The sequence below is a fragment of the Ornithorhynchus anatinus genome, chromosome 4 (genome assembly GCF_004115215.2).
Source record: "Ornithorhynchus anatinus isolate Pmale09 chromosome 4, mOrnAna1.pri.v4, whole genome shotgun sequence".
NCBI lineage: Eukaryota > Metazoa > Chordata > Mammalia > Monotremata > Ornithorhynchidae > Ornithorhynchus > Ornithorhynchus anatinus.
This window is the reverse complement of record NC_041731.1, coordinates 96,871,899-97,160,256: the sequence shown is the minus strand read 5'-3', so window position 1 is coordinate 97,160,256 and position 288,358 is coordinate 96,871,899. Positions and strand designations below refer to the sequence as shown.

At 46.2% G+C, this 288,358-nt stretch overlaps 2 protein-coding genes and 1 long non-coding RNA gene across 8 annotated transcripts; 2 read left to right on the top strand and 1 right to left on the bottom strand.

The window, feature by feature from the left end:
• Window positions 1-124,961: 124,961 nt before the first annotated feature.
• On the bottom strand, window positions 124,962-237,615 carry HFM1 (helicase for meiosis 1). Of its 2 annotated transcripts, XM_029064210.2 has the most exons (39): window positions 237,508-237,611; window positions 207,929-208,026; window positions 207,569-207,678; window positions 205,062-205,362; window positions 202,896-203,155; window positions 202,560-202,607; window positions 201,202-201,272; window positions 200,746-200,878; window positions 197,912-198,063; window positions 192,505-192,582; window positions 191,336-191,494; window positions 187,417-187,617; window positions 187,240-187,328; window positions 186,156-186,199; window positions 185,939-186,040; window positions 184,807-184,952; window positions 183,047-183,141; window positions 181,943-182,076; window positions 180,057-180,104; window positions 176,008-176,088; window positions 174,633-174,724; window positions 169,605-169,711; window positions 169,457-169,504; window positions 169,109-169,206; window positions 168,893-169,024; window positions 166,932-167,017; window positions 163,993-164,076; window positions 162,750-162,907; window positions 160,721-160,824; window positions 160,202-160,348; window positions 158,159-158,254; window positions 157,754-157,872; window positions 151,037-151,116; window positions 150,512-150,651; window positions 148,272-148,493; window positions 144,195-144,300; window positions 133,741-133,852; window positions 129,834-129,988; window positions 124,962-125,384 (listed from the first exon to the last, which is right to left on the bottom strand). In XM_029064210.2, the coding sequence occupies exons 2-39, from the start codon at window positions 207,997-207,999 to the stop codon at window positions 125,318-125,320; spliced, it is 4,476 nt and encodes a 1,491-aa protein (XP_028920043.1). In that variant the 5' UTR covers window positions 208,000-208,026; window positions 237,508-237,611; the 3' UTR covers window positions 124,962-125,317. The 2 variants fall into 2 exon arrangements, 1 of the variants encoding a protein (XP_028920043.1); XR_003759058.2 differs by lacking the exons at window positions 124,962-125,384; window positions 129,834-129,988; window positions 133,741-133,852; ... (1 more) ...; window positions 148,272-148,493; window positions 157,754-157,872 and having other exon boundaries at window positions 150,559-150,651; window positions 237,508-237,615.
• Window positions 133,453-133,961, top strand: LOC120638346. The gene is made up of 2 exons (XR_005659964.1): window positions 133,453-133,657; window positions 133,743-133,961. It is a non-coding gene; the product is annotated as an uncharacterized LOC120638346 (long non-coding RNA).
• Window positions 237,616-238,563: 948 nt separating the features above from the next.
• Window positions 238,564-287,679, top strand: CDC7 (cell division cycle 7). Of its 5 annotated transcripts, none has more exons than XM_029063115.2 (13): window positions 238,564-238,692; window positions 247,837-248,025; window positions 251,540-251,626; window positions 260,395-260,478; window positions 263,580-263,715; window positions 265,467-265,560; window positions 265,649-265,791; window positions 267,032-267,281; window positions 267,912-268,007; window positions 269,041-269,216; window positions 274,505-274,587; window positions 277,131-277,280; window positions 285,665-287,676. In XM_029063115.2, the coding sequence occupies exons 2-13, from the start codon at window positions 247,911-247,913 to the stop codon at window positions 286,054-286,056; spliced, it is 1,806 nt and encodes a 601-aa protein (XP_028918948.1). In that variant the 5' UTR covers window positions 238,564-238,692; window positions 247,837-247,910; the 3' UTR covers window positions 286,057-287,676. The 5 variants fall into 5 exon arrangements, with proteins under 5 accessions (XP_028918948.1, XP_039767805.1, XP_028918943.1 ...); XM_029063110.1 differs by lacking the exon at window positions 238,564-238,692 and adding an exon at window positions 238,910-239,014; XM_029063114.2 differs by lacking the exon at window positions 238,564-238,692 and adding an exon at window positions 241,366-241,423.
• The last annotated feature ends 679 nt before the right edge of the window (window positions 287,680-288,358 follow it).

Sequence of the window (288,358 nt, the reverse complement as noted above, 5' to 3'; positions counted from 1 at the left end):
AGAAACTTTGGTACATTCAGTTCTCCCAGAATGCATATTTTCACTACATCTTTTGTCTTGAACTAGATGACAGAACTGGGAAATTCCAAAAATTGGAGCCTGTCTGGCAACAATGTGACGTGGAGTTAGAAAAACAATAATAATTATAATGATGGTACTTGCTAAGTGCTTACTATGTGGTAAGCACTGTTGTCAACACAGGAGTAGATAGAAGTCGGGTTGGACTCAGTTCCTGTTTCACACGGGTTAACACTCCTATCCCCATTTTACAGATGAGGTAGCTGAGGCACAGAGAAGTTCAGTGACTTGTCCAAGGCCACACAACAGACATATGGCGGAGCTAGGATTAGAACCCAAGTCCTTCTGATTCCCAAGCCCATACTCTAACCACTACGCCACCTTGCTTCTCAAGAAATGGTTGTTTGCCGCACACCTGAACATACACATGGTGTTGAACATGGTAAGTACTTCAGTGTGTGTTTTCCTTAATGTGGAGTTCTACAAGAATTCTAAGCTCATAATATAGAACAGTCTGTACTTTAGATCGTCCCTTTAAAACTTGTTCTGAATAATTACAGTAAAACAGAAGGTTGGGCAAACATCCAGTGAAATATGCCAGTGTAGGTAGCCAATCTATTTCTCTCGAATTTAAAAACCTGCTAAAGGTTGAGTAGGCCTCCATTTGCAGTGATTTTTTCCCCCAAGACAAGAATTGAGTTCATGTTTACACCAGCTGAATTGCACAGCTCAGGGAAAAATAAATAACATCTAAGGGGATTCTGTCAGCTTCCCCTACATCCCGGCTCTCCCACTATACCCTCACACATTTCACTCTCTTCAAGAAAACCTGCTTTCTGTGATTTGTTTTCACTTTACTTCTCTGTGCCTCAGTTACCTCCTCTGTAAAATGGAGATTGAGACCGAGCTCCACGTGATAGGGATAGGGACTGTGTCCGACTCGATTTGCTTGTATCCACCCCAGCACTCAGTACAGTGCCCAGCACATAGTAAGCACTTAAAAATACCATTATTTTTATGATTATTATCTCTCATCAATCATTCAATCATATTTATTGAGAGTTTACTCTGTACAGAGTACTGTCCTAAGCACTTGGGAGTGTACAATATAACAACATAACAGAGTCAGTAGACACGTTCCCTGCCCACAGCTAGCTTACAGTCTAGGGGGGGGACCGATATTAATATAAATAAATGACTTACCGATATGTATATATGTGCTGTGGGGCTGAGGGAGGGGTAAAACAGGGAGCAAATCCAAGTCTCTTGTCACCAACCCCTTGTTAGTGCCATCTCTTCTGCCTGATAACTGGGAGCTTGACAAAGTACAATACAACAATAAACAGACATTTCCTGCCCGCAATGAGTTTACAGCATATCCAAGGCAAGGGTGATGTAGAAGGAGTGGGAGAAGAGACAGACAACCACTCTCCCCCACCACAAAGCCTTATTGAAGACACGTCTCCTCCAAGAGACCTTCCCAGACTAAGCCCCACTTTTCCTCATCTCCCACGCCCTTCTGCTTCGCCCTGATTTGCTCCCTTTCCTCTTCCCCTCTCCCAGCCCCAAACCAGTTACGTACATATCTATCATTTTATTTATTTGTATTGATGTCTGTCTCCCCCACTCTAAACCGTGAGCATGTTGTGGGCAGGGAATGTCACTGTTTATTGTTGTGTTATACTTTCCCAAGCACTAGTACAGTGCTCTGCACACAGTAAGTGCTCAATAAATATGACTGAATGAATGAAATAACAACTTTCCCCTTCCCCTTCGCATCTGACAAATGAGTACTCTCCTCATTTTCAAAGTCCTTCTAAAATTACACCTCCACCTGGAGGCCTTTCCTGTTTAAACTCTATCACCCCAACCGATTTTCCCTTACTGCTATTCAACCATTTCCCTGTCACTTAAGCATTTGGATACACACACACACAAACACAAACACACAAATACACTCTTGCACTTTCTTGCATACCTTTCTACTCTATTGCCCCCCCCCCCCAGTATCTGTAATTTATTTTAGTGTTTGTTTCCCCTGTTAAGTTATAAACTTCCTTGAGGCATGGGAACATGGCACTATCACTGCTGTGCTTAACACTGAGCTCTGGATAGAGTTAGCGTTCAATATGATGAATTATTTTCTTAATTGATTAATGATCTAGAGGTTTTGAAGCAATGGATCGGGCACAGGTAATGTTGACCAAAATTGAGCTTGTCTTCTTGTTCTGGAGTTACTGTATTTATCCTGTCTACTCTCTTCATGATTTTGTAGATTCAAATCATTTCCTACCCAGCCTTCTTCTTTGCATCCTGAAGAGAGCTTGAGCAGAAATTTTCCCACAGTGCTGATTATTTTAGTTGCCTATTACTTTACTTTTCTATTTCCAGTTAGTACTAATTTTTTCCACAAATATTTTAAAATTATATACTCAGTTTTATTTGGGAACTATGAAGATTCATTTCTATTCAGGTATGTAGTACTTACCAAAATTGGACTCCAGTTAATTCATGGGGATTAGATGTTTACGTATATGAATGTATGTTTAATGAGGAGATTAAGGGAATTCTTTGCATTCAAAAAATAAAATAATGGTGAAAACATCACTCTACAGGACACAAAATGCTTTCATAGATCAAAAATTTTTTTCAATGTAAAATGGTTTATATTAATTAGGAACACAGAATTATTGATCCAAATTACATTTAGTATTTTAAATTCCTCGGTTCTAAGGATAACCACGATTCCAGTTTCTATATTTTGTATCTGTAATGCTGTCAAACCCCCTCTCAGGGTCATACGTGGAGAGTTTCCAGTACTCTACCGATCTCGACGACAGGAGGAAGAGTCCAAAAGAGGCCTACCCATTCCATTCCTCATGTGGGCAGTGGCTAGCGAGTGGAAGGCCATCTGTCACAAGTCAAAACTCACCTGTGCTGGGCAGCTGCTACATGGGAGAGAGTCAAGGGCGGGGAGTCAAGTTTACTGCCCAACAGAAAGCAATGGTAAACCACTGCTGTATTTTTACCGAGAAAACCCTATGGATTCACTACCAGAACGATTGCAGATGGAGGTGGGGCGTCCTGGGAGACGACTCGACAGTATAAGACAAGACAGTGCTGTCAAACATTGTTAGAATTTTAACTTTATATGTATACTGGGGGCAATAAAGTTTGTTATTTAAAAAATGAACTACATAATAAATTTTGATGCTATTGATGCCTGTCTACTTGTTTTGCTTTGTTGTCTGTCTCCCCCTTCTAAACTGTGAGCCCGTGGTTGCCTAGGGATCGACTCTGTTGCCGAATTGTACTTTCCAAGCGCTTAGTACAGTGCTGTGCAGACAGTAAGCGCTCAATAAATATGATTGAATGAATGTAAAAAAATGCATAGGTATGCTGAAGAATAGTTTTTCACTTATGAGGAAAGTGTGCTCTAAGGAGAAAATGATAGAAATAAAAATGATTGTTTCCAGGCCAATCTACTCACTGTACCTTGATCTTGTCTACCTTGACCCCTAGCCCTCTGGCCTGGAACTCCCTCCCGCTTCATGTATGACAGACGGTAACTGTCCCCACCTTTAAAGCCTTATTAAAATCACATCTTCTCCAAGAGGCCTTCTCTGACAAAGCCCTCATTTCCCTAATCCTTCTCCCTTCTGCATCAACTGTGCACTTGGCTCTGTACTCTTCGAGCACTTGATATTGACCCCACCCTCAGGCCCATGGCAATTATGAATGTATCCATAATTTGCTTAAGTGTCTGCCTCCCCCGATGGACTCTAAGCTCCTGGTACACAAGAAATGTGTCTTCAACTCTGTTGTATTGTACTCTTCCAAGACAGAGCTCTGCAGATCTTAAGTGCTCAGTAAATATCGTCGACTGGTTGTTTGACTGAACCCAGAAATCGCACTTAGAACCTCACCTTTCTATTTTCACTCTTTTATTTGGCTACTTCCTAAAGTGAATTTCAAATTAATTTTAACTAGAGCTCTTGTATAAAAAAAAAAAATGGCTCAGAACATTTAGACCTGAGACTGGCTATGAGACCCGGAAAAGGAACTCAATAATTTGGAAGTTTAAAGCTAAGTGGCTCTGAATAGCTGTTTAACGGACTTAGGGGCAGGATGATTCCTTTACAAAACCTACTCTCTCCATTTCTCTTTACTTTGCCTGCATACTTGTTCCCCTACTGTTTGGGGATTTTTTTTTAACAGATGTGGTGTATTTTTCACTTCCCTCATTAACAAAAGTGCCATAACCTCATTCTGGTGGGTTGCTACAGGGAAAGGGGGCCTTTAAAAGACTTGGCATTCACCCGAAGGCAAAATTTGTCAAAGCACTGACTTCACTTGCCCATCAGTAAACCATAAATTGGAGAGGCAAACTCTAGCTATCATTGTCTTACAACTTAAAACCTTTGGGAGGCTATCATATGCCTCTTTCCCATTGGGGGGCTCAAAGACCACGTGGACCTGGCAGCCTGAAACAGCAGGAAGGCTTGTGGAACTTAGTGGGAAGCTATAAATTCATTCAATTGTATTTACTGAGTACTTACTGTGTGCAGAGCACTATACACCATCTTTGAGGAGAAAGGACACGTACATAAACCTGCACACACAAAACATCACTCATATATAACATCAGACATTTTGAGGGGCCGTCAATTGAAAAAGTTGAAAGGGAGCCAAAGGAGAGTAGAGGAGAGTTGATCAGGATTAAAGTTCAATTTCCAAGAGGGCTGGCTGGTTTAAACCGCCACCCCCCCCCCCAAAAAATTTGCATATTTCTTTTAAATGTTAATGATCAAAAATACTTTTCCTCGTAAGCTCAAAACTCAAGACATCTGATATGGAAGCACCACTATAACAGAACGTTCTGGTGCCGGGATATCTTCTATGTTCAGTTTTGTAGGCCTAAAATCAGAGATCAAGAGGGCTCTGTCAGAGTATCCTATTACCTAGTGGGCTTTTCATCATGCAGTATTTCAGCTAAAAATTTTGACTTACAAACATGTCCATGCACTTCTGTAGGGCACTCTTTCTCCTAAATTACTTTTGAATGTTTATTCCTCTGTCCAATGAAATCTCCCAGAGCTTAATTTGCAGAGCTTTGAAATATGGGAGATTGGAGCATATTTAATGTCTCCTAGTTTATTTTCAATAATTAATTAGCGAATCCTCATAATCCTGCTCAAAAGTAGGTCAGTGGTGTTCTCATGTTATAGATGAAGAGACAAATGCAGAAAAATCAACTGGCTCTGCCTTGGCTCACCATTTGAGTCAAGAGCAGCCAGAATTCAATGAAAGATGCTTTTTGGTCTTATGAAAGGGGAAATCTGATTTATTTAGGTAGGGGAACTAACACACGAAATAGGATGGAAGAAGGAGGATAGAGAGTGGGAGAGAAGAGATGGAGCAGGAGTAGAGAATAGGGACAGGTAAGAAGGATGCTGGGAAGCAAAAGAGAGGGGTAGAGGTTGGGGATAAGAAGTGGGAAGTACTGGAGAAGAGTAAAAGTGGGGCAGAAAGGTTTTGGCATGGAGGAGAAAAGGAAGACTTATTTTAAACTCTCCCCTATTATCATCGGTCATCACCAGTGGTATTTATTGAGCGTTAAATGTGTGCAGAGCACTGTACTAAGTGCTTGGGAGGGTATGCTACAGCACTGTCGCTATTAGTATTTCCAACAGAGAGAAGTGATTTGGGGAAGCAGGGTCTTCCCTTTTCCAAGGATTCCAACAAAAGCACGGAGAAAAGAAAGCACATGTAGGGAAGATGAGAACCTGTAAAACGCTCCCTCAGCTGGAAAAGAATATTCACACACTATTCATCATCAACATCGTCATCATCATTATCATCATCAACCACAGCAGCAGTGAAGTGTTTACTGATTGTCTATTCTGTGCAAGGACACTTTATTAGGCATTAGAAGAATAAGATAGATTCTGTCCTTGAATTTACAGTCCAGGGGATAGACTACGTGGGATACAATGGCTAAATATAGAAAAGATTAAAAAATTAGATGTTGATGAATTTAATGGTATTTAAGTGCTTATTCTGTGTCAAGCACTGTACTAAACACTGAGGTAGATACGAGATAATCAGGTCAGGTCAGCCCCCTGCCTCTCGTGGGGCTCACAATCCGAAAGCATAGTCACTAATAATGCAGAATCATGTTAGGCAAGCAATTCATTCAATAGTATTTATTGAGCGCTTACTATGTGCAGAGCACTGTGTCTACATAAATGCTAAGGTGGTTGATGAGGAGGCCAGGTTGGTCAGGGATGAGGAGACTGAGTCAGGGAATGTCCCTTAGAGGGGGTGACAGTTTAGGAGGACTTGAAGGTGGGGAGGGAGGGAAGGGGTTTGCTAGATTTCACTGGGAAGGAAGTCTATGAAGGGGAAAGATGGGAACAGTGCATCAGAGACAGGAAAACTGAATGCTATACAATTAGAAGGTTCAATTAGGAAAAGTGAAGAAGTGCAAGTTAAGGTGAAGCAGGAGAGCATGACAAATAAGAGGGAGTCCACTAATGGAGAGATGTAGACAAGCAGTGTGGTCTAGTGGAGTGACCTTAGGCCAGGGGGATAGGAGGCTTGGGTTCTAATCCCAGCTCCATCCTTGCCGTTGACCGCTGGCCCAAGTCCTACCACTGACCTGGAATGCCCTCCCTCCTCACCTCCACCAAACTAACTCTCTTCCCCTCTTCAAAGCCCTACTGAGAGCTCACCTCCTCCAGGAGGCCTTCCCAGACTGAGCCCTCCCTTTCCCTATACCCTTCCTCCCCTCCCCATTCCCCCTACTCCCTCCTTCTGCTCTTCCCCTTTCCCTCCCCACAGCACTTGTGCATATTTGTATATCTTATTTCTTACCCTATTTGTTTTATTAATGACGTGTAGATATCTGCGATTCTATTGATCTTGATGGTATTGATGCCTGACTACTTGTTTCGTTTTGTGGTCTACCTCCCCCATTTAGACTGTGAGCCCGTTGTTGGGCAGGGATTGTCTCTGTCTCTTGCTGAATTGTACATTCCAAGGGCTTACTACAGTGCTCTGCACATAGTAAGCACTCAATAAATACCACTGAAGAATGAATGAATGAATGAGTCTGTTTGCTGTAATATTGTACTCTCCCAAGCACTTAGTACAGTGCTTTGCACACAATAAGCATTCAATAAATAATATTGAATGAATGAATATAACAAACACATTTCTTGCTCCCTCTGGAGAAGGAGACCGGCATTGATATAAATAAATAAAGAATTTATTGTTATTTATTATAAATAAATTATTGTAAATAAGTGCTGTGGGGCTGGGAGGTGGGAGGAATAAAGGGAGCAAGTCAGGGCAATGCAGAAGGGAGTGACGGAAAAGGAAAAGAGGGTTTAGTCAGGAAAGGCCTCTTGAAGGAGATGGGTCTTCAATAATAATTTTTGGATGGGAAGAAGGAGGGTGTTCTAGGCCAGAGGTAGGGATGCGGGCGAGAGGTCAGCGGTGAGTTAGATAAGATTGAGGTACAGTGAGAAGATTGACATTAGAGGAGCGAAATGTGTGAGCTGGATTGTAATAGGAGGTGACGTAGGAGGGGGCAAGAAGAGCTTTAAAGCTGGATGGGCAACCACTGGAGGTTCTTGACGAGTGAAGAGGGGCTGAATATATTGGTAGAAAAATGATCTGCACAGCCGAGTGAAGTATAGATTGGAGTGGAGAGAGAGAGGAGGCAGGGAGGTCAGCAAGGCGGCTGATACAGTAATCAAGGTGGGATAGGATAAGTGCTTGGATTCCTGTGGTAGTTAGTTTGAATGGAGAGGAAAGGGTGGATTTTAGCAATGTTGCAAAGGTGGAACAGACAGGATTTAGTCATAGATTGCATGTGTGTTGAATGAGAGGGAGAAGTCAAGGATAATGCCAAGGTTAAGGGCTTGCGAGACATGAAGGATGGTGTACTGTCTACAGTGATGGGAAAGTCAGAGGAAGGACAGGGTTTGGGTAGAAAGATAAGGAGCTCTGTTCTTTACATGTTAAGTTTGAGGTGACTGCAGGACACTCAAGTAGAGATGTCTTGGAGGCAGGAGGAAATGCGAAATTGTAGAGAGGGAGAGAGATCAGGGTTGGAGATGTAGATTTGGGAATCTAGGTTGTAGTTGAAGCTGTGGGAGTACAACTTAGAGCTTAGTACAGTGCTCTGTACACAGTAAGCACTCGATAAATATGATTAAATGAGTGAATGAGTTCTCCAAGGGAACTGACCTTTGAGGGACACCCCCACAGTTTGGGGATGAGAGGCAGAAGAGGAGCCCACAAAAGAGACTGGGAATGAGCAGCCAGAGAGATAGGAGGAGAACCAGGAGAAGAGAGTGTCAGTGAAACTGAGATTAGATAATGTTTCTAGGAGAAGGGGGTGGCCTTCAGGGTTGAGGCAGCTGAGAGGTCAAGGAGGATTAGGAGGAGTAGAGGTAGTTGGATTTGGCAAAAAAAAGGCCAAATACTTTTTCATCTTGAATATAAAAATGTGAGAGAGGCTTTTTAGAGTTCAGATCATTTGATACGAGCAGTATATGTTTCCAAGTTTGTTTTGGTTAGGACATGAGAAGATGCTTTTTTTTTTAACCCGACGAACAGGTCAACTCCCATGATTGAGGCTCCCTGTTTGGTTGATGTAGGGGTCTCTGTGGAGTGAAGGGGACGGAAGCCAGATTGGAGGGGGTCAAGGAGAGGATTGGAGGAGAGAAACTTGAGACAGCAGGTTTAGACAACTTGATCCAGGAGTTTGGAGAGGAATGGTAGGAGGGAGATGGGGCGATAACTGGAGAGAGCTGTGGGGTCGAGGTGTTTTGGGGATAGGGGAGACATGAGCATGTTAGAAAACCATGGAGAAGAAGCCATTGGAGAGCACATGGTTGAAGATGGTGACTAGGGAGGGCAAAAGGGAGGGGGCAAGAGTTTTGATAAGGTTTGAAGGGATGGGGTCGGATGCATAGATGGAGGGGATTTCGAGAGAAGGTAGCAGATCTCTTGAGATACGGCTGGAAAAGATGGGAGAGTTGAAGGTTATTAATAATAATAATAATAATAATGATAACTGTGGTATTTGTTAGGTGCTTACTATGTGCTACGCAATGTACTAAGTGCTGGGGTAGATACAAGATAATTGGATAGGAAACAGTCCCTGCCCCCATGCAGTTCACAGTCTTCATCCCCATTTTACAGATGAGGTAACTGAAGCATAGAGAAGTGAAGTAACTTGCCAAAGGACACACAGAAAACGAGTGGCAGAGGTGGAATTGGAACCCAGGTCCTTCTGACGCTGAGGCCCGTGCTCTTTCCACTAGGCCACACTGCAATGGTTAGAAGTTTTTGGGTTTTTTTAAAATGCAAAAAGGATGGGTGGCTATTGGAGAATTTTGAAGAGGAGAGTGATCTGTTCTATAAAAGTTAAAGGTAGTAGAGTCAAAGATCTGGGTCATTAATGTTCTCCTGGCCTACAATCCTCTCGGCAGTGTCTCTACTGCCTTTTCAGCTGGGCTTTAGTGTGGATTCATTATGAAAACTTAGTAGGATTGTTTTTTCTTCTTTTTTTAAAAAATAACCAAATTTCATTTCAAAGATTAGCAGTTTCCCATAAAGACCCCTAAAACTGTACTGTGAACATGTTTCCATTCTTTTTTAATTTCCATTAAACAGTTGCATTTGTGCATTTGAAAGATAATGCCAACTAAAAGAAATGAAGTATTACATTAGCTCATAATAAAGGACTTGAATAAAGGAATGTCCCTTAGGGAACATTATTAATTTCAGCTTCTGATACCTGATACTTCTTCTCTGACAACTCTCCTACTTAATCTCTCTTCTCTCTACAATAACCCTTCCCTATTGTTGATCAAGTGTTTAATTTCCTTGAAAGATTTTCTTAGATTTCGGGTATTACTGAGAGGATTTTAATTTTACCCTAACTCTTTAACAGCTAAATCTTGCATATCCGTAGTTTCAAATAGGGGCATTTCTATTATTCTGAGTAAATAGCTTGAGAATTCATTCTTGACAGGGAGTTGAAATATTTTAGATTCATATTCAAACAAAATTATTGAAGTGTTCAGTGATTTGAAGTAAGTGTTGATGATATTGCAGAATCTACTATAATATCATTAAATCATTATGAATTTGAATTAACATGTGTGAACTCAGTGGCCAGCTTTTGCACTATTGTGGATTAAAGATAAACCGCTTATGAAGGAAACAGCAAAGACTATTTCGATTTAAGTAAATATAAACAGCAACTATTTTGATTTAAATAAATTACTATCTTATATGTGGATGTTGTTCCCTAGCTTCAGAGGCAGTATGGCCTAGTGGAAAGAATAGAGTTTGACAGTCGAAGACCAAGGTTCTACTTAATAATAATAATAATAATGTTGGTATTTGTTAAGCGCTTACTATGTGCCGAGCACTGTTCTAAGCGCTGGGGTAGACATAGGGGAATCAGGTTGTCCCATGTGGGGCTCACAGTCTTAATCCCCATTTTACAGATGAGGTAACTGAGGCACAGAGAAGTTAAGTGACTTTCCCACAGTCACACAGCCGACAAGTGGCAGAGCTGGGATTCGAACTCATGAGCCCTGACTCCAAAGCCCATGCTCTTTTCACTGAGCCACGCTGCTTCTCTACTTCTGGCTCTGCCATTGATCTGCTGGTGTCCTAGGGCAAGTCGTATAACCTTCGGTGCCTTCCTGATGAATGAATCAATTGAGTGCTCATTCATTCATTCATTCAATCGTGTTTATTGAGCGCTTACTGTGTGCAGAGCACTGAACTAAGTGCTTGGAAACTACAATTCGGGAAGAGATAGAGACAATCCCTACCCAACAACGGGCTCAAAGTCTAGCAAGGGGAGACAGACAGCAAAACAAAACAAGTAGACAGGCATCACTACCATCAAAATAGATAAATGCACATCATTAATAAAGTGAATAGAGCAATAAACATGTACTCATATATACAAGTGCTGGAGGGGTGGGTAGAGCAGAGGGAAGGAGTAGGATTCGCATGAAGCAAAAACTCCTCACTCTTGGCTTCAAATTTCTCCGTCACCTGGCCCCCTCCTACCTCACCTCCCTTCTCTCCATCTACAGCCCAGCCCGCACATTCCGCTCTTCTGCTGCCGCTGATCTCCTCACTGTGCCTCATTCCCACCTGTCCCGCCGTCAACCCCTGGCCCACGTCCTACCTCTGACCTGGAATGCCCTCCCTCCTCACCACCGCCAAACTAACTCTCTTCCCTTCTTCAAAGCCCTACTGAGAGCTCACCTCCTCCGGGAGGCCTTCCCAGACTGAGCTCTCCCTTTCCCTCTGCTCCTCTTCACTTTGTGCAGCGCTCTGTACTAGGCATTGGGAGAGTACAATACAACAGAGTTGGTAGACACGTTCCCTACCCATAAGGAGCTTACAGCAGCGTGGCTCAGTGGAAAGAGCACGAACTTGGGAGTCAGAGGTCGTGAGTTCTAATCCCTGCTCCTCCACTTGTCAACTGTGTGATTTGGGGCAAGTCACTTCACTTCTCTGTGGCTCAGTTACCTCATCTGTAAAATGGGGATTAAGACCGTGAGCCCCACAGGGGACAACCTAATTACCTTGTACTTACCCCAGCGCTTAGAACAGTGCTTGACACATAGTAGTCGCTTAACAAATACCATTATTATGATTATTATTATTACAGCCTAGAGGGAAAATAGAATTAGAATAAATGCTGTGGGGATGAGTGTGATGTGAATATTAAATGCTTCACACGCAAAGACGTAAGGGCATAGACAGCGAAGAAGGGAGAGGGAGTAGGAGGAATGAGGGTTTAGGGAAAGCCACTTCTCAGAGATCATGGGCAAGGGGCTGGCAGTGAGATAGATGAGATCAAGGTACAATGAATAGGTCGGTAGAGTAGAGGAGCGGAGTGTGCAGATTGGATTGTAGAAGGAAATCAGTGAGGAAAGGTAGGATGGAAGTAGCTGATCGAATGCCTCAAAGCCATTGATAAGGAGTTTCTGTTTGATGCAGAGGTGGATGGGGAACCACTGGAGATTCTTGCAAAGTGGGGAGATTTCATTCGTTCAGTAGTATTTATTGAGCGCTTACTATGTGCAGAGCACTGTTCTAAGCGCTTGGAATGTACAAATCGGCAACATATAGAAACAGTCCCTGCCCTTTGACGGGCTTACGGTCTAATCGGGGGAGACGGGCAGACAAGAACAATGGCAATAAAAATGAAGATATGAACTGATTTTTTTTTAAAATGATCCAGACAGAAGGGCAAAGTGTGGACTGGAGTGGAGAGAGGCGGGATGGTATTTGTTAAGAGCTTACTAGGTGTCATGCAATGTTCTAAGCACTGAGGTAGAGACAAGCTAACCGAGTTGGACGTAGTCCCTGCCTCACATGGGGCTCACAGTCTTCATCCCCATTTTATAGATGAGGTAACTGAGGCTTTCCTATGAGGTTTCTAAAACAGAGAAACCAAAGAGCTAATCCCTTGAACATGAGAGTCAGCTACAATACTGTTAAAGCTGTAAAAAGTGGCACGTACCTGTGTGATCGGATCCGATCGGACCACTACCAGAAGAAATAAAGAGAAAGAAAAAAACATAAATACAATTGTAAATTCTGTCCTTCAGACTCTCCCATCTATAATCAGCAAAACATAAAAGATTCATTAAAATGAGAGAAACAGGAACTCTATTAAACTCTCTTGTACTGGACTCTCCCAAGCAGTTAGTACAGTGCACTGCAAACTGTAAGCACTCGATAAATATCACTGATTGATGCGATAATTCACAACATGGCATACCAGCGATAGCAGGAAGATTTTCCATTTGCAAATGATAAAAACCAAGACAATGCCCAGTGGCACTGACGTGGCACTGGAGAAAGTTATGAAAATGAGAAAAGAGGGAATTCACCCTCAGGGTCTAGAAAACATTTCAGTGAATTGTTATCATATGTCATATTCTGTATTACTGTTGAGGACAGGACGGAATCATTCTTTAACAGAGGATGAAATCCTCCAGTGAGAAAAAGAAGCATCTATAGTACAACAGTGAAAGATATAGGGTGCTCTTTCATTAAGTATACGTGTTAAAATCACTAGCAACCAGCTGGAAAATGTCTCTTCTTTTTCAGATCCGCTAAAAATATCTTACAGCCAAAATAGAGATTTGGGTTGGACTCCAGCAATGCCAGTGGTAGATGCCAAGAAAACATTCTTCCTGGCATCCTGGTCGTTCTCTTTCTGCTTGGATTTTGGGGCATGTTTAAAAGCACAGCTGAATTATCTGAATCAAATCCATGAGCGAGGCTGACACCCAATCAAGCAATATTTAGGGTATTTGGGTTGCAGAGATGAGAAATGCAGGGTTCTTGCTCTCTGTTATCATCATGATAGCCAAGCCACTATTGAAAAGGCAAGTTGACTTCACACACAGACTTGCGTTATTATTTGTGTCAAGTCAACCACTGGGTTTGATACTGATTTAATGCTTTGGAGAAGCTGTGAACGCTTAAGCCGCCTAACCACTTGGGTTAAGGGAAAATTAGATCCTGACTGCTGAGAGTATCAAGACTCTTGCAAAATCTCCGCAGTACAGATATGCATGTGGAGGGGCGTGGCCTACTGGATAGAACACAGACTTAGAAGTCAGAGGACCTGGGTTCTAATTCCAGCTCTGCCGCTTGCCTGCTGTGTGACCTTGTTCAAATCACTCGCCTCCTCTGTGCTCCATTTTCCTCGTCTGTAAAATGAGGATTCAGTATTTATTCTCCCTCCTGCCTAGGCTCACAGGCCGAGCGCTTATTAATCAAAATCATGAGCAAGGCTGACACCCGATCGAGCAATATTTAGAGTATTTGGGATGCAGAGATGAGAAATGCATGGTCCTTGCTCTCTCTTGTCATCACGGTAGCCAAGCCTCTATTGAAAACAAAAGTTGACTTCTCCACACACTCACTTGCGTTATAAGACTTGATAAGCGCTTAAGAAATACAATCAAACAAACAAAAAAACCCCCCTAGACATGAGACTTTTGGACCCAGAACCTGCATGAAGGAGTTGATTATAGTGCCTGTGGTAAAGACGCTTACACTCTCTTATCCGTGTGAGCCCGTTGTTGGAAAGGGATTGTCTCTATCTGTTGCCAAATTGGACATTCCAAGTGCTTAGTACAGTGCTCTGCACACAGTAAGCGCTCAATAAATACGATTGAATGAGTGAATGTTTCCACTGTGGTACAAAGAGCCACAAGCAAATAGGTGGGAAGGGATGTAGCTCATGACATAGTGCACACAAGCCTCCTTTACCTGCAGCATAGTGGAGTGGATCGATCACGGGTCTGGGAGTCAGAAGGTCATGGGTTCGAATCCTGGCTCCACCACTTGTTTGCTGTGTCACCTTGGGCAAGTCACTTCATTTCTCCATCCCTCAGTTACCTCATCTGTAAAATGGGGATTGACACTGTGAACCCCACGTAGAACAGAGACTGTGTCCAACCCAACTTGCTCGTATTCATTCCAACGCTTAGTACAGTGCCTGGCATGTAGTAAGCATTTAACAAATACAGTAAGAGGATCACCTTTTCTGGCAATTGCCGATTCAAAAACATTCCTTGAGCCTCCCATCTTTGATCTGAAATCTTAATTCTTTTCACTATCTAGCGGTTAGCACTTCTTGAATAAACACAAACTTCTTCAGCTTGTAAATTAATTTTATCCTTTCTTCCTGGAATTGACGATACCGTTTCCGGAGTTTATCGGCCCCCTTATAAAAGCAAGTGTATAAAAATACGTGAATCCCTAACAACTAAAATGGCAGAAGAATGATCCTCCATAATATACAGAGGGGTTGAGTCTTAAATTACATTTTTGGGTAGAGGTTCTTTGTATTTTATGGCCATTGTATTTCATAAGGCAAATCATCTAATGAAATTAGGAAAGCAAATATTATTAAGAATATTCCAAGGCAGTCAGCAACAACTGAGTGTCCATTGCCTTTCCCAGAACATACATCCAATTTCCTGCCGGAAACGTAGGTGCACTAAGCAAGGACTACATATTGCTCTCTGTCTCGAAACACTCTTTTTATGCTATTTGCCAAATGCTTACTATGTGCCAGGCACTGTACTAAGCACTGGGGTAGATTCATTCATTCAATCGTATTTATTGAGTGCTTACTGAGCGCAGAGCACTGTACTAAACGCTTGGAAAGAACAATTCAGCAATAAAGAGAGACAATCCCTGTCCACAACAGGCTTGCAGTCTAGAAGGGTAGATACAAACTAATCAGGTTGGACACAGCTCATGTTCCACACGGAGATCATAATCTTAATCCTCATTTTACAGATGAGGTAACTGAGGCACGGAGAAGTGAAGTGACTGGCCCGAGGTCACACAACAGAGAAGTGGCAGAGTCATTATTAGAACCATGGCTTGTGCTCTATCCACTACGCCATGCTGCTTTTCTTAGGCCACACTGCTTCTCTTAGGTGTTTAGACAAGATAATAATAACCATTAATAATTATGGTATTTAAGTGCTTACTATGTGCCAAGCACTGGTCTAAGCGCTGAGATAGATACAAGATAATCAGACTGGATACGGTCCCTGTCCTACATGGGGCTCACAATCTTCATCCCCATTTTACAGATGAGGGAACTGAGGCACAGGGAAGTTAAGCGACTTGCCCAAGGTCACAGAGCAGACAGGTGGTGGAAGAGCCGGGATTAGGACGCACATCCTCTGACTTCCAAACGCATTCTCTTGCCACTGGACCGTACTGCTTCTAAACAGCCTGGTTCAATCCTTGGAGCATACTGATAGCATCATACTGTCAGCACGTTTCATAAAACTGGAGCCACTCCCTCAGTGCTCAGAACGGTGCTTGACGTAAAGCAGCGTGGCTCAGTGGAAAGAGCCCGGGCTTGGGAGTCAGAGGTCGTGGGTTCTAATCCCAGCCCCGCCACTTGTCTGCTGTGTGACTTTGGGCAGGTCACTTCACTTCTCTGTGCCTCAGTTCCCTCATCTGTAAAATGGGGACTAAGACTGTGAGCCCCCCTGGGACAACCTGATCACCTTGTATCCCCCCCAGCACTTAGAACAGTGCTTGGCACATAGTAAGCGCTTAACAAATACCATCATTATTCTTATTATCCCAGCTCTGCCACTTGTCAGCTGTGTGACTTTGGGCAAGTCACTTCACTTCTCTGGTGCCTCAGTTACCTCATCTGTAAAATGGGGATGAAGACTCTGAGCCCCACGTGGGACAACCTGATCACCCTGTACCCTCCCCAGCGCTTAGAACAGTGCTTTGCACATAGTAAATGCTTAGCAAATGCCATCATCATTATTATTATAAAGCCAGAGCTTAACATATGTCATTAAATGTGTTTTAGTGTTTTAGGACAGAGCGCAATACTTCTTATTAGCATTATTGTTACTTTTTTGCTGCTGCTTACTTGATGATGATCTCCATTTAAAAAAAAAATTACGGTATTTCTTAAGCCCTTACGTTGTGCCAAGCACTGGGATGCTGGGGTGGATACAAGCAAATCAGGTTTGATGTAGCCATGCCCCAAGTAGGGCTCACAATATTAATTCCCTTTTTGTGAACTCGTGGGCAGGAAATATGTCTGTTGCTGTGCTGTACTCTCCCAAGCACTCAGTACAGTGCTCTGCCCACAGTATGTGCTCAATAGATATGATTGAATGAAATACCGCAATTATTATTATTATTATCATTAGATCCCATTTACAGCCCAAGTGACTACCTTACTAACCGTGTTAGCTATTTTTCAGAATTCCTGCTGGATCTGCCCATCTTACAGAATATCTTAAGGGGGTTCATTTACTCATTTATTCTTTCAGTCGTATTTATTGAGTGCTTCCTGTGTGCAGAGCACTGTACTAAGTGCTCGGAAAGTACAATTCAGCAACAAAGAGAGAAAATCCCTATCCACAGCGGGCTCACAGTCTAGAAGGGGGGAGATGGACATCAAAACAAATAAAGAGGCATCGGTAGCATCAATATAGATAAATACAATTATAGATATATACACATCAGAGCAATTAAACAGGCATTAATACAAGTAAATAGAATTGTAGCACCTATGTACACAAGTTCTGTGGGGCGGGGAAGGGGGTAGAACAAAGTGGGTGAGTTGGGGCGATGGGGAGGGGAGGGTGAGCTGAGGAAAAGGGGAACTTAGTCTGGGTTCTTTGGTCAGAAGCGTTCACTAATTATAGGAAGCAGCGTACCCAGTGGATAGAGCCCCCCCCAGGCTCGATTCTAATCCTGGCTCCTCCATTTGTCTATTGTGTGACCTTGGACAAGTCACTTTACTTCTCTGTGCCTAATTTACCTCAACTGTAAATTGGGAATTAAGACTGTGAGCCCCCCCATGGGACAGGGATGGTGACCAACCTGATTAACTTGTATCTGCCCCAGGGCTTATTACAATGCCTGGCACATAGTAAGTGCTTAATAAATACCATCAAAAGGCAGGATTAGACACAGATCTCTTGATTTAGGGGTAGTGCTCATTCCATTGGACCAATAGCGGGGCTCAATTAATATTAAAAACCATAAATGCTGTTACTACAGGAGAGGCGGGGCCGATCACCCCCACTATTTTTTGAGCTAAGCTCCTAGACTTGCTCATCCAGGGGCTCCGAAAAGATGCGAGGGTTTTCCACTCAGAGCTGAAATGACCCAAAATAATGGCCTTTCAACCTATTAACTCTAGACTGTAAGCTGTCGTGGGCAGGGAAAGTATCTACCAATTTAGTTGTGTTGTACTCTCTCGGGTGATCTGCTTAGAGTAAGCTCTCAATACCATCGATTGATTAACTCTTAGAAATCCATCCATCTGACCCCCACCCCCAACACCCATAAAATCCCTGTCTGCTTTTTGCTCCTCTATTCAAATGCAGAATTGGCACCTCTGCTAATAAGCAGCCAGTAAAATAACACCACTTACGGGTTATCAGAGAATTAAAAACACTGAACACAGTCCCATGATTCACAGCATAATAAAGGGTGATGAAAAAGGGGAGTGGGGGGGTTGTCAAACAGGGCAGGCAGGCCGAGGGAGAGGGTTCGGACGTGTCAATCGATCGGTCAATTATATTTATTGAGCGCTTACTGTGAGCAGAACACTGTACTAAGCACTTGGGAGATTACAATACAATCGAGTTGGTAGTCAATGGGCAGGGACCGTCTCTATCTGTTACCGATTTGTCCATTCCAAGTGCTTAGTACAGTGCTCTGCACATAGTAAGCGCTCAATAAATACTATTGAAAGAATGAATGGTAGTCACATCCCCTGCCTACAAGAAGCTTCAGAAAATGCTAGGTGAAGTCTCTGAGGGCCACTGACCATAGCTGAAACATTTTTTTTAATCTTTTCCCAGTGCTTTGCTCAATATATGTTCTTAAATATAATAAATAATGATTAGATTTTATGAGAAGTGAAGGAAGCTCTTTATATTCTAATTTTTTCATCCGGGACTTTTTTTAAGTGGTGTTTGTTAAGCACTTTATTATGTGCCAGACACTGTACTAAGTGCTGGGGTGGATACAAGCGAAAGATACACAGTCCACTTCCCACTTGGGGCTGACAGTCTTAATCCTCATTTTATAGATGAGATAACTGAGGCACAGCAAAGTGAATTGACTTGCCCCAGTTCAGATAACGGACAAGAGGTAGAGTCAGGATTAGAACTCAGGTCCTTTTGACTCCCAGACCTGTGCTCCATCCTCTAGACAACACCGCTTCAGATTGCACTGTGTTGTATAAGCTTTGTGGAATGGAAGACATTGTGGGAATTTTGTTAAGCGTTTACTCTATCCCAGGCACTGTACTAAGCGCTGAGGTGGATACAAGCAAATCAGGTTGGGCACAGTCCCTGTCCCACAGGGGGCTCACAGTCCTGACTCTATGGGAAGCAGCGTGGCTCAGTGGAAAGCGCATGGGCTTGGGAGTCAGAGGTCATGGGTTCGAACCCCGGATCTGCCACTTGTCAGCTGTGTGACTGTGGGCAAGTCACTTCACTTCTCTGTGCCGCAGTTCCCTCATCTGTAAAATGGGGATGAAGACTGTGAGCCTCGCATGGGACAATCTGATTACCCTGTATCTACCCCAGTGCTTAGAACACTGCTCTGCACAGAGTGCTTAAAAAATACTGACATTATTATTATTATTATTTTACAGATGAGGTAACTGAGGCCCACTGAGGCCCAGAGAAGTGAAATGACTTTCCTAAGGTCACACAGGAGGCAAGCGGCAGAGCAGGGAGAAGACCCCATGACTTTCTGACTCCCAGACCCATGCTCTATCCACTATGCCATGCTGCTTTATAAGACATTACTTTCATAGATAAAAAACTCAAATTTATGTACTGTTCCATTGATAAGTACCATTCACCCCTCACTTTATTATTCTTTATTATCCCTTTACTTCTATGAAGACCCTCAGTGTTTGTTGAGCTTAGACTGTTGCCTTTTGGATTGCTTTTTGTTTGTTCCCAGGTTTTCCCTTGACCCTTCTCTATTCTCCCATATTCACTTTCCACATAAACATTTCTGACTTCTTTGAGCTCTCTTTTAATTTTGAAAAGCTATAAAACTTAAAAAGACATTAAGTAATGAATGATATGTTGTGGTAAAATGGGGAAACCCATTATGATGAACCTGGATGAATTAAAACCAGGATCACTGGAGACCGTGCCCCAGCTGATTAACTTGTATTTATCCCAGCACTTAGAACAGTGTTTAACACATAGGTGCTTAACAAATGTACTATTACCACTGATAATAATAATCATAATTTTAAAAGTAGTTCAGCCAAGCAATCCTGCCACATCAGTCCTAAAATAAAATTTGGGGACATAATAGTGAAACGGAATGGCTAAAGGAACTAAAGATACAGGTAAAATTTCCCTTACATAGAAAGAAAATGCAAATTATGGTAAACAAAAACTTGCTGAAAAAGATTTTATTGGAGAGGGTTACTTCTGAGTGTGTGAGAAAGCTTTAGTTAAAGTTTACGTGCAGTAAATCACTCCATATTTGAAATCTGTTTTCCCCTCGGTGTAATTACCCATTAGGCTTACTAACAGCACATTTTTCATGTCAAGCAGACAATGGCTTCAAAGAGGAGAAATGTCAGGGGAGGGGGAGGAAAATATGCAAGGGAGTGTGAAAAGGAGGCCAGGTTGGTGCAGGAAGAGGCAAAATAGTAGGAAACACCATTTTTTACACAATCGATCATTTAAAATGCATGGAACCCAAACACCTTGTTCAATTGGCAAGAGGATAAAAGGAATAGGCATTTTCAGTGTGGGACTCCATGGCTTCTTTGCACAGCGATCAATAACCATATTAGAATAAATGCTAAGACGTAAAGGAAGTATTTTTAAGTACATTCATTTTTTAAAACAGTGAACCTTCTACAGGCCCAAATAGCATGCTTTCATTGTGTGGCACCAGACCCTAAATTTCATTAGGTGATTTCTTTTTCTTTTTTTTTTTCACAAAGTACAGCCTTATTCAGAACAAAGGACTTACTATTCAGTGGGAACCCTATAGGTTATTATAGAAGGGTAAAACACCATCTTTACCTTCATCTTTCCAAGGACCTTTCTTTTTACTGTATACTTAACACATAGTAAAGGCACAGACCCTCCTTTTCCCCCACATTTAATGGCAGACACTTAGCCATCTGGCTAAAGAAAACTTGAAGTTCTGCTTTCAGGGTCTGGAAGGTTTTAGAATGCAAACTTTTCTTGGTGACATATCTTTACACTAAGGATCGCTTCCCACCACCAAACACTAACCAGATCTGTAAGCCTTCAGTCAATCAGTCAGTTGCATTTATTGAGTGCTTACTGTGTGCAGAGCACTGTACTAAGCGCTTGGGAGAGTACATTACAACGGAGTTGGTGGTCACGTTCTCTGACCACAACAAGCCTACAGTTTAGAGGGGGAGGCAGACACTGATATAAATGAATACATTATGGAGAAACACGAAAGGCTGAGGGAGGGGTGAATAAAGGGTGCAAATCCAAGTAATCAATTAATTAATCAATCGATGGTATTGAGGAATACCTGTGTGCTGAAACTGTACTAAGCACTTTGGAGAATACAATGCAACAGAGTTGGAAGACACATTCTCTACCCAGAAAGAGCTTACAGGAAGCTTGCGGGAAGCAGTATGGCATAGTGGATAGAACACGGGCCTGGGAGTCAAAAGGTCATGGGTTCTGATCCCTGCTCCGACACTTGTCTGCTGTGTGACCTTGGGCAAGTCACTTAACTTCTCTGGGCCTCAGATACCTCATCTTTAAAATGGGGACCGAGACTGTGAGCCCCACGTGGGACGGGGATGGTGTCCAGCCCGATCTGCTTGTATCCACCCCAGCGCTTAGTACAGTGCCTGGCACATAGTAAGTGCTTAACAAATACCACAGTTATTATTATTACAGTCTTTAAGGGAGTTTACTGTCTAGAGTTATTACTTCCTTTAATTTCTTTAGCAGTAAGAAGATGTGGAAGATAGGAGGAAAGCTCCTACGAAACACAAAGAAAGAAAGACGGAAATTTTTTGGCCAAATAAATGGAATGTCCACAAGAGTCAAACTAGTCCTGGTCTCAGAGTCAGAAGGATCTGGGTTCTAATCCATGCTCTGACAATTTTCTGTTGTGTGACCTGGGGCAAGTTACTTCACTTCTTTGCACCTCAGTTACCTCATCTGTAAAATGGGGATTAATAATACGAACCCCATAGGGGACAGGAACTGTGTCCAATCTAAGAAACTTGTATCTACTCTTAGGACAATGTCTGAGATATAGCAAGTGCTTACCAAATGTCATTAAAAAAAAAAGAAGGCTAAGATCTTAGATTGTAACACCTCCAACTGGTGTTTCAGCTACCATGGTACATCTTTTCTTTTATCTAGTTTCAGAGTGTGTACATTAGAGCTGCACCGTATTAATTAAGAGTAAGCAAACACTGATGGCACCATAATCCTGGGCTCTGATCTTTGGCAAAGTCGGCAGAATCTCAGAATAGAAGCTGAAAATTCCATAAACTGCAATATGCCAGTGTCAAGAAGTGGGTTTACTCCAGGGTGTTAGAGATCGTTTTAGGTTTTTTTGGTTGTCTGTTTTGGTTTGGTGGTGCTATATCCTCAGAGAAAAATAATGTATGGAAAAAAAATTGAGGTGACTGAAAGAGTAACCGGGAAAATTTTAAGGAGTTAGTCCCGATAAACTGGATATTGCGATATCATATAGCATTAGCTATGGTCACTGTAAAACTATGGGAGAGGAAAGAACAGGTAGAGAGGAGAAAAAGAAAACTCAGAGAAGTAGAAGGCGACCAAATAAAATGATCCAGAAAATGCATTATGCTTTGAAAACATTGAAAACTGAAACTCCAGCATTAGACAACATTAAAAGAATATTGAAAAATTAGCGAGGGTTGATGATGGATGATAAATGAAAGTCACTGTAAAACTATGGGAGAGGAAAGAACAGGTAGAGAAAAAGAACACTCAGAGAAGTAGAAGGCGACCAAATAAAATGATCCAGAAAATGCATTATGCTTTGAAAGCATCGAAAACTGAAACTCCAGCACTGGGCAACATAAAAAGAATATTGAAAAATTAGCGAGGGTTGATGATGGATGATAAATGAAAGTCCGAGGAAACAGTAGTGTTGAGTACTAAACAGTGGAAGGTACCTGCAGTCAATCAATGGTATTTATTGAGCATTTACTGTGTGGAAAGCACTGTGCTAAGTGCTTAGGAGAGTACAACGTAACAGAGTTGGCAGACATGTTCCCTGCAGAAAATGATCTTTCAATTTAGAGGGGGAACATTGGAGACATTCTGATTATTCTCCTACCTGGAAAACATAAAATAAATGGTTGCAGTAAACATTAGGGAAGCAGTGTGGCTCAGTAGAAAGAGGCTGGGCTTGGGAGTCAGAGGTCATGGGTTCTAATCCCGGCTAAGCCGCTTGTCAGCTGTGTGACTTTGGGTAAGTCACTTAACTTCTCTGTGCCTCAGTTCCCTCATCTGTAAAATGGGGATTAAGACTGTGAGCACCACTTGGGACAACCTGATCACCTTGTATCCCCCCCAGGGCTTAGAAAAGTGCTTTGCCGCAGTAAGTGCTTAACAAATGACATTATTATTATTATTATCATTATTAAAATGGACTTTGAAACGGATTAGTCTGCAGTTCTCTAGAAGTAACAGGAGGCAGGTAAAAAAATGAGCATAATGTTCAAATCTTTAAGGTTAAAGTTGCAGTGCAGTTTCTGCATGGTACTCAATTATAGAAAAAGGAAAAGAGCTCCAGTGCTGAATATTGAGAATAGCTGTCCTCAGAAGCTGCTGACTTGCATGAGTTCTAATCCTGGCTCCCTCCTTTGTCTGCTGTGCAACCTTGGGCAAGACACTTAACTTTTCTGTGCCTTTACTTACCTCATCTGTAAAATGAGCATTGAGACTGTGAGCCCCACATGGGACAGGGACTGCGTTCAACCGCTTTGCTTGTATCTACCCCACTGCTTAGTACACTGCCTAGCACATTAATCACTTAACAAATACCATTATTATTATTTTTATTATTATTATTAGGGAGATTCCTAGAGAACTAGCAGACTATCCAACAGTACAATAGGAAAAGCGATCTCTAAAACTCTGAAATAAAATTCAACAGATGAATCTCTAAAAGATATAGGCGTCGTGGTAGTTGAATATTTTATTCTGGTGATTCTTTATGGATATCTTTTTGTGATTCCAAATGCCCAGAGACTTCAGATTTACCTTTCAGGTGCTGATTGTTCACCAAGGAAGGCTTACAGCCTTTTAACATTTCCTTTCCTTACCTGTTCTGTCAAGCCCCCAAATCTTGTAAATGCGTCTTTTGCTTGACTGTGCTCAAAGGCCCTTGTCTAGGCAGGGAGTGTTGTGGCCTGTTTGAAATGCCCCAGCAGGGCAACACTAATGAAAAGGTGTTAATTAACTTAAAGGATGATTCTTTATTTGACCTCAAGTTCCATTTCTTTAATAATTACTTCAAATTATTTTAAGGTTTTATTTTATTAAAGGTTTCCACCTTTAATAATTACTTAAAATAAATGGGTGCTTTTAAGGGGAGGTAAAGAAAAGAGATTTCGCATCTCGCTGACCTTGCCCACATCCTGCCTCTGTCGTGGAATGCCCTCTCTCCTCAGATCTGACAGACAAATACTCTCCCCCACTTCAAAGCCTTACTGAAGGCACATCTTCTCCGAGAGGCCTTCCCTAAGCCCCCCTTTCCTCTTCTCCCACTCCCTTCTGCGTCGCCCTGACTTGCTCCCTTTGTTCTTCCCGTCTTTGTAATTTATTTATTGTATTAATGTCTGTCTCTCCCTCTCTAGGTTGTAAGTTCGTTGAAGGCGGGGAATGTGTCTGTTTAAGGTTGTATCTTACTCTCCCAAAAGCTTAATACAGTGCTCTGCAGACGGTAAGAGCTCAATAAATACCACTGAATGAATGAATGAAAAGTGGGTGAAAAAATGATTTTTAAAACAGGACAGAGAGGGTTGGTAGCAGAAGATCAATCAATCGATGGTATTTAATAATAATAATAATATTGTTGGCATTTGTTAAGCGCTTACTACGTGCAGAGCACTGTTCTAAGCGCTGGGGTAGATACAGGGTAATCAGCTTGTCCCACGTGAGGCTCACAGTCTTCATCCCCATTTTACAGATGAGGTAACTGAGGCCCAGAGAAGTGAAGTGACTTGCCCACAGTCACACAGCTAAGTGGCAGAGATTCGAACCCATGACCTCTGACTCCCAAGCCCGGGCTCTTTCCACTGAGCCAGGCTGCTTCTCTTATTTACTGAGGGTGTGCTGTGTGTGGGGCACTGTATTAAGCAGCGTGGCTCAGTGGAAAGAGCCTGGGCTTGGGAGTCAGAGGTCATGAGTTCGAATCCCATATCTGCCACTTCTCAGCTGTGTGACTGTGGGCAAGTCACTTAACCTCTCTGTGCCTCATTTCCCTCATCTGTAAAATGGGGATTAAGACTGTGAGCCCCACGTGGGACAACCTGATTCCCCTGTGTCTACCCCAGCGCTTAGAACGGTGCTCTGCACATAGTAAGCGCTTAACAAATTCCAACATTATTATTATTATTATTATTATTAAGTGCTTGGGAGAGTACAATAGAGCTGGTAGACATCTTCCTTGCCCACAAGGAGTTTACAATCTAAAAGGGAAGCTAATAATCAATCAATGGTATTTATTGAGCGCATACTGTGTGCACAGCTCTGTACTAAGCATTTGGGAGAGTGCACTATAATAGAGTTGGTAGACATGTTCCCTAGCCATAACAATAAGAAGTAATAAAAATGGGGTTGCTCTCTTGTTTTCATTTTAAAAATCCTTATTAATCTGCAATCATCGTGACGACCTGCAAAGCTGTCATGTGTTCAAGGGACCCACTTCCTTATTAATTTGGAGTAAACGATCACTGCTGACACCATAATCCTGGGCTCTGGTCTTTGTCAGAGTCTACAGAATCTCAGAATAGAAACCGAAAATCCATAAACTGCAAAATGCCAATGTCAAGAAGTGGATTTACTGCAGTGTGGTTGAGAGGTGTAGTTGGATGTTTACTTGGTGCTTATCACCAGACCATCCGAGTACCGCAGAACATAAAAGGCAACATATGTTCACCTCCTGCACAAAAAGCCAAGGAAACGACTTTCCTTCTTTTTCACACCCGGCTCCCGGCCTCCAAAGCCCACAGCCACACACCTCCCATTCGACTTGCATTAGAAAGAAAGGAGAGCCCGCACTTGTGAAATGAAGTGCCCCAAGGCTGTCAAACTCAGCTTTTGTGATGAGGGCCTGGAATTCCCGCTTTCAAAAACAAAAGGCACTGAGGAAGTTGTTTGGGGTTTCATAGAGGAACCCTTCAATGAGTCTGCATGGACATGATAAACAAGCCGCATTTGAGTCCTACGCACCTTGAAAGTATCCTTTCAAAACCATTATAATTCATGGAAAGTATCAGCGCGTATTCTTTAGAAAGATATGTTAAGCAATACCTATGGGAGGTTGGATTTTATTTCTACGTGAGCTGTAATGAGAATACAGTAAAAGGAATTATTTATTATTACTTAACGCTAATTAAAATTTATGAAAAGGCTGATTCTACTCAGAGGGACCTTGAGTCCTGAATAAAGTCAATATGATAACAATGAGCAGGAGGGGATTTTGGAAACTTCATTCGTTCTTTCAATTGTATCTATTGAGCGCTTGCGGTGTTCAAAGCACTGTTTTAAGCACTTGGGAGAGTACGATATAACAATAAACAGACACGTTCCCTGCCCACAACGGGCTCACAGTCTCTGGTTGAAGTTGATTTCTAGATTTCTTTTTAAATCTTTTGGTTTCAGAAATCAACCAGTTTTTTCAGGGGGTCGAATTTAGGGATCTAAATTCTTTAATAATATTAAGGATGGTATTTGCTAAGCGCTTACTATGTGTCAAGCACTGTTCTAAGCGCTGGGGTAGATGCACGGTAATCCGGTTGTCCCACACGGGGCTCACAGTCTTAATCCCCATTTTACAGATGAGGGATCTGAGGCACAGAGAAGTTAAGTGACTTGCCCAAAGTCACACAGCTGACAAGTGGCGGAGACGGGATTAGAACCCACAGCCTCTAACTCCCAAACCTGGGTTCTTTCCACCGAGCCACGCTGCAACCAGTTAGTCAGGAGTATTGAGTACTCAATCCATGTAGAGTACTGTGGCTCAGTGGAGAGAGCACGGGCTTGGGAGTCAGAGGTCATGGGTTCAAATCCCGGTTCAGTCGCTTGCCAGCTTTGTGACTTTGGGCAAGTCACTTCACTTCTCTGTGCCTCAATTACCTCATCTGTAAAATGGGGATGAAGATTGTGAGCCCGACGTGGAACAACCTGATCACCTTGTATCCTCCCTAGCGCTTAGAACAGTGCTTTGCAAATAGAAAGCGCTTAACAAATGCCATAATTATTAATTAATTATTATTACTGTACTACTTTCTTGGGAAAATACAATAGCGTCGGTAGATATGTAGGAGTAGGAACTTACAAGCTAGTGGGAGAGACAAGACAATAAAATAAATTAAAGGGAGGGGGGAGCAAAAGAGTTTAAAGAGATGTCCTATTCCTCTGATCCCCCTCCCCATTGCCCCGACTCGCTCCCTTTGCTCTACCCCTCTCCCCGCCCTGCCGCACTTGTGTATATAGTGCGTATTTATAATCATAATTCTATTTATTTTATCAATGATGTGAATATATCTATAATTCTTTTTATTTATAATGATGCTACCGATACCAGTTTGCTTGTTTTGATATCTGTCTCCCCCCTTCAAGACTGTGAGCCTACTGTGGACAGGGATTGTCCTTATTTGTTACTGACCTGTACTTCCCAAGTGCTTAGTACAGTGCTCTGCACACAAGAAGCTGTCAATAAATATGGTTGAATGAATGAATGAATGAATGGTTAGGGAACCAAGCGTTTAGATGATGCTGAAGTATTCATTCAATAGTATTTATTGAGTGCTTACTATGTGCAGAGCATTGTACTAAGCGCTTGGAATATACAATTCGGCAACAGATAGAGACAATCCCTGCCCAATGATGGGCTTACAGTCTAATCGGGGGAGACAGACCGACAAAAACAAGACAACATCATCACAATAAATAGAATCAAGGGGATGTACACCTCATTAACAAAATAAATAGGGTAATAAAAATATATACAAATGAACACAGAGCTGAGGGGAGGGGAAGGGAGAGGAGCAGGGGAGAAAGGAAAGGAGCAGAGGGAAAAGGGGAAGCTCAGTGTGGGAAGGCCTCTTGGAGAAGGTGAGCTCTAAGTAGGGCTTTGAAGAGGGGAAGAGAGTTAGTTTGGCAGACAAGAGGAGGGAAGTCATTCCAGGACAGTGGGCCAGGGGTCAACAGCGGGATAGGCATGAACGGGGGACCAAGAGGAGGTGAGCGGCAGAGGAGAGGAGTATACAGGTTGGGCAGTAGAAAGAGAGAAGGGAGGTGAGGTAGGAGGGGGCAAGGTGAAGAAGAGCTTTGAAGCCAAGAGTGAGGAATTTTTGTTTCATGTGGAGGTTGATGGGCAACCACTGGAGGTTTTTAAGGAGGGGAGTGACATGCCCAGAGCGTTTCTGCAGGAAGATGATCTGGGCAATGGAATGAAGAATAGACTGGAGTGGGGAGAGACAGGAGGAAGGGAGGTCAGAGAAGGCTAACACAGTAATCCAGCCAGGATATTATGAGCCTGTACCAGTATGAGAGCCGTTTGGTTGGAGAGGAAAGGGCAGATCTTGGCGATATTGTAAAGGTGAGATCGGCAGGCGTTGGTGACGGATTGGATGTGTGGGGTGAATGAAAGAGCGGAGTCAAGGATGACACCAAGGTTGCAGGCTTGAAAGACGGAAAGGATGGTCATATCGTTCACAGTGACGGGGAAGTCAGGAAGAGGGCAGGGCTTGGGAGGGAAGATAAGGAGCTCAGTTTTGGACATGTTGAGTTTTAGGTGGCGGGCAGACATCCAGGTGGAGACGTCCTGGAGGCAGGAGGAGATGCGAGCCTGAAGGGAGGGGGAGAGGACAGGGAGGAGATGTAGATTTGGGTGTCATCGTCGTAGAGACTATAGTTGAAGTCATGGGAGCGAATGAGTTCACCAAGGGAGTGAGCGTAGATGGAGAACAGAAGAGGGCCAAGAACTGATCCTCGAGGAACCCCTACCGTTAGAGGATGGGAGGGGGAGGAGGAGCCCACAAAGGAGACCGAGAATGAGCAGCCAGAAAGATAAGAGGAGAACCGGGAGAGTTCGGAATCTGTGAAGCCAAAGTGAGATAAGGTGTGGAGGAGAAGGGATGGTCGACAGTGTCAAAGGCAGCTGAGAGGTTGAGGAGGATTAGTAAGTACTGAATAGGGGGCAAAATAGCGTGGGAAGATAATAAAGATGGTATTTATTAAACACTTACTCTATACCAAGTACTGTGGTGGATCCGAGATAATTAGGTCCCCCAAGGGGCTCCCAATTTAATAGGAGGGGCAACAGGCATTGAACCCCCATTTTGCATGGAAGGGGACTGAGGCACAGAGAAGTTGAATGACTTGTCCAAGGTCAGTCAGTCAGTGGATCATATTTATTATCTACTGTGTGCAGAGCACTGTACTAAGCTCTACCAATACAAGAGACACTTTCCCTACCCATAACAAGCTCATGCAGCCATAAGGGGTGGACAGTTTTTCTAACTCCTAGACTCTTGCTCTCACTACTAAGCCACGGCACTTCTCAGGTGAGAAATTAATCAGGGAAGACCTCTGGAGGAAATATGACTTCAGAAGGGTCTTGAAAATGTGCCTGCCACATATGGAGGCCAAACAGAGGGTATGAGTAAGAGGTTGGGGTTGAGAGAGAGAAGAACGAGGCACAGTGAGTGGATTGGTTTAAGACGAATGAAGAACTTGAGCAGGGATCTGGTGGGAGAGGAGTGAGGTTAAGTAGTGAGAGGGAGAAAAATTGAGAAAAATTGAAACCGACGTTCAAGGGAAGCTTGTTGTAGGCAGGGATGTCATTGTTTTTTGTTATGTTGTACTTTCCCGAGCGCTTAGAACAGTGCTCTGCAGAGTAAGTGCTCAATAACTGAATGAATGGCCCTCATTCATTCAATCATATTCATTGAGTGCTTACTGTGTGCAAAGCACTGTTCTAAGTGGATTACTCACCCAAGCACTTAGAACAGTGCTTTGCACACAGTAAGCACTCAATGAATATGATTTCTATGTGCAGAGAACTGTCCCTTAGAACAGTGCTTTGGAGAGTAATCCAGCACTTAGAACAGTGGTTGACACATAGTAAGTGCTTAACAAATACCCTCATAATTATTATTATTACAATATAACAATAAACTGACATATGCCTTGCCCATAATGAGCTTCTGGGTCATTTGGATCTGCACCCTTTAAGCACTTTGAGTCTCTCCCTAACCTCTAACCCCTCATCACCCTTAAGCACTTTGATACTAACCTCACCCCAGTCCCAAAGCCCTTATGCATATAGTTATATGCTGCCCCTTTCCCTATCTGAAATTTATTTAATGCCTTTCTCCACAACTAGATTACAAACTCCTTGCAGCCAGGAATCATGTTTCCTACCTCAGTGGTATTATACTCTCCCAAGTGCTAAATACCTTGTTCCATACACACTAAACACTCCATTCATTCATTCAATCACATGTATTGAGCGTTTACTGTGCGCAGAGCACTGTACTAAGCATTTGGGAGAGTACAATATAACAATAAACAGACACACCTCTGCCCATAATGAACTTACAGACTAAGGGGGGAGACAGAAATATTAATATAAATAAATAAATTACAGATATGTAATTCTGGGAATGTAGAAAGGAAGCAAATCAGGGCAGAAGGAAGTGGGAGAAGAGGAAATGAATGCTTAGTCAGGGAAGGCCTCGTGGAGGAGATGTGCCTCAGTAAGGCTTGAAAGGGGGGAGAGTCAATTCTGTGGGATATGAGGAGGAGAGGCATTCCAGACCAGAGGCAGGATGTGAGGGAGAGGTCCCTGAAAACATTAATTGATTGACTATTGTAGTCTCCCAAGTGCTTAGTGTAGTTTTCTGTACACATTAAGCCTCAGTAAAGACCACTGACTGGTTGACTACTATACTCTCCCAAGTACTTAGTACAGTGTTCTGTACTCAATAAATAGTAATAATTATAATTACGGTATTTGTTAAGCGCTTACTATTTGCAGACCACTGTTCTAACTGCTGGGGTAGATAGAGGGTAATCAGATTGTCCCACATGGGACTCACATTTTTTAATCCCCAATTTTACAGATGAGGTAACTGAGGCACAGAGAAGTGAAGTGACTTGCCCAAGGTCACATAGCAGAGAAGTGGCGGAACCGGGATTAGAACCCAGGGCCTCTGACTCCCAAGTCCGTACTCTTTCCACTAAGCCACGCTGCTTCTCTATATCACTGACTGATTGACTCTGCTTGATGCAGAGAGGAATGGGAACCCACTGGAGGGTTTTGAGGAATGCGGAGATGTGGGCAGAATGTTGTTTTAGAAAAATGATCCAGGCAGCAGAGCATGGTATAGACTGGAGAGCGAAGAGATTGGAGGCCCAGGTAGTCAGGGAGAAGCCTGCTGTAGTAGTCAAGAAGGGATAGAGCAGGCACTTTAACAGGCACCATGGCAATTTGGATGAAGAGAAATAATAATTATCTTGGTATTTGTTAAGCGCTTACTATGTGCAGAGCACTGTTCTAAGCGCTGGGGTAGATACAGGGTAATCAGGTTGTCCCACGTGAGGCTCACAGTTAATCCCCATTTTACAGATGAGGTAACTGAGGCACCGAGAAGTGAAGCGACTTGCCCACAGTCACACAGCGGACCAGTGGCAGAGCTGGGATTCGAACCCATGACCACCGACTCCCAAGCCTGGCCTCTTTCCACTGAGCCACGTGGAAAGTACCAACAGGACTGGGTTATTGCCTGAGTATAGGGGTTGAAAGAGAGCGAGGAGTCAAGGATTATATCAAAGTTGTGGGCACGGGAGGTGGGGAGCATGGTGGTGTGATGGATGGTGATGACCAAGTTAAGAAAAGGAGAAGATCTGGGAGGGGAAATGAGTTTATTTTTTGAACATGTGTTTCTTGAGGTGTCAGTTGGTTATGCATGAAGAGATATCCTGGACCCAGGTAGAGATGAGAGCAGATGAACTCTTCAGAGAAGTGAATGTAAGTTAAGAAAGCAGTAGAAATTGGGAAGCAGCATGGCCTAGTGGAAAGAGTCCAGGCTTGGAAGTCAGAGGACCTGGGTTCTAATACTGGCTGTGCCACTTACCTGCTGTATGAAGGCAGAAAGACGTTTAACTTCTCTGAGCCTTACGTTCCCTCATCTGCAAAATGGGAATTAAACAGCTGTTATTAATACTACTAATAAAAATAACAATAATAACATTTGTTAAGTGCTTACTCTGTGCCAGGCTCTGGACTATGCACTGGGGTGGTTACAAGCAAATCAGGTTGGACACAGTCCCTGTCCCATGTGTGGCTTCACAGTCAGGACCTGATTATCATGTATCTACCGCAGAGCTTTGTATGGTGCTTGACACATAGAAAGCGGTTAACAAATGCCACAATTATTTTTTATTATTAGCAGTAGTAATACGAATAACAGTAAAACAATAGGACTCCCAGTGAGCCTTGAGGGACACCTACAGTTAGGGAGTAGGAAGCAAGAGGAGGAGGCGGTGAGAAAAGGAGGTGTCTGAGAGTTAAGACGCAGAATAGGACCGTGTCAGAGAAACCCAGATTTGATGGTGTTTTGAAGAGGAAGCGGTGGTTCCCAGTGTCAAAGTCTGCTGATAAATCAAGATAAATAAGAGCGGTACATTTGGTGAGGGGTATGGGGGTCATTGGTGACCTTGGAGAGAACAGTTTCAGTGGACAGGAGGGGCTAGATTTCAGAAGGTGGATGAGGAAATTGGAGAAGTGGAAGTAGAGGTATTGGGCATAAATAACCCAAAATGAGGAGTTTGGACAGGAAAGGTGGGATGCAGATAGGGCAGGATAGTGCAGGGGGGTTGAAAGGGGGTTATTGTAGGAGAGGAGACATGGGAGGGTGCTTGAAAGCAGGGGCCAAGGAGGCAGAAGCCACTGAGGGGTTGAAGACGGCAGTCAGAGAGGGAAGATTAGGAAGAGTAGGAGTGTGTGTTTTTATAACATGTGAAGGGTTGGTGTCAGGGGTGCAGGTAGAATGGGTGGATCTCAAAAGCAAGCTGGATAAGAAACAGAAGAGGAAAAAGCAAATTTTGTGGTGGCCAGGTCTGACCAGGCTTCTCACATATATTCTTCCAAATCAAGCGGTGTGGATTAGTGGTTAGAGCAAGGGCCTGGGAGTCAGAAGGACCTGGGTTCTAATCCTGGCCCTGCCAGATTCATTCACTCATTCAATTGTATTTATTGAGCGCTTAGTGTACGCAGAGCACTGTACTAAGCACTTGGGAAAGTACAATACAGTAATAAGGAGAGAGAATCCCTGCCCACAGTAATAATAATAATAATATTGGTATTTGTTAAGGGCTTACTATATGCTGAGCACTGTTCTAAGCGCTGGGGGTAGATACAGGGTAGATACAGGATACAGTGAGCTCAGAACTCTGCTGTGTGGCTTGGGCAAGTCGCTTATCTTCTCTGTGCCTTACGGCATCTGTAAAATGGGGTTAAGAGTGTGAGCCTCATGTTGGATAGGGACTGTGGCCAACCTGATTAACAAGTATCTACCTCAAAGTTTGGAACAGTGTGAGGCACATAGTAAGCGATCAACAACTATTATTATTACCTGGGCTCAGAGGGTTAATCTTCAATTTACAGATGAGGTAATCGAGGCACAGAGAACTGAAGTGGCACGAGAGGCCCTGGAAACAGTGTTGCCTAGTGGCTAGAGCACGGACCTGGGAGCCAGAAGGAGTTGGGTTCTAATTTCGGCTCTACCGCTTGTCTGCTGCGTGACCTTAGGCAAATCACTTAACTTTTCTGTGCTTTAGTTACCTCATCTGTAAAATGGGGATTAAGACCGTGAGCCACATGTGGGACATGGACTGTGTCCAACCCGATCAGCTCGTATCTATCCCAGCGCTTAGAACGGTGCCTGACACATAGGGAATGCTTAACAAATACCATAAAAAAATTTAAAGGGTGACTTGCCCAAGACCCCACAGCAGACAAGTGACAGAGACAGGATTAGAACCCAGGCTTTTCTGATTCCCAGGCCCGTGCTCTATCCACAAGGCCACACTACTTAACTTTGAGGCCTCTCCACTTAGACTAGAGGTCTGCCTTCTTCTCTTCCCACTCTCCGGCTTTCATAGGCAGGGATTGTGACGGCCTGCTCTGTTGTTTTCAATCCTTCCTACTTCCGCCGCTGTTTCCCTCTATCGTCTTTAATTAAGGCCTGTCGAGAACCTACTTTGGGGCAACCTTTAAACCTTGAATTTTTAAAACGGGCTTTTTTGGTACTGCTGTGAAGTTAATCGCACCTCAACTGCCCTGTTCCATTCTGTTTGTTCTGCAGAGTATGATCTCATTTATATATCAAAAATTTCTCGTCAAGACTAATTGTGCCAACGTTCTTCCCAACCCATTTTCAAACCAAAAGTATTTTAGGTCAAAGAAAAAGCAATCGAATTTATTTCAAGGCTATATACATTTGAATCCATTTGACACAGATAAAGCTAACTTCTGGCTGCCAGACTAGGCAGAGAGAAAAAGATAAAGCTTAAAGTTATTCAGATGCTTAAACGGAGATTATTGTTGATCACCTTTAGGCGTCCTTTATCTTATCGTGGGCTGGTACCTGTATGGGCTACTTAGTCTGCTCAGAGCTATGCTTCACTCCCTGGAAGCAGCAGACAACAGTTGGAGAGCTACAGCTCAACAGACGTCGTCTTTCTTTCTCGATTTCCGGCTTTCGGAGGCAGGGATGGTACCTACCTACTCTATTGCATTGAACTCTTCCACATGCTTACTAATAAGCACCACTGATTGATTGAGTTAGATTGTCCAGGTCAGTCTGGTTTGATTAGACTGTGAGCCCATCACTGGGCAGGGATTGTCTCTATCCGTTGCCGAATTGTACATTCCAAGTGCTTAGTACAGTGCTCTGCACATAGTAAGGGCTCAGTAAATACTATTGAAATACTACTGAATGAATGCCCGGAAATTGATACAGAGGAATCGCTTCTGGGTTGGACTTTCTTGGGGCAAAGGTAACAGTAGGGTGGCCATTGATGGCCCCTGAGGATGCTAGATGCCCTTGGCCAACTCTGAAGCAATGTAATGAATTCATTCAATCATTCACTCATTCAATCGTATTTACTGAGCACTTGCTATGTGCACAGCACTGTAATAATAATAATAATAATAATAATGTTGGTATTTGTTAAGCGCTTACTACGTGCAGAGCACTGTTCTAAGCGCTGGGGTAGATACAGGGGAATCAGGTTGTCCCACATGAGGCTCACAATCTTAATCCCCATTGTACAGATGAGGTAACTGAGGCCCAGAAAAGTCAAGTGACTTGTCCACAGTCACACAGCTGCAAACTGTACTAAGCATTTGGGAGAGTACAACAATAAATGAAGTAGGAGGGGGCAAGGGGACTGAGTGCTTTAAAGCCGATGGTGAGAAGTTTTCAACCGATGCGGAGCTGGATGGGCAACCACTGGAGTTTCTTGAGGCGTGAGGAAATACGTCCTGAGCGTTTATGTAGAAAAATGATCTGCGCAGCAGAATGAAGTATGGACTGGAATGGGGAGAGACAGGAGGCCGGGAGGTCAGCGAGGAGGCTGATGCAGAAATCCAGGAGGGATAGGATGAGTGATTGTATTAACGAGGTAGCAGTTTGGATGGAGAGGAAAAGGTGGATTTTAGTGATGCTGTGAAGGTGGAACCGACAGGATTTAGTGATGGATTGACTGGGTGAGTTGAATGAGAGAGAGTGGAGTCAAGGATAGCGCCAAAATTTCGAACTTGTGAGACAGGGAAGGATGGTGGTGCCGTCTGCAGTGTTGGGAAAGTCGGGGGAGGACAGGGTTTGGTTGTATGTGACACTGTGTGTATTAAACGGGTAACATAGTCTATCAATCAATCAATCAATCAATCACAGCACTGTACTACACACTTGGGAGAGTACAACAGAATTAGCAGAAGTTACCTGCCCATCACTAGCTTACAGTCAAGAGGGGGTGACAGACAATATGAATAAATAATTTATAATTTAAGGATATGTACATAAGGGTTGTGGGGTTGGGGGTGGGGGGAATATCAGATGTCCAAAGGTCAGAGATTCAAGTGCATAGATGATGCAGCAGGGAGAGCAAACCAGGGAAAAGAGGGCTTAATCGGGGAAGCCCTCTTGAAGGAGGAGAGAGTCAGACTGAAAGTTTCCTGGAAATCCAGAGCCATTATGCTCCCCTACCAGGTTTCTGTGGACTGTAACCTCATTATGGGCAGGGAATGTGTCGGTTAGTTGTTGTACTGTACTCTCCCGAGGACTAACTACAGTGCTCTGCACACAGTAAGCGCTCATTAAATACAATCAAATGAATGAATGATAGGGGTGCCACTTCTGAGCCATGGTACTCAGCAAGAGCGGCTGAGACGGAGGAGGAGTGGGTTTTAAAATAAAGCTTCCAGGTCTGAAGTGCTATTCTGGTACAGGACAAGGGACAGACCAGCTGCAGACTGACCTGCCCACTGCACAAGATGCTCCCCAAAGTCACCCCTCCGCCTCTCCCCCGCCTCTCCCCTCCCCCCCCACCAACCCTCTCCCCTACTTTCCCATCCTTCCCTGCAGTATCCTCAGAGGAGATCTCCTCCCTCCTCGCAAGTGCCACCCCCTCCACCTGCGCCTCGGACCCCATTCCCTCTCACCTTATTAAAACCATCGCCCCTGCCCTCCTCCCTTCCTTAACTTCTATTTTAACCACTCAATCTCCAATGGCTCCTTCCCCTCTGCCTTCAAACATGCCCACGTCTCCCCCATCCTAAAAAAACCGCTCTCGACCCCACTTCCCCCTCCAGTTATCGCCCTATCTCCCTACTACCCTTCCTTTCCAAAATCCTAGAACGAGTCGTCTACCATCGCCGCTTAGAATTCCTTAACTCCCATTCTCTCCCGGACCCCCTCCGATCTGACTTCCGTCCCCTCCACTCTACCAAGACTGCTCCCTCTAAGGTCACCCGTGACCTCCTTCTTGCCAAATCCAATGGCTCCTACTCCATTCTGATCCTCCTTGACCTCTCTGCTGCCTTTGACACTGTCGACCATCCCCTCCTCCTCCATACCTTATCTCACCTCGGCTTCACGGACTCCGTCCTCTTCCGGTTCTCCTCTCACCTCTCTGGCCGGTCGTTCTCGGTCTCCTTTGCCGGCGCCTCCTCCCCCTCCCATCCTTTAACTGTTGGAATTCCTCAAGGGTCAGTTCTTGGCCCTCTTCTGTTCTCCATTTACACTCACTCCCTCGGTGAACTCATCCGCTCTCATGGCTTCGACTACCACCTCTACGCAGACGACACGCAGATCTACATCTCCGCCCCCGTCCTCTCTCCCTCCCTTCGGGCTCGCGTCTCCTCCCGCCTCCGGGACGTCTCCACCTGGATGTCGGCCCGCCACCTAAAACTCAACGTGAGCGAGACTGGGCTCCTCATCTTCCCTCCCAAACCCGGTCCTCTCCCGGACTTCCTAGGAGAAGCAGCATGGCTCAGTGGAAAGAGCATGGGCTTTGGAGTCAGGGCTCATGAGTTCGAATCCCAGCTCTGCCACTTGTCGGCTGTGTGACTGTGGGCAAGTCACTTAACTTCTCTGTGCCTCAGTTCCCTCATCTGTAAAATGGGGATTAAGACTGTGAGCCCCACGTGGGACAACCTGATTCCCCTATGTCTACCCCAGCGCTTAGAACAGTGCTCGGCACATAGTAAGCGCTTTACAAATACCAACATTATTATTATTATTATTACCCCAGCGCTTAGAACAGTGCTCGGCACATAGTAAGTGCTTAACAAATACCAACATTATTATTATTATTACTTCCCCATCACCGTGGATGGCACAACCGTCCTTCCCGTCTCTCGGGCCCGCGATCTCGGTGTCATCCTTGACTCGTCTCTCTCGTTCACCCCGCGCATCCTATCCGTCACCGAGACCTGTCGGTTTCACCTTTACAATATCGCCAAGATCCGCCCTCTCCTCTCCACCCAGATGGCTACCTCACCGCTACGGGCTCTCGTTATATCCCGGCTAGACTACCGTGTCAGCCTTCTCTCCGATCTCCCTTCCTCCTCTCTCGCCCCGCTCCGGTCTATTCTTCGCTCCGCTGCCCGGCTCATCTTCCCGCAGAAACGATCTGGGCCTGTCACTCCCCTTCTTAAACACCTCCGGTGGTTGCCCATCGACCTCCGCTCCAAACAAAAACTCCTCACTCTAGGCTTCGAGGCTCTCCATCACCTTGCCCCTTCCTACTTCTCCTCCCTTCTCTCTTTCTACCACCCACCCCGCACGCTCCGCTCCTCCGCCGCCCAGCTCCTCGCCGTCCCTCGGTCTCGCCCGTCCCGCCGTCGACCCCCGGGCCGCATCCTCCCGCGGTCCCGGAACGCCCTCCCTCCTCACCTCCGCCAAACTGATTCTCTTCCCCTCTTCGAAACCCTACTTAAAACTCACCTCCTCCAAGAGGCCTTCCCAGACTGAGCTCCCCTTCTCCCTCTACTCCCTCTACCGCCCCCCCTTCACCTCTCCACAGCTTAACCCTCTTTTCCCCCCATCTCCCTCTGCTCCTCCCCCTCTCCCTTCCCATCCCCTCGGCACTGTACTCATCCACTCGACTGTATATATCTTCATTACCCTATTTATTTTGTTAATGAAATGTACATCGCCTCGATTCTATTTAGTCGCCATTGTTTTTACGAGATGTTCTTCCCCTCGACTCTATTCATCGCCCTTGTTCTCGTCTGTCCGTCTCCCCCGATTAGACCGTAAGCCCGTCAAACGGCAGGGACCGTCTCTATCTGTTGCCGACTTGTTCATTCCAAGCGCTTAGTACAGTGCTCTGCACATAGTAAGCGCTCAATAAATACTATTGAATGACTGAATGAATGGCCACCCTAGCCAGTGGTTCAAAAGTAAGTGGAAGAAATAGGCAGGACAGGGAGACAGATGGAGAGTCAACTGAAGGGCAGCGTGGTGTGGTGGATAGAGCACGGGCCTGGGAGTCAGAAGGTTGTGGGTTCCAATCCTGGCTCTGCCACTTGTCTGCTGTGTGACCTTGAACAAATCACTTCACTTCTCTGTTCCTCAGTGACCTCATCTGTAAAACGGGGATCGAGACTGTGAGCCTCATGTAGGACAGGGACTGTCTCCAACCTGATTTGCTTGTATCCACCTCAGTGCTTTGTACAGTGCCTGGAACATAGTAAGTGATTAACAAATACCACAATTATTGTTATTATAAGGGCGGAGGAAGGGAGAGATAGTCAGAAACATGGGGAAGTCAAAAAAATCAAGCAATCGTATCTCCTGAGTACTTACTAGTTGAAGAGCACTGTACTATGTGCTTGGGAGAGTCCAAATTCCAGAGTTGGTAGACTTATTCTCTGCCCATATGGAGCTAAAAGGCTAGAGTGGGAGATAGACATTAAAATCAATTATGGATACATACATAAGTGCACAAGAAAACGATAGGGAGGATAAGGGAGAGGCAGGTACAGAGAAAAAAGACATACAGGGAGAAGTGAATTCACATGCACGCATGCATATTAACAACTCGCAACTGGTTAAACACACACATGCACATACATGTATACAATCATACATGAGAAGCAGCATGGTTTAGTGGAAAGAGCATGGGTCTGGGAGTCAGAAGGTCATGGGTTCTAATTCCGGCTCTGCCACTCATTACTGTGTGAACTCGGACAGTCACTTCACATCTCTGTGCCTCAGTTGCCTCATCTGTAAATGGGCATTAAGACTGTAAGCCCCATGTGGGACAGGGACTGTGTCCAACCTGATTAGCTTGTATCTACACCAGCATTTAGAACAGTTCTTGACACATAGTAAGTGCTTAACAAATATTGATGGGCCTTACTGTAGGTCCATTCCCTCCAAAAGACCTTCCCTAACTAAACCATCTTTTCCTCTTCTCCTACTCCCTTCTGCATCGCCCTGACTTGCTCCCTTTGTTTATCCCCCCTCCCAGCCCCACAACACTTAAGTCCATACCTGTCATGGCTTCATGGACTCCATCCTCTCCTAGTTCTCCTCTTATCTCTCTGGCCGTTCATTCTCGGTCTCCTCCGTGGGCTCCTCCTCCCCTTCCCATCCCCTAACTGTAAGGGTTTCTCAAGGGTCGGTTCTTGGTCCCCTTCTGTTCTCCATCTATACTCACTCCCTAGGTGAACTCATTCCTTCCCACTGTTTCAACTATAATCTCTATGCCGATGACACCCCAATCTACATCTCCTCCCCTTTTCTCTCTCCCTCCCTTCAGGCTCGCATCTCCTCCTGCCTTCAGGACATCTCCACCTGGATGTCCACCCACCACCTAAAACTCAACATGTTCAAGACTGAGCTCCTTATCTTCCCCCCAAACCCTGTCCTCTCCCTGACTGTCCCGTCACTGTGGACGGCATGACCAGCCTTCCCGTCTCACAAGCCCACAAACCTGGTGTCGTCCTTGACTCCGGTCTCTCACTCACCCCACACATCCAATCCGTCACCAATACCTGCCGGCCTCACCTTCACAACATCGCCAAGATCCGCCCTCTCCTCTCCATCCAAACTACTACCTTGCTGGTACAAGCTCTCATAATATCCCGACTGGATTATTGCATCAGCCTCCTTTCTGATCTCCCATCCTCCGGTCTCATCCCGCTTCAGTCTTTACTTCACTCTGCTGCCTGGACTATCTTTCTACAGAAACGTTCTGGGCATGTCACTCTCTTCCTTAAAAATTTCCAGTGGTTGCCTATCAACCTTCACATGAACCAAAAACTCCTCACTCTTGGCTTCAGAGCTCTCCATCCCCTTGCCCCCTCCTACCTCACCTCCCTTCTCTCCTTCTCCAGCCCAACCCGCACACTGCGCTCCTCTGCCACCGCTAACCTCCTGGACTAGGCCTCGTTCTCGTCTGTCCCACCGTCGACCCCTGGCTCACGTCCTACCTCTGACCTGGAACGCCCTCCCTCCTCACATCCGCCAAAGTAACTCTCTTCCCCTCTTCAAAGCCCTACTGAGAGCTCACCTCCTCCAGGAGGCCTTCCCAGACTGAGCCCCCCTTTCCCTCTGCTCCTCGTCCCCTCCCCATCGCTCCGACTCCCTCCCTCTGCTCTACCACTTTCCTCTCCCCACAGCACTTATGTATATTTGTAAGTATTTATTACTCTATTCCTTTTATTAATGATGTGTATATATCTATGATTCTATTTATCTATTTTGATGATATTGATGCCTGTCTACTTGTTTTGTTTTGTTGTCTATCTCCCCCTTCTAGACTGTGAGCCATTGTTGGGTAGGGATTGTCTCTGTTGCCAAATTGTACTTTCCAAGCATTTAGTACAGTGCTCTGCACACAGTAAGCACTCAATAAATACGATTGAATGAATGAATGAATGAATTAATGTCTGTCTCCCCCTCGAGACTGTAAGCTCACTGAGGGCAGGGAATGTGTCTGTGGTTGAATTATTGCCTCCTAAGCGCTTAGTACAGTGCTCTGCACACAGTAAGTGCTCAATAAATATGATTGAAAGAACAAATACCATCATTACTATTATTATTACTTATTTCCTTCTAGCTCCTATCCCCTTCTCCTTTTCCCCTCTTCCTCCTCTTCTGCTCCCCTTCTCTCCTTCTCTCTGGTCTCTTACCAACTCCTTCCCCCTTTCCCCTGTCTCTGCCTTCTCTGGGGCTGACGCTTTAGTCCCCACCCCATTTTAGCTTCACCCCAGCCAACTAAACTGACCAGATTCCTTGTAAGGAGACTGATCATTAGAAAATTGGTCATTTATCTATGCTGATGTAAACCGTTTATTCATTTAGCCTAGTCTGAATGAAATGTTTGATTTCTGAAGCAGGTTGCAAAACAGATAATAGTCTCAGGTCACATGAACATTTTATTACCCTATTTCTTTTGTTAATGAGATGTACATCACCTTGATTCTATTTATTGCTATTGTTTTAATGAGATGTTCATCCCCTTGATTCTATTTATTGCTATTGCTTTTGTCTGTCTGTGTCCCCCGATTAGACTGTAAGCCCGTCAATGGACAGGGACTGTCTCTATCTTTTGCCGATTTATACATTCCAAGCACTTAGTACAGTGCTCTGCACATAGTAAGCGCTCAATAAATACTATTGAATGAATGAATGAACAGGATAGCTTCCTATAAAACAGGCTTTGGACCTTTGGGCCTTATAATTGGAGAGGTACAGGCTAAACAGTAAATTGAAATATTTTCATATTTTAAGCTTTTCTCCCAATTTGAGATGAGCATGTGCTTTCAGATCTAGTTCAATAGCATGTGTTCAAAATCTATTTAGAAGGTAGCTTCTTGCATGCATTATCAACTCTGGATTGTCTGTGTTAATGAGGGACAGCAATAGCTTGGATAATTGAAAAATATCCAGAAATTCTAACTTTTAACAAGAACTCACTAAAGACAGGGGAAGTAGCACGGCCTAGTGGAAAAAGCACAAGACTGGAATGCAGAGGAACTGGGTTCTAGTCCTGGCTTTGCCACATACTAGCTGTGCGACCCTGGGCAAGTCACTTCACTTCTCTATGCCTCAGTTCCCTCATCTGGAAAATAGGGATTCAATAAATGTTCTCCCTCCTACTTAGTCTGTGAACCCCCATGGAACCTGATGATCTCATACTTAGAAAAGAGTCTGGTACAAAGTAAGTGTTTAACAAATACCACAGGTATTATTATCATTATTAATGTTAATAATAATACAGGCATTGATTTAAATTTCATCTTTTATTCTCCCCTGCCACTCTCTGGTAAAGGCACTCATGATAAATGGGCATGATTGTGGCAATGGGAGAGGAAAGGAAGAGAATCAGGAGCCTAGGTGACATCTAAGGTGGAGAATCAGCCTCTGAATAATGGATAATTTATGCTAGATTTATTATTATTATTATTATTATTATTATTAATAATAATAATTGTGGTATTTCTTAAGCGATTACTATGCACTAAGCTCTGGGGTGGATACAAGGAAATCACACAATTGCTATTATAATCTGAGAACGTGTTTACAAATGTTTTGGAATCCTGCCCTTGGAAATGATGTTTTCATAATCATGTGATTGACATCTCCGTCTGTCTCATCTTCGTTGCTTCTAAAATTCTCACTGACCCATTTCAAGGTATCAGGATCGGCACCTGGATTTGCACCCTTTATTCCCCCCTCCCTCAGCCCCACGGCACTTATGTACATTTCTGTAATTTATTTATTTATTTCAATGTCTAGCTTCCCCTTTAGTCAGTATGCTTTTTGTAGGCAGGGAACACGCCTACTAACTCTGTTATGATGTACTCTCCCAATGTTCTGCACGCTGTAAGCGTTCAGTAAATACGATTGATTCATTGACTGAACATTTTATTTATGGTGGTCCCTGGGGTGGGCCTTCTGACTGTGTTTCCTCTGTGCAAAGTATCTTTTGCACTCCTTCCCACCCTTCCATCCTGGGGCACCTATCCTCAACATAGAGTGGGAGTGTAATAATAATAATAATAATGGTATTTGTTAAGCACTTACTATGTGCCAGACACTGTACTAAGCCCTGAGCTGGATACAAGCAAATCGGATTGGATACAGACCCTGTTCCATGTGGTACAGATGAGTCAGCTGAGGCACAGAGAAGTGAAGTGACTCGTCCCAGGATCTTCTGGCTCCCAGATCCTTGTTTTATTCACTGTGCCATCCTGCTTCTTAGTAGGTATGAGTGGCTTTTTATATTTGTGATGAGACTTTATTTTTGTTTGTTTATAGGCTTGTTATCTCATTAAAGATAAGCACTCCCCAATACTTGTTTTGTTCTACTCTCTAGGACTCATAAAGAAGGATTTTTTCAATATTGTCCTTCACACTCAAATTCCAGTGTTCCACGCTTAATGAGCCATGGGTTGCTGGTTTTAAACATCGAGCATTAACGGCTCGGAAAAAAATAAATCTCTATAGGCTAATCACCTTCCTGCTTCGAGGGGCAAATCCAAATCAGTATTCATCTTGGTGTAAAATATCTTTGTGTATGCTCTTAGCCTGATTGGTGTATTAGTCATTCATGGAGTTTGGCATGGAAAACCTAGGTCTTACATTCTGAGTCGTTTCACATGACAAGATTTCGGCATTTTAATATTCTTGAAAACTCTTCAGACAAAGGTTTTTTTCCTCTTCTGTCTGTGTCTGTCAGCACCCTACTAAATACTATTTCCTTGCCCCATAAATCAGTATCACAGTCTTAGTTCAGTACCAATGCTTGTTTACAATTCTCTTCTTAGTTCCAGTTACTTCTGAATCCTCTAAGTTTACCTCTTTACAAATCCCACCAATTTATACACCAGAGAAGCAGTTTGGCCTTCTGGAAAGAGCACAGATTTGAGAATCAGAGGGATTGCGTACTAATCTCGGCCCTGTTACTTCCCTGCTGCGTGACCTCAGACCATTCACTTAACTTCTCTGTGCCTCGGTTTCCTCAGGTGCAACTTAATACAGAGGAGCATCTTGTACAGATTTACACAGAAGTGCAAAGGGTGATTGGAGTGATGATTATGATTGAAGTCTGTGGGGCAAATCTGGGAAGACTTTGTAGAGGGGCTCAGTTTCAATTATAGCTTTGAGGGAAGAAAAAGAAATGACTTGGTTAAGAAGAGGAAATAATTCTAGAGACTTCCTCTAGACTGTAAGCATGTAGTAGGCAGGGAACATGTCTACCTTCTCAGTTGTACACTCTAAAGTGCTTAGTACAGTGCTTTGCACACAGTAAGTCCTCAGTCAATTTGATTGATTGGGTGAGGAGAGAGGTACTTATGGAAAGTTTGGTTCTAATAATAATTTGAAAAAAAAAAGAAACCTCACACTGTCCCATTCGAGAAATTCACTTTCTCTCGCTCTCCCATGACCAGAGAATATCAGGAATTGAAAAAGCAATTCTCAAAGGTTGTTCCATCATACCTATTGGTGGTTGAAATAATAGAAAAGGCTCTAAATGCCAAAATGGGGGATGCCTTGCTCCATTTAAATCTTCCCTAATTTCCCTCGATGCCCCTTTTTCTAAAATAAAGATACTCAAGATTGAATTTGGACAACACCAATCCCCCACGGACAGGATAAGGGCGAAAGAGAAGCGGTGTCACCTGAAGTAACTGTTTTTTTTTTTTAAAAAAAACCAAACAATGACAAAAACCTTCCAAATCCAAAGCCCAGTAGAGCTGCATTCAGAGCGAATGATTGAAAGCTCCAGCCGGAGTCCTTAAAACAGCCAATGCACGGTTACCCTGAAAATTAGAGTCGATGGAGAACTGTCTTAAAAGCCCCTAACCTCCTAGTGCTGCATTTATGTGAAGAGAAATGATCCTTGTATGCTTTTCTTATTCCTGATGGAATCTTCTTCCCTGAAAGAATTAATCCATCTTCGCTGATAGTCAAAGCTTTTATCTTCCATTTAAATTCATGTCTTCATCTGGAGCTCCAGAAGAGTTGTCCCTTAAATCAGCTTTATGTTTTATACTTATTAAACTTTTTACTGCACTTCGAGATAGTGATTCTTATCTAAGCTCTGGAATTGCCTTGGCAATCTCTTCTCTGGTAAAATGCCCATATTTCACACTGGGCGGCCTTGGCTGGGGGCTAAATTGAGAGGGCTGGAATGCTGGACCCCCCAGCTCCTTTAAATATATCGATCCCTGGGCAATCGATCAATTAATCGATCGTATTTATTGAGCACTTACTATGTGCAGAGCACTGTACTAAGCACTTGTACAAATCTCTCCCAGAACGCCCTGCCTCCATATGCAATCGTTCTAGTAGTGGATACACAGAGTTTTCTTGGTAATGATCTGGAAGTGGTTTACCATTACCTCCTTCCGTGCAGTCAACCTGAGTCTCCGCTCTCGACTCTCTCCTGTGCCGCCGCTGCCCAGCATGGGTGAGTTTTGACTTGCAGCAGATGGCCTTCCACTTGCTAATCACTGGCCAAACTAGGAATGGAATGGATATGCCTCTGCTTGACTCTCCCTCCTGCAGTCGAGACCGGTAGAGGACCGGAAACTCTCCAGGTGCAACCCCGAGAGGGGGTGGGCTGCATTAGCCTTCAGCAAACTGAACATTTTCCCAGAATTGTCCCCCTGTGGCTTGCAGACCATTATCAAACCCACTGAAGAGCATGCCCAACCCTCCCAGCTCTGACATCTGCCGGGCCCCTGGTCTGGTGGAAAGGAAACCCAGAAATGTCAGGGAGAGAATAATAATGTTATTTGTTAAGCGCTTACTATGTGCAGAGCACTGTTCTAAGCGCTGGGGTGGATACAGGGTCATCAGGTTATCCCACGTGAGGCTCACAGTTAATCCCCATTTTACAGATGAGGTAACTCAGGCACAGAGAAGTGAAGTGACTTGTCCACAGTCACACAGCTGACAAATGGCAGAGCTGGGAGTCGAACCCATGACCTCTGACTCCGAAGCCCAGGCTCTTTCCACTGAGCCACGCTGCTTCCCTGGGGGCTGGGGAGGGAGGAAGGAAGAGAGGAAGGAAGGAAAGGAGAAAGGGACAAAGGAAGGGACACAATCAGGTCTGAGCTCCCCAAAGTCACCCCTCCGCCTCTCCCCCGCCTCTCCCCTCTCCCCCACCAACCCTCTCCCCTACTTTCCCATCCTTCCCTGCAGTATCCTCAGAGGAGATCTCCTCCCTCCTCGCAAGTGCCACCCCCTCCACCTGCGCCTCGGACCCCATTCCCTCTCACCTTATCAAAACCATCGCCCCTGCCTTCCTCCCTTCCTTAACTTCTATTTTTAACCACTCAATCTCCAATGGCTCCTTCCCCTCTGCCTTCAAACATGCCCACGTCTCCCCCATCCTAAAAAAACCCGCTCTCGACCCCACTTCCCCCTCCAGTTATCGCCCGATCTCCCTACTACCCTTCCTTTCCAAAATCCTAGAACGAGTCGTCTACGATCGATGCTTAGAATTCCTTAACTCCCATTCTCTCCTAGACCCCCTCCGATCTGGCTTCCGTCCCCTCCACTCTACCGAGACTGCTCTCTCTAAGGTCACCCGTGACCTCCTTCTTGCCAAATCCAATGGCTCCTTCTCCATTCTGATCCTCCTTGACCTCTCTGCTGCCTTTGACACCGTCGACCATCCCCTCCTCCTCCATACCTTATCTCACCTCGGCTTCACGGACTCCGTCCTCTCCCGGTTCTCCTCTCACCTCTCTGGCCGGTCGTTCTCGGTCTCCTTTGCTGGCGCCTCCTCCCCCTCCCATCCTTTAACTGTTGGGGTTCCTCAAGGGTCAGTTTTTGGCCTTCTTCTCTTCTCCATTTACACTCACTCCCTCGGTGAACTCATCCGCTCTCACGGCTTCGACTACCATCTCTACGTAGATGTCACGCAGATCTACATCTCCGCCCCTGTCCTCTCCCCCTCCCTTCGGGCTCGCATCTCCTCCCGCCTCCGGGACGTCTCCACCTGGATGTCGGCCCGCCGCCTAAAACTCAACGTGAGCGAGACCGGGCTCTTCATCTTCCCTCCCGAACCCGGTCCTCTCCCGGACTTCTCTATCACCGTGGACGGCACGACCATCCCTCCCGTCTCTCGGGCCCGCGATCTCGCTGTCATCCTTGACTCGTCTCTCTCGTTCACCCCACGCATCCTATCCGTTACCGAGACCTGCCGGTTTCACCTTTACGATATCGCCGAGATCCGCCCTCTCCTCTCCACCCACACGGCTACCTCACCGCTACGGGCTCTCGTTATATGCCGGCTAGACTACCGTGTCGGCCTTCTCCCTGACCTCCCTTCCTCCTCTCTCGCCCCCCTCAGGTCTATTCTTCACTCCGCTGCCCGGCTCATCTTCCCACAGAAACGCTCTGGGCCTGTCACTCCCCTTCTTAAACACCTCCGGTGGTTGCCTATCGACCTCCGCTCCAAACAAAAACTCCTCACTCTAGGCTTCGAGGCCCTACATCACCTCGCCCCTTCCTACCTCTCCTCCCTTCTCTCTTTCCACCGCCCACCCCGCTCCTTCGCCGCCCACCTCCTCACCGTCCCTCGGTCTCGCCCGTCCCGTCGTCGACCCCCGGGCCACGTCCTCCCGCGGTCCCGGAACGCCCTCCCTCCTCACCTCCGCCAAACTGATTCCCTTCCCCTCTTCAAAACCCTACTTAAAACTCACCTCCTCCAAGAGGCCTTCCCAGACTGAGCTCCTCTTCTCCCTCTACTCCCTCTACCACCCCCCCTTCACCTCTCCGCAGCTAAACCCTCTTTTCCCCCTTTCCCTCTGCTCCTCCCCCTCTCCCTTCCCATCCCCTCAGCACCGTACTCGTCCGCTCAACTGTATATATTTCCATTACCCTATTTATTTTGTTAATGAAATGTACATCGCCTCGATTCTATTTAGTCGCCATCGGTTTTTACGAGATGTCCTTCCCCTCGACTCTATTTATCGCCATCGTTCTCGTCTGTCCGTCTCCCCCGATTAGACCGTGAGCCCGTCAGATGGCAGGGACTGTCTCTATCTGTTGCCGACGTGTTCATTCCAAACGCTTAGTACAGTGCTCTGCTCAATAAATACTATTGAATGAATGAATGAATAAAGGAAGGGAGGGAGAGAAGAAGCAAGCACATTCCCTGGGTGGGGAGGGAGGAAGGAAGAGAGGAAGGAAGGAAGGAAAGGAGGAAGGGACAGAGGAAGGGAGGGAGAGCAGAAGCGAGCACATTCCTTGGGTGGGGAGGGAGGAAGGAAGAGAAGAAGGAAGGAAAGGAGGAAGGGACAGAGGAAGGGAGGGAGAGAGTCAAAACACGGTAAATCAAAATCAGTTTTCTCAAAGAAGCCATGCCCTACGGGGGCGGAAGGGGGTTGTTTCTTTAACTGAGGTCAGACAATAACTGTGGTATTTGTTAAGTTCTTACTATATGCCAAGCACTTTTCCAAGCACTGAAATAGAGCAGCATGGTGTAATGGATAGAGCATAGGCCTGGGAGTCAGGAGGTCATGAGTTCTAATCCCGCATCCGCCACTTGTCTGCTGTGTGGTCTTGGGCAAGTCGCTTCACTTCTCTGGACCTCAATTACATCATCTGAAAACGGGGATAGAGACTGTGAGCCCCACATGGGACGGGGACTGTGTCCAACCCAATTTGCTTGTATCCGCCCCAGCGCTTAGTACAGTGCCTGGCACGTAGTAAGCGCTTAACAGATACCACAATCATTATTATTATTATTACACAAGATAATCAGGTTGGACACAGCCCATGTCCTACATGGGGCTCACAGTCTTCATCCCCATTTTACAGTTGAGGTAACTGAGGCCCAGAGAAGTGAAGTGACTTGCCCAAAGTCACGCAGCAGACATATGGCAGAGCCGGGATTAGAACACACATCAGATACCCAACTTCTACCAAAATTATCCAGAATTGAGTACTCAATTAGAGATGAATAATACAGTTACATTACTATATTTTCAATGAGTCGCATTCCATAACATGGGAAGTTGTGTGGCCTAGTGGAAAGAGCACCAGCCCTGGAGTCCAAGGACCTGACTTTTAATTCCGGTTCGTCCACTTACTGGTCTGTGACCCGAGCCAAGACACTTAACTTCTCTGTGCCTCAGTTCCCTCAACTGCAAAATAGAGATTTAATACCTCTTCTCCTTTGTATTTAGACTGTGAGCTCTTTTCGGGACCTGATTATCTCACATCTACCCCAATGCTTAATAGAGGGTTTGGCTTAGAGTGAGTACTTAACAAATGCCACAGTTACTACAATGGATTCACTGATTTTTAATTCATCGGGAGTGAAATGGACATATCCCCGATTAGACTGTGAGCCCGTCATCGGGCAGGGGTTGTCTCTATCTGTTGCCGAATTGTACATTCCAAACGCTTAGTACAGTGCTCTGCACATAGTAAGCGCTCAATAAATACTATTGAATGAATGAATGAATATCTCTCCTCCCTGTAGCTTCACCTGGGGATTAAGTAATCTTCCTCTCTTCTCCCACCTTCTATTTCCCCCTCTCCGTCCTCAAGTCAGTTTTAAAATTACACTCCTCACCTCCCCACCACACTGTGGTATTGAAATTACCCCTCCATTTCCCCACTGATCCTATGCAACCCACCTCCCTGACACCCCTCTTCCCCCTCACTAGCTTGTGCCCCCCCAAATCTAGTACCATCAAGGAGATTAATGTCATAAAGCTGAAACTGATGGGTTGTAAAGCTGAAACACAGAGTAAATAAACTTAAAAATGCCGTAAATGCCTTTTTTTAAAAAACAGGAAATGCCGTTAGTCTATCAGTTGTATTTATCGAGTACTTAGCACGAACAGAGCACTGTACTAAATGCTTGGGAGAATACAATACAGCAGAATTCGCAGACGCCGTTCCCTAATAATAATAATGATGGTATTTGTTAAGCACTTACTATGTTCATTCATTGCTTTCCCTCCCCTCCCCATCGCCCCAACTCTCTCCCTTTGCTCTTACCCCCTAGCACTGTGTTTATATGTACATGTTTATAATTATAATTCGATTTAATTTTATGAATAATGTGTATATATCTATAATTCTTTTTATTTATAATCACACTACTGATGCCCGTTTACTTGTTTTGATGCCTGCCTTCTCCGTTCTAGCCTGTGAGCCCGTTGTAGGCAGGGATTGTCTCTATTTGTTGCTGAATTGTACTTCCCAAGTGCTTAGTAGGGTGCTCTAAACACAATAAGCGCTCATTAAAAACAAACTCAATTTGCATTTATTGAATTCAACTGTATTTATTCCATTGAATTCAATCGTATTTATTGAGCGCTTACTGTGTACAGAGCACTGTACTAAGCGCTTGGGAGAGTACAATACAGCAGAATTTGCAGTCACGTTTCCTAATAATGATGATGATATTTGTTAAGTGCTTGCTCTGCTCATTCATTCAATTGTATTTATTGAGCACTTACTGGGTACAGTGCACTGTACTAGGCTCTTGGGAGAGGACAGTACAATAATAAACAGTCACATTATGTGTCAAGCACTGTTCTAAGCGCTGGGGTAGATACAAACTAACCAGGTCGGACATATTCATTCAGTAGTATTTATTGAGCGCTTACTATGTGCAGGGCACTGTACTAAGCGCTTGGAATGTACAAATCGGCAACAGATAGAGACAGTCCCTGCCCACTGACGGGCTTACGGTCTAATCGGGGTGGGGGGAGATGGACAAAACAACAGCAATAAATAGAATCACCCTGTCCTATACTGGGCTCACAGTCTTAATCCCCAATTTACCGATGAGGAAACTGAGGCCCAGAGAAGTGAAGTGACTTGCCCAAGTTCACCCAGCAGACAAGTGGCGGAGGGGGGATTAGAGCCCATTTATTGTTCTAGTGTAGTCTTCCAAGCGCTCAGTAAAGTGCTCTGCACACAGTAAGCGCTCAGTAAAAACAATTGAACGAATGAATGAACCCAGGTCCCACGGACTCCTTCGGACTCCCAGGCCCGTGCTCTACCCATTAGGCCAGCCTGCTTCCCTGCCCATAAAGAGCTTACCGTCTTACATTTACAGTCTACTGAGCTGAAGCGTAAGTCGAGGACTACTCTCAGCCCTTTTCAGGAAATTTTAGAAAAAATCCCCAACTGTCCCGGGTAAATGGGTCAGGTTAGTTTACAGAAGCCTTTCGGGTGATCTTTTTCACTTTCAATGTTTGGTGTCTCGGAACGGAGCAGGAATATGACGGGTACGGACTCCAAGTAGTTCCCTTGGCGATGCAGAGTTGGAGCACAAGCATCCTAGAATGCTGGGGGACTCTAGCCCCCCAATGCTTCGTAGCTCAGTGGAAAGAGCCTGGGCTTTGGAGTCAGAGGTCATGGGTTCGACTCCCGGCTCTGCCACTTGGCAGCTGTGGGACTGTGGGCGAGTCACTTCACTTCTCTGGGCCTCGGTGACCTCATCTGGAAAATGGGGATTAACTGTGAGCCTCCCGTGGGACAACCTGATTACCCTGTATCTCTCTCAGCGCTTAGAACAGTGCTCTGCACATAGTAAGCGCTTAACAAATACAAATACCAACATCTGTAAAAGGGGGATTAACTGTGAGCCTCCCGTGGGACGAACTGATTACCCTGTATCTACCCCAGCGCTTAGAACGGTGCTCTGCACATAGTAAGCGCTTAACAAATCCCAACATTATTATCCTCTCCCTCCTCCAGCCCCAAAGCTCTTGGCTCTCGCAGCCAGAGAGAGGGGAGGGGAAGGATCGCGAGTTTATGATGGCTTCCCGATGTCCCAGTTTTCAACAAGAAAGAATATAATCATCCTAATTAAGACCCGGCCCGGAATCTCATAGACAATCAAATCCTCCGAGGTTTCGGTATGCAAACAACATACCGCGACACTGCTTAAAATGGAACGCCCGTCATTTTTCCATAACTATTAAATCAGGACCTGCCAGAGATTAAAGCGACTATCTCTGAAGAGTAAGTGTGACATCTGGTACATGGTATCGGGAATAAATCTCTAAGTTCTTCCTACCTGCCAAAAGCTGCTACGGGAAAATATGGAAAATGTTACAAATATAAACGTGTCTCATTTCAAAGGATTATCATCTGAACTGCTTTCCCTCGTTCATGTTGAGCACCTTTTCAGCAACAGAAGCCTAGTAATAAAACAAACGGTTGCTATGATTTACGGAGGAAATTTCCATGAAGTTGTTTATGAAAAGGACTTAAAGAAAAATACCGCCCATTTTTATCAGCTCCCTCGATCTTTATCCTTTGCTGTGTAATCCTCTGCCGGTCCAGAAGCACCACAAAAACCTAAACCCCTAGATCTCTACCTCCAAGAAAAAGGGGAGGGGGGCAAAGTGATGATTAGACCGTAAGCCCGTCAAAGGGCAGGGACTGTATCTGTTACCGATTTGTCCATTCCAAGCGCTTAGTACAGTGCTCTGCACATAGTAAGCGCTCAATAAATGCTACTGAATGAATGAATACTGCAAAGGTTTAAGTCTAAGCTGGAAATTCGGTCTTGAGATTTCAAACATGAGAGTTTAGCTCTGGCCTCCAAAATGCCTCCAGTTTTTCTTTTTATGGTATTTGTTGAGCACTTACTATGTGTTAAGCACTGTTCTAAGCACCGGGGTGGAGACCAGTTTATCGATCAATCAATCAATGGTATTTATTGAGTGCTTACTGTGTCCAGAACACCGGACTAAGCGGTTGGGAGAGTACAGTATAGCAGCGTTGGTTAGACATGTTCCCTGCCCACAACAAGCTTACAGTTTAGAGGGGGAGACGGACATTAATATAAATAAATTCTGGATATGAAATTTATCAGGCTGGACACACTCCCTCTCCTACATGGGGTTCACAGTTCAAGTTGGAAGGGGGAGGTTTTAATCCCCATTATACAGATCTTATAACTGAGCCACAGAGAAGTCAAGCTAGAGAAGCAGCGTGGCTCAGTGGGGTCAGCGGTCATGGGTTCGAATCCCATCTCCGCCACTTGGCAGCTGTGTGACCGTGGGCAAGTCACTTCACTTCTCTGGGCCTCAGTTCCCTCATCTGTAAAATGGGGGTGAAGACTGTGAGCCTCACGTGGGACAACCTGATGACCCTGGATCTACCCCGGCGCTTAGAACAGTGCTCTGCACATAGTAAGCGCTTAACAGATACCAACATTATTATTAAGCTACTTGCCCAAGGACACACAGCAAGCAATCGTCAGAGCCAGGTCTTCTGACTCCCAGGCCTGTGCTCTTTCCACTAAGCCCATGCTGCACTCTCTGCTGCAGCACATGTGTTTTATTAATAATAATAATAATGGTATTTATAAAGCACTAACAATGTGCCAGGCACCGTACTGAGAAGCAGCGTGGCTCAGTGGAAACAGCCCAGGCTTGGGAGTCAGAGGTTGTGGGTTCTAATCCCGCCTCTGCTGCTTGCCAGCTGGGTGACTTTCGGCAAATCACTTAGCTTCTCTGTGCCTCAGTTACCTCATCTGTAAAATGGGGATTAAAACTGTGAGCCCCATGTGGGACAACCTGATCACCTTATATCCCCCCCCCCCGCCAGCACTTAGCACATAGTAAGTGCTTAACAAATACAACCATTATTATTATTATTATTATTGCTAAGCACTGGGGTAGATAGAAGCAAATTGGATTGGGCACAGTCCTTTCCCAAGTGGGGCTCAGAGTGTCAATCCCCATTTTACAGATGAGGTAACCGAGGCACAGAGAAGTGAAGTGACTTGCCCGAGGTCACAGAGCAGACTCACACTCTGGGTAGAGTGCTGTTGGTTGTTAGGGAATATCAACCAGCAACATGAACCCTGTTGGACTACAACCCTCTGTGGTGTTAAAATATACAGTTTGCACGCTTGCTTGTAGCATTACGAGAAGCAGCGTGGCGCAGTGGAAAGAGCCCGGGCTTTGGAGTCAGAGGTCATGGGTTCGAATCCCGGCTCTGTCACTTGGCAGCTGGGTGACTGTGGGCAAGTCACTTCACTTCTCTGGGCCTCAGTTCCTCATCTGTAAAATGGGGATTAACTGCGAGCCTCACGTGGGGCAACCTGATTCCCCTGTATCTCCCCCAGTGCTTAGAACAGTGCTCTGCACATAGTAAGCGCTTAACAAATACCAACATTATTATTAGAGTGGGGGAATATAACTAAAACAAGTTGTTCTTAATGAGTGGTATGGCAAGAATGCAACCCCGACATTATAGTGGAACTGGATGCATTTTAACTTTTCTGTACAATATGTTTTTACTGCAGATAGAGTTGTCTGGTTCATGCGTAACCAGATTTTAAAGTGAAAGAAAGAGAAGCTGAGTTCTACAAGCGGCCAAGAATGACCCTTTATTGGCTCGGGCAAGTAGTTTGACTTCTCTGGGCCTCAGTTTCCTCATTTATAAAATAGGGTTAAAATCCCTATTTTATCCCCCTTTAAGATCGTGAGCCCCATAAGGGACGGGGACAGTGTCCGACCTGATTATCTTGTACCTACTCTAGCGATTAGTTCAGAGCTCAGCACAAAATATAAGCGCTTAATAAATATCATCGCCAATATTATGGGGGTGAACGAAGCATGTTCTCTCAACCCAGTCCCGAGGCTTGACCTTTCACGCTCAGTCCATCGTACCCAACCAGGAGTGATCTGAGAAGCAGCGTGGCTATGAGAAGCAGCGTGGCTCAGTGGAAAGAGGCCGGGCTTGGGAGTCAGAGGTCAGGGGTTCGAATCCCGGCTCTGCCACTTGCCAGCTGTGTGACTGTGGGCGAGTCGCTTCACTTCTCTGGGCCTCAGTTCCCTCATCTGGAAAATGGGGATTAACTGCGAGCCTCATGTGGGACAACCTGATTACCCTGTATCTACCCCAGCGCTCAGAACAGTGCTCTGCGCATAGTAAGCGCTTAACAAATACCAACGTTATTGTTATCTAAATCACTGCTGCTTTTCCCTGTCTTTCTCCTTCCAAAAAAATGGGGTCATTTTATTTGTGCCAGGAATTTCTCAGACATTCAAATAAAAGGAGTATCTTAATAAAATTGGGTCATCTGGTCACCGGATCCGGGAAAGAAGGAAGCAGTGTTGCCCAATGGAAAGAGCACGGGCCTGAAGTCAGAGGAGCTGGATTCTAATCCTGACTCCACCACTGTTTTATGATATTTGTTAAGTGCTTACTATGTGTCCAACACTGTTCTCAGTGCTGGGGTTCGTACAGGTTAATTAGGTCAGACATAGTCCCTGTCTCACATGGGCTCACAGTCTAAGTAGGAGGGAGAACAGGTATTTAATCGTCATTTTAAAGTTGAGGAAACTGAGGCACAGAGAAGCTAAGTGAGTTGGCCAAGGTTCCACAGGTGAGATTAGAACCCAGATCCTTTGACTCCCAGGCCTCTTTCCACTAGGCCGGGCTGCTTCCCACCACGTGCCTGTTGTATGACCTTGAGCAAGTCACTTAATTTTCATGTGTCTCAGTTTCTTCATCTGTAAAATGGGTGTACAATACCTGGCCCTCTCTCCCCATGCCCCCACCTTAGAATGTGAGCTCCATCTACAATAAGGATTGAGTCTAACCTATTTAACTGGACTCTACCCTAGTGTTTAGTACAGTGCTTGGCACATAATAAGCACTTAAATACCGTGATATTGATGATGACGATGATAGTGGTGACGCGCTCTCTCTTTGCTTGCTAATATTTCTAGACTGTGAGCCCGTCGTTGGGTAGGGATTGTCTCTATCTGTTGCCGAATCGTACTTTCCAAGCGCTTAGTACAGTGCTCTGCACCCAGTAAGTGCTCAATAAATACGATTGAATGAATGGATGAATAATCAGCGTGGTTCAGTGGAAAGACCCCGGGCTTGGGAGTCAGAGGTCGTGGGTTCTAATCCCGGCTCCGCCACTTGTCAGCTGTGTGACTTTGGGCAAGTCACTTCACTTCTCTGGGCCTCGGTTACCTCATCTGTAAAATGGGGATGAAGACCGTGAGCCCCATGAGGGACATCCTGATCACCTGGTATCGCCCCAGCGCTTAGAACAGTGCTTTGCACATAGTAAGCGCTTAATAAATACCAACATTATTAATACTGACCAGATCCCTGGCAATTTGTCACCCAAGGAATGGTGCCATGAACACAGAGCAGCATGGCCAGAGTACAGACCTGGTAGTCAGGAGAACCTGGGTTCTAATGCTGGCCCTCCCGCTTGGCTGCTGTGTGACCTTGGGCAAGTCACTTTACCTCTCTGTGCCTCAGTTCACTCACCTGTCAAATGGGGATTAAGACTGCGAGACCCACGAGGGACAGGGACTGTGTCCAACCCGATTTGCTTGTATCCACCCCTGTGCTTAATACAGTGCCTGGCACGTAGTAAGCGCTCAACAAATACCACCAGAATCATTATTATTAATACTCTCTCACTCTCTCTCATCCCTGACTGGTGGCAAACTGGGGGAGGAGAACTGGGCTTCTCTGCATCCCCCCACAGCCCCCCTGGAATTTACACCCTGCACGTTGTTTCTCTTCTTAGAAGGGAGGGACTGGATCTCTGAACGCACTTGGTAGGGGATCACGCTCCCGTTACCCAGATGCTGGTAACAGAAGAACTACAGCTGCGGACGATTAAGCACTGGACGATTCATTTTTCATACGTAAGTCAGCGCTTGCACGGCATATGCTGGAAATCCATCTGCCCAGCTGAGATTTGACGCTAGAATCATAATAATAATAGCGACATTTGGTAATGTTTGTCTCCCCCTCCAGACGGTAAGCTCCTTGTGGGCCGGGAATATGTCTGCTGATTCAATATTGTACTCTCCCAAGCGCTTAGTGCAGTGCTCTGCACCTAGTAGGGACCCGATAAATCCCGTTCACTGTTTGATTAAGCACTTACTCTTTGCCAGACACGTAGTACGTAGATGGATACGTAGTAGCTGTCAAATAGACTTCTGTAATTCTGTAAATAACTGCAATTTATTTATATGTATTAGCGCCTATATCTATAATTTATTTATTTGTATTAACGTCTGTCTCCCCCTCTAGACTGTAACCTCACTGTGGGCAGGGGATGTGTCTGTTTATTATTATAGTGTAATAATAATAATGATAATGTTGGTATTTGTTAAGCGCTTACTATGTGCAGAGCACTGTTCTAAGCCCTGGGGGAGATACAGGGTCATCAGGTTGTCCCACGTGAGGCTCACAGTTAATCCCCATTTTACAGGTGAGGTAACTGCGGCCCAGAGAAGTTGAGTGACTTGCCCAAGGTCACACAGCTGACAAGTGGCAGAGCAGGGATTTGAACCCATGACCTCTGACTCTCAAGCCCGGGCTCTTTCCACTGTGCCACGCTGCCAAGCGTTTAGTACAGTGCTCTGCACACGGTAAGCGTTCAATTGTGATTGAAGGAGTGAATACGAGCCAATTTGATGGGCCACAGTCCCTGTCCCACATGAGATTCACAGTCTAAATCAGTGTGGCCTATTGGATAGTGAAGGGGCCTGGGTGTCAGAAGGACTTGGGTTCTTTGTCAGAAGGACTTGGGTTCTAATCCCATCTCTGCCACTTGTCACTTCACTTCTCTGTGCCTCGGTTACCTCATCTGTAAAATGGGGATTAAGACTGTGAGCCCCATGTGGGACAACCTGATTACCTTGTATCTATCCCAGCGGTTAGGACAGTGCTTGGCACCTAGTAAGTGCTTAACAAATACCATGATTATTATTATTATTATGTGGGACAGGGACCATGTCCAACCTGATTATCTTGTATCCATCCCAGTGCTTAGAACAATGCCTGGCACATAGTAAGCGATTAACAAATACCACGATATATTATTATTATTACTTACAATAAATCCCCATTTTACAGTTGCGGTAACTGAGACACAGAGAAGTTAAGTGCCTTGTCCAAGGTTATAGAGCAGATAAACTGCAAAGCCGGGATTAGATCCCAGATTTTCTAGGTTTAGTGCTTACTGTGTGCCAAACACTGGGATAGATATAAGATAATCGTTTTTCTCTGTCTCCCCCAGTTAGACTGTAAGCCCATCAATGGGCAGGGACTGTCTCTATCTGTTGCCGATTTGTCCATTCCAAGCGCTTAGTACAGTGCTCTGCGCATAGTGAGCGCTCAATAAATACTATTGAATGAATGAATAATCTGGTCAGATGCAATCCCTGTCCCACATGGGGCTCACAAAACCGGAAATCCAAAGTAGCTGGTTTAAATGTACATTTTAGACATTCTATAATTGCAAATGTTCCTATGTTTAGGCGTCCAAGCGGCTGATGTGATATGTTTTGCATCTAATTATACTGTAGAGGTATAATTTATTTCCATGAGAAGGCTGAAAGTCTGAAATTCAGCTGGGGATGTGGAGTTTCCACAGAGGGAAGCAATTTAAAAAAAAAATTTAAACTATTAAATCAGTTAGAGAGAGAGAGAGAAAAGGAAAAATATGGCTGAGATTGGAAAGTAGTTGGGGCTGGAGGCGGTAATAAATAAATGCGATTTTATTTTCCCAGTTGAAATCATTTTTAGAGTTATTTTTATAGCTCTTCATTCCACTTTTATAAAAAACAATAGAATCGATCAATCAGAGGTAATAATTGAACACTTCCTGTGTGCAGAGTGCTGTACTAAGCTCTTGGGAGAGTACGATTCAACAGAGTGGGAAGACGTGATCCCTGCCCACAAGGAGGGCACAGTCTAGAGGCGGAGACAGAGTGAGCATGTTTTTATTTCACTTGAATTCAGTTCGGTTCAATTCAGTTGTATTTATTGAACACTTATTAGATTCAGAGCACTGTACTAAGCACTTGGGAGTAAATCAACTTTTAACAACAAACAGACACAGTCTTGCCCACGGTGAGCTCACAGTCTGGAGGATCTAATGCTGGGAGCTGCAACTGGGATTTCCTTCACATTATTCTCCTGTGGAAAAACATTTAAAAGTTTCATATCCCTGCTACCAAATAAAATTACCTGCTGAAGGAAGCAGGAGGCGGAGGGGGGTGGCTTTTTCTCAGGGTGCTCAGAGAACTCAGTGTGGCTTAGCGGAAATAATAATAATAATAATAATGTTGGCATTTGTTAAGCGCTTACTATGTGCAGAGCACTGTTCTAAGCGCTGGGGGAGATACAGGGTTATCAGGTTGTCCCACGTGGGGCTCACGGTCTTCATCCCCATTTTACAGATGAGGTAACTGAGGCACCGAGAAGTGAAGTGACTTCCCCACAGTCACACAGCTGACAAGCGGCAGAGCTGGGATAATAATAATGTTGGTATTTGTTAAGCGCTTACTATGGGCAGAGCACAGTTCTAAGCGCTGGGGGAGATACAGGGTCATCAGGTTGCCCCAGGTGAGGCTCATAGTCTTAATCCCCATTTTACAGATGAGGAACTGAGGCACAGAGAAGTTAAGTGACTTGCCCACAGTCACCCAACTGACAAGTGGCAGAGCCGGGATTCAAACTCATGACCTCTGACTCCCAAGCCCGTGTTCTTTCCGCTGAGCCACGCTGCTTCTTTGAACCCTTGACCTCTGACTCCCAAGCCCCTGCTCTTGCCACTGAGCCACGCTGCTGTAAGGGCCTGGGAGTCAGAGCACCTGGGTTCTAATCCCGGCTCTGCCAATCGCTGCTGCCAGTTGCTTGCTGTGTGACCTTGGGCAAGTCACTTAACTTCTGTGCCTCAGTTTCCTCAACTGTAAAACGGGGATTAAGACTGTGAGGCCTGTGGGACAGGGGCGGGGCCAACACGCAGCAGACAAGCGGCAGAGCTGGGATATATAGTAAGTATATGTATAAATACAATATATATATTGTAGGTGCTTAACAAATACCCCAATTATTATTACTATATTTCGTTCTGTAAGCTCTGTCACTACCTCTTCAGAAGGCCTAGAAGGGCTCATAATGGTCTATCAGAAGCCCACGGTCCCTGGGAGCCATTCTTTCATTCATTCAATAGTATTTATTGAGCGCTTACTATGTGCACAGCACTGTACTAAGCGCTTGGAATGAACAAGTCGGCAACAGATAGAGACGGTCCCTGCCGTTTGACGGGCTTACGGTCTGATCGGGGGAGACGGACAGACGAGAACGATGGCAATAAATTCTGAGCTATCCAGGGCTGTGCCTGTCAATGAGCAGATCCCAACCGGCAACTTTTGCCTGTCTGAAGCTTGACGCAACCGACACAGCCTCTCAGGGCCACTTAGCAAACTGACAAGCAGAAAATTGAGGATTTCAGCTGTTCGAACCCTTCCCCACTCCACTACTCCTTAAATTTTCAGGCCAACGCTTCCCAGGAAAGATTCTGAAGACAGTCGGGCCTGATTATTAGTACGTTTTTCCTCTTTCCTCACCCTACTACAGTATCACCTTCTCCACAATAATTCCTTAGCCCAAACTCTAGTTCGGGCTGGTCTAAGCTGTTCGATCAATCGATCGATTTATTGAGCACTTACCGTTCGTAGAACGTTGTACCAAGGGCTTGTCTTACGCTGTCGCGTCGTCTCCGATCCATAGCGACTCCGTGGTCACATCTCGTGGCTCAGTGGAAAGAGCCTGGGCTTCGGAGTCAGAGGTCATGGGTTCCACTCCCGGCTCTGCCGCTTGTCAGCTGTGTGACTGTCACTTCGCTTCTCTCTGCCTCAGTTACCTCCTCTGTAAAATGGATATTAACTGTGAGCCTCACATGGGAAAACCTGATTACCCTGTATCTATCCCAGTGCTTAGAACAGTGGTCTGCACTTAGTAAGCGTTTAACAAATACCAACGTTATTATTATCTCTCCCAGAAAAAATAATATTAATTTAATGATGGTATTTGTTAAACTTTTACTATGTCCTCACTGTTCTCATCTGCAGTTCTTCTGGTAGTTGATCCATTGAGTTTTTTTGGTAAAAATACGGAAGTGATTTACCATCACCTCTTTCCATGCAGTTAATTTGAGTCTCCGCCTTGACTCTCTCCCAGGCCGCTGCTGCCCAGCACAGGTGAGTTTTGACTTGTAGCAGCTTGCTTTCCGCTCGCTAGCCACTGGCCAAGCTAGGAATGGAACGGACAGGCCTCTGCTTGACTCTCCCTCCCATAGTCGAGACTGGTAGAGGCCTGGAAACTCCAGATGCCACCCTGAGAGGGGATCCACTTATGTCCAGATCTGTACCTATATTCATTTATATTAATATCCATGTCCCCCTCTAGACTGTGAGCTCGTTGTGAGCAGGGAATGCATCTGTTATGTTGTCAAATTGTAATAATAATGATGATAATAATTACGGTATTTGTTACGTACTTACTATGTGCCAGACACTGTACTAAGCGCTGAAGAGGATACGAGCAATTCAGGTTGGACCCAGTCCCCCGTCCCACGTGGGGCTCACAGTCTCAATCCCCATTTTACTGATGAGGTAACTGAGGCGCAGAGAAGTGAAGTAACTTGCCCAAGGTCACACAGCAGACATGTGGCAGAGCCGAAACTAGACTCTCCCAAGCTTTTAGTACAGTGCTCTGCACACAGTAAACGTTCAATAAATACGAGTGAGGACCGGCAACTTGGCCATTAGCTACATACTGTAGCCTCCCAACTCCCATTTTGTTCATCTGGTCTGGAACAGGCAGGCTGTCTTACGGTGGAAGCAGAGGTCACACAGCTTGATACCTACCTGTGAAGGCTGCTGCTTATTCGTTTGTCTAATTAAAGGGGAGAAGAAAGGATAAGGAGGCCCCGTGTATCCCCATTAATGGGCCAGGATGCACCCCCTCAAGTCAAACAACTGGTTTTACCTGTCTGACGCACGTCTTTGTCTTCTCGCTGCCCTAAACCCTTAGCCAGAGACACAGCCCAGAGTTACAAAGGTGTGGGCCACAAAACTTAGCCCTGTGGGCTTGTTTCTTCAATACAGCTGAGGTTCCACTTACTTGGACTTAAATGATTAGTCTGAGCCATTAGTGATCTTTTAAAACACAACCCCAAATCCAAATTCGCCAGCTAGAAATTATCCCCCAAATATCATCAGTTGCTTTGCTCCTATACCGTGTGTTCCATTTCCACTTCTAATCCAAGGGGGAGATTTGCTGTGAGGAGATGCAGACACAGCTCCAGGGTAACAGATGGCCATCTGCCAAAGAAGGTTTCTGAAACGTTAGCTTTATTTCTCCGGTTTCCAGTGCTCTCCTTTGTGCTTACACGGAGCGCTCCGACCTCCTGCACGCGTTTGAAACTAGTGAGTGGGTGAGATTCTTACCAAGGAGATATTGACCTACTTACAGAATTTACAATCAAAGAATTACTAAGAGATTATTCTTCTGACTCTTTAATCAATCAGTGGCATTTATTGAGCACTTACTATGTGCAAAGCACTTTACTAAGAGCTTGGAAGAGTACAACAGAGCAGAATTTGCAGAGACATTCACTTCCCATAATGAGTTTACAGACTGGAATTTACAGTCTACTTAGTTTATAGACTACTTCACTCTGTAAACTTTACTTCACTCTGCTGCCCAGATTATCTTTTTACAGAAACGTTCTGGGCACGTCATTCCACTGCTCAAAAATCTCCAGTGGTTGCCTATCATCCCTCACATGAAGCAAAAACTCCTCACTCTTGGCTTCAGAGCTCTCCATCGCCTTGCCCCCTCCTACCTCACCTCCCTTCTCTCCTTCTACAGCCCACCTCATACGCTCCGCTCCTCTCCTGCTGCTAACCTCCTCACTGGGCCTCCTTCTCGCCTGTCCCGCCGTCGACCCTTGGCCCACGTCCTACCTCTGTCCTGGAACGCCCTCCCACCTCACATCCACCAAACTACCTCTCTTCCCCTCTTCAAAGCCCTACTGAGAGCTCACCTCCTTCAGGAGGCCTTCCCACACTGAGCCCCCCCTTTTCCTCCGTTCATCCTCCCCTCCCCATCGCCCGACTCCCTCCCTCTGCTCTACCCCTTCCCCCTCTCCACAACACTTGTGTATATTTGTACATATTTATTACTCTATTTTATAAATGTGTATATAACTATAATTCTATTTATCTATTTTGATGGTATTGATGCTCGTCTACTCGTTTTGTTTTGTTGTCTGTCTCCCCCTTCTAGACTGTGAGTCCGTTGTTGGGTAGGGGTTGTCTCTGTTGCCGAATTGTACTTTCCAAGCGCTTAGTACAGTGCTCTGCACACAGTAAGCGCTCAATAAATACGATTGAATGAATGAATGAATGAATACTTACTGTTCTGAGCTCACCAACACAACGCCACGGAGAAATATTTCATTTTAAAAAGTAGTCCTAAGAAATGCATGTTGTACAAAACTGGAAGTCAAACAAACTCAATCCTGGTAGAAAGAACACAGGCCTAGGAGTCAGGGTGCTTGAGTTTTAATCCTGGCTCTGCCACTAGTCTGCTATGTGAACTTGGGCCAGATATTTAACTTCTCTTTGCCTCAGTTCCCTCATCTGTAAAATGGGGATTTAATACCTGTTCTCCGTCCTATTTAGACGGTAAGATGTCCCTTCATAAAGTGCATAGGTGTTATTCTCTTCCTGACTCTGCTGGGTTCTTATTAGCTCTCCCCCACTCTAACATAAGGATACCCCCAAAATATTGATTTATTCTATTTTCCTGAAAGGAGAGAAGACACCACATTGCTTTGGGTTTGACTGACATAAGGCAAGCAAAGATGGTCAGAGCCAAAGTGCTCTCCTTTACTGAAATCATTCATTCAGTCGCATTGATTGAATCAGGCACCCCTATCTCAGATGAGAAGGTAGTTGAAAGTAGCGAAATAATAATAATAATAATAATAATGTTGGTATTTGTTAAGCACTCACTATGTGCAGAGCACTGTTCTAAGCACTGGGGTAGATACAGGGTAATCAGGTTGTCCCACATGAGGCTCACAGTTAATCCCCATTTTACAGATGAGGTAACTGAGGCACAGAGAAGTGAAGTGACTTGCCCCCAGTCACACAGCTGACAAGTGGCAGAGCCGGGAGTCAAACTCATGACCTCTGACTCCGAAGCCCAGGCTCTTTCCATTGAGTCATGCTGCTTCCCGATGCTTCCCAGTGAAAGACATCACTGGGGTAAGGGAATGAGCTCCACCAATTGAACCTCTTTAAGGGCAATTGGTTCTAATCCCAGCTCTGCCACTTGCCTGCTGTGTGACCTTTTAGGAGTCACTTAACTTCTCTGGGCCTCAGTTTCCTCATCGGTAAAGCTCAGTGTGGGATGGAGACTGTGTCCTACCTGATCCTTATATCCACCCCAGTAGATATAACTGTATCAGGCACATAGGAAGTGCTTGACAAATGTAATTAAAAGGCCAAAAATATTGGCCTGCCAGCCACCCCTTCAGCTTTCAAATATGCCCATTTCTCCCCTATCCTAAAAAAAACCCTCCCTTGCCCACATGGCTCCCTCCAGTTGTCGCCCCATCTCCTCCTACCATTCCTCTCCAAACACTTCGAGCGTGCTGTCTACCCCTTCTGTCTCGAGTCACGCTCCACAGATTCTCTCCTTGACCTCTTCCGATGTGGTTTCCGTCCCCTTCGCTCCACAGAAATCACCCTCTCAAAGGACACCAATGAGTTCCTTCTTGCCAAACCCAAGAGATCCTATTCCACTTCGCTCCACTCTAGACTCTACTCCATCCTAATTCTCCACGACTTCTCAGCTGCCTTCGACACTGTGGACCACCCCCTTCTCCCGGAAACATTATCCAATCTTGGCTTCGCTGACAATGTCTTCTCCTGGTTCTCCTCCTATTTCTCTGGCCACTCATTCTCAGTGTCTCCCGTGGCCTTCTCCTCTGCTTCTCACCCCCTAACGCTGGGGGTCCTTCAAGGTTCAGTTCTGGGTCCCCTTCTAGTATCCATCTACACCCACTCTCTTGGAGAACTCATTAGGTCCCATGGTTTCAACTACCACGTCAACATGGATGACACCCAAATCTACATCTCCAGCCCTGATCTCTCTCCCTCTCTGCAATCTCACACTTCCTCCTGCCTTCAAGGCATCTCTACTTGGATGTCCTTCCATCACCTCAAACTTAATATGTCTCAAACAGAAATTCTTATCTTCCCACCCCAACCTTGTCCTCCTCATGATTTTCCCATCACTGTGGACGGCACCACCATCCTTCCTGTCTCACGAGCCCTTAACCTTGCCTGTATCCTTGACTTCTCTCTCTCCTTCAACCCACGTAGTCAATCCAATACTAAGTTCTGTCGGTTCACAACCTTCACAGAATTGCTAAAATCCGCCTTTCCTCTATATTCGAACTGCTGTCATGTAAATCCAATCGCTTCTCCTGCCCCGCCTTGATTACTGTATCAGCCTCCTTGCTGACCTCCCTGCCTCCTGTCTCTCCCCACTCTAGTCCGTACTTCACTCTGCTGCCCGGATCATTTTTCATCAAAAACGTTCAGGTCATTTTTCTCTAATCCTCAAGAACCTCTATTGGTTGCCCATCCACTGCTTCATCAAGCAGAAACTCTTCACCATTGGCTTTAAAACACTGAATCATCTTGCCCCCTCCTACCTCACCCCACTACTCTTCTACTACAACCCAGCTCTCACACTTCGCTCCTCTAATGCCAACCTTCTCACTGTACCTCTATCTTGTCTATCTCAAAGCTTTGAAGGAGGGGACAGTGATTGTCAGTTTTGAGGACAGAGGGTGTTCCAGGACTGAGCCACACACTGCTTCTAGGCACACCCTATACTACATGCGCAAAGCAGCATGGCTTAATGGAAAGAGCCCGGGCATGGGAGTCAGAGGTTGTGGGTACCAATCCTGGCTTCATTACTTGTCAGCTGTGTGACTTTGGGCAAGTCACCTAATTTTTCTGTGCCTCAATTATTCATTCATTCATTCAATAGTATTTATTAAGCGCTTACTATGTGCAGAGCACTGTACTAAGCGCTTGGGATGAACAAGTCGGCAACAGATAGAGACAGTCCCTGCCGTTTGACGGGCTCACGGTCTAATCGGGGGAGACGGACAGACGAGAACGATGGCGATAAATAGAGTCGAGGGGAAGGACATCTCGTAAAAACAATGGCGACTAAATAGAATCGAGGCGATGTACATTTCATTAACAAAATAAATAGGGTAATGGAAATATATACAGTTGAGCGGACGAGTACGGTGCTGAGGGGATGGGAAGGGAGAGGGGGAGCAGCAGAGGGAAAGGGGGAAAAGAGGGTTTAGCTGTGGAGAGGTGAAGGGGGGGTGGTAGAGGGAGTAGAGGGAGAAGAGGAGCTCAGTCTGGGAAGGCCTCTTGGAGGAGGTGAGTTTTAAGTAGGGTTTTGAAGAGGGGAAGGGAATCAGTTTGGCGGAGGTGAGGAGGGAGGGCGTTCCGGGACCGCGGGAGGACGTGGCCCGGGGGTCGACGGCGGGACGGGCGAGACCGAGGGACGGCGAGGAGGTGGGCGGCGAAGGAGCGGGGTGGGCGGTGGAAAGAGAGAAGGGAGGAGAGGTAGGAAGGGGCGAGGTGATGGAGAGCCTCGAAGCCTAGAGTGAGGAGTTTTTGTTTGGAGCGGAGGTCGATAGGCGACCACTGGAGTTGTTTAAGAAGGGGAGTGACAGGCCCAGATCGTTTCTGCGGGAAGATGAGCCGGGCAGCGGAGCGAAGAATAGACCGGAGTGGGGCGAGAGAGAAGGAAGGGAGATCAGAGAGAAGGCTGACACGGTAGTCTAGCCGGGATATAACGAGAGCCCGCTAATCTGTCAAATGGGGATGAAGACTGTGAGCCCCACGTGGGACAACCTGATTGCCTGGTATCTACCCTGTCACTTAGAACAGTGCTTGGCACATAGTAAGCGCTTTACAGTAAGTGCTCAATAAATGTGATCGAATGAACAAATACTATCATTATTATGGTATTATTATTATACATGTTTATAGTATAGGCACACCTTATACTTCCCAGCCACAGTATTTCCCTTGGAAATGTTGAAGGGGGATGGTCAAGAAAAACTGCCTCGTGAGGTAAGTTTTCCAATAGATTTACATGTTATACATTGCAATCCTTTCCAGAACTTCTAGAAAAAAATATGAGCTTCCTTTACATGAAATATTGAGAAGCAGCACGGCCTAGTGGATAGCGCACAGGCCTGGGAATTAGAAGGAGGTGGGTTCTAATCCTGGCTTCACTTGTCTGCTGTGTGATCTTGGCCAAGTCGCTTCACTTCTTGTGCCTCAGTTACCTCACCTATAAAGTGGGGATTAAAACTGTGAGCCGGATGGGACATCAACTGTCTCCAACCTGATGAGCTTGTTTCTATCCTAATGCTCAGTATAGTGTCTGGCGTACAGTAAGCGCTTAATGAATACCATAGAAATATTCTATTATCTATTATAACATCTCTGTACTATTATTTAGTCTCTATTAAAGTAATGCAAAGCCTAACATCACAACATTAACTAAAAAAAGGATTATAATATGATTATGAATCTTTGCAAGAGGCTGAAGAAGAAGAGGCTTGCTCTTCCTACTGTAGTAGTTGTTTTGCAGTTTTAGTGAAAAGTCTATATCCAATTTAGTTTTAACAGTAGCCTTCGACTTTTCTTCAACATCCTGACACTCTCCCATCTTTGACTCTCTCTATCAGGGTCTTCTTCAATCATTTTAAAACATTCATCTCCTTTCCTGAAAATGGATGCAAGACATTTTAATCCCCAAATCCTAGCGGGTGATGGGACGGAGATTATAACCTTAGTAGCAGCCAGGAAAACCTTCTCCTCCGCCGCTGGGGAGCAGGGGTTTCTCCCATTTCATCCCCAAACAGGTAGACAACCAGGAGTGAGATAGAAAGGCAGAGATTTAAATCAGATTTAAACAGTCTTTGCTACCAAGCTTCGATTCTGGGCCGCTCTTGGATAGAGTGGAGAAGTCAACTTTTGGGGGAGAGGATGGGATAAAGAATGGGCCTGGGAGTCAGAGGATAATAATAATAATGTTGGTATTTGTTAAGCGCTTACTATGTGCCGAGCACTGTTCTAAGCGCTGGGGGAGATACGGGGTAATCAGGTCCCATGCGGGGCTCACAATCCTAATCCCCATTTTCCAGATGAGGTAACTGAGGCACAGAGAAGTTAAGTGACTTGTCCAAAGTCACACAGCTGACAAGCGGCAGAGCCGGGATTAGAACCCATGACCTCTGACTCCTAAGCCTGTGCTCTTTCCACCGAGCCACAGGATCAGGGCTCTACTTCCAGCTCCACCACTTGCCTGCTGTAGGACCATGGACAACTCACTTCACTTCTTTGTGCCTCAGTTTCCTCAACCGTTAAATGAGGATTCAATACCCGTTCTCCCTCCTATTTAGACTTGAGCCTCATGAGGAACGGGGACCGTATTTGGCCCAATAAACTTGTATCTGCCCCAGCACTTAGAGCAGTGCTTGACATGTAGTAAGCACTTAACAAATCCCATTAAAAAAACCCTCCCCCTGACAAAACTAAGCCAAAAAAAAAAAGAAGTCCAGTGGATCTTATAGATTCTGAGCTCTGTCAGCAGTGAATACATGCTATTTCCATATCGTGGTCATTCAGAATCAGGGATATATCTGGAACAGTATTTACTGAGCACTTACCAAGTTGAGGATACTGTAATAAATGTTTGGGAAAGTACAACGGAAGTGCAAGGAGCCGCAGTTGAATGGGGGAAACAAATATAGAATAGGAATTATACCCAAGTCTTGAGGCAAGGCATAAATCCATACATTCTCACATACTTATGTGTCCAACCTGATTTTCTGTTTAGTACAGTGCCTGGCACATAGTAAGCGTTTAACAAATACTACAATTATTATTATAAATATATGCATAAATGCAAGAAGGGGCTGAAGAGTCAGGGAGGTGATAATTCATTGGGGAAGACTTACTGGAGATGGTGGGATTTTAAGAGTGTCTCAAAGGACAGAAAGACTGAAGTCTGGCAAAGGTGGGAGAAAGGGAGGAAATCCTGGGGAGGATGCAAGCAAGGGATCAGAGGCAGGCAAAAGGGGAGCAGGATATATCGGTTTATCAATCCAAGGTATTTATTGAGCGCTTATTGTGTGCAAAGCACTGTACTAAGCACTTGGAAGAGTACAGCATAACACAGTTGGTAGGAAAGTTCCGGGCCTACAGTGAGCTCACAGTTTAAAGGGGGATTTGTCTTGTCTTATGCTGTCAAGCCATCTCCGACCCGCAGAGACTCCAAAGACCCTTCTCTCTTTATCGCCGTACTGTACTTTCCAAGCGCTTAGTATGGTGTTCTTCACACAATAAGTGCTCAGTAAATATGATTGAATACGATTGAACATCTCTCCCAGTATGACTGACATCCACCTGCAATCGTTCTGGTAGTGGATCCCTAGAGTTTTCTTGGTAAAAATCTGGAAGTGGTTGCCACTGCCTCCTTCCGCGCAGTCAACCTGAGTCTCTGCCCTCGACCCTCGACCCTCTCCCATGCCGCCGCTGCCCAGCATGGGTGAATTTTGACTTGTAGCCGATGGCCCGCCACTCGCCAGCCACTGGCCGAGCTAGGAATGGAATGGACAGGCCTCTGCTTGACTCTCCCTCCCTTAGTCGAGACTGGTAGAGGACTGGAAACTCTCCAGGTGTGGTCCTGAGAGGGGTAAAAGGGAGATTCAGATATAGCATATTATTATATATTAAGATATATTATGTAATATATTATATTATTATAAATAAATATCTAGCAAAGAGGTAGGCTGGAGAGGACAGAAGAGCATGAACAGGAGTTGAGGGTATTTATTAAGTGCTTAGGAGAGTACAATGGAGTTGGTAGATGTGATTCTGTTGTGGAAAGGGAACATGTCTACCAGCTCTGTAATATTGTACTCTCCCAAGCGCTTAGTACAGTGCTCTGCACACAGTAAGCCCTCAATAAATGCCATTGATTGAGTGATGATTCCTGCCCTCAAGGGAATCTAGGGGATATAGGTGAGATCTCTTAGACACTTGAACACTTTGTCAGTGAGAAGACTGCAGTGTAACTTTTCTGTGTTGGGATTTCTTTATGACAGTGGTCATCATTTTGACTCACTATTTCCATTACCTGAATTATATCCAGGTAATATACCGTGCCTGACAACTGCTGGTGCTGAAATGGCACCCCGGGCGCCGAAAGAATAGCCAGACAAGCCTCAGAGTATATATAAAAACAGAAAAGTTGTAAATCCAAACGGAATAAGCAGTGGGCTCAGGGTTTTAGTTGAGAGCACTTAGGACGATTAATATTTTTATATGGATTTTCTACATTATTCTCCCTCCCCGAATAATGTTTTCTTAATGCCTATTATATTCATTTCCAGCAGATGGCAGCTCCCTTCTGTTTATATTGGGACATCACAAAGGAGAAGGAAGGGGAAAAAATCCAGAAAAAGAATCTTTAGCATAGTGCTTGCAACACTCTTTATGCATTTAAGTATTAATTAATCAAATTGATTAATTTTCATTTGAAGAAATTACCGGTTTACATTTCTAGACGGTGCCATACGGCTCAATCGATGACATTTATTGAGTATTTACTGCTTCGAGAACGCTGTATTAAGAAACTGGGAGAGTATAATATTACAGACACTTTCCCTGCCCACAACAAGCTTACAGTCTCTACTCTACTAAGTGTCAAGGAGAGTGCGATATAACGGAATTGATAGACATGTTTTCTGCCCACGAGAAGCTTCAGGCTAGAGGGATCTTGAGGGTCAAGAGGGGCTTAATCTTTTTCCTGCTTTTCTAAAAGAGAATAATTCCAATTCTAGGGACATAATTGAGAATAGAAAACAAGGGGTTTCTTTCCCTGGAATTGCTATGTCCTAGCAGGAGGCTGAGGACCCCTGAGAGTGGCCTGAACTCTTTCAGGCAATCTTATTACTATTAATATGATCATTCATAACATTAATAGTAATGGCATTTGTTAAGCACTCACTATATGTCAAGCACTGTTCTAAGCGCTGGGGTAGATATGAGCTAATCAGGTTGGACACAGGCCCTGTCCCACACAGCGTTCACAGTCTTAATCCACATTTTATAGATGAGATAACTGAGACTCACAGAAGTGAAATGACTTGCCCAAGGTAATTCAACAGGCAAATGGTAGACTAGGATTAGAACGCAGGACTTTCTGACTCCCAGGCCTGTGCTCTATCCACCAGGCTATGCTGCTTTCCAATTTTATTTAGTAATACTATAACCAATTAATAATAATAATTTGTTAAGCATTTTCTATGTGCCAAGAACTGTATTTAGCACTGGGGTATATTCATACATCCATTCATTCATCAGTCGTATTTATTGAGTGCTTACTGTGTGCAGAGCACTGTACTAAGAGTTTGGAAAGTACAATTTGGCAACAGATACAGTCCCTACCCAACAATGGGCTCACAGTCTAGAAGGGGGGAATATAATATAATAATAATATTGGTATTTGTTAAGTGCTTACTATGTGCAGAGCACTGTTCTAAGTGCAGGATCGATGTCCTAATTCTACATCTTCCAATCGTGGTCCTAAATTCAGGGTGGCTGATGTCGATCTTTATTTAGAGTTATATGGTTAATCATAGAATCTATGATTCTATTTATTTATTTTGATGCCTGACTACTTGTTTTGTTTGGCTGTCTGTCTCCCACTTATAGACCGTGAGCCCATTGTCGGGCAGGGATGGTCTCTATCTGCTGCCGAATTGTACATTCCAAGCGCTTAGTACAGTGCTCTGCACACAGTAAGTGCTCAATAAATACGATTGAATGAATTGAATGAATGAATATGGCAAAGCAGCCCTGATTTCAGACTTCTAAGGAGAAAAGTCTTGCTGGTGTCTAACAGAGAGCAGGAAAGATAAAGAGGGAGAGAAGTCAGAAGGTTCAGAGATCGAACACCCTCTCTGTTGAGTTCTAGCTTTTACGGCTCTTCCAGCAATGACTGGATGATCTGTCTCATCGTTCTGGATTTGGTGGGGGGTTTTTTGGTTTGCTCGTTTTATTGTGGAATTTGTGAAGCATTTACTATGTGCCAGGCACTGTACTAAGTACAGGGGTAGAAACAAACTAATCAGACTGGACACAGTCCATGTCCCACATGGGGCTCGCCATCTTAATCCCCATTATATAGCTGAGGGAACTGAGGCACAAAGAAGTGAAGTGACTCGCCCAAGTTCACACGGCAGACAAGCGGTGGTCTCTGACTTCCAGGCCCATGCTCTATCCTCTAGGCCATGCTGCTTCCCTGTTCTCATCCCAACTATGGACCCCAACCTTCAAATAATAATAATAATAATAATAATGTCGGGATTTGTTAAGCACTTACTATGTGCCGAGCACTGTTCTAAGGGCTGGGGTAGATATAGGGTAATCAGGCGGTCCCACGTGAGGCTCACAGTTAATCCCCATTTTACAGATGAGGTAACTGAGGCACAGAGAAGTGAAGTGACTTGCCCCCAGTCACACAGCTGACAAGTGGCAGAGCCGGGAGTCGAACCCATGCCCTCTGACTCCGAAGCCCAGGCTCTTTCCACTGAGCCACGCTTCGAGATTCAGTGTAGCTTAGTGGAAAGAGCAAGGGCTTGGGAGTTGGAGGTCGTGGGTTCTAATCCCGCCTCTGCCACTTGTCAGCTGTGTGACTTTGGGCCAGTCACATAACTTCTCTGTGCCTCAGTTCCCTCATCTGTAAAATGGGGATTAAGGCTGTGAGCCCCACATGGGACAACCTGATTACCTTGTATCTCCCCCAACGCTTAGTACAGTGCTTGGCACATAGTAAGCGCTTACCAAATGCCATCATCATTATTCCTGGCCTGAGAGTGGTTATCTTTCCTGCATCTAGATGTGGTGATAGTACAGTGCCTGACTCACAGTAAACACTTAACAAATGCCATAATTTAATGTCTATCTCTCCCTCTAGACTGCAAGCTCATTGTGGGCAGAAATGTGCTTATTTGTGGTTATATTGTACTCTCCCAAGTGCTTAGTACAGTGCTTTGTACACAATAAGCGCTCGATAAATACAACTGAATGAACGAATGAATAAAATGTTGGAGTTCTGCCAGAGTGGAGAGGGAATCTCAAGGGGAAAAAATGCCCATGATCAAGGGGGTTCTGGATGGGTAACCGGAGACATCTTTTGGAGGGAAGCAAAGGAGGCTTTTCTAATAATATTAATAAGAATAATAATGATATTTGTTAAATGATTACTACATGCCAGGCACTGTACTAAATGTGGGGGGTGAATACAAGCAAATTGGGTTGAACCCAGTCCCTGTTCCCCTTGCGGCTCACAGTCTCTATCCCCATTTTCTAGATGAGGTAAGTGAGGCCCCGAGAAGTGAAGTGACTTGCCAAAGACCACCCAGCAGACAAGTGGAGGAGCCAGGATTAGAACCCACAACCTTCTGCCTCCCAGGCCAGTGTTTTATCCACTACCCCCTGCTGCTGTGGCAAGAATCTCAGGGTGGTGGCTCCTATCTGTCCGTGAACAGCCTCTCTGTCACCTTCAACACTTGTCCATGGAGGACTTGGAATAAAACAGTGGCTGCTTCCTTTCTGTCTCCCTGAATTCCTGCTATTTCCAGTTTTTCCTCTGAGCATCCCTAAACCCTCCCTGGAATTTTGGTTTTCCCAGAAGCTGAGCCAATTGAAATCTTTCCCATTAATAAAATAATAATGATAGTAACAATGATGCTATTTGTTAAACGTTTACTACGTGCCAGGCACTGTACTAAGCGATGGGGTGGTTACAAACAAATCGAGTTGGACACAGTCCCTGTTCCGTGAGGGGCTCACAGTCTCAATCCCCATTTCACAGATGAGATAACTGAGACTCACAGAAGTGAAGTGACTTGCCCAAAGTCATACGGCAGATAAGTGGTGGAGGCGGGATTACGGGCGGTTCCTCTCCTCTTGCCAACCCACTGCGGTGACTTCCTGCTTGGGAGAAGGTAAGAGGCGAGGAAGATGACGGTCCCGCCTGGACCAAGAGGCCCTTCGAGCTGCGGTAGGATTAGGTGTTTTAGAAACCTCAGCCCGTGTACCTTCTCCTCCGGAGGACGATGCAGGTTGACGTGACCGGAAAAAGAGGTTATCTAACCCAGCTCAGGCGATCATTGCTTTGAGCCCCAGAGCAGTCCTTTCTGACATTTGGAAATTCGGGTGACGTGGCCCTCTCTCCGGTCCCAAATAGCAGTACTGAGGATTTGTAATAGATTTACAGGACGGGATGACCTTTATTTTAGATAAACTGCCTGACACCCCAACTGTTTCTTAATAGAGGACAGCTAAACACCTCCCAAGGCTTGGGTTTAGACCAGGCAACTCGGAGCCCAGCCTGCCAATCACAGCCCCGTTTCCTAGGATGTTGTGCAATAGGCGGCGGCGTTTCCTGATACTTTCCATATGGCATGAAATTTATGATCCGGGGATCACAGAGCCCCTAAAAAGCTCTCAAATACTCTGGGTGATGTTTGTGGATTTTCTTGGCTCCTCGCGGAACACTGTATATTTTCTTAAATTGTGATTTAATTCTCAGTCTTTGGCCAAGCACACAGAAAGATGCAAATACATCTTCCTTACATAAGGACTTTGGTAGTTTCAAAACAATCACGCAGGCGGAAAACATGCTTTAATAAACACTTCTTGCTAGGCTGTGCAGCTGTTTTAACAAATTAAAAAGCCGACCAAACCCAACGCTTTCTCATCAACCCTTGCTTCCAGCCAGCGAACATTTAAAATGATATTCAGAGGAGATTTAACATTCACGATGGCATTGTTTGATTATTGCACTTCAAAGATAATGGGGTTTCAGAATTGCATCTCCCAGCTAAAAATTAAATAGCAACTTCTGAGTATGCCGCATCCTTTAATAAAATGAGACCCAATAAAATATTCTCAGAGGCTGAGTAGTAATATAGAAGAGATTTACTATAGTCTGAACAAGCGAGATTAGCGATCCTATAGGGTTCTCGATATTTTCCCAAACCAAACTCCATTGTACGACAAGGAATGAACTAAGTTTCTTTTCGCCCCAGATCTGGCCCTTGTGAGGGGATCTGGGCCTCATTCGGCCTCTTCTTTTCACCTAGGAAGCAGCACGGCCTAGTGGAAAGAGCCCGGGCCTGGATTCAAAAGCACCGGATTCTAATCCTGGCTCTACCACTGGTCGGCTGTGTGCTCTTGGGTGAGTCGCGTCACTTCTCTGGGCCTCAGTTACCTCATTTGGAAATGGGGATTAAGAGTGTGAGCCCCATATGGGACAGGGAATGTGTCCAACCTAATTACTTTGTTTCTATCCCGGCACTTAGAACACTGCCCGGAGTGCAGTAAGCACTTAAATGCCATCAAACCCAAAAAATTACGGGAATCTCGGCAGTGCTTGGAGAAATACCTAGAAGGATGAAGCACTCATGCGTGGACAGGCACTGGCAGGTTCAAAACCTCCAGAAAATATCAAAGATGCTGTTACAAGCAAAAAAGGCATAAGAAAATCACATCGTCTCCAAGAGGATTTCCCTGATTAAGCCCGCTTTCCTCCTACTCCCTCTCCCTCCTGTGCCTACACACTTCGATCTGTGTTCTTTAAGCACTTGATGTTCTCCCCACCCTCAGCTCCACACCATATATTATAGATTTTCATTCATTCAATCGTATTTATGGCGCGCTGACTGTGTGCAGAACACCGTAATAACGTCTTGGAAAGTACAATTTGGCAACAAATAGAGAAAGTCCCTACCCAACAACGGGCTCACAGTCTAGAAGGCATATATGTAATTCGTGTGTTTGTATTATCTCTCTCCCCTTCTAGACTTTTAGCTCCTTGCCATCAGGGAGCATATCTACCAACTCTGGTGCATTGTACTCTCCCAAGCGCTTAATACAGTGCTCTGCACACAATAAGTGCTTAATAAATACCAATGATTGATTAATTGATTTAAAAAGTACTGTACATGCAAAATTCCAATTGAGAAATGAACAGATCAACTTTTAATCAATAAATGGTGGTCGTGACCTTACTTGGCCTAACCGTTGGCCCGGAGAGGGGGAATGTGTCCTTCATCTGGCCATCGTTTGTGTCTGATGGAGACAATCAAATCCCCTTGGTTTTGGTCACTGGGGTTTAAAACTGTGAGCCCCAAGTGGGAAAAACCTGATTACTTTGTATCTACCCCAGCGCTTTGAACAGTGCTTGGCACATAGTCGTATTTTCCAAGCACTTAGTACAGAGCTCTGCACACAGTAAGCGCTCAATAAATACGATCGAATGAATGAACGTAAGCGCTTAACAAATTCCATCGTCGTCATCATCATCATTATGGTCAGAGAACTTGTCTGCTGATTCTGTTGTAGTGTACTCTCCCAAGTGCTCAGCACAGTGCTCTACACGTAGTAAGGGATCAATATATACCACCGATGGATCGATTGATTGATTCTGGGCCAAGGAACATTAGGACCAGAACCAAGCTACCATAGTCCTATGCGATACAATGAGTCTATCATCTAGATAAGCAGCCTGACCTAGTGGATAGAGCACGGGCCTGGGCGTTAGAAGGTCATGGGTTCTAATCCCGACTCTGCCACTTGTCTGCTGTGAGACCTTGGGCAAGGCACTTCACTTCTCTGTGCCTCAGTTCCCTCATCTGCAAATAATGTTGGTATTTGTTAAGCGCTTACTATGTGCAGAGCACTGTTCTAAGCGCTGAGGTAGACACAGGGTCATCAGGTTGTCCCACGTGAGGCTCACAGTTAATCCCCATTTTCCAGATGAGGGAACTGAGGCACAGAGAAGTGAAGGGACTTGCCCACAGTCACACAGCTGACAAGTGGCAGAGCTGGGATTCGAACCCGTGACCTCTGACTCCCAAGCCCGGGCTCTTTCCACTGAGCCCCGCTGCTTCGCTGCAAAAACGGTGATAGAAACTGTAAGCCCCACGTGGGACAGGGACTGTGTCCAACCCGATTTGCTTGTATTCACTCATTCAATCGTATTTATTGAGCGCTTACCGTGTGCAGAGCACTGTACGAGACGCTTGGAAAGTATCCACCCCGGCGCTTAGCAGGGTGCCTGGCACACAGTAAGCGCTTAACGAATACCACAATTATTATGATTTAGGACTACCTACCTTTAATATCCTTATAAATGAAGCTTGAAGTAAGTGGGAAATAGCGCATTAACATCTTTAATCAAATTTACGTAACCAGACTTACCCAGAATGACACCTTATTTAACGTGGGCATTCCTGTGCGTGTGCGTGTTCAGAGGCCAGGACTGTAAGAGTAAGAGCTGGATGGATTTAAAGAGGAGAGCTCTAAAAGACATCTGTGCTTACTCAACTTGGTAATTCTCTAAGCAGCTGAAATAACTCTTGGGGCAATGGATGGCCTCTTCTAGGATACAGACTGTAGGTTTGTTCATTCAGTCGTATTTATTGAGTGCTTACTGTGTGCAAAACACTGTACTGAGCCCCGGGGAGAGTTTAATATAAAAACAGACACATTTCCTGCTCACAATGAGCTCACAGTGTGGTCAGGGAACACGTCTGCTAACCCTCTTTTATTGTACTCTCCCGAGTGCTCAGTCCAGGGCTCTGCACATAGTAAACATTCAATAAGTGCCATTTATTGATATATTCCCGAGTGTAGAAAATGCTCAGGAGGACCACAAAAATTTGAAAAATGGTTGAGCTCCTGTGAGATTAACTTGTATCTATCCCAGCTCTTAGAACAGTGCTTGGCACATAGTAAGTGCTTAACAAATACCATTAAGCTCGTTGTGGCACGAATAATAACGTTGGTATTTGTTAAGCACTCACTCTGTGCAGAGCACTGTTCTAAGCGCTGGGGTAGATAGAGGGTAATCAGTTGTCCCACATGAGGTTCGCAGTCTTCATCCCCATTTTCCAGATGAGGTAACTGAGGCACAGAGAAGTGAAGGGACTTGCCCAAAGTCACACAGCTGACAAGTTTCAGAGCCGGGATTTGAACCCATGACCTCTAACTCCCAAGCCCGGGCTCTTTCCACCGAGCCATGCTGCTTCGTCCGTTCGTTGTTATAATGTATTTTCCCAAGCGCTTAGTACAGTGCTCTGCACACAGTAAGCGCTCAATAATGCGATGGAATGAAAGAATGAACGATTACACCTGCATGACCTTTCCTCGGGCAGTTTTCAAGTTAAAATTGTACTATCGTTGCCCTTTATTTTGCTATTTCTTGATTTTTCCTTTTCTCAGTTCATTCATTCCATCGTATTTATTGAGTACTTACTGTGTGCAGAGCATCGCACTAAGCGCTCCAGTTCCTGATCACCCAATCACTTTCATTCTCCAACATCCCTAACCCAGAGTGTACCCCAGAGGGGAGAGGGGAGAGGTGGGAGATGCCCTCAGGGTCACTGGAAACTCTAGTCAGGTGATAATTCATTCAATAGTATTTTTTTATAGTATTTACTGAGCGCTTCCTATGTGCAGAGCACTATATTAAGCGCTTGGGATGTACAGATAGGTAACAGATAGAGACAGTCCCTGCCCTTTGACGGGCTTACGGTCTGATCGGGGGAGACGGACCGACAAGTGATGAGTGACCTTAGGATCATTAAGTCAGTCTTGGATACCTCAAAGTTTGAATTTCCGATAGGGCTTCTCCCGGCTTTTCTGATGGCATCCTATAAAAGGTAATTAGCAAGAAAGATAGGGGGCTACCCTATTTTGAGTTCTCAAATTAACCCCGAATCCTCTGCACATCCCTAATTAGAAGTTAACAGTCTGAATTAAAAAAAAATAACAAACCCTTCTCCTTTCAACTATAAAAACGAAAGGAGAGCATATGGCTAGAGTTAAAAACACTTGGCTCTTTTCTGATCATTATCTGAGAATATATTTGTCACTAAAGATTTGTTGTGTTAAGGAGTCCTAGAAGTATTTATAGTAATTATCTCTATTATACTTAAATTAAAATGCAGATGATCGCCTTTGTTGCTCAGAGCAATCAGATCCTCCTTTGTTAACAGAATTTTGTGATTGGGGCGGATCTGAAATCACAGGCCTCAAAAAGAGGAGTGAGTGTGTACAGTAACCAGGGTACACGCGTGGCTCAGTGGAAAGAGCCCGGGCTTGGGAGTCAGAGGACATGGGCTCGTATCCTGGCTCTGCCACTCGTCAGCTGTGTGACTGTGGGCAAGTCACTTCACTTCTCTGGGCCTCAGTTACCTCATCTGTAAAATGGGGATTAACTGTGAGCCTCAGGTGGGACAACCTGATTACCCTGTATCTACCCCAGTGCTTAGAATGGTGCTCTGCACATAGTAAGCGCTTAACAAATACTAACATTATTATTACAATATCCCCAACTGGGGGTAATAATAATTTATAATTTTGGTATTTGTTAAGCACTTTCTATGTGCCAGGCACTGTACTAAGTGGTGGGATTAATATAAGCAAGTCAGGTTGGACAGAGTGCCTGTCCCTCATGGGGCTCACTGTCTTAATTCCCATTTTACAGATGAGAACTGAGGCACAGAGAAGTTGTGACTTTCATTCAGGTCATTCAATCGTTCATTCAGTCAAATTTATCGAGCACTTACTGTGTGCAGAGCACTGTACTAAGCACTTGAGAGAGTAGAGTACAACAATAAACAGATAAATTCCCTGCTTACAATGAGTTTACAGTCTAGAGGAGTGGAGGCAGACATTAATATAAGACTTGCCCAGAGTCACACGGCAGACAAGTGAGGCGGAGGCGGGATTAGAACCCAGTCCCTTCTGACTCCCAGGCCTGTGCTCTGTACAGATCCAGCCCCAGCACCAGGAACCTTGGGAGGAACTCAAGACCAAGCAACCAATAGTACTGATTACTTACTACCCGCCGTGGGCGGAGGACTGTACCCAGGCCTTGGGAAAGTAGAACGGAGTCGGTCGAGATTCTTTCATTCAGTTGTATTTAGTAAACACTTACGGTGTGCAGAGCCCTGTACTAAGCACTTGGGAAAGAACAATATAACAATAAACGTTGAAAATCCCTGCCCACAACAAGATGAGCCCTGCCCTCAAAGTTCTTACAGTCTGGTGGGAGAAGACAGACACGAAAGTAAATTACAGATGAGATGGCCTCAGTGTTTTCAGTGTCACATCAATAATAATAATAACAATAATAATAACGATGGTATTTGTTAACCACTTACTATGTGCCAGGCACTGTTCTAAGCACTGGGTAGATACAAGGTAATTAGGTTGGACACAGTCCCTGTCCCACACGGGGCTCACGGCCTTCATCCTCATCACAGTCCCTGTCCCACAAGGGGCTCAAGGACTTCATCCCCATTTTCCAGATGTGGGAACTGGGTTCCAGAGAAGTGAAGTGACCGGCCCGAGGTCACACAGCAGACGTGGCAGAGCCGGGGTTGGAACCCATGACCTCCTGACTCCCAGGCCCGTACTCTATCCACTGTGCCATGCTGTAGAAGTGCTTAGTACACAGTAAGCCCCCAGTAGATACCACTGATGGATGACAGCCTGGGTCTCAAGCCCCCAGGTTGAGGCGAGTTCAGCATTCAGCCCCATAGAGTTCCTGTTCCCAGAGACTATTTCAGGACGGTCTGAACCCCAGCAGGGCCTCAAGCAATTCTTCCAGCAGCGAGTGGCATTCCCAGCGGAAAATCAGACCGACCGATATAACACCGGACAGATGGCCACCTACTGACAGGACTCCCTGGTCGTGAACATTTCCGCCAAGACTGTCAGCTCCTTGTGGTCAGGGAATACGTCTGTTTATCGTCATATTGTACTCTCCCAGGTGTTTAGTGCCGTGCACCTAGTAAGTGCTCAATAAATGCGACTGAATGGACGAAATCTCAAAGTCATCATTTCACGTTAGCCATCCTCCAAAGACACTTCCTGAGGGAGTTGGGCTTCAATTTAAAAAATTTTTTAAATAGACCTTGGTCAAATTTCTGTCTGCTTTTGTGGTTTTACATAACTCACTGAATTTTATTTTTTTTTTACCTTCTCCCTTGTGTCTAAGACATCTGTTGTGAAGAATGCTAGTTTATAAATTGAAATAATGAATCACTTACGCTAGCATCAGGAAGTGTCTTATGGTTGGTGAGCTTCTCATGAAAGAAGGAGGAATCTCACGGATTACCCCAGGAACAGTGTGGTCTAATGGAAAGAGCACGGGCCTGGGAGTCAGAGGACCTGGGTTCCAATCCCAGCTCCACCATTTGACCGCCGTGTGACCTTGGCACAGTCATTTCACTGCTCCGTGCCTCCAGTGTCCCCATCTGTAAAAAGGGGACTTAATACCCGTTCTCCCTCCTATTGTGGCTATTTTATTTAAAATTTCAAATCGCTCCCTGATTCACCGACTAGTTGAGATCCTCCTAGCTTTCCATTGGTCAAGTGATCCCCCTCCTTCCAGAAAATTCCAATCACCCAGGATTCGGAGCAGTGTTGCCCTTCAAAATTCTGAGCACTACAGATCTCAGGAAGGCATAATCCTTCTCCTTCTTCCGTTGCCTTTAGTTACATTGACAATTTATACCCCCTAGCTCTGCCAACATCAGTCCGCTGGCCCCCCATGGAGATAACAAGGTAATAATAATAATAATGATGGTATTTGTTAAGTGCTTTCTATGTGCCAAGCACTGTTCTAAGCGCTGGGGGAGATACAAGGTAATCAGGTTGTCCCATGTGAGGCTCACAGTCTTAATCCCCATTTTCCAGATGAGGGAACCGAAGCACAGAGAAGTTAAGTGGCTTGCCCAAGGTCGAACAGCAGACGAGTGGTGGAGGCGGGATTAGAACCCACAACCTCTGATTCCCAAGTCTGCGCTCTTTCCACTAGGAGAAAAAATGAAATCTACATTCATTTTTAAGTGGAATAAATACATGGTTTCTTGTTGGGGGGATTGAGACTATCTGCCAACCTGATGATGGCCACGTTCCAATATTTGGGAGAGAAATAGTTGTAAATCCAGGTTTGTCGGCGGCACTTTCCTAGATGGAGAAGTGTAAATGGAGACTCTTCCTCCCCTTGAGACCTAGAATTCGTCCTCGTTCTCACTTAATATTGCCATGATGTACATGAGAGAAGGAATGCACATTGAAACTGTCAGATTTCCTGATGATGCCAAGCCTTTGGCTTTAAAGCTCTAAATCACCCTGCCCCCTCTTACCTCACCTCACTACACTCCTACTCTAACCCAGCCGGCAAAATTAGTTCCTCTAATACTAACCTTCTCACTGTACCTCTATCTCGTCTAGCTCACCGATGACCTCTTGCTCACATCCTACCTCTGGCCTGGAACACTCTCCCTCCTCATATCGGACTGATAGTTGCTCTCCCCGACTTCAAAGCTTTATTGAAGGCCCATCTCCTCCAAGAAGCCTTCCCTGACTAAGCCCTCCTCTCCTCTTCTCCCACTCCCTTCTGTGCCGCTCTTACTTGCTCCTTCCTTCATCGTTCCTCCCATCCCCACGGTACGTATGTATCTGCATATATCTGTAATTATTCATTTATATTAGTGCCTGTCTCCCCCTCTAGACTGTGAGCTCGTTGTGGGCAGGAACGTGTCTGTTGAATGAATGAATGAAAGCCTATGTGTAAGGTGCTATGGTCAGGGAAAAACCGCAGGACTATCTCCTAAAATAATGATGGTATTTATTAAGCTCTTACTATGTGCCAAGCACTGTTTTAAGTGATAGATATAAGGTTATCAGGTTATAAACTCACAGTCTTAATCCCCATTTTACAGACGAGGTCACTGAGGCACAGAGAAGTTAAGTGACTCGCCCATAGTAACACAGTCGACAAGTGGCGGAGCCAAGGATTAGAATCTCCGACCTCTGACTCCCAAGCCCGTGCTCTTTCCACTAAACCATGCTCCTAAAAGAGAATGAATGGGTAGTAAAGCCATAGATCGATTTCTTTGAGAGGAAGTACATGTCAATCTATCTCAGGAGAAATAAATCAGATTATAAAGTAAGTGGGCACTGCTTGGTGAGACTCTTGCTGTGACTTCCTGCTTGTCTATATTCCTCTTGTCTCTAGTGAGGGAGCTTTGGGGTAGAAATGCACCATCGATGATGAAAAGCCATCCCACGTCTTCTGCAACTGAAAAACTGGATAAAATACACCGAAAATAAACTCTCCTAATCTGAGTAGCTAAAACAAGTGAAAAGTCTGTTTAGTATTTGAATTGGAGAGGGATTAGTAATGGGGCCTAGAAATAGCTTTTAGTTACTTTAGCTGACTATTAGGATCCCCGGCGAATAATCTACTCTTAATAAGGACAATTACTTTGATTTATTACCCCTCCGTGGTCTTGTTAAAGATCTAAAAAGAATCCTATTTAAGTGAAAAGGACAATAGGAAACTTTTAAATCCACGAAAGATTTAATTAAAAATCAAGCTTAGGATCAATGTCTTTAGAGCTAGGAAAATGAAAACCCAGGTTTAAAACCTGTCACGGGTGAATAAACAATTCGAGGCTTCTCAATCTCAAAATGGCCCATTTCAATGGCGATCTTTAAATAGTTAAACGAGGGGGCGGGAGTGTGGGTCACATAACACACTTCTTCAGAGGATGTCTTTTGAAATGGGAATCCTCTTCACTCAGGCCAAGAAAACCCTTTTTAGACCAAAGCTAATGAGGCCCATTATTCGCCAGGGCGCACAAACCCTAAGGGGATGTAGGGTCTGATTTGAATTAATGTAAAGTTCTGACATGTACCAGTATTTAAAAAGCATTTTATAGTTTCCCAGAGAGGTCATACGAGAGCCAAGAATCTCAGTGTGATCGCACTGTAATTCATCCTAACATGAAGTCATTTATCCTCACATGTGATCTCTTACACGTAAGTCATAGCTTGAGCAGTTTTTTCATGGCATTTGTACTGAACCCCAGCAGCTACTGCGAAGCCCTAGACACAAGATGGCATAGATTTTTTTTTAAAGAGAGCATTTAACCCTGATAGCGTAATTATGAAATTAATCTTGTTTGAGAATAAATGAATCTACGTGTGAAGCAATAAATGAATCCACTTTGGCAATGAATGTCTTCAAGGAAAACCACACGACGACCCAGGCATTATTTTTATATTAACGTCTGTCTCCTCCCCTAGACTGTAAGCTCGTTGTGGGCAGAGAATGTGTCTTTCTATTATTATATTGTACTCTCCCGAGTGCTTAGTACAGTGCTCTGCACACAGTAAGTGCTCGATAAATATGATTCACTGAATGAATGAATGAATGGATAACCCTTCATCAAGGGGAAGCAGCGTGGCTCAGTGGAAAGAGCCTGGGCTTCGGAGTCAGAGGTCATGGCTTTGACTCCCGGCTCTGCCACTCGTCAGCTGTGTGACTGTGGGCAAGTCACTTCACTTCTCTGTGCCTCAGTTACCTCATCTGTAAAAATGGGGATTAACTGTGAGCCTCATGTGGGACAACCTGATTACCCTGTATCTCCCCCAGTGCTTAGAACAGTGCTCTGTACATAGTAAGCGCTTAACAAACACCAACATTATTAAGTCACTTCACTTCTCTGTGCCTACCACCTCATCTGTAAAATGGGGATTAACTGTGAGCCTCATGTGGGACAACCTGATTACCCTGTATCTCCCCCAGCGTTTAGAACAGTGCTCGGCACATAGTAAGCGCTTAACAAATACCAACATTATTATAACCCTTCTTCAGTCTCTAAGATGATTCATAGAAGGGGGTTTCCATTTTATAATGGCCTATAGGTACACTCTTAGATCACTGTTTATAGCACTGTTTAGCTTAAAGAAAATGGACTTCAAGCGTGTTCCCATCAAATCACACTACTGAAACATTGTGGTATCATGAGGAGTTTTTTGGGCTGGGGGAGGTGTTGGGGCCGGAGGGGGTCTTTCCAGGGTTATGGAAGTTGCTTTTATTTTATATCACCCCAGTGGTCAACAAATGTCATCCATAGAACAGATGAGCACTAAATGAATCTTTCCTGTGATGATTATAACAAGACTGTAAAATGGAAAACAGTAAATATAACTCATCCTTATTAAGACTTTCTGGTATTTGTTCCCAGGTTGAGCTCCCAGGAAGAGAGCAAACAATGCATGGTCTCCCGTGATTGCTAATTAAAATACAATAAATTTTTGCAAATCAATTTAAATTCTGGATCAGTCATCCAGTGGATTTAACAGACTATCTGAATTTAATTTCTCCCTTTAATTCCTTTCGAAACCTGGTGGTGCGTGGAATTCTTTCCCTTCTTCTTTTGCTTTTAATTGACCTGATAGCTTAATTCAAGATATGATTGTCAATGATAGCTTAATTCCAAGGTGGCTTTGGAACCCTGTGTAAGTGCTGAGGCTCAGGCTGAACATAACTACAAAAGATACCTCCTCACATACTGTACTTCGTTGTGGGCAGGGAATGCATCTGGAATATTTTTATATTGTATGCTCGTAAGTGCTTAGTACAGAGCTGCGCACACAGTAGGCACTCAATAAATACGATTGGCTGATTACAGCGGTCTTTCCGAATGATCCCCTTCATCGAGGCGAAGCGGCATGGTCAAGTGGATTAAAGCAAGGGCCAGAGAGTCAGAAGGACCTGGGTTTTAATCTCTGCTTGGCCACTTGTCTGCCGTTTGACCTTGGGCAAGTCGCTTCACTTCTCTGGGCCTCATTTGTGAAATGGGGACTAAGATCACGAGCCCCATGAGGGACAGGGACTGTGTCCAACCTGATTAGCTTGGAATCTACCCCAGCACTTAGTACGGTGTCTGGCACGGAATGGGTGCTTAACCAATAACATCTAAAACAAATGGTGCATTTGTGGTTTTGGCATGATGTGGAATGATGTGGAACTGTGGGGAATTCTCTCGAGCATGGGGTTCGTGGTTCCCCCAACCCCCTTTACTCTTTGTGGGCAGGGAATCGGTTATATTCTTATATTGTACTCACCCAAGCACTTAGTACAATGTTCTGCACGTAGTAAGAGCTCAGCAAATGTAATTGACTGCTCTGCATAAAGTAAGCGCCTAATAAAGTGGCTGGCACATAGTAAGCACTTAAATGCTGTTTTTTAAAAAAGTGCTCAATAAATACAATTGATTGATCTGCTCCAGACCTGTTCTATACCTCCCTCGGGTCCTGAACGCAAGTGTTGCTTCTGAGCTTCGAGACTGAGTGATGGGAGAGTTGGACATTTCAAATAAAAATACCTAACATAAAGGTATCCAGTGTCGTATCCAGAATGAAAACCAAGCTGCCCAATTTTACACTGAACAAATGGACCCCAGTGCCCGAGGGTAAAGAGGTGCCACCATGCCATCTATTTTCTCCCCAAAATGTCCCATCTTGAAAATGCTCAGATGTTTGGGGAACAAAGTACTCTTCTGGGGGATCCTTAGTCCTTCAGACTCTCTGAACAAATTCCTTCCTCTCACCCCATCATCCACGCTGGGTTGGTGGCCCAGCCAGCACGATGGGGGACTTGGAGACCTCTTGCCACCTGGAATAATATTTTCACTATGGCAGGAATTTGGAGCGTGACCCATTTTCTCTCCTTAAAAGGAGAATTACTTTGAACCGGACTATTTTTACAGAGCGATTTGTATATCCCTGCATCATTTTTATGATTCTTTCTCCTGAGTAGGATTCTAAAAGGGAATGGGAGGTGGTCACTTTAAGAAATGGGATTATGGACTTTTTTTGTCTGGGAACAAAATACAAAGGCAGATGGATGACTTTTCAATGTGCCTCAGGCTGCAGATTGCCACACTAATTAAGAAAAGGAAATGTCCAATATGAGATCTGTCTGAAAGTCATATTAAAACACTTAGTGTGCAGTATATCATGAGAGTGGTATTCCTCACTGACCTTTTAAAGGAATTTGGTCTAAAAACTCCTCTCGGAATGTGTAGATGAGTCCAGCTGTTTGCAGACGCTAACCAGTGCCCCCAACAATATGACCGAATCCAAACCCGCGGCAGGTGGGGAAGAATCCAGTTATCTCCCCTATTCCAACTGCGTGGTGTGTGTCGGTTACCGATACCGTGCTGGGATTTCTCCTAACGGTGCCTCTTGGGCACTGGAAACAATAGCCGAATACGAGGCACCCGAGCGGATAAGGAGGCATTGTATTTTATCCTGTCCTGGCATTTTGGGGCTGACACGAGCAGTCTAGGGATGCATCGCTCTGCTGTGCTGTAGGTGCTGATGAGCATGTAAATCACACACAATGTACCACCCTCCCGCTCCTCCTCGCGTGCTTTACGTGATCGGAATTCTTCTCGGAAAAAGCGGGTTCGTCTCCGGGTGACTGACAGAGATGAGGCGCGGATAGGTTGCCCCTTTGCCGTCTGGAATGGAGAGGGAGGAAATGCTCGGCTCCGAACTGACTGGATTCCATCCTGCTCCAAAAATGGTGTTTTGAGGGACCGGAGTGGATCTGGTCTCAGGGCTCCTTATTCACTTCAAGTAATAATAACATAATGATAATAATCGTGGTATTTGTCAAGTGTTTACGACGCGGCAAGCACTGGGGGAGATACAAGAAAAATCAGGTACCACATGGGGCTCATGGTCTACGGAGTCCAGGTATTGAATTCCCATTTTGCACAGGAGGGAACTGAGGCACAGAGACACATGGAGGAATCTGGGATTAGAACCCAGGTCCTCTCATTCCTAGGACTGTGCTTTTTCCACCAGGCCACTCAGCCTCCCAAGATACTTTTAGGTGGTCATTGCATTCAGGATAATAATAACTATGGTACTTGTTAAGTGCTTACTATGTGCCAAACACTGTTCTAAACACTAGGGCAGAAACAAATTAATCGGGTTGGACACGGTCCCTGTCCCACATGGGCCTCACAGTCTCAATCCCCATTTTACAGATGAAATAACAGAGGCCCAGAGAAGTGAGCCGACTTGCCCAAGGTCACACAGCGGACATGTGGCAGAGCTGGAATTAGAATCCGGTTCCTTCTGACTCCCAGGCCCGTGCTCTACTCACTAAGCCACACTGCTTCTCCAGGACTCCGGCCAGGATATTGTTCCCCTTTCCTAGACACTGTAATCCTAGATTATACCAGATCTTTGTGGGATATGCTTCTATTGTACTCCTCCAAATGTTTAGCACAGTGCTCTGCACAGAGTTGTTTTTCATAAATAACATTTCTTGTAACAATCTCTTGGTATCCTGCTTTCCTGGTATTTAGAGTTTGCTTGGTCATGAATAACCTTTGCAGGGGTAAAATGTCATCTCTAAACCGTTATGGGCAGGGAATATGCCTGTTTATTGTTATGTTGTACTCTCCCAAGTACTTAGTACAGTGCTCTGCACACAGTAAGCACTCGATAAGTACGAATGAATGAATAAACTGTAAACTCATTATGGGAAGGGAAAGCGTCTACCAACTCTGTTATAAACATGGCATTATGATATTATGGACTTTTGGTTATTATTATTACTTATGGATAGAGCACAGGCCTGGAAGTCAGAAGGTGATGGGCTCCAATCCCATCAAACTACTTGGTCAAGTGAGTCACTTCACTTCTCTGTGCCTCAGTTCCCTCGTCTGTACAATGGGGACTGAGACGGTGAGCCCCACGTGGGACAGGGACTGTGTCCAACCTGATTTGCGGTATCCACCTCAGTGCTTAGTACAGTGCCTGGCATGTAGTAAAAGTTTAACAAATGCCACAGTTATTATTATTATTATTACTCTCCCAAGAGCTTAGTACAGTGCTCTGCAAACAGAAGCGCTCAATAAATACAGTTGATTGAAGGTGGGGATCCTGCGTCGACAGAAGACCAGATTCCCATGCATTTGTGGAGGAGACGGGGGCTGCCGTGAAAACTCCTCTCCATTGTCTGACATTCTTTGGCGGATTACCAGCTTGAAGCCTGGACTCCTCCCCATTACAACCACTTCCTCTTTTCTGAGACAGATTTCTGGACCCGCCTGACAGGGCTGGAGGTTGGCGAGGGAGACATGAGTTGCCCTGCTGGGAGCCAGTCATTCAGCCAGTCAGTCGTAATTATTGAGCGCTTACTGTGTGCAGAGCACTGTACTCAGTGATTGGGAGGTACAATATCACAATGAACAGACACATTCCCTGTCCACGGTGAGTTTAGAGTCGAGATGGGGACAAAGGCATTAATATAAATAAGTAAAGTGCAGGGATGTACATAAGTGCTGTGGGGCTGGGAGAGACGGATAGATAAAGGGAACAAGTCAGGGCGATAATAATAATAATGATGGTATTGATTAAGCTCTTACTATGGGCCAAGCACTGTTCTAAGCGCTGCGGTATATAAAAGGTAGTCAGGGTGTCTCATGTGGAGCTCACAATCTTCACTCCCGTTTTACAGATGAGGTAACTGAGGCCCAGAGAAGTTAAGTGACCTGCCCAAGGTCACACAGTCGACAAGTGGCGGACTCGGGATTAGAACCCACCACCTCTGACTCCCAAGCCCGGGCTCTTTCCACTGAGCCACGCTGCTTCTGTGCAGAGGTGCGGAAGGGAGTGTGAGAAGAGGAAAGGAGGGCCTAGTGAGGGAAGGCCTCTTGGAGGAGAAAGGCCACTGGAATCTGTGGCAGCGGAAGGTAGGGAGTGACCAGGCCTGTCACTGCCCGCCACCTCCTCCCTTGGCCTTTTTTCCACAGCCTAGGAACCCTGCAAGAGCCGAACCCATGGGTTGAAACTAGGGTTAGCTGAAGTTTCAAAAACCCTCTCCTTTTTTGCCATCTGCAATTCAATCGGCGTTGGACGTCTTTGCCACAGTCAGGGTCCCTCGGGCTATCCAGGCACGCTTCCTGCTCTTGCCCAAATATTCCCTCGTTCGGTGCGGAGCGGTAATTTTGGGGGTGCGGTTGAGCCGGGCATCCGTTTTTCACAATATGCTGCTGCAGTCTGCCACCTCTGAACCGGGGGATTGCCTGATGAGCTTTATCAGTCCAGATGACGTAGCCATTCTCCCCAATCATTTTCCCTGATTCACTCAGGAGGGCAGGACGCTGAGACCTGTACTTCAGGAATCCTGGCCCTTGAGGGGAAGAGGTGAACAGAAACTGGAGGACTCAGCCTTGACTGGAGTGAACCTCAAGTGTAACGACCAATCGATCATCTTTATTGAGCATTTACTATGAGCAGAGCACAGTACTAAATGCTTGGGAGAGTACAATGTAACAGAGTTGTTAGCCACGTTCCCTGCCCATAACAAATTTACATCCTAGATGGGGAGACGGACATTAATCCGTCACTGGGCGGGGGCTGTCTCTATCTGTTGCCCGATTTGTACATTCCAAGCGCTTAGTAGAGTGCTCTGCACATAGGAAGCGCTCAATAAATACTATTGAATGAATGAATTCATATAAATAAACTACAGATATGTGCATAGGTGTTGTGGGGCTGAGGGAGGGGTGAATAAAAGGCGAAAATCCAAGCTCAAAGGTATGAATAAAGGGAGCAAATGCAAACACAAGGGTGATGTAGAAGGGAGTGGGAGGAAAGGAAATGTGGGCTCAGCCAGGGAAGGCCGCCTGGAAGAAATGTGCTTTCAATATCTTTTTGATGGTGGAGGGTGTGATCGTCTGTCAGATATGAAGAGGGAGGACGTTCCAGGGCAGGAGCAGGGTGTGGGCGAGAGGCTGGCAGTGAGATAGATCAGAACATGGCACAGTGAATAGGTTGGCACTAGAGAAGTGAGTAGAGTATGAGCTGTAAGCTTGTTGTGGACACGAAATGTGTCTACTGTTATATTGTTATACCAAGTGCTTAGTACAGTGCTCTGCATAGTCAGCGCTCAATAAATTCATTTGAATGAATGAATGATTGTAAGGGGGAGTGACCACAGGGGAATTTTCACTTCTCGACTACGTGTGTTGCCGCTCACGGGATTCCTTCCTGCCCCGCAGGGGCTCATACGATTAATTGATTAATCAAATGCTCCCCCCGCCCCCAACCCCAACTCTCTTCCTGCCCCGACAAAGTTCCTGCACTGCCTCCCCAGCCACCCCCTGTCCTCCTTCCTCCAGACCGGACACGTGCCCATCACCACACCCGTCCCTTTGGCGTCTGCGGTTTTTGAACTCAGTAAGCGCCCAGTAAACACAATTGAATGAACGAATGATTTAAAAACTGCAGTCATACTTGTCGATCGTATTTATCGAGCGCTTACCGTGTGCAGAGCACTGAACTAAGTGCTTGGGAAAGTACAGTGCAACGGTAATCAGTGACCTTCCCTGACCACAGTGAGCTTGAAGTCTAGAGGGGGTGAGACAGACATAAACCTTCCCCTCTTTCTTCTTCTCCTCCTCTCCTTCTCCTCTTCCTCCTTCTACTTGTCCTTCATCTCCTCCTTCTTACCGCAGGCCCAGAGGCAGACTGAGGAAACTTTTTTGTATTCAAATAGCAGTAACAGCGCAGTCAGCCCGTTCAATTCGTCTGAGAATCTCCATCAAATCTGGGGTCCGTGACCCAAGCAAAATCCTATCCCTTTCTCCTGAGTAGTGGGTGCCTGCTTAAGAAAATGATATGTTTCAATCCAAAATACCTCAAGACAATAAATAACACTAAAGCAAACTGCAGAGGAATCAGTGAGTGAGGCTCTGCCTCGCTTCGCGGGCGTCAAATAACTCTCACAGGTTGAGTATACAAAATTACTCGGGCAACACTAAAGAAGGTGGAAGTTTCAGTACACTGGAAAAAAAATGGCATTAATTATATCTTAGTATCCTATCGGGAGAAGTGTTTTCATTTTTTCCCCAAACACAAGGGGAGAATTATTCCCTAATAAAACTTCCACTAGGCTGGGTAGTATTGATGGAACATAATTTTTAATATGTGGTGGTGTGGAATTTGACAGATATTGGCAGAGCGGGTGCCCCTGTTTTAAAAAGCCGTGTGTGCATGTCAGTTATATCACTGCTTCCTTATGTCTATTATAGTGTATGCCAGGTTAGACAAATACATTCCCACCGGCACAAAGCAGCAACCTTCCAAAATGTATGTCAGTGGCGTATTTACAGCCGAGTCCAGAAGGAGCTCCTAGCTCCAACACGGTTCCCATTAATGAGAAAAATGTCAGCGTCTGAGAGCTATTTTTTTTGCTCCTGCTGATCAGATCTTTCAAAAAATTGATAACTAGTCTTTATAGATTGTGAAAGTCAGATATAACTCTGAATCTGTTACTTCTCTGGACCCCCCGGGATAAACTTATCACCCGGAAACCATTTTACATGGACGATTTGACTTTCATGTGGAGTGTCATAATGCACCCTAGATGGAAATCTAAAATAAAATATCTGGACTACAACCTTCATCTTGATGGGATTTATGGTTCCCTCAGTACAATAATTTTGAAAATCGTATCCCTTAAGCTGCAAGACTTGATCTATTGAATCGAAGCTGTTTTCGGATAGGCCGGTCTGCAGTCTAGGAGCAGGGATTAATTTGGACGGAAGCGCAGGCTAATCCAAAACTGTTTTTCCACAATATAAACTGCCAATTCTATCTTCCTTTTCCGAGCGCTCGGTGTCCATTCTATCCCCTCCATTCTATCTTCTCCTCGGGCTCCCTCCCTGAGGACTCACTGTCTGTTGAGCGAAGCGGTTCCGGGCGGTGAGGCCTTTGGAGTGACTGGAGATTTGGCTGTCTTCAGACAATCATGCCCCAGAGAGACGGGCATTTTCCCGATCCTCTTATCTTTTTATCACTGAGTGGCACTTTGCTGGCTTTAAACGCCGCTCCTGCCTCTCTCCCTGAAAATGTGTGGGAAGTGGAGAAGAGACTTTCGCTGCCGGTGTGTTGGCAGTGATGAAACTGTGGAGTAGGGCTCTACCCCGGGGGTCTACCCTATTCTCGACGGCTGAGCTCTGACCATGGCAACAGGACAGCAGAAATGGGTCTTATTTAGGTCCCTCCACCCTGTCAAATTCAGGGACTTGAAATTCCTCATTTATTCATTTTTATGTCTCTCTCCCCCTCTAGACCTAAGGTCGCTACGGGCAGGGAACGCGTCTCCTAATCCTGTTGGATTGTACTCCCCCAAGCGCTTAGTACAGTGCTGTGTTCGTAGTAAGTGTCCAGTAAATACTACCGATGGATCGACGTCACGGTAGCTGACGGCCGAACCCGGGACTGAAGGAAACGCGGTTCACGGACTTAGTGACCAGTGCTGCCCCGTGAGCGTTAGCTGGGCTCCTTCAGTCGTGTGGTGCCAAATCCAGCCACACAACCGCCCGCCGAAGCAGAAGACGGTGAGCTCGTTGTGGTCAGGGATTGTCACTGTTTACTGCTGTTCTGTACTCTCCCAAGCGCTCGGTAGAGTGCTCGGCACGCAGTAAGTGCTTAATAAATTCCATGAATGAATGAATGAACAGTTCCCTCCCCGTGCCCCTCGCCAGCAAATGAACACATGTGGAAAGTTTATACCATTATACCATAATGTTGGTATTCGCTAAGCGCTTACTCTGTGCAGAGCACTGTTCTAAGCGCTGGGGTAGACACAGGGTCATCAGGTTGTCCCACGTAGGGCTAAGAGTCTTCATCCCCCATTTTACTGATGAGGTAACCGAGGCCCAGAGAAGTGAAGCGACTTGCCCAAAGTCACAGAGCTGACAAGTAGCAGAGCCGGGATTCGAACCTACGACCTCTGACTCCCAAGCCCGGGCTCTTTCCACTGAGCCACGCTGACGATTGGAGGAAATGAGCTCAAGGGTGGAATTTCAGAATGTTCTGTTTGGTGGCAGGTTATCCGCAAGCTCAGGAGAATCACTACTGTGCATCATCCCCACAGCTCCGCTTTTCTCACTCTCTGACTGTCACCGGGCAGTGGGTGAGTGCTAGTTCACACACGCATGGGACGATGTGATTGTCAGCCCTGCTGTGGGGTAGGTGGAAGGAGTGCCGCTCTGGGAATTCATTCATTCATTCAATTGTATTTATTGAGCGCTTACTGTAGGCAGAGGACTGTACTAAGCGCTTGGAAAGTACAATTCAGCAACGAAGAGAGACGATCCCTGCCCACAGTGGGCTCATAGTCTAGAAGGGGGGAGAATCAGAACTGGGTTCCCATTTTGCCATTGACAGTGAAGGTTTATGACTCCTCTGCCGTTCACCTCCTCACCATCCCCCCTTCACGCTTATCCCTCCATCGACCTCTGGCCCACATCCTACCTCTGTCCCGGAACGCCCTCCCTCCTCACCTCCGCCAAACTCATTCTCTTCCCCTCTTCAAAGCCCTACTGAGAACTCACCTCCTCCAGGAAGCCTTCCCACACTGAATCCCACCTTTCTCTCTGCTTCCTCTCCCCTCCCCCCCACCCTCTTCTCTTCCCCCTTCCCCTCCCCTCAGCACTAATACTCATTTGTATATATTATTTATTACCCTATTTATTTTGTTAATGAGGTGTATGCATCTATGAGTCTATTTATCTTGATGATGTTGTCTTGTTTTGTTTTGTTCTGCTTTGCTTTGCTGCCTCCCCAGTTTAGACTGTGAGCCCGTCACTGGGCAGGGATCGTCTCTCTCTGTTGCCGAATTGTCCATTCCAAGCGCTTAGTACAGTGCTCTGCACAGAGTAAGCGCTCAATAAATACTACTGAATGAACGAATGAATGACTAAAGAGCCACCTGGGGAGTTTTGTGAGGTAGGCGGACCCGGCTGGAATTCCAAAACATAGCTTTCTAAAGTTTGCGGTGAAGACGCAGTGACCCCCCCCGAGGTAACTGCTTCTCTTTTCTACTTCTCCACTCTCTTCTCACATCCTATCCCAGCTCACTCTCTTCGTTGCTCTCAAGCCAACCTGTTCACTGTGTCTTTTTCTTGCCTCCCGCTGCCGATCTCTTACCCACTTCCTCCTTCCTGAAACGCCCTCCGCCCTCAGATCCAGCAGACCACATGGGTCCCCATCTTGAAAGTCCTCATAGTAACAGTAACAGCAGGGTGGCTCAGTGGAAAGAGCCCGGGTTTAGGAGTCAGGGGTCATAGGTTCTAATCCCGGCTCCGCCACCCGTCAGCTGTGTGACTTTGGGCAAGTCACTTCACTTCTCGGTGCCTCAGTTACCTGATCTGTAAAATGGGGATTAAGACTGTGAGCCTCACATGGGACAACCTGATTACTCTGGATCTACCCCAGCGCTTAGAACAGTGCTCAGCACATAGTAAGCGCTTAACAAATACCAACATTATTATTAGTAGTAAATAGTAACAGAAATGCTTGGATCCGGGATCTGCGCTTGGATTTTTTACTCTTGGGCATTTGATATTCGCCCCAGCCTAAGCCCCCAAGCACTTAGGGTACATCATATATTACAGATGATTTATTCATATGTCTGTCTTCCCCTCTAGTCTGTAAGGTCTTTTTTTTTTTAATGGGATTTCTGAAGTACTTACTATGTGCCAGGGACTGTACTAAGCACTGGGGTAGAATACAAATTCATCTGGTTAGACAAAGTCCCTGTCCCACGTGAGGTTAGCAGTCTTAATCCCCATTTTACAGATGAGGCCACTGAAGAATAGAGAAGTGAAATGAGTTGCCCAGGATCTCACAGCAGACAAGTGGTGGAGTCAGAATTAGAACTCAGATCCTTCAGACCCCCAGGGCTGTGCTCTCTCCTCTAGGCCTCCTGTTCTCCCGCCTACTTAGAATGTGAGCCCCATGTGGGACTTGATTATCTTGTATCTACGCCTGTGTTCAGTATGCAGCTTGGCACATAGTATTTATCAAATACCACAGATGATTATTACTATTATTACTCTCTCAATTGCTTAGTACAGCGCTTTGCACACAGCAGGTGATCAATATACTGATAATAATAATAATAATAATACTGTTGGTATTTTTAAGTGCTTACTATGTGCAGAGCACTGTTCTAAGCGCTGGGGTAGATACAGGGTCATCAGATTGTCCCTCGTGAGGCTCACAGTCTTAATCCCCATTTTACAGAAGAGGGAATTGAGGCCCAGAGAAGTTAAGTGACTTGCCCATAGTCACACAGCTGATAAGTGTCAGAGCCGGGATTCAAACCCATGACCTCTGACTCCCAAGCCCGATCAATTGATCAATTGGGTCAGGATGTTCCGGCCCAGCGTCGGTATTATGCTGCAGTCTCTTCTGCCACAGATGGGTAATTGACGTAATCGCCTCCCCGGGCTCTTCGCAAAGTGCTGCATACCTGCCTGCTTATATAATAATTATGGTACTTGTTAACTTTTGGTACCGTTTGGTACCCGGCTCTGCCACTGGTCAGCTGTGTGACCTTGGGCAAGTCACTTAACTTCTCTGTGCCTCAGTGACCTCATCTGTAAAAATGGGGATTAAAAAATGTGAGCTCCACGTGGGACAATCTGATTAGCCTGTATCTACCTGAGCGCTTAGAACAGTGCTCAGCACATAGTAAGCGCTTAACAAATACCATAATTATTATTATTATTATTGTGTAGCAAGCCCTGTTCTAAGCAACGGGGTAGATACAAGTTAATCAGGTTGGACACAGTCCCTGTCCCAGATGGGATTCCCCGTCTTAATCCACGTTTTATAGATAAAATAACTGAGGCCCAGAGAAGTTAAGTGACTTGCCCAAGGTCACACAGCAGACATGTGGTGGAGCTGAACCCCAGGCCCATGCTTTATGCACTAGGCCACGCTGCTTCCATTCTTCGCATGTTGCATTCCATTATTTTTTTAAAGGTATTTGTTAAGTGCTTACTCTGTGTCAAACACTGTTCTAAGTGCTGGGGTAGCTAAAAGTTAATCAGGCTGGACGCGGCCCCTGTCTGACATACAGTCAAGTAGGAGGGAGATCAGATATCAAATGTCTATTTTGCAGTTGAGGAGACTGAGGCACAGAGAAGTGAAGTGACTTGTCCAACGTCACACAGCAGGCAAGTGACCGGGCTGGAATTAGAACCCAGGTCTTCTGACTGCCCGGTCCGTGCTGTTTCCACTAGACCACGTTGCTTCCCACGCCCCAACTGTGTGGATTATGGATTATGATTAGCAGGAGCAAGACGGTATAAGTGATGATGGGAAAGCCACTAGCACTGTAACCTACTAGAATACTGTAGACTGTAAGCTCACTGTTGGCAGGGAATGTGCCAACATTATTATATTTGGACTCTCCCAAGTGCTTAGTACAGTGCTTTGCACATAGTAAACCCTCACTAAATACCACTGATTGACTGGTTGATAAATCTAGGCTCATCTTTCATTCTGAAACTCCACTATATAATCGGTTGGCCAAATATTTAACTTCAGCAAATCACTTAAGTTAAATATTAAAAGCTCCTCTACCAGCTAATTGATGAGTCTAATTTTTCTTCTTTTTTATGGTATTTGTTTAGGGCTTACTATGTGCCAGACACTGTGCTAAGTGCTGGGACAGATACAAGCGAATCGGGTTGGACACAGTTCATGTCCCACATAGCGCTCACAGTCTTAATCCCCATTTTATAGATGAGAGAACTGAGGTACAGAGAAGTTAAGTGACTTGCTCGAGATGACAGCAGACAAGCAGACAAGAGAAGCAGCGTGGCTCAGTGGAAAGAGCACGGGCTTTGGAGTCGGAGGTCATGGGTTTGAATCCCGGCTCGGCCACTTGTCAGCTGTGTGACTTTGGGCAAGTCACTTCACTTCTCGGTGCCTCAGTTACCTCATCTGTAAAATGGGGATTAACTGTGAGCCTCACGTGGGACAACCTGATCACCCTGTATCTCCCCCAGCGCTTAGAACAGTGCTCGGCACATAGTAAGCGCTTGACAAATACCAACCTTATTATTAAGTGGTGGAATCAAGATTAGAACCCAGGTCCTCTGACTCCCAGATCCCTGTTATTTCCACTAGGTGATACTGCATCTCTAGATGCGTAGCTTGTTGGTGGGTAGGGATTGTCTCTATTTGTTACCGAACTGTATTTTCCAAGTGCTTAGTACAGTGCTCTGCACACAGTAAGCACTCAGTGAATACTATCGAATGAATAATAGAGTAACCAATATTTAAAACTACAATGTTCAACAATTTCATATGATTTGATTAGTTTGTTTTTGAATCATCAATTGTTTTTTTTCTCCCAGCTGTGCCATCTTTTCTATGTTGGGAATCTCCCATCTCCCATTCATCATCATCATCATCATCATCATCATCATCATCGTTAATTGTATTTATCGAGCACTTGTTGTGTGCAGAGCACTGTACTAAGCACTTGGGAGAGAACCATACAACATCTCAGTAAAAATCTTCTGGGGACAGTAAGAATTTTGTTCACCCAAATACAAGATTTGTACAAGATTAAATAACATTGAAATCATTTGGAATTTGAGGAAGACAGAATCGTTCAAGGACTTTGGTGGCAAGGTAGGATGAAATGCAGAAAAAGTTTCATTAATCTCAGTCTTGGGAAACTATATGCAATTTTCTAAAGGGAAAATATTATTATTTTTATCATCATCATTATTATATTAGTTAGGTATCGACATGTCAAGTACTAGTCTAGGTACTGGGTAGATAAAAGTTAATCACAATGGTCACCATCCTTGTCCCTCGCGGGGCTCACTGTCAAAGTAGGAGGCAGTAAGATTTCATCCCCATTTTGCATTTGAGGAAACCGAGGCCCAGAGAAGTTAAATGACTTGCCCTAGATCGCAAAGCAAACAATGACATTTATTGAGCAATTACTGTATGCAGAGCACTGTACTTGGGAGAGAACAATACAACCGAGTTGGAGGACTCATTCCCTGCCCACAAGGAGCTTACGGTCTAGAGGGGTCGACGGACATTTCAATAAATTACCGCCTTGTACGTAAGTGTTGTGGGGCTGAGGCTGGGATGAATGCGACATGTTTAAAGAGTACAGATCCAGGCGCATAGCTGACACAGAAGGGAGAGGAAGCAGGGGAAAAGAGGGCTTAATTGGGGAAGGCCTCTTGGATTTCAATAAAGGTGATTTTAAAAAAGCTCTGAAGGTGGGCAGAGCAGTGGTCTGTCATATATGAAGGGAGAGGGAGTGCCAGGACAGAGGGAGGATGGGGGTCAGGGGTCGGCGGCAAGAAGGCGAGATCAAGGAAGGGCGAGTACGTTGTATGATGAAGTGGTTCATTCAATAGTATTTCTTGAATGCATACTATGTGCAGAGCACTGGATTAAGGGCTTGGAAAATACAATTAGGCAACAGATAGGGACAATCCCTGACCAACAATGGGCTCCCAATCTAAATGGTGGAGACAGCAGAATAAGACAAAACAAGTAGTCTGGCGTCAGTATCATCAAGATAAATAGAATCCTAGATATATACACCTCATTAACAAAATAAATAGGGTGATAAATAATATACACAAATGAGCACAGTGCTGAGGGGAGGGGAAGGGGGAAGAACAGAGGGTGGGAGGGGGGAGGGGAGGGGAGGAGGAGCAGAGGGAAAGCGGGGGCTCGGGCTGGGAAGGCCTCTTGGAGGAGGTGAGCTCTCAGTAGGGCCTGGAAGAGGGGAAGAGAGTTAGTTGGGTGGAGGTGAGGAGGAAGGGCATTCCAGGCCAGAGGTAGGACGTGGCCCAGGAGTTGACGGCAGGATAGGCGAGAACGGGGGACGGTGAGGAGGCGAGCGGCAGAGGAGCGGAGCGTGCTGGGTGGGCAGTAGAAAGAGAGAAGGGAGGTGAGGTAGGAGGCGGCGAGGGGATGGAGAGCCTTGTAGCCTAGAGTGCTAAATTTCTGTTTCGTGCGGAAGTTGATAGGCAACCACTGGAGGTTTTTGAGGAGAGGAGTGACATGCCCAGTCATATTAAAGCTGTCCAGCTGGTGTCCTTCCCCTCGACTCTATTTATCGCCATCGTTCTCGTCCGTCCGTCTCCCCCGATCAGACCGTGAGCCCGTCAAACGGCAGGGACCGTCTCTAGCTGTGGCCGACTTGGTCATTCCAAGCGCTTAGTACAGTGCTCTGCACGTAGTAAGCGCTCAATAAATACTATTGAATGAATGAATGAATGCTGGTGTCATTGTAGAGTAACCCACTGGCTAGGATAACCCTTTGTATTTGCTCAGTGTAGTGGATAAAGCACTGGTCTGGGACTCAGAAGGTCATGAGTTCATAAGAAGGTCATAGTAAGCACTTATCAAATACCACTGTTATTGTTAACTAAGCACCAAAGGTACATCTTTGTAGAGAAGCAGCGTGGCTCAGTGGAAAGAGCACGGGCTTTGGAGTCAGAGGTCATGGGTTCAAATCCCTGCTCGGCCATTTGTCAGCTGTGTGACTTTGGGCAAGTCACTTCACTTCTCGGTGCCTCAGTTCCCTCATCTGTAAAATGGGGATTAAGACTGTGAGCCCCACGTGGGACAACCCGATTCCCCAGTGTCTACCCCAGCGCTTAGAACGGTGCTCGGCACATAGTAAGCGCTTAACAAATACCAACATTATTATTATTATTATCTTCCCAGACTAAGTCCCCTTTTCCTCAGCTCCCGCTCCCTTCCGCTTCCCCTCGATTCGCTCCCTTTGCTCTTCCCCCTCTCCCTGCTGCACAGCGCTTATGTATGTATGTATATATCTATAATTCTATTTATATTGATGCCTGTTTACTTGTATCAATATCTTCCTCCCCCAACCTAGTCTGTAAGCACGTTGCGGGCAGGGATTATTCCTCTTTATTGCTGAAGTGCTTAGTACGGTGCTCTGCACACAGTAAGCGCTCAGTAAGTACAATTGAATGAATGAATAATAAATAATAATGATGGTATTTGTTAAGCAGTTACTATGTGCAAAGCACTGTTCTAAGCGCTGGGGGATACGAAGTGATCAGGTTGTCCCACGTGGGGCTCACAATCAATCCCCATTTTACAGATGAGGGAACGGAGGGCCAGAGAAGTGAAGTGACTTGCCCACAGTCACACAGCTGACAAGCGGCGGAGCCGGGATTAGAACCCATGACCTCTGACTCCCAAGCCCGGGCTCTTTCCACTGAGCCACGCTGCTTCTCTATAATCCCCGTCCCGTGTCAAAGTCTAAGGGGGTGGGAGAAGAGGTATTTAATCTCCACTTTACAGATGAGGGAATTGAGACCCAGAGAAATTAAGTGATTTGCCCAAGGATACACAGCTGGCAAGTGTTGAAGACAGGATTAGAATCCAGCTCTCTTAAATCCCAGTTGTTTAATCTTTCTCGTATATGATGCCATTATTAATTACTTGCCATCAGCAGCTACAACAGCAATATGGTAATAATTAGTAATAATGTCATTTCTCAAGTGCAAATTAAGTGTGATACACACACTGACCGAAGTTTAGGAAAATACCTGTTTTCTGGTGGAGCGGCTGTGTAGCCTAATGGACAGAACTCGGGACTGGGAATCCAGTGATCTGGGTTCTAATCACGGTCTGTCGCCATTCGCCTGCTGTGTTTCCTTCAGCAAGTCACTTAACTTCTCTGTGCCTCATTTTCCTCATCTATTACACGAGGCTTCAATGCCTGTTCTCCCTCATACTTAGACTGGGTCCCCCATCCGGGACAGGGGCTGCATCTGCTATATTGTTATATTGTACTCTCCCAGGCGCTTAGTACAGTGCTCTGCACACAGTAAGCGCTCAATAAATATGATTGTCTGACTGACTGACTGTCTGACCTGGTTATCTTGTATCTACCCCAGCTCTAAGTACAATCAGCACTTAACAAGCACCACAATCATCATTATTATCATTAGTCAGTCAATCGTATTTATTGAGCACTTACTGTGTGCAGAACACTGTACTGAATGGCTCAATGTAACAATAAACAGACACATTCCCTGCCCACAATGAGCTTACAGTCTAGAGGGGGAGACAGACTTTAATACAAATAAGTAAATTACAGATATGTACATTATTATGTGATAATAATGGTAATTATAGTAAATCTCTCTAGACTGTAAGCTCCTTGTGGACAGGGAACGTGTCTACCGAGTCCGTTGAACTATACTCTCCCAAGCTCTTAGTACAGTGTTCTGCACCCAGTAAGTAGTGAGAAGCAGCATGGCCCAAGGGAAAGAGCCCAGACTTGGGAGTCAGAGGTCATGGGTTCTAATCCCTGCTCCGGCACTGTTCCCTCATCCGTAAAATGAGGATAAATAACATTATAGATCTATACATACATACATATATCAGTGCATCTGCCACAAGGGACAACCTGATTACCTTGCACCTACCCCAGCACTTAGAACAGTGCTTGGCACATAGTAAGCGCTTAACAAATACCAACATTACCATTATTATTATTAAGTACTCAATAAATACCATTGATTGATTGTGGTATTTGCTAAGAGCTTACTATGTGCTAAACACTGAACTAAGCACCGACAGAGAAGCAGCGTGGCATAGTGGGCGGTGCTCGGCCCTGGGAGTCAGTAGGTCGTGGGTTCTAATCCCGGCTCCGCCACTCATCTGCTGTGTGACCTTGGGCAAGTCATTTCACTTCTCTGTGCCTCAGTTACCTCAACTGTAAAATGGGGATTGAGATGTGTACATTAGTGCCACCTGATTACACTCTAATTCATCACAGGGTCAGGACAGATAGACCATATTTTGTAGAATGGCCAAGAGATATTTAATCTGTTTACATATTTGATGAATTCCAAGTCTATTCTCGGGGACACCGTCCAGGTTGTAATCACCACTGAAGCATCCCCTGGCCTTTGAGACTCAACTGCAAGGGCTTCCTTGATCTTTTCTACAGAGCATTTCTTAACTGCTTTTTCTACTGTTCTTGGAGAATTCAACTGCAGTTGATAATTTCGATTGCTGTAGATCTGTCGACGTAGAAAATATTTAGCTTATTGACCTAGATTTTTAAAATCTTTTTTAAATGAAAAAAAAAAAAGGCCGTTTAATCAGCTTTCAGGAAAATTTCCCAATCTTGTCGGAGCTAAAGTTCATATAACCTAAACAGAAATGTACGTTACCTGCTGCTGTCACTATAATGCATAGTCGTCAAATTACAATATCTGACCGTAATGTGCACGAATCTATCAGGATTTCGCTGTAGACGTGTCTATTTTTCAATATTCCTCTGCGCTGAAATCATGTCATTTATATGCAAATGACAGCATACTTGGCAGCTGCTGCTTCTCTGTTGAAGGCTTGGGAATTATTTGCACTTAATAAAGCCTCGTAAATAGGTTTTGCTCCTAAATAGGTGGGGGAGAAGAAACTGTAACCAATCCTTTTGCAGGTACAAGCTTCTTTTTCTTGAAAGCTGGACGCTTCTTCTAACAGGATGCTTCACGGTTGCTAAAGAATCACTGTTCCTATTACCTCACAAACTATTTACCTCCAACTCCTACCCCCCTCTCCCCTGACCATAATTTACGGTGCCTCTTCCCCTATTGCCGTTCTGGACATTTTACAATCTATGGTGTACTCTTCACTGAAAACGAACCCGCAGAAATTGTCCTGTACGTATCTTTTCACGTCAGGATGTGTGCGCGCTCAATTCCTCCAGACTAAATTGCTGAGAGATAGCTACCCCACAACAGGATAAAGTCCCTTAACAATATCTACTGTAAAGACTGCTGCAGGTGGAGAGTACTATATATGAGGTGTATTTGGTCTGATAAGAGACTCCAAAAATATGAGAACTCAAAAAAACCCTTTTTGTCCACATAATGACATAATGACAATCTCGCTGTCTAAATGAGTCTCTCGCTCTCTGTCTCTCTCTTTACAAATTACCTTCAGACATCAGAGATAAGTGTATCCCAAACCTAAACATCATAAAATCTTCCATAACCATTGTAGTCCACAAGTGATTCTATTTTGCGAACTGCCAATGTCCCTTGAGAATGACTGGGGAGAAAGAAGGCTTTCCATAAGAGAAATGGCCTCACAGATAGGTGCCAAGGCAAATCGGAGGTATTCGTGACAAATCAATATTGCTGTCCTGTATAGTCCTTTATTCTTAAAGCAGCAGCTGTTGATTTGGCAGTAATGGCCTGTTATGATCATTGTCAGAAATAATCGTCCGTTCATCATCATTCATGATATTTATTGATCACTTACCACGTGCAGAGCATGGTAAGAGCACCATGGTAGAGCAGCAGCACGGCGTACTGGATAGAGCACGGGCCTGGGAGCCAAAAGGTGGGGGGTTCTAATCCCGCTCTGTCACTTGTCTGCTGTGTGACCTTGGGCAAATCACATCACTTCTGTGCTTCGGCTACCTCATCTGTAAAATGGGGACTGAGACTATGAACTCCATGTGGGATGGGGACTGTCAAACCCAATTTGCTTGTCTCCACTCCAGCACTTAATGCAGTGCCTGGCACATAGTAAGCTCTTAAATACCACTGTTCTCAGTGCTTGGGAGAGCAAAATGCAATATTTCATATCCACTTTACCTCCCCTGCTCAAAATAACTTGGCTAGAGACGATTTCATTGCCCGAAAGTATTTTAGCAGCATTTAGTTGAGGAAGCTACCATTAAATCGTCACCCTGCATGACTGGCATGTGGAAGTCAATGAGAGAGATATTCTGCTCTGTATAAATGTAAATGCTTAAGAGTAAAATATTTCAGTTCTAATCCATTCAATCAGATAGTCTATTCATTTGACATATGTAACTGCAACAAAATGACAGCATTTGGGATAGGTTTTATTTCCGTCTAAGAAGCTCTGACAACTGTCTGTCATGGTTTCTTCAGTTTAGGTCCTTCGATAGCCCCGGGAGAATCTGAAGTGGATATCTGGAGGGTTTTTGTAATCAATCAATCAATCGCATTTACTGAGAGCTTACTATGCGTGTCAGGAGGGTTCTCACCATCTCCGGCTATGCTTCTCGAATTTTCTCTACTCAAGGAGCAGAAGTGAATCCTCTTTGGGATCGATGGGATTTCCAGCTCATCCAAAGTTAAGCGTAAACCGCAGAACAAACAACAATTTAACAGCTCTAAATTTTTCCTCAGTATCCCTCACCTTGTCTCTACTAACCCCAATCCAAACCATCTGCAAGGAAGGTATGACTGTAAACTCGTCGTGGACAGGGAACCTGTCTATCTACTCTGTTACTCTTCCAACTCTTAATAAATTGTGCTTTAATCAATCAATCAATCAGTGGTATTTACTGAGTGCTTACTGTGTGCAAAAGACTGTGAGAAGCAGCGTGGCCAAGTGGATAGAGCCAGGCCTGGAAGTCAGAAGGACCTGGGTTCTAATCCCGGGTCTGCCGCTTGTCTGCTGTGTGAGTTTGGGCAAGGCACTTAACTTCTCTGTGGCTCAGTTACCTCCTCAGTAAAATGGGAATTAAAAATTTGAGCCCCATGAGGGACGAGAACTATGTCCAACCTGATTACCTTGTATCTACTCCAGCGCTTAGAACAGTGCCTGGCACATAGTAAGCACTTAAGAAATACCATTGAAACCCCCCTACAAAATAAGCTTACGGTCTAGAGGGAACTCACAGTAAGTGTTCAGTAAATACCGCTGAATGATTGATTGACTCGACTTTGACGGTCAACAGAGTACCTGATAATCCTCATATTGTCTCTATCTGCATTGTCTCTTTCTGTTGCCGAATTGTCCATTCCAAGCGCTTAGTACAGTACTCTGCACATAGTAAGCGCTCAGTAAATACTATTGAATGAATGAATGAATCGTGGCACCTAAACACCTTCCCTTCCCTTCCTCACTTATGGACATTTGCTGGGTTTCTGGGCGGTCTTTGCCCTTTTGGGGTCCCTTGTGAGAGACAGAAAGGTGGGAAGCCAATCAGAAGGTGGAGTCTTAGAAGACGGGCCCTGTGTCCAATCTTGCCTCTATCCCATTTAGTTCAGTGCTTGGCACGTGGTGAGCGCTTAACAAACTCCACCGTTGTTCCTGGGCCAGGACATATGAGCAGTGGGTGCCAAGGAAGGTAACCAACCTGTGGTCTTTATAACTACCTTTTGGAACCACGGAAAGAGACAGAAAACTGAGCCGAATGGATATTTGGTCTGACCCACTATTTCCTTTCTTCCTGCTGTCACCTCAAGGGGAGAGGGAAATATTTCAAGGACCAGAGGGAGCCGGGAGACTCACTTGCCCAGGATCAATTCCTTCTTGCTCACTTCAATGCTGGGGCTTCAGCGGCCACAGTTTTGACCGAGAGCACCTGTACAGTACAGTGCCTGGCACATAACAATGAACAGATACCATTAAAATGATAAAATAGGACCATTAAATCTTTCTTTCGACAACAGCCCTTAGCTCAGCTTTACCTTCCCTGGGAATAAAAAAACGTAGCCCCTTAACTTCTCGTCAAGGTATTTATTTCCATAATTTTGAATAAGACACAAGATAGGAACAGGACAAAGATACTGAGCCTTTACTCATATAATAGAGAAGCAGCGTGGCTCAGTGGAAAGAGCCCGGGCTTGGGAGTCAGAGGTCATGGGTTCGAATTCCGGCTCTGCCACTTGGCAGCTGTGTGACTGTGGGCAAGTCACTTCGCTTCTCTGGGCCTCAGTTCCCTCATCTGGAAAATGGGAATTAAGACTGTGAGCCTCATGAGGGACAACCTGATGACCCTGTATCTACCCCAGCACTTAGAACAGTGCTCTGCACATAGTAAGCGCTTAACACATACCAACATTATAATAGTAATAATGTTGGCATGTGTTAAGCGCTTACTATGTGCAGAGCACTGTTCTAAGCGCTGGATAATAATTATGGTATTTGTTAATCACCTACTATGTGCCAGGCACTGTATTAAGTGCTGGGGTGGTTATAAGCAAATTGGGCTGGACACAGTTCCTGTCCCACATGGGGCTCAGAGTCTCAATCCCCATTTTACAGATGAGGTAACTGAGGCACAGAGAAGTGAAGTGACTTGCCCAAGGTCACACAGCAGACAAGAGGTGGAGGTGGGATTAGCCCCATATGTATAGGGGCTATGCCTACAACGAATTCTGCCCTCGTTTTCAAGCTTGATTCAGAGAAGGTCACTAAACAGACTTATGTAAGTGGAAGGGACTTTTTAAATGTTGTTTTAAATACTTTCTATGTGTATACAAGATAATCAAGGTTGGACACAGTCCATGTCCTATTCAGGGCTCATGGTCTTCATCCCCATTTTACAGATAAGGGAACTGAGACAATGAGAAGTTAAGTGACTGGCCCAGGGTCACAGAGCAGGCAAGTGGCAGAGCCAGGATTAGAACACAGGCCCGCGCTCTATCCACTAACTTCAGAGATCATCTATTCCAATATCCCAGCTCCCAGTGCATCCCAAATGGACCTCTGGAGGAGATTCTTCAACTTCGCTGGATAACTCATTTACCCCATCCCCTCACTGAGAGTAAATCCCTCCTGCCGCAGTTTAAGGCAACGTCCTTGGGCTCTTTTTTGTTCCTGAAGACAGTCAGCGGGTCAGCATCCTCCTCATGAGCAATAACACAGAGTACACTTTTCACAAAGACCTGCACAATCACCTTCTTCTCAGTCTCCCCCACCCCAGCCTGAATAAACTCAATCACGTCAACGTTTTTCCATAGAAATTAGTTTGTGAAAATCAGAGAGCTTGTCCTCTTTGGAGTAGAGAATGGAAGAATTGCTCATTGTTGGCTGAAGCACCATCCTTTTGATGAGTAAATTCCATCTGGGCTTCTTGATCTATTTTCAGTGTGTTCATTGTGATCTGTAAAAAAATGTTCTTTTTTCAGGCAGCAAATACTAATAGAGAAGAAGCTCGGCTTGGGAGTCAGAAGAACCTGGGTTCTAATCCTGCCCCTGCCACTTGTCTGCTTGAGCAAGTCACTTAAGTTCCCTTTGCCTCAGTTATCTCATCCGTAAAGTGGGGGAATAAGACTTTGAGCCCCATGGGACGTGGACTGTGTCCAACCCGATTAGCTCGTATCTACTCTAGTACTTAGTACAGTGCCTGGCACGTAGCACTTAACAAATACCATTTAAAAAAAAGGACATTAAGGCTTTCTTTCAACAGTAGTCCTTAGCTCAACTTTACCTTCCCCGGGAATAATAAACTTAGCCCCTTCACTTCTCTTCAGGGTATTTATTTCCCTAACTTTGAAGAGGACACATAATCAGGAGGACTAATTCTCTGGAGAAGACACCAATGAGGGGAAAACGAGGAAGAGGCAGAACAGAAGCTAGATGGATAATAATGATAATGATGGTATTTGTTAAGCGCTTACTATGTGCCAAGCACCGTTCTAAGCGTTAGAGACCGTTATAACGATAACGGAAGCACCGTTAGAAAGGTTGCGGATTATGGCCGAGGACAGGACCTTCCGGAGAAAGAATATCCACGGAGTCGCTATGAATCGGAAACGACTCGATGACACTTAATAATAATAACTTTGAATAAGCCTTGGAAAGTAAGATCCTTGGAAGAGTCAACAAGGTCTCTCTTGTCTGCTGCCTTCCCTCACACCTCCAAGGATCCTCATATCCCTGTATGTTCCGTGCTTACCGGACCTGGGACAAAAGCTGCTCCCACGTGCTCTCGGATTCCTCCGTCCTTGCCGAGAAGAGTTTTCACGGTAACGGTCGCCTTCCCTCCGGCCATCGAGAGTCAGTGCTCCCGGCATCTTCCCGCCCATCCTTGGATCCTCCATCCCTGCAGAGGCTTTGAGCGCATACTGTGTATTTGTTCATATTGCCTTTCGACATTTCGACCCTCCGATGTGTCCGTCTCCAGCCCCTTCTCCCCTTTTAAGCTCTGATTGAGTCTCCTGGGAGAAAGGTACCTTAATTTATTATTTATTATCCTATTTATTTTGCTAATGAGGTGTACATCCCCTTGAGGCTTTTATCGTGATAATGTTGTCTTGTTTTTGTTTCGTTCTGTTTCGTTCTGCCGTCCGTCTCCCCCGATTAGACTGTGAGCCCGTCACTGGGCAGGGACTGTCTCTATCTGTTGCCGAATTGTACATTCCAAGCGCTCAGTACAGTGCTCTGCACTTAGTAAACACTCAATCAATACTATTGAATGAATGAATGAATCTGTGTCTTCTCTCCCAATGCTTAGTCCAGTGCTCTGCACACAGTCAGCGCTTAAAAAATTCTATTAATACTACTCCTCCCCTTGCTACCTTAGAGTCCCCATCTCATGTTAAGAGAACTTCCTTCCTCAGGATGAAGCCCTCGCTAGCAGTGGCTAACTTCACTCCCTCAGCGAAGCGGATTCACAGTTCACCGATTTCCTCTTTCCTCAGCGACCGGGTTGCGTCCCACCTGAGGCCAGAGAAAGGAACGTGTCGATTTCCGTTCAGTGAGATCATATCCCTTGGGGTCGGGGGGATGGGAGATGTCTCTGCCTCGCTGCTTGTGGCCTGGGCCAGAAACCGCTCTCTGGCTTACATCTGGTTCCCACATGGCGAGCTCATCGCTCCACTTACTCGGGATCCCTCCGCTCCGGAGGAATCGGCCTGCGGAGGCTGTCCGCTCAGGACACACTCGGGGCGACCTCTCCCCGCGCAAATCTGGCCCCCGCTGACTCCAGCTCTCGGGTCTGGTCGATGAGAAGCAGCGTGGCCTAGTGGGTAGAGCGCGGGCCTCGGAGTCAGAAGTTTTACAAAAACTTTTTACAAAAAGCGACCTAAGAAATCAAGCAGCGGGAAACAGCGTGGTTCGGTGCAAAGAGCAAGGGCTTGGGAGTCAGGGGTCGTGGGTTCTAATCCCGACTCCACCACACCAAGGTCTGCTGTGTGACCTTGGGCAAGTCACTTCACTTCTCCGTACCTCATCTGTAAAATGGGGATGAAGACTGTGAGCCCCACGTGGGACAACCTGACTACCTTGTATCGACTCCAGCTCTTGGAACAGTGCTTGGCACATAGTAAGCGCTTAACAAATACCACAATCATTATTATTATTATTGTTTATAATCACTAGATTATGCTTTTGTTGGCCGTTCTTTTTTTAATGGTATTTGTTAAGTGCTCGCTATGTGCCGAGCACTTCACTAAGCCCCGGGGTGGATACGAGCAAATCGGGTTGGACACAGTCCCCTTCCGCGTGAGGCTCACTGTCTCGATCCTCATTTTACAGGTGAGGAAACTGAGGCACAGAGAAGTGAAGTGACTTGCCCAAGATCACACAGCAGACAAGTGGCAGAGCTGGGAATAGAATCTATGACCTTCCGACGCCCAGTCTGTGCTCTATCCACTACCCCTTGCTGTTCTTGTGTAGGCCTTTTTTGTTCACTTGTTTTTTGAGTGTTTGTTAAGTGTTTACTATATGCCAGACATGTACTAGGTGCTAGAGTAGATTCAAGCTAACCAGGTTGAACACAGTCCATACCCCGAGTAGGGCTTACAGTTATTAATAGAGGCACAGAGAAGTTATGTGACTCGCCCAAGGTCACACAACTGACAAGCGTCGGAGACGAGATTAGAAACCGGCTCCTTCTGGCTCTCAGGTCAGTGCTCTATCCACTAGGCCATCCTGCTTCTCTATTGCCAAGTTTCTTTGAGGGTTGTTTTTTTTTTAATAATTTATAGAAGGGAACTAAATCGTGAATAGGAAAGTATTTGGTTTATTTCTTCGGGTGATGAACCCAATCAACCCTGAATCTAAGATCTTCCAAACCCTTCCATCAGCCCCGAAGCTAAATTTGACGAAGGCAGGTTTAGGAGGCAAGGGGGGGGGCGGGGGGTAAAACCAAATCTTTTGCTTCAGTCCAAAAGTTTTACAAATGCAGCTGCATTCTGACTTGTAAGGAAAATTTTGGACGCGTTATTTTTACTTCTAAGGAAGCGATATCAAGGATGCATCTTCATCATGCACTGTATAGTTTCAAAAGTGTAGGCTATACATTAATTTATTTAGCGAAGACAGTCGACCCCGGTTTATATTTTGAAGCCAAGACTTCCGACAGGACAAGGAGACTTAGAGGGAAGTTGAAGTTAATCAAATAAAGTGCACACTGATACCTGCTTTTTATCACATCGCCAGGAGATTCAAAACAGTACAGTAGTAAATTTGACTTCTTGTCATGTTGAATTCTTCTTTCAGGGTTACGTTATCAGAGAGGCGGTATTGCTATAATGCAATTTATATAGCACCTTCCCTTGGGAGAGGAACAGAGCATTCTTCAGTTTCCTCTGAGAATTAGTCTTTCTATTCACTTTATCCCAGCTCAGCCACTCAAGCAATATGATATTTGCACATAAGAAGTAAATCTGATTCACAAGGTTGAAGGATCTTCACTTGAAGCACCCTTTGCACGCTTTTTTATTTCTACACTGCTTGGCTCTGGAGCACCTGGTCTGCTTCAAGAGGGTAATTATTATCAAGCCTCTTGATAACAATGGACGGTGTCCAACGTGATCGGCTTGTATCTCGCCCAGCACTTAGTAGAGGGCCTGACGCATAGTAAGCGCTTAACGAACATCATTAAAAAAAATCAAGGTCTGGCTTAAGAGAGGCAGGCAGTTCGGCGGCCTCGGCCCTTACACGTAAGTGGCCCCAGGCTTCCTGAAGTTGCCAAGAGGCTATTCTTCCCAAACAGGTAAGGTACTCCTTGTTTTAGGTCTAGACTGTAAACTCCTTATCGACAGGGGACCCGTCTGCTAATTCTGTCGTATTGCACTCCCTCAAGGGCTAAATACAGAGCTTTGCACATAATGAGTGCTCAATACCACTGACTGATTGATTTTAGCTCAGTCTGTCCTGCTGGTCCTCAAATCTTTTTTTTTTAACGGTATTTCCAATCAAGTTGGAAGAATTAGAGAAGCAGCCTGGCTCAGTGGCAAGAGCCCGGGCTTGGGAGTCAGAGGTCATGGGTTCTGGGCAAGTCTTGGGCAAGTCACTTCACTTCTCCGTACCTCATCTGTAAAATGGGGATGAAGACTGTGAGCCCCATGAGGGACAACCTGATCGTCTTGTATCCCCCCAGCGCTTAGAACAGTGCTTTGCACATAGCGCTTAACAAATACCTAATTTAAAAAAAAAGTTGGACACAGTTCCTGTCCCACAGAGAGTTCCCAGTCTTAATCCCTATTTTACAGATGAGGTAACCGAGGCCCAGAGAAGTGAAGTAACCTGCCCACGGTCACACAGCAGACAAGTGGCAGAGCTGGGATTAGAACCCAGGTCCGTGTGACAAATCACTTGGCATCAAGGGTAGCCCACCTCGCGGAGGAATCGCAGGACTTAGCTGGGGGCTCTACTGAGAGGCTTGAGTCAGAGGAACTCGCCTTTTTCAAGCCACAGATCTGAGGCACTCGCCTCCCTGGAAAGCCTTCTGGGAACATATTTGCAACGATCCTTAGGGTGGGAACTGGGGAGGATGAAAATCATCAGAGCCCTTCGCTCCGGTTTCGGTATTGGACAAATTTAATCATCAAAAAGCTTCAAATTGAGTCTGGCTGCAACTTTAGAATGTCTTGCTTACACATACTGCAGCCTATTTCTGTGGGTACTGATGTTTCCAAAAATAGCTCTCTGAAAGGGGAATCAGATGGCTACTTCAAAGAATCGTAGAACCGATACGAATAGGAATATAAAATAGCCAACTGCATTTGATAATGTAAGTTTGTCAAGAAGAAAGCCATTTTATACTAGTCTGCCTTACTAAAGGATTCTGTTTCTAAAACGGTTCAGATCCGCATAAGAAAATCTCAACATCAACGATTCAAAGCAGTGTAGCTTTTTTCACTTTGGATGCAGATGCTGATTTCTGCTAAGAGAAGAAAGTCCGCAACTGTCTTACGAACTCAAGGTAGGCTATTCAAAGTTCTTTTGAAAATGAAAAGTAGTGAGATGAATTTATTACAATATGCTCTATAGATTAAAAATGAAATTAAAGCTTTTTAAAATCAAGAAATGACAACCTATTGCAAACAGGAATTGAGGAAAATCTCAAAGGAATAGATTTGCTGATGGACAGCAAAGGAAAATGAAAAGACAATGATATGAGGTAGTCGTATCTGCTGGGAGAAACATGAAATTTAGTTATTGAAATTGCATAATTTTTAACATAAAAATCCAATAACAATTGCTAATCCCCTTCTCTTCAGAAAGCTTTAATTTAAGAATAAAAATAGAATAAATTTCAAGAATAACTTTAGTCAAAGCAATACTTCCCTAAGATAGAGTCCAAAAGTAGATGGACATTACATTGTCAATAAAACTGAATATTTTTCTAGTTTTCATGTCTTGCTTCATAAACAATTCCCTGATTTTCTCAGACCTTTCTGAAGACGTCAGCAGAAAATTAGTTACAACAGCATGAGAATCATTTTATAGAATGGAATTGTTTAGAAACTCAATCAATCAGTGGTCTTTATCGAGCACCTACTGTCCATTCATTCAGTAGTATTTACTGAGCGCTTACTATGTGCAGAGCACTGTACTAAGCGCTTGGAATGTAGAAATCGACAACAGAGACAGTCCCTGCCCTTTGACGGGTTTACAGTCTAATCGGGAGAGACAGGCAGACGAGAACGATGGCGATAAATAGAGTCAAGGGGAGGATCATCTCGTAAAAACCGATGGCAACTAAATAGAATCAGGGTGATGTACATCTCATTAAACAAAATAAATAGGGTGATGAAGATCCATACAGTCGAGCGGACGAGTACAGTGCTGAGGGGGTGGGACGGGAGATGGGGAGAAGCAGAGGGAAAAGGGGGAGAAGAGGGTTTAGCTGCGGAGAGGTGAAGGGGAGGGGTAGAGGGAGCAGAGCAGAGCACTGTACTAAGTGCTTGGGAGAGTACACTACAGAGTCGATTCATTCAGTCGTATATATTGAGCGCTTACTGTGTGCAGAGCACTGTACTAAGTGCTTAATAGACACATTAATAGACACATTCCCTGCCCACAGCAAGCTTACTTTCTAGAGGGACCTCTAATGTGAAAAGGAGTTCTCCCTGGAAACTTATTCACTCATTCAATCCTATTTATTGAGCGCTTACCGTGTGCAGAGCACTGTACTAAGCACTTGGAATGGGCCGTTGGGCAACAGATAGAGACGATCCCTGCCCAACACCGGGCTCACAGTCCAAAGGGGGATACAGTCAACAAAACAAGTAGTTTTGTCAGTACCATCAGTATCAGTATCATCAGTACTATCAAGTGATCTAACAAATTTAGGTAATTTCCCTGCCATCAGAGGTGAAGCAATTCATTTACGTGTCTGTTAATCCATCTGTGTTTATTTCCTCCTCGTATTTTCAAAAATTTATATCTCCTCCTGTACCCTCTTAAATTTTAAGTTTCTCAAAAGCAGGTATTGGCATCTTATACATTGCCTGTCAACTGAGCCCTTAGTACAGCACTTGATAAATGCCTTGTCTCATGCCTTCGAGTCATCTGCGACCCATAGCGACTCCACGGAGGAGGCGATCGTAAACCACTTCCGTATTTTTACCAAGGAAGCTCCAGGGATGCGCTACCAGAGCGATTGCTGATGGAGGTGGGGTGTTCTGGGAGAGATGGGTCCATACCGTTGATTAATTAGAAGGACCCCACTGATTGACCCGCTTCCCACATCCTCCCTCGAGCCTGGAACTCCGTCCCTCTCCACGTATGCCAGACCATCACTCTCCTCATCTTCAAAACTTTATTTAGGTCACATCTCCTCCACGAAGCCTTCCCCGATTAAGGCCTTTTTTCCCCCACTCCCTTTCCCTTCTGTATCATCTACACTTCTGGATCTCTGTATCCTTTGGGCATCTGGTAGTAATAATAATAATGATACTTGTTAAGCCCTTACTATGAGCCAGGCACTGTTCTAAGCACTGGGGTAGTCCAAGTTAATCGGGTTGGACACAGTCCGTGTCCCACATGGGGCTCACACTTTTAATCCTTGTTTTTTAAAGATGAGGTAACTGAGACACAGAGAAACGAAGTGACTTGCCCAAGTTCACACAGCAGACACGTGGCAGAGGCAGGATTAGAACCCTTGACCTTCTGACTCCCAGGCCTGTGCTCTATCCACTACGCCTTCACCATACCCTCAGCCCTACGGCACTTAACGGCTCTGCCACCTGTCAGCTGTGTGACTGTGGGCGAGTCACTTCACTTCTCTGTGCCTCAGTTACCTCATCTGGAAAATGGGGATTAACTGTGAGCCCCACGTGGGACGACCTGATCACCCTGTATCTACCCCAGCGCTTAGAACATAGTAAGCGCTTAACAAATACCGACATTATTACTGAACGTCTCGCCTTGAATTATGCTGTCGAGTCCTATCGGTTACTTATTTTATTGTCTGTCTCCACCCCGGGGCTTGGTAAGGCGCCTGGCACATAATTAGCGCTTTACAAATACCGCCGTTATTATTATTATCGATTTCATTCTTAATGAAGCCACACTTTAAGCATGCGAGAGGAAAATAATTTCGCTTTCTGCCGCCGAGTCGTCGCCCACCCAACGACGGATGAGCCTCGGAAAACCTGTACTGGGAAACGGATGACGGTGCCTGTGGTTTGCCCAGTGCCGTCTGCCCTTCTTCCCTTGTCCCTGCCAGTTGCGTCGTTGTCGGGGCACCGAGCGCAACGGGCAAACAAGTAGCCAGGTCCCTACATTCAGTAGTACGTACCGAGCGCTTACCGTGTGCAGAGCGACGTACTAAGCACTTGGGAGAGTACAGTACGAGAACAGACACCGGCCCCGCTCACAGCGAGCTTACACTCTACGGGGGGAGACCGATATTAATATCACAAATGAATTATAGATAGGTATCTTAGTGCCGTGGGGCTGGGAAGGGGGATGAATAAAGGGAGCAAGGCAGGGTGACGCAGCAGGGAGTGGGAGAAGAGGAAAGGAGGCCTCAATCAGGGAAGGCCTCTTAAAAGAGACATGCCTTCAGTGAGGCTCGGAAGGCCGAGGGAGAGGAACTGTCAGTCGGATTTGAGGAGGGACAGAGGCGGGATGTGGGCAAAGGGTCGGCGACGAGACAGACGAGATGGAGATACGGGCGGGGGGGCGGTCAAGCCCTAATCCTGCTCGTGTATATAGGTGTTTAGCAAATACCATGATTATTATTAATAGTCTTACTGTCACTGAATATGTATACTGATCAGCTGTGCCCAGCTCCACCCCGGAAACCAGCGACTGGCAAGGTGAGGATCAACCTTATCAGCACCCTTAGCGACAACCAATTACCGACCGCCGCCCGTAGCCTTGAGACCCGGCGCCTACGCTCGCTGAAGACTTCTCGCTGAAGACTTGTCCGGCCAGAGTGTCCGCTGGATGAACCAAAGCTGATAAGGAGGGAGCTCGGAGTATAATGAGAGGCTGATGAAGACAGCAAACGGGGCGGAGTGGCACGTGACATGCCAATCCAGCCCACGAACAAATGGGACATAATAATGATAGTAATAATACTAACTTGCTGCTTCTCCATATATCCACCAAGTCTGTTATAGCACGCTCTCCCAAGTGAAAGCAAGGCTGTGACACGCAGAATCCATTTCTCAACGAAGAGATCGTGGAAGCGCTGAGGCCGTGCCATAGTGCCAGCCTTGGTAGGCACCGTGGTCCTCACCATCCACATTAGCCACACACTCTCGGGGACTCAGAGAGTCAACCGCGTGGCGTGCCCTAGGTGACTCCCCGGTTAGAAACCTTCACCGATCGACGGCACGGATCGTGGCGATAGCCTCGATTTATGAATCTCGCTCAAAGCAGTCAATCGCTCACCAAATCCCGTCGGTTCTACCCTCACAGCCTCTCCGGGATCATCCCCTTCTTCATCCAAACTGCTACCGGGCACTTCTCGGACATCGCTCCGACTGCTGCTCCAGCCTCGTTGCTGATAATAATGTTGGTATTTGTTAAGCGCTTGCTAGGGGCCGAGCACTGTTCCAAGCGCTGGGGTGGATACAGGGTGATCAGGTCGTTCCACGTGAGGCTCACGGTCTTAATCCCCATTTTACCGACGAGGGAACTGAGGCACAGAGAAGTGAAGCGACTTGCCCGCAGTCGCACAGCTGACAAGTGGCGGAGCCGGGATTCAAACTCATGACCTCTAACTCCCAAGCCTGTGCTCTTTCCACTGAGCCACGCTGCTTCTCTGATCTTCTGCTTCTCCCCTCTAGACTCTAAGCTTTGTGAGCAGGGAATATAATAAGAATAATAATTATGGTATTTGCTAAGCGCTTACTGAGCGCTGTTCTAAGCGCTGGGGTAGATACAGGATAATCAGATCATCCCACGTGGGGGTCCCATCTTTTAATCCCCATTTTTACAGATGAGGTAACGGGGGCCCAGAGAAGCGAAGTGACTTGCCCAAGGTCACACAGCAGACAAGTGCCGGAGTGGGGATTAGAACCCACGACCTCTGACTCCCAAGCCCGTGCCCTTTCCACTGAGCCACGCTGCGTCTCCATATATCTACCAACTCTGTTATCGCACGCTCTCCCAAGCACTCGGTTCGGTGTTCTGCACGCAGTAAGTGCTCAGTAAATACGACCGATAGATTCCGTCTCCGGTTCGTACTTCACTCTGAGGCCCCGATCACTTTTCCAAAAAAAGGTTTGGTCCGCGTCTGCCAGCTCCTCGAAAAATCTCCACCGGTGGACCGTCCATCTCCACATCCAATAGGAACTCCTTACCGTCGGATTTGAGGCACTCAATAAGCTCTCCCCCTCCTAACCTACCTTCCTGACCTACTATAACCCAACCCACACAGTTCATTCGTCTAACAGAGAAGCAGCGTGGCTCAGCGGAAAGAACCCGGGCTTGGGGAGTCAGAGGTCATGAGTTCGAATCCCGGCTCTGCCACCTGTCAGCTGTGGGACTGTGGGCAAGTCACTTCACTTCTCTGGGCCTCAGTGACCTCATCTGTAAAATGGGGATTAACCGTGAGCCTCACGTGGGACAACCCGACCACCCTGTATCTCCCCCAGCGCTTAGAACGGTGCTCTGCACATAGTAAGCGCTTAACCAATACCAACATTATTATTATTATTGACACCAACCTACTCTCGGTATCACGATCTCGTTCATCTCGTTGCCACTCCCTGGCCCAGATCATCCATCCGGTGTGGAACTCTTTCCCCGTCAGATCTGACAGACCGCCACTCTGTCTACTTCCGAAGCATTCCTAAAATCCCATCTCTCCAAGAGGTCTTCCCCGGCTAGATCCTCATTCCCTCTGCACATAGTAAGCGCTTCACAAATACCGACATTATTATTCCCCCTACTCACTCTCCCTTCTGTATCACCTATGCACTTTCATTCATTCATCTTCTCATATTTATTAAGCGCTTACTGTGTGCAGAGCACTGTACTAAGCACTTGGGAAAGTACAACAATTAGATCCGTACCCCTCAAACGTTTGATATTCACCCCGCCCTCCAACCCCTCAGCACTTAATAATAAAAATTATGATGCTGGTATTTGTTAAGGGCTTACTATGTGCAGAGCACTGTTGTAAGCGCTGGGGGAGATACAGGATGATCAGGTCGTTCCACGTGAGGCTCACAGTCTTCATCCCCATTTTACAGACGAGGCAACTGAGGCACAGAGAAGTGAAGTGACTTGCCCGCAGTCACACAGCTGACAAGTGGCGGAGCTGGGATTCGAACCCACGACCTCTGACTCCCAAGCCCGTGTTCCTTCCACCGAGTCACGCTGCTTACTCACAGCCTCCCACTTACCCTATCTGAAATTTATTTTAATGTCCATTTTCCCCTCTAGATTGTTTGTTAGATTGTAAGATGGTTAGAGAAGCAGCGGGGTTCAGTGGAAAGAGCACGGGCTGGGGAGTCAGAGATCATGGGTTCAAATCCCGGGTCCGCCGCTCGTCAGCTGTGTGGCTTTGGGCAAGTCACAACTTCTCCGGGCTTCAGTTACCTCATCTGGAAAAGGGGGATGAAGACTGTGAGCCCCAAGTGGGACAACCTGATCACCTTGTATCCTCCCCAGCGCTTAGAACATTGCTTTGCACATAGTAAGCGCTTAACAAATGCCAACATTATTATTATCATTAAGTGCTTCGTGGGCAGGGATCGTATCTACCCAGCTCTGTCCATCCACGAGGCCTTTTGAGCAGAGACCCTATCTGAGGACCCCACTTGATCTGGGGCTGGGGGTGCACTGTCCTAACTAGCCCCGGACTCGGAGACACACAGAGCCGATTACGGACCGGCCCCGGGCCGGTCCTGCAGCCCAGGGGAGATGGAGATACGGAGCAGTGACGGGGGGAGACATGGGGCGGGGAACGACGCGGGAGGCAGGTGGAGGGGAGGGAAAGAGGTGGGAGAGAGACGGACGGGAGGGGAAGAGATGGGAGAGAGAGGCGGGAGGCCGCCCCTTAGCAAAACTCTCGCCCCCTCCCTTCCCCCGTCCCTAAGGGCCATCTTCAACCATTCGCTCTCCAGTGGTTAATAATAATAATAATAATAATAATAATAATAATGTTGGTCTTTGTTAAGTGCTTACTATGTGCAGAACACCGTTCTAAGCGCTGGGGCAGATACGGGGTCATCGGTTTGTCCCACGTGAGGCTCACAGATGATCCCCATTTTACAGATGAGGTAACTGAGGCACTGCTTTCATTCACTCATTCAATAGTATTTACTGAGCGCTTACTATGTGCAGAGCACCGTACTAAGCGCTTGGAATGAACAAGTCGGCAACAGACAGAGACGGTCCCTGCCGTTTGACGGGCTTACGGTCTAATCACATGCCCATGTCTCCGCTAACCTAAAAAAAATAATCCTTCTTTGACCCCCACAGCTCCCTCCAGTTATCAGCCCATCTCCCTCCCATTCCTCTCCAAACTCCTTGAGCGACTTGTCTACACCCGCTGTCTCAAACTCCTCTCCTCCAGTCGTCTCCTTGACTCCCGCCTATCGGGGTTCCATCTCCTTCACTCCACGGAAACCTCCGTCTCAAAGGTCCCCCGTGATCTCCTTCTTGCCAAATCCAACGGCCTCTACTCCGTTCTAATTCCCCACACGTAGGTAGGACTCATTCCTACCTACTCTATTACATTGGACTCTCTCATGCGCTCGGTACAATTCTCCGCACGTGGTAGGTGTTCAATAAATATGACTGACTTAATAATGTTGGTATTTGTTAAGCGCTTACTATGCGCAGAGCACCGTTCTAAGCGCTGGGGCAGATACGGGGCGATCGGGTCGTCCCACGTGAGGCTCACAGTTAATCCCCATTTTACAGACGAGGGAACCGAGGCCCAGAGAAGTGTAGTGACTTGCCCACAGTCACACAGCTGACGAGCGGCAGCGCCGGGAGTCGAACTCATGACCTCTGACTCCGAAGCCCGGGCTCTTTCCACTGAGCCACGCTGCTATTTACCCGCTCTGTTGAATTGTTCTCCCAATTCTGCAAACACGGAGTGCTTAAAAGATTCCATTTATGTGCTCAATGAATACCACCGATTGAAGTCTTTCGTGGTTGTCTGTCGTTATCTACCGTGGCAATCTTAGAAAAAGAGGTTTGGTATTCAAGGGGAAGAGCCAGACTAGAACCAAATATTTACAATTCATTAAATATACAGGCACCGATAACATCAGGAGCTCTAATAAATCCACAAGCAAAATTCCATAAATACACCTGATTATCTTGTATCTACCCCAGCCCTTAGTACATACAGAGCTTGGAACATAGTAAGCATTTAATAAACACCATAATTATTATTGTTACACGATCTCTGCCCTTGAGAAGTTTAGCGGGAAGAGAGCACTGCTGAATGTTTTCCACTTTTCCTTTGATCCCCCCTTGACTTCAGTCCCACTTGGAGCAGAGTCTGCTGAATTTTTCCACCATCAAACTCTGCCATCAGGGACTCGATTCCAAATCAATATTCCCGCTTTCCCCTCCCACAGCCCCCCCTCCTTCTCCTTTCTCCGTTGCCTCTTCCCTCTCAATTCTCTCCTCCTGAAGTTCAGATTTGTCTCTTGATTTCTTCCAACTCTGCTCTTTCCTTCCTACTTCTTCAACTTCTTGGCCCATCACTGGAAAATTCAAGGAGAAGAGCGGCACGGCTTAGTGGGAAGAGCGTGGGCTTGGGAGTCGGAGGACGTGGGTTTTAGACGCGGCTCCGCCACTTGTCTGCTCTTCGACCTTGGGCAAGCCGCTTCGCTTTCTGTGCTTCAGTTCCCCCGTTTGTAAAATGAGGATTAAGACCGTGAGCCCCACGTGGGACGACCTGATTACCTTGTAACTACCCCAGCGCTTAGAACAGTACGTGGCACGTAGTAAGCACTTAACAAATACCATTGAATAAAAGAGCATTTTCGATTTTCACCGACATTTGACAAAATACCTTAGTATTACCATCTAGGCGTGTTGACTCAAGATATCGCTAAGGATAGAAATGATGCATTTTAAGTCACAGAAAAAAATATGAATTTAGGGACCATTATTTTATTGACTTGACTACTCATTGTTAAAAACACCCTATCATTCTTTAATAATGTTGGTATTTGTTAAGCGCTTACTATGTGCAGAGCATCGTTCTAAGCGCTGGGGTAGATACAGGGTAATCAGGTCGTCCCACGTGAGGCTCACGGTTAATCCCCATTTTACAGATGAGGTCACTGAGGTACAGAGAGGTTAAGTGACTTGCCCACAGTCACACAGCCGACAAGTGGCAGAGCCGGGAGTCGAACTCATGACCTCTGATTCCGAAGCCCAGGCTCTTTTCCACTGAGCCACGAATGTACAAATGGGCCACAGATAGAGACAATCCCTGCCCACTGACGGGCTTACAGTCTTGTCTTACCACTCTATTGCACTGTACTCTCCCAAGGACACAGTACGGTGCTCGGCCCACAGTGAGCGCTCACCAAATGCAACTGATTCATTGATTGACTATCCCGGCTTGATTTATTAATATACTTTAATATTTTAGACTTTTCAAATGGCACATGGTCACCCCTACCTTAAAATCCCTATCGGATACATTGTGGTGAAAAACAAATGCAAAATCAGTGCTACAGCCTGCCATTATTAATTCAGTAATTGGGAAACATACATCAGTAATCACCAAGTAAAAAGTTGCAGGATTAAACTGTTTAAAAAGTATGGGGGAAAAGGCATCACCAGAATGCATTTCAAAAGTTTTGCAACATCGGCCACGGTCTGAAAAAGGAATTCTTAAGTTTTCAGCAAAGGAAATACAATGTAAGACTATTAGGGCTTAGGGGGAGGAATGCCTTCATTATCCTCCTTCTTAAAAAACATAGATACTGCCAATGGAATGGAGAAAAATTACAACTGGTAACGTTTGAAGTAAAACGTCTCTTTTAAAGAGGTCATTTTGGGCTCACTTCTCTACAACCTTCATTTTCCATTCACTCAATCAATGGTCACGTTTTCACGCAATCCCGCACGAAATCAGTTCGGAGCTGAAGGCAATTTAGCTTTATGACTGTTACGCTGGTGCGATGTTTCCCTTTTTAATTTTTTGTCCTATCTAAAATTCTGCCAGGATTGGTGCCATCTCCTGGCAAGTTTTGGACTTTGGAGTCCACAGTATTTGCTTTCTATTTATTTCACGAGGCATTTACACCTACAGGACCCTGCATACAAAATATGAGGGCGGTTGTTTTTTTTAAATCCGGGGCCACCCCCTCCTTTAGAGAAAAGCAACTTCAACATTGCCTGTGTGCCCGTAAAGACTCCTCTTTCTCTCTCCCCTAAACATCGGCCTCTCGGCCCCTGTCGAACCGAACCACGTCCCCGCTCATTTCCTGGGGTTGCCTCTCTGCACCCCCTTGGGAACTCAACCCGAAACATCAGTAAAACCTGAAGTCAAATCATTTTCCGACGGATTTCAAGCCGTTCCCGGAGTACCTTTCGCTTTCCACGCACCGCGCCGAATGGACCAAGACAAATTCGAACAAGTAGCTGCCAGATCAGCCCCTATTTTGTATTCGGGTCAGAGTGGTCGGTTGTCCTCTGTATTTGTAAAGGACGCCACTGACTGAAATTTGCTCAAGGATGACAGGCGCTTAGCACAGTGCTCTGCACGCAGTAAGCGCTCGATAAATACGCCTGGCTGTCAAGCATGGCTGCAGTTTATAAATCATTCGGTTGTATTTTCTGAGCGCTGACCGTATACGGAATACTGTACTAAACACTTGGGAGAGTACAATACATCAAGAGAAGCAGCGTGGCTCAGTGGAAAGAGCCCGGGCTTGGGAGTCAGAGGTCATGGGTTCGAATCCCGGCTCTGTCACTTCATTCGATAGTATTTATTGAGCGCTTACTATGTGCAGAGCGCTGTACTAAGCCCTTGGAACGTACAGTTCGGCAACAGATAGAGACGGTCCCCGCCCACTGATGGGCTCACGGTCTAATCGGGGGAGACGATCATCCATCCCCTCTCCCTTCCCCACGGCACATATGTATCCGTGATGGATTTATCATCTATTTATTTACGTTAACGTCTGTCTCCCCTTCTAGACGGTGAGCTTGCTGTGGGCAGGGGACATCTTTGAGGTTATACTGTTCTCTCCCAAGCGTTTGGGACAGGGCTTTGTCACTTGTCAGCTGTGTGACTGTGGGCAAGTCACTTAACTTCTCTGTGTCTCAGTGACCTCATCTGTAAAATGGGGATTAACTGTGAGCCTCGCGTCGGACAACCTGATTCCCCTGCATCTACCCCAGCGCTTAGAACGGTGCTCCGCACATAGTAAGCGCTTAACAAATACCAACATTATTATTATTATTATTATTATCAATAAACAGACACATTCCCCGCCCACAGCAAGCTTACAGTCTAGAGGGGGAGAGACAGACATTAATATAAATTCATAAATTATAGAGAGGTATCTACGTGCTGTGGGGCTGGGAAGGGGGGAGGAACAAAGGGAGCGAGTCAAGGTGACACCGAAGGGAGTATGAGAAGAGGAAAGGGGGGCTTAGTCGGGGGAAGGCCTCCGGGAGGAGATGGGCCTTCCATAAGGAGGGGAGAGGAATTGTCGGATTTGAGGAGGGAGGGCGTTCCAGGCCAGAGGCCGGACCTGGGCCAGGGGTCGGAGGCAAGATGGATGAGATGGAGGCGCAGAGAGAAGATTAGCACTAGAGAAGCAAAGTGTGTAGACTGGGTTGTAGTAGAAGAGTAGCGAGGTGAGGTAGGAGGGAGCAAGGTGATGGAGCGCTTAAAAGTCAATGGTGAGGAGCTTTCGTCTGATGCGGCGGTGGATGGGCAACCACTGGAGTTCCTTGAGGAGTGAGGAAACATGACCCGAACGTTTCTGTAGAAAAATGATCCGGGCGGCAGAGTGAAGTATGGACTGGAGTGGGGAGAGACAGGAGGCGGGGAGATCAGCGAGGAGACCCATGCACTTATCCGGGCGGGATGGAACGAGCGATCGTATTAACACGGTAGCAGTTTGGATGGAGAGGAAAGGGTGGATTTTAGAGTTGCTGTTGTGAGCCTGGGACCGACAGGATCTAGTGATGCAATAAATATTTGGGTTGAACGAGAGAGAGGAGTCTAGGATAATGCCAAGGTTACGGGCTTGCGAGACAAGGGAAGATGGTAGTGCCGTCTACAGTGATGGGAAAGTCGCTGTACAAATCGCTTTGTTTATAAAGAAAAATGAAAGCAGAGCATTTTCTTTCTATATTAGGTATACTATTTGGGCTTAATATTGCTCAGAAAGACAACATGATGAGATTCAAATGGCTAGATTGAGCTTTATTTAATGAAACGGAGGACAATAATATCCTCCAATTACAAAGTTTACTGAATGAACATTCCGCTTTTCCAAATTATTGCCCTTAGTTAAATGTAAAAATGAAGCCAATATTTAACAAAATATTTAACAAAATATTCCAAGAGTGTAATTTAAATGTTTGAAATAAAGTCATAATGAACACAGTGAAACTAATCGACATTTAAGAGGAAAGTTGACAGGAACGAATACTCGATATTTCTCCGGTAAACTAATACAAATATTTCTTCTGTCGAATGGTTATTTCGGCTTTGCCGTCACCACGCACGAAGCAGCTAATACATTTACTCGTTTTAGAAGATTCCATCAAATATTCCAGCAGAAGTCTCAGCGTTAGTCTCGTCATCGGGATGGTATACGCTAGAGATGAAGCAAACCGAGAGTTACACTCTTCGTAACGTTATTTCCATAACCGTGCATTCACAAATACTAACAAACTCAGTGCTCCAAATACATCGAAAGCATTTTAAAGTATATATCCTTGCAAAGGTTTAGGGGAAAAACAAAATATTAGACAAGGTGGATGATGGATTGGTCTGGCCTATTTTCTTGGACGATTCTACCCTAACAATCACTACTGACTTAGGGGAAACTTAGGACACCTTATTTTATGATAGAACTGTATTGTAATAATAATAATAATAATAATAATAATAATAACACTCGTTAAGCACTTACTATGTGCCAGGCACTGTTCTAAGATCTGGGGTAGACACAAGGTAATCAGTTTGGACCCAGTCCATGTCCCAAATTCCCAATGGAGCTCAGATGAAGCACAGGGAAGTTAAATGATTCGCCCAAAGTCATACAGCAGAGAAGTGGCGGAGCTGGGACCAGAATCCAGAATCTTCTGACTCTCAGACCCGGGCTCTATCTGTTAGGCCAAACTGCTCCTCCAGTGAGTCAGAGGTCGTGGGTTGGAATCCCAGTCCTGCCACCTGTCAGCTGTGTGACTGTGGGCAAGTCACTTCACTTCTCTGTGCCTCAGTGACCTCATCTGTCAAATGGGGATTCACTGTGAGCCTCACGTGGGACACCCCGATGACCGTGCATCTCCCCCAGCGCTTGGAACGGTGCTCTGTATATAGTAAGCGCTTAACAAATACCAACATTATTATTATTATTCTATACAAGGCTGAGCCACAGGCCAAAAAATGGCAGCACTTATGTCTCCGAACATACGATCAAATGGATAAGGGAACCGGGAGAAGACCGAGCCCAAGCGATCTGCCGAAGGAGAAGAAAAACAAGAGGAGAGAAAGTGCGTATCTGACAGCAGGCAGGAGGAGATTTTGAGGGAGTTTCCCTGAAAGAACTCGTTCAAGAAGTGTCATCAGTCGATCGCTCTGGGATATGAAACTGCTATCCAAATGTGGTCAAGGGAAAAAGGAGCCAACGTCTAGTGCGGCGCATACCATGGGCACTCAACAAATCAATAGTACTTATCGAGCGCTTCTTGAACTAGGCACGTGGGAGAGGACAATATAACGAAGAGGCACAATCGCTGCCCTTCAAACATCTTACAATCTGAAGAGGGAAAAAAAGGCAATAAAACTGAAGAGAAGGGAAAGGAACAGAGTTGAAATATAGATAGATGGGCTGGGTTGAGGGTGGCAGTGGGACCCAAGTTTTTAAGTGCTGGAGGGCTACTGTCTTGTCTTATATGGGAAGCAGCGTGGCTCGGTGGAAAGAACCCGGGCTCGGGAGTCAGAGGCCATGGGTTCGAATCCCTGCTCTGCCACTTGTCAGCTGGGTGACTATGAGCAACTCACTTGACTTCTGTGCCTCAGTTCCCTCATCCGTAAAATGGGGATGAAGACTGTGAGCCTCACGTGGGGCAATCTGATCGCCCCGTATCTCCCCCAGCGCTTAGGACAGTGCTCTGCACATAGTAAGTGCTTAACAAATGCCAACATTATTATTATTATTATTCCGTCGAGTCGTCTCCGCCCCATAGCGACACCAAGGACGCATCTCTTCCAGAACGCCCTGCTCTCCATTTGCGATCGTTCTGGTAGTGGATCCATCGAGTCTTTTCGGTAAGAGTCCGGAAGCGGTTCACCACTGCCGCCTCCCACGCAGTAAAACTGGAGTCTCTGCCCTCGACCCTCTCTCACGCCGCCGCTGCCCAGCACGGGTGAGTTTTGACTTAGAGCAGATTGCCCTCCACTCGCTAGCCACTGGCCAAGCTGGGAATGGAACGGACAGGCCTCTGGTTGACTCTCCCTCCCACAGGCGAGACTGGTAGAGGACTGGAAACTCTCCAGGTGAGACCCTGAGAGGGATGGGGGGGGGGGGGGTATTAGCGGAGGAAATAAAGTGGAGAAATGAGAGACTGATCAGGGAAGGCCTCCTGGAAGAGCTGATTCATCGGGGCTCGGAAGATGGATTGACCGATGAGGGAGGGCCCGGTAACGTTTGCTGCTATTGAGGACTCAGACATATTGTGCTCCATGAACATTGACTGCACCCATCCTTCCTACCAGCCATCTTGCAGTGGGTCCACCAGGCACAGGGAGACAGGGAGACAGAGTATAATTATATTGTATAAATGATTTATTTATATTCATGTCCCCTCCAGACTGTACGTTCGATTGGGGCGGGGAGTATGTCTACCAGCTCGGTTGTATTATATTCGCAAAACGCTCAGCACAGCGCCCTGCACACACTACGCGCTCAATAAATACCATCGACCGAGGAGCGCGGGAGGCTCGACCGACACCGTTACGGCAAAAACAATTCAAACCCGTCTCCCGACTCTGTTACCCTGTACTCCCCCAAGCATTTAGTACAGTGCCCTGCGCACCGTAAGCACTCAAATACCACTGATTGATTATTTCCTCTCTTAAAAAATATGGTATTTAAGTGCTTACTATGTGCCAGGCACCGTACTAATCGCTAATGACTGGTGTCTGCCCAACGCTCACTCCAAATGACATAAGACTAGAATAGAGTTTGCTCATGGATACCGTGCGCAAGAGATTTTTTCTCAGCAACTCTCAAGCACCCAGGCACAGTTCCAATATAATAATAACATTGGTATTTGTTAAGCGCTTACTACGTGCAGAGCACCGTTCTAAGCGCTGGGGGAGATACAGGGTAATCAAGGTCGTCCCACGTGGGGATCACAGTCTTAATCCCCATTTTCCATTCATTCAATAGTATTTATTTATTGAGCGCTTACTATGCGCAGAGCACTGTACTAAGCGCTTGGGATGAACAAGTCGGCAACAGATAGAGACGGTCCCTGCCGTCTGACGGGCTCACCGTCTGATCGGGGGAGACGGACGGACGAGAACGATGGCGATAAATTGAGTCGAGGGGAAGAACATCTCGTAAAAACCGATGGCGACTAAATAGAATCGAGGCGATGTACAATTCATTAACAAAATAAATAGGGTAATGGAAATATATACAGTCGAGCGGACGAGCAGAGGGAAAAGGGGAAAAAGAGGGTTTAGCTGCGGAGAGGTAAAGGGGGGCGGCAGAGGGAGTAGAGGGAGAAGAGGAGCTCAGTCTGGGAAGGCCTCTCGGAGGAGGTGAGTTTTAAGTAGGGTTTCGAAGAGGGGAAGAGAATCAGTTTGGCGGAGGCGAGGAGGGAGGGCGTTCCGGGACCGCGGGAGGACGCGGCCCGGGGGTCGACGGCGGGACGGGCGAGACCGAGGGACGGCGAGGAGGCGGGCGGCGGAGGAGCGGAGCGTGCGGGGTGGGCGGTGGAAAGAGAGGAGGGAGGAGAGGTAGGAAGGGACGAGGTGACGGAGAGCCTCGAAGCCTAGAGTGAGGAGTTTTCGTTTGGAGCGGAGGTCGATGGGCGACCACCGGAGGTGTTTAAGAAGGGGAGTGACAGGCCCAGAGCGTTTCTGCGGGAAGATGAGCCGGGCGGCGGAGCGAAGGATAGACCGGAGCGGGGCGAGAGAGGAGGAAGGGAGGTCGGAGAGAAGGCCGACACGGTAGCCTAGCCGGGATACGACGAGAGCCCGTAGCGGTGAGGTAGCCGTCTGGGTGGAGAGGAGAGGGCGGATCTTGGCGATACTGTAGAGGTGAAAACGGCAGGTCTCGGTAACGGATAGGATGTGTGGTAAGTAGAAATATTGATATTATGTACATATAATATAGAAGCAGCGTGGCTCAGTGGAAAGTGTCCGGGCTTGGGCGTCAGAGTTCATGGGTTCGAATCCCGGCTCTGCCACTTGTCAGCTGGGTGACTGTGGGCAAGTCACTTCACTTCTCTGTGCCTCAGTTCCCTCATCTGTAAAATGGGGGTCAACTGTGAGCCTCACGCGGGACAATCTGATTATCCTGTATCTCCCCCAGCGCTTACAACAGTGCTCTGCACGTAGTAAGCCCTTAACAAATGCCAACATCATCATCGTAAATATAGATATTACGTACAAATATACACAAGGGCCGTGGGGCAGGGAGGAGGAGAGCAGAGGGAGCGAGTCGAGGCGATGCGGATGGGAGGGGGAGCCGAGGAGGGAGTCAGCGGTGCTGTTTTCAAACTAAAGGCCAACTTGGCTTTCGGGACACTGTAGCAGGATAATTCCCTAGGAGAGACCATGGATTCGGAAAGAGTTAAGTGACCTCAGATATCTCTATTCCCGCAAATATTTACTCGCTCTTACTCACGGTCGCTAAGGCGACCAGAAACCTAGGTTTTAAAAGCCTTTAGTAAATACAAGAACAGGAGCTGCTTCCACAGCCTAGATTTACAAGATTAACTAAACAACCTGGATGAAAATAGTATTAGATTTTTTTAGGATTAACATTCCTAAGGCCCAATTTTAAAGTTGCCTTTAGTTTCCTTACCTGAGATCAGTTTCTTTTCCTCCTTCGCCGCCGCAAACGAAAGAGTCTCCTTCTCTGTCGAAATGAAAAGAGTTGGAGCTCTTCTCCCAGGGAGGAATAATCTTCACAGTTTCCACCTCTGGAATTGGAGACAGTTTTCTCTCCTGGAAGTAGGGCTAAAATTGAGAGGTTCCAAATAAAACAGTTAAGCTTTATAAATAGCTAAGGAAAGGGTTTCTCAGAGAACACACACGGTATCTTTCTTCTCGTGGCTAAGCTGAATGCGGTAACTCAAGTAAGAAACAGAAGCGCGGCCGAGACGGGCACAGGTCTCAGGTATTGATTAATAATGTTGGTATTTGTCAAGCGCTCACTATGTGCCGAGCACTGTTCTAAGCGCTGGGGTAGACACAGGGGAATCGGGTTGGCCCACGTGGGGCTCACAGTCTTAATCCCCATTTTACAGTTGAGGGAACTGAGGCCCAGAGAAGTGAAGTGACTCGCCCGCAGTCACACAGCTGACGAGTGGCAGAGCCGGGATTCGAACTCATGACCTCTGACTCCAAAGCCCATGCTCTTTCCACTGAGCCACGATTGATTGTACTTGATTGACCGATTGTAATCGACTGATCAGAGGAGAAGCGTGGCTCAGTGGAGACAGAGGTCATGGGTTCAAATCCCGGCTCTCCCACTTAATAATGTTGGTATTTGTTAAGCGCTTACTATGTGCCAAGCACTGTTCTAAGCACGGGGAGAGATATGAGGAAATCAGGTTGTCCCCCGTGGGGCTCCCAGTCTTCATCCCCATTTGACAGATGAGGTCACTGAGGCCCAGAGAAGTGAAGTGACTCGCCCACAGTCACCCGGCTGACGAGTGGTAGAGCCGGGAATCGAATCCATGACCTCTGACCCCCGAGCCCGGGCTCTTTCCACTGAGCCACGCTGCTTCTCCTCTCAGACAGATATTTGCTCTCCCCAGCTTCAAAGTCTAGTTGAAGGCACATCTCCCCCGAGAAGTCTCCCCTGACTAAGCGCTCCTCTCCTCTTTGTCCCGCTCCCTTCTGCGTTGCCCTGACTTGCTCCCTTCATTCATCCTCTCTCCCATCCTCACAGCGCATATGTATATGTCTTTATTTGTTTATTAATTTAGGTATACTAATGTCTGTCTCCCCATCTGGCTTGCGAGCTCACGGTGGGCAGGGAATTTGGCTGTTGTCGTCGTATTGTACTCTCCCAAGCGCTTAGTACAGTGCTTTGCACACAGTAAGCGCTCAATAAATACGACTGAATGAAAGAAGGACCTGGGTTCTAATCTTAGCTCTGCCGTGTGCCTGCTGTGTGACCTTGGACAAGTCACTTAACTTCTCTGGGCCTTAGTTACCTCATCTGCAAAATGGGGACTAAGACTGTGAGCCCCGGGTCAGACATGAAATACGTCCAACCGATATGTAAGTGCCTGGCACATAGCAGCCCTTAACAGATGCTATTAAAAAGACATAAAAACAAGAAATGAACAAACAAAAAACCCAAAAGGAACATCTGAGAGCCAAAGGATCCCTTCATCTTGGGGGCACATTTAACCATGGTTCATAATTATCATTATTATGGTACTTGTTAAGCACTTACTTAATAATAATAACGTTAGGATTTGTTAAGCGCTTACAAAGTGCAGAGCACCGTTCTAAGCGCTAGGGTAGATACAGGGTGATCAGGTCGTCCCACGTGAGGCTCACGGTCTTCATCCCCATTTGACAGATGAGGGAGCCGAGGCCCAGAGAGGTGAAGCGACTCGCCCACGGTCCCACGGCTGCCAAGCGGCGGAGCCGGGATTAGAACCCACGACCTCTGACTCCCAAGCCCGGGCTCTTTCCACTAAGCCACGGTTGGACACGGTCCCTATCCCACACGGGACTCAAAGGCTTAATCCCTTTTTCCAGATGAGGTAACCGAGGCCCAGAGAAACGAAGCGACTTGTCCGAGGTCACCCAGCAGACACGGGGCGGAGCCGGGATTAGAATCCAGGTCCTTCTGACTCCCAGGCCAGGGCTCTCTCCGTTAAGCCCTGCTACTTCTGACTCAGTAGTGGGGGAGGTGGCTACGCCTCCCGATCCAAAATATTGAAAGTTGGGTGACCTCACAGGTTGTGGGGTAACCCAAACCGAATCATGACCTAAGGGCAAATGCAGTGCAACCAAGTGACAAAAGAGGTTCTAAGATAAAGTGTATTTCGGATAATAGACGATGAAGGAAATTACTATAAGTAATAATGTTGGTATCTGTTCAGCGCTTACTCTGTGCAGAGCGCCGTTCTAAGCGCTGGGGTAGACACAGGGTCATCAGGTCGTCCCACGTGAGGCTCGCGGTCTTCATCCCCATTTGACAGATGAGGGAACCGAGGCCCAGAGAGGTGAAGCGACTCGCCCACGGTCCCACGGCTGACGAGTGGCACAGCCGGAATTCGAACCCATGACCTCCGACTCCCAAGCCCGGGCTCCGCCCACTGACCCACGCTGCTTCTACATTTTTTATGTACGTCCTTTAGATTTTTTTCTAGATGATGAAAACCATACTTCTGGATTTACACAAAGGGTATTTTTTGTTGTTTGGGATGTGTATTTCCTAGGGAGGTGCTGGATAACCTAGATCCAAGTCTTCTAGACCAGAGGCTTGTCTCTGGCTCAGTGGAAAGAGCCCGGGCTTGGGAGTCAGAGGGCACGGGTTCGAATCCCAGCTGTGTGACTTTGGCCAAGTCACTTAACTTCTCTGTGCCTCAGCTACCTCATCTGTAAAATGGGGATTAAAACTGCGAGTCCCATGTGGGACCACCTGATTACCTTGTAACCCCCCAGCACTTCATAATAATAATGATGTTGGTATTTGTTCAGCGCTTACTACGTGCGGAGCACCGTTCTAAGCGCTGGGGTAGATACAGGGTCATCAGGTTGTCCCACGTGAGGCTCACAGTTAATCCCCATTCTACAGATGAAGTAACTGAGGCACAGAGAAATGAAGTGACTTGCCCACAGTCACACAGCTAAGTGGTAGTCGGCATTCGAACCCATGACCTCTGACTCCCAAGCCCGGACTCTTTCCACTGAGCCACGCCGTAGAACGGTGCTTTGCACATAGTAAGCGCTTAACAAATACCACCGTTATTATTATCATTAGACTGAAACCGACGCTGCCCCTTGGCAGCTGTGTGACCGTGGCCGAGTCACTTCACTTCTCTGGGCCCCAGTTCCCTCTCTGTAAAATGGGGATGAAGACCGTGAGCCTCAGGTGGGACAACCTGATGACCCCGGATCTCCCCCAGCGCTTGGAACGGTGCTCTGCACGTAGTAAGCGCTTAACAGATACCAACATTATTATCATTACTGAAAGCTCTTTGTGGGCAGGGAATGAGTCCGTTTATTGTTACACTGTCCGCTCCCAAGCGCTGAGTACAGTGTTTTCTACACCGTAAGCGCTCAATAAATACGACTGAATGAAGGAATTGAACGAACGGTTGATTGTTGGAGTTGGACAGTGATGCCACTCAAATAAGATCTGAAATAGGATGATCCGTTCCGGGGTGATTCAGTTACTAGTGTAGACCTCCCCTGAATGTCTTAAGATAGCAGCTGCTCCCTTCCTTTCTCAAGACAGAATCCCAACTCGACAACTTACTGCCGGTCATTTATTCCGGTGGATACGAAATCAGAAATACGGTGTTTGAGGATTACCAGGTCAATGGTTCATTACCCAGCTGTAAAAATTGCTTCTTCGATATTTGTTCGATGCCAGGTAAATTGGTCAAATGATGGATTTTTCCCAAAGGTTGCCTAAAATGATGATCCCGTTTTCAGGTAAATTCTAGATTTTTCTATCGGAATTTTCGACCCGCTGATTAAAGACGATATCTAAACCGCCTCGTTCCTAACTTTCTTACAGTGCTTGTGATGCCGGGCAGCCGAGACGGATCTTCTTTGGAGGTCGGATTAAACAAGGAAAAGACGGATGTCTGCCAAAGGGCATCTGACCGTTCTCGTGCCGTGCAGACACTGTAAATGGAAACAATCCTCTCTTAGAAGTAGGAGAGCAATCCAGACTCATCTGCGTCGATACCGAAAAATACAGGAAGATATTAAATAAATTTTACCGCAGACAAAAGCATGGGCCTCCTTCTCGGCGTGGTTTTTCTAACCCCCGTTTTGGGGTAGCGACTCTTAACGCTCTTAGTTCTGCCATTCATTCGGTTCATTCGATGCTATCTATCGAGCGCTCACTGTGGGCAGGGCACCGTACTAAGCGCTTGGGATGGACAATTCGGCAACAGATAGAGACGATCCCTGCCCATCGACGGGCTCACAGTCTAATCGGGGGAGACGGACAGACAAAAACAGTAGCAACAGACAGAATCACGGGCTGTACGTCTCGTTAGCAAAATAAACAGGCTAATAAAAGCATATTACAAACACATTAAGTTATGGCTAAAACGTAATGACAGAATTACGGCCCATTTTTCTAACAAGTCTGAACTGAAACAGCCGAAAATACCCCTTGCTGTACTTATATACCTACTTTACATACTCTCTTACTTACTCCCACTTGTATTTAAGTTTAGTGATTGTCTCCTCCCACTAGATTGTATGGTCCCAGATGGCAGGGATGATAATAATAATAATGTTGGTATTTGTCAAGTGCTTACTATGTGCAGAGCACTGTTCTAAGCGCTGGGGTAGATTCGGGGTAATCGGGTTGTCCCACATGGGGCTCAGAGCTAATCCCCATTTTACAGATGAGGAAACTGAGGCACAGAGACTTTAAGCGACTTGCTCAAGGTCACACTAAGTGCTCAACAAATACCTCAATTCTCATTATTATCATAATACCCGATTACGTCTTGCCTTACGCTGACGGGTCGTCTCCAACCTATAGCGACTCCATGGACACATCTCTCCCAGAACGCCCTACTCTCTACCTGCAATCATTCTGGTAGCGTATCCATAGAGTTTTCTTGATAAAAATACGGAAGTGATCTACCGTTGCTTTCTTCTGAGCAGTCAACTTGAGTCTCCGTCCTCGATTCTCTCCCGTGCCCCCTCCTACCTCTCCTCCCTCCTCTCTTTCCACCGCCCACCCCGCACGCTCCGCTCCTCCGCCGCCCGCCTCCTCGCCGTCCCCCGGTCTCGCCCGTCCCGCCGTCGACCCCCGGGCCGCGTCCTCCCCCTGTCCCGGAACGTCCTCCCTCCTCACCTCCGCCAAACTCATTCTCTTCCCCTCTTCGAAACCCTACTTAAAGCTCACCTCCTCCGAGAGGCCTTCCCTGACTGAGCTCCCCTTTTCCCTCTGCTCCCTCTACCCCCCCTTCACCTCTCCGCGGCTAAACCCTCTTCTCCCCCCTTTCCCTCTGCTCCTCCCCTTCTCCCGTCCCCTCCCTCCAGCACTGTACTCGTCCGCTCGACTGTATCTATCTTCATCACCCTATTTATTTTGTTAATGAGATGTACATCGCCTTGATTCTATTTAGTCGCTATTGTTTTAATGAGACGTTCTTCCCCTCGACTCTATTCACCGCCATCGTTCTCGTCTGTCCGTCTCCCCCGGATCAGACCCGTGAGCCCGTCAAAGGGCAGGGACGGTCTCTATCTGTTACCGATTTGTCCATTCCGAGCGCTTAGTCCAGTGCTCTGCACATAGTAAGCGCTCAATGAATACTATTGAATGAATGAATGCTGCCCGGCACGGGTGAGTTTTGACGTGTAGCAGATTGCCTTCCACTCGCTAGCCACTGCCCAAGCTGGGAATGGCATGAGAGACGGTCCCCGCCGTCTGACGGGCTCACGGTCTAATCGGGGGAGACGGGCAGACGAGAACGATGGCGATGAACAGAATCGAGGGGATGAACATCTCATTAAAACAATAGCAAATAAATCAATCAACAGAACGAGCGGGTTACGTTCCTCGATAATGCACTGAGAATGGCTGAACCGCGGTGTGCACTTCTGTGTCGTCAATTAAGGATGATTCCTAAAACTCTGAAAGTGTAACATGAAATGCCTTTTCATTTATATATGATAAAATTCGGTAAATCGTTGTTTAATCTTTGCCAAAGTACTCAAAGCTTAATACTGCCAAGTGAAATAAATGAGGAATTGTAAGGCGACTCTGAGTTGTAAGAGGGTACCGAAGTAGAAGCTTGTTCTGCTTTTTATCTTCGGCAAAGAATCTGACCCATTGAAGTCGAACAGCCGCTTCATCTTTATCTCACCCGGCACCTGGTAACATGCCATCTCCTGAACACCTCTGAGCATTTCTGAACTCCTCTCTATTGGGGTCTTTTCCGGTCCTATTTAGAAGACCTTTTTTTTAAGAATGAATGTAAGAGTTCTTAATCCCGAGAAACCTTAACTACTTTTTCATTTGCTTAGCATTTTGTCAAAACTCTACGGATCCGCTACCAGAACGACCGCGGGCGGGGGTGGGGCGTTCTGGGAGAGAGGTGTCCGTAATAATAGTGATAATAATGTTGGTATCTGTTGAGCGCTTACTACGTGCAGAGCACTGTTCTAAGCGCTGGGGTAGACACAGGGGAATCAAGTCGTCCCACGTGGGGCTCACAGTCTGAATCCCCATTTTACAGATGAGGGAACTGAGGCCCGGAGAAGTGAAGTGACTCGCCCACGGTCACACGGCTGGCGAGTGGCAGAGCTGGGATTCGAACCCATGACCTCTGACTCCAAAGCCCGGGCTCCTTCCACTGAGCCACGCCGCTTCTCTAGCGTCCGTAGCGTCGCTATGCGTCGGAGACGATTTATGGCAAGAGAGTAGTACAAGGGCTGGTTGAGAATCAACCAAGTACTTTGACAACTCCGCTGAACAAGACGCAATCCACTCACTGACACCCGCATCATCCATTTCCAAATTGCCTCCTCCCAGTAATAATAATGACGGCATTTGCTAAGCACTTACTGTGTGCCAAGCACCGTTCTAAGCACTGGGGTAGATATAAAGTAACCAGGTTGTCCCTCGTGGGGCTCACAGTCTTAAGCTCCATTTTACAGATGAGGCAACTGAGGCACCGAGAAGTGAAGTGACTCGCCCAAGGTCACACAGCAGACACGTGGAGAAGCCGGGATTAGAACCCACGACCTCTGACTCCCCAGCCCGGGCTTTCTCCATTGACCCACGCTGCTTCTCTGTTAATAATAATAATAATAATAATGATGTTGGTATTTGTTAAGCGCTTACCAGGTGCAGAGCACCGTTCTAAGCGCTGGGGGAGATACAGGGTGATCGGGTTGTCCCACGTGAGGCTCACAGTCTTCATCCCCATTTTACAGATGAGGTCACTGAGGCCCAGAGAAGTTAAGCGACTTGCCCACAGTCACACGGCTGACAAGCGGCGGAGCCGGGATTAGGACCCACGACCTCTGACTCCCAAGCCGGGGCTCTTTCCACTGAGCCACGCCGCTTCTCTCAACAGCACCCTTGGTTATCTTCTCAGGGGTCTCTCTCAGGGAATCCCGGCTCCGCCGCTTGCCAGCCGTGTGACTCCGGGCGGGTCACTTGACTTCTCTGGGCCTCAGTTCCCTCATCTGTAAAATGGGGATGAAAACCGTGAGCCCCACGTGGGACAACCTGATGACCTCGTATCCCCCGGCGCTTAGAACAGTGCTTGGCACATAGCGAGCGCTTAACGAATACCAACTTTATCATCATTATCATTTTACACCTTGGAAATCTGACACACACTGAAAGCAAACAGTCCTTCAAGGACCATTCATTTTTTATGGTATTTGTTAAGCGCTTACTGTGTGCCAGATACCGTACTAAGCGCGGGGTAGATGCAAGGTTGGGCACGGCCCACGACCCACACAAGGCTCGCCATCCTAATTTCCACTTTAAAGATGAGGTAACGGGCGCAGAGAAGTTAACTTGCCCAAGGTCACACAGCAGACGAGCGGCCAAGCCGGGATTCGAACTCCAGTTTTTCCGACTCCCGAGCCTGTGCTCTTTCCGCCAGACCACACCGCTTCTCCGTTGATTGTCGGGAGGACGTCGGGAGAAATCATTTCCCTGTGGTTCTTGGCCGCAGAGTCAGTGGGGGTTGATTTTAGCCTGGGGCGAGGTACAGGGTATAATCCATGGACTTATATCAAATCATAAGGATTCTACCCACCGGTTCTATGCATCGGAGGGTGGTCGCAACCTGGGGTAAAGCATCAAACAATGCCACTCCGTGGGAAGCAGCCTCGCCCGCTGGATCGAGCTCAGTCCCGGGAGTCAGAAGGACCCGGGTTCTAATTCCAGCTCCGACATCTGGCTGCTGTCTGACCTTGGGCAAGTTACTTCACTGAGCCTCGGTGACCTCATCTGTAGAATGGGGATTAATGGACTGTGAGCCCCACGTGGGACACGGTCCGTATCCAGCTTGATTTGCTTATATCTACCCCAGCGCGTATTACGGCGCCTGGCCCGTGGTAAGCGTTTAATATGAAAAAAAAAAATATATCCCCAGCTTGTATATATTGGGAGCTGGCTGTACCCCGGGGTTGTCAATAGTTCGCTAGCTTTACCTAGGGAATTTAACTCAAGGGGTCGAAAGGCCAAGTACATACTAAATTTGCCGGTAAAATGAATTCCCCTTGTACGTTAATGAACTACTGTTACAGTAACGGTACGAGATACATTTTGATTAGAATGATGAGGATAAAGCAATGACATTACAAAAGCGGCAAACGTGAAATATAATAATAATTTTTCTTGAAACTTAAATAGTGTAACTAACTGGCTTGGAATCTTTTTCCGGGGGGGTGGGGGACTCATAAACCTTCTCGATATTTGCCCGATATGGCAAAACTCATGGAGTCCCTGGGGCCCACTGCCCCATAAATCTTAGATTTTGGCAGCGGTTGGCGGAGTTGGGTAACGAATCCTCACAGCTGGGAAGGGAGAGCCGTGGGCTTAAATTAATAAATCGATCAGTGGTATGTATTGAGCGCTTACTGTGTGCAGAGCACTGTACTAAGCACTTGGGAGAGTTCGACGTAACAGAGTTGGGAGACATACTCTCTACCCTTTGGTTCAGGTAGCATTTGTAAAATACAATTCGTAAAACTGTCAAAGAGCATTTGTAAAACCCTAAATTAATTGGTTCACGTAATTTGTAAAATGAAGACGCTGAACCCGACGTGGGACAAAGACCGTGTCCAGCCCAATTTGCTTGTGCCCCCCCTCCAGGGCTTAGTAACGATGATAATAACAATGATGGCATTTGTTAAGCACTTACCATGTGCCAAGCACTGTTCTAAGCGCCGGAGGGGGGATACAAGGTGATCAGGTTGTCCCACGTGGGGCTCGCAGTCTTAATCCCCATTTTACCGACGAGGGAACCGAGGCCCAGAGAAGCCAAGGGACTTGCCCCAAGTCGCACAGCTGACAGGTGGTGGAGCCGGGATTAGAACTCATGACCTCCGACTCCCAAGCCCGGGCTCTTTCCATTGAGCCACGCTGCTTCTCGCTGCCTGGCACGTACTGAGCGCTTAGCAAATACCACAACTATTATTATTTTTAGCTGACAAGAAGAAAGCCTGACCAATAATCCCACCCACACAGTGTGCGGGTAAAAATTGGGCCCGCTCTGCCTGTTGCAGTCGTTGGCTTGGGAGTCAGAGGTCATGGGTTCTGATCCCGACTCCGCCACTTGTCTGCTGTGTGACCTTGGGCAAGCCACTTGACTTCTCTGGGCCTCACTTACCTCATCTGTAAAAATGGGGATTAAAAAATGTGGGCCTCACGCGGGACAACCCGATCACCCTGTATCCACCCCAGCGCTTAGAACGGTGCTCTGCACATAGTAAGCGCTTAACAGATACCATAATAATTATCATTACTATTACTATCCCGTTTACGGTGCCATTTTCATCGCTCTGTCTTGATAACGTGATCTTTCCGAAGCCCCTGCTCCAAACTATTCATCCGATTTCTAATCGTTGTACACCAAGCTGATCTGATTTCTGCTGCCGTCCACCACCTCCCTACCACAGATTTTCAGGGTGAGCTTCAGCCTTCCTTTAAAGCATTTCTTCCACTCATCGTGTTACTAGTTCTTTTTACGGCATTTGTTAAGTGCTTACTATGTGTCAGGCACTGTATTAAGCGCCGGAACAGATACAAGATAATATTAACAATTAAGGTATCCATTAAGCACTTAGTATGTGCCCTGTTCTGAGCACTGGGGTGGATACGGGGCAATCAGGTTGTCCCAAGTGGGGCTCCCAGCCTGCATCCCCATTTTACAGATGGGGTAATTGAGACACAGGGAAGTGACGTGACTTGCCTAAGGTCACACAGCAGATAGGCGGCAGAGCCGGGATCGGATCAGGTTGGAGCCGGTCCATGTCCCACGTAGGCTCACGGTCTTCATCCCCATTTTACAGAAGAGGTCATCCGAGGCAAAGAGAAGTGACTTGCCCTAGGTGACACATCAGACAAGTCCTTCCGTCTGTTGCCGCCACGGCTAAGCCTGCCGTCCCAGGCTGTCGTTCGTTCATTCGGTGGTATTTACTGAGCGCTTACTATGTGCAGAGCACTGTACTAAGCGCTTGGAATGGACAGCAGAATGGAATGCACAGGTCTGTGACGGTCCTAGTGAATACGGAGCGTGGTCTCGTCATTTCAGGCACGGAAGGCCGTCTACACCTCAGGCCAGGTGCCTGAAACTCAGCAGGCTCGGCTACCTGCTGCCGGTCCCCGATGCCCTCCACGACTTTCCCCTGCACTCTTCCTCAGAAGGCCTGATGATTAAAGACAGGAAAATTCCACAGGCGGGAGCGTGTCTGCTAATCGCGCTCCGCACATCATAAGCTCTCAGTAAATACGACCGATGGACCGGAGTGAGTATTAAACCGGCTATGCCGTCCAGCTCAGGCATCGTATTTTGGGTTCCTCCGTTTCTATTGTTTTTGGCGACGAGAAGCAGCACGGGGGTGGGAGTTAGGGGACCTGGGTTCTGATCCCGGCTCCGCCGCTTGTCTCCCGCGTGACCTCGGCAAGTCACTCAACTGCTCTGGGTTTCAGTTCCCTCATCTGTGAAATGGGGATTGAGATCGTGAAGCCCCACGTGGAACAGGGACTGGGTCCAACCCTATTATCTTCTATCCATCCCAGTGCTCAGTACAGTGCCTGGCTCATAGTAAGTGTCTAATAATTACTAAGGTTATTATTATTCTTATGGCCAGGGCGGGATAGGCCGGATCATCTGTCAAGCGGGGAAACCCAACATTTGAGAAGCAGCGTGCAGAGCACAGGCCCGGGAGTCAGAGAGACACAGTCCTTGTCCACTAGAGGATTTTATAGCTGTTAAATCTCCCGATTTACTTTCCTCTTTCCTTGCACTTCCCCCTAAGCCAAACACTTTGCCGCCGTCGGGTCTCAGATTCAGCTCCTCTGTGACTAGGAGGGCTGTTACCGCCCACGAGGACGTGCCCTCTGCCTGCCTGAAAGGCCAAGTATCAAACGTTTCTCCTGGGACCGGTAGCTTCACTAAAGCTGACACTTCTTCTTGTGGTAACGTGTGGCTACAGAGCGACGGGCCTGCTGGGGTAAATTACTGCTTAGGAGCAGAACGTTTAAAAACAGAGGCAGACGCTATCCGTCCCCGTTAGCCTAACTCCTTCTAGGGCCCCGGGAACTGTGACTGTGAACCCTCCCGGTTGCTCGGCAGAGGAAAGGAAAAAAGAGGGAAATAGGTCTCCGCTTGCTCGTTCTTATGGCATCTGTTAAGCGCTTACTATGTGCCAGGCGCTGTTCTGACTGCTGGAGTCTCTCTGTGCGACTGCCTGAGAGCTCACCTCCTCCAGGAGGCCTTCCCAGACTGAGCTTCCCCTTTTCCCTCTGCTGCCTCTCTGCCCCCCCTTCACCTCCCCTCAGCTAAGCCCCCTTTTTCCCCCTCTTTCCCTCTGCTCCTCCCCCTCTCCCTTCCCCTCCCCTCAGCACTCCGCTCATTTGCTCATTTGTATATATCTTTATTATCCTTTTTGTTAATGAGGTGTCCATCGTCTCCCCCGATTAGACCGTGAGCCCGTCAATGGGCAGGGATCGCCTCTGTCTGTTGCCCCACTGTCCATTCCAAGCGCTTAGTACAGTGCTCTGCACACAGTAAGCGCTCAATAAATACTACCGAATGAACACCGGCGGTTCTTTCAATGCCCATAACCCCCCCCCCCCCCCCCCAGGCTCTAAGCTTCTTTCGGGCAGGGAACTTTCCTAATAATAATAAAAATAATAATAATAATGTTGGTATTTGTTAAGCGCTTAGTATGTGCAGAGCACCGTTCTAAGCGCTGGGGTGGATGCAGGGTGATCAGGTCGTCCCGCGTGAGGCTCACAGTGAATCCCCATTTTACAGATGAGGGAACTGAGGCCCAGAGAAGTGAAGTGACTTGCCCACGGTCACACAGCCGACAAGCGGCAGAGCCGGGAGTCGAACCCATGACCGCTGACTCCGAAGCCCGGGCTCTTTCCCCTGAGCCACGCTGCTTCCTGAGCGCTCAGTAGAGTGCTCTGCACAGAGTAAGTACTCAACATACACCCAACGATTGACTGATAACCTTGCATCACTGAGAAAGTTCTGGTGCAGGGTGGCTACCTCCACCCCCTCCCGGGGGGGGTCACTGATTTTATACACCAAAGGCGAGCTCTCCCTGACCTCTGTAAAACACATGCATAACATATTTGTGTGACCCCGGGCAAGTCACTTCACTTCTCTATGCCTCAGTTACCTCGTCTGTTAAATGGGGATTAAGACGGTGAGTCCTAGGTGGGACGGGAACTGTCTTCGACCTACCTTGGGACTACTCCGGTGCTTAGTACAATGCTTGGCACCCAACGAATGCCATAAAAGTATCACACACTACCATACAAGTACCACACACACAAAAAAAAGACCTGGGTTCTAATCTCAGCTCTGCCACTTGTCTGCCGTGTCACCTTCTCGCTTCTTTGGGCCTCGGTTACCTCAGCTGTATCCCGTACTAATTTCAGAAGCAGCGTGGCTCAGCGGAGAGAGCCCGGGCTTGGGAGTCCGAGGTCAGGGGTTCGAATCCCGGCTCCGCCACTCGGCAGCTGGGTGACCGTGGGCGAGTCACTTCACTTCTCTGGGCCTCAGTTCCCTCATCTGCAAAATGGGGATGAAGACCGTGAGCCTCGCTCGGGACGACCCGATGACCTTGTATCTCCCCCGGCGCTTAGAACGGTGCTCTGCACATAGTAAGCGCTTAACAGATACCAACATTATTCAAATGGGGATTAAGGCTTTGAGCCCCACGTGGGACACGGATTGTGTTCGACCTGCGTAACCTGTATCTATCCCAGCATCCGGTACAGTATCTGGCACGTAGTAAGCGCTTAAATGCCATTAAAAAACCCAAAAATTGCTCTGAGACTGTTTTTCTACACCGCTTTCGTGGCTGAGGTCACGGGTTCTGAGAGCGTTACTTTCTCCATTTCTGCTGTGGTGTTGGGGGGAGCTTTACAGTTGCAGTCCTGATATAAACTGCTTCTCCAACTACTTTTCTTTTAGTTCTAGTGGAAGTCGCCTCTATCACACAGGACTTGAAAGTTCTAGATCCTTCTCTTTTATCCATCGGTCAACTCTCCATTATTTCAGGAGCAGCGTGGCTTAGTGGCAAGAGCCCGGCCTTGGGAGTCAGAGGGCGTGGGTTCTAATTCCGGCTCTGCCACGTGTCAGCTGGGTGACTTTGGGCCAGTCACTTCACTTCCCTGGGCCTCAGTTACCTCATCTGGAAAATGGGGATTAAGACTGTGAGCCCCACGTGGGACAACTCGATTACCTTGTATCTACCCGGAGCTTAGAACAGTTCTCGGCACATAGTAAGCGTTTAACAAATACCAGTATCAGCCTTAAGGTAATTTGGGGCAGGGGAAAAAACAAAATCCATCGGAACGAAGCCCTTTTTTGGCCTTTCATTTCTGACTCATTCCAGCGGCCCTCTCGCACCCGCGACTTTTAGTGGAGCCGCTAACAATTAGCCAGACCAGTTGGCTGAGTCTCCCCTTCATTTCTTTCCCCTGTTTTTACCTTTCTGCCAGGGATGCTGATGAACAGTGAAGCAACGGAAGGTCAAGAAGCGAGAGAGGGCAAATATGGGAAATGATCATTTACAGTTGGTAGACCCAGTAGCCGCCGCCGTATAAACCTTTCGGCAATCAATCTCTTTTACGGTTCTACGTTTTCTGAGCTTCGCGATCCAGAATGGGCAGCGTCGTGCTCCATCTTGTCCTCCATCGCTTTCACTGGCTCCGCCCCGATTTCGATTACGTTTCAGAGGGGAGAACGTTTCCCCGATCGGTCACGTCAGTCAAATTTCTACAACTTGCCTGTTTGAAACTTCCCAGTTTGAAACTTCCCCTTGGACTGTGCTCTGCGTCTTCTGGAGGGGCATCTTGTACCCTTTACCGCTTTGAAAGAAGGTATTCCCAGATCCTGGGTAAAGAGACAAGAATGCATTGTAAGAAGGCCACTGAAGAGGTGAATGTGAGTTTTCATCTGTCTGAAGTTTCCAATCACTTTTAAAGTCAGATATCCAGGCGCAGTCCGAGGGGGTTGGGCGCTGAGGTGCGGTAGACGGCAAACGCCGTAAGCGGCGCGGCTTAGTGGAAGGAGCATGTGCTTGGGAGTCAGAGGACGTGGGTTCGAATCCCGGCTCTGCCACCTGTCAGCCGTGTGACTGTGGGCAAGTCACTTTATTTCTCTGTGCCTCAGTCACCTCATCGGTAAAATGGGGATTCGACTGCGAGCCCCACGCGGGACAACCTGATTCCCTTGTATCTACCCCAGGGCTTAGAACAGCGCTTGGCTCACAGTAAGCGCTTAACAAATACCATGATTATTATTATTATTACCCTCTGTGGTAGCTCTCTCTCCCATACTGCAGGTTCCTCACACACGCCAGTTACAAAACTAAATCTCTGTTTATACACGAATAACCCGTATTTACTCGGTTGAGGACTCCCTCAGCCACTGGAAATCGTACAAGAGAATTTTAAACTGAATCGAGGAATAACCATCTCTCCCTCTGATCTGGAATCCGTTCCAAATTGAAACCGAGATGTTATCCTGCACGCCACTGTTCTACTTTAGCGGACGCGTCATCCTCAAGGTTTTAATGCTTAAATGTCGGCATTCCTGTCTAAAACCAGCCCCACGTGTCTATCCCCTTGGGATTCATAACTAGGATCCCGCAGCCCACATCCTTTCCCTCTGTGGGTCTATGTCCTTGTGGCTCGTGGAAAATTTATTCCATCACCTTGTTAAGCCCCCTCCCCCTTTCCCAGATCGTCCCCTGTAACTGGCCGTGTGCTAAGTGATATGAACAGAAGCCCAGTGGAAAGAGAAGGGGCCTGGGAGTCAGAGGACATGGGTTCTAAACCAGGCTCTGCTCCGTCTGCTCCGCGAGCTTCGGCAAGTCACTGCGCTTCTCTGGGCCTCGGTTACCTCATCTGGAAAATGGGGATTAAAAATGTGAGCCCCGTGCGGGACGGGGACTGCGTCCGACCTGAGTACCTTGTATCTACCCCAGCGTTTAGAATAGAGCGAGGCATATGGTAAGTGCTTAACAAATACCACAATTATTGAATTATTTGAGTGACTGACATTTACGCAAAACCCCCATATTTCTCGGAGGGGACGTGAGGCGTGAGTAGTTTCCCTATTTTAGACATTCCCGAGCCTTTACGATTTTCTCTGTACGGGTCGAGTCAAGCTTAGATGGTCTCTTAATTCTAACAGGAGTTGCTCCGGCATGAATGAACAAAATGCAATTAGAAATCAGTGAGTGGTTCTTAAAGGTGAAACAAAAATACATGGGCTCTTTTTAGCCCCTGGGCTAAGTTACATTTCAACTCAAAGAAGATTAAAACCGGTGGTAATCTGGAATCACTTTCATCTCGAATATAAGCCATTAAAAAATAAAGATCAAGCATGGGTTTATTCAAATTAACACCTATGCTCTTGGATGAACCTGTTTTGCCGCTCTTTCGTATAAACCGCATTAGTAAATGAGAAGGAAATAATAGCAGTCATTGAGCTAAGATGGTATATTTTCCATTTTGAACACTGGGCATGTGGCCTGCTCTGAGAGAGAACATTTTATAGAAAGTCTAGAATCCGGGAGAAAGGCTGGAGAGGGAGCGTCAAAAGAGAGACAGATAGATTCAGATGAAGGCAGAGACAGACGCGTGAGTGAAACACAGATCTATAGAACCTGTTCTCCCTTACCTGCTCGTCCTCAGCACCTCCACCCTCTAATAATAATGTTGGCATTTGTTAAGCGCTTACTATGTGCAGAGCGCTTTTCTAAGCGCTGGGGTAGACACAGGGGAACCAGGTTGTCCCACGTGGGGCTCACAGTCTTAATCCCCATTTCACAGATGAGGTAACCGAGGCACAGAGAAATGAAGTGACTTGCCCACAGTCACACAGCTGACAAGTGGCAGAGGCGGGATTCGAACCCAGGACCTCTGACTCCAATCACATTCTCTTTCCTTCCCTTCATATTCCCTTCATGGGAGCCCCGGCTCCTCGAGGCAGGGAACGCGTCTGATCATTCTCTCCCAAGTGCTTAGAACAGTGCTTGGCAGACAGTAAGCGCTCAGGAAATACAATTGACTGTATTGGACTTGAAAAAATAATTGGCACAATAGGCTCCCATCCTGGGGGCTGGGGAAGCGTGGCTGAAGTGACCACGATTTCCAGAGCTCGAGGTGAACCGGGAGGTGAGGGTTGGGTTTAATAGCCCAAGATTAAGAGGGGGAAATAAATGACAGTGAGAGGGGGAAAGAGAGATAAACAGATATATGGCAGCCAACCCAGGGGTGACTGGCTCAACTTCTGAGAGTCAGAAGACCAGAGTTCCCAACCTGGCTGGTTGCCTGCTGTTTGACCTTGGACCCGTCATTTAACTTCTCGGGGATCTCAGTTACTCACTGGTAAAAGGACGGTTCGGTACCTGTTCTTCTTCCTAACTTAGACTGGGAGCCCTGTGTGGAACAGAGGCCTGGTTATCTTATACATACCCCAGGGTTTAGTACAGTGCTTGGCACATATAAACACTTAAATGCCGAAATTATTCTTTATGGAGTGTATCCTGTGTGTAGAGCACTATACTAAGAGGAGCAGCGTGGCTCAGTGGAAAGAGCCCGGGCTTGGGAGTCGGAGGTCATGGCTTCTAATCCCGGCTCTGCCGCTTCTCGGCTGTGTGACTTCGGGCTAGTCACTTCACTTCTCTGTGCCTCGGTTCCCTCATCTGTGAAATGGGGATTAAAACCGTGAGCCCCAGGTGGGACAACCTGATCCCCCTGGATCTCCCCCGGCGCTCAGAACGGTGCTCCGCACGTGGTGAGCGCTTAACAAATACCAACATCAGTATTATTATTATTAACTTGGAAAGGTACAACAGTGTTAGTAGACATGATCCGTGCCCCCAAGAAGCTTGCAATCTAGCGGAGGAGACAGATGTCATAATAAATTACAGACCAGGGAAGCACTCGAATGCAAGAATTAGTGCTGTGGGGTGGATAACCAAGTGTTTACAGGGTATTGCCACAAACCCATTGCACAGGCACACAGAAGGAAGGGTGGAGAAATGAGAAGTTAGTCAGGGAAGGCTTCTTGGAGAAATACGATTCTGAGAGGGCTTTGCAGGTGGGGAAGAGTTGTACTCTGTTGGCTATGAAGAGAGACAGAGCCCCGTTCCAGGCTGGAGGGAGGAGGCGAACGGTGAGAGAGATGAGAATAAGCTGCGGTGAGTAGAACAGGACCGCACAGAAACTTAGATCCAGGATCTCATTTGGGCTGGAAAGAGACAAGACACCTAGAAATTTAATCCTTATCCGGAATGTTACGAGCAGCTAGTACACAAAAATGACAATACTGATCTGATTTGGAATTTTTTTTTGCCTTTTGCCAACTCAATATATCCTGAAATGAAAGAAAGAAAAAAAAAACTGACCAAAGGTCAATGCCCGCCTAACAGTGGAAAGTTTTTCTGCATTTTCTTTAGCCGAGATTAATCTTGTTAGAGATAGAGTCACTCCTCTGATGGGCCTTAGTAGAACATAGATGCCCTCAGAGGAGAATGTAGGCAATAGGGTTCATAAGGGAAAATTCTGAAGAGACAATCTGGGCTTTCATAAGGCCCATAACAAAAGGCGGTGAAAAACCAGACACAGGAAATCTCATTTGTTATGTAATAATTTTGAAGTAACCTCTGTCCTTAGAGAAAAATTACTATATGCTGAAGGTCACATTTTCAATTTTGCTATAATCACGTTCTTAAAGAGTGTATTCCTGCTTCTATTTCAAACCCAAGCTTTTATATTAAAAAAAGGCAAAAGGGAGTACAAGCTGAACTGGAAAATTCTCAGCAAATTATTTTATATTGAAAATAGTTTTACCTGAAGTTTCCGTACTCTCCGTGTCATCTAAAAAGTTGCACGCACGTAGTAATTTTTCATCATCAAAATCATCCCAAACTTCATCTCCTAATTCAAAGGTCACAGCCAACTGAGGATTGCATTTATCTGAGCCTGTCAAGTTATGCATTACAGATTCGTTTAGATTTCTCTTTGAAATTGTGGCTTGAGAGTTTTCCTCCCTTGAAGTTGCAGAATATCTCCCTGTAGAAAGATCCACAGTAGAGTTCATGTTTGGTTTAAAACATCTTATGAAAAAGCAGGTGCTATTAGCAATCTTTATCTCCAAAAGAGTTTGCAGAGAGGCCTCCAGCAGCTTAACAAACTTGGAATTTGACCAAATCCATTTACAGGGAATGATGGGCACTTTTTGCTTAATAATAATAATAATAATGATGATATTTGTTAAGCGCTTACTACGCATCAAGCACTGTTCTAAGCGCTGGGGTTCATATAAGCAAATCAGGATGGACACAGTCCCTGATCCCACAAAGCGTTCACAGGCTTAATCCTCATTTTACAGATGAGGTAACTGAAGCCTAGAGAAGTGAAGTGACTTGCCCAGGGTCACTCAGCAGACTAGTGGCAGGGCCGGGATTAGAACCCAGGTCCTTCTGACTTCCAGGCCCATGGCCTATCCACTAAGCCAAGTTGCTTCTCAGTTTAGGAGCGGGGGGGGGGAGGGGGGGGCTGTCCATCTCTGCTGTTTCCAAAAACCACTTTTTCTGAAGTGCCCGGATTCCAAGCATTCTGTACCAGCTCCCACCATTTCTAAGGCACAGGGTTTCCTGCTTTGGGGTGCCTCAGTCTCCCTGCTGATGGGATACCTAGAGGCAAAACAAAGCAATCCCGTGGTTCCCTCCCCCACCCCCATGACTTTTCTCGGGGCGCTGATCCTCTAAACCGTACACTCCTCGTAGGCAGGAGTCGTGTCTGTCGACTCTACTGTACTGTATTCTCCCAAGTGCTTAGTACAGTGCTCTGCGTACAGTAAGTGTTCGAAAAATAGCACTGATTGCTTGGTTCTTACGGCTAGTCTCCTAGTGGTAGTCTGGGTGCAAGTTATCAGTGCGGAGCGCGGTCATTCATTCATTCATCGTCCCGTCCCACCTCTTCTCCCATCTCTCCTCTTACAGCTCAGCCCGCACACAGTCCGCTCCTCTGCCTCCGCTCACCTCCTCGCCGGGGCCTCCTTCTCGCCTGTCCCGCCGTCGACCCCTGCCCACGTCCCACCTCTGAGCCGGACCGCCCTCCCTCCTCGCATCCGCCAAACCGACTCTCTTCGCCTCTTCAAAGCCCTACCGAGAGCTCACCTCCTCCAGGAGGCCTTCCCAGATTGAGCCCTCGCCCCTCCTCCCCTCCTCATTTCCCCGACTCCCTCCCTCTGATCTACCCCCTTCCCCTCCCTAAAGCACTTGTGTATATTTGTATGAACTTACTGATCTCTTTATTTTATTAACGATGTGCATTCATCTATGGTTCTATTGATCTTGATGGTAGTGATGCCTGTCTACGTGTTCTGTTTTGTTGTCTGTCCCCCCCTTCTAGACTGCGAGCCCGTTGTTGGGTAGGGATTGTCTCTATCTGTTGCCCAACCGTACTTTCCAAGTGCTCAGTAGAGTGCTCTGCACACAGTAAGCGCTCGATAAATACGACTGAATGAAATGAATTCATTCAATTCAGTCGTGTTTATTGAGCGCTGACTGTGTGCCAGACGCTGTACTAAGTGCTTGGGAAAGTACAATTCAACAATAAACAAACACATTCCCCGCCCACAACAAGCTTACAGTTTAGAGGGAGAGGCAGACATTAATATCAATTACAGATACGTACAAATAACGTACAGCTATATATAGATACGGTCAAAGAAGCAGGGAACTTTCAATTGGGTGGGTGGGGAAGATTTCCCACAAGGGTAAGAGTCTAATAGGAGCTGGGTAGGGGGAGAGGGGAACGACTCTTAGAAGTGAGAATCACTCAAGTGCCCCTCCTTCTTTAGGGTATTTGTAAAGCACTTTACGACGTGCCAGGCCCTGTTCTAAGCACTGGGGTAGATACGAGCTAATCAGGTGGGAAACAGTTCATGTCCCACATGGGGTTCACAGTATTAATCTCCATCTTACGGATGAGGTGACTGAGGCACAGGGATTAAGTTAAGAACTATGACCCTGATGCATTAAAAAGTTTTCATCTCACCAATCGGCAGCCCGGGGATAACTTACTCATCTCGTAGTTCTCAGGTGGCAGTGACGACTTATCGTATTCAGATGGCAGATACGGTTGTGACTGAGACTTTCCACAGAATTCAGGCCGATCCCACTGTTCTGCTGAAGGAGCTTCAGGAATCTGTGCCCATTCAGTCCTTTAATAAAGATCAGTCACCATCCTTAGAAGGGTGTCAATGAACACGAAAATGAGGCTGATTCTGAGAGCTCTTTACGGTAGCCGCACGAGCAAATGACTTATCCAGACACTTCCGCTGTCTTCCTTCCACAAGTCCAAGATGAGAGGAAGCAGCCGTAAGTCAGGCTGGACTGGGTTCAGGGATGAAGGAGGTGAAGAGATAAAATTCTGAATTGGTGACCCATTTCAGTGTTACTATTCGCCAGGGTCCCAAAACAGTCCCAGGAACCTGAGAGACGGGGGTTGTGGGAGAAGATGGGACAGCTGTCCTAACTCTCCCCGAGGAAGGAGTTGCCTGCTCTTTGCTAAGGTAAGAATTCCATTTCAAATATAATTTCTATTACCTTGATAACCTCGGAAGTGAAGATTTAGGGCAAAACCCAAATTGTTTAAGATTCATATTTTGTGATTCAGTCATCTGCATCTGTCAAGAAAAAAACAGAAATTCACGAATGTTTATTAAAACATACATATATTCTAAAAAAGGCGACATTACTTCTACATCCTTATTGACTCCTGTGCCCATCGCCCACAAGAGCTGTTTCAGACTTTCAAAACTCTCTTGGCATACATCCATCACTCAGTCCCCACCATCTCTTGCCCCTAATGATCTGGCCATGTACTTTATCCATAAAATTGAAGCTATCAGGCATGTTTTCCCTAAAATCTCCTCTCCAGTCCCTCCCTTTTGCCCTTTCTTCAACTCTATCTTTCCCTGCAGTATCTCAAGAGGGATCTCCCCCATCCTCGCAAAATCTACTCCCTCTTCTGTGCCTCTGACCCCCCCCCCATCCCTTCGCATCTTATCGAAACACCTGCCCCTTCCCTTCTTCCCACCGTGACCACCATCTTCGACCGTTCCCTCTCCAGTGGCTTCTTTCCCACTCCTTTCGAATTGCTCTTTTATCCCCACGCTAAAAAAACAAACAAAACAAAAATAACCTAAAAAAATTCCATGAGCCCATCTCCCTCCTATCATTCCTCTCCAAACTCCTTGAGCGAATTGTCCGCCCACCTGCTGCTTCTTCTCCCTCTCCTCCAATTCTCTCCTTCACCCCCTGCAATCCGCCTTCCGCCCCCTTCCCTCCACACAAACTGTCCTTTCTAAGATCACCGATGACCTCCTTCTTGCCAAATTCAATCACCCCAACTCCATCCTAATCCTCTTGGACCTCTCAGCTGCCTTTGACCCTGTAGACAACCCCTTTCCAACCCCTTTTTTCTGGAAACATCTAACTTTGGCTTTACTGATATTATCCTCTCCTGGTTCTCCTCCTAGCTCTCTCGCTGCTTCTTCTCAGTCTTTTTAGCAAGCTCCCCCTCTGTCTTCCACCCTCAAACTGCAGCACCCCCTCAAGGCTCAGTTTCTAGCCTTTCATTAATTCATTCAATAGTATTTATTGAGCGCTTACTATGTGCAGAGCCCTTGGGATGTACAGATCGGTAACAGATAGAGACAGTCCCTGCCCTTTGACGGGCTTACGGTCTAATCGGGGGAGACGGACAGACGAGAGCAATAGCAATTAAAGCCTTCATCTACATCCATTCCCTTGGAGAACTAATTTGCTCCCACAGCTTCATCTGCCAACTCGATGCGGATGATTCCCAAATCTACTTCTCCAGTCCCGTTCTTTCTCCATCTCTGCGGTCTCTTATCTCCTCTTGCCTTCAGGACGTCTCTACTTGGATGTTCTGTTGACACCTCAAAATTAACATGTCCAAAATAGCACTCGTCTTCCCGTGCAAACCCTGTCCTCCCCGTTTTTCCCCATCACCGCAGCCAACGCCAGTAACCTCCCTGTCTCAAAGGGCTCATAAACTCAGTTTTATCCCCAACTCATCTCTCTCATTCAACCCACATATTCAGTCCGTCAGCAAACCCTGTCGGTTCAACCTTCACTACATCACAAAATCCACTCTTTCCCCCCCCATCTCAACTGCTACTATGCTGACCCAAGCACTTCTATTCCACCATGATGACTGCATCAGCCTCTTTGCTGACCTCCCTGCCTGCCGTCTTTTCTACTCCGGTCTTTGTTTCGCTCTGCTTCCCGGATTATCTTTCTTGCAGACCATTTAGTCCATGTGTCCCTTCTCCTCAAGAGGTTCCAGTGGTTTTCCATCCACTTCTGGATCAGACAAAAACCCCTTACCATGAGCTTTAAAGCCTCCATCTGCTCACCCTTTCCCGCGTTACCTCACTGACTTCCAATTACAACCCGCCCCGCAAATCTTCGCCTCTGTAATTCGATCTCATCTCACCTCTTAACCTTTGCCCATTTCCTCCTTCTGGCCTCGCATTCCCTCCCCTCTCATATGAGATAGACCACCACTCCTCCCACCTTCCAAGCCTTATAAAATCGAGAGGACTTCCTCAACTCAAGCCCTCGTTTATCCTATTCCCTCTCCCTTCTGGGTCACCTACGCACTTGGATCCGTCCCCTTTAAGCAATTGATAATCACCCACCTTCAGCCCCACGGCACTTATGTATGCATCTTTCATTTATTTTAATATCTGCCTTCCCCTGTTCGCTCAGTCTGTGGTGAGCCGGGAATGTGTCTACCAAATCTGTTGCGTTCTCCCACGTGCTTTCCACACAGTAAGTGTTCAATCAAGACCACACTGATTGATTCCAAGACTCTGGATTCATCTGGAAACCATTAAAACACCTAGCAGAGTACCAGTGCAGAGAAAGCAAATCATATATGCGTTTTGCACTGGGCCTCGAGAATCAACGAACGAGCGTCAGTGAAAGTGGCAGTTGAAATCAGAGGCTTTCATGGCAATGCCCCTACTTTTCGGCCTGTCTGAAATACAGATCTGGCACTTCAGCTCATCCTAACCACTTGGAAGGACACAAAAAAGATGAGAGTCGGGGAGGCGAAGAGTAGAGACAGCATGGTCCGTTTATTTTCTTACCGGTATTTGTTTAGCATTTACCGTGGGCCAGGCACATCGTACCTTACGCACTAGGGCAGATACAAGACAATCAGGTCGGACACAGTCCCCGTCCCACATAATAATGGTATTTGTTAAGTGCTTACTACATAATAATAATAATTATGGTATTGGTTAAGCGCTTACCATGTGCCAAGCACTGTACTAAGGGCTGGGGTAGATATAAGGTAATCAGGTTGCCCCACAGGGGGCTCACAGTTTTAATCCCCATTTTACAGATGAGGTAACTGAGGCACAGAGAACTGAAGCAGCTTGCCCAAGGTCACACGGCAGGCAAGCGGCGGAGGCGGCATTACAACCTGCGTCCGAAGCCCGTGCCCTTTCCACTAGACCACGCTGCTTCCCGTGTCAAGCACCGTTCCAAGCGCTGGGGCAGATTCAAGTTAGTCAGGTCTGACACGGTTCCTGTCCAACACAGGGCTCACACTCTTAATCCCCACTTTTCAGATGAGGTCACTGAGGCCCAGAGGAGTGAGATGACTTGCCCCAGGTCACTCAGCAGACAAGCGGTGGAGCGGGATTAGAACCCTGGTCCTCTGATTCCTAGGCCCGTGCCCTTTCCCCTAGGCCACACTGCTAGGCAGGTCCATTATTCACTACCCCATTCCCTCAATCGGCCAAAAGCCCAGGCGGATACACTTTTCACTCTGGGGATAAGCGGCATTTCGAAGCCAAGCAGAGTGGCAGAAGGAAATATGCCGGCTTCCTGAAATTCGAGCCATCGTCTCCCTCTTCAGCACACCCCACGTAGGGCTGCTTTCAGACTATAAACTGGGTAACAGACTGAGCCCCCCTTTTCCCTCTCCTCCTCCTCCCCTGCCCCCCACCCTCTGCTCTTCCCCCTTCCCCTCAGCGCTGTGTTCACTTCTATATATTATTTATTCCCCTATTTATTTTGTTAATGAGGTGTATATCTCCTTGATTGAATTTATTTTGATGATTTTGCCTTGTTTTGTTTTGTTCTGTTTTGCTTTGCTGTCTGTCTCCCCGGTTTAGACTGTGAGCCCACTGTGGGGCGGGGACTGTCTCTCTCTGTTGCCAAATTGTCCATTCCAAGCGCTTAGTACGGTGCTCTGCACGCAGTAAGCGCTCAATAAATACTATTGAATGAATGAATGAAAAATAGTGACGGGAACCCTGAGGATCCATCACTGAATCCTGTTCCATCACTCAATCCCGTCGGATCCCCCTTCGACACGGTTAAAATCCACCTCTCCAGCCCGACCGCTTCCGCGTTAAAACAGTCGCTCCTCCTACTCATCCTATCCCGTCTTGATCGTTGTAAACGGCCTCCTTCCTGACCTCCCACCCTCCTCCCTCTCCCCGCTCCAGTCCATACTTCACTCTGCTGCCCGGATCCTTTTTCTACAAAAACGTTCAGGCCGCGTTTCCCCACTACTCAAGAGACTCTGGTGGTGACCCATCTACCTCCACATCAAACGCAAATTCCTCACCATTGGTTTCCAAGCAAAGTCAATCACCTTGCCCCCCTCCTATTTCACTTCACTGTCCTCCTACCACAACCCAGCCCGCACACTTGGCTCCTATAAAGCGAGCTTTCTCACCGTGCCTCCATCTCGTTTACCTCGTCGCTGACCCCTCGCCCGTATCCCGCCTCCGGCCTGGAACGCCCTCCCTCCTTACTCTCCCACCCGTCAAAGCCTCACTGAAGGCGGAACTCCTCCGAGAGGCCTTCCCTGACTAAATCCTCTTTTCCTCTTCTCCCTTCTGCGTCACCCCGACTCGCTCCTTCTATTCATTCCCCCCTCCCGGGCCCGAAGCACCTATGTACCTATCTGTAATTTACTTATTTATATTACTATCTGTCTCCACCTCTAGACTTTAAGCTCGCCGTGGGCAGAGACTATGTCCGCTTATTGTTATACTGTACTTTCCCGAGCATTTAAAACAGTGCTCTGCACACAGTAAGTGCTCAATAAATACAATTCGATGAAAGAAGGAACATCCGCTATTGTTCCCCACCGCCTCCTACGTCTCCTACGCGTTTCATATTCAGCATGACTAGATGAATAAGCGTAGCCGTGTGGGCTCCTCGGCCTCTGTCTGTCCGTCTGGGCCTATTTGTTTACCTCCCTTTCCTCTCCCTTCTCTAGACGGCAAGCTTGTTGCGGGCAGGGTATGTGACTGTATACAGTGCTTAATACACTGCTCTGTAGACGGTAAGTGCTCAGTGAATATGACTGACTGACTACACTGTGAGCCCTCCCGTGGGACAACCCGATGACCCTGTATCTCCCCCGGCGCTTAGAACGGTGCTCTGCACATAGGAAGCGCTTAACCGATACCAACATTCCCTACAACATCCCCAGCACATGCCGGGATCCCTGGACGCGTCCAGAGAAGTTCCCCGTTCCGCTTTGGATTTGAGAAGAGTTAGCTCCTGACTAAAAACTAGTACTCATAAAGGTTGGGGAAAAGGCAAAGGTTTTATTATTAACAGTAATAATAATGTTGGTATTTGTTAAGTGCTTACTACATGTCAAGCACTGTTCTAAGCGCTGGGGTACATAAAAGGTAATCAGGTTGTCCCACGTGGGGCTCACGGTCTTCATCCCCATTTGACAGATGAGGTCACTGAAGCACAGAGAAGTTAAGTGACTCGCCCACGGTCACACAGCTGACAAATCGAAGAGCCGGGATATGAACCCAAGACCTCCGATTCCCAAACCTGTGCTCTTTCCACTAAACCGCTCTGTTTCTTGTTTTAGGGTGAAACGGTCTAGGGAGTGGCTTAAAAGAGAGGCAGTAGAAAATCTCACATACTAATAATCGATGAAAGATCATACATTTCAGAAAAAAGCACTCATTCCCTCTCTCATCAACCAAATCCCACTTATTCTCTACATTCCGATGTACCTACCTATTCATCTTCTCCCAGTACAACCCTCTCCCTCTCCCTAGTCCACCCACTCTCCAGATTTTCTATTCCCTCCTCTTTGTGGTGCTTTGCGAATCCATCCTTATTCACTGAGTACATATCCATTCAATCGTATTTACTGAGCGCTTACTATGTGCAGAGCACTGTACTAAGCGCTCGGAATGGACAATTCGGCAACAGACAGAGACAATCCCTGCCCAACGACGGGCTCACGGTCTAAACTGTGTGTACAGAGCTCTGAACTAGGCACCTGGGCAGAGACGACAGAAGTATGACCTAGTGGAAAGGGCCCGGCACTGGTCGAACAGTGGTATTTATTGAGTACTTAGTAGATGCGGAGTATTGAGCACTTGGCAAAGTACAATACAACAGAATCAGCGGACACCAGAGCCGCCAAGAGAACAGGGTTCTAGCCCCGACTCCGTCACTTGCCCGTGGACAATTCTCAGCCAATCCCTCGGTTTCCTCATCTGTAAAATGGGGATAAAATGCCTATTCTTCTTAAACTGCCAACCCCAGATTACCGTCATCTGGAAAATGGGGATTCAATACCTGATTTGGGACCTGATTACACACAAGCGCTCCGCACAGGGCTTGATGCACAGCGGGCACTTAATAGCACAGTTATTATAATGATGTTGGTATCTGTTAAGCGCTTACTACGTGCGGAGCGCTGTTGTAAGCGCCGGGGTATTCAGGGTCATCGGGTTGTCCCACGTGAGGCTCCCAGTCTTAATCCCCGTTTTTCAGATGAGGGAACTGAGGCCCAGAGAAGTGAAGAGACTCGCCCACGGTCACACTGAGGCCCAGAGAAGTGGCGGAGCCGGGATTCGAACCCATGACCTCAGACTCCCCAGCCCAGGCTCTTCCCACCGGGTCACGCTATTATCGTATTTACTCCAGCAGTGGGCAAAAAATGGGCACCCCATAAATACCATTACTGCTTTATTTTAAATAAAATACCTGGTCTTTATCCTTGAGGAACTTATGATTCGATGGTGCCCTAAAATCAAACCAATTTTATAGACAGAGACCCTTCCATTCAGCAAATTCCTCAAAGATTGATCCCCCGGGATGGCAGGGCCCACAGGCCGAGGCCACCTTATCTCCGTCCTTCATTATGACGTATCCTGAGGTGTTTGCATTTGCCTGACTGGTTGGTATTTAGTAAACGAAAGAACAGACTCTGTCTGGGAATTTTACCTTGAGGCGTTTAGCCGGGGGAACCGAGGAACCTGAATTCCTATTTCTTAAATCAATCAGGTAGGAGGAAAACTTAAAGTCCCCTCTCGCCTCTGCCTTCTTTGAAACTCCAATTTTACCTGGAAGAGAAATTTAGGGTTCTTCAGGGTGAATTTGGGGATTCGTATAAAAAATGGTTTCTCGAATCTAACAGTTCTATCTTCTCGCACTTCAAAGAGAAAGGAAAGGACATCTATGGATCAAAAACAACTTTTAAACTACCTTATGGAACACATTTGAAATGTGAAAGCTGAAAATTATATTTTTTTAATGGGATGAGTCTTGTACTTCTGTTTTACCTGCTTAGTACAGGGCATTGCACCAGGTAGGGATTCAGTAAATGACATTCCCACTGTGACTACTTACAGCAATCATGTCCACACGTATCTTTATTTTTACAGGGATGGTTGCATTCTCTGGTCCCAGATTTCTTGCAGGAGATGCTTTTGTTACACGTCCCTCCTATATTGGTGTGATGAAAACAAAATTTACCTCTCGCTCTATTCAATTTAAAGGAACCGACAGTCTTCCTGCTGGTTTTCTTACTCGGATAATGATAATGATAGCATCTGTTAAGCGCTTACTGTGTGCAGAGCACTGTTCTGAGCGCTGGGAAGGATACAAAGCGATCAGGTGGGCCCAGGTGGGGCTCAGAGTCTTCATCCCCACTTTACAGATGAGGTTACTGAGGCACAGAGAAGTGAAGTGATTACTCAAAGTCACACAGCTGACAAGTAGCGGAGCTGGGATTCGAACCCATGACCTCTGACTCCCAAACCCGGGCTCTTTCCGCCGAGCCACGCTGCTTCTCAGAATATCTGAGTTCGTCAAATGTTAGCATACAATGCGGTACTGAGGATATTCTGAAGAACGGCTAAACTGACATCTTCCGTTGGATCCTCTTTTACAACTTATACATGGCAAAGCTTTTGGAAACAGCAATTCCCTTTATAATGCTTTTATAACGCTACTGAATTTTAACAGCCGAAACGTTCAGTAACAGTAACGACAGTAACAGTAACGCTAAGATGCCTTAGCGTGGCGGGAGAGTTTATGTACACCAGTGAAGCTTAGGGATATGCCATATGCCAAAACTGGAACAAGAAAGCGGCGTGGCTCGCTGGAAAGAGCCCGGGCTTGGGAGTCGGAGGTCATGGGTTCGAATCCCGGCTCCGCCACTTGCCAGCTCTGTGACTTTGGGCAACTCACTTAACTTCTCTGTGCCTCAGTCACCTCATCTGTAAAATGGGGATTCAAACCGTGAGCCCCACGTGGGACAACCTGATCAGCTTGTATCCCCCCAGCGCTTAGAACGGTGCTTTGCACATAGTGAGCGCTTAACAAATACCACTATTATTATACAGGGCTACCCGTAATGGCAGGTTCTAAGCCGAAGCTCGAGGCAAAGTCGATTCCCCTGCGCCGGGCAGCGGCGGCGTGGGAAAGAGTCAAAGGCGGACGATCGAGGGATCAAAACGCCGACCAAAGACACCGGCAGGGACTCGAGTTTTTATGGCGCGGAAGAAGGCAACGTTAAACCGCTTCCGTGTCTTTACTAGGAAAACGCCAGGGATACACGTACAAGAACGACTTTATGACAGAAGACGGGACGTTCCGGAGAGGGCGAGTCCATGGAGTCGCTACGGCTCGGGAACGACTCGATAGCATTTGAAGAAGACGACTGCTCACTGTGCTTTCGCACTTAGAGATAACGCCGCGAAGTGTACCTTTCATTCATTCATTCATTCCATAGTATTTATTGAGCGCTTACTATGTGCAGAGCACTGTACTAAGCGCTTGGAATGGACAGATCGGTAACAGATAGAGACAGTCCCTGCCCTCCGAAGGGCTTACGGTCTAATCGGGGGAGACGGACGGACGAGAACAATAGCAATAAAGCGACGTACATCTCATTAACAAAATAAATGGGGTGATGAAGATAGACACAGTCGAGCGGACGAGCACAGTGCCGAGGGGAAGGGAGAGGGGGAGGAGCAGAGGGAGATGGGGGGAGGAGAGGGTTTAGCTGCGGAGAGGTGGGGGGGGGGGGCGGGAGAGGGAGTAGAGATCAGGTCAGATACCTGTTGACCTTGTATCCCCCCCCCAGCGCTTAGACCAGTGTTTGGCACACAGTAAGCGCTTAACCAATACCATCATTATCATTATTATTACCTTGGCTTGTCTCCTCAACGCTTGAAGTATTTTGACCAATTTAAATACAGTGTAATTACAGATCATTTCAATTCACTTGGGCGTGTCAGCACCCCCTAAGAAAGGGCATCTCTGCACCTTACTTTGAACCCGCGAGCTTTCTTTAGCTCGACACTTTCTGCTCATCTGACTCTGGCCTCTCCTGTCCCTTAATGGAATATAGAATTCAACGCTTTTAAAGAAAGCTTCGGTACTTACCCGCATCAACTCTTGGTGGTGCAGATACAACTGAATGTCTGCTCTGGGAAGGCTCGGTTTCAGATTTGCGGGGCATAACCGTTCGGGATCCAAACACTTTGGGGCCCAAGTAAAAGGCAGTAAACTTCTGCCGAATATCGAGTCCAACTTTAGAGAGAAGAAATGACAAACATTTTAATGTAAGTTCTATGTTATTCTAAAATTTGCGACCATTTATTTAATAGCGTTGCATATAAGCTTGATATGGGACATTCAAAGCAACGAACGATACACTATGTAGAAGTTTTATACTAGGATAAGTCAAAGAACAAAAATTTAGATATTAAATTTGATGTCATCAAGATCGGTTCTTGTTAATGAATGCAACTCACTTTGAAGTCAACAGTTATGAAATGAATGTGAATTTTAATACACAATATCCTCTTATCGTGTTAAAAGTATAGCCATAATAGGATTTGATTTTATCGTTCGTCAAACAGGTCTGTCAAGTTTACATCTTAGTCACGCCAATTAACTTACCATATTCAGAACTAATAAGATTTATGCTAAGATCTTCAGATTTAAGGGCTCTTTTGGCTTCAAGCTTCCTAGTCCAATTTCCAGTTTTTAGCAAAGCAGAATCCCTGAAAAGCATATCGTCGCAACTTAAGAAGGATGGTGTCTCGACAAATCGGATGCGTATTTTTTCAAGAGTTCTTAAAAACTTTAAATGAAGCGATCAGTTGGCTAGAGTCGACTTTTCTTCTCCTGAAAGCTTTTACATTGGAACATTTCAAATACTCATCTTGGACTCTAAATTTTCTCGAAACAGATACGGGTTGCTAAAAATTGGTTACCAAAAGTCATTTCAACCCAACGCCAGGGAAGGACTCCTCATTTCTCATCTCACTTGGACGTGATTAGTTCTCATCCCCACAGCAGATTGGTTTGGGAAATCGATCAGTCAATCAATCACTGGTGTTTCTTGAGCACTTACTGCTTGCAGAGCACTGTACTGGGCAGGAGTACCTGCAGACTCACTTTCGCTTCCCGGTTTGCGATTTCTCGCTGCCGGTGATTTCCAACTGGATGACGGACATTTTTGAGTTCTGAGAGTACCCAACCCTTGAAAGGGCAAGTTGCTAATAAGCTGCGGCATTTGTGAGAATGAGCATCGGCAAGAACATCTTTAAAATTAAGATGACTCGCATCTGTAGGCAGGGAACGTGCCTGCCATATAATAATAATAATAATAATAATGATGATAATGGTATTTGTTAAGCGCTTACTATGCACCGAGCACTGTTCTGAGCACCGGAGTAGATACAGGTTCGTCACGTTGAACACAGTCCCTGTCCCACGTGGGGCTCACGTTCTTATCCCCATTTTAAAGACGAGGTAACTGAGGCACAGAGAAGTGAAGTGACTTGTCCGAGGTCACAGAGCAGACGAGAAGCGGAGCCGGGACTAATACCCAGGGTCTTCTGATTCCCAGGCCCAGGCTTTATCCATCGGGCCATGCTGCTTCTCTAAGGTCAGCAGCGTGGCTCAGTGGAAAGAGCCCGGGCTTGGGTGTCAGAGGTCATGAGTTCGAATCCCAGATCTGCCACTTGTCAGCTGTGGGACTGTGGGCGAGTCACTTCACTTTTCTGGGCCTCAGTTCCCTCATCTGTAAAATGGAGATTAACTGTGAGCCTCACGTGGGACAACCTGATGACTCTGTATCTCCCCCAGCGCTTAGGCTGCATATAGTAAGCGCTTAACAAATACCAACATTATTATTATTATTATTATTATCAGGGTCAACTGTTCAGGGTCACCCACTTCCCAGCGCCAAGCACCTTATTATAACCTGCGACGGCAAAATGACTACCCTACAGTCACCATTCACACGAGATCTCCCGTGATAACCTAAAGCCATCTGTCTGCTACGTGACCTTGGGCGAGTCACAACCTCTCTGTGTCTCAGTTATCTAGTTTGGAAAATGAGAACTAAGATTGTGAGCACCACGTGGGACAAAATAATAATAACGTTGGTATTTGTTAAGCGCCTCCTACGTGCCGAGCACTGTTCTAAGCGTTGGGGGAGACACAGGGTAATCAGGTTGCCCCATGTGGGGCTCACAGTCTTCATCCCCATTTTACAGATGAGGGAACTGAGGCACAGACAAGTTGTGACTTGCTCATAGTCACGCAGCTGACAAGCGGGGGAGCTGGGATTCGAACCCATGACCCCTGACTCCCAAGCCCGGGCTGTTTCCACTGAACCACGCTGCTGCTCAACGCGATCTGCTTGTATCTACCCCGAAGTGTGTTCAATGCCTGGCACAAAGTAAGCAGTTAACAAACGCCAATTAAAAAAAAATACCCCAAGAACACTGGGCCAAATTTCATTCTGAGAATATCCCCCTAAGAAAGCTACCTGGAGGTGGAAGACTGCAGAATCAGGTCTACCGGTTATGAGTTCTTCTCCACCAATTTTATTTCACTTCCCCTTTGTGAGAATGATTTTTAAATCCCCAAATCCTGAGGCGGGGGGAACTCGAGTAATTTTCAATTTCATACTCACATAATTTTCTGCTTAAAGACCACTTGATTGTCTGCATTTCCTATGAGCAGGGTTACATAGTGAGAATCTGGTGCCGTTCGCTTTGTCTGTAGCTGCTTAAAGTTGCTTAATATGACAGTCACTAAAATCTCTGCCACCGTCTCACCGTATTTCGTAATCTTATAAATTACCATCATAGGGAAAAAATGGAAAAACATGATTTTCAAAAGTGATTTTTTTTTGTTGTTCATAGGAAGCCTGGAGTTGGATAAAATCATTTTTAATGAGAAAATTAAATACAACATCAGAATTAATCAACCTACATTATACCTACAGTAAGAAAGACCCAATCATCGCTTGGAAAAATGAGATGATTTTGAAACGGGGTATAAATGATGTGATTAATATTTTTGTTACCCTCTCAGGGTGGCACCTGGGGAGTTTCCAGTCCTCTACCGGTCCCGGCTACGGGAGGGAGAGGCAAGCAGAGGCCTGTCCGTTCCATTCCTAAGTTGGACGGTGGCTAGCGAGCGGCAGGCCGTCGGACACGAGTCAAAACTCACCCGCGCTGGGCGGCAGCGGCACGGGAGAGAGTCGAGGGCCGAGACTCGACTTTACCGCGCGGAAGAAGGCGGTGGTAAAACACTGCCCAATTTTTACCGAGAGAACTCTCTGGATCCACTACCGGAACGACTGCAGATGGAGATGGGGCGTGCTGGGAGAGATGCGTCCGTGGAGTCGCTGTGGGTCGGACACGACTCGACAGCGCAGGCGATATTCTCGTTACTCCGTGAAAACGCAGTCGGCCGGGCAGGCAATCCTCACGGGTTTCATCGAGAGCACTTGCAAAGGGTTACGGTTCCTGTCTGTCCGCCTCCCCCGATTAGACCGTGAGCCCGTCGAAGGGCAGGGGCCGTCCCTATCTGTTACCCATTTGTCCATTCCAAGCGCTCAGTACAGTGCTCTGCACATAGTAAGCGCTCAATAGATACCACTGAATGAATAAATGACTCGGAGAACTCCACTGTCAGGATCCACACCTGACACGAATATTTTTTGGTGTCGACACAAATATGCATCGAGGCCTTCCTGGGTAGGTACGCTCTCAGCCTCGATTTCGTTTTCCCTTTCACCTAGTAAACATGCTAAGTCCAAATTGAAGTCCAAATTTTCTTTAAATGATTTCTCTTTACAGACTTACATTTCAACAAAGTGGGTCTTTTGTGTTGCAAGCACTAAATTGGTTAAATAATGAAGTACTTACCTGCTCGACTTCAAGTTCATATTTAGGCAGATGCATCGCAGTATCTTTTATTTGGTTTCCAAAGGGAGGATGCCTATTTAAAATCTAAAAACGTTTATATCATTAAATTTGGTCTAAGACCATCAGCCGTAACTTTAACAACGAGCACAATCATTGCAATATTCGCTAAGCGCTTTACTAAGACGCAAGATGATCAGGACAAACACGATCCCTGTCCCACATGGGGCTCACAGTCTAAACAGGAGCAGAACAGCTATCGAACCCCTGTTTTACAGATGGGGAAACTGAGGCCCGGGGAAGCTAAGTGATCTGTCCCAGGCTATTTATCAGGCAAATGGCAGATCCAGGATCAGGAGGGAGAATCGGTATCGAATTCCCATCGTACAGATGAGGAAACTGAAGCACAGAGAAGTTAAGTGACTACTCCAAGATCACAAACACAAAACAGGCAAGTGGCAGGGCTGGGATTAGAACCGAGGGCTTCTGTCCCTAGGCCAGTGGTCTTTAGTGGAAAGTGGGGTCACGGGTCATGGGTTCGAATCCCGGCTCCACCGCTTGCCAGCTGTGTGACTGTGGGCAAGTCACTTCACTTCTCTGGGCCTCAGTTACCTCATCTGTAAAATGGGAGTGAAGACTGGGAGCCTCACGCGGGACAACCTCATCACCTTGTATCCTCCCAGTGCTTAGTGCCCAGTGCTTTGCACATAGTAAGCGCTTAACAAATACCACCACCATTATTATTATTATTATTGCTAATATTATTTTTATTAGTCCATGTTGCTTTTTTATATTTCAGAAAGCATTCAAGATTGACAACACCCAATTATACAATTGAGAATTTGCACTGTGTCTTTCAAAAATAACCTGGTACTACTGACCTCCGTGTCCAAACGTAGCTGGGAAGCTACAGGAAGGAAGAGGATATGGGGGAAGAGGGGGGGTGGCGAGACCGCAGCTGAGCAGCGTGACCTCGTGAGAAGCAGCGTGGCTCAGTGGAAAGAGCCTGGGCTTCGGAGTCAGAGGTCATGGGTTCGAATCCCAGCACCGCCACTTGTCAGCTGTGGGCAAGTCACTTCACTTCTCTGGGCCTCAGTTCCCTCATCTGTAAAATGGGGATTAACTGTGAGCCTCCCGTGGGACGACCTGATGACCCCGTATCTACCCCGGCGCTCAGAACAGTGCTCGGCACATAGCAGGCGCTTAACAGATACCGACATTATTATTAGCTGAGGGGCTCTGAACATTTTATCCTCCCTCCCTTCCCCATAGCACATATGTATTTGTCTGTAATTTATTGATTTAGCTATCTATTCATCATTTACATTACTGACTCTCTTTCCTTCTGGACTGCGAGTTTGTTGTGGGCAGGAATGTGTCTATTTGCTATTACATTGTAATAATAATAATAATGATGATGGCATTCGTTAAGCGCTTACTATGCGCCAAGCACTGTTCTAAGGGCTAGGGTGGATAGAAGGTAATCAGGTTGTCCCACGTGGGGCTCACGGCCTTAATCCCCATTTTACAGAGGAGGTAACCGAGGGCCAGAGAAGTTAAGTGACTCGCCCGAGGTCACACAACAGACAAGTGCGGAGCTGGGATTAGAACCCACGACCTCTGACTCCCAAGCCCGGGCTCTGGCCACTAGGCCACGCTGCTTCTCACGAGGTCACGCTGCTTATTATACTTCTCCGGGCACTTGGTACAGAGACTTGATCGATAAAGTGCTCAATAAATATGGCTGAATGAATGAATTAGGGAAACAGAAGACTACACTTTTTCCCTTAACGAATTATTTATTATTTATTTATCTGATAGTATTTATTGAGCGCTTACTATGTGCAGAGCACTGTAGTAAGCACTTGGAAAGTACAAATCGGTACCAGATAGAGGCGGTCCCTGCCCTTTGACGGGCTCACGGTCTAATCGGGGGAGACGGGCGGACGAGAACGACGGCAATGAATAGAATCAAGGGAATCTTTTCCAGCTTATGTGGCGTCTTCCTAGCTTTTGGTAACGGAGCACTTTCTTCTCCAGGGGAAATATAGGCAAGACGGGGTAACGGAAACTGGACTTTCCAGTCGTTTAGTACAGTGCTCTGCACACAGTAAGCCCTCAATAAATACGACTGAATGAATGAACTGTCACCCAGCTTCATTTGCATCTCATCTTCTAATAATAACAATAATTGGAGCATTTGTTAATGGATCGTATTTACTGAGCGCTTACTATGCGCAGGGCACCATACTAAGCGATTGGGAGAGTCCAATAAAAGGGGACGAGCGGACACGGTCCCTGTCCGTACCGAGGTGTACTGTGTTGCAATCTCTGCTCACGTTTTGGCATCGAATTCCCATCCCACCTGGGAGCCCGGGGTTGGGTAGGGATTGTCTCGATCCGCTGCCCAACTGAGCCTTCCAAGCGCTTAGTACAGTGCTCTGCTCGGTGAATACGATGGAATGAATGACTGACGGTTCATTTTTTTAAAATTATGGGTTAGAATGCTAACAGGACAAGGACGCTTCGCATGGCTTAGTGGAAAGTGTACGGGCCGGGGAGTCAGGGCGGCTGGCTCACGATCTCGGTTTTACTATTTGCCCGCGGTGCGATCTCGGACGAGTAATTAACTTCTCTGGGCCTCGGCGTCCTCATCTGTAAAATGGGGTTTAAGTCCTTGTTCTCCCTCCAGCGCTCGGAACGGTGCTTGGCACAAAGTAAGCGCTTAACCGATACCACCATTCTTCCTACTTAGACTGTGAGCCTGACGGAGGACGGGGATTGGGCCCAAGCTGTTCAACCTGGATCTATCCCAGCACTTAGCGCAGGGCTTGGCACACAGTAGGCGCTTCACAAATACGACTATTATTATTAGAAGCTAAAACACGACCTTCAGCTTTAAGACCGACAGAACAGTAGAATTATAAGTGAATATTAAATACCAATTCCAGTTCCCTTGCATTTATGTCTTCTATTTTTCTAAACGAAGTCAGGCCTGCATTTACCATTGCATTTGATAAGGTCACACCTGTGGAAAAGGAAAGAACACCAGATTATTTAAAAACCGAAAAAACCCTTCACAACCCCACTCCCCCACTCCTGTTAATAAATCCCATAACATCACTGAGAACTACCAAGAGCTACAAACATTTTTGACTGAAAATTCATTTCAACTAAGCTCAATGATGTATTTATTTTTTTCTCATTCCTGCCATTTTAAAAAGTGGTTCATCTGTTGTCGGTACTTGAACAAGTCTTAGATTTAGCTTCATAAAAGCTCAGGTCCGGCAGCCCGATAAAGCCAGCTTTGGGAAATAGTATTTTTTGGATCCCATGAAGTTCCCTTTCAAAAGTACTGATGAAAAGTGATTTTAATTCTGCAATCTGCATTATTGCAGATTATAACTAGGAAGAGTGTACTATATTCATTTCTTTCGCGATAATAGCTTTTCTGATAACCTAAGTCGAAGACCGATAACAGATTCCCCAATTTCGACCGGCAATTATCTTTGGTTTCTCTTCATATTTAAACGCTGTTACAAGTTATTCGCCTTTTATACTTCCAAACAGTTTAGACTGCCTTTCGGATGTACGAAGCTCACGACACCTTAGGAGGCTCAGATTTTTTTCTATCATGTTTCCGATATTTGAACTTGGCCGTCTACACGTTTTTTTTCCGTTGCGTTGTCCTCTAGTTATGTCGGAGAAAATAATTTTGTGCTTTCACCAAAGGTGCTCTAGAGGTACTCGGGGCAATTTATTATCCCACCGAATTCTACTTTAGACTGTAAAATAGACTGGGAGCTCCTTGCGGGCAGGGATAACGTTTACCAACTCGACTGTATCGCCCTCTCCCAAGTGCTTAGCACAGTGCTCTGCACATTGCATGTGCTAAATATATAACATTGATATGATGGGACTGTCAGGAATTTGGGTGTATATTCCATTACATCAGAGTTCAGGAAAAGTTCTTTTAAACTCTGATGATGATGATGACGGTATTTGTTAAGCGCTTACTATGTGCAAAGCACTGTTCTAAGCGCTGGGGGGGGGATACAAGGTGATCAAGTTGCCCCAAGTGGGGCTCACAGTCTTAATCCCCATTTTACAGAGGAGGGACCTGAGGCACAGAGAAGTTAAGTAACTTGCCCAAAGGCACACAGCTGACAAGTGGTGGAGCCAGAATTAGAACCCATGACCTCTGACTGGTTCCCTCCCTCTGCTCTATCCCCTTCCCCTCCCCACAGCACTTTTGTGTATTTGTTTATATTATTTATTACTCTATTTTATTAATGCCGTGTATATATCGACGATTGTACTTATCTCTTTTGATGGTATCGATGCCTGTCTACTGGTTTTGATGTCTGTTTCCCTTTTTAGTCTGTGAGCCCGCTGTGGGCAGGGATCGTCGCTATCTGTTGCCGAATTGTACATTCCAAGTGCTTAGTCCAGTGCTCTGCACGCAATAAGCGCTCAATAAATACGATTGAATGAATGAATGAATTTACTTCTGAATGCTTCATACAATCTGATTCCGAAGGTGAAGGTGGGGAAAATATGCCTTAAAACCTTCCTTAGACTAGATGCACGCACAGAGAATCAACAGGATGGAAAAGAACGTCGCAATTACGCACTTCTTCGACGCTATCAAAATCTCAGTCTCCGTTTCTGAAGGCCCAAACCAAACCCAAACCCAAAAAACCCGAAGCGCTGATTTTTATATAGCAACTCTAGGTAGAATGTTTCTATTGAAATCAAGTAAGGACTTACACAGAACCAAACCGTAATTCAGATTTTGAAGAGAGAAAAATAGGATTGCCCCATTTAGCAAGAGTCAATGTCACAGTCTACATTTCAATAAAGTACAGTAATTTACACACACAATCTTTTGTTTAGTACATACCAATTTTTTCCAGTTGTTTGGATACGTGAAGAGAGTTTTCCCAGAGTTTGGACCTGAAACACTTAGCTAAAATCAAACTGTTCAATAATGCCGAAAACTTGGTGTCCTCTGTCGCCAGAAAATCTGACAACCCTAAAGAAAAAGACATTTTCACCTTTAAACATACTATTTCAATTTACTGGGCAATGAGGAAACCCGCTAACCCCTTCATCATACATTTTGTAATTCTCGTGCCATTTCTGAAAATCTTAGCCGTATCTTGCGTCAAAGTAAAATCTTGTATAGGAATGCATCCTAGCTGTGCCTGAATAAGACTGAAAGAGAAAAAGGAATTCTACGATAAACAATAGATTTAAAGCCAAGGAAATTCTCAAAACAAGCCAAAAGAGAGGAAATAATTGGCATTGGACATTTGTTCTCTCTACATACAACCTGTCTCTCTTTTTTCCGAATTCAGACCATAGCCAACAGGCTAGAAGGCAACTACAGTACATAAACAGAAACTGATTGAATAGAAATAACAAGGTTTTACCTTTCAGAAGATAGTAAGAATAATAAATTTACCAATTTACTTTCATTTGCCTCGTCTTTATTTTCCCTTCCATTGGAAACCTGAATGAGAAACACCACAGAATATTTATTGATATTCACTTTAAATTGGAATTCTTCAAAGAATGATTGTTTTTTCCACACCCACATTTAATCACTGTACCTGATAGTTATTCTATTCTTGTCTTTATTTAGAGTGTTCAGTGTTTTCTTCTCATTGATCCTTAATTGCACATCCAGGAATTCATTGCAGCTGGATATCATTGTTACCTATAAAATTCCAACATATTCTTTTAATTTTTTTATCGCACGTGTTAAGCCTTTACTATGTGCCAGGCGCTGACTATGCGCTAGGGGAGCTACAAGTTAATCAATAATAATAATAACACGTAATAATAACAATGTTGGTATTTGTTAAGGGCTTCACCTCCTTACCTTCTCCTCAGCTAATCCCCCTTTTCCCTCTGCTCCTCCCCCTCTCCCTTCCCCTCCCCTCAGCACTGCGCTCGTCCGCTCATTTGTATATATTTTTATTACCCTATTTATTTTGTTAATGAGGTGTCCATCTCCTTGATTCTATTTACTGCTATTGTTTTTGTCTGTCTCCCCCGATCAGTCTGTAAGCCCGTCAATGGGCAGAGATCGTCTCTATCTGTTGCCGAATTGTCCATTCCAAGCGCTTAGTACGGTGCTCTGCACATAGAAAGTGCTCAATAAATATTATTGAATGAATGAATGAATGAATAAGCGCTTACTATGTGCAGAGCACTGTTCTAAGCGCTGGGGTAGACACAGGGTCATCAGGTTGTCCCGACGTGAGGCTCACAGTTAACCCCCATTTTACAGATGAGGAACTGAGGCACGGAGAAGTGAAGTGACTTGCCCTCAGTCACCCAGCTGACAAGGGGCAGAGCCGTGATTCGAACCCATGACCTCTGACTCCCAAGCCCGGGCTCTTTCCACTGAGCCACGATGGGGCTCACAGCCTTAATCCCCATTTTACAGTGCAGATGACTGAGGCACGGAGAAATGAAATGACTTGTCCAAGGTCCCACGGCTGGGATTAGAACCCAGGCCCTGCGGACTCCCAGGTCCAGGCTGTTATCACCAGGCCAAGCTGCTTCTCCTGAAATTCTATTGCCTTTTTCATCTCTTATTTCGCGACTGGGATATTTCCATTTTCTCAGTCACTGGAACGGAGTTAAGGATCTGCCTCTGGATTTATGATTCATTCAGTAGTATTTATCGAGCGCTTACTCCGTGTAGAGCACCGTACTGAGCGCTTGATGAATTCTGCTGACAAACCGGTACGAAATACATCCATCTGCTGCATCATCTGGCAGAGCGTTTCTGTATCCCCGAGCAAATGCAATTTATCATCAGAATGACTTCCTTCTAAATTCTAAGACTACGGTTCTGAAACGTGAATGGTGCAACTACACTGGGGGAAAGCAGCGTGGCTCAGTGGAAAGAGCCCGGGCTTGGGAGTCAGAGGTCATGGGTTCTAATCCCACCCCTGCCACTTATCAGCTGTGTGACCTTGGGCAAATCACTTCACTTCTCTGGGCCTCAGTTCCCTCATCTGTAAAAGGGGGATGAAGACCGCGAGCCTCCCGCGGGACAACCTCATCCCCTGTATCTCCCCCAGCGCTTAGAACGGTGCTCGGCACGTAGTAAGCGCTTAACAAATACCAACATTATTATTATTATTATTATTATTGAGGAGTTTACGGTCTAGAGGGGGAGACATTCATTAATATAAATAAATAAATCACAGCTAGATACCTAAGTGCCGTGGGGCTGAGGTTGGGGTGGTTATCGACTGCTTAAAGGGTACAGATCCCGGTGCACGGGCTACGTAGAAGGCAGAGGGATTAGGGAAAATGATCTCTAGTCGGGAAAGGCCAAGGGGAGGAGATGTGATTGTAAGATAGGGGGAATGGTGGTCTGTCACATACCAAGTGGGACGGAGTTCCAAGTTAGAGGAAGGGGTATCAGGTAATTCATCAAATGTGGACGTAATATTGAATCACTATCTTTCCAAAAAAGTATAGGCCTGGGAGTCAGAAGGACCTGGGTTCTGATCCCTGCTCTGCCGATTGTCCGCTGGGTGACCTTGGGCAAATCACTTAACTTCTCCGTGCCTCAGTTTCCTCACATAGAAATTGGGGGTTAAGACGGTGAGCCCCATGAGGGACAGGGACTGTGCACAACCCAACTGTCTTGCATCTCCCCCAGCGCTTAGAACAGTTAAGCACATAGTAAGCGCTTAACACATACCACAATTTATCAGTGCGTCGTAATGTGCCTGGCACACGGTAAGTGCTTAACAGCTACCGTTATTGTAATTATTATTATTATATGACTATTATCTTGAGACCTATTTCTCATGTAGTGGTACAAATGATTTTGAAATACTGATTTTTAAAATTCTCTTGGAATTATGAAACCCCGTTCACCGCTATGCAGTTGGCCTCATCAAATCAGTAATAATAGCGATAATGATAATCCCCCTTTTACAGATGAGGGAACTGAGGCGCAGAGAAGTGAAGTGACTTGCCCACAGTCACGCAGCTGAGAAGGGGCAGAGTCAGGATTCGAACCCATGACCTCTGACTCCCAAGCCCGGGCTCTTGCCACTGAGCCACGCAGGGGATGCGTCTACCAACTCTGTTGTACCGTACTCTCCCAACTGCTCAACCCAGGATTCTGGGCCACAGCAAGTGCTTAAATTAACGCTGTTGATTGAGTCCTCGGACCCTCGCTAGGGGCTGTGCTCGTGGAGTGGATAACGAACTCTTTTATTAGCAATGAAAGGAACATAAAAAGCATTTGAGCCTCCCTTTCTCGAGCAAGGTGGAATCTCAGATACATGGGTATCAGAAGAGGCAAAAGGCAAGGGTTTTTGAGTTTCCAAAGGGATGTGATGAACCTTAAATAACCTTAAGAAGGTTCTTGAAGAACTATGAAGTAAACAAAAGACACAAGCCATGTGTACATTTATCCGGGTAGATTGGGTAAATTTCTCTGGGCACCACCGAAACCGCAGGCATTAAACAAGAGATTTAAGGATTTACCTAGTATGGATTGGTCTAGCAATACAGTGTATTGGAAAATAAACAACTAAAGCAACTCGCTACTAAATTCCTGAAGAATGGGGACTGCTGGACAACTTAGTTATATATATTATATATGACATATATTTTATATATTATAGTATATGTTATTATAATATATAATATAATACATACTACACAATATATCATACATGACATATATTTTATATTATAGTATATATCATTATAATATATACTATAATATAGTATATATTATATACTATATTATATATGATATATTATAGTATATACTATAATATATCATATATAATGTGTTATATATAATACATTATATATAACACCACGCACCGCCATGGACAGGTGCCAGTGTGAAGAGCAAGTAAGCACCATTTTGGGGATACTGTCTGTCACAAAGCTACTAAAACTCGCTAACAGCAAGCTTTGACAAAAATGATGTAGAAATTTTAAAATTTCTTACGAAAAACAAGAAATAGATTAACAACGAGCTATACATAAAGCTTCCCCTTGAGTCTGAAGATAACGTTACTGGTGATACCATTTCTCTTGCCATGTGCGAACTTGGCTGAATCAAATTTGCAATAACAGTCCTTTCCCTATCAGGTGAAATTAAGATTAATACTTGCTTCATTGCTGCACTTACACCCAGAGTCTGGTGTCGATTTTTTTCCCTCCTATTTGGTGCTGCAATTTTCTCTTTAGTACAGTGCTCTGCATACAGTAAGCGCTTAATAAATGCGACTGAATGAATTGAATGGATGAATAAAAATGTCCCTCCATTTCTAACTGCTGAATATCCGGCTGGCATTTCTGCCGCAGCTGCTTCCCAGCTGTTCACACCTTTGACTCCGAGACAGTAAGTAATAATAATTATAATAATGGCATTTGTTAAGCGCTTACTATGTGCCAAGCACCGTTCTAAGCGCCGGGGTAGATGCGGGGCAATCAGGTTGTCCCACGTGGGGCTCACACTTTTAATCCCCGTTTTACAGGCGAGGTAAGTGAGGCACAGAGAAGTTAAGTGACTTGCCCAAGGTCACACAGCAGACAAATGTCGGAGGCGGCATTAGAACCCACGTCCTCTGATCCAGGAGATGCCCTAGGCTGATGCTGAAGATGAAGACGCACACCGAAAGATCTAAATGATTACGCCCACTTCTGCGATGGAGCATAAACCTGAGGAAGATTGAGATATTTCCCCAAACTTTACCAGGAAAACGTACGAATCACTAAAGGGTTTTGAAGGCAGTGCAGAACTGAGCAGATGGGCCTAATTTTGTTAGCTACAGTGCATGGATTTCAAAAAAAATGCAACTTGCATGAAGAGTGCCTGATATCAACTGACCAGAGGGATGGGTCAACTAAACAGATTTTAAGAAGGAAAAAAAAACACTTTTAAAAGGGAGCGCTTTGACTTTTTTTTTTTTAACCCCCAAAAGACTTAATTTCCTCTGTACAAGAATTGAATGGAGTAGGATAAATAGAACACTGTGTCTCCAATTTAGTTTACATTAAATCGTATCTCCTTAAGCGCTTGCGTGGCTCAGTGGAAAGAGCCCGGGCTTGGGAGTCAGAGGTCATGGGTTCGAATCCAGGCTCCGCCACCTGTCACTTGTGTGACCGTGGGCAAGTCACTTCACTTCTCTGTGCTTCAGTTACCTCATCTGTAAAATGGGGTTTAAAACTGTGAGCCTCACAGGGGACAACCTGAATACTCTGTATCTACCCCCGCGCTCAGAACGGTGCTCGGCACATAGTAAGCGCTTAACAAATACCAACATTATTATCTCCTCCAAGAAGTCTTCTCTGACTAATCTCTCTTTTTCTGACCCAATCTACCTTCCCTTCTGTGTCACCTAAGCCCCTGGCCCAACCCCACAGCACTTGTGTACATATCCCTATACTCTGCCCTCCCTTTATATTATATATTTTTATGTCTATCTCCCGCAATAGATTGAAAGGTGTGAGGGCAGAGATCATATCTACCAATATACTGCATCGTACTCTCCCAACCACTTACTACGGTGCTCTGCACACAGCCAATGCTCAATAAATACCATTCCTTGATACTTTATAAATTGATAAAAGTAAATTACCAGGTCTGATAAAGTCTCCGTCCCATTCATTGTACCGAATTTCTTCACCGTCTCAAACGCGATATAATACCAAGCCATTAGTCTTCCCGCCTCTGTGGAAAAAGGTGTTTTTAACCATACGTGGCAAAGTGCTATTTTTCTTATTCCATCAAGGGGACAATAGCGTTCTAACTAAAGAGGGCAGTAGAAGGTATTTTCATTTCACAGTATACTCTATTTTGAATCCAAAATTCAATAGTATTTATGCAATAGTATTTGTTGAGCGCTTACTATGTGCAGAGCACTGTGCTAAGCGCTTGGAATGAACAAGTCGGCAACAGATAGAGACGGTCCCTGCCGTCTGACGGGCTTACGGTCTGATCGGGGGAGACGATCAAGCTATCCGTGAAAATTAGCGACCGAAAGTAAATGTAAATCTCTAGGGTTGGGGCTTCTGTGGTTTATTAAACAAATGTTAGATTATCAGATTACCCAGGCTGAGCTGCCCCTTTTCCCTCTGCTGCCTCTCTGCCCCCCCTTCACCTCCCCTCAGCTAAGCCCCCCTTTTTCCCCCCTTTCCCTCTTCTTCTCCCCCTCTCCCTTTCCCTCCCCTCAGCACTGCGCTTGTCCGCTCATTAGTCTATATTTTTATCACCCTGTTTATTTTGTTAACGAGAGGTACAGCCCCTTGAGTCTAAGGGCAGGGACTGTATCCGTTACCGATTTGTACATACAAGCGCTTAGTACAGTGCCTCTGCACATAGTAAGCGCTCAACAAATACTACTGAATGAATTTATTACTATTGTTTTAATGGGATGTACATCCCCTTGACTCTATTTATTGCTGTTGTTTTTGTCCGTCCGTCTCCCCCGATTAGAGTGTAAGCCCGTCAGTGAGCAGGGACTGGCTCTACCTGTTGCCGATTTGTCCATTCCAAGCGCTTAGTACAGTGCTCTGCACATAGGAAGCGCTCAATAAATACTATTGAATGAATGAATGAATAAATACCCACATGCTCAATGTTCAATTTTTTATGACTGTTACCCTCTTCAGCACCATCTAGACTATGATTTCCTTGGGAATTTGAAGACAGATTTCCAAGTGTCAAATGCACCATTACATAGACTATAGGCCCTTGATGCGACTATTGACGATGATCACTTAATGATCTACAGACTATGCAGTTAGCCCAGGAACAATCAAGAATGGATTAATAATAATGATGATAATAATTGTGGTATTCTATCATATTGAACTTATTGCACCCTCCTGACCACTCACGTATAAAACTACTACATCCAAAAGACATGATGAATAATAAATGAGAAGGCACTAAATGTTTTTCAGTTGTCATAGCATTTAGGCAAAATTGAATTTTAATGGAATGAACATTACCAGTTGGCTTGAAATTAACGTCTTCATCCATCTTGATTAAGTTTGCAGAAGATAAAGCATTCAGGTCCTTCAAACACAGCTCTGGTTGTTATTGAAAACATTTTACAATCAGTAAAAGCTAGTATTTTATAAAAAATTTAGTGTTAAATTGAATGTATTCCTCGCAAAGCTTAATTCTAGAGGATAATTCTTTCAATAGTACTTACTGAGCGCTTACTATGTGCAGAGCACTGTACTAAGCGCTTGGAATGGACACATCGCTAACAGATAGAGAAAGTCCCCGCCCTCTGACGGGCTCACGGTCTAATCACGGGCTTACAGTCTGATCATCATGAGATATGATTTCAAACTAACCACGGCTTTACTTATACGGAAGAAACTGCTCCTCTGTTGGACGAGTCATCCAAAAAGTTGGAGGCATTGTTAATGTGGATTCCCCTTTCCTTTCTTTCCCTCAAATTCCCATTACCACAACAATTACCGAACAGAAGATTTTAGCACCTTGAGGGTGCCTGAATGTCTAAACTCCTCCGGACGAAAAAGAATTTATATGAAACATCTGAAGGTCTGTGACTGATTTTAACAGAGAAAAAACCGGTCCAGAGTCACTTACAGCAAAGCCGATTGAGGATTATAGAAACCTGCCCATAGAACTCATAAAATTTTTTGGAATTGTGCCATGGTGGGTATAGTATTCCCATAGATATAAAGAACGATAATATGGGCAATATTACCGCTATGCATAAGACTTCACGGGCATATATTCATTCTCTCGTTTTAATTCAATAATCTGAAGCAGGTCTTATATAGGTACAAATATGTAGGAATGGGCATACCTAGAATTTGAAATCTTACAATGACCCGATCTGTTTACTCTGAAAATATTCAAATTGAGACATGTAGCCCCACTGCAATTCCAACGCGTGCTGTATTAAATTAAAGCATTTACGGGGTTTAGACTCGAGTAAATGATGAATTTTGGATGTCTCGTTTCTCCATGTTTAAAAAATTCAAACGGGTGAAATGTTAAAAGGCCCAAAATGAAAACTCAGAGCTATGAAAGCGAAAATGTACAGTTGGAAATTTGTACGAATGCATAGTAATTAATACGTCGTGTACTTAAAACCCTAATGGCGTTATTGTCGCCATGGGAACTGTAACTTAGAATTTCAAGTCCCGTTTCACTTTCATGATTTTTCACTTTCTGGGAACTGACATTGTGGGCAGAATAAAATAAGGAGCATTCGTATTTATTTTTTAATGGATTGGCTCATCATCTCTTACAGGTTTTAAGGGGTTACCGCTTTCGTACTCCATAAAGCGCTTAATTACCTTGTCCCATCCTAACTCACCTCGCTGCTCTCCTACTGTAACGCGGCTCGCCCACTTCACTCCTCTAATGCCAATTTATTCGCTGTATTTCGATCTTGTCTATCTGGCCTCTACCCCTCACCCACGTCCTGCCTCTGCACTGGAACGCCCTCCCTCTTCATATCTGACAGATAATTACTCTCCCCCCCTCCAAAACCTTACTGTGGGCCCGCCTCCTCTAAGAGGCCTTCCCTGACTAAACCCTCATTTTCCTCTTCTGCGTCACCCTGATTTGTTTCCTTTATTCACCTGTCCCTCAGCCCCACAGCACTTGGGTACATAGCTGTGATTATTTTTGATATTAATGTCCGTCTCCCCCTCTAGACTGTAAACTTGGAAGGGACTGGGTCTACCGATTTTATTATACTGTTACACTCTACTCTCCCAAGCACTTTATACAGTGTTCCGCACACAGTAAATGGTAGCGGCGTGGTTTAGTGGAAGGAGCACGGGCTTAGGGCTCAGAGGACGTGGGTTCTAATCTTGGCTCTGCCACCTGACTGCTTTGTGACCTTGGCCAAGCCACTTAATTTCTCCGTGCCTCAGTTACCTCATCTGTAAAATGGGGATAAGACTGTAGCCCCACGTGGGATAACCCGATTACTTTGTATCTACCCCAGTGCGTAGGTGTTTAACAAATACCATTATTATTAATAGTAAATTATTGATATTATATACAATATAACACACGATATAAATAACTATTTATATAAATTATTATTAATGGTAAATATGATTAATCAATTGACAACGCAAAGGGTTCTAAGCTATCCTCAGCAATTGTTTGGTGCTCCTTACGTGGGAAATCAACAGATCCACTCTTCGACATTATCTTCTTCAGTAATTATTGAGAACCTACTCGGACACAGTACTGCATTATACCTTGTGAGTAATTACTGAAGAGCGGGACCTCCATCTTTCCGTCTTCCTCTTCAATTTTGAGCCCTGTGCGGGACTGGGTCTGGGTCTGATTTGATTATCTTGTAACTAGGCCAGTGTTTGGTGCCTAGTTAAGTGCTTAATAATTACCATAACTGAGACAAGCACTGTAGTAAAAACGGGAATAGTTATAATAAAAGCAGATTGGACACAATCTCTGTCCCTCGTGGGGCTCTACCTAAGGGGGTGGGAGAACAGGTATCTCTTATCCACATTTTTACAGATGAAGAAACTGAGGCCCAGTGATTTGCCCATGACCCCACAGCAGACACGGAGCCAAGATTCGAACCCCAGTCTCCTGACTCCCAAGTCCATGCTCTTCTTACAAGCCCGCGCCGTTTTAAACTAGCTCTCTAAGGAACACCCGACAAATAGCAAAAATGGCAAACATGCAATCGAAAAGTTGAAGATTGAGAAGCAGCGTGCCCCAGTGGATAGAGCACAAGCCTGGGCGTCAGAAGGACATGGGTTCTAATCCCGGCCTCGTGTCCGCTGTGCGACCTTGGGCAAGTCACTTCATTTTTCAGCGTCTCGGTTATCTAATCTGCAAAATGGAGATTACGATTTTGAGCCCCACGTGGGACGGGGACTGTGTCCAATCTGATTAGTTCGTATCTACTCCAGCGTTAAAAAAAAGTGCAAATGTTAGAGGCCTAAAATGTGACAGAACCAATAACGGTAATATTCATAAATGCTGAAACGGGTCAAGACGGGGACCTGATTCAGGAGACTTAATGTGGGAAGGCTTCAGGCAGGTGATGGGTTTTTCACTGAACTTGAAGGAAGAGACGTGGCTTGGTAAAGATAACGGAAAGGCTACGTTCTGGGCGGAGGAGAAGGGTGCACAGTGGCTGAGAGAGGCAACACAGTTGGGTAAGAGGAATGGTGAGCATGCCGAAACGGATAGTATGACCTACAGGGTATTAGGAAAAAACCAAACCAAATTTATAAGAACGGCTATGGATAATGATGACACATTAATGACCAGCAAACTACAGAAATACCGTCATCTCTTCTCTAATGCTGGGGTTGTGTTCATCCAGAATCTCATATTCCAAAAGATTCATGTTAATCATGAGATGTTCATCCCCCTGATTCTATTTATTCCTATTGTTTCTGTCTGCCTTGTCGCCCCCGATTAGACTGTAAGTCCGCCAAAGGGCAGGGACTGTCTCTATCTGTTGCCGATTTGTACCTTCCAAGCGCTTAGTACAGTCCTCTGCACATAGTCCTCTGCTCAATAAATACTACTGAATGAATGAATGAATACTCATGCCTTGATTGACACCACAAGCGTGAACAATTTCTTTTTTCTTCTAACTACATTTTGCTTACATCCAGACAGATGTTCATTTTGGTAAGAACTTTCCCTAATTCCTCAACAGTAGTCTCTTCAAAACATGTTAAAAAAATGTGATATCAAACTAACCGCACTATATAGTAGTACTAATAATAATGCTGGTCTTTGTTAAGCGCTTACTATGCGCCGAGCACTGTTCTAAGCGCCGGGATAGATACGGGGTGATCAGGTTGTCCCTAGGTCCATATACATTTAAATAAAACTTTATTCAGTTCTGGTTTCACTTCATTTAGTTTTAATATAATAATTTCATTTGAAAATAATCACAGCAGCGCCTGGAATTTAGTCACGTTCACTGTTAGAATATATCTGACTACTTAATAAATCTTAAAAATGAATAAAGTGTACTTTTATTGTAGAACAATCAGAGGTAACTAACCTTGTAATTTGGCTTCTATTCCAACTTTATCCAAACTAGATGAAAACCCTGTGTGAATGTGAAGAGTAGAGTGTAAAGGTAGAATAGAAACTAATGCCTCATGAGACAATCCTCTGACCAACCCCACCTAACCATCAAAATGTAAAAAGGAGTCGGGTTTCCCTGTCGTTGAGAAGGGGCACACAGTAGTTATATTTCTACTGTTTCAACCGAGACAAAATAATGCAATAGGAAATGAGGTCATAAAAGAAAAACTTTCATTCGCTATTCAGCATATTCTAAATATTTTCATCTTGAGAAGCAGCCCGGTGTAACGGATAGAGCCCGGGCCGGGGAGTCAGAAGGCCATGGGTTCTAATCCCGCCTCTGCCACGTGTCTGCTGGGTGGCCTTGGGCAAGTCACTTCACTGTGCCTCAGTTCCCTCGTCTGTAAAATGGGGATTGAGACGGCGAGCCCGATTTGCTTGTATTTGCCCCAGTGCTTAGTACTGTGAGCCTCACGTGGGACAACCTGATGACCCTGTATCTCCCCCAGCGCTTAGAACAGTGCTGTGCACATAGTAAGCGCTTAACAAATACCAACATTATTATTATTAGAGTGCCTGGCACATAGTAAGCACTTAACAAATACCATAATTATTATCTTATTTCATGAACCACAGAACATGGGATTAAAAAAGAACAACAGAATGTAAAATTAAATCTGATGTATGGTACTTTCGGCGATGGAAGACGTATTCCAATGTTAAGGGAAGAGTTATGTTATTTCAAAAAAGATAATAATAATAATAATGGGGGTATTTATTAAGTGCTTACTACGTGCAAAGCACTGTTCTAAGAGCTGGGGGGGATACAGGGTGATCAGATCGTCCCACGTGGGGCTCACGGTTTTAATCCCCATTTTACAGATGAGGTATCCGAGGCACGGAGAAGTGAAGTGACTTGCCCAAAGTCACACAGCTGGCAAGCGGCAGAGCCGGAATTAGAACCCATGACTTCTGCCTCCCAAGCCCGGGCTCTTTCCACTGAGCCACGCTGCTTCTCTATGACATACGGAGTAGGGGACTGAAATCTCATAGAACAAAACTGCATTTGGAAGTCCTTTGTTAATTTCATTTCAAACCTCACTGAAAAAATAGAATACGATGGGGAAAGGCACGAGAGCACGGGCTTCAGAGTCAGAGGACACGGGTTCTAATCCTGGAACCGCCACTTGTGTGACTTTGGGCAAGTCACTTCACTTCTCTGTGCCTCAGTTCCCTCATCTGTAAAATGAGGATGACTGTGAGCCCCACTTGGGCATGAAACAGTGCTTGGCACATAGTAAGCGCTTAATAAATACCATCATCCTCATTATTATTAGGACCACTTCTAACGACCCCGTGCCGAGATAACCGACGGGTTCGACTCTTCCCGTCACGACCAGGAGAGTGTGAGCACTGGAACGGAGAGCCAGACCATAGGTACCCCGTATTTCTCAGAGCTACTAGCAGGGTAGCGTTGCTATAACTAGAGATTCGGCCCGGGAGTCAGAGAGTCGTGGGTTCTAATCCCGGCTCCGCCACTTGTCTGCTGTGGGACCTTGGGCGAGTCACTTCACTGGGCCTCAGTGATAAAAGGGGAATTAGGACTGTGAGCCCCACGTGGGACAGGGACCGTGTCCAACCCGACTTGCTTCTATCCACCGCAGCGCTTAGTACACCCTGGCTTAAGCTTAGTAAGCGCTTCACGACAACCGTTATTATTATTGTTATTATTACGACACTATGTAAGAACTGTGTTCTGTTTATGTAGGCACAACAGACTTCTAATTATAAATAATCTTTATAACTATTCAATGTGCCGTAATTGACTAACAATCATCTACGCGCTTCATAATAACAAACCATAATGAGCGGGATTTTTCAGAGCTCTGATATACAGAAATGTAGATCTTATCCATTCCAAAGCTATATTCACATCAGTGATGGTACGCAGTACGATTTCTGCATTTAAATGTTCAATAAGGTGCCTGTGCAAGCTAGTAAAGAAATACATCGGGATTAATGTCATGCATTAAACAGAACAGTTCAGCAGATATTCCTTTTATCACCGGTGCTTCAGTAATCGCTCAAAATAAAGGCCAAATATTATCGGCTGAATATCGAAAAGGAAACATTGAGGTACATTACTCTGTTCGAATTAAACCCTAATTCTTTTTAAAGATCTTGACTTTTTTTTTTATGACGAGCTGATATAAGGGCCTATTAAAGACTGTAAACTTGTCGTGGGCGGGGAACGTGTCTACCAACTCTATGTTCAACTCTCCCGAGCGCTCTGTACAGTGAAGCGGCTCATTAAATACCACCGATCGATTCATTCCAAATGGTTAGTTCCCTGCAATAATCAGCTCCAGTTCTGAAGTCTCAAGCAATAGGAGAACAACAATATCGGAAGCAAAAATGTCGAAGGCAACCCCTTTAAAGTGAACAATAACTGGTCACGGCCAAAATCGATCTAAATGCTTTCTTATAGACGTTTTAGAGCTCGCGCTGAAAAGAGGGACTGTTTTTTATTTCCCACTTCGGGCCTCTTCCTCTAAATTAACCTCATGCTATAGCAAGTTAATGGGATGAAGACGTAAGCAGACTGTGTACACCTTAACTCGAGGGGTTTCATCGCGTATCGTAAGTTAACAAGTCTAGCAGCAGGAGAAAAACATTTATTTTGACACCCGTTTTCGCTTTGGGGAAACTTCGGAGCGGGGGAAAATATTCCCCAAACATAGTTATCCAACTCTGGTCTAGCCTCACTCCTAAAATCAGACTCTGTGGGAAATTTGAGGATCAGCTAAAGAACTGCTGAAACTTTTAATCTATTTCTGTAGTTGTAAACGTATCTTGGAAAATCTCCTATGTGTCTATAAAGGGCCACATTTCTCATGAACAGATTAAAGGAAAAGGGGCTACTGACAATTATAACTTTTATATCAGCAGAAAAAATCCCTTTACCTGCTTTCTATTGTATCGGCACCAGTTAGTAACTGCATGTATTGCTCTCTAGTATGCATTCTCGTCATGATAACTGCGGTAGCTGTAGTATCAAACTGAGAAAATATAGAAACACTTAGCAGCAAATTTCCAGAAACAGTTCTCAAGCATTTAATAATAATAATAACGTTGGGATTTGTGAAGCGCTCACTCCGTGCCGAGCACTGTTCTAAGCGCTGGGGGAGATACAGGGTAATCAGGTTGTCCCGCGTGAGGCTCACAGCCTTCATCCCCATTTTACAGAGGAGGTAACTGAGGCGCAGAGAAGTTGAGTGACTTGCCCACAGTCACACAGCTGACAGGTGGCGGAGTCGGATTCGAACCCATGACCTCTGACTCCCAGTGACTCCCAGTGACTCTCGCCACTGAGCCATGCTGCTGATTCACCAATTTCAAATGGCCTCAAAAATAATTACAGATAATGATCAACCTGTCACCAAATGCCTCAGACCTCAAAACGGATCAAAGAATAATAAATGTCCTCGAAATGAAAGATAATTTGATTTTTTTCTTAATCGAAACATAATCATTTCATTGGCATCTCTGCATGTACTTTTTGCACATTCCGAAGTCAGTATGAGTTTATGAAATGGCCTAATAATTTGAGTCACCTTAATAAAACTTTCATAATTTTAAAAGGAACTGTGTGCCACAACAAAGATTTCTTCCTTAGACCTTGAAGGCATCACCCTTTTATCACCCCTTTCAGGTAAGGAGGCAGTCTAGCAGCGAGGCTCAGTGGAAAGAGCGGGGGCTTGGGAGTCAAAGGTCACGGGTTCTAATCCCCGCTCCGCCACTTGCCAACTGTGTGACTCTGGGCAGGTCACTTCACTTCTCTGGGCCTCAGTCACCTCATCTGTAAAATGGGGATGAAGACTGCGAGCCCCACGTGGGACAACCTGATCACCTTGTATCCCCCCGGGCGCTTAGAACAGTGCTTTGCACATAGTGAGCGCTTAACAGATACCAGCATTTTTATGAAACGTAGAGTGAGGAATGAAGGGACTTGCAAACGGTTAGGTCAGACGAGTAAGTCTGAGGTAAATCTGTTTCGAGGCCTGCCAATTTTCTAATGACCAATGAGCATACGAACGTGATATAAAATACAGAGAGTTTAAATATTTCGCTAGCATAGCAGCGTGGCGTAGGGGATAGGGCACAGGCCTGGGAGTCGGAGGTCGTGGGTTCTAATCCCGGCTCCCCCGCACGTCAGCTCTGTGACCTTGGGCAAGCCACTTTACTTCTCCGTGCCTCAGTTACCTCATCTGTAAAATGGGGATCAATGACCGTGAGCCCCACGTGGGACACGCTGGATTACCTTGTATCTTTCCCAGCATTTAGAACAGTGCTTGGCACTTAGTAAGCGCTTATCGAACACCACCGTCGTTATGATTATTAACATTGTGGCAGCTTTCAACCGAATCTTCTTCAAACTCACTCAGGAGAAATAGTTGCTTACCAAACGCAACTGATGGACTGATTTGATATTCGACCCGCTCCCAGGCCCACCACATTTGGGCGCATATCTTTAAATTAAATGACATATTATAAGTTATTTATTCATATCAACGTCTGCCTCCGCCTCAAGAATGTAAGCTCAGTAGGGGCAGAGAACGTGTCCGCTGATTCCGCTGTACTGTGCTCTCCCAAGCACACGGTACACTGCTCTGCCCATAGTAAGGGCTCAAAAGATAAAACTGATTGATTGATTGATCGATTACCTGAGGTCGGCCAGCCCTACCAATCATTTGCAGAATATCCGTCTCACTGTATTCTTCTACCATTCCTCCAACGTAATGCATGGTGGACTTGATTACGACGAGGTGAGCTGGCAAATTTACTCCCATAGCCAAGGTGCTGGTAGTAACTGCATCAAATGGAGGTATTTTAATGTCTTGCCAAAAAACAACATGGCATCGCATTTAGGAAAAAAAAACTAAAACCTACAAAATTCCATAAAATAAAATGAAGAGAATTCTACAAAATAAAAAGCTTAATTCGGCTACTTTTCAAACTTCAACTGTACTGTGTAAGATAGTAAATATATCTTCATCTACCTATCTGTAGAGATAGATCAGTGGAAAGAGCCCGGGCTGGGGAGTCAGAGGTCACGGGTTCGAATCCCGGCTCCGCCACTTGCCGGCTGTGTGACTTTGGGCAAATCACTTAACTTCTCTGGGCCTCAGTTCCCTCATCTGTAAAATGGGGATTGACTGTGAGCCCCACGTTGGACAACCTGATCACCTTGTATCCCCCAGCGCTTAGAACAGTGCTCTGCACATAGTAAGCGCTTAACAAATACCAACATTATTATGATTTATTGGATATAGATAGATACCTATCTATATCTAAATATCTATAAATTAATATAGGGATGAAGACTGGGAGCCCCACGTGGGACAACCTGATCACCTTGTATCCTCTCCGACGCTTAGAGCAGTGCTTTGCACTGAGTTAGCGCTTAACAAATGCCATCGTTATTTATTAATAGATTAAATTATATAGCTATCTAGATATAGATATGCAGATATACGAACCTAAATAGTTCAGATTTTTGAAATGATGATAATTGCCACATTTAAGCGCTTACCAAGTGCCAAGCACTTTATTAAGGGCTGAGGTAGATGCAATCCATGTGAGTATTTTCAAGTTAATAAATCTTGTGAAAAATTTGAAAAAAATTTACATAAAAACAGAGTATCACACTACAGTTTCTTTTCTCAAAGAAAAATAATAATAATGTTGGTATTTGTTAAGCGCTTACTAGGTGCAGAGCACTGTTCTAAGCGCTGGGGGAGATACAGGGTAAATAACGTCTAATAACTACAATAACATTCCCGAAAACTAGCTTACAGAGAACCGGCAAATCTCCAACTGTAAAAGCTCCTTCGATTAGTTTTCTGTCGGACAGTTCCATGCCAGCGTGATGGTAACCCACTCCACACATTAAGAGGTCTAGAAAGCAAATTGATAATGCATTTATATCGCAACATTTCCTCTGAAAAAAACTGCACGTTTCCTCCTTCTTCATTTAGAATAGTTTTCCACCACAAAACGATATCATACCCACCTCTCAGTTTTGAATCTTTTGTTGAATTGGCACAAATTTGAAGCCTATGAGAGAAGACACATCTATTTATTGCTATTGCTTTTGTCCGTCTCCCCCGATCAGACCGTGAGCCCGTCAGTGGGCAGGGACCGTCTCTATCTGTTGCCGATTTGTCCATTCCAAGCGCTCAGCACAGTGCTCTGCGCATAGTAAGCGCTCGATAAATACTATCGAAGGAAAGAATGAATGAATGAATGAGAGTTACTCCTCTCGACTGTAAGCTCATTACCAGCAGGGAACGTGTCTGTCGGCCAATGCTGTTGTGCTGTACTCTTCCAAGCTTGATACAGTGCTCTGCACGTAGTGAGTGCTCAGTAAATATCGCCGATGGATCAGAAACAAATATCAGATTGTCCGATCGTCTTTTCTCCACCCCAGTATTTGGCACAGAGTTTGGTACATAGTAGGCATTTAATAAATATCACAATTAGTATATTATTATTATTATTATCATCACTGCAACGACTGCATTGGTGATTCATCAATTTATTAATGCAGTATCCTGGAAATAGCCTTAACCTGTTCAGGTCTGCATACGTCCATCAATCCGCGTAGTCACTGAGTGCTCAGCACGTGCAAAGCCCCGTACCGAGCCCTTGAGAGAGAACGACGTAAGCGAGTCGGCTGACACGTTCCCTGCCCGCGATGAGGAATTATCCTTCCAAGGTCTCCAACGGAGGACTCGGAAATCCCGGTGGACTCCGGAGGGAAAGAAAAAGCACCTACTCTCATAAAAAATCCAGGTATCGTGGCAGAGGTCAAAGAGATATCGGGGTTGTGCTTTCTGATTCTGGGGAAAAGTCCACAAAGAGTTATTCTCAATCCTCCGCACCCCTAAGTTCTGACCTGAGGGAATGCTATTTGTAGCCTTCCTCTCGGCCGGGGCCGCAGGGGAGGAGGAAATCCTTGGATCCTGTACCCTGCTATTATTTTTATGTATTCCTTGACATCGAGAACAAGACTAAGGCCACCGTCCCTCTCCACGTAGTTAATGAGCCACTCAAAAACGGGCCGTAAATTCTGAGCAGCTAAACTTAAAGACTACCTTTGCTTCTGTTCCACGGACATGATAAATTTGACATCCTTTGCAAGAACGGATGCGGCCTGCTGCACTCCTTTCCTCGTGGCACAGAACTGCAAACGAAACAGTCCCTTTTAAAGTTTCCATCGCTGCGAGGAAACAAAAGTTTCCTTTAAAAATAAACCAATACGTCCTACGTACCACAAGTGCCGGTTTCTGATCGGAGTAGGTCTGGATGACGTTGGCAATCTTATAGTTGAGCATCAGATCAAATTTAAACTCCGTCTTGTGATTACTGCAGGGAAAGCCAAGGACCACCTTCCGAAGTTTCACCGGTCGACAGCTCTCGTCCATTTTCAGGCACACGGCGGGTCTCTTCCCGTCGGACAGCCACTCCGCAATCTTCCGACAGCAAAGAAGCACAGCGACTTGAGGCCGTCCGGCAGGGTCTTTCATTCCGAACATCCCGGTCGGTAATCGTCGTTGAATTATTACGCAAGGCACGTTACGAGCATTATCGGCACCGGGAGAGCGGTTTACTAGGCACGTCACGACGTAACAGGCCTCGCTGCCTCTCCGGGAACCCCCACCTCTCTGCATCAGTGAGGTGACTCCATCCCAATCTGCCTCGCACCACCCCAGCAGGGAAGCGAAAAGTGGGTACAGTTACAGCCTCCACCAAATCTCACGAGGGTTGGCCGCTGGCTGGCGCAGAGGTTGCCGTGGCTCCAGAAATTCCGGGAGGAGTCTGAAATTCTGCCCCTCTAGCTACAGCGTCCTACTGATTTTTGCTTTGATTTTATGTTTCTGCCTGTTATGCTAGCTTAGTGCTTTCTCATCTCACCGCAGCCCCTGTTTCTGTTGCCGGACCCCCCGCCTCCCCTCATTCGTTCAATCGTATTGAGCGCTTACTTTGTGCAGAGCACCGTACTAAGCTCTTGGAGAGTACAATTCGGCAACAGATAATCCCTCTATTCCTGAAGGCCGAGGACTGGTTTTAACTCCCACCTGTACATTCTTCTCCGGGGCTTAGTACAGTGCTCGTCATCCGGTAATAAATATCGTTCTCGTCCGTCCGTCTCCCCCGCTCAGACCGTGAGCCCGTCAAACGGCAGGGACCGTCTCTGTCTGTTGCCGACTTGTTCGTTCCAAGCGCTTAGTACGGTGCTCCGCACATAGTAAGCGCTCAATGAATACTATTGAATGAATGGAATAACACTTAATAAACTTAATATCACTTAATAAATTAATATCACTTAATACCTATCACTTCTACTACTTTCATTCATTCAATCGTATTTATGGAGCGCTTACTGTGTGCAGTACAATTCAGCAACAAATAGAGACAATCCCTACCCAACAACGGGCTCACGGTCCAGAAGTAGGGATACAGGCAACAGAACAAAAAAAAACCCCAAGCAGACAGGCATCAATAGCGTCATTATAAATAGAATGATGAAAATGTAATAATAATAATAATGTTGGTATTTGTTAAGCGCTTACTATGTGCAGAGCACCGTTCTAAGCGCTGGGGTAGATACAGGGTCATCAGGTCGTCCCACGTGAGGCTCACGGATAATCCCCATTTTACAGATGAGGGAACTGAGGCACAGAGAAGTGAAGCGACTCGCCCACGGTCACACAGCTGACAAGCGGCAGAGCCGGGAGTCGAACTCACGACCTCTGACTCCCAAGCCCAGGCTCTTTCCACTGAGCCACGCTGCTTCCCATTGTAAACAACATTAATGCAATATTAATAAACATTAATAAAAATAAATAGAATAATGAATATGTACATCTATACACAAGTGCTCCGGGGCGGGGGGGAAGAGCAGAGGGAGGGAGTCGGGGCGATGGGGAGGGGAGGAGGGGCAGAGGGAAAGGGAGGCTCAGTGTGGGAAGGCCTCCCGGAGGAGGTGAGCTCTCCGTAGGGCTTTGAAGGGGGGAGGAGGGTTAGCTCGGCGGAGGCGAGGAGGGAGGGCGTTCCGGGACGGCGAGAGGACGTGGCCCGGCGGTCGACGGCGGGGCAGGCGAGAACGGGGCACAACGAGGAGGTTACTTCTGAGGCTGGACTAAGCCCTCGAGAAACTTACTAAACCCCAAGGTCACAGCTGTGCTTCAGATAGCCGGCAGGAGGTTTGGGGGCAAGAAAGCAGAAGCACAAAACCACACTCTCCGTGGGGCAAAGAACTTAGTTTTGCCTTCGCTTCCCAAAACCTACTGGGGTATTCTTGGCGCGGCTGGTTCTTCTGCCAGTAACTACTGCAAAACGCAGTTTAACCCGGGGAGGAGAGCTCAAGTCCCCTTGGGGGAGAGCACGGAGTGGAAGTCAAGTCAGTTTAGATTCTCATATTGGAAGCAGAGTGGCAAGAGCACAGGCTCGGGAGTCAGAGGACGTGGGTCCTAACCCCGGCTCCGCCGCTCGTCCGCTGGGCAGGCCACTTCACTTCTCCGGGCCTCAGTTACCTAATCCGTAAAGTGGGGATGAAGACTGGGAGCCCCACACGGGACAACCCGATTATCTTGTATCTACCCTAGTCCTTAGAACAGCGGTTGGCACGTAGTAAGCACTTAGCAAATACCATCATCATTATTACTATTTATTCCAGGAGAAGGATTCCATCAGGTATCGTCAATCTGCTCAGGCTATACCTGGGCTAAAAAGGAAGCCAAGGTGAGTTGGCTTGGGATTCATTTCAGACTTAACTCTTCGCCCAGCCACTGCCCAAGCCAAGAGTTCGGGCCGCCATCGGTAAACCACGGGGTAACCGATCTCTGGTAATCAGATCGTTAGCGTGGAACCTTGCCAATTTGCGACTGGACGCTTTAAATGTCATCGCGTTAACCTCAGTTTCGGTGTCTTCTGCTGCTCTGCCTTCTAGTTCGTAGTACTGCTTAATTCCCAGCTCTTCCCCTCGCCTGCTGGGTGACCTCGGGTGAGTTACTTGACTCCTCAGTGCCTCAGTTTCCGTAACTGTAAAATGGGCATTCGATATCTGTACTTCCTCTCACTTGAGACCCTGGGCCCTTATGTGGGGCAGAGACTGTGTCCTACCTGACTGACTTGAATCGACCCCAGCAGTAGATTTAAAACAGTAGATTTAAAAAAAGAGTGGAAAATCAAAGCAATTACCTAACAGTGGAAAAAAATACCCGTCCTTAACTTTCTTGGATAAAGCAGCCTCGAGTACCTCGATTATTATTCCTCAAGCTCTACTCCTGTAGCGAGACAAACCGATGACTAGAGAAGTAGCACGGCTTAGTTGAGAGAGCACGGGCCTAGGAGTCAGAGGACCTGGGTTCTAATTCCACCCACTGCCACTTGCCTGCTGTGTAGTCTTGGGCAGGGCACTTAACTTTTCTGGGCCTCAGTGTCCCCAAGTGTGAAATGGACTCAATACTTAGACTGCCACCACGCCCTCTGCTCCTCCCCCTCCCCCTCTCTTCAGCGTTGTGCATATTTGTATATATTATTTATTACCCTATTTATTTTGTTAATGAGGTGTATATCTCCATGATACTATTTATCTTGATTATGTCTGTGCTGGACTGTTTCGTTTCTGTTCTGTTTTGCTTCGCTGTCTCCCCCGTTTAGACCGTGAGCCCTTTATTGGGCAGAGATTGTCTCTATCTGTTGCCGAACTGTCCACTCCAAGCGCTTAGTACAGTGCTCTGGCACATAGTATGCGCTCGATAAATACTACCGAACGAATATAGGACAGAGATTGCTTTTCACCCGATTACCCTGCATCCACTCCAGCATTTAGAACAGTGTTTGATCCCTAGTAAGAGCTTAACAAATACCATTAAAAATCAAACAAAAAACTTTGTTCTCCATAACTATTACTGTTCAGATGTTCACCTTTGCCAGGTAGAACTTGCCTAAGCGTAGTGATAGTTAAGAAATTTCTAAAATGTGGGAGCTCACCCTATTCTCTTTAGGAATTAAAAGGCTGGACAAGTAGGTAAAGGAAGAATCGCAACAATTAACTTAGAAAATATCTTTCAAGCAAGGTAGTGGGCGCTGAGTTCAGCATTCCCGGAATTTCCGCTTTCATTTGTGATCTGTCTTCTGATGGATTCAAATAACCATTCCCCAGAAATCTGAACTTTAACTTACATCTTCAGAATTCGGGATGGTTGCGGACACAGCGACAAATCTCACAGGTAAAACCGTGTCAGTGTTTTCCGAGAGGCGAGACACAGACTGTATAGTTTTCATCCGACTGACGACTACTTCAAGAGTGGGACCACGGTTTTCCTCTTTTATAACGTGAACCTAGCAAAAACCAAACCAAAAAACCCCCCCAAAACAGAATCTCAGATAAAACAATGAACATCTAAAGAGCAATAGAAGTGTTCACGTTTTATCCCGGGGTAAATAACCAATGTCCACGTAAAGGGATGTCAAAGAATTCAACATATCCGTCCGCTCGACTGGATATATTTTAATTACCCTAGTTATTTTGTTAATGAGATGCACATCATCTCGATTCTATTTATTTGCTATTGTTTTAGTGAGAGGTTCATCCCCTCGATTCTATTCATCGCCATCGTCCTCGTCTGTCCGTCTCCCCCGATCAGACCGTGAGCCCGTCAAAGGGCAGGGACCGTCTCTATCTGTTACCCATTTGCCCATTCCAAGCGCTCGGTACAGTGCTCTGCACATAGTAAGCGCTCAATAAATACTATTGAATGAATATCCACCATTTAGTTGTCTGGTGCTAGGCACACAGTCAGCGCTCAATAAATACCACGGATTACAATACAACGGAGTTGGTAGACACATTCCCTGCCCACAAGAGGGAGAGACAGGCTGTAATAATAATAATAATAATAATGATAATAATAATGATAACGTCGGTATTTGTTAAGCGCTTACTATGTGCAGAGCACTGTTCTAAGCGCTGGGGTAGATACAGGGTCATCAGGTTGTCCCACGTCAGGCTCACCGTCTTCGTCCCCATTTTCCAGATGAAGGAACCGAGGCACAGAGTAGTTAAGTGACTTGCTCGCGGTCACACAGATGCCAAGCGGCAGAGCCGGGATTCGAACACACGGCCTCTGACGCCCAAGCCCGTGCTTTTTCCACCGAGCCACGCCGCTTCTCTAATAGAAATACATTATGGATACGTCTATAAATACGGTGGAACTGGGGGTGGGGGGAAACGAGGACTTAATTGGGAAAGGCCTTGACAACTGGGAAAGGCTTCTAGGCCACCAATGTCAGATTCTCTTCTATAGATCCTCCTCGCTTTCATATTTAAAAACGCTCGATGTACTATTTACCTCGTCGATAAGGAAAAGCCGGACCAGCTGGATCATGGAATTGTCTCTCCATTTTCGCGTCATGCTATCCCATTTTTCCTGAAGGATATAGGGTGAGATTCATTAAAGCAGCTACGATTAATATCATTCAATTAACGTGACCGATAACCCGGTGGAAAAAAGGCCCGTGAAACCCACGATGCCGCTGAAGGTTTATCTGGAGGAGGGGAAAATCATTTTTCCCCTCATTAGCGTCCCTTGCAGGGGGTGGGATTTGGGAAGGGAAGAGGAGGGGGGAGGATAACTGACCACTGACAGAATCTAACGTCACCGGTACGTAGGCTGCCTCACATCCTCGATCTCCCTTTGAGAGGTAGCGGGTCACAGAAGAGGCAGTGCGGCTTAGTGGCAAGAGCCCGTTCTTGGGAGTCGGGGGACGTGGGTTCTACTCAAGCGCTTAGCACGGGGCTCTGCACACAGTAAGCGCTCAATAAATACGACGGAATGGATGAATCCCAGCTCCGCCACTTGTCTGCCGTATGGCCTTAGGCAAGCCATTTGACTTCTCTGTGCCTCAGTTACCTCATCTGGAGAATGGGGATTAGAAGTGTGAGCTCGACCTGGGACGATCTGATTACCTTAGAGCTATCCCGGTGCTTTGAACAGTGCTTGGCACATAATAAGCGCTCAACAAATACCACAGTAATAATAATAGGAAAACGGGGAGAGAAATTTTCATATCTCTTGTTTGATGGGGGCTAATCCAGTAACGCCTACTCAACCCACCCACCGTCCTCTGCGTCGACTAAGTAACAATAATAATAATGTTGGTATTTGTTGAGCGCTTACTATGTGCGGAGCACTGTTCTAAGCGCTGGGGCAGATACGGGGTAATCAGGTGGTCCCACGTGAGGCTCCAGGTACTTTGCTTTGTACCCATTAAACACTGTGATACTCACCCCACCCCCACATGACTCACGTAAATATCCTTATACTCTATTATTTCTCCGCTCTGTAATTTCTTTTATGTTTTATCGTCCACCTCCCTTTGGAGCCCGTGAGTTCCTTGTGAACAGGGATCGTGTCTGCCGACTCTATAGTGGAAAGAGCACGGGCTGGGGAACCAGGGGACCCGGGTTCAAATCTTGCCCGGGTCAACCTTCTGCTGTGTGACTACAGGCGAGTCATTTAACGTCTCTATGCCTCAGTTTCCTCATTTGTAAAACGGGGATTCAATACCTTTTCACCCTCCTACTTAGACCGTGAGCCCCACGTGGGGCGGGGACCCTGTTCAAGGTTCATTCGTTCATTCGATTCGTTCAATAGTATTTATTGAGCGCTTACCGTGGGCACAGCGCTACGGTAAGCGCTCGGGAACGTACAATACCATGATAAAGAGACACATCCTCTGCCCACAAAAGCGCTCAATAAATACTACTGAATGAATGAATACAATCTAGATGGGGAGACGGACATCAACGCAAAGAGAGGATCTACAAATCCGTACCTAGGTGCTGTGGGACTGGGAGGGGGGAAGAACAAAGGGAGCAAGTCAAGGTGACGCAGAAGGGAGTGGGAGAAAAGGAAAAGGAAGCAGCGTGGCTCAGCGGCAAGAGCCCGGGCTGGGGACTCAGGGGTGGTGGGTTCGAATCCCAGTTCCGCCGCTTGCCATTCATTCATTCATTCAATAGTATTTATTGAGCGCTTACTATGCGCAGAGCACTGTACCGAGCGCTTGGGATGAACAAGTCGGCAACAGATAGAGACGGTCCCTGCCGTCTGACGGGCTCACCGTCTGATCGGGGGAGACGGACGGACGAGAACGATGGCGATAAACAGAGTCGAGGGGAAGAACATCTCGTAAAAACCGATGGCGACTAAATAGAATCGAGGCGATGTACAATTCATTGACAAAATAAATAGGGTAACGGAAATATATACAGTCGAGCGGAGGAGTACGGTGCCGTGGGGAGGGGAAGGGAGAGGTGGAGGAGCAGAGGGAAAAGAGGAAAATGAGGGTTTAGCTGCGGAGAGGTGAAGGGGGGACGGCAGAGGGAGTAGAGGGAGAAGAGGAGCTCAGTCTGGGAAGGCCTCTCGGAGGAGGTGAGTTTTAAGTAGGGTTTCGAAGAGGGGAAGAGAATCAGTTTGGCGGAGGTGAGGAGGGAGGGCGTTCCGGGACCGCGGGAGGACGCGGCCCGGGGGTCGACGGCGGGACGGGCGAGACTGGGGGACGGCGAGGAGGCGGGCGGCGGAGGAGCGGAGCGTGCGGGGTGGGCGGTCGAAAGAGAGAAGGGAGGAGAGGTAGGAAGGGGCGAGGTGACGGAGAGCCTCGAAGCCTAGAGTGAGGAGTTTTTGTTTGGAGCGGAGGTCGATGGGCAACCACCGGAGTTGTTTAAGAAGGGGAGTGACAGGCCCAGAGCGTTTCTGCGGGAAGATGAGCCGGGCGGCGGAGCGAAGAATAGACCGGAGCGGGGCGAGAGAGGAGGAAGGGAGATCAGAGGAAGGCCGGTAGTCTAGCCGGGATATAACGAGAGCCCGTAGCGGTGAGGTAGCCGTCTGGGTGGAGAGGAGAGGGCGGATCTCGGCGATATCGTAAAGGTGAGACCGGCAGGTCTCGGTGACGGATAGGACGCGCGGGGTGAACGAGAGAGACGAGTCAAGGACGACACCGAGATCGCGGGCCCGAGAGACGGGAAGGACGGTCGTGCCGTCCACGGTGATAGGGCAGTCCGGGAGAGGACCGGGTTTGGGAGGGAAGATGAGGAGCCCGGTCTCGCTCACGTCGAGTTTTAGGCGGCGGGCCGACATCCGGGCGGAGACGTCCCGGAGGCGGGAGGAGACGCGAGCCCGAAGGGAGGGGGAGAGGACGGGGGCGGAGATGTAGATCTGCGTGTCGTCTGCGTAGAGGTGGTGGTCGAAGCCGTGAGAGCGGATGAGTTCACCGAGGGAGTGAGTGTAGATGGAGAACGGAAGAGGGCCGAGAACCGACCCTTGAGGAACTCCGACGGTTAAAGGACGGGAGGGGGAGGAGGCTCCGGCGAAGGAGACCGAGAACGACCGGCCAGAGAGGCGAGAGGAGGACCGGGAGAGGACGGAGTCCGTGAAGCCGAGGTGAGATAAGGTGTGGAGGAGGAGGGGATGGTCGACGGTGTCAAAGGCAGCAGAGAGGTCAAGGCAGCGGTGTGACTTTGGGCCGGTCACTTAACTTCTCTGTGCCTCAGTTCCCTCAACTGTTAAATGGGGATGGAGACTGTGAGCCCCATGACGTGACGACCTGATGACCTTGTAACCTCCCCAGCGCTTAGAACGGTGCTTTGCACATAGTAAGCGCTTAACAAATGCCATCCTTATTATTATTAAAGGGGAGAGCCTAGTCTGGGAAGGCCTCTTGGAGGAGATGTGCCCTTCGGAGTCAGAGGTCGTGGGTTCGAATCCCAGCTCTGCCACTCGTCAGCTGTGTGACCGTGGGCAAGTCACTTCACTTCTCTGGGCCTCAGTTCCCTCATCTGGAAAATGGGGATGAAGACTGCGAGCCTCACGTGGGACATCCTGATGACCCCGTATCTCCCCCCAGCGCTTAGAACGGTGCTCTGCACATAGTAAGCGCTTAACAGACAGCAACATTATTATTATTCAATAAGGCTTTGAAGGGGGGGAGAGGAACTGTCAGATTTGAGGAGGGAGGGCGTTCCAGACGATGAACTACCTCAGCCCTCAGAACAGTTCTTGACGCCCAGTAAGCGCTTAAATACCGTCATCATTATCGTAACTTTCCCAATCACTTAGTAAAGTGCTCTGCACACGGTGAGCACCCAATACATATCGCTGATTGACTGCTAACCTGGTCAACATAACACTCCCCCGATGCGACTCTTCAAAAAGGCCGTACGTCTCTCCCTCTGGTTGCCCGGGGGCAAGGGGTTCCGCGGCTTAACGTCCCTCAACATTTTCCACTGAAGAAAATCCCTCGCTACCACCTCTTTCAGCCTTATCCACCCCCTAATATTATCTTTACCACTAGGCTAAGAGAACGCCAGCATCTTCCTGCAGATAAATTTACCAAGACAAAGTTCGGATAAGGAAACACGATGAAGTGAAGAGCAGGAGTAAAGCTTATACGACCTCTGCGCTCCGGGGCCTTAAAACCTTTATCATTTAGCCCAGTGGGGTAAATTCCGGTTAAGTGGGAGTGTTGGGTAGAGAATCGGGAACCACCCCGAGAAGGACGGTTTTCGAAGTTTATTCAAGAGGTCAGCTGAAGCTGCGTAGTAAGAGCAATTCAAGTAGTCAGTGACAGTTGGGGTCCATCACCGGCTGACGATTCTTTTATTCTATTTTATCTTATTTGTGAAGTGTGGCTCAGTGGCAAGAGGCCGGGCTTGGGAGTCGGAGGTCATGGTTCGAATCCCGGCTCTGCCGCTGGTCAGCTGTGTGACTCCGGGCAAGTCACTTCACTTCTCTGTGCCTCAGTTCCCTCATCTGTACAAATGGGGATGAAGACTGTGAGCCCTCCCGTGGGACAGCCCGATGACCCTGTATCTCCCCCAGGGCTTAGAACGGTGCTCTGCACAGAGTAAGCACTTAAGAGATACCAACATTATTATTTTGTTAATGAGGTGTCCATCCCCTCGATTCTATTTATTGCTATTGTTTTTGTCCGTCCGTCTCCCCCGACTAGACTGCGAGCCCGCCAATGGGCGGGGATCGTCTCTATCTGTTGCCGAATCGTACATTCCAAGCGCTTAGTACAGTGCTCTGCACATAGTAAGCGCTCAATAAATACTATCGACTGAATGAATGTCCTAGGCACTGTACTAAGCGCTGGTGTAGATGCAAGCTAAATGAAACTGGACGCCGTCCACGTCCCACATGGGGCTCACAGTTTCAATCCCCCGGACGAGGCAACCGAGGCACAGAGAAGCAAAGCGACCTGCCAAAGGTCACACAGCAGACAAGCGAAAGAGCCGGGATTAGAAGCCGGGGCCCTTCTGACGCCCGGGGCCGTGCTCCATTAGGCCGCGCTCCTTCTCTAGCGAAGATCCTGACGCAGGAAGACTGCTAGATTAGCAGAAATCCAACCGCTCGCTTAACCCGGAGGCATTGAGCCTTGCAAGGCTTCTTGGGGGGAAGTTCATTCATTCATTCAACGGTATTTATTGAGCGCTTACTATGTGCACAGCACTGTACTGAGCGCTTGGAATCCATAAGAGATGCATACGGGATCTTATCAGCCCCCTCCCTGCTGGGGGAAACCTCAAACTTGTTCTGATCACCGTAGCCCTGTGATTAGTCAGCCGAAAGCGCCCTTTCAGTGGGAAAATAACAGAAATGCCTATTACCCAGCGCTTCAAGTTGCTAATGTCGGATAAGAAAACATTATCGTATATTCAAGTGCTAAAATAAGCGAAAGATTACAAAGGAAGCCTACCGGAGTTGTCATAATAATGTGGGCATGTTGAATCTCAAACAGGTCATCCATGGCTGTGTCTCCGGTAATTTCTTTACAGTTCAGGCCTATGGGGCCAAATTTTTCTTTCCAATCATCAAAGCGTTGGCTGCACAGGGCTTTTATAGGTGCCACTAAAACAACACAAAATCGACACATTCCCAAGGAAGTTAAAGACTAGCTGGGACACAGTCAGTTAGGAGAACTTTTATCAAAAATTCATTCAATAGTATTTATTGAGCGCTCACTATGGGCAGAGCACTGTACTAGGCGCTTGGAATGTATAGATCGGCAACAGGTGCAAAAATGCATTTGTTCATTCATTCATTCAATAGTATTTATTGAGCGCTTACCCTGTGCACAGCACTGGGCTAAGCGCTTGGAATGGACAAATGGGTAACAGATAGAGACGGTCCCTGCCCCTTGACGGGCTTGCGGTCTAATCGGGGGAGGCGGACGGACGAGAACATTAGCAGTAAATAGAATCGAGGCAATAAACAGGCAGGTTACAAGTTTTCGAAATAATACCGATTCCCTAATAATACTCACACACTTCTAAAATATGTGACTAGGAAACACAGACATACTCTTTGACTCTAAGCCCCCAAGAGACCGGGGCTGTGTCTAATTCCCACCCACATATTCTCTCCCACCGCTCGGTACAGTGCTCTGCACACAGTAAGCACTTGTTCAATTCTGTTACTACTGCTCATCCCAGTTTGGGATGAAAATATATAAAATCCGATGATACATCATGCACTCACAGCTGACGTAGTCGACGATGGTTGTGTGACCAGTAACGAGGGCGGGGGAGGACTGGGAGGGGTTAAGAAACCCTCTGACCCGGTATGTGAAAATACTTACGGCTGAAGGAAATAATTTAGGGTTATAGTAGGGGGGCACTTGGATTGCTGCTTTCCAAACCTTTCAAAATTCAACGCTCCCAAGGAACTGCACTATATTAAGAGCCTGAGGTATAACGAAGCAGCGTGGCTCAGTGGAAAGAGCCCGGGCTTGGGAGTCGGGGGTCATGGGTTCGAATCCCGGCTCTGCCGCATGTCAGCTGTGTGTGACTGTGGGCAAGTCACTTCACTTGGTGCCTCAGTTCCCTCATCTGGAAAATGGGGATGAAGACTGAGAGCCTCACGCGGGACGACCGGATTACCCTGTATCTGCCCCAGTGCTCAGAATGGTGCTCTGCACATAGTAAGCGCTTAACAAATATCAACATTATTATTATTATTATTATTATTATAACGAAGGGAAAGCACAATTAAAAAAAGAGACATGGCAGATAAATACAGAATGACACTGACAGGCCGGCAACCTTGGTGACTGTCCTACAAAATAGCTCTTGAAGAAGCGATATTGACATCTATAACAGGTAGTTTTTTGCTCTAATAGCTATAGGGTCAGTGCGAATTTCTCAATAACATATGGGATCAGGGCAAGGAGAGGTTTCTCTACAAGGACAGACAGAAACGATTAGGCTCCTCGGAATTAAAAGACGGAGCCAGAGCAGCCCTGATTCAGATCTGCAAAATCGTTAAGGATGTGTCTTCCCCTGTCTTACGCCGTCGAGTCGTTTCCCACCCGAAGCGACACCACGGACACGTCTCTCCCGGGACGCCCCGCTCTCCGTCCGCAATCGTTCCGGTAGTGGATCCGGAGAGTCTCCTTGGGAAAAATGTGGAAGCGGTTTACCGTTGCCTCCTTCCACGCAGTGAACTTGAATCTCCACCCTCGACTCTCTCCCGTGCCCCTATTGCCCGGCACGGGTGAGTTTCGACTTGTAGCCGATGGCCTGCCACTCGCTAGCCACCGGCCGAGCTAGGAATGGAACGGCCGGGCCTCTGCTCGACTCTCCCTCCCGTAGCCGAGACTGGTAGAGGACTGGAAACTCTCCAGGTGCCACCCTGAGAGGGGTTAAGGATGCGACAGGGCTCTTTATCAGCTCTCCCAATTCTAGAACACGGATATACTCAATGGAGTGTGGCGAGGGTAGCTTCCAACCAAACAAAATAAAACCTTCCTTCACCCAAACAGGGAATATTGGAATTTGCTACCAAAGGGGGTTGAGTAGGCATTCATTCAGTAGTATTTACTGAGCGCTTACTATGTGCAGAGCGCCGTACTAGGCGCTTGGAATGGACAACTGGGCAACGGATAGAGACGATCCCTGCCTAATGACGGGCTCACGGTCTAATCGGGGGAGACGGACGGACAAAAACAAGACAACGTAATCACGATAAATAGAATCAAGGGGATGCACATCTCATTGACAAAATAAATAGGGTAATAAAAATGTATACAAATGAGCACAGCGCAGAGGGGAGAGGAAGGGGGAAGGGGGAGAAGCGGAGGGAAAGGGGGCTTAGCTGAGGGGAGGGGAAAGAGGGGTAATACCTGTAGGTTCTGTCCATAATGGGTTACTTGGGGGACTGTTAAAGATGTAGAGGAGAAAGATAGGAATATTAGATAGCCCCAAACATTAGGTTGGATGGCCAGGAGGGAGTCCAGTACACTGTTCCTTCAAGAATCCGACTGCCATTGCTACACATGCAGGAGTGGTTGAGCCTTTGGTACGATCAGAAATGACATTTCTTGCGCTCTAATAAAGATGGAATTTCCTAACTTTTCTATATCTCGGTTTTTCCAGCTCTAAATTAGAGAGCTATAATACTGCACAAACAAGTCGTGGCAACTGATGAGATGTGTACACGGACAACTTGAGGAAGATAAGGAAGGAATGTGGAAAAACACTTTTCTAGCACACACACATTTCGATAGCATTTTGAAGGAGTTACTATACTTACTGTAAACTATTTTAATATTCAGCCATGGCATAGGTAGTTCCATTAATAACCTCGTTATGGCTAGTTCAAATATCACGGTCTTCCCAGAACCAGTTGGAGCAGAAATCACAAAATTCCTGTCAGAGTAAAAAATCTAAAAAAGAATTTTTAAATTGATTATCTACATTGAAACCTTTTGAAGTAATAGTCATTAATTCTGCCAAAAAAAAAAAAATCCCAGAAATATTTTGGGTGAGGCAGTTGAAAATCAGCTGGGCCAGAAGCACCTATGTAATTATTCCGTGATACGTCTCTATAACTGTCTCTACAGTTTGATACGGTGATATATCATTTAACAAAAGTGCCCTCCATAATAAAATAGAACAAAAGGATAAAACCATTGCCAAATTTAAAGCCCCACAAAACCGGACGAACGAGACAAAGTAAGTTCAAATTAAAGAAAAATCCTATACTTACATCATCCAAAGCCTTGGACTGAATATAGTTGAAATAGGGGAATTCTTTGAAAATATTCCTAAATTGTGCAGCTTAAGATACCGTTAAGAAATCAATCAATCAATGTGAAATATGCTTTTCCTTCATTAATAATAATGTTGGCATTTGTCAAGCGCTTCCTATGTGCCGAGCACTGGTCTAAGCGCTGGGGGAGATACAGGGTAATCAGGTCGTCCCACGTGAGGCTCACAGTTAATCCCCATTTTCCAGATGAGGTCACTGAGGCCCAGAGAAGTGAAGTGACTTGCCCACAGTCACACAGCTGGCAAGTGGTTCAGACTGTGAGCCCATCACGGGGCAGGGACGGTCTCTATCCGTGGCCGAACCGTCCATTCCAAGCGCTTAGTACAGTGCTCTGCACATAGTGAGCGCTCAATAAATACCATTGAATGAACGAACGAAAGAATGAGCCCACCTGCCGACGCTGTGGGTTTCGGGTGACGCTCATTACGGGGTTGCCAGCCTGCTTGGGCTTTGAGGAATGACCCGAGGAAGCTCAGGGCAACGGCACAGCAGAAGTCTGGGACTTGGCCTGGAAATACCCAACAGGTTCTCTGGTAGTTAGATGGAGGGTGCTGTCCTCAGTGTACCCCGAGTGATATCTGGAGTCCATGACTCCGAAATTAACCCTGTCTGCGGGTCAGCTCCCCACAGACACTTCTATAACGGGCAGGGAAGTGACTAACCCAAGGTAACTTGGCAGGCTAACAGCACAACTCAGTCTAGAAGCCGGAGGACCCAGGTTCGAGCCCGAGCTGTGCTGTCAGCCTCCTTTACGACCGTGGCCGAATCATTTAACTGTACCTCAGTTTCCACATCTGTAAAATGGGGATAACAGCATCTGCCTTGTGTCCCTACCTCACGGGGTCGTCGTGAGGGTTGAAAATGAACTAATTAATGTGACAGCTAATAAAAGCGCTGCCCCTCCCGGGTCTGGCAGCTCACCGTCGTTGCTAATTGTTGTTCTGTACTTTCCCAAGTGCTCAGTACAGTGCTCTGCACAAGGTAAGGGCTCAGTAAATTCGATGGAATGAATGCTGATAAAGGTCAGACTTGCCCCGTGAAAATTTCTGGTCAAGAGAAGAGGTCTTTTTCATAAAGGCATCTTTTTCAGAAATGAACCTCGCCCTGGGCGGACATAGCCATCAACGGAATTTTTTACAAAATGCCGCCTCCCAAGCTCTGCATCCTACATCCCTGTTTCGGTTATTAATCGAAAATCAGATACACAAGTCCCCCAGAACACAAGGAGGCTAAATCAAATATTTTTCAGTGATCGTTTTACGAATAAAAAACTTGTAAAACGCATCGAAGGATACGGATTTCTGAAACGGACCGCAATCTGCATAGATCTTTTCCCACTGCTCCTAAAAAGAAAGTGAAAAAGGGAACGGATGTATAGAAGCCAAAAATCAATATTTTTCTATCTGAAACCTGTGCTAATTTATGGTCACGAATTCAAGTAGACACCAAGACTAAGACCAAGATTGTGGTCTTATACAAAATACTGGGAGAAATCAGGAAAAACATGCAACTGGAAAGGTGGGCGTCGAAGAAATACAATTTTTGCCTTTCACCGCATCTATCAGTATCTCTACATCCGATTGATGGGAACGTTTTTCTATGAAACAAATTACGGAAGCCATTGAGATTACCTAGTGGACAAAATGACTTTGAAGCCTCTTTAAATGATTGGGTTTTGAAAATATCATCTCCAGTTTCAGAATCGGGAAGAATATGCTTGGCACGGAGTGGATTCAAATATGAATACTGGAGGGCCTTTTTAGTATTACTCCCTCTCCATAACTCTTCTTTCACCTCTGTTTCAGAATCTTTCATTGAGCTGATATGAAAATTCATAGTAGGACTCTCATATTCCACATTTTCACTGGTATAGTTAGATGCTTCAAACAATCTGCAAAACACACAGATCTATTTTAATACGCATATTTATAATTTTTAAGTGTCCTGAAATTTGATAGAGCATGCCAATGGTTGTCAGAAATTCCAGGAATTATCAGTTATGCGGTCAACCTTTAGGCCTACAAGGTAAATTATCTAGAAAATGCAAACAAAAAAATTGAGGTCTGGTCCAAATTATTCATTCATTCATTCATTCATTCATTCAGTAGTATTTATTGAGCGCTTACTATGTGCAGCGCACTGTACTAAGCGCTTGGAATGTACAATTCGGCAACAGATAATCTCTACATATTATCTACATATTTAAATTATCTACATATTTAAGGTGATCGAACACTTCGGCCAAAGTTCCCAAACAATTCAAAGTAATGTGTGTTAGAGGTCTAAATTTCCCGGTAATTTGCATCCATTAATGGAAATGAACCTTTCCCCTAAAACCCGCTCTAGACTGTAAACTGGAAGAAGGACATTGCTCTCTCAAAAAATAATTTCTTGCAATTTGAAACAGCTTTCTCAGTGTTCATCGGCAGGTGACTCTAGAAGGGACTGCCAGGACGAGGTCCAGGCATTGGAAGAAAACGCCCAGGGGGATGCCCACTTGCTCCGGACACGCACGCAGGCTCTTTTGAGCAAGACGGTTTCACGTCTCTGGGTCTAAAATAAGTAGAAGTAGAAAAACGGCACGGGGCAGCTAGGTGTAAAAATGGAAGCAGCGCGGCTCAGTGGAAAGAGCCCGGGCTTGGGAGTCAGAGGTCATGGATTCAAATCCCGGCTCTGCCACTTGTCAACTGTGTGACTGTGGGCAAGTCACTTCACTTCTCTGTGCCTCAGTGACCTCATCTGTAAAATGGGGATTAAGACCGTGAGCCTCACGTGGGACGACGTGATTATCCGGTATCTACCCCAGCGCTTAGAACAGTGCTCGTGCAGATAGTAAGCGCTTACCAAATACCAACATTATTATATCCCAAAAGTCATCGTGCTGAGAACTGAGGTAGATAAAAGAGAGTTGGATTGTGCTACACGGGTCTCATCATCTAAGATAGTAGATAGTTCACGCTCACATAAAACACTGGGCCCAAGAGGGGTAAAGAAACCTGTCCACTGTCTATGGTCGCATAGAAGGTCAGTGGCAGAGAGCTGGGATGTTTCTTTACTCCCAGACGAGAAGCGGCGTGGCTCAGTGGAAAGAGCCCGGGCTGGGGAGTCGGAGGTTGTGGGTTCTAATCTCGGCTCCGCCGCTTGTCAGCTGTGTGACTTGGGGCAAGTCACTTAACATCCCCGGGCCTCAGTCATCTGGGGCTTAAGACTGTGAGCCCCATGTGGGACAACCTGGTAACCTTCTATCTATTCCGGCGCTTGGCACAAGGTAAGCGCTTAACAGATACCATCGTCGTCATCATCATGTTTTCTCGACTAGGCCGCACTGAAAGGGCTGATTATTATTTAGCCTGAGAAAGAGCAGGAAATTAGAAGATGCTTAACAGACGTCATCGTCATCATCATCATCATGTTTTTTCGAGTCGGCCGCACTGAAAGAGCTGATTGTTATTTAGCCTAAGAAAGAGCAGGAAATTAGAAGATGGGAATTTCATGAAAGAAGATTGATTTTAGACTCCGGTATGGGGCTTTTTGTTTTGTTTTGTTTTGTTTTTAAAAGGGAGACAGCCATCCCAAGGGCAGAATGAATGAATGAAATGGCTTTTCCTTGAGGACCTATCAAATCCTATTTTATTTTACCAAAAGCAATTTCACATTCAAATTTCTATGTGGCTAAATAATTCAACAGCTAATAATAGGGTCTTAAAAAGCACTTTCCTCTGGATAAGTATAAAATCAAAAGTATTATCGTTAGAATTATATTGAACTTTAAGAGAATTAATTATAGCGACCTGTACCTTTTTGGGAATGTAGCGCTCCGATTCTTATCTTCTCCTGGAAAATCCATTAATGTTGTATTTGGATAATTTCTCTCCAGTTGTGACAGAGTACTCTTCTGATTTTCATATTTATCTTGGACATAGTTGTAAGTCAGCTTGGAAGAAGTAAGTGGCAAATCACCTTTATGTCTCTCTCCTAAATTCTGTTCAATTTCTTCGTACTTGTTAGGGGAAATGTACAACTGAGACTCTTGCGTTGGTGATATACAATCTGTATTTTCATTAGTTATGAAAAACCTTCTCTGGTTTTCTTCCTGGTCTGCAAAAAGAAAGATGATCTTTCTTATATTCTCCTCCAGGAGACCAATTTTTAAAAATAATTATGGAATGCTGAACAAGAAAAATCCCTAGAGAATTTTCTACCGGTAACTGAGGCGCACGGCAAGCAGTAAAGGGGCTGATGTTTTCTAAATATTTTTTTCCAAGACTTACATGTCATTATTTGGGATTCATATTACAACAAGCTCCAACACGACAGCTTCGACTGTAAGCTTCTCGAGGGCAGGGAATTGTCTCTACCAACTCAACTGCACACAATAAGTGCTCAATAAATACCATTAACCGACCGATCTACGGTGATGGGAAAGTCAGGGAGAGGATGGGGTTTGGGTGGGAAGGTTACCTCATCTGGAAAATGGGGATTAACTGTGAGCCTCACGTGGGACAACCTGATGACCCCGTATCTACCCCAGCGCTTAGAACAGTGCTCTGCACAAAGTAAGCGTTTAACAAATACCAACATTATTATTATTATTATTATTATTATTACGGTAAGGAACTCTGTTTTGGATGTGTTACATTTGAGGTGACGGGAGGACACCCAAGGAGAGATGTCTTGAAGGCAGTAGGAGATGCGAGCCTGGAGAGAGGGACAGAGATCAGGGGAGCATATGTAGATTTGGGTATCTTAATAATGTTGGCATTTGTTAAGCGCATACCATGTGCAGAGCACCGTTCTAAGCGCTGGGGTAGATACAGGGTAATCAGGTTGTCCCACGTGAGGCTCACAGTCTTCATCCCCATTTTACAGATGAGGGAACTGCGGCCCAGAGAAGTGAAGTGACTTGCCCATAGTCACACAGCTGACAAGTGGCAGAGCGGGGGTTCGAACCCATGACCGCTGACTCCCAAGCCTGGACCTTTTCCACTGAGCCCCACTGCTTCTCTTCTCATCCGCATAGAGATGGTAGTTGAAGCGATGGGAGCCAATGAGTTCTCCAAGGGAGTGGGTGGAGATGGAGAATAGACGGGGACCCAGAAGTGAACCTTGAGGGACCCCCCCCCAGAGTCACCCGGCTCTGCCACTTGTCAGCTGTGTGACTGTGGGCAAGTCCCTTAACTTCTCTGTGCCTCAGTGACCTCATCTGTAAAATGGGGATTAAGACTGTGAGCCCCACGTGGGACAAGCTGATTCCCCTGTATCTCCCCCAGCGCTTAGAACAGTGCTCTGCACGTAGTAAGCGCTTAACAAATACCAACATTAAGTTACACCTCCTATGCCACTCAGATGTCAGAATCTAAAAGATAGGGACAGCAGATCCCATTTTACAGAAGTGGAAACTGAGTCGCAGGGAGGCTGGTGGGGGAGGAGTAACTGACTGGTCCACAGTCACTCCACAGGCAAGTGGCAATACTGGATTTTTTTAAATGATATTTAAACGCTTACTATGTGCCAGACACAGACACGGTAGATACGAGATAATCAGGTTGGACTCAGTCCCTGTCCCACATGGAGCTAACAGTCTTAATCCCCATTTTACAGATGAGGGAACTTGCCCAAGGTCATAAGCAGACAAGCGGCGGAGCCGGGATTAGAACCCGTGTCTTTCGGCTCCCCAGGCCCATGCTCTATCCACTAGGCCGCACTTTAGATCTCCTGACTCAAGATCCAATGCTCCTTCCACTGGGCATTGTTACCACCCTTAAGAAAATGAAGGAAAACATGGTAGATTTGTGTATTAAAATAATTATTGCATTTATTAAGCACTCACCATGTGCTACGCATTGCAGTAGACACAAGCTTATGAGATGGGACACAATTTCTGCCCCACATTTTATAGAAGAAGAATTCTGAGGTAATTGAGGCACAGAGAAGTGAATTTGACTTGCCCAAGGTCACCCAGCAGACAAATGGTGGAGTCAGGATTAGAACCCAGGTCCTTCTGACTTCCAGGCCTGTGCTCTACACTCTGCTTCTCTGCTGATAACCCCAGAGACCCTAAAACACTTTAATGCACACAGGAAATCCTTAGAATGGTTAACAAAATGAGTTAGAATGAGTAATAGAAAATAAAATTTACAGATAAATAATGAAAATTTATTTATAGAAATTCAGGTTTTCGAGGGAAACAGGAAAGTTTTCAGAACTAAATGCAAACTGTTATTTGTATAGACTATGTTTCTTAAGGTTTAAGAATTATTTTTTACTTAATGAAATCATCTTTTAAGACTAGATGATATTGTACCCGATGGATTCAGTGCTCTCAATTCTTCCTTCAACGTTTGAGTGTCTGGAATTTCAGAAATCAGTGGAGGTGGTGGAAGATACCAACTTGTTTTTTCACTGTTAAGATACCTATCAGAGCCCAAAGAAAATAATCCAGGTTAAAAAGAATAATCCTCAATCTACATGTTCACTATTTACCCCAATAAAATATTTTAATTAGTAATATTCTCAATCTGAGATGTTACAATTCTGATAGTTGCGAGTACAATTTGTATATTTACCAAATATTTATCTATTTGGGGGATAGTCATCTGCTAAATTTTTTCTAAGTCGGAGGCTGAAATTGAAAAAAGAACATAATTTTATGAAGCAGACTTACGTTTCCGATTCATCTGGTCCGTCAAAAAACAAACTGTTAAACGAAAACATGCACTCTTTTGAATTCAGCATCTTTGAAAATTAGGCTTGGTTCTCAATCTACGAAAGGAAAAATACTGGTTTTAAAATGATGCGTTAGTAACACAATATACATTATTAAAATCTAAACTTGAAGTTTTCTTGTTACAGCTTACTACAACGCCTTGGCTCAGGAAGGATTTTACAGATCTCTGATCCAAGAACTTAAACCAAAAAAAGGTTCTTTTTCTAGGTATGTTACTGTTTTAACTTGGGATTGCAGGATTTTCCTCTCGAAATAAAGCATTGATCGTCTCTAGTGCCTCTGTTTCCCTCTCAGGGTGGCACCTGGAGAGTTTCCAGTCCTCTACCAGTCTCGGCTAGGGGAGGGAGAGTCGAGCAGAGGCCCGGCCGTTCCATTCCTAGCTCGGCCGGTGGCTAGCGAGTGGAAGGCCATCGGCTACAAGTCAAAATTCCCCCGTATTGGGCAGCGGCGGCACGGGAGAGAGTCGAGGGCGGAGACTGGAGTTTACTAAATGGAAGGCAGGAATGGTAAACCCCTTCTGGATTTTTCTCAAGAAAACTCTGTGGATCCACTACCAGAAGGAATGCAGACGGAGAGCGGGGCGTTCTCGGAGAGATGCGTCCGTGGTGTCGCTACGGGTCGGAAACGACTCGACGGCATAAGACAAGTACCTCTTTGTAGCTTGGTGGGGTTTTTTGTTTTGTTTTGTTTCGCTTTTAAGAGGAAGACAGTCATCCCCGGGGCGGAATGAATGAATGAAATGGCTGGAAAGAACTGAGCTCATCAGTACTTACTGAAATTCCCCCATTCCGGTGGATAACCGGTTCGGATTTCCTATCGATTTGCAAAATAATGATGGCATTTATTAGGTGCTTACTCTGTGCAAAACACTGTTCTAAGCGCTGGAGAGGATACAAGGTGATCAGGTTGTCCCACGTGGGGCTCACAGTCTTCATTCCCATTTTCCAGATGAGGTAACTGAGGCCCAGAGAACTGAAGTGACTTGCCCAAAGTCACACAGCTGACAAGCGGCTGAGTCGGCATTTGAATCCATGACCTCCGACTCCCAGGCCCGGGCTCTTTCCACTGAGCCATGCCGCTTCTCTATCATCTACTGAAAGCTCATTCCTCATAACTTTTGATATTTTACATAAAAGATATTTCACGATAGCCGTTTTCAATCATTTACAAATTTTTCAAGTAAGTAGCTCGGACAGAAGGCGGTTTTCAGAGATTGGAAAATGCTAAAGAAATTTTCAGAATAAGAAATTGAAAGTTTCTGAAACACCACGCCCCACGTAAACCAGGGAATGAACCAGTCTGATTATTCCCCACAGAACCCAACTGAAGAATTCACACTCACTAAACGCTCTGTTAACCATGGAACCTAGAGAAGCAGCGTGGCTCAGTGGAAAGAGCCCAGGCTTGGGAGTCAGAGGTCATGGGTTCGAATCGCGGCTCTGCCGCTTGTCAGCTGACTGTGGGCAAGTCACTTCACTTCTCTGGGCCTCAGTTCCCTCTTCTGGAAAATGGGGATGAAGGCTGTGAGCCCCACGTGGGACAACCTGATCACCTTGTATCCCCCCAGTGCTTAGAACTAGTGCTTTGCACATATTAAGCGCTTAACAAATACCACCTTCTCTCTCTCTGTCTCTCTTTCCTTCTATCTGCTGTTTCAGGAACACTCTCAGCCAAGTCACGGGGGCAGAGCCCACCTATACCTCGACTCACCACTCTCCTTTAACCCACATGTTCGGTCACCATTCATTCAAGTGTATCTATTGAGCGCTTACTGTGTGCAGATCCCTGCGTCAAATCCTGCTGGTTCTAGCTTAACATCATCCCTACCATCTGTCCCTGCCTGTAACCAGGCATCCATAGAAATAAACAGAATTACAGATATATGAATAAATACAGAAGTGCGGTGTTAGTGTAGGGTGCAAAAGGCACAGGGACTTGGGAATCAGAGGGTCTGGGTTCTAATTCATTCAAGAGTATTTCATTCAATAGTATTTACTGAGCGCTCACTATGTGCAGAGCACTTACTAAGCGCTCGGAATGGACAAATCGGTAACAGATAGAGACAGTCCCTGCCCACTGAAGGGCTCACGGTCTAATCGGGGGAGACGGACGGACGAAAACAATAGCAATAAATAGAATCAAGGGGATGGACATCTCATTAAAACAATAGCAATAAATAGAAGCAAGGTGATGTACATCTCATTAATAAATAATCCCAGATCCACCACTTGTCTGCTGGGTGACCTTGGGCACTTAACTTCCCTGTGCTTCAGTTGCCTCATCTGTAAAATGCAGGTTAAGATGGTGAGCCCCATGTGGATCATGGACCGTGTCCAACCTGATTAGCTTCGAGACCTCCAGACGGTAAGTTCGTTGTGGCCAGGCAATGGGTCTGTTTCTTGTTATTTTGTACTCTCCCAGGTGCTTAGTACGGTGCTTTGCAGAGAGTCAGCGCTCAGTAAATACACCCGAATGAGTGAATGAGTTTGAATCTACCTTGGCACTTAGTACAGTGCCTGGAACATAGTAAGTGCTGTACAACTACTGTTAAAAAAAAGTAGGAGGGTAAAACTGGAAATGAGATGACTGATAATTCAAAAAGGCTGAAGTCTGCACATACTTAAAAAAATTCATTCATTCAACAGTATTTATTGAGCGCTATGTGCAGAGCACTTACTATTCATTCATTCGATAGTATTTATTGAGCGCTTACTATGTGCAGAGCACTGTACTAAGCGCTTGGAATGGACAATTCGGCAACAGGTAGAGACGGTCCCTGCCCATTGACGGGCTCACAGTAAGGACGCCACCTTGGTAAAAAGTCCCTTTGAAAATGGGCACACTAGTGGATTAACATTTTAATTTCTTGGATACCTACAGAGGAAAGTGAGAGCTCACTGAGGGCAGGAAATATGTCTGTTGCTGTATTGTACTCTCCCAAGAGCTTAGTACATTGCAGTGTGGCTCAGTGGAAAGAGCCCGGGCTTGGGAGTCAGAGGCCTTGGGTTCGAATGCCGGCTCTGCCACTTGTCAGCTGTGTGCTGTGGGCAAGTCACTTAACATTTCTGTGCGTCAGTTACCTCATGGGTAAAATGGGGATTAAGACTGTGAGCCTCACGTGGGACAACCTGATTCCCCTGTATCTACCCCGGCGCTTAGAACAGTGCTCTGCACATAGTGAGCGCTTAACAAATACCAACATTATTATTACTATTGCAGTGCTCCGCACGCAGTAAGCGCTCAATAAATATGACTGAATGCATGAAAGCGCAATATATCGTTGGATAAAAATGTATTTATTCTCTTTCCTTAAGCAATTCACCTGAAACCCTTTGTCCTGGCAAGAATCACAGCACTAACTCTCTGTAGGAGCGGAAATCGGGCCAAGATCCCAGCACACGCGTACGCCTCCTACCCCATTTATAACCTAACCACACCCAAGGTCTGGGCCGGGAGCCAGCAGGGAGGTTCTCTCTCCAGCAAGAGGTTTTTGCTTTACAAGGGTTTGGGCTGGAACCAACTAAGTCAACTGCTAGATTTGATGAACCTGGGGTCCCAGTCTTTCATTCTCATTCATTTTTTGGCTTTTAAACACTCGGTCAACTCCCTCTCTCCGTCCTATCCTCACTTCTCTTTCGCCTTATCCCAGCTGGTCCACGTCACTCCTCCACCATCCACCTACTTACTCTGCCTTGACCTGGTTTCTCTCGCTACTGACCCCCTTGATCGCACCCTCCCTCCTCCCTGGAATTCCCTCCCCCTTCACGTCCGACAGACTACCACTCTCCCCATCTTCGAAGTCCTACTAACATCGTACCTCTTTCGGGAAAGCCTTCCCCGACTGACTTTTCATCTCTCCCTCCCTTCTCTGGAATAACGATAATAACGTTAGTATTTGGTAAGCGCTTACTATGTGCAGAGCACTGTTCTAAGCGCTGGGGTAGACCGTCCCACGTGAGGCTCACGGTCCTAAGCCCCATTTTACAGATGAGGGAACTGAGGCGCAGAGAAGTTAAGTGACCTGACTACAGTCACGCAGCTGACAAGTGACAGAGCCGGGAATCGAATCCCTAAGCACTTCGCTATTCCCCCCTTCGCCGTTCCAACAGCATTTATGAACATACACTCTGCAGCTTCCCTCTCCTTTAATTTATTTGAATGTGTCTTCCCAGCTAGACTGAAGACAGGGACGGGGTCCACCAGCTCTACCGTACTCTCCCCAGTGCTCCGTTCAGGGCTCTGCACACAGTAAAACTCAATAAATATCGCTGAACGATTGATTGAATGGTTACAATGCCTACTTGACCGGAAATCCTTTCCAAACTCAAAGGAGAAAATGTCTTGAGGAATATATGTATCTGACACATTTTCCCTTGGCTCATAGGAAAGTGTTTTTCAAAATCTTCTGGCTTCAGGCAAGCTTCCCTTACAATTTCTACGATCCGCTCTAAACCGGACAGACTTTAAAGTTTCGAATCAGAAAACAAAGGGTTCCATTTTAAAGGCATTTTTGCTCAGATCCTCATCCCCAGGTAGCATCTCCCCGAACACGAACACACACGCATCACATAAAATATATAGCAGAGCAGCCTCTAAACGGCTCTTGAGAGAATTTAATTTTTGATTTCCCCCAAGTCTAACATCTGATCTGCCATATGTTTTGAGTCTTTCCAGCTCACAGAGATCACACAGCAAGTCGTAAACCTGCATGCTCTGAAGCAATGTGACTAGAAAAATCACCGACACCAGGAAGTTATGGGTCAGTGAAGCGTATGCAAATAAAGAACTGTGCATTCCATCAAATATTTCTGGAAAGCGGAAATGTATTTTTTAAGTTACAAAGAGGGAAAGGTAGCCTGAGAAGTTTATGGTTGATTTATGCTCCTTCTCGTTCAGCTTCATTTCCTACACTGTGCTTTCCCTTTTCTTCACATCTAAAAATGTCATACAAAACCCGCCTCCACAAAAGGAATTCCCACGACCACTCATGAGCTATAATAATTAAAACACAAGAACAATTCCACCGTATCACGTGTTCAGAGCAACTTTGCTTCTGCCCTTGATTCAAGAGAGTGACTTCTGATTGAAGGACGCTCTTGAGAATTCTTTAAAAATGTTCTACCACACATCTTTCTCGATTTTATGATCAAGCTCTAAGGGAAAATCAGAATATAATAATAACGTGCTTCAAATGTTTAGATTTTTTTTTTTTCCATCAGGTAGGTCTTCCCATTTTCAACGCTTTTAATCCCCAGCAATCTTGGATGAAGACTGTTCTTTCAACAAATGAAGACCATTAGGTATCATATTTTTGGGAAATGTGTCATTGATAGTCTCCGGGAAAGAGGGAGTGCAGGTATTCTATCTCCAGTTTACCACACATCTTTCTCAATTTTATAATAATAATAATGTTGGTATTTGTTAAGCGCTTACTATGCGCAGAGCACTGTTCTAAGCACTGGGGTAGATACAGGGTAATCAGGTCGTCCCAAGTGGGGCTCACAGTCTTCATCCCCATTCTACAGACGAGGTCACTGAGGTACAGAGAAGTGAAGTGACTTGCCCACAGTCACCCAGCTGACAAGTGGCAGAGCCGGGATACGAACCCATGACCTCTGACTCCCAAGCCCGGGCTCTTTCCACTGAGCCACACTCCACTTGAACTTGATCTTAATCACTTAATCACTTAATCAAGCTCTAAGGGAAAAATCAGAATATAATAATAATGTGCTTCAAATGTTTAGTTTTTATTCATCAGGTAGGTCTTCCCATTTTCAACGCTTTTAATCACCACCAATCTTGGATGAAGACCGTTCAACCAGGGGACGAATTCGATATCGGATGTTTTTAGGTCCTTGAAAAAAAATTTCAACACAGATCCTCTCGCAGCTCAGATGCGGTAGTAGAATTCATGCGGACCTGAGAGGGGAATGCAAAGCCTGCGGAGGACGAGGGGAAGACATGGGAAGCAGCATGGCTCAGTGGAAAGAGCCCGGGCTTGGAAGTCAGAGGTCTCCCAAGTGACAGTCTTTGTCACTGTCAAAGAACTAATACTGGACTGAGAGAGTAGTAACGTTCTTTGGGATTCCAGACGGCAGGGAACCCAGAGAGGTACGGAGGGGGGTTTCGAGAAGTGGAGGAAGGATTCTTAGGAAACAGCCGAAAGCATCTGAAAGGAAAAGAGGAAAGGCGTTTTGATAATGGGGGATGGGAGGTCTGAAGTTTGCCAGAACACAGCTCACCTCAGTTTCAAAGACCTCCTAAAACTCCACCTTGTTCACGACCACCTTGTTCACGACTCCATCCCTGGTGAATTCAAATCCCTCCGAGTCAAGTCATTCCCAAAGGTCACCCTTAGTACGGACGTGTTTTCAGGCACTTATGTGTAGACCACATATTTCACTGAATTTTCAATTACTTCATGCTGACTGCATATTCCTAGACTATAAACCCACTTGTAGGCAGGGAATGTCTCTCTTTATCGCTGAATTGTACTACCCGAGCGCTTAGTACAGTGCTCTGCACCCAGTAAGCGCTCAATAAATACGACTGAATGAATAAATGAATTCCTGCTTCCATTCTTTATAAATAGTTTCTTGCTGTCCTTAGATTAAAAGGCAAGGAAAATGAGTTTCGCTTCTCTTGTACTCTTACAAGGAAAGAGTTCAATGCTTTGTGCTTGGAAGGCACTCAATAAATGCCACTGATTGACAAACTGAAGAAAATGGGAAAGGAATTCTGAAGGACAGGAGGCCAAAAGACGACGGGGCGGCTGTTCGGAGGAAAGGGAAGAGAATTGAGACGCGGCACTTCTGTAGAGAGAACACAGGCCTGGGATTCGGTCTCCTCATCTGTGAAATAATAATAATAATGGTGGTATTTGTTAAGCGCTTACTATGTGCAAAGCACTGTTCTAAGCGCTGGGGGGGATACAAGGTGCTCAGGTTGTCCCATGTGGGGCTCACAGTTTTAATCTCCATTTTACAGATGAGGTCACTGAGGCACAGAGAAGTTAAGTGACTTGCCCAAAGTCACACAGCTGGCAAGAGGCAGAGCTGGGATTAGAACCCATGACCTCTGACTCCCAAGCCCGGGCTCTTTCCACTGAGCCACGCTGCTTCTCTGAAATGGGATTAAACACCTGTTCTTCCTCCCAGACTGTAAACGTCCCATGAAAAGGGGAATGTGTCCCGACTTGATTATTTTGCATCTACCCCAGCACTCAGTCCAGTGCTCAGTGCCTAGAAAGGGCTTAACAAGTATCACAATTATTCTTATCACTGCTATCGATAAAGGAAAGGCAGCTGGAAGTCGGAGGAAATTCAGGGCGCTGGAGGGCATGAAGGAAGGAGCTTAGAGGGAGGAAGGAAGTGGTAGACATGTTCCTTGCCCATAGGAGCTTTCGGTCTCAAGGAGGAGCTTTCCGCTGGCATTTGCGTTACTGTAAATTTTTCCTTCTATCCTAATCAGTTTTATTTGGGTGTCAACAATGTCCGAGTCCCTCTGTGGTCTGAAAATTCTTCTAAAATACACCTCAGAGATAGTTTTATAGTAGTTGAAATTTCAATTAACTGATACAGCCACTTCTCCAGATGCTCAGATGAAATTTGAAGCAATCTGTGAAGACTGAAAAGGTACCTGGAAAATTGTATTTACAAATCAGAGTTCTACAATACCTAAGAGCAGAAAAATGGACAAGAAACCATATTTAAAAGGATGAATTTCTCCAGTTGGCATCTTACAATTTATGGGCTCCGCACTGCAGAAGTTAGCCGTGATCTACATGGGAAAAAGTAAAGATTAAAAAGGAAAAGCTGTGTCGGAAGCTCAGGCTTCTTACTATTAAAGGAATATTTAAATTCAAATCCCACTCTGATTTTGGCATAAAATACCAAAGAAAGTTTATAACTCTTAACTTTTCCCTGCCGTTATGACAGCTTCAACTTACTACAGAGAAAGACAAAATGAATTTTTGATAAAAGCGGAAAAAGTAGAACATCAAGTAGAGGAAGAGTGGGATATATGTTGCTATCCCTTCAAAAGAAACAGAGATGGAGGAGCTCCTTTTATTTTGACGAGCTGCTTGCTCACAAGACCACAGAAAATAAGTGATAATGTATTTCAAAGCCAAGATAGCCTCCATATTTGTTGAAGTGTTTACAACAGAGATGAAAGAAGCAGTTTCAAGATTCCACAAAGAAATTAAAGCTGGCGCAATCGTCATGGAGAATTTTATGAAAAAGCGCTCATGAAGTTGTACTGTTCGGCTCACTGCAAGTATTCGCACTCATTTCCTAAATTGTCCTGAATTTTCCCAGCCAATGTTCCTTTGACATCTGGGTAGTCGACACGTGACAGCTCTCGATCTCTTGCTCGGGATCCCACCTCAACTTGCTCCTAGAGCAGGCTGTTTCTGACTCACCAGACTCACTGCTCTCCACTAGTGGCAGAAATCTTTGCTACCGGAGAATACGACCGGCTGGGACACTCGCAAAATCCTAGTGGGGTTTGAGACTACACATTGGCACAAAGAGCTTGACCTTCACAGCACATCAGATTCAGGAGACACAACAGATTCAGGAGACGGGCAAGGAGCAGGACCTCCCTACTGGCTTGAAAACTCCCCCTTGCCCCGTCCCACCTCACCCCCCTTCTCTCCTTCTCGCACACTCCGCTCCTCGGCCGCCGCTCACCTCCTCACGGTGCCTCGTTCTCGCCCGTCCCTCCGTCGACCCCAGGCCCACGTCCTTCCTCGGACCTGGAACGCCCTCCCTCCCTCCTCAAATCCGCCAAACAAGCACTCTTCCCCCCTTCAGGGCCCTACTGAAGGGTCACTTCCTCCAAGAGGCCTTCCCAGACTAAGCCCCGCTTTTCCTCAGCTCCCCCTCCCTTCCACGTCACCGCAACTCACTCCCTTTTCGCTTCCCCCCTCCCCGCCCTACAGCACTTATTTATATAAATATACTTCTGTAATTCGATTTATTTACACTGACACCCGTTTACTTGTATTGATGTCTGTCGTCCTCCCTCTAGACTGGGAGCCTGTTGTGAGCAGATATTGATTCTCTTGATGGCTGTATTGTACTTTCCAAGCGCTTAGTACAGTGCTCTGCACACACTGAGTGCTCAATAAATACGATCGAACAAATACGACCGAATGACTGACTAAGATGTATTATTTTAGACCTTAAAAAAAATCTGACCATCAACAGCATGATGATAGAGGGCTCTGGCAATTACTTGGTAAATTTATTAAGTTCTGAGACTGTTCTACAACGGTGTGGTTGTTCATGTTAGAGTTCAGGTGGAGACATAAGAGAGGAGTGATTTCTAATTACCGTGGCAACCTCGTTTCCAATAGATTTTAAGTCTCTTGAGGGCAGGGAACGTGTTTTCTTGGCTTTTGTTAGATTATTCCAGGTGCACCGAGGCCTAGCGGAGAGAGCAGAGGACTAGGACACAGATAACCTGGGTTCTAATCCCGGCCCTGCCACTTGCCTGCTGGTGACCGTGGGCAAGAGACAACTGCTCTGTGCCTCAGTTTCCTCACCTGTAAAGTGGGGTTTCGATACCCATTTCCCTCCTACTTAGTGAACCCCATGTGAGAGCAACTGATTATCTTGTATCTACCCCAGCAAGTGGTACAGTTCTTAACACACAGTAAGCACTGAGCAAATATCATTATCGTTATCATCATCACTATTATTATTGTGGCATCTTTCAAAATCACAAACCCAAACAGAAGACTCAGCGCCACTTCAGTTCCGCAGACTTTTAACTCCTGGAATTTCAAAATGAATCCACTTTCCACTAGGTGGCCTGACAGTCTCAAAATACTCCATCTGAACATGTAATTTAAATTCTAATATGTCAGAAAGGAATATTAGAAATATTTCAATTTTCCTTTTAAAAAGCGGAACCTTGAGATATATGGAACGGCAGCGGATCCACTTCAACGAATACAGTAATCTCTTGGTGTTTGCTCTTTTTCTTTTCCCGAAAAATCCAGGTCTACCGCTAGCAATATTTTAATTTATTTCTCCTCCCATTTTCAGATTTTAGCCATACAACGGAGAAGCGCAACTATAACAGACATTTATAAATGAAGGCATTGTTTAAAATATTGTGAATTGAATAGCCTAGCTTTAAATAAATCAGAAGCATCTGGGTTCTAAACCTGGCTCTGCTACCTGTCTGCTGTGTGACCTTGGGAAAAATCGCTTAACTTCTGGGGCGCAGTTATCTCGTCTGTAAAATGGGGATTAATAACGATGCCATTTGTTAAGTGCTTACTATGTGCCAGGCACTATACTAAGCGGCGGGACCTGGAGCCCCATGTGGGACATGGACTGGGTCCAAGCGGACTAGCTTGTATCTACCCCAGCATTTAGTATAGTGCCTGGCACACGATAAGCACTTAATACCAAAAAAAGTTCACTCCTCCAATTTTATAGCATTTTCTATCAACCACTATCAGCCCAACACTTTGCCTGTCAATAAATTTTTCAAATGAAAAAGAAGCCAAAATGAATAGGGTTTTTTTCTTTAAATGAAATACTCTGAATTTGGTTAATATATGAATTGTAAATGTTTTAGAGAGAATTTATATAATGCATTTTTTCTTTACTTTCATTTCAATCACCTAGTGACTCATTATCTTGTGTGTGACTTTTTCAGGGTTCTTGCTTTTCTTCAATGATGATTACGGAATTTATTAAACGTTTTCTATGTGCTATCTCTACAGACTTTGAATTCAGAAGGGAATCAGTATGCCCTAGTGGAAAAATCACAGGCCCGGGAGTCAGAGGACCTGGGTTCTGCATCCAGCTCAACCACTCGTCTGCTGTGTGGCCTTTGGTACGTCACTTCACTTGGGAAGCAGCGTGGCTCAGTGGAAAGAGCCCGGGTTTGGGAGTCAGAGGTCATGGGTTCGAATTCTGGCTCTGCCCCTTGTCAGCTGTGTGACTGTGGGCAAGTCACTTCACTTCTCTGTGCCTCAGTGACCTCATTTGTAAAATGGGGATTAAGACTGTGAGCCTCACGTGGGACAACCCGATTACCCTGTATCTACCCCAGGGCTTAGAACAGTGCTCTGCACATAGTAAGCGTTTAACAAATGCCAACATTATTATTATTATTACTTCGCTTCTCTGTGCCTCATCTGTAAAATGAGGAAGAAGACTGTGAGTCCCCATGGGACATGGACTACATCCAGCCTTATATCTACCCCAGTGCTTAGTACAGTGCTTCGCCCATAGTAAGTACTTAATAAAAGCCATTAAAACAAAAACAAAAAAGCAAAAATGACTCATTTTTGGAAAAGGATAAGGCTAGCCCCACTACCTAAAAGAAGGGGCTTATTTAATTTATGGAATTCAGTTTTTCATGCTATCCTTTCCTTAATATTACCCATGATTGAGAGTTGGCCAGAAACAAAAATGCATTGGAAAGTAGCTGTAAAGCTAGGACCTGAGTTCAAAGATATTATTTGTTCTGTTGCCAATCAGAACATCTCCGACTTACAGAGCAAAAAAGGACTAGTAACAACCCTGAAGAAAAGTGCATACGGACGGACCTAAAATACAGTTTAATTTGTAAAGATAGTGGATAGAAATATTGGTTCCAGAGATTCAGAGCTGACCATCCCCCCAAGGCACTTGGGGTTGGTAGCCACTTTTTTAATCAAATCAAATCAAATCAAGCAACATTCCAAGTGCTTAGTACAGTGCTCTGCACATAGTAAGCGCTCTATAAATACTATTGAATGAATGAATGAATGAACTCCTGAGGATTTCTGCTACGGGAGCGATTGGCACGAACGCACGGCTCTTATTTACGTTCTTCCAACCCACAACTTCCCCCACATACATACCTTAGCTGTTAACCTAGTCGTTCGAAGCAGAAAGGCTAGAAATACATCTGAAGTAGAGTTTTAGGGGTGGCCGAAATCAGTTGCAGGGTTAGGACTCTGCTAGAGAAGCAGTGTTACCTAGTCCATGGGCCTGGGAGTCAGAAGGACCCGTGTTATAATCCTGACTCCACCACTCGTCCGTTGTGTGACCTTGGGTAAGTCACTCGACTTCTCTGTGTCTCAGTTACCTCATCTGTAAAATAGGGATTAAAACTGTGTCCATCCTCATCAGCTTGTATCTGTCTCAGAGCTTAGTATAGTGCCTGGCACATAGTAAGCACTTAACAGAAACCATTTAAAAAGAAGAAATAACTCAAATTTTTTTTTTGGCTCTAAATTAATCTGGCTTTGTGGGTGAATTCCTTAAAGGCTAATTGCTCCCCCTTTGGAGGATGATTTACTTATGCTTCCACATTTGTTTATTTAAACAAAGAATAGTGCTCGAAAAGGGAAAGGGGAGTTGAGTAAATGGATTGGGGGCAGCACATAGCCCTTTGAATTGAACAGATTTCGATTCTCGGGAATGACGCGTCAGAAGCCCTCCAAAATAAGTGTTAATGTTGCTTCATTTTGTACTTTCACCCCTTTGAAATCTGCCTAGTCCATACGTAGTCACTCCCTTTCAGGATTATGATGACACCGACATTCCAAAAGAGTCAAAGTGCACCCAAGAAATATTCCTCAGGCATTTAGCAATCTCAGAAATAAACTAGATTTCTTAGTTAACCTTTAAAGCAACCCCTTCAACCTCTCTCATCATATGGCTCTCCCCCTTGTCTTCAGACAAGCTGGTTTTCCGCGTACTAATAAAGAGCCACTCGCTAACGATTTTACCAGTTTCTCCGGCTATTGCGCCAACTCTTTGCTCCCGTTTTTCCATAAACTCCCCGATCATGCTGTAGAGATCCACTGCTTTTGCTTTCTTTCTAACATCATTTGACCCCTCGCCATCTGGATTTTGTCCTCTTCACCTATTAGCTTCGTGTAGTGAACTTGTTCCAGTCCTTGGATACTGTTGACCGCTCCCTCCTTGTAGAAATTCTTTCCAGCCTTTGTTTTACTGACCCCCCCCCCACAAATTTCCCAAGTTTCTCTTCCTACTTAGCTGATCCTTCCTTTTCGGTCTCCTTTGTTGGCTTTTCATCCTTTCCCGACCCTTTTACTCAAAAGGCTCAGTTTAAGCCCGTTAACTCTTTTTTCCCCCATTTGCATTTCCTGAAGAGGTTATCTGCTCACATGGTTTCATCTTCCACTTCTGCACAACGTGGCTCAGTGGAAAGAGCCCGGGCTTGGGAGTCAGAGGTCATGGGTTCGAATCCCAGCTCTGCCGCTTGTCAGCTGTGTGACTGTGGGAAAGTCACTTAACTTCTCTGTATCTCAGTGACCTCATCTGGAAAATGGGGATGAAGACTGTGAGCCTCACGTGGGACAACCCGATTACCCTGTATCTACCCCAGCGCTTAGAACAGTGCTCTGCACATAGTAAGCACTTAACAAATACCAACAGTATCATTATTATTATTATTACCTTACCCATCCTGACATCTCATCTGCTTTACAACCTTTCTGCTCCATAAATGACCCACTGGTATAACAACAACAATAATACCCTTCGTCAAGCACTTACTAGGCACCATTATTATTATTATTATTATTACCAAGCGCTGAACTGAGCACTGGGGTAGATAATCAGGCCCCTCATGGGGCTCACAGTAGGAGGGAGAACAAGTATCGAATCACAATTTTGCAGATGAGGGAACCGAGGCCCAGAGAAGCTGTGACTTCCCCAGGGTCACAGAGCGGATGCATGGTGGAGCCGGGATTAGAACCCAGGTCCTCTGACTCCCAGGCCTGTGCTCATACCACAAGGCCACATTCCTTCTCGACTCAATTTGTCAAAAAAGACAAACTCAACTTCCCTCCTCACTTTTCCATCACTGTCAACACCACCACTGTTCTCCCGATGCAAAACCATAATGCCATATTTGACCCCTTTTTGGTCTTTTATTTTTAATGGTACTTGTTAAGCACTAACTGTGAGCTGTACTAAGCGCCAGTGCCCCACATTCAGTCTCTAAATCCTGCCACATCTTACTCTACAATATCTTGCATATCAATCCCTTCCCCTCCACCCTTAAGGACACCACTCTGGTTTAAGGCCGCATTACCTCCCCGTTGGATTAGCACTAAAACCTCTCCACTTCTCTTTCTTTCTCTTTTTCTCTCTCTCTTCAATCCATCCTAAGTAGAGACACTTGGAATATCTTAGAACCTTTCCTCTTCAGAAATCCACAATTTCTACATGGCTCAGTGGAAAGAGCCCGGGCTGGGGAGTCAGAGGACATGCGTTCGAAACCCGGATCTGCCACTTGTCAGCTGGGTGACTGTGGGCAAGTCACTTCACTGGGCCTCAGTGACCTCATCTGTAAAATGGGGGTTAAGACTGTGAGCCTCACGTGGGACAACCTGATTACCCTGTATCTACCCCAGCACTTAGAACAGTGCTCTACACATAGTAAACACAACTTGCTTACCCAGCACTTAGAACAGTGCTCTGCACATAGTAAGCATAATTTGCACGTATCCCACAGTTTAGAAGACCGCTTGACACGAAAGTGCTTAAAAAAATACCATAATAATAAACTTCCTTTTCACATTTCTGTACGGACACCATACCTCTCAGGCTTTTTCACCTCGTTTGCACGCAAACCAGGTGGAACGGAGCATTAAAACAAACATCCGTGTAATCTGGGGTCCGGCGATCCCAACCTCTCAAAATTCTTAGTGGCTCTGGAATTCCAGGGCGGTTTTAAAAATAGCGCGAAAAAATAGCTTAACAAATACCAACATCATTATTATTATTATTACCCTTCCCCAAATGACACAAAAATGCCTAACCATCGCTTTTGAGATGCTCTACCTGCTCTCTTCCTCTTACCTACCCAGTTCCGTAAGCCATCCCCGAAACCTCAGCAAGTTAGTACAAAATCATGTTCTTGCATTTAACACACTTTTCTTATATTTTCTTCTCCCTCTTCTATCATCCTTTTGTTAGGCCAGCTTATTAGGGGAAAGTGATGCTGGATTCCAAAGTCTAAAAGGTCCACCATAAAAAACTATATTTGGTAGACAACATTGAAGCTGTACTTAGCATAGAGGATATCTGTATGAATTTTCCTTATTCATAGTCTTCTACCTTATAAATTCTCTTACTTTGTTGTAAATAGTGACATTGGATTACAAAATATGATTTGACTTGAACTATCTGAAAATTTCAAAAGTCTAGGGGAGCGATTCGATAGGTAATATTAGGGTAATTATGACATAAGAGCAACTCTAGGCCTCCAGTGACAATAATTTACATGTGTACTTTACACAATATTTCAATGCCTGGGTCACAAAAACTAATTTGGCTTGATCTCTTCTGCCTAAAGATTTCATTTCTAGATCACTGAATCCTTTTATTTTACTATAGGAAATGTTCATGATTTCAACCCTTAGTTCTATGCTATTCATGCTCCTTAAAATAAAGGATGTAAATTTTAAAACACTATTAAAGTACCCTTAGTTCTATGCTACTCATGCTTCTTAAAATAAAGGATGTAAATTTTAAAACACTATTAAAGTACCCTTAGTTCTATGCTATTCATGCTTCTTAAAATAAAGGATGTAAATTTTAAAACACTATTAAAGTACCCTTAGTTCTATGCTATTCATGCTTCTTAAAATAAAGGATGTAAATTTAAAAACACTATTAAAGTAAATTGTAAGTACGCAATTACGTAATATATATATGATCTAGTTGAAATTTCTTCTGGATATGACTATTCCATTAAAGTAAATCAGAAAATGAATTTTAAAAATTAAACCTCATTTAAAAGAGGTTATCTTTAAAAGCATCCTATTTCCAGGTACAAATTGTATATATTTTGCATTGATAATAATTAAGCATCGATGTGCTAAGCACTAGGGCGGATTCAAGGTTATTATAAAGGACACGGTGCCGGTCCCACTCGACAATTAATCTCATCTCCATTTTACAGATGAGGAAACCGAGGCCCAGAGAGGTTAAGCGATTTGCCCAAACAGCAGGCTAGTGACAGGATAGGAAGTGCAACCCAGGTCTCCTGACTTCCAGTCCCAACTTCACTTGGGAAATACCGATCTATACATTTTCCAAAGCTATTTGCTTAAAGAAGAATTTCCGTTCAGGCTTTCAGCAGTGATTGTTGCCTTCTTGTCATTTTTTAAGTTGAGAAATTCCCGTCTTTCCTTAAATACAGTTAAGCTGGCACAGCTGTTTTGAAAGATATTAAGAACCAGATGGCTAAACTCAGATGAAAAAAGTCACCAGAAAAAAATATTTCTCCAGATTAATTTTGGGAGGAGCGCTTAAGTGCAAAGAGCACAGGCCTGGGAGTCAGAGGACCTGGGTGCTAACCCGGGCTCCACTTCTTGTCTTTTGGTGACCTTGGGCAAGTCACTTGACTTCACTTGGTTTCAGTTCTCTCATTTTTAAATGGGGATTCAATACCCATCCTCCTTCCTATTTACATCGTAAGCCTCACGTGGGACAGGAACTGTGTCCAACATGATTAACTTGCACGTATCCCACAGTTTAGAAGACCGCTTGACACGAAAGTGCTTAAAAAAATACCATAATAATAAATTTCCTTTTCACATTTCTGCACGGACACCATCCCTCTCAGGCTTTGAGGCCGTGTGCACGCAAACCAGGTGGAACGGAGCATTAAAACAAACCTCCGTGTAATCCGGGGTCCGGCGATCCCAATCTCTCAAAATTCCCAGTGGCTCTGGAATTCCAGATCAGTTTTAAAAATAGCGCCAAGGGGCAAACAAAGATTCCGGCATCATTTTTTTAAACTATCCCGGCACTTCAAGGGCCTGTCCTCTCCTTACCCTGTGAGCCCCAAGTGGGAAGAGGACTGGGTCCTACCTGATTATCTTGTAAATACCTCAGTATTTAGAACAGCGACCCTGGGAACTGGCAGAAACGTGACAGGTAACGTGAGGCCAGTGGGCCCGTGGACAGACCGTCCTGGTTCACGGTATTATTCAACAGTATTTACTGAGCGCTTACTATGTGTAGAGCACTGTATTAAATGCTTGGGAGAGTACAACGCAACAACAGACACATTCCCTACCCACAGTGAGCTTACGGTCTAGAGGAACGTTAGGAATACTGAAGACACTGTAGTTTCATATCATAATTTTTTGGCTTTAGTTTATATCCAATACAAAATCTTCCATCTCTTCAACTAGCATAAAAATACTCACTTTTTCTTACCATTTGGAGTAAAACTGGTTAATTTTTTTAATACCACGTGCAGGTCTTTGACGTAGAATGCACTTTAGCTTTTTAACCAAAATACATGCCAACATAATTCATATTAAAAAGAGATTATTCTCATAAAATGTTTTCTAGGTGATATAATTTCCCTTGCCTCACAGAGTTCTCTGGAAAAAATAAGAAATGATGGAATCCAGAAGCCTACTGTATTTGACATTTATGAACCACAAACCAGATAGTCCCATTAAACCAAACTGTTTCTAGCAATACTTTCTCCTTAAAGACTAACTGCAAGTTTGAAAAAGGTTGAAACCCAAAATTTTATCAACAGAAACTAAGGACTTGAAGTCAGAGGGCCTGGGTTCGAATCCCAGCTCTGCCACTTGCCTGCTGTGTGACCTCAGGTAAGTCATTGATCTTAATGCCTCGGTTGGCTCATCAATCAATGGGGATTCAATAAGTGTTCTCTCTGAGAAGCAGCGTGGCTCAGTGGAAAGAGCCCGGGCTTGGGAGTCAGAGGTCATGTGTTCGAATTCTGGCTCTGCCCCTTGTATACCAACATACCAATATACCAACATTATGATTATTACCTTGTGAGCCCCAAGGGGGACTGTGTCCTACCTGATTATCTTCTAAATACCACAGCATTTTGAACAGAACCTGGCATGGAGGAAAATGTGTTCTAAAGATAATGTCCTATCCAAAATATGGACAGGAAGCCCGGCATTGACTCCGAGAAAGGTTCTAGCTTATGTCAACCCAAATCCCTTTCAGCAGGTCTTATCATTTTTCCATACAGAGAAGCAGCGTGGTTCAGTGGAAAGAGTCCGGGCTTGGGAGCCAGAGGTCATGGTTTCGATTCCCGGCTCTGTCCCTTGTCAGCTGTGTGACTGAGGGCGAGTCACTTCACTTCTCTGGGCCTCAGTTACCTCATCTGTCAAATGGGAATGAAGACTGTGAGCCTCACGTGGGACAACCTGATGACCCTGTATCTCCCCCAGCGCTTAGAACAGTGCTCGGCACATAGTAAGCGCTTAACAAATACCAACATTATTATTATTATCATTATTATCTGGCTGGGAGAGAAGCAGCCAATTTTCCACTGAGGGTGAAGGACAAGACGGTAGTTCTCTAAACATCCAGGCTTTGTTAAAACTCATTGTATTTACCCTTATTTTTCCACAGGTTAAATTCCTTAAAAAGAGCTGTATTCTTCAGGTCAGCTTCAGTTCTGGAGCGGTGCCGAGCTCAGCTGTCTTAAGACTAGGAGTCTGGAATTCCTCATTCCAACACGGCTCCACCAACAGCCAGGTGGCCTGGGCGTTCACTGTACACTAGCTAATTTGCTGCTCCATTTACCGTGCTTTTTAACTTTAAATAAAATATCTGTGAAGGCATAATCACAGACTCAAATGACACATTTTGTTGTTATAAATGGACATTTAAATTCTACTCCTTTAAAAAAAGATGAGAAGATTCAGCTTTCTAGTTCCTAGTCACTTATTTGAGCTTATTTAAAAATAAAGGGCAAAATCTGTATTGACTAAGTGGCAGAGTTTAAGGTAGCTTATGCTTAGTTTTTAATATTTATGCTCTAGGAGTGTGTTTTAAATGCGGTGGGAAGCATGCAGAGGTCTTGCTAGGAGGAACTAACTTGTAAATTTAACCTGGTTTGACAAGTTCCAGATGTTTTTCCTCTGTCCAGGAGGATCAACATACTGAAGTTTACTTTTAAAAATTTCAACTGCTCTGCCGACGAAGAGCGGCGTGGTGGTTTGACACTGGAAAGCAAGAAACCTATATAGAGTGTGTTTGCAGAAAACAAGGTAAAAAACTCTTATTTTGAATATATTTTATAATAAATGGATAAATTGCCTTTTTAGAGTGTATTTTAAATAATGGGTTGAGTTCTCCCCTTTGACCTTACCAGACGTGGATGGAGAGGATAGTACCTTCCTTCCCCCTTTCCGCATTTTCTCTGATTTACCAACGGTTAGCCTAAAAGGCTTGAAGAATTGCCTTGCCTGTCTCGATTTAGCCTTTCCCATGAAGGGATAGCTATACACACTTAAAATGCAAACCAAAATAGAATGAGAAGGACTCCCCGGTAAACCCATACAGGGCACACTGTCTTTTTCTATCTCATTCCTCCCCCAAATCATTCTCCAAACTGCTTCTGGGACAACGTGCCTCAGGCTACGAAGGAAGATGTTCATTGGTAATAATAATAATAATGTTGGTATTTGTTAAGCGCTTACAGTGTGCAGAGCACTGTTCTAAGCGCTGGAGTAGATTCAGGGTAATCAGGTTGTCCCACGTGAGGCTCCCAGTCTTCATCCCCATTTGACGGATGAGGGAACGGAGGCACCGTGAAGCGAAGTGACTTGCCCAAAGTCACACAGCGACTAGTGGCGGAGCCGGGATTAGAACCCACGACCTCTGACTCCTAAGGCCGTGCTCCTTCCACTGAGCCACGTTGCTTCTCTAGGATTTTACTAAGCAAGGGGGAAGGTACAGAGATAATCATAACAGTCTCTTTCCCACATGCAGCTCACAGTCTACAGGAGAGGGAGAAAAATTTGAGGTGGTGGTTGCTTTTTTTCCTCTTCCCCAATACGTGTTGTGCCATTAGATGGTGGCCAAATGCCATTGCCAAGCAGGGAAAGTTCTTCTTTCAATAAAAGGAAATTGACCCACATCATCAGTATTTATTATAATCGGGAAGGACTCTTCCCCACTTTAACTTAAATACTTTCTTCCGCCTATTTTTGTGCACATCTATATAAGCGTATGTGCAAACATCGTACAGCCAAATGTTCTGAGGAACCTGTCATATATAATATGCAACAACAGCTTTCTGCACTATTCCTCTGTGTCTCTTGTTTAATTTTGTATAGCTATATCACTTTTTCAATCTGTTGTTGCAAAAACAATTCTTCCAGTTGGACATCAAACTTGTGAAAGTAGCACACATAGCAGTATAATGTAAGTTACGCCGATACTTCCATTATAAATTCTGGTTTTTTGAGGGATTCTTCAACTCATCTAAAATTTAGCAGGGGATAAAATTTGGCAGAAAAAGTCTCGGGCTGGAAACTTTATGTACAAAAAATATCGACTAAAAATAAACTTATTTTAGGATCCAGCAAACCAATGTGTTTTATTGAATGGGAATACTAGGATAGATTTATTTAAGTAAGGAACAAGTGGTGAAAAAGATTTGCTGGAGAATCAGGGTGGTCTAGTGGATAGAGTCTGGTCCCGGGAGTCAGAAAGATCTGGGTTATGGTACTTGTTCAACACTTACTTTGTGCCAAACACTGTTGTAAGCACTGTGGTAGATACATGATAATCATGTAGGACACAGTCCCTGCCCCAGAGGGGGCTCACGGTCTTAATCCCCATTTTACAGATGAGGTAACTGAGGCACAGAGAAATGAAGCGACTTGCCCATGGTCGCAAAGCAGACAAACGGCAGAGCCGGGATTAGAACCCATGACCTTCTGACATCAGGCCTGGGCTCTGACCACTAGGCCACACCGCTTCTCTAATCCTGGTTCTGCACTCTGCCTTCAGTACACACTGGCAGAGATGGGAGACTGTGTGGGACTGGGCAAGCCACTAGCACAATCATTATTATTATGATATCTGTTAAGTGCTTACTAGGTGCCAAACACTGTTCTAAGCGCTGGGGTAGATACAAGGTAATTAGGTTGTCCCACATGGGGCTCACAGTCTTCATCCCCATTTTCCAGATGAGGTCACTGAGGCACAGAGAAGTGGCTGGCCCAAGGTCACACAGCAGACCAGTGGCAGAGCCGGGATCAGCACAGATTATCGGTCCGAAAATCTATGCCCCGAGGTTCATCCGTGCGTTCTTGATGGGAGACTCCATCATATTATTTCGATGTTTACATCCTCCACTAAATTATAAACGCCCTGAGGTCAGGGATAATAATAATAATGATAATAATAATAAGAATATTGGTATTTAAGTGCTTACTATGTGCAGAGCACTGTTCTAAGCACTGGGGGAGATACAGGGTAATCAGGTTGTGCCACGTGAGGATCACAGTTAATCCCCATTTTCCAGATGAGGTAACGGAGGCCCAGAGAAGTGAAGTGACTTGCCCACAGTCACACAACTGACAAGTGGCAGAGCTGGGATTTGAACCCATGACCTCTGGCTCCCAAGCCCGGGCTCTTTCCACTGAGTCACGCTGCTTCTCTATAAATCTGCATTTCAAGGAATTACCTTTTCAGGTACATGATGTGGAACGAACTGCCAGTTACATATCAATATCTTTCATTCATTCATTCAATAGTATTTATTGAGCGCTTACTATGTGCAGAGCACTGTACTAAGTGCTTGGAATGGACAGTTCGGCACCAGAGAGACAATCCCTGCCCACTGATGGGCTCACAGTCTAACTGGGGGAGACAGACGGGCAAAAACATGACAATCGCAATAAGTAGATTTCAATTAGTAGATTCATCTTGGAAAATGAAGTACCGCATTAAGCTAGTTAGCTACCGTTCCCTTTCTCCCCTCGAAATCTATATAGTAAGTATTTCTTCAAGTAGGGAGGAGGAAAATGAGGGATGGAGGAATAGTAAGTATAGTAAGTATTTCTTCAAAAAGAGGGAGGAGAAAAATGAGGGAGGGAGGAGAAAAATGAGGGAGGGAGGAATATATATATATATATATAGTATTTCTTCAAGTGCTTCTGAAATATCGGTGATTAATGACAGCGACCTGCTTTTCATTCATTTTGTCTGCTGAAATCAATCGGTAATTCAGATTTATTTTGCAGTGAAATGCCTTCCTTTCCCTGGGACATTTCTTAATTATATTGGTTGATATCAACCTTCACACTTTGAAGTAGCTTAGAGAACAATGAAATTGGAGTTTGAGGCAGGTATTGCATTAAATCCCTCAGCTAATTCTCAGTGGTTACCCAGAAACGGACAAAATTTTGCATCTCTGAAAACCACACCAGTCCTATGTAATTAACATGGAAACTTTACGACGTAGCCTTTCACACCCTCCTTGTCTGTAGCACGAACTGCTCTTACTATCAATCGTATTTATTGAGGTCTGAGTGCAGATCACTGTACAGAGGGCTTGGGAGAGTACAATCTATCCATTCATTCATTCAATAGTATCTATTGAGTGCTTACTATGTGCAGAGAACTGTACTAAGCGCTTGGAATAGACAAATCGGCAACAGATAGAGACAGTCCCTGCCCACTGACGGGCCCACGATCTAATCGGGGGAGACGGACGGACAAAAACAATAGCAATAAATAGAATCAGGAGGATGTACATCTCATCAAAACAATAGCAATAAATAGAATCAAGGGGATGGACATCCCATTAACAAATTAAATAGGGTAATAAAAATATATACAATTGAGCAATCTACAATATACAATCTCCATTATAAGAAAGTTGGTCAACACAGTTCCTGCCCACAATGAGTTTAATGCTTGCTAATTGGGTTTGAGGCACTGTGGCTCAGTGGAAAGAGCATGGGCTTCGGAGTCAGAGGTCACGGGTTCGAATCCCTCCTCCAATACTTGTCAGCTGTGTGACTGTGGGCAAGTCACTTAACTTCGCTGTGCCTCAGTTACCTCATCTCGAAAATGGGGATTAAGACCATGAGCCCCACGTGGGACAAACTGATTACCCTGTATCTACCCCAGCTCTTAGAACAGTGCTCTGCACATAGTAAGCACTTCATAGATACCACCATTATCATCATTATTCCTGGTATAACTTCATAAAGACATGTCACTAATAAGCCTGGAGTATATTTTCAATACAGCAAAACCCCAAGACCCCCAAACTACCTCAACTAGGTGTTGATACATAGTTTTCTATCAAGACTGAGAATGAGGAATCTTTGGCACAGTCCACTAATCAATCGATCAGTAGTTAAAAGTCACATCTGTTGACGTCCCCACAGCATATTTCCAAAGTCCAATTTCAATTCAGTCGTATTTATTGAGCATTTACCGTGTGCAGAGCACTGCACTCAGCCCTCGGCAAAGTACAATTCAACGATAAAGAGCGACGTCCCCTGCCCGTAGTGAGTTTAGCATGGGGGAGAATGTTTGGGTCTAAAAGTTGAACTGTAGCGAAGATTGATGGAAGTCCAAATTATGGTCATATTGGTGAGGGAGGTACACATTCGTAGAGAAGGCTCACTCTAACTCCATCATGTGCGACGTTCCATGTTATAGGCTACAGTATATTTGGTGGTCTTCCCTAGAAGTCAGGGATACCGGGCAGGGATTGTCTCTATCTGTTGCCGAACTGTATATTCCAAGCGCTTAGTACAGCGTTCTGCACAGAGTAAGCGCTCAATAAATACTATTGAATGAATAATACATAGTGCTCAACGTCAGGTCCCATAGGTGACCCGGTTAGAACTGGGAAGGGAACGATAAAACCGGTGAGAAGCATTGAGACCTAAGTTACGTAGCATAGAATTGTAAATTCCTGGAGGGCTGGGATCGTGTCTACCACCTCTATTCTCTTCCCCTCTTCAAATTCCTACTTAAAGCTCACCTCCTCCGAGAGGCCTTCCCAGACTGAGCTCCCCCCTTTTTCCCTCTGCTCCCTCTACCCCCCACCTTCACCTCTCTGCAGCTAAACCCTCTTCTCCCCCCTTTCCCTCTGCTCCTCCCCCTCTCCCGTCCCACCCCCTCAGCACTGTACTCGTCCGCTCGACTGTATGGATCTTCATCACCCTATTTATTTTGTTTAATGAGATGTACATCACCCTGATTCTATTTATTTGCCATCGGTTTTTATGAGATGTTCTTCCCCTCGACTCTATTTATCGCCATCGTTCTCGTCTGTCCGTCTCCCCCGATTAGACCGTGAGCCCGTCAAACGGCAGGGACCGTCTCTATCTGTTGCCGATTTGTACATTCCAAGCGCTTAGTACAGAGCTCTGCACATAGTAAGCGCTCAATAAATACTATTGAATGAATGAATATTGTATTGTACTCTCCCAAGCTCTTAGTACAGTGTTCTGCACACAGTAAGCACTCAAGAAATGCCATTGATTGATTGACTCAGGAGATGTGAGTTCTAATCCTGGCCCTGCCACCTATCTGCTGCGTGACCTTAGGCAAATCGCCGACCTTCTCCGTGCCAAAGATTCCTCATTTGAAAATGGGAATAATATCCCTGTTCTCATTTTCCTCCTCCCTCCTTTTCCCATATCCCATATGGGACAGTGATTATGTCCACTCTCATATCTACGTCGGGGCTTGGCACCTATTTAGGGCTCAGCAAAGATGACAGTTAATCACGGCAAACTCCAAGGATCTTTAAGGGAACCCGCAGAATTCATTCTTGGTCTTGATAGAAAACTATGTTTCAGGACTCTGAAATTCTGCTCCTCTAGGCACAGTGTTTTTGCCATCAACGGCATTTATTGAGCTCTTACTGTGTCTTTACTTATTTTATTTCTTCATCCGTCCTTATGTGCCTGTAGTTGTCACGTCCCTCTTTATTCTTAGACTGTGAGGCCCTTGGGATCAGGGCCTCTCGACTGCAGGCTCACTGCGGGCAGGGAAAGTACCTGTTACACTGTACCCTCCCGAACATTTAGTACAGTGCTCGGCACTGCAAGCACTCAATAAATACAGTTGAATGACAGGGACCACAATGAATAATTCTCACCTGTGTAGTTTTACTCAGCCCTTGCTTTGTACACAGTAGGTGTTTCATAAGTATTATTACTACTATCGTTCCCCCGGATTCCCTCCTCTAATAATAATAATAATGCTGGTATTTGTTAAGCGCTTACTATGTGCAAAGCACTGTTCTAAGCGCTGGGGGGATACAAGGTGATCAGGTTGTCCCACGTGGGGCTCACAGTTAATCCCCATTTTACAGATGACGTGATTGAGGCACTGAGAAGTGAAGTGACTTGCCCGCAGTCACACGGCTGATAAGTGGCGGAGCCGGGATTCGAACCCATGACCTCTGACTCCCAAGCCCGGGCTCTTTCCACTGAGCCACGCTGCTTCTCCTCTATATCGACATCAACAATATTTCTTAAACATCCATTGAATGCAGAGCACTCTACTGGGTGCTCAGACGATATTTCCCTGGGGTTTTTTTTTCGGTCATATATTTACATCAGGAGAGGGCAAAACTCCGCCTGTCAATTAATCCTACCATCCTACCACTGTGGCCGGCGAATATCAAATTATATATAATGTCACTGTTGTGTAGAAGAAAACCGGTAATGTTTATTAGCATATTTATAAGTGTTGTAAATTTACGTGGCAAGTACATGAAAGGTTCATGATACAATAAATGCCATACTAATTTTATTGATAGATATTACGAACCCCAAGTATTTTATGTGTGTGGCCTTCAAGAGCTGACTGAAATTTGTTAAGTGGAAATCCAGCCCAAATAATTGGCCCGCCCTGATTTACACCCAGCCTGATCAGGCCCAGGTCTAGGGCGGTAAATTTCCGGGACCTGAAATACTCTTCTCCTTCCCACTCTCAGGCAAGGCAATTAGGAGGAAATCCCGTGGAATTCACGTAATCTATCCGGTTGGATTTCAGCTCATCCATTCCCTGCCCGGCCCCCGGATACTTTTACGATCGGTTTTCACATTTTAAACATCAAGCCTCCCTTTTCCAGGGTTCCTGTTTCCTCAATGCTTAGAACAGTGCTCGGCCCATAGTGAGCGCTCAACAAATGCCATCGTTATCCTTATTCATTCGGCCAGCGCTTAGAACAGTGCTCGGCCCATAGTGAGCGCTTAACAAATGCCATCGTTATTATTGTTCGTTCAACCGGCGCTTAGAACAGTGCTCAGTCCATAGTAAGCACTTAAATACCATCATCATCATCATTCCTTCAATCGTATTTTTTGAGCGCTTACAGTGTGCAGAGCACTGTACTGAGCGTTTGGAAAGTGCTCCGTTGATACGAGTGAATGAAAGTACAATTCGGCAAAAGATGGAGATATTCATTTATTCAATCAATCGTGTTTATTGAGCGCTTACTACGTGCAGAGCATTGTACCAAGCACTTGGAAAGTGCTACACAGTAAGCGCTCCGTAGATACGAGTGAATGAATGAATGAAAGCACAATTAGGCAAAAGATAGAGACTCATTCATTCAATTGTATTTATTGAGCGCTTACTATGTGCAGAGCACTGTACTAAGCGTTTGGAGCGTACAATTCAGCAACAAGGAGAGACAATCCCTGCCCAATCATGGGCTCAGCTCCCAAACAGCACACTAAAATCCATACAGACACCGGATGGGACTGAAATGGCTCTGAAATATGCGTCGGAGAGTCAGGGCACACGGGGCGAAAACTTTTAGGATAATAATAATAATAACGTTGGTATTTGTTAAGCGCTTACTATGTGCAGAGCACTGTTCTAAGCGCTGGGGTAGATACAGGGTAATCGGGTCGTCCCACGTGCGGTTCAAAGGTAATCCCCATTTTACAGACGAGGTCACTGAGGCCCAGAGAAGTGAAGTGACTTGCCCACAGTCACACAGCTGACAAGTGGCAGAGCCGGGAGTCGAACCCATGACCTCTGACTCCGAAGCCCGGGCTCTTTCCACTGAGCCACGCTATCCTTATCATCAACTGCCGTCGAGTCGTTTCTGATTCACAGCGACTCTAATGGATATATCTTCTGCAGAACGGCCTGTCTGTCGTGAGGCCGAAACCTTTCTAACCTTCCTCCGTTACCGCTGTTACGGTGTCTGTCCGTCTAGCTGCCGGCCTGCCTCTTCCACATTTTCTCTGAGCTTTTCCTAGCATCAGTGTCTTCTCCAGAGAATTAGTCCTCCTGATTATGTGTCCAAAATATACTAATCTAAGTCGCTTGGCCTTCCAAAGACCACTTGGGCTTCGTTTGCTCCAAAAATCCATTTGTCTGGCACCTGTGACATCACGTGCATCCCACTGTCCAGAATATATTCATTCAACAGTATTTATTGAGCGCTTACTATGTGCAGTGCACTGTACTAAGCGCTTGGAATGGACAATTCGGCAACAGATAGAGACGATCCCTGCCCACTGACGGGCTCACGGTCTAATCGGGGGAGACGGACGGACAAAAACAATAGCAATAAATAGAATCAAGGGGATGGACATCTCATTAACAAAATAAATAGGGTAATAAAAATATATACAAATGAGCGGACGAGCGCAGTGCTGAGGGGAGGGGAAGGGAGAGGGGGAGGAGCAGAGGGAAAGTGGGGAAAGGGGGCTTAGCTCTGGCCTGCCAGTGACCACCCTAATTACTTGCCCCCGGGCCCATCGACTGGGGTGGCCACCTGCAGAGAATGATTTTTACACAAATCACCGTTATTATTATTTTTAGACACCATGACGGTTTCTAAGAACATAATTTTACATACCTCAAAACAGTAATTGGACTTCAGTCGTGGCCCCAAACTAGCAAATGTGAAATGCCCAACCAACGGGGATATAGTTCTGCAAGCCAAGGAAGCCAAGTGCAGGGAGAGGAGTGTGGGGCAACTAGAAATTGTCTAGAATAGTAATAAAAGGGTTGATATTTGTTATGCACTTACAATGCGCAGAGCACTGTTCTAAGCACTGGGTTAGATATGGGGTAGTCGGGTTGTCCCACCTGAGTCACACAGTCTTCATCCCCATTTTCCAGATGAGGTAACTGAAGTAAGGAGAAATGAGGTGACTTGCCCACAGTCACCCAGCTGAAAAGTGACAGAGCCGGGATTCGAACTCATGACCTCTGACCCCCAAGCCTGGGATCCTTCCACTAAGCCACACTGCTTCTTAACAAATACCATAATCCTTATTATTATTTTCTCTGCCCAGGGAGGCAGAGGTCATGGGTTCAAGTCCTCGCTCTGCCGCTTGTCATCTGTGTGACTGGGCAAGTCGCTTCACTTCTCTGTGCCTCGGTTACCTCATCTGCAAAATGGGGATTAACAGTGAGCCTCAGGTGGGACAACCCGATTACTCTGTATCTACCCCAGCGCTTAGAACAGCGCTCTGCACATAGTAAGCCTTTAACAAATGCCATCATTTATTTTATTTATTTTACTAAAGGTCTAGAGTTGTCCAGATTAATTGCAGCCTCTTGGTAATATTCTGACTCTAGTTCATTTGTGCCTTTATCGGGGTACTAGAGATCGCCATATTCTTCCATATGGAAAAGGGACGTCCTTCCCTCGTCCACCTCGTCCACGGCCCACGTCCTCCCGCTGCCCCGGAACGCCCTCCCTCCTCACCTCCGCCAAACTAGTTCTCTTCCCCTCTTCAAAACCCTACTTAAAGCTCACCTCCTCCAGGAGGCCTTCCCAGACTGAGCCCTCCCTTTCCCTCTGTCCCTCTTCCCCCCACAATCGCCCCAACTCCCTCCCTCTGCTCTACCCCCTTCTCCTCCCCACAGCATTTGTCTATATTTGTATATATATACACAAATATAAATATACTCGTATATGTACGTATATACTTAAATAGATTTTCCAAACACTAAGTGCTCTGCCCCTAGTAAGCGCTCAATAAATCCTACTGAATGTTTGTATATGTTATTTACTGCTCTATTTATTTCGTTAATGACGTGTCTATATAATAATAATGTTGGTATTTGTTAAGCGCTTACTATGTGCAGAGCACTGTTCTAAGCGCTGGGGGAGATGCAGGGTCATCAGGTTGTGCCACGTGGGGCTCACAGTCTTCATCCCCATTTTACAGATGAGGGAACTCAGGCACAGAGAAGTGAAGTGACTTGCCCAAGGTCACCCAGCTGACAGGTGGCAGAGCTTGTCTATGTCTATGATTCTATGTGTGGCTCAGTGGAAAGAGGCCGGGCTTAGGTGTCAGAGGTCATGGGTTCAAATCCCGGCTCTGCTGCTTGTCAGCTGTGTGACTGTGGGCAAGTCACTTCACTTCTCTGTGCCTCAGTTACCTCATCTGGAAAATGGGGATGAAGACTGGGAGCCGCACGTGGGACAACCTGATGACCTTGTATCAACCCCAGCGCTTAGAACAGTGCTTTGCACATAGTAAGCGCTTACAAAATACCAACATTATTATTAATAATGAATGAACGACTGTTCCACATGGAGAAGGAACGAAACGACTGGAAAAATTCCCCAACGTCGATATTCCAAAGAAACCTAAGAGCCACAACTCGTGTTGTTGAGTGACATGGTTGCAAATGGGGAAGGATTCCGCTCTTTACCGTGTCTTTCATCCCTTTTTTGTTTGTTTGTTTTGGAAATAAATCTCTCCTCACCAAGGTCGACGTCGTCAGCAGGTCCTGTCGCCTCTCTGGAGAATTGGGCGGGAAAACCGTCTGGCGCATGCGCACTTTCTAGCTCCAGGGCGGGGACGCTTAGGCCACGAGGAGTCAATGCGCATGCGCCGTGAGAATCCAAAAAAAAAAAAAAGCTGAGGCGGATAGAGAGCGCATGCGCGATTCCAAGCTCGGGGAGGGGTGGGACCCTGACGATCGAAAACAGAAGTTGAGGCGGAAAGAGAGCGCATGCGCAGTTCCAAGCTCCAGGCGGGGTCGAACCCTGACAATCGAAAAAAAAAAAAGCTGAGGCGCAAAGAGAGCGCATGCGCCGTTCCAAGCTCGGGGAGGGGTCGAACCCTGAAAAATCGAAAAAAAAAAAAACTGAGGCGGAAAGAGAGCGCATGCGCAGTTCCAAGCTCGGGGAGGGTTCGAACGCTGAAAATCGAAAAAGAAAAAAAGCTGAGGCGAGGAGGGCGCACGCGCAATTCCGACCCCCGGGGGCGAGAGGGGGTCGAACCTTGGGAATCAAAAAAAAAAGCTGAGGCGGGAAGGAAAGCGCATGCGCAGTTCCAACACCCGAGTGGGTCGAGCCACGGGAATAAAAAAAAAGCTGAGCTGGGTAGGAGGGCGCATGCGCAGTTCCAACCCATCGAGGGATGGGGTCGAGCCGTGGGAATCGGGGAAAAAAAAAAGGTGAGGCGGAAGGAGAGCGCACGCGCAGTTCCAAGCCCGGGGTGGGGTGGGTCGAGCCCTGAGATTCGGAAAAAAAGGATGAGGAGAGCGCACGCGCAGTTCCAACCCCCGAGGGGGGGTCGAACCATGGGAATCAAAAAAAGCTGAGGTGGGAGGCGGAGCGCATGCGCAGTTCTAAGCCATAGAGGGAAGGGGTCCAGCCTTCGGAATCGGAAAAAAGAGAAACTGAGGCGGGAAGGAGAGCGCATGCGCAGTTCCAGATCTCGGTGGGGAGGCGGGGCCGAGCCATGGGAATCGGGAAAAAAAAAGCTGAGGCGGGAAGGAGAACGCATGCGCAGGGTTGAGCTATGGGAATCGGAAGAAGCCGGAGCGGGAAGGAGGGCGCATGCGCAGATCCCAACCCGGAGGGGAGGGGAGGTTGAGTCACGGGAGTCGGAAAAAAGAAAGCTGAGGCGGGAAGGAGAGCGCACGCGCAGTTCTAACCCCCGGGTGGGTCGAGCCATGGGAATCAAAAAAAAAAGCTGAGGTGGGAAGAGGAGCGCATGCGCCGTTCCAACCCCCCGGGTGGGGGTCGAGCCTGAGGGAATCAGAAAAAAAAAGCTGAGGCGGGAAGAGGAGCGCATGCGCGGTTCCAACCCTCCCGGGCGGGGGTCGAGCCCGGGGAATCGGGGGTGGGGGGAAGCTGAGGCGGGAAGGAGGGCGCATGCGCAGTTCCCAGCCGGGTTCGAGAGTCGGGCCGGGGAGCCGCTCGGCCGGAAGCGGCGGGGTGGTGAGCGCGAGCCCGCGGGGGCGTCTCCTCCATCGTTCAATGGTGAGTGTGGGTCGGTGGGGCGCGGAGCCGCGGGGAGGGAGGCCCATGGGGGGCCGCCGCCCTCCGGCCCCCCCCCCCCCCCCCCGGCGCCCTCTTGGCCTCCCCCCCTTCGCCGGCGGGAAAGCTCCGCGCCTGCCGACTTCGCGTTGCCTCCGGGGCGGCCGGAAGGGGGCGCTGCAGCCAGCCAGCCACTCATTCATTCATTCGCTCATTCATTCATTCGCTCATTCATTCATTGCCCCCCCCGAGCGGCCGGAAGGGGGCGCTACAGCCAGCCACTCATTCACTCATTCGCTCATTCATTCATTGCCCCCCCCGGGGCGGCCGGAAGGGGGCGCTGCAGACAGGCAGCCAGCCACTCATTCATTCAATAGTACTTAGTATTTATTGAGCGCTTACTATGTGCAGAGCACTGTACTAAGCGCTTGGAATGAACAAGTCGGCAACAGATAGAGACGGTCCCTGCCGTTTGATGGGCTTACGGTCTAATTGGGGGAGGCGGACAGACGAGAACGATGGCAACTCATTCACTCATTCGCTCATTCATTCATTCACTCAGGTCTGTTTCTTGAGTGCTTCTTGAGCACTGTACTAAGCGCTTGGGAGAGGACAGTTCATTGTCATTCATTCATTGGCCCCGGGGTGGCCGGGAGGGGGCGCTGCAGGCAGCCAGCCACGCATTCACTTATTCATTCATTTATTCATTCACTCATTCATTCAGTCCTGTTTCTTGAGCGCTAACGGGGCACAGAGCACTGTATTAAGCGCTTGGGAGACGACAGTTCATTGTCATTCATTCATTGACCCCGGGGCTGTGGGAAGGGGGCGCTGCAACCAGTCATTCACTCATTCATTCATTCATTGCCCCCCCCGGGTGGCCGGAAGGGGGCGCTGCAGGCAGCCATTCATTCATTCATTTTATTCATTCACTCATTCAGTCAGTCCTGTTTCCTGAGCGCTCACGGTGCACCGAGCACTGTACTGAGCGCTTGGGAGAGGACAGTTCTTTGTCATTCATTCACTCATTGCCCCCGGGGCGGCCGGAAGGGGGCGCTGCAGGCAGCCAGCCACTCATTCGCTCATTCATTCATTCAGTCATTCACTCAGTCCTGTTTCTTGAGCGCTTCCGGTGCACCGAGCACTGTACTAAGCGCTTGGGAGAGGACAGTTCATCGTCATTCATTCACTCATTGCCCCCGGGGCGGCCGGAAGGGGGCGCTGCAGGCAGCCAGCCACTCATTCGCTCATTCATTCATTCAGTCATTCACTCAGTCCTGTTTCTTGAGCGCTTAGGGTGCACCGAGCGCTGTACTAAGCACTTGGGAGAGGACAGTTCTTCGTCATTCATTCATTCATTGCCCCCCGGGGCGGCCGGAAGGGGGCGCTGCAGGCAGCCAGCCACTCATTCGCTCATTCAATCATTCAGTCATTCACTCAGTCCTGTTTCTTGAGCACTTCCGGTGCACCGAGCACTGTACTAAGCGCTTGGGAGAGGACAGTTCATCGTCATTCATTCACTCATTGCCCCCGGGGCGGCCGGAAGGGGGCGCTGCAGGCAGCCAGCCACTCATTTGCTCATTCATTCATTCAGTCATTCACTCAGTCCTGTTTCTTGAGCGCTTAGGGTGCACCGAGCGCTGTACTAAGCACTTGGGAGAGGACAGTTCTTTGTCATTCATTCATTCATTGCCCCCCGGGGCGGCCGGAAGGGGGCGCTGCAGGCAGCCAGCCACTCATTCGCTCATTCATTCATTCAGTCATTCACTCAGTCCTGTTTCTTGAGCGCTTACGGTGCACCGAGCACTGTACTAAGCGCTTGGGAGAGGTCATTTCATTGTCATTCATTCATTGCCCCGGGGCGGCCGGAAGGGGGCGCTGCAGGCAGCCAGCCACTCATTCATTCAATAGTATTTATTGAGCGCTTACTATGTGCAGAGCACTGTACTCATTCACTCATTCAGTCATTCAGTCATTTATTCATTCACTCATTCAGTCCGTCCTGTTTCTTGAGCGCGTACGGTGCACTGAGCACTGTACTAAGCGCTTGGGAGAGGACAGTTCATCCGTTCATTCATTCAGTCGTATTGAGCGCTTACGGTGTACAGATCACTCTAATAATAATAAGAGTTGGTATTTGTTAAGCACTTACTATGTGCCGAGCACTGTTCTGAGCGCTGGGGTAGATACAGGGTGATCAGGTCGTCCCACGTGGGGCTCACAGTGAATCCCCATTTTCCAGATGAGGTAACTGAGGCACAGAGAAGTGGAGTGACTTGCTCTTTTCGCTAGGTCACATGCTACTTCAAGTGGAAAGCTGCAGTAGAAAGTCTGCAAGAAAAAGCAATCATACTGGGTTCTTTAACAAACAAGTTGGATTTCCCCAAGTCCCTCTACTCCTTCTTGATCATGGTGAGGTATAATGAGAACATGCTGTATTATTTGGATATGTATCCCTTAATAATAATAATAATAATGCTGATATTTGTTAAGCGCTCACTATGTGCGGAGCACCGTTCTAAGCGCTGGGGTAGACACAGGGGAATCGGGTTGTCCCACGTGGGGCTCACAGTGAATCCCCCTTTTCCAGATGAGGTAACTGAGGCCCAGAGAAGTGAAGGGACTTGCCCACAGTCCCACAGCTGACAAGTGGTGGAGCCACCATTCGAACCCATGACCTCTGACTCCCAAGCCCGGGCTCTTTCCACTGAGCCACGCTGTAAGCGCTTGGGAGAGGACAGTTCATTGTCATTCATTCAGTCACATTTATTGAGCGCCGCTGGTGTACAGAGCACTGTACTAAGCGCTTGGGAGAGGACAGTTCAGTCATTCATTCAGCCGTATTGAGCACTTGCGGCGTACAGAGCAATGTATAAAAGCGCTTGGGAGAGGACAGTTCATTCAGTCATTGATTCAGTCGGATTTATTGAGCGCTTGTGGTGTACGGAGCACTGTACTGAGCACTTGGGAGAGGACAGTTCATACTGAGCGCTTACAGTGCACAGAGCATTGTACTAAGCGCTTGGGAGAGGACGGTTGATTCATTCAGTCAGTTGTATTGAGCGCTTGGGAGAGGACAGTTCATTCTAATTTATTGAGCACTTATGGCACATAATCATAATAATGATGGTATCTGTTAAGCGCTTACTATGTGCAAAACCCTGTTCTAAGCGCTGGGGTTGATAGAAGGTCATCAGGTTGTCCCACGTGGGGCTCACAGTCTTCATCCCCATTTGACAGATGAGGGAACTGAGGCCCAGAGAAGTGAAGTGGTTCGCCCAAGGTGACGCCGCTGCCAAGCGGCGGAGCCGGGATTAGAACCCAGGACCTCTGACTCCCAAGCCTGTGCGCTTTCCACTGAGCCACGCTGCTTCAATTCATTCATTGTCACATTTATTGAGCACTTAACGGTGTACAGAGCACTGTACTAAGCGCTTGGGAGAGGACAGTTCATTCAGACACATTTATTTTCATTCATTTAATCATTTATTAAGCGTTTACGGTGTACAGAGCACTGTACTCAGCGCTTGGGAGAGGACAGTTCATTCAGTCTCATTTATTTTCATTCATTTAATCATTTATTAAGCGCTTATGGTGTACAGAGCACTGTACTCAGCGCTTGGGAGAGGACAGTTCATTCAATCATATTGAGCACTTACCGTGTGCGGAGCACTGTGCCGAGTGCTTGGAAAGTACAGTTTGGCAACAGAGACGGTTCATTCAGTTGTGTTTATTGAGCGCTTACTGTGTGCGGGGCACTGTACTAAGCGCTTGGAAAGTACAGTTCGGCAACAGATAGAGACCATCCCTATCCAACAATGGGCTCACAGTCCAGGAGTGGAGAGACCGGCAACAAAGGTAGACACATTCCCCCTCCCTATTAATAATAATGATGGTATTTAAGTGCTCACTATGTGCCGAGCACCGTTCTAAGCGCTGAAGTAGGTACGAGGTGATCAGGTTGTCCCACGTGGGGCTCACAACCTCCATCCCCACTTTGCAGGTGAGGGAACTGAGGCCCAGAGAAGTGAAGTGGTTCGCCCAAGGGTGACGCAGCAGACGGGGGGGGGGGCGGAGCCGGGATTCGAACCCACGACCCCTGACTCCCAAGCCCGGGCTCTTTCCACGGAGCTACGCTGCCCCATTGCTAGGAGGAGCTCTGATCACCCTCAGAGCACTTTGTTTTTGGACTTTATCTTGTATTCGACTCTCCGCTCACTGTGGGCTGCGGCGTGGCTCGGTGGAAAGAGCACGGGCTTTGGAGTCGGGGTCGTGAGTTCGAATCCCAGCTCTGCCACTCGTCAGCTGTGTGACTGTGGGCGAGTCACTTCGCTTCTCCGTGCCTCAGTTCCCTCATCTGTCAAATGGGGATGAAGACTGTGAGCCCCACGTGGGACAACCTGATTCCCCTGTGTCTACCCCGTGCCCTGCCCATAGTAAGCGCTTAACAGATACCAACATTATTATTATTATTAAATATACCTATTATTATTATACTATACTCTCCCAAGCGTTTAGTACAGCGCTCCCCTGACTTGCCCCCTTCATTCAATAGTAGTTAGTGAGCGCTTGCTGTGTGCTGAGCACTGTACTAAGCGCTTGGAATGGACAACTGGGCAACAAAGAGATTCCATCCCTGCCCACAACAGGGTCACAGTCTAGAAGGGGGCAAGGAAGCGGGCATCAATAGCAGCGATATAAATAAATAGAATTATAGGTAGATACGCGTCAGAACAAGTAAACGGGCATTAATATCAATACATAGAATTATATATATGGACATATAGACAGGCTTAGTCCGGGCACCTTATTCATCCCCCGTTTAGACGGCGAACCCATCAGGGGGCAGGGACCGTCTCTATCTGTTGCCGAATTGTCCATTCCAAGCGCTTAGTACAGGGCTCTGCACGTAGTAAGCGCTCAACAGATACGATTGAATGAATGAATCCCCCCCCAGACCCATAGCACTTAGGTCCAGATCTGTCATTTTATTTATATCGCTGTCTGTCTCCCCGCCCCCCCCCCCCCGCAGACCGTCAGCTCGTTCTTGTGTCTGTTTAATTGTTACGTTGTGGCATTGCATATATTTTCATCACCCCGTTTAGGTTTTTTTAATGAGGTGTCTGTCCCCTTGAGTCTATTTATCGTGATTGTGTTGTCTCGCTTTTGTCCGGCCGTCTCCCCCGATTAGGCTGCGAGCCCGTTATGGGGCAGCGACCGTCTCTACCTGTTGCCGAATTGTCCACTCCGAGCGCTTAGTGCGGTGCCCTGCGCACAGTAAGCGCTCAGTAAATACTGTGGAACGATGGTGCGAGTATGAGCGAGGCAGAAGGGAGTGGAGGAAGAGGAGGGGAGGGCTCAGTCAGGGAAGGCTTCCTGGAGGAGACGGGCCTCCAGGAAGGCTTCGAAAGGGGGGAGAGCGATGCTCTGATATAGGGAGGGAGGGCGTTCCAGGCCAGAGGTGGTTTGTGCTCTCCCAAGTGCTCAGAGAAGCAGCGTGGCTCAGTGGAAAGAGCCCGGGCTCGGGAGTCAGAGGTCATGGGTTCGAATCCCGGCTCCGCCACTTGGCAGCTGGGTGACTGTGGGCGAGTCGCTTCACTTCTCTGGGCCTCCGTTACCTCATCCGTCAAAGGGGGGTTAACTGTGACTCACGTGGGGCAGCCCGATTACCCTGGATCCCCCCCAGCGCTTAGAACGCCGCTCTGCACGTAGTGAGCGCTTAAATGCCAACGTACGGTACGGTGCTCTGCACTCAGTAAGGGCTCGATAAATACCAGCCCCTTCCCAAAGACTTAAAAGGCGGGAAGGTAGCTGGGGAATCCCGCGTCTCCAGGCGCCCTTCCCCTTTCCCCCTTCCCTGGGAACCGCGGCGAGGCGGCGATCCCCTTCCCGGGGCGAGTCGCTTCACTTCTCCGTGCCTCGGTGGCCTCATCTGTAAAATGGGGGTTGAGACTGGGAGGCCCCACGCGGGGCAGGGACTGCGTCCGGTCGGTTCATTCCGTCGTGTTGATTGAGCGCCTCCCGTGTGCGGAGCGCTGTACTGAGCGCCGGGGGAAGAGCAGTGCGACAGGAAACGGTGACGGTCCCTGCCCACAGTGAGCTCACGGTCTGGCGGTTGAGGGGGGAGACGGACATAAATATCAATAAATAAAATTACAGATATGTCCATCGGGGCCATGGGGCGGGGGGGGGGGGGGGGAGCGAAGGGAGCAACGTAGGTCGACGCGGAAAGGAGTGGAAGATGAGGAAAAGGGGGGCGTAGTCTTGGAAGGCCTCTTGGAGGAGATGCCCGCGTCCACCCCCGCGCTTAGTACGGTGTCTGGAACGTACTAAGCGCTAAACAGATCCCATCATCATCATCAGCCCCTCCGCCCCCCGGGGTTTTCTGCGGGCACCTAAAAAGAATTCCCCTAGGTGTTCACTGATTTAGACGCATTTACTGAGTAGGTGTTCGTTGATTCACTCGTATTTATTGAGTACGTACTATTTAGGGAAGCAGCGTGGCTCGGTGGAAAGAGCCCGGGCTTGGGAGTCACCGGTCATGGGTTCGAATTCCGGCCCTGCCCGTTGTCAGCTGGGTGACTGTGGGGGAGTCACTTCACTTCTCTGGGCCTCAGTGACCTCATCTGTCAAATGGGGACGAAGCCTGTGAGCCCCACGTGGGACGACCCGATGACCCTGTATCTCCCCCCAGCGCTTAGAACGGTGCCCTGCACATGGTGAGCGCTTGACAAATACCGACATTATTATTTTTATTGAGTGCATACTATGTGCAGAGCACTGTCCTAAACGCTTGGGAGAGGACACTGCAACAGTAAACGGACACAGTAACTTATTTATAGTAATGCCCGTCTCCCCCTCTAGACTGTGAGGTCGCTGTGAGCTGGGAATTTGATGTATTGTACTCTCCCCAGCGCTTAGTGCGGTGCTTTGCACACGGTAAGCTCCCAATAAATACGATTGAAGTGAATGAAAACGTTTCCTGTGCACAACGAACTGTAATCCCCCAGCTCCGTTGTAGGAGAAGGAAAAGGGACGGGGACCCCGTGTCTCCTCCCTGGGTTGTAGGAGAAGGAAAAGGGACGGGGACCCGTGTGTCCTTCCTCGGTTGTAGGAGAAGGAAAAGGGACGGGGACCCCGTGTCTCCTCCCTGGGTTGTAGGAGAAGGAAAAGGGACGGGGACCCGTGTCTCCTCCCTGGGTTGTAGGAGAAGGAAAAGGGACGGGGACCCCGTGTCTCCTCCCTGGGTTGTAGGAGAAGGAAAAGGGACGGGGACCCCGTGTCTCCTCCCTGGGTTGTAGAAGGAAAAGGGACGGGGACCCCGTGTCTCCTCCCTGGGTTGTAGGAGAAGGAAAAGGGACGGGGACCCGTGTCTCCTCCCTGGGTTGTAGGAGAAGGAGAAGGGACGGGGACCCCGTGTCTCCTTCCTGGGTTGTAGAAGGAAAAGGGACGGGGACCCGTGTCTCCTTCCTGGGTTGTAGGAGAAGGAGAAGGGACGGGGACCCCGTGTCTCCTTCCTGGGTTGTAGAAGGAAAAGGGACGGGGACCCCGTGTCTCCTCCCTGGGTTGTAGGAGAAGGAAAAGGGACGGGGACCCCGTGTCTCCTCCCTGGGTTGTAGGAGAAGGGACGGGGACCCCGTGTCTCCTCCCTGGGTTGTAGGAGAAGGAAAAGGGACGGGGACCCGTGTCTCCTTCCTGGGTTGTAGGAGAAGGGACGGGGACCCCGTGTCTCCTTCCTGGGTTGTAGAAGGAAAAGGGACGGGGACCCGTGTCTCCTTCCTGGGTTGTAGGAGAAGGAGAAGGGACGGGGACCCCGTGTCTCCTTCCTGGGTTGTAGAAGGAAAAGGGATGGGGACCCCGTGTCTCCTTCCTGGGTTGTAGAAGGAAAAGGGACGGGGACCCGTGTCTCCTTCCTGGGTTGTAAGAGAAGGAAAAGGGATGGGGACCCCGTGTCTCCTCCCTGGGTTGTAAGAGAGGGAAAAGGGACGGGGACCCGTGTCTCCTTCCTGGGTTGTAGGAGAAGGAGAAGGGACGGGGACCCCGTGTCTCCTTCCTGGGTTGTAGAAGGAAAAGGGACGGGGACCCCGTGTCTCCTCCCTGGGTTGTAGGAGAAGGAAAAGGGACGGGGACCCCGTGTCTCCTCCCTGGGTTGTAGGAGAAGGGACGGGGACCCCGTGTCTCCTCCCTGGGTTGTAGGAGAAGGAAAAGGGACGGGGACCCGTGTCTCCTTCCTGGGTTGTAGGAGAAGGGACGGGGACCCCGTGTCTCCTTCCTGGGTTGTAGAAGGAAAAGGGACGGGGACCCGTGTCTCCTTCCTGGGTTGTAGGAGAAGGAGAAGGGACGGGGACCCGTGTCTCCTCCCTGGGTTGTAGGAGAGGGAAAAGGGACGGGGACCCTGTGTCTCCTCCCTGGGTTGTAGGAGGAGAAGGGGAAGGGACGGGGACCCGTGTCTCCTCCCTGGGTTGTAGGAGAAGGGACGGGGACCCGTGTCTCCTTCCTGGGTTGTAAGAGAAGGAAAAGGGACGGGGACCCCGTGTCTCCTCCCTGGGTTGTAGGAGAGGGAAAAGGGACGGGGACCCGTGTCTCCTCCCTGGGTTGTAGGAGGAGAAGGGGAAGGGACGGGGACCCGTGTCTCCTCCCTGGGTTGTAGGAGAAGGAGAAGGGACGGGGACCCGTGTCTCCTCCCTGGGTTGTAGGAGAAGGAAAAGGGACGGGGACCCGTGTCTCCTTCCAGGGGGAGAGGGAGGCAGATGAGGCGTTCAAATGAGGTACTTTTGTGAATTCTTGTTTTGAAAAAATAATTCATTCTCCTCTTCCCCGTGCAGGCTGCGGGACCTGTCTGTCCAACCCCAGCGGACATGACCTCGTAGCTGGTTCCGTACATCCCGGTGCTCATACGATGGAGGCATCTTTAGGGATTCAGCTGGAAGAGCAGCAACCTCCATCCCCCTCACAAGACCCGTTTCAGGCCGATGGTTCCCTTAAAAAATATCAGCAGAATTACAGACTCTCAGGTGTGTGCTTTAGTACCTGTTCTATAAATCGACTTTGGCCGCGAGGGGTGGTTTTATTGTTCCTAGCCAGGATTTTTGCCAAGAAAACTCTCTGGATCCACTACCGGAACGATTGCAGATGGAGGCGGGGTGGTTCTGGCAATGTAGGCATTTGTTAAGCGCTCACTATGTGCAGGGCACCGTTCTAAGCGCTATCCGTGGTGTCGCTGTGGGTCGGAGGTGACTTGACAACGCAAGACGAAAACAAGAGTACGTGTTTATATTGTTGGTATTTGTTAAGCGCTTACTACGTGCCGAGCACTGTTCTAAGCGCTGGCGGAGATACAGGGTAATCAGGTTGTCCCACGTGAGGCTCACAGTCTTCATCCCCATTTTCCAGATGAGGTAACTGAGGCCCAGAGAAGTGAAGCGACTTGCCCACAGTCACGCAGCTGACGAGTGGCAGGGCCGGGATTTGAACCCACGACCTCTGACTCCCAAGCCCGGGCTCTATCCGCTGAGCCACGCCGCTTTCACTGTCATTCAAAAGAGTGGTGCTCCTCAGAGTCAGAACTCAAAAAAAGCCAATATTCGGGGATCTTCAAGGCTAATATCTCAGTCAGTCAGTCCATCGTTGAGCGCTTACTGTGTGCAGAGCACTCTACTAAGCTCTTGGGAGCGTACAGTAGAACAATTCCTAGACTGTGAACCTACAGTATAACATATTCCTAGACTGAGCCCGTTTCTAATAATAATGTTGGTATTTGTTAAGCGCTTACGACTGAGTCCGTTTCTAATAATAATAATGTTGGTATTTGTTAAGCGCTTACTATGTGCAGAGCACTCTTCTAAGTGCTGGGGAAGATACACGGTAATCAGGTTGTCCCACGTGAGACTCACAGTTAGTCCCCATTTGACAGATGAGGTCAATGAGGCCCAGAGAAGTGAAGTGACTTGCCCACAGTCACCCAGCCGCCGAGTGGCAGAGCCGGGATTCGAACCCATGACCTCTGACTCCCCAGCCCGGGCTCTTTCCACTGCGCCATGCCGCTTCTGGACTGTGAGCCCACTGTTGAGTAGGGATCGTCTCTGTCTTGTCAAACGGTACTTTCCAAGCACTCGGTACAGTGCTCGGCTCACAGTAAGCGCTCAGTAGATACAATTGAATGAATAACTATTCCCTTCCCACAATGAGCTTAGAGTCAAATACAAGGTGCGGCCTTAAGAACCCTGATCTAAAAAGAGAACTGTAGAGGGTGATCAGAGCTTCGTCTATGAGAAGCAGCGTGGCTCAGTGGAAAGAGCCCGGGCTTGGGAGTCAGAGGTCATGGGTTCGAATCCCGGCTCTGTCACTTAGCTGGGTGACTCAGGGCAAGTCACTTCACTTCTCTGGGCCTCAGTTACCTCATCTGTAAAAGGGGGATTAACTATTTTGTTAATGAGATGTACGTCGCCCTGATTCTATTTGTTTGCTCTTGTTTTAATGAGATGTTCGTCCCCTCCATTCTATTTATTGCCATCGATCTCGTCCGTCCGTCTCCCCCGATCCGACCGTGAGCCCGTCAAAGGGCAGTGACTGTCTCTATCTGTTACCGATTTGTCCCTTCCAAGCGCTTAGTACAGTGCTCTGCGCATAGTAAGCGCTTAATAAATACTGTTGAATGAATGAATGAACTGTGAGCCTCACGTGCGACCACCTGATGACCCTGCATCTCTCCCAGCGCTTAGAAAAGTGCTCTGCACATAGTCAGCGCTTAACAAATGCCAACATTATTATCTATCTATCTATATTAGTACATCTACACCATATTAGGTATGAAACCACAGCAGTATCAAGATTTATTGAGCACTATATTATTGAGCAGTATCGACACGTGTTCCCTGCCCTCGAGGAGCTTACGTTTTGATCGGTGGTGGGGGGGGACACCTACAGAAGTGATTTACACATTGAGGAAGCGTGAGGAGAACAAGGATGAAGTAGGGCAAACACAAATAATGGACATAGGGACATATAAAAGAGTGCTGGGGAATAGGAATAAAATATTTACGCGCTAAAGGTGGATGTTGGACCGACCAGACTGGGGCATTCATTTATTCGGTTGTATTTATTGAGTGCTTACTGTGCAGAGCACTGTACTTAAGCGCTTGGGAACGCAAAATGCAACAGTAAACGGTAACAACATAAACAGCGAGCTTACAGTCTAGAAGGGGGGAGACAGACATCAATACAAATAAAAAAAATAATGTTGGTATTTGTTAAGCGCTTACTATGCGCAGAGCACTGTTCTAAGCGCTGGGGTATTCATTCATTCAATAGTATTTATTGAGCGCTTACTATGTGCAGGGCACTGTACTGAGCGCTTGGAAGGGACAAATGGGTAACAGATACAGTCCCTGCCCTTTGACGGGCTCACGGTCTAATCGGGGGAGACGGACAGACAAGGACAGTGGCAATAAATAGAATCGAGGGGATGAACATCTCATTAAAACAAGAGCAAATAAATAGAATCTAGGTGACGTACATCTCATTAACAGAATAAATAGGGTGATGAAGATAGATACAGTGGAGCGGACGAGTTCAGTGCTGAGGGGATGGGAAGGGAGTGGGCGAGGAGCGGAGGGAAAGGGGGGAGGAGAGGGTTTAGCTGGGGTAGATACAGGGTCATCAGATTGTCCCACGTGAGGCTCACAGTTCCTCCCCATTTTACAGATGAGGTAACTGAGGCCCAGAGAAGTGAAGCGACTTGCCCACAGTCCCACAGCTGCCGAGTGGCAGAGCCGGGAGTCGAACCCATGACCTCTCACTCCCAAGCCCGGGCTCTTGCCACTGAGCCACGCCGCTTCCCTAAAATTGACACATATGTAAGTACTCTGGAGCTGGGAAGAGCAAAGGGAGCAGGTCAGGGAGACACAGAAGGGAGTGGGAGATGAGGAAAAGTGGGGCTTAGTCCGGTAAGGCCTCTGCTAAAATGGAGGAAGACTTCTCCGTGAATGATAGTTGAGTGCTCACTGTGTGGCGGGGACTGTATTAGCCCTTGGAAAAGCGCGTGGCTCAGTGGAAAGAGCCTGGGCTTCGGAGTCAGAGGTCGTGGGTTCGACTCCCGGCTCTGCCACTCGTCAGCTGTGGGACCGTGGGCGAGTCGCTTCGCTTCTCTGGGCCTCGGTTCCCTCATCTGTGAAAGGGGGATGGAGACTGTGAGCCTCACGTGGGACAACCTGATGACCCTATATCTACCCCGGCGCTTAGAGCAGTGCTCTGCACCTAGCAAGCGCTTAACAAATACCAACATTATTATTACAGTAGAATAGAGTAGATTGACACCACCCCTCGCCCACAAGGAGAGGAAGGTTGATTTTTAAGAGGGCTCTGAAAACAGGGTGAACCTAAGCTTTGGGCTGAGAGATTTTGGTCAAGAGGGGCTGCCGGGCGGTGGGTGGGGACGGAAGGTGGAAGGCAAGAGCAGGGCACGGTGAGAGGGTGAGGTGAAGAAGAGGTTCCCCCTTCTATTAAGTTCATTTTTATTTTCAAAATGAGCTGGAAAATCGCAGTCCTCCTTCAGGGAACGTAATCAGGTGCAGTCGACGGACCAAAGTCGGAGCCTCAGCGGGTACAGCTGTGCAGGTAATAATGACGTCGGTATTTGTTAAGCGCTTACTATGTGCAGAGCACTGTTCTACGCGCCGGGGTAGATACAGGGTGATCAGGCTGTCCCACGTGAGGCTCGCAGTCTTCACCCCCGTTTTACAGATGAGGGAACTGAGGCCCAGAGAAGTGAAGTGACTCGCCCACGGTCTCGCAGCTGCCGAGTGGCGGAGCCGAGATTCGAACCCATGACCTCCGACTCCCAAGCCCGGGCTCTTTCCACTGAGCTACGCTGCTTCTGTCCCCAGCTCAGGGAGTCAGCGGCCTAGTGGGCACCTTTCCTGCATAATGGTCAAGTCGTCCCAACGGTTTCCATCCGTTTTCCTTTTTTTTTTTTTTCTTGAAACATTTGGAGAATTTTTCATTTTAGTTCTGATATTCCTTGCAAGGTCCTCCAGAAATTCCTCTTTTGATCCACTTAATTTTCTTTTTGCACCCCACCTGACTCTCTGTGGCGTTCTTCTTCCCCTCACTGAGGTTTCCTCAGGTCGTGACTTCTTTTACCGTGCAACTGCTCACACCAAAAGTGAAATTTTTTCCCTCCGTGTTCCCCACGTCCATAAAAAAATAAAACCCAGAGCACCGCACACTCGAGAGAATACAGTGCAATAGAGTTTGGTAGACATGATAGTGATGGTATTTCCGGCACTTACTATGTCCCCGGCACTGTACTAAGCGCTGGGGTGGATACAGGCAAATCGGTCCCTGTCCCACGTGGGGCTCCCAGTCTCAGTTCCCGTTTTACAGATGAGGTGACTGGAGAAGTGAAGTGACTTGCCCAGGGTCATACAGCGGACGGGTGGCGGAGACGGGATGAGAACCCGTGACCTTCCGACTCCCGGGCCCGGGCTCTAACCACCGTGCCGTGCAGAACGCCCCGTGATTGCTGTCCTCGGGGGGCTTACGTTTAGTGAGGGAGACGCCGTAAAATAAATCGCTGACAGGGGACGCGGCAAAATATCAAAATAGGAACGGAAGTGCCGGGAGGCTGGGGTGAGTACTGAGTCCCCGTGGGGTATAGATCCAAATGTAGAGCGATTCAGAAGGAAGGGGGAGGGGGGTGGGGAAATGAGTTAGTCAGGGAAGGCTTCTTGGAGGAGGCGCCAGCTCGTAATAATAATAATGATGATTGTATCTGTTAAGCGCTTACTGTGTGCAAAGCACGGGGATACAAGGCGATCAGGTTGTCCCCTGTGGGGTTCACAAGTCTTCCTCCCCATTTTCCAGACGAGGGAACTGAGGCCCAGAGAAGTGACTTGCCCAAAGTCACACAGCCGGCAAGCGGAGGAGCTGGGATTCGAGCCCATGACCTCTGCCTCCCCAGCCCGGGCGCTTTCCACTGAGCCACGCTGCTTCTCTGAATCGTACTCTTCTAAGCGCCGACGCGGCACGTGGTAAGCACTCAGTAAACGCCGTTGATCGTCCGACGGGCTCGGTGGAAAGAGCCCGGGCCGGGGACTCGGAGATCGTGGGTTCGAATCCCGGCCGCGCCGCTTGTCGGCTGGGTGGCTCCGGGCAAGCCGCTTCTCTGGGCCTCAGTGACCTCTTCTGGAAAATGGGGATGAAGACTGTGAGCCCCTCGTGGGACAACCTCATCACCCTGTATCCTCCCCGGCGCTTAATTGGCACGTGCTGAGCGCTTAACAGATGCCATCGCTACTATCATTATTGCTTAGTAGGACTTGGAAGATGGAGAGCGTGGTGGCCTGTCAGATACGAAGGAGTAGGGAGGCCGAGGGAGGAGGCGAAGAAGAGCTCGACGGCGAGAGAGGCGAGATGGAGGTGCAATAAGTAGGTTGGTGATGGAGGAGCCGAGTGTGCGGGCGGGGTCGGAGTTAGAGGTGAGCAAGGTCAGGTGGGAGGAGGGAAAGCCAATGGGAAGGAGTTTTCGATGAATTTTCATTCAATCCTATTTACTGAGCGCTTACTATGTGCAGAGCACTGCACTAAGCGCTTGGAATGGACAATTGGGACGAATGGGCAGCCCCTGGAGGCTTTTGAGGTGTCCGGCGACGAACGCAGGATGACCTTTTAGGAAAATGATCCAGGCGGTGAGAAATACGCGGACTGGAGTGGGGAAAGGCTGGAGGAAGGGAGGTCGGTGAGGAGGCTGGTGCGGTAGTCAACATTCATTCATTCAGTCGTATTTATTAGACCGCGAGCCCGTCAGTGGGCGGGGATCGTCTCCATCTGTTGCCGAATTGTCCATTCCAAGCGCTTAGTCCAGTGCTCTGCACGTAGTAAGCGCTCAATAAATACTATGGAATGAATTTACTATGTGTGCCGAGCCCCCGGGAGAGTCAAATACGAGAACAAACAGTGACGTTCCCTGCCCGCAACGAGCTCATGGGATGTGACCAATCCTCGAACCGCGGCGGGGGCAGTTTAGAGGGAGATGAAGAAGCATATTCTAGTTATTACAGACGATAACGGCGAGACGTGGACTCGCGAGACAGGGAGGATGGGTGGTGCCGTCTTCAGTGATGGGAAAGTCGAAGGAAAGCGACGGTTTGGGTGGGAAGAGGAGTTCTGGGCGTGTTAAAGTCGGAGATGGCAGGAGGACATCCAAGTAGAGATCTCCTGAAGGTAGCAAGTATGAGACTGTAGAGAAGGTTAGTACGGTGCCGTGCACATAGTAAGCGTTCAGTAAATACGATTGAATGAATGAATGAGAGATGTTACGGGAATCACCGCGTAAAGAAGCAGCGTAATATAGTGGAAAGAGCACATGTCTAGGAGTTAAGACCTGCGCTCCGTTCCTGGATCTGCCATTTACTTGCTTTGTGACCTTGTGGCAGCCAACGTAAGTTCTTTATGCCTCAGTTTCCTCAACCGCATAATGGAAAATAAATACCTGTTCCCCCTCCTACTTAATAATAACAATGCCGGTATTTGTTAAGCGCTATGTGCCGAGCACTGTTCTGAGCGCCGGGGTAGACGCAAGGGAATCAGGTTGTCCCACGTGGGGCTCACGGTCTTCATCCCCATTTTACAGATGAGGTAACTGGGGCCCAGAGAAGAGACGTGACTTGCCCAGAGTCACACAGCTGCCAAGTGGCGGAGGGGGGATTAGGACCCGCGACCTCTGACTCCCAAACCCGGGTTCTTTCCACTGACCACGCTGTTTCTCGACCGAGAGTCCCATGCGGAACAGGGACCGTGTCCAGCCTAATTAACTTGAACCTATCCTAGTCCTTGGAATCCCGGCTCTGCCACTTGTCTGCTCTGTGACCTCGGGCAAGTCACTTAACTTCTCTGTGCCTCAGTTACCTCATCTGTGAAATGGGGATTGAGACTGTGAGCCCCACGCGGGACAACCTGATTCCCTTGTATTTACCCCAGCGCTTAGAACAGTTCTTGGCACATAGTAAGCGCTTAAACAGATACCATAATAATAACAGACGTTTGACACACAGTAAGTACTTAACGAGTGCCATTAAAGAAAAAAAATGGTAATTTCCCCTCAGCGTTGACAACACCACCATTTTCACCGCGCCTCGAGCCCGGCAGCGTTGGCTTCAGCCGTGGCTCCTCTCCGATCAGTCACCGGATCCCGCCATTTCTGTCTTCACAACATCCCCGGAATCACCTCTTGTCCCCTTGTTGGTCCAGGCACTCGGCGTATCCCAGAACAACTACTGCATCAGCCTCCTTGCAGACTTTCCTGCTTCCAGCCCTCCCCTCTCCAGTCCGTAGTTCACTTTGCTCCCTGGATTCATCCTGCAAACCTCTCCCCATTCCTCCAGTTTTGCCCAAATTTCTCCCCATCAGACAGAAACTCCTAAACATTGACTCTGCGGCGTCCGGTCAGCTCTCTCCCCACTCCCTCCAGCTCACATGGTTCGCTCCTCTAAAAGTCAACGGATTCTCTGCCTCATTTTTGTCTGTCTCGCTACCAGCCTCTTGCTCACACCCTTCCTCCTGCGTAGAACGCCCTCCTCCCTTCACATCCGGCTCAATAAGTGCTCAATAAATACCACTGATTGATTTATTGATTGATCTGGCAGAGCATCCCTGGGCTTTGCCAGAAGGGCCGGACTGCAGTTTCGCCAGATAAAAAGAGCTCCTTGCTGAGAGCCCCACTACGCCCAGTTCATCAGCCCGATGGTTATTATTAATGATAATAATAGTGATAATGCATTTGTTAAGCGCTTACTATGTCCCAAGCACTGTTCTAAGCGCTGGGGGAGATACGGGGTCATCAGGTTGTGGGGCTCACGGTTCTAATCCCCATTCTGCTTCTCCTCTATCATGGCGTAGTGGATAGAGGCCGGGCCTGGGAGTCAGAAGGTCATGGGTTCTAATCCGCTCTCTCGATCCCGTCCGTCTTTCCGGTAGCATCTCTCCTCACCTTGCCGCCCCGTCCTCTCTTCCCACTCTCGACGATCGGGTCTCCGCTCTCAACTCCACCCTCTCTACTCATCTCGACTCTCTCGCCCCCCTTTCCCTCCGCCGCTCTCGCTCCACTAACCCACGGCCCCGGATCGCCTCCTCCGTCCGCCTCCTACGCTCCTATGCTCGAGCCGCCGAGCGCTGCTGGCGAAAGTCCGAGCACCGAGCCGACCTCACACACTTCAAATTTATCCTTTCCTGCCTTAACTCTGCCCTCTCCTCCGCCAGGCAAAACTCCTTCTCCTCCCTCATCGACACCCACGCCCGCCACCCCCGCCGATTGTTCCGGACCTTTAACTCTCTCCTTAGGCCCCCTGTTCCTCCCCCTCCCCCATCTCTCACCCCCGATGATCTGGCCACCTATTTCCTCACGAAAATCAACACGATCAGGTCTGAGCTCCCCAGAGTCACCCCTCCGCCTCTCCCCTCCCCCCCACCAACCCGCTCCCCTACTTTCCCATCCTCGCAAGTGCCACCCCCTCCACCTGCGCCTCGGACCCCATTCCCTCTCACCTTATCAAAACCATCGCCCCTGCCCTCCTCCCTTCCTTAACTTCTATTTTTAACCACTCAATCTCCAAGGGCTCCTTCCCCGCTGCCTTCAAACATGCCCACGTCTCCCCCATCCTAAAAAAACCCGCTCTCGACCCCACTTCCCCCTCCAGTTATCGCCCTATCTCCCTACTACCCTTCCTTTCCAAAATCCTAGAACGAGTCGTCTACGGTCGATGCTTAGAATTCCTTAACTCCCATTCTCTCCCAGACCCCCTCCGATCTGGCTTCCGTCCCCTCCAGTCTACCGGGACTGCTCTCTCTAAGGTCACCCGTGACCTCCTTAATGCCAAAGCCGATGGCTCCTACTCCATTCTGATCCTCCTTGACCTCTCTGCTGCCTTTGACACTGTCGACCATCCCCTCCTCCTCCACACCTTATCTCACCTCGGCTTCACGGACTCCGTCCTCTCCCTGTTCTCCTCTCATCTCTCTGGCCGGTCGTTCTCGGTCTCCTTCGCGGGCGCCTCCTCCCCCTCCCGTCCTTTAACTGTTGGAGTTCCTCAAGGGTCGGTTCTCGGCCCTCTTCTGTTCTCCATCTACACTCACTCCCTCGGTGAACTCATCCGCTCTCACGGCTTCGACTACCACCTCTACGCAGACGACACGCAGATCTACATCTCCGCCCCCGTCCTCTCCCCCTCCCTTCGGGCTCGCGTCTCCTCCCGCCTCCGGGACGTCTCCGCCCGGATGTCGGCCCGCCGCCTAAAACTCGACGTGAGCGAGACCGGGCTCCTCATCTTCCCTCCCAAACCCGGTCCTCTCCCGGACTTCCCTATCACCGTGGACGGCACGACCGTCCTTCCCGTCTCTCGGGCCCGCGATCTCGGTGTCATCCTCGACTCGTCTCTCTCGTTCACCCCGCGCGTCCTATCCGTCACCGAGACCTGCCGGTCTCACCTTTACGATATCGCCGAGATCCGCCCTCTCCTCTCCACCCAGACGGCTACCTCACCGCTACGGGCTCTCGTTATATCCCGGCTAGACTACCGGCCTTCCTCTGATCTCCCTTCCTCCTCTCTCGCCCCTCTCCGGTCTATTCTTCGCTCCGCCGCCCGGGTCATCTTCCCGCAGAAACGCTCTGGGCCTGTCACTCCCCTTAAACACCTCCGGTGGTCGCCTATCGACCTCCGCTCCAAACAAAAACTCCTCACTCTAGGCTTCGAGGCTCTCCGTCACCTCGCCCCTTCCTACCTCTCCTCCCTTCTCTCTTTCCACCGCCCACCCCGCACGCTCCGCTCCTCCGCCGCCCACCTCCTCGCCGTCCCCCGGTCTCGTCCGTCCCGCCGTCGACCCCCGGGCCGCGTCCTCCCGCGGTCCCGGAACGCCCTCCCTCCTCACCTCCGCCAAACTGATTCCCTTCCCCTCTTCGAAACCCTACTTAAAACTCACCTCCTCCGAGAGGCCTTCCCAGACTGAGCTCCTCTTCCCCCTCTACTCCCTCTCCCGCCCCCCCTTCACCTCTCCGCAGCTAAACCCTCTTTTCCCCCCATCTCCCTCTGCTCCTCCTCCTCTCCCTTCCCATCCCCACAGCACCGTACTCGTCCGCTCGACTGTATATATCTTCATTACCCTATTTATTTTGTTAATGAGATGTACATCGCCTCGATTCTATTTAGTCGTCATCGGTTTTTACGAGATGTTCTTCCCCTCGACTCTATTTATCGCCTTTGTTCTCGTCTGTCCCTCTCCCCCGATTAGACCGTGAGCCCGTCAGACGGCAGGGACCGTCTCTATCTGTTGCCGACTTGTCCATTCCAAGCGCTTAGTACAGTGCTGTGCACATAGTAAGCGCTCAGTAAATACTATTGAATGAATGAATGAGTCCCTGCTCCTCCACTTATCTGCTGTGTGACTTTGGGCAAGTCACTTCACTTCTCTGTGCCTGTTACCTCATCTGTAAAATGGGGATTGAGACTGTGAACCCCATGTGGGACAACCTGATTACCCTGTATCTACCCCAGTACTTAGAACAGTGCTTGGCACATAGTAAGCGCTTAACAAATACCACAATTATTATTTTTTATTATTATTATTATATAGCACACTATTAGAACAACTGGGAACAGAGAAGCAGCGTGACTTAGTGGAAAGAGCCCGGGCTTGGGAGTCAGAGGTTGTGGGTTCTAATCCCAGCTCTGCCACTTGTCTGCTGTGTGACCTTGGGTAGGCCATTTCACTTGTCTGTGCCTCAGCTACCTCATCTGTAAAACGGGGATTAAGATTGTGAGCCCCACATGGGACAACGTGATTACCTTCTGTCTACCCCAGCACTGAAAACAGTGCTCGGCACATAGTAAGCGCTTAACAAATTCCATAATTACTAACTCTTTTTTTCCACGGGTTAGTGAAATCTTTGTTAGGATTTTAAAAAAAAAACCAAACAAAACCCCAGGAGATTTTTTTAGTCATGTGTAACGATCCAACCTAGCTGCGAATGTTGTGAAGCCTTTCAAAAAAAGTCAAATCGCATCTTTCGAAAGCTGTGTTATCGATCGGTTGCGTTCGTTGAGCGCTTACTTCGCAGAGAGTTCGGGAGCTAAGCTACTACTAACTCTACTGGAAAGAGTTCAGTAGAATCGGTAGGCCTGATCCCCGTTCTGAAAGGGCTGACTGGCTGGGGAGATAGACACTAAATTAGGATTACAGGTAGGAGAAATCCGCTCACCTCCTCACCGTCCCCCGTTCTCGCCCATCCCGCCGTCGACCCCCGGGCCACGTCCTCCCGCTGTCCCGGAACGCCCTCCCTCCTCACCTCCGCCAAACTAGTTCTCTTCCCCTCTTCAAAACCCTACTTAAAGCTCACCTCCTCCAGGAGGCCTTCCCACACTGAGCCCTCCCTTTCCCTCTGTCCCTCTGCTGCCTCTCTACTCCCCCCTTCACCCTCCCTCAGCTAAGCCCCCTTTACCCCCTTTCCCTCTGCTCCTCCCGCCTTCCCCTCAGCACTGTGCTCGTTTGTCTATATTTTTATTACCCTGTTTATTTTGTTAATGAGGTGTCCATCCCCTTGATTCCATTTATTGCGATTACGTTGTCTTGTTTTTGCCCGTCCGTCTCCCCCGATTAGACTGTGAGCCCGTCACTGGGCGGGGATCGCCTCTATCTGTTGCCGAATTGTCCATTCCAAGCACTTAGAACAGTGCTCGGCACGTAGTAAGCGCTCAATAAATACCGTTGAATGAATGAGAAACCAATAGAGTAGAAAGACATGAACGTGATTACAGCGGGGTGGGGGTGAGTTGCCAGCTGCTGAAATGGCAATTGGGAGGGGAAATGCGCAGCCGGCGATTAATCGGGGAAGACCTCCTGGAGGAGATGTGCTTTCAGAAGAGGCCTTGAAGATAGGGAGAGCATTGGCCTGCTCGATGTGGAGGGAGAATGAAGAATAAAATGTTTCCTTTCCCCTCCCCCCCCACCAGGACATTATTTGATCGCGTCTCTGATTGCTTAGAAAAATCCGAACTCAGAAATTTCAAGGGAAGGAAATGATTTAGATGTCCAAGTGTAATTAAGTGTGTCCTTGGCGTGCCATCTAGTGATCAGAGCACAAAACATCTCTACTTCTTTCCATTTTCATCTCTCACACTGGTGTGCATTTTCCACAAGAGTGACGAAATAGCAGGTTTTAGAGGAAATACAGCAGGAGTAAAATGTGCATGAGCTTTGGGGCCCCTGAGTACTTTTTTGTTTGTCATTATAAGTGGGTGGTGTTTCTTTTCACTGTTTAGGTTCAGGATTTGTGGAGTAAATCTGTGAATAATTGAGCGTAACAATAAATCCTCTCAAATGTTTTCTTTCCTCAGGAGTTAAAAAAGATATTGAAAAACTTTACGAAGCCGTGCCACAGCTTGGTAATGTATTTAAAATTGAGGATAAAATCGGAGAAGGTAATGATGGACTTAATTTTTTTACTGTGCGTATGAAATGGTTTCCTACATTTTTATTATCCCTCAAGTTACCTGTTTACTGTAGAACTATTTTTATTGAAGTGCCCCAATTTAAATGTTTGCAGAGTGGATTATATTGTTGAATCTGATCCACTAACACCTTCCCTCCAATGCCAAATCTTTGAATGGTGAGATGATTTCAGAAGCGTTGGTTGGGAAAGAATTTGAATTATTTTTGAAGGCGAGGTTCAGGGGAGAAAGTAAAGGATAGAAAGAGCGGAGATTAGAAAGGCGGGGGGGGGGGGGGGGATGAGAGCCAAACGTTTGGTTTTGAAAGCACCAGCGGTTATGGTAAGAGCCTGATTTGAAAGAACGGGATTCTAACACAGCATGGCTCAGTGGAAAGAGCCTGGGCTTGGGAGTCATAGCTCATGGGTTCGAATCCCGGCTCCAACCCTTGTCAGCTTTGTGACCTTGGGCAAGTCACTTAACTTCTCTGTGCCTCAGTTACCTCATCTGTAAAATGGGGATTAAGACTGTGAGCCTCATGTGGGACAACCTGATGACCCTGTATCTCCCCCAGCGCTTAGAACAGTGCTCTGCACATAGTAAGCGCTTTAACAAATACCAACATTATTAACAGTTTCCTGTTTCTGCTGTAAAGCACATCAGGTTCCTCTTTCCCAGCTAATTTTTTTTTTTAATGGCACCCAGCAGTCAGAGTTGAGGCAACGCTCGGGAGCAACCTGGAAATGGGGAGACAATTTTAACAACTGTGGGTGTGAGAAATTTTGAAGGGGAAAAGTTACCTGATCGTCAGATTTAGTCTACAGTGGGAATCAACCTGTTGGTTTCACTTCTGAACAAGTAATAATAATAATAATAATGATGGTATTTAAACGCTTACTATGTGCCCAGCACTGTACTAAGCTGGGGTAGATGCGAGGTGATCAGGTTGTCCCATGTGGGGCTCACAGTCTTCATCCCCATTTTCCAGATGAGCTCACTGAGGCCCAGAGAAGTGAAGCGACTTGCCCAAAGTCACACGGGTGATAAGTGGCGAAGCCGGAATTAGAACCCACAGCCTCTGACTCCCAAGTCCGGGCTCTTTCCACTGAGCCACGCTGCTTCTGCTAACCCATTTGGGAATTCTTTGACTGAATGTAAATGCATTAATGTAGTTATAGTCAATCAAATAGTCATATTTTTTGAATGCATTGAACTAAATGTTTGGGAGAGATCAGTGTAGCAGAGTTGATAAACATATTCCCCTGCCCACAAGGAGCTTGTAGTCTAGTGAGGGAGACGGACATTAATGTAAATACATAAATTCTGGATGCGAACCTAAGTGCTGTGGGGCCGAGGGTGGGGTGAATAAAGGGTGCCAATCCAAGTGAAGCAGCGTGGCTCAGTGGAAAGAGCCCAGGCTTGGGAGTTAGAGGTTGTGGGTTCTAATCCTGCCCCTGCCACTTAGCTGTGTGACTTTGGGCAGGTCACTTCACTTCTCGGTGCCTCAGTTCCCTCATCTGTCAAATGGGGATTAAGACTCTGAGCCCCACGTGGGACAACCTGACTAGCTTGTATCTACCCCAGTGGCTTAGAACAGTGCTTGGCTTATAGTAAGCGCTTAACAAATGCCAACATCATCATTATTATTATTATTGTTGTTATTAAGTGAAGGGGAGTGGGAGAAGAGAAAATGAGGGCTCAGTCAGGGAAGGCTTCTTAGAGGAGATGTGCTTTCAATAAGGTTTTGACGGCGGGGAGAGTGATCATCATTCAAATATGAAGCGGGGAGGCGTTCCAGGTCAGAGGCAGGATGTGGGCGAGATAGATGAGATGGAAGTACAGTGATTGTTCATTCAATCGTATTTATTGAGCGCTTACTATGTGCAGAGCACTGTACTGAGCGCTTGGAATATACGATTGGGCAACAGATAGAGACAATCCCTGCCCAGTAACGGGCTCACCATCTTAACGGGGGAGACAGCAAAACAAAACGAGTAGTCTGGTATAAGTATCATCAAGATAAATAGAAGCGTAGATATAGACACGTCATTAACGAAACAGAGTAATAAAATATACAAATATGCACAGTGCTGAGTGGGTTGGCATTAAGGGAGGAGCAAAGTGGACGGGCTGGGTTATGCTAAGAAATCAGAGAGGTGAGGTGGGGGCCAAGGTGATTGAGTGCTTTGAAGTTAGAGGTAAGGACATTGGCTTTAATGTGGAGGAGGATAGGTGACCAGTGGAGGTTCTTGAGGAATGGGGGGAAACATGGACTGAATGGTTTTGTAGAAAAAAGGTTAAGCGCAGCAGATTGAAGTATGGACTGAAGTGGAGAAAGGAGGCAGGGAGGTCATCAAGGAGTCAATTTCTATTACTCATCTGTAATTGAATATGCAGTTCTGGGCAAGTTTTGTAATAGTGCAGTATCCGATCTTGGTTCATGGGCCGATCCCTACGTATAACACTGTTTCTGTGAGCGAGTTAGTTCTGACTTAAACCATTTTGGTCAAAGATGTGGTTTTCAGGAATCAATTGGCCCAAGTCCAAGGTCTGCTCTTAAACCAGTTCAGTTTCGGCTTGTATTTGAAAAGTAGTCCCACATGCTCCCAAGTGAACGTTGTCGGATGGCCTTCTCTGCCCTTATCGAACGGGCCGAATTAATCTCGGATTGCGAGCTCCGTCAGTTCTTTCATAGATATGCAAATCTTGCTCGCCACTCCTCCCATAGGGCAGAGCTGAGTGTAACACTGGGATGCTGTAAGGTCAAACAGACTCAGGAATTGAGTTCTATTCTGAGATCTGTTCTAAAGATTAATGGTCACCCTGTAAAGTTATATTAGTATGAATCCAGGATTATAGGAAATTAAGTCAAGCCTAAACTAAATTAGGCTGTAAGCTCTAAGCTCCTTGTAGACGGGGATCGTCCCTACCAACTTTGTTGTATGTTCTGCCCAGAGTAATCCCTCAACAAATACCATCGACCGACAAAAATTAATAAAAATTGAAAACAGGGAACTTGATCATACCGTTGTTCTTCCAGGAGCCCTTTTCTAGAGGTCAAATACTGAAGAATCTTGAAATTCTTTCCACAGGCACATTCAGTTCTGTTTACTTGGCCACAGCGCAGTTACAAATAGGACCTGAAGAGAAAATTGCTCTGAAACATTTAATTCCAACCAGCCATCCAGTAAGAATTGCAGCTGAACTTCAGTGCCTTACCGTAGCTGGGTAAGTAAGACTGTTTCTAGCCATTCAGTTCTCCTATAACTTAGGGGGTTACATTTATGGTGGATCTCTGCCAGTCAACAGTATTTGTTGAGCATCTGCTGTGTATTTAACACTGTGCTACGTGCTTAACAGAGTCAAGTAGAGGTAGTAGATCTAGGTTGCTTTGACCCTGTAGAATGTAAACTCCTTTTAGGCGGGGGTCCCCGTCCACCAATTCTGTTTAATTTTACTCATCCAAGCGCTTAGTACTGTGCTCTGCACCTAGTAAGCGCTCAAAAAACACATACGATTGATGCCAAACGTGCGCATAACTGTTTCTTCCAACATAGCATCGCGATCATTCATTCGATCGTATTTATGGAGCGCTTACTGTGTGCAGAGCACTGTACTGAGCGCTTGGAAAGTACAGTTCAGCAACAGAGAGAGACAATCCCTGCCCACAACGGGCTCACAGTCTAGAATGGGGGAGACGGACAGACATCAAAACAAGGAAACAGGCATCAATAGTGTCAGTGTAAATAAATAGAATTATAGATATATGCACATCGGAACAACTAAGCAGGCACTAATATAGAGTTGTAGATATGTACATATATACACAATCAATCCAGATACACATTCGTTCTTGGAAGAATGTTCCGTTGATTGACAAATAATAATAGTATTCGTTAAGCTCTTTGTGCAGAGCACTGTTCTAAGAGCTGGGGTAGATACAGGGTGATCAGGTCGTCCCACGTGGGGCTCACGGTTTTAATCCCCATTTTACAGATGAGGTAACTGAGGCCCAGAGAAGTGAAGTGACTTGCCCACAGTCACACAGCTGACAAATGGAGTTGGGATTCTAACCCGTGACCTCTGACTCCCAAGCCTGGGCTCTTTCCACTGAGCCACGCTGCTTCTCTAATGAAACAAATGAAAATAATTGTTTCATGAGATAATAATAACAATGAGATTCTATAATAATAATAGTGAGAATAATCTGTCTCTGAAACAAATGAAAAATCCTCTAAGGTTTCTCTTCAAATGTGAAGAAAAAGCACGTTACGGAAGAACTGAGGGTATGAAGAATATATTAAGATGTGGCTAAAGGGCTAATGTTGACTCAGGATCTAGGGTGATGCCTTCAGGAGTGTTTCTGCAGCTTTTCCTTCAGCTCCTCAATCGTGCAGAGGGGCTCTGAGGTTGGAACTCCCTCCCTGATGGTGCCTTGGCTTTATACTGCGAAGCCTTCCTCGTAAGTCTTAGCTCTTGGCCACACAGGAACAGTTAGAAATAGATCCAGTGGTCACTGACGTGACCATTCTCGAAGTGGTCAGCTATATAACTTGAACCTCAGCAAAGGAAAAATGAGAATTTAGATTTAAAATATAATAGCTGCCCTTCTTTTGAATAACGTTAGAAAATAGTGAATTAAATAATGTCAGAAAATAATGAACTGGAACCCCGAAAGTGGCAACTGCAAACTGCTTTTGTGTGAATTGATCTGTCTGGTTTCCAGTTAACCTCCCCCCCCCCCCCCAAACTCCTATCATTAATAAGCAAACGTGAAAATAATTTGGTGCTTGTCTGGGTGGCTGTAGGCAAAAAACAACCATCTGTTAATAAAAATTCTTTGAGCCGTCCCATTTCTTAGATGGGTAGTGAGAAAAGAAAATCCAATCTCCTTAGGTTTAGCTTAAATTCTATTTTTATTTAGTGTTGTGATGCTTATAGTGTGCTTCCCTCTCTGTTCTTTGTGCATTTTCCTCTAGGGGCCAGGACAACGTCATGGGAGTTAAATACTGCTTTAGAAAAGATGATCATGTGGTTATTGCTATGCCGTATTTAGAGCATGAATCCTTTCTGGTAGGTCTTAGGTTTTTCCTTAATAGAAACAATTCAGTATTCTATTAAACCAGTTGTGTAACGGCATTGCTCCCAATTTGTATTTCAGGATATCTTGAACTCTGTTTGCTTTGATGAAGTACGGGAATATATGTTTAATCTATTTAAAGCATTAAGGCGTATCCATCAGTTTGGCATTGTACACCGTGATGTCAAACCTAGCAATTTCCTGTATAATAGACGCCTGAAAGAGTAAGTAAATCTGAATGACCACTTTGCTAGCACTGGAGGGTACGTGTAATTTAGAAAATAAAATACGTGGCCTAAATTCCAGCACTGAAACATGCTACAATAATGGGAAGACCTGTGAGTATACCTGTTCACATTTAATATGGGAGTTTGGCTCTTGTGGGAAAAAAGAGTTGCCGATATATCCAGGATATAAAATGTATTAAATGCTTTGAGGTTAAATTGGAGAGAATGATTTCCTTTTTTTTATGGTATTTGCTAAGTGCTTACTCTGTAGCAAGCACTGTTCTAAACTCTGGGGTAGATAGAAGTTAGTCAGGCCAGATACAGTCCCTGTCCCGCGTGGGGCTCACGATCAAGCTGGAGGGAGAACAGGTGTTGAATCCCCATTTTGCAGTTGATGAAACCGAGGCACAGAGGAGTGACTTGCCCAAAGTCATAGAGCAGGTGAAACCGGCACTAGAACAATAATAATAATAATGATAGTCATTCTTGTAAAGCACTTCCTATGTGCCAAGTACTGTTCTAAGTGCTGGAGGAGATACAAGTTAATCAGTTTGGACACAGTCCCTGTCCCACTTGGGGCTCGGATTATTAATCCCCATATTGTACTCTCCCAAGCGTTTAGTGCAGTGCTCTGAACACTGTAAGCACTCAATAAATGTGATCGACTGATAGGCCGTGCTTACTTGTGTTTAATGTGCTAATGATGAATTTAGTCGTATTTATCGTATTTATTGAGTGCTTACTGTGTGCAGAGAACTTCTGAACAATAGGCAGAGTACAATACGGCGGTAAAGAGTAACAGTCCCTGCCCACAGAGAGCTCACAGTCTAGAAGAGGGGAGAGAGAGGACAATACGTATACACATCAATGTAAACAAATACTTTTGTGTTACATTCAGATAGTGCTAAAATTTTAGTCCATGATCTGCTTGTGGCTTTGAGTTTTTGTCCTAGGCACCTCCTGACCTCTTGCCAGCCTCCTGTCTCTAAAAGAAATTTTAATTTCATCCTATTGTTGTAATACATTTTTCTTAAAGCAAGCGTAGGTAGAAATTCTCCTCTTCCGGGGAAGTTGAGAACTACTAGAAGAGCGAGCGAGCTTCTAATAATTCTCGCTTGGTTGCCGAAACAAAAACCGGTTACCATTTAGGCAAGTACTTGGGGTGTGAACTGCGGGGAGTGGCTTTTAATTGCTTGAGTTGTAGAGGAGTAAGCTTGTGCTTAATTTGATTTCCTAGGTATGCCTTAGTAGACTTTGGCTTGGCCCAGGGAACCCGTGACACGAAGATAGAGCTTCTCAAAGTCGTCCAGCCCGAAGCCCAGCGAGAGAGCCGTCCACAAATCAAGCCTCACAGAGTCACCGGAACCAAGGTTTCTTTGGCTCTACCAGAACCTAAGGAAGGAGCTCCACACTCAGCTCTGAAAACGTCCGTTAAAAGGCCCTACTCCCACTCACAAATTCAGATTAAACAAGGAAAAGACGGAAAGGTTTCTCCATTTCTCTCTTTCTGTAAAATAGCGGGATGGTCTTGGGAGTATCGCTGGGTCCAACAGGGGGAGCCCTACCACCAGGACAATATTCAGGTTTTTTTAACCTAAAAAAGTTTTTAGTTTGCCTAAGTTTGCTTCATTGAGGGCATTTCACCCGAAGATTTATAGGGCACTGCTAGAATCTTTGATCTCGCGGAATTACGGATCTTCTGAAGCATTTTTGATGCAGTGTAAAGCACAGAGTAGTTCGATTGGAAGCCGGGAATAGGTTTCGATGGCGTGCGAACAGATAGCGTTAGGAGTCATTTTTAAGAGAGAAGAGCACTTGCTGAAAAGAATTCTCCAGTGACTCCATTTTAGCTGCACAGCAAAACTTTAAACATCCATCAGTTAATTTTAGGATTTCTCTGAATATCTGAGAGTCACGATGCACTTTTGTAAGGGTGTTAATAGTTCTGTCTAGACCATTTTCTCCTTTCACAGAAATATTTTGGTGCCTGAAACTGACTCGCGTGCAGCTGTTATTGTTTTATGTCATTTAACTCGTTCAAAACTACAACAGAATGCAGCTGGCAGAAAGTGTCTCAGACGTAATCCTTATTTTCCTTGTTTTTGTTGGTATTGTAGGAAGGATCTGTAGGCCTTTCTGCCCAGCGCTCTGTTTTTGGAGAAAGAAATTTCAATATACACAGCTCCATTTCACATGAGAGCCCTGCAGTGAAAGTAAGTAATGCAGAATAACAGTAGAATGATCAGCCGTTTAGGTGTTCACTGTACTCAGTACCTATTATTCGTTATCCCGCCTCCGCCACTTGTCTGCTGTGTGACCTTGGGCAAGCCACTTCACTTCTCTGGGCCTCAGCTACCTCAGCTGGAAAATGGGGATTAAGACCGTGAGCCCCACGTGGGACAACTTGATTACCTTGCATCTACCCCAGCGCTTAGAACAGCGGTTGGCACATAGAAACGCTTAACGAATATCGTCATCGTTATATTTTTTTTTTTTTTAGCCGGTGTTTTCTTTTGGCCGTACAAATTTTGACGGCCATCAGCCCAAATTTTCACTTCCCTAAAGTTTCTGTTAGGATACTTTACTGGTGACATTTTTCAGTTTAAGTGATTAATTATTGTTCCTGTTGTAGCGTAGCTGTTGCCTTAGAAGAGAATGTTTATCTTATAACCTCTTATGTTTCTATTAGCAGAGTAGCATATATGTATAAAAGATGGGAAGAGCTGGGGAACGAGTAGTTGTAGAATCACTGTGGATTATGGTACATTTTTATTCTTGGCTCCTAGCAGCTAGTAAAAATTACCTTCAGCATGAAAAATTATCTAGGCTTAGCTATCCTATTGAACTGTGCAGTCTACCTTTCTGAAATGGAGTTAGACACTAGAACATGAACGTCTCTAAAACCTTTTGGGTCCTTTCGAACTTGCATGAAGAATTTGAAAGCCCTAAATTAATTCGGTAGCACTCACTAGTTAAAACACTGGTAGTTAAAATAACGTTACAGGTGTTAGTTGTCAAAACCAATCTTTTCTGGGGGAGAAAGGGCAGACTTCACATGTTTCTCCTTGGAGGTTGGGAATGTGTGTTTTGCTACCTCGTACTCTCTCTAGTGCTTACTCAGAAAGATGTTCTGCACTGAGTAGTGGATCGATTTAATCGGGATAGTCTTTTAAGCCTCATCCCTGCAATGCTTTTTACACACCTTGTTAAATATCATACCCATAGAAAATGTAACCTATTTTACAGATTGTAAAACAGTCAAAGACTATGGATCTCGCTTCCCGAAAGATGACAAAGAAGAAGGTTGTTTCTACTAAAGGTCTGAATAGTGGTGTGATGAGGAAAGCTGGCAGTGCTTGCCCAACTAATTTGACCTGTGAATGTTATGCAACAGATAAAGTTTGCAGTGTTTGCCTGTCGAGGTAAGGTGCTTTGACAATGTCTTAAACTCCTTTAAATTCTGTAAACAAGATTCGAAATTGCCTTGAAATTTGGGGGTCGGTCAGCTGATCCATGAGCCAAAAGAGAATACTGCCCAGGCATTGAAACACAACCATTTTGTTAGTAACAAACATTATTAGATAATCAATTTAAGATGATTCCCATTTCACATGCGTGTATTATTAGGAAAACATTTTTGTCATTATATGCAAATAGTTTGTGAGAACAATATTGTTCTCACATTTGGCTTGCTGACATTATTTCTGTTTTCTAGCCCTCATTCCTAAAAGCCTACCCTTTCCTTCCTCAGAGTCACCAGAACCAGATGTGTTGTAAACAGGGCCTATTTTTGAGATTCGAAGTTACCCCGTTTTTTTTTTTGTTTTTTTTTAAGTCAACCGCTTAAAATTTTGTGACGGTCCTTAAAAATCCTTATCCTGAAAACCTCCATAGGTGTCCTAAAATAAGGTCTCACCCTGAATGTTACTCTTTTTTAGAGTTGATGTCTTCTAAGTTCTGTAGATAGTTTAGTGAGGGTTACTACCAGCTCCTTTTTTTCTTCGGGTTGATTTATGAGGAGCTAAAGAATTTTGTTTTGTGATTGGGGCTCGGAAGGGGGGCATTTTATTACTTTATTAAAATCTTCCTCTGTGCCAAGTGCCAGGGATAGATACCGTGGTTCTGTCATTCAGTCAGGGCTCACAGTCTTATCATCCCCATTCTACATAAAATTGCACAAACCGCAAGCAGTTAAGGGACTAAAGCTAAAGTCACACTGTAGAGGCTAATGGTGGATCCGGACTTGATCCCGGTCTTTGTAACTTCCCAGCTTGTCTAAAAGCCATTTCCGGGTTTCCCAAGCCCCACTTCCATCTCCTTAATGGTGCCGTCCTCTCAGCCACCTCCGCAGTCTTTGTTCTTAACTGCTAGTTAATTCGTTAATTGATGTATCAAACCCGATATCTATCCTCCTGCATTTTAAACTCTGTATATTAGCCAATTTATGTTTGCTTGTCTTCCCCTTCCCCTTCCTATTTGTTTTGTTTTGCTATCTGTCTCCCCCTTTTAGACTGTGAGCCCGTCGTTGGGCAGGGATTGTCTCTATCTGTTGCCAAATTGTACATTCCAAGCGCTCAATACAGTGCTCTGCACACAGTAAGCGCTCAATAAATACGATTGAATGAATGAATTCCCCATGATCTTATAAACATTTTGAGTGTTTGACACTAACTGCCTTCTAGTGCTGATAACTATTCCTTTCTAAAAAGGAGACCGCCATTAATGGTAACAGATGACAGTTAATATACAGTTGCCCTATGCATTTTAGGGGAACACCTCCGGTCATGAAGTTTCCAAGTAGTTTGAGTATAGATTAAAAAAAAGCCACTCTCAGAATCCTGACCACACTACATGTTCAAAAAGATGGTCCCTCTGTCATGTTGTCTTGTTTCCTTTTTGTAGTGCTGGGGTGGTTTTCATTTTGCCTTTGCCTCATGATCCTTGAGAAACCTGTGCCCAAAAAGTCACTCCTTTCACTCACTGTCATTTTTATTGAGAGCTTACTGTGTGCAGAGCACTGTAGTAAGCGCTTGGGAGAGTACAGTACAATAAACCGACAGATTCCATGCCCACAGCGAGCTTACAGTCTAGAGGGGGAAGACAGACATCAAAACAAATAAATTACAGATATGTACATAAGTGCTGTGGGGCTGGGAGCGGGGAAGAACAAGAGGCTTCTTGATCGAAGTGCACGAAGTCGGCTTGACTTCAGGTGTCTTCCTGCTTTCGACTGATTCCACACTGAGGGTATGCTCGTTTTTTAAACTCATCTCTTCTGCTTGCCACCATTTGGAATCAGTTGCCCTATTTTAGCTCACAAAAGAACTGCTCCTTGGTTTCCTACACTCTTTCAGACCCCTTCCGGGCCCTCTCTTGTATCCCGTCCCCTGTCCCTGAACACGTTAGGTCGTGGTGAAAGGTCACTGATGCGATGATTTCACTTCTCTGTGCCTCACATACCTCATCTGGAAAATGGGGATTAACTGTGAGCCCCACGGGGGACAACCTGATTACCCTGTATCTACCCCAGCGCTTAGAACAGTGCTCTGCACATAGTAAGCACTTCATAAATACCAACATTATTATGAATGATTTGTTTTTACTTCAGCTAGTCTTAATCTGTCATTTTCATTATTCTAATTCTTGGTGGTTTTGATGGAGGACTAATAAGTAGAACAGCTACTTGGTGTGGATCTTGATGGCGTGGGGTTGCCCCGCCATTGATCCGCCAAAAGCCTTTTTGATAGTTTGCTAATTATTTTTCTATCGTTACATCCCTGAATTATGTAGTGCCTGAGTAGCAGAATTTACTGATAGCATTTGATCGTAGGTCAGGGTTCCCAGCTGTGTGCAGGTTCATAACTTCAGTTTTTTTAGACTTTATTGTCAATCCATAATAATAAGGGTGCTATTCGTTAAGCACTTGCTGTATGTCAAGCCTGTACTGAGTGTTGGGTTAGATACAGGACAGTTAGCTCCTGCACAGTGTCTGTGCCACCTGGAGTTCATGATATACGGGAAAGGGAGAACGGATATCGAGTCTCCATTTTACAGATGAGGAAACTGAGGCACAGTGACTCTCCCATGGTCTCACAGCAGGCGTGTGGTGGAGCGGAGACAGTTATTGAAGGCACGTCTCCTCCAAGAGGCTTCCCTGACTTAACCCTCCTTTCCTCTTCTCCCCCTCCCTTCCGCCTCACCTTGACTTGCTCCCTTTATTCACCCCCACCTCCCAACCCCACAGGATTTCCCTACATATCCGTAATTGCCTTTATTTATATTAATGTCTGGGGATCACGGGCACGCTTTATCACGTATGTGCCCCGCGTTTTTCAGATGAGTGTCTCAGAGACTCTCGGTGGTGAGCGTAGATTGTTGAGCCAGAAGAGTTTCCTATCGGTTTGGAAACCCGATCTGATGTTTAGCCTCTACATCCCTCATTGCATCCCGAAAAATTCTTGCTTCGTCAGTCAACCGGTGCTATTTACTGAGTGCTTACTCTGTGCACTTGGGAAGAGCACAGTACAACAGAATTTAGCAGTCAGGTTTCCCTGCCCAATACGAGCTTACAGTCTAGAAGAGGGTACTCAGGACTGGATCTCTCACACAGCCCTGCTTCATTGTGATGGTGTTGGACCAAAGGTCAGACGGAGCAACCTCAACCCTGGTTCCACTAGCCAAACTATTGTAGAGTAAATTTAACAGGGGGAGAGAGAGAGCTTATTGGAAATCAGGGGGGCTTCTGAGCCGCTTCCCGTAGCCAGCAAGACCGACTCCTAAAGGATACGGTCAGCGGTGCCCGATCTGAATCGCAGTGTGGCTTCAGGCTCAAAGGCAGTACAGCAGATACGATCTTTGCAGCATAACAGATACAGGCAAAGTACAGGGGCTAACTTGAAGACCTTTAATCCTATTTTCTTCGACTTTGCAAGAACATCTGACACCATCAGCAGACTAGACTCAAGCAGTTCGGGTCTAAACAGCTCAGCGTGGCTCAGTGGAAAGAGCCTGGGCTTCGGACTCAGAGGTCATGAGTTCGACTCCCGGCTCTGCCACTTGTCAGCTGGGTGACTTCACTTCTCTGTGCCTCAGTTCCCTCATCTGGAAAATGGGGATTAACTGTTGAGCCTCACGGGGGACAACCTGATGACCCTGTATCTGCCCCAGCGCTTAGAACAGTGCTCTGCACATAGTAAGCGCTTAACAAATACCAACATTATTATTGTTGAACACGGTTTCCAATTTTTGCATTTTACTACCCAATTGCCCTGGTGCTACATTTATTAGGAAGACCAGAATTCTGAAGTGCCGCCTTTCCAGATGACTTGGACGTGATTTTTGCTTAAAAACCGTCAGTTTTAGAATTCAGTCTTCTCTTTTATCGGAAAAGGAATTCCTGTGTCTGTTTTGAATCATTTAATAATGTTGGTATTTGTTAAGCGCTTACTATGTGCAGAGCACTGTTCTAAGCGCTGGGGTAGACATAGGGGAATCAGGTTGTCCCACGTGGGGCTCACAGTCTTTATCCCCATTTTACAGATGAGGGAACTGAGGCACGGAGAAGTTAATAATAATAATAATAATAATGTTGGTATTTGTTAAGCGCTTACTATGTGCCGAGCACTGTTCTAAGCACTGGGGTAGACATAGGGGAATCAGGTTGTCCCACGTGGGGCTCACAGTCTTAATCCCCATTTTACAGATGAGGGAACTGAGGCACGGAGAAGTTAAGTGACTTGCCCACAGTCACACAGCCGACAAGTGGCAGAGCTGGGATTCGAACTCATGAGCCCTGACTCCAAAGCCCGTGCTCTTTCCACTGAGCCACGCTGCTTCTCCAGTTAAGTGACTTGCCCACAGTCACACAGCCTGACAAGTGGCAGAGCCAGGATTCGAACCCATGACTTCTGACTCCAAAGCCCGGGCTCTTTATTTAGTACATAGGCGTGTATTTTTTTTTAAATCAAACTCATAACCAGCTAAAATTTTCTCATAAATTGAGGAGGGGAAATAGTTCATTAGGTGAAGTACAGTTTATTGTAAAAAAGAATCACAATTGCTATGAAGACACAGAAGTCATGATTATATTGTCTTGTTTTTGTCAGTCTTGTCTCCCCCGATTAGACTTGTAAATCCATCACTGGGCAGGGATTGTCTCTATCGGTTGCCGAATTCTATGTTCCAAGCGCTTAGTACAGCGCTCTGCACATAGTAAGCGCTCAATAAATACTATTGACTGAATGAATGAACGTCAAATGAATGGTAAAGTATTCTCTCCAAACTGTTGATGCATTCATTCATTCAGTCGTATTTATTGAGCGCTTACTGTGTGCAGAGCGCTGTACTAAGCGCTTGGAAAGTGCAGTTCAGCATAGAGACCATCCGTACCCAACAACGGGCTCACGGTCTAGAAAGGGGGAGAGAGACAACAAAACGAAACAAGTAGGCATCAGTAGCTGAGCTGATGTTACGAGATGTTCGGTACAGGTTGGTTCATTCTCCACTAATCATGTTAGTTCTGACCAGAGCTAGAACGGATCGTTAAAAATCCAAAAATAACCCCAATTTTGGCCCATAATCTCCACTTCTCCCATTCCTAGAATTTCTAAAAGAAACCAAATCTTACTGTTTGATTTTCATCTTCTTCAAGTTTAAGTTCGTTGGAAGCCAGAAAAGAAATAATCTCCAAAATGTATTTTTGTCTTACTAGGAAGCAGCAAGTTGCCCCTAGGGCAGGAACACCAGGATTCAGAGCACCAGAGGTCCTGACTAAGTGTCCTAACCAAACTACAGGTATGTAAAATTAGAAATGGAAAATGTACTCACTCTGTTCATCGCAAATCATTGCGTCAAAACGGTTAAGACAGCTATTCCTCTCGACTAAACCCCCAGGTCCGTTGCCTTTCCTCCCATTTCTGTAGACAACAACACTACCCTCCCTTTCTCCCAAGCCCGTGACCTCGGCGGTGTTCTCTGCTCAACTCTCTCAAACCACCCACAGATTCAACCTGTCAACGAAGCCCGTCGGCTCTGCCTTCACAACATCATTAAAATCCGCCCTTTCCTCTCCATCCTAAATGCTGCTCCGCTTATCCGCTCCGCTTGAGCGAAGCAGCTTGGCTCAGTGGAAAGAGCAGGTCATGGGTTCGAGATCCGGCTCGGCCACTTGTCAGCTGTGTGACTGTGGGCAAGTCACTTCACTTCTCCGTGCCTCAGTTCCCTCATCTGGAAAATGGGGATGAAGACCGTGAGCCTCACGTGGAACAACCTGATGACCCTGTATCTCCCCCAGCGCTTAGAACAGTGCTCGGCACTTAGTAAGCGCCTAACAAATACCAGCATTATTATTATTATCCCAGCACTTCTATCCTGTCCGGATTGCTGCATCTGCCTCTTTGCTAACCCACCTATCTCCCGTCCCTCCTGATTCCAGTCCATACTTCACTCTGCTGCGTGGATCGTTTTTCTCAAAAGAAGTTCAGTCCGTCTCCCCTCACTCGTCGGGAACCTCTGGTGGTTGCCCTTCAACCTTCGCATTAGAATGAAACTCCTTACCATCAGTTTTAAGGCACTCAGTCCGTTTTAAAGTTGGTATTTGTTAAGCGCTTACTATGTGCAGAGCACTGTTCTAAGCGCTGGGGTAAATACTGGGTAATCAGGTTGTCCCACGTGAGGCTCACCGTTAATCCCCATTTTACAGATGAGGTAAGTGAGGCACAGAGAAGTTAAGTGACTTGCCCAAAGTCCCACAGCTGACAAGTGGCAGAGCGGCATTCAAACCCATGACCTGACTCCCAAGCCTGGCCTCTTGCCACTGAGCCACGCTGCTTCTCTAGTAAGTAAGCACTTAACAAATACCATAATTATCATTATCATTATTAATTTGAGACTGATATGGGGCGACTATCAAAGCGTTTAAGAGATAGCCAGGTTCAGAGTCGACCCACATGAGAGGGTGGAGGGGGAAATGAAGGACTTAGTTTGGGAAGGCCTCTTGGAGGAGGTGTGATTTTAGTAAGGTTTTGAAGGCGGGGAGAGCGGAGGCCTGTTGGCTACGAAGTAGCGTGGCGTAGCAGATAGACCACAGGCCCGGGAGGCAGAGGGTCCTGGGTTCTAATCCCGGCTCCGTCATTTGTCTGCTGTTTGCCCTTCATTTCTCTGGGCCTCAGTTACCTCTGTGAAATGGGGGTTGCGACTGAATCCCACGTGGGACGGGGACTGTGTCCAACTTGATCACCTTCTATCCACCCCAGCGCTTAGAACAGTGTTTGGCTCATAGTAAGCGCTTAACAGATACCATAATTATCATTGTTATTATGAAGGGGGAGGAAGTTCCGGGACCAAGGGAAAACATGGGCAATTAGAATGATTTTGTTGACCTAATTCATTCAGTCGTATTTATCGAGCGCTCACTGTGTGCAGAGCACTGTACTAAGCGCTTGGAAAGTACGATTCGGCATGTTATGTGAGCGCAGCAGGAGTTAACAGAACAATGAAGAGTAATTTAAGTGTATTTTGGAAACTAAAGAGAAGCAGCGTGGCTTAGTGGAAAGAGCACGGACTTGGGAGTCAGAGGTCGTGGGTTCTAATCCCAGATCCGCCACTTCTCAGCTGTGTGACTGTGGGCAAATCACTTAAGTTCTCTGGGCCTCAGTTCCCTCATCTGTAAAATGGAGTTGAAGACTGTGAGCCCCACATGGGACAACCTGATTACCTTGCATCTACCCCAGTGCTTAGAACAGCGCTCTGCACATAGTAAGCGCTTAACAAATACCATCATTATTATTATTTCGTCTGAAAAGGTACAGCATAAGAAATGTAGTTAGTGTAAGGAAAAGGTTTTCCCTTAGGAAAATATCTGATAGAGCCAGAATAGAAAAACTACTTATGATTTTTGCTTGAGCTCCTGAGTATCCAATCCAACAAGAGTTGTTTATTGAACTGGGTTAATAAATGCCATGTGGTCACAAGTATTTTGGAAGACGTATGTTACCCTTGCAGAAAACCAGAAAAATCATGTTTTGTAAGTTGTAAAAAAAAAAAATACAGTGTCGTCGGTATGCAGATAATCGTGATTTCCCGATTACCCATCTTTGAAACCTTAGACCCATTTCGAAGGAGAGGGGCAGAGATATGGGTCATTGACATTTCAGTTCCATTTTGTTCTAGAAAAGCCCCTTCGGCTCTGTGGTTTTGATGGTGAAAGTTGCATTTTATCGGATAAAGTTAACTTCCTGGTCAAGAAAAAGATCATTTTTTGGTGGGGGTGTTTTTGTTAGTGACACTGTTGACAATTATGGACTGTATGTTTTTAAAATTTGCTTTCTTTTCTGCAGCAATTGACATGTGGTCGGCAGGTGTCATATTCCTTTCTCTGCTAAGTGGACGTTATCCATTTTACAAAGCGAGTGATGATTTAACGGCTTTGGCACAGATTATGACAATTCGTGGATCCAGGGAAACGATCCAGGCTGCTAAAACTTTTGGTGAGTTATTTTTTAATTACAGAACAAAAGGAATTCCTTTGTCTGTTTTGAATCATTTAGTACATAAATATATATTTTTTTAAATCAAATTTATAACCAGCTAAAATTTTCTCATAAATTGAGGCGGGGAAATAGTTCATTAGGTAAAGTACAGTTTATTGTAAAAAAGAATCACAATTGCTATGAAGACACAGAAGTCGTGATTATGTTGTCTTGTTTTTGTCCGTCTGTCTCCCCCGATTAGACTGTAAATCCGTCATCGGGCAGGGATTGTCTCTGTCGGTTGCCGAATTGTATATTCCAAGCGCTTAGGCCAGTGCTCTGCACATAGTAAGCGCTCAATAAATACTATTGAATGAATGAAAGTCATTTTAACCGAAAGCTTGATATCTTCTCACCTTAATCATTCCTGAAGTTCAGTGCTCCTTTAAATTTTAATGAGTTTGTGTCTTCATCAAAGGAAAGCCTGGAGTATTTTGTCACCTTATTGAGTCTCAGTTTTTAATCTCATACAACTAATTTAGTAGTTAAGAGTATTGTAAATTTTTAGAATAATAAACACTTAAACAATAATTGCTCTGCCCCCGTCTCTTTCAAAGGCTCGATGCACTGTTCTTTGAATTTCAGCTAGTTGTGGTGTGCCAAAATATACATTGAGGGATTCTGAGGTAGTCTGTGCCAAGCACTTAGTCCTAGAAATGTGTTCGGAGTAAATTAATTTTTCAGTTTCATTTGGGCATAGATAAGTTTTTAGAAATGAACTGGGGAGCCATCGGAACACAAGCCTTCCTGATTTTTCTCTCTCTAATCAGTTTCCTGTAATATCTGTAATAGTGGCATTTGTTAAGCACTTACTCTGCCGATCAATCAGTTGTATTTATCGCGGCCTTTTGAGCAAAGACTTTACTGAGCACTAGGGCAAAAAGCTAATCAGATCAGACCCAGTTCCTTCCCCACATGGAGCTCAGAGACTGAGTGGGAGAGGGTATAGCTGTTGAATTCCCATTTTACAGATGAGGCAACTGAGCCACCGGGAGATTAAATGCTTGCCCAAGATCATGCAGTGAGCAGGTGGTAGAACCAGGATTAAGAACCCAAGTCCTCTGTCTCCCGGACCCGTGCTCTTTCCACTAGGCCACAGGTTGAATGGGGAAGACAGTTCAGCGGCGACGGGAGCGGGCATCTTACTGAGAAATAGTTAGTTCCTTGTAATAAACCGTGGGTTTGACGACCATTTTCACGGATCCGGTTGTGAAGGAAGGAGAGGCCAATCAGTCGAAAATCTAACCATTCCACAAAACCCAAGTCATTGGCTGAGTAAAGGAAACCTTAGAGCAGGAAAACATTCTCCCCGTAACAAAAATTTTGAGACAGTTGTTACTGATTCCCAGGAATCAATGCATTTAGATTTTTGAAAAGGAGGCTGGGGTAGCCGTATAGACGGAGGAAAGCCTAAATATTTCCTTCTGACCTTTATGGAAGTCGAGGGCATTTGCCTACCAGAGCAAGAAAAGTTGTTTCCACATCTCTGCAGCGCACAGTCATTCGTTCTCACTCACACTGCGGCATCTCGATGAACTCCAGCCGAGTGCCTGTTTTGAAGTCTTGAGCCTCTGAAGTTACAGTGAGATCCTACAGATGGAAGCGCAACATCAGCCTTTCAGCGCTTAGAACAGGGCCTGGCACGTAGTAGGCACTTAACAAATGCCTTAATCGTGATTGATGACCCAATGGGCTAGACCAGTGATAAAGCTCTTTGCAGAAGAGAGCAAACACGTTTTTGGCATTCGTACCCAACTCTAAACTTTTATGATCACTCCTGCCTCAGGGACGCTGAGTGAACCAGGTTAAAGGTGCTGGGAAGGAAAAAGAAGACCTTGAGCCAGAGAACTGCCCTTTACTTTGTGTATATCTGCATGTATTTGACATTCAACAGTTACTGTTTTGGAGTGTTCCTTTTCTTAACCGTTCACTCCCGGTACCGTCAGAGAAGGATTGGGAAACTGTCCTTCTTCCAAAATCATTTTTATGGTTAGGAGTGCTGGCAGAAAGTAAGAAATGGTTCAAAACATGTAGTTCTCTGCCACTTTTTAGTTTCAGCCAAATAAGGAACAGCAGTCTAAAAGCTGCAAGGCCCCGTCGGTTGGAGGAAGGTGATACGGAGACCGACTAATCTGAAGTTTCTCAGCATTGCGTTGATGCGGCCAAAAACGGAATCTTAACTTTTGGTTCTCCCTTGTGGTCATTTGCTTACCTAGCGGAAAAATTTGCCTTTTAGAAAAGAATATAGTAAATTTACAAGAAAAGTGCCAAGTAACACGTTATTCCAATCATCCAGAAATCGTATCTGCTGAGCACTTCCTGTGTGCAGAGCACTAAGTGCTTGCGAGAGTCTAAGATGAGTTGGTGGCCCTGTTCCCTGCCCACGAGGAGCTTAAGATCTAGATTTAAAATAAATTACGGATGTGTGTAGAAGTGTTAGGAGGCCCCGGTGGGGTGAAAAAAGGATGTAAATCCAAGTGCAAGGGTGACACAGAAGAGGGAGGAGGAGAAATGAGGGTTTAGGGGAGGCCACTTGGAGGGGATGTGAGTTTTAAGGAGGCTCTGAAGCGGGGGAGAGTGGTGGTCTGTCAGATGTGAAGGGGGACGGCGTTTTTTCAGGCCAGAGTCAGGACATGGGCGAAAAGACGACGTGGAAGTACAGTGAGTAGGTTGGTGATCGAGCAGCAGAGTGAACTTTCTGGGTTGCGGTAGGAGAGTAGAGAGAGGAGGTAGGACGGGACAAGGTGCTTTAAAGGCAACGGTAAAGAGTTTCAGTTTGATGCCGAGGTGGATGGGCAACCGCTGGAGGTTCTCGAGGAGTTGGAAAATGCGGACCGAGCGGTGTTTAGAAAAATACCCTCTTAACGTCCTGGGCAGAAAGCTGGGTTATGAAGGGCTTGAAATGAGCAGCTGCTTTTGCATCTGGAAACATTCGAATGTTTTATTTGAGTAGTTAGTCCCAGTTTAGTTCAGCTTGAATAAATGCTATACGTGTAGTTAAATTTTTCCATGGTTTGCGAAGTGCCGCCGAATGGAGGAGGGAGCTAGGTAAACGTAATCGCTTGCACTCTCTCTCCCTTCTGGTACGTGTACGGATTCCGTACTGTTGAAAGCCGAGTTGGAGAAACGGACACGTGGTCAGAGAATTGATAGGCAGTCAGTTCTGCTGTAGTCTGTGTCTTCATAGTGCTTTTTTAAAATGGTATTCGTGAAGCAGCGTGGCCTAGTAGTAAGTGCCCTGGCCTGAGAGTCAGAGAAACTGGCCTCTAATCCCGGCTCTACCGGTTGGTGGCCGTGTGACCTTGGGTAAGTCACTTAACTTCTGGGTCTCGGCTTCCTCAACCGTTAAAGGGGGAATCCAGTGCCTGTTCTCCTACTTAGACCGTGAGCCCCGTGTGGGACCGGGACTGCGTCCAACCTGATGGACTTGTATCTATCCCAGCAGTTAGTACGGTGCTTGACACACAGTAAGTGCTTGACAAATGAAGTAATAATCAGAATAATCGTTAGAGAGTGTTCTTTCCACAAAGCACATCTGTTGATAGAGTGCTCTCCAGTGTGAGATGGAACAATTCTGCACGCGTGATATCATTCAGGACTTGAGCACTAGCCATGATTTCTTCTAAATATACAGTTATTTCAGAACCCCCCCCCCCCCCCCCCCCGCCCCCATTATGGACAACTGACTTTTTTATAGGAAAAATATACTTTCTATCAGAAGTACAGTTCAGGGGAGTAAAATCAAATAATCGGTGGTATTTATTGAGCACATCCCGGGTGCATAACACTATAATAAGATAATTATATAATTAGAGAAGCAGCGTGGCTCAGTGGAAAGAGCATGGACTTGGGAGTCAGAAGTCATGGGTTCGAATCCCAGCTCTGCCACTTGTCAGCTGTGTGACTGTGGGCAAGTCACTTCACTTCTCTGTGCCTCAGTTACCTCAGCTGTAAAATGGGGCTGAAGACTGTGAGCCCCACGTGGGACAACCTGATTGCCTGTATCTACCCCAGCGCTTAGAACAGTGCTCTGCACATAGTAAGCGCTTAACAAATACCAACATCATCATCATTATTATTATTATTGTTATTAATAAGCACTTGGGAGGGGACGGCAGAGTTGTTAGGCCCATTCCCTGCCCACAAGGAACTTACAGTCTAAAAACATCATAAAAGATCTAGACGTGGACATAGTCAAGATCTCTGTACTTTCCAAAGGAAGATTTCACCAACACCAAGTCAAATTCTGTGTTTTTTTCATGACAGTATGTATCAGGGGAGGAAACGGTTATTTAGGATATTAAGACCTTGGTTAACGCCACGGGCAACCTCACGACTGTTGCAAATAAGGCAATTTGTATCTACCCCAGCGCTTAAAACAGTGCTTGGCACATAGTAAGCGCTTCACGAATACCGTAAAAAACAAACCAAAAAAACCCCCAGAGCAGACAAGTGGCAGAGCCAGGATTAGAACTCAGGTGCTTGGACTCCCGGGACCAGGCTGTTTTCCACCAGGCCACGCTGTTTCCTCCTTGATTTCGTTCTACGACTTTATTATCTGTGAGCCTCTCAGGCCATTTGATGTTAATGTTGGTATTTGTTAAGCGCTTACTATGTGCAGAGCACCGTTCTAAGCGCTGGGGTAGATACAGGGTCATCAGGTTGTCCCAAGTGAGGCTCACAGTCTTAATCCCCATTTTGCAGATGAGGGAACTGAGGCCCACAGCTGACAAGTGGCGGGGCTGGGATTCGAACCCATGACCTCTCGATTCCCAAGCCCGGGCTCTTTCCACTGAGTTGAGTAGAGGGACAGTAATAGACCTGATCGTGGACTCCCGGAACCTGATAACTTGATGCTTCCACACTTAGAGTCTCTCAAAGTTTGTGCTGACGTTTTTGAGAAGCAGCGTGGCTTGGCGGCAAGAGCACCGGCCTGAGAGTCAGAGGTTGTGGGTTCTAATCCTGGCTCCATCACTAATCAGCTGTGTGACTCTGGGCAAGTCATTTCACCTCTCTGCGCCTCAGTTACCTCATCTGTAAAATGGGGATTAACACCGTGAGCCCCACGTGGGGCAACCTGATTACCAAGTATCTCCCCAGTGCTTAGAACAGTGCATAGTAAGCGCTTAACAAATACCATCATTACTGTTATTGAGCTGCCTACATAATAAAACTCTGTGACAACATTAGCTCTAAACTGCCAATATAGGTTTTAGGTTGAATATATAACACTTTGGTAAAGGATGATGTATTACTGTGGTTTTTTTCAGCCTGTAATGCCTGGTTGATTTGGAGAATGGGTTTACAGTCATTACAGTCTCCTAGGGTTTATAGCATAGCCTTCCTACAGCCCTTGGGTACATATTTGTAATTATTTATATTAATATCTCTCCCTCTAGTCTGTAAGCTCATGGTGGGCTAGGAATGTGTCTGCCAACTCTGTTATATTGTACTCTCCCTAGCATTGAGTACAGTGCTCTGCGCACAGTAAGCACGCAGTAAATATCCTTGCTTGATTGCTCCGTGTATGACAGTTCTTGAAGATCAGCCTCCAGGACTCTGGATCATGAATTCAGCGTTTCCCAGAGAGGTCATCTTTATCCATTTTCATCTCGTTGCATCTTCTGTTTAGAACACAGTCCTCTAGACTGTGAGCCCGTTAGGGGCAGGGGGCGTGTCTGCTAATTCTGTTCATTCGATAGTAACTGCTGAGCGCTTACTGTGTGCAGAGCACTGTACCAAGCGCTTGGAATGTACAATTCGGCGACAGATCGAGGCAATCCCTGCCCGTTGACGGACTTACAGTCTGGTATTCTCCCAAGCACTCAGTACAGTCTAGAACATATAGAAGCACTCAGTAAATACCGATTGAATTGATTTGATTGATTGAATACATTGAACAGGACTGGGCCCATTACCCATTCCTTCTTTACTCATCGGCAACGGGGAACAGATCAGATAGAGAAGCAGCGTGACCTAGCGAATGGAGCACGGACCTGGGAGGCAGAAGGACTGGGTTCTAATCCCGGCTCTGCCACTTGTCTGCTGCGTGATCTGGGGCAAGTCGCTAGATTTTTCTGTGCCTCAGTTACCTCCTCTGTAAAATGGGAATTAAGATTACGAGCCCCATGTGGGATAGGCACTGTGTCTAACCCGAATAGCTCGTATCTACCCCGGTGCTTAGTCCAGCGCTTAGAACAGTGCTCTGTACATAGTAAGCGCTTAACAAATGCCAACATTATTATTACGGTGCCCGGCACATAGAAAGTACTTAACAAATGCCATAAAACAGTTGGGGAAAACCCAGAACTGAGCTCTGAGGGACTCCCACATTTAGGGGGTGGAAGGCGGAGGCAGAGCCTACGAAAGATACTGAGAAGGGGCAGCCAGAAAGATAGGAGGAGAACCATCTTGGTGGTATCGACTCCTACTTGTTTTCGTTTTGTTGTCTGTCTCCCCTTTTTAGACTGTGAGCCCCTCGTTGGGCAGGGATTGTGTCTATCTTTTGCCAAACTATACATTCCAAGCGCTTAGTACAGTGATCTGCACACGGTAAGGGCTCAATAAATACGACTGAATGAATGAACCAGGCAGGAAAATGTCAGTGAAGCCAAGTCAAGGGTAGATAATGTTTCCAGGAGAAGGGGGTGGTCCATTCGTTTAAAGACAGCCGAAAGATCAAGGAAGATTAGAATGGAGTAGAGGCCATTGGATTTGGCAGCGCGGAAGTCATAGGCAATCGGAGAGAGGGCAGTTTCCATGGAGTAAAGGGGACAGAAGCCAAATTGGGGGTGGGGGGGAGTGGAGAAGGGGGTCAGGGAGAGGAAATGGAGGTAGTTGGGGTGGACAACTCTCTCAAGGAGCCTGGAGAGGAACGGTCGGAAGGAGATGAGATAATAATAATAATATTGTTGGTATTCGTTAAGCGCTTACTATGGGCCGAGCACTGTTTTAAGGGCTGGGGGAGATACAGGGTAATCAGGTTGTCCCACGTGAGGCTCACAGTCTTCATCCCCATTTGACAGATGAGGTAACTGAAGCACTGAGAAGTCAAGTGACTTGCCCAGAGTCACTGAGCTGACAAGTGGCGGAGCCAGGATTAGAACCCATGGCCTCTGACTCCTAAGCCCGTGCTCTTTCCACTGAGCCACGCTGCTGATAACTGAAGGGAGCCGTGGGGGTTTTACATGAGCATGTTTGAAAGCAGTGGGGAAGAATCCATTGGAAAGCAAACAGCCGAAGAGGGAGGGAGAAAGTGTTTTGATGAGGTACAGAGAGATGGGGTCGGAGGTGCAGGTGGAGGGTGTGGATTTTTGAGAGGAGCTGGAGATCGCCTCTCGGGATACTGCTGGGAGAATTGGAGAGTTGCGGGAGGGAGGGAGGGACTGGAGAGGAATGGAAAAAACAGGGAGAGCAAACCGGAGAGTTTCCATTTTATAAAGTATGTGACCAGATCATTAGGGGCAGATGGGGATTAGGGGCAAGTGCACTGGGGGACTTTGGGGGAGAGGGACAGGAGGTTTGAGGAGCTAAAGGGGAAGCAGCGTGGCTCAGTGGAAAGAGCCTGGGCTTTGGAGTCAGAGGTCGTGAGTTCGACCCCCGGCTCTGCCACTTGTCAGCTGTGTGTCTGTGAGCAAGTCGCTTCACTTCTCTGTGCCTCAGTGACCTCATCTGGAAAATGGGGATTAACTGTGAGCCTCACGTGGAACAGCCTGATCACCCTGTATCTACCCCAGTGCTTAGAACAGTGCTCTGCACATAGTAAGCGCTTAACAAATACCAACATCATTATTATTATTATTAAAGACTTAAAGAACACAGGCCCGGGAGTCGGGAGATCTGGGTCCTCATCCCTACTCAGCCACTTGCCTGCTGTGTGAGCTTGGACAGGTCCCGTAACTTCTGTATCTCTATTTCCTCGCTTGTGAAATAAGTTTTAAATGCCTGCCGTCCCTCTCCCTTCAACTGTGATCCTCTCGCGTGAGGCGGGAACTGTGTCTAAATTGACTATCTGGTATGTTCCCTCAGCGGTTTGCACGGGGCTTGGCACGTAGTGCTTAACAAATACCACAACTATCATTTATTATTTCTGTGGACCCCAGAGCAGTGAGGGGAACACCGTCGCCCCGTAGCATCGAAGGCTTCAACAGCCTAACGTTTCCTTTCCTCCTTGAATCTTGCTTACCATGGAGTACCGTCTTAAATGTCACTGCGTATGGAACGTATTCGGTTGGACATTTTTTTGTGGTTCTCGGAAATCTCTGTGAAACATCGAAGTGCTCGGTGTGTTTTGGAGCGGATCTCGGCCTATTTCCAAACTGAGAAGTGTCTCCCTCTTCTAGGCAAATCAGTAATCTGCAGCAAAGAAGTCCCAGCGCAAGATCTGAGAACACTCTGTGAAAGACTCAGGGGTACGCACTGCAACAGTCCCAGACAGACGGGGGATAACGAAGAGCACGATCCTCGGGATCCAAGCGGGTCTGTTGGAACTGATGAAAGAGCAGAGTCGGATCCCCAGAAACAGATGCCAGGGGAACTGCTGAAAAACTGCGCTCGAGAAGGTGACCGCGATGAATCGGAAATGAAGGTCACCGAGACGGATTTGAAAGGATGGGATGACGTTCCCGACGAAGCTTACGATCTGCTCGATAAGCTTCTGGATTTAAATCCGGCCACGAGGATAACCGCTCGAGAGGCTCTACTGCATCCATTTTTTAAATCCGTGAACTTGTGATCGGACCCTCGGTTGACGTGGCGTTTACCTGGCTACTCGCTGATGTGAAATATCATTAAAGTCCTCGTGCTATTTGTAATTGCCAGGCATCTTTAATTAGGGGCCAGGTGCTAACAATTCAGTCTTCTCTTTTAATAGCGATTTTTCTGTACTGTCTGTAGCAAAGTCTTGCTATAAACTTAGAGATTCAAAAAAACAACTTCAGGCAGCTTGGGGGTCGCGTCCTCGGACTGGTTGACGTTTCTCGGGTCACGTCCACCGAAGCTTGGTGGGATAATAAAGGGCTGTCCGGTGGTTTGTGAGAAGCGGTTGTCTCGGGGCTAGAAGCACAGATTTTGACAGTAGCGTGTTTTAGTTGTTACCCGAGGCCTAGAAATGAGCCTGATGATTCAGTTTCACCCATCCTCCCAATAGGCACTACTCTCTTAATGGAGCATTTTCAAAACAGGCTCGGAAAATGGGATCCCAAGTCCTCGACAGTTTTGCAGAGTGGAGGATTTCGACGTCCCGGGGCAGTTCTCTAACCACCTTTTATGAGCACTAAAATCATTCATTTGCTAATGCATCTCGATGAAAGCGTTCCCTCTAATTGATCTTAGTATCTCTTGTGAAGGTTTTGTTCTGGAAGTATTTTGGGTTTTCAGATGGATGCTTTTAGTCAAAATGTTTCCTTGGTTTCCTCCTCCTAGCACACTTGCCTGTACACACATTCCACTTGTGATTAAATGGTCCCCAGCATCAAAATGGTGGGGGCCTTTACCAAAAAAAATAATGGAAGTAGAAGAGTAGACAACACTAATTAAGGATAATGCGTGAGTATGAACGGAAATGAGTCTTGGTAGCGAAAGCAGGAAAAGTAGTCCTGGGCCATGGTAGGAAGTGTGTGCTCTGGACTCTCTTCCCCTTTCTCTCTATACACCCTGCCAGTTTTCTATCACGTGGCCAACTCCCTGTTTAGAGTTAGGTAAAAAAAAAAAAAAAAAAAGGCAAAAAACATAGCCGTGGTGAAGAGAGAACAAAAAGAGTCGGGAAAAAAAGAGTTAAAAATGAATCTAGAGGCTCTAAATCTGATAATCATCCTGGATCTCTATCACGAGTGTGGCATGAACCTTAGATCTCTATCTAAATGATGACTCTGAGTTTTAGTAGCATTTGAATTTTTATTTGGTCCAGTGTGGACTCGATGAGAAGACCTAGAGAGAAATCAAAGGGGGAGGTTGCCAGCTAAAAAACATACAGACCCCTGTTGCTTATATTGCAATTCCCTTAACATCAAAGATTCTGAATTTAGAGACCAGAGGTGTGCTGCTCTGGCTTGGAGAGTGTGAATCCGATCAAAATTTTTCCAGGTGGTTATATAGTGGGGAAACGTTTTAGAAATATTGATTCTTTTCTTTGAGATCCCTCCGTAGATATTCATTTTTAGAAAAAGTGGTGGATGGGAGAATAGGGCATAATGACTTTCAAAAATACGGACCTTTCTCTAAAAGAAATCTAAGGTATGGGATCGTGCTCCCAAACCATCACGACCATTGGTTTTATGTTTATTTTCTTGCGATATTTAAAAAACTCGATATGAAAATATATATTTGTATATTTAATAAAAATCTTATTTTTACAGTGTCGCTAGACTGGTTTGTTATAGTTTGAAAAACGCAGATGTTGGAAGGAATGGTTTTTTTTTTCCTTGGCAGTCTGAGCTTACTCTCTTCTGAAGACAATGAGCAATTCAGATTTTCATTGTTGGGTTTTTTGTTTGTTTTTTTGTTTATTTTTTTTTTTTGCGGAGAGGAGCTTAGAAGGGTTTCCTCCGCACAAATCTTACAGCCCTGATGACAGACCAGAAATGTCTAGGACTGAGTGTGGGATCCTTGCAGATTCTCAGTGCGTGGATGCCTGCCACCCAAGTGTCGCCTGATGTGGTTGGAGTCGGAGGGGAAGCAGTTCCTTTCGTAATCCAGGCTAGAAGTAGTGCTCTGCTGTCTCTGCATGTGGAAAGTGTCAAAGAGACTCTTCAACCGGTCGCCCCGAGAGAAGCATCGTGGCCTAGTGGATAGAGCGCAGAGCTGGGAGGAAGAAGGACTAGGGGAAGCAGCGTGGCTCAGTGGCAAAGAGCCTGGGCTTCGGAGTCAGAGGCCGCGAGTTCGACTCCCGGCTCTGCCACTTGTCAGCTGTGTGACTGTGGGCAAGTCACTTCACTTCTCTGGGCCTCTGTTCCCTCATCTGTAAAATGGGGGTTAACTGTGAGCCTCACGTGGGACAACCTGATTAGCCGGTATCTCCCCCAGCGCTTAGAACAGTG

Coding starts and splice junctions, on each gene's coding strand:
- HFM1 (XM_029064210.2), bottom strand. CDS start 207,999: ATGCTGAATTCAAAAGAGTGCATGTTTTCGTTTAACAGTTTGTTTTTT. Junction 198,064..200,745: donor GAATATTAAAATAGTTTACA/GTAAGTATAGTA, acceptor GTGTTGTTTTAG/TGGCACCTATAAAAGCCCTG. Junction 125,385..129,833: donor GGAAAAGAAACTGATCTCAG/GTAAGGAAACTA, acceptor CTTCATCTCTAG/CGTATACCATCCCGATGACG.
- CDC7 (XM_029063115.2), top strand. CDS start 247,911: ATGGAGGCATCTTTAGGGATTCAGCTGGAAGAGCAGCAACCTCCATCC. Junction 265,561..265,648: donor TAGAGCATGAATCCTTTCTG/GTAGGTCTTAGG, acceptor TTTGTATTTCAG/GATATCTTGAACTCTGTTTG. Junction 267,282..267,911: donor AACAAGGAAAAGACGGAAAG/GTTTCTCCATTT, acceptor TTGGTATTGTAG/GAAGGATCTGTAGGCCTTTC.